This window comes from Mirounga angustirostris, unplaced genomic scaffold (assembly GCF_029215605.1).
Source record: "Mirounga angustirostris isolate CCGP_5_RB_7025 unplaced genomic scaffold, mMirAng1.0.hap1 SCAF_10, whole genome shotgun sequence".
NCBI lineage: Eukaryota > Metazoa > Chordata > Mammalia > Carnivora > Phocidae > Mirounga > Mirounga angustirostris.
Window position 1 is genome coordinate 138219482 of NW_026991718.1, and position 272995 is coordinate 138492476.

At 56.1% G+C, this 272995-nt stretch overlaps 14 protein-coding genes across 49 annotated transcripts; 7 read left to right on the forward strand and 7 right to left on the reverse strand.

The window, feature by feature from the left end:
- The first annotated feature begins 13237 nt into the window (after positions 1–13237).
- Positions 13238–15110, forward strand: ABHD16B (abhydrolase domain containing 16B). The gene has a single exon (XM_045883917.3). The coding sequence runs from the start codon at positions 13300–13302 to the stop codon at positions 14710–14712; it is 1413 nt and encodes a 470-aa protein (XP_045739873.1). The 5' UTR covers positions 13238–13299; the 3' UTR covers positions 14713–15110.
- Positions 15111–16599: 1489 nt separating this feature from the next.
- TPD52L2 (TPD52 like 2) lies at positions 16600–35055 on the forward strand. 7 transcript variants are annotated; one of them, XM_064573478.1, is made up of 9 exons: positions 16601–16762; positions 19469–19614; positions 21305–21453; positions 22406–22465; positions 27353–27454; positions 30569–30595; positions 31767–31808; positions 32877–32925; positions 33498–35055. In XM_064573478.1, exons 1-9 carry the CDS (start codon positions 16744–16746, stop codon positions 33591–33593), a joined length of 690 nt encoding a protein of 229 aa, XP_064429548.1. In that variant the 5' UTR covers positions 16601–16743; the 3' UTR covers positions 33594–35055. The 7 variants fall into 7 exon arrangements, with proteins under 7 accessions (XP_064429549.1, XP_064429548.1, XP_045742106.1 ...); XM_064573479.1 differs by lacking the exon at positions 22406–22465 and having other exon boundaries at positions 16600–16762; XM_045886150.3 differs by lacking the exons at positions 30569–30595; positions 31767–31808 and having other exon boundaries at positions 33062–35055.
- Positions 35056–39306: 4251 nt separating this feature from the next.
- DNAJC5 (DnaJ heat shock protein family (Hsp40) member C5) lies at positions 39307–73324 on the forward strand. Its single transcript, XM_045886154.3, is given in 6 exon segments — positions 39307–39596; positions 70226–70343; positions 71095–71308; positions 72523–72621; positions 72623–72695; positions 73074–73324. Coding segments are annotated over 5 exon segments (597 nt in total). The 5' UTR covers positions 39307–39596; positions 70226–70236; the 3' UTR covers positions 73178–73324.
- Positions 73325–83029: 9705 nt separating this feature from the next.
- UCKL1 (uridine-cytidine kinase 1 like 1) lies at positions 83030–95517 on the reverse strand. 15 transcript variants are annotated; one of them, XM_064573483.1, is made up of 17 exons: positions 95361–95517; positions 89099–89265; positions 88796–88902; positions 88500–88670; positions 88352–88423; positions 87097–87286; positions 86952–87013; positions 86284–86300; positions 85136–85192; positions 84838–84936; positions 84397–84495; positions 84229–84322; positions 84078–84140; positions 83861–83983; positions 83591–83698; positions 83350–83506; positions 83030–83265 (listed from the first exon to the last, which is right to left on the reverse strand). In XM_064573483.1, the coding sequence occupies exons 1-17, from the start codon at positions 95471–95473 to the stop codon at positions 83186–83188; spliced, it is 1779 nt and encodes a 592-aa protein (XP_064429553.1). In that variant the 5' UTR covers positions 95474–95517; the 3' UTR covers positions 83030–83185. The 15 variants fall into 15 exon arrangements, with proteins under 15 accessions (XP_064429553.1, XP_064429552.1, XP_064429551.1 ...); XM_064573482.1 differs by having other exon boundaries at positions 89099–89286; XM_064573481.1 differs by having other exon boundaries at positions 89099–89289.
- A 215-nt stretch (positions 95518–95732) lies between these two features.
- ZNF512B (zinc finger protein 512B) lies at positions 95733–107112 on the reverse strand. 4 transcript variants are annotated; one of them, XM_045886156.3, is made up of 17 exons: positions 106969–107112; positions 104926–105051; positions 104474–104616; positions 103979–104107; positions 103178–103854; positions 102869–103095; positions 102683–102754; positions 102422–102568; positions 102133–102257; positions 101969–102061; positions 101654–101752; positions 101400–101570; positions 101048–101242; positions 100735–100836; positions 100396–100458; positions 99526–99624; positions 95733–99269 (listed from the first exon to the last, which is right to left on the reverse strand). In XM_045886156.3, the coding sequence occupies exons 1-17, from the start codon at positions 107072–107074 to the stop codon at positions 99018–99020; spliced, it is 2826 nt and encodes a 941-aa protein (XP_045742112.3). In that variant the 5' UTR covers positions 107075–107112; the 3' UTR covers positions 95733–99017. The 4 variants fall into 4 exon arrangements, with proteins under 4 accessions (XP_045742112.3, XP_054366175.2, XP_064429550.1 ...); XM_045886157.3 differs by having other exon boundaries at positions 99131–99269; positions 99526–99643; XM_054510200.2 differs by lacking the exon at positions 103979–104107.
- Positions 107113–108946: 1834 nt separating this feature from the next.
- Positions 108947–114335, reverse strand: SAMD10 (sterile alpha motif domain containing 10). Its single transcript, XM_045883918.2, has 5 exons — positions 113886–114335; positions 111763–111944; positions 111514–111685; positions 111049–111189; positions 108947–110857 (listed from the first exon to the last, which is right to left on the reverse strand). The coding sequence occupies exons 1-5, from the start codon at positions 113974–113976 to the stop codon at positions 110835–110837; spliced, it is 609 nt and encodes a 202-aa protein (XP_045739874.1). The 5' UTR covers positions 113977–114335; the 3' UTR covers positions 108947–110834.
- A 1543-nt stretch (positions 114336–115878) lies between these two features.
- PRPF6 (pre-mRNA processing factor 6) lies at positions 115879–161292 on the forward strand. The gene is made up of 21 exons (XM_045886171.3): positions 115879–116083; positions 117686–117854; positions 118931–119049; positions 123134–123212; positions 123897–124073; positions 124309–124464; positions 132062–132156; positions 132514–132670; positions 133697–133859; positions 138943–139061; positions 140252–140470; positions 147071–147193; positions 151442–151563; positions 153234–153372; positions 154999–155118; positions 155465–155641; positions 156119–156252; positions 156968–157059; positions 158215–158329; positions 160323–160449; positions 161009–161292. Exons 1-21 carry the CDS (start codon positions 116013–116015, stop codon positions 161159–161161), a joined length of 2826 nt encoding a protein of 941 aa, XP_045742127.1. The 5' UTR covers positions 115879–116012; the 3' UTR covers positions 161162–161292.
- Positions 161293–161434: 142 nt separating this feature from the next.
- CUNH20orf204 (chromosome unknown C20orf204 homolog) lies at positions 161435–166208 on the forward strand. The gene is made up of 3 exons (XM_045886172.3): positions 161435–165265; positions 165366–165518; positions 165685–166208. Exons 1-3 carry the CDS (start codon positions 164834–164836, stop codon positions 165820–165822), a joined length of 723 nt encoding a protein of 240 aa, XP_045742128.2. The 5' UTR covers positions 161435–164833; the 3' UTR covers positions 165823–166208.
- Positions 166209–174277: 8069 nt separating this feature from the next.
- Positions 174278–176555, reverse strand: SOX18 (SRY-box transcription factor 18). Its single transcript, XM_045886174.3, has 2 exons — positions 176072–176555; positions 174278–175888 (listed from the first exon to the last, which is right to left on the reverse strand). Exons 1-2 carry the CDS (start codon positions 176427–176429, stop codon positions 175083–175085), a joined length of 1164 nt encoding a protein of 387 aa, XP_045742130.1. The 5' UTR covers positions 176430–176555; the 3' UTR covers positions 174278–175082.
- Positions 176556–176744: 189 nt separating this feature from the next.
- On the forward strand, positions 176745–196646 carry TCEA2 (transcription elongation factor A2). Of its 5 annotated transcripts, XM_064573494.1 has the most exons (11): positions 189581–190280; positions 191307–191505; positions 191682–191744; positions 192074–192179; positions 193228–193318; positions 194439–194569; positions 194784–194840; positions 195257–195411; positions 195481–195627; positions 196163–196234; positions 196429–196646. In XM_064573494.1, the coding sequence occupies exons 3-11, from the start codon at positions 191691–191693 to the stop codon at positions 196435–196437; spliced, it is 822 nt and encodes a 273-aa protein (XP_064429564.1). In that variant the 5' UTR covers positions 189581–190280; positions 191307–191505; positions 191682–191690; the 3' UTR covers positions 196438–196646. The 5 variants fall into 5 exon arrangements, with proteins under 5 accessions (XP_054366178.1, XP_045742133.2, XP_064429563.1 ...); XM_054510203.2 differs by lacking the exons at positions 189581–190280; positions 191307–191505 and adding an exon at positions 176745–177244; XM_045886177.3 differs by lacking the exons at positions 189581–190280; positions 191307–191505 and adding an exon at positions 185226–188733.
- Positions 196647–197352: 706 nt separating this feature from the next.
- Positions 197353–203433, reverse strand: RGS19 (regulator of G protein signaling 19). Of its 4 annotated transcripts, none has more exons than XM_045886180.3 (6): positions 203308–203433; positions 200174–200271; positions 199876–199997; positions 198572–198646; positions 198256–198490; positions 197353–198169 (listed from the first exon to the last, which is right to left on the reverse strand). In XM_045886180.3, exons 2-6 carry the CDS (start codon positions 200201–200203, stop codon positions 197978–197980), a joined length of 654 nt encoding a protein of 217 aa, XP_045742136.1. In that variant the 5' UTR covers positions 200204–200271; positions 203308–203433; the 3' UTR covers positions 197353–197977. The 4 variants fall into 4 exon arrangements, with proteins under 4 accessions (XP_045742136.1, XP_064429570.1, XP_054366180.1 ...); XM_064573500.1 differs by lacking the exon at positions 203308–203433 and adding an exon at positions 202727–202856; XM_054510205.2 differs by lacking the exons at positions 200174–200271; positions 203308–203433 and adding an exon at positions 202727–202850.
- OPRL1 (opioid related nociceptin receptor 1) lies at positions 202541–223427 on the forward strand. Of its 5 annotated transcripts, none has more exons than XM_064573496.1 (5): positions 202801–202931; positions 213605–213674; positions 215387–215651; positions 220106–220461; positions 220560–223427. In XM_064573496.1, exons 3-5 carry the CDS (start codon positions 215419–215421, stop codon positions 221081–221083), a joined length of 1113 nt encoding a protein of 370 aa, XP_064429566.1. In that variant the 5' UTR covers positions 202801–202931; positions 213605–213674; positions 215387–215418; the 3' UTR covers positions 221084–223427. The 5 variants fall into 5 exon arrangements, with proteins under 5 accessions (XP_064429569.1, XP_064429566.1, XP_045742139.1 ...); XM_045886183.3 differs by having other exon boundaries at positions 202814–202931; positions 213572–213674; XM_064573498.1 differs by lacking the exon at positions 213605–213674 and having other exon boundaries at positions 202815–202931.
- On the reverse strand, positions 206944–208004 carry LKAAEAR1 (LKAAEAR motif containing 1). Of its 2 annotated transcripts, XM_045886292.3 has the most exons (3): positions 207528–208004; positions 207165–207287; positions 206944–207081 (listed from the first exon to the last, which is right to left on the reverse strand). In XM_045886292.3, the coding sequence occupies exons 1-3, from the start codon at positions 207915–207917 to the stop codon at positions 207022–207024; spliced, it is 573 nt and encodes a 190-aa protein (XP_045742248.1). In that variant the 5' UTR covers positions 207918–208004; the 3' UTR covers positions 206944–207021. The 2 variants fall into 2 exon arrangements, with proteins under 2 accessions (XP_045742248.1, XP_054365531.1); XM_054509556.2 differs by having other exon boundaries at positions 206944–207287.
- Positions 223428–226570: 3143 nt separating the features above from the next.
- Positions 226571–227521, reverse strand: NPBWR2 (neuropeptides B and W receptor 2). Its single transcript, XM_045886293.1, has one exon. It carries the CDS (start codon positions 227519–227521, stop codon positions 226571–226573), a length of 951 nt encoding a protein of 316 aa, XP_045742249.1.
- Between the last annotated feature and the right edge of the window lie 45474 nt (positions 227522–272995).

The window sequence follows — 272995 nt, forward strand, 5'->3', positions numbered from 1 at the left end:
CAGGTACAGGGCCAGGCAGGGTAGCTGAGCCTGGGTTCTGAGGCTCTCTGCCGCAGTGCGGAGTCTGGGATATCCTGTGGGCACCTCCTTCCTGCTGGGATTTGGCCTGGAGTCATCCTGGGATGCCACTGGAAACCCCAGGGCTGACAGACCCTGGGAAAAGGTCATGTAGGGAGAAAGGGGTTTGCCTGGCTGTTTTTGGGCAGTGAGGGAGAACTGGGGGTCGGTATCCCTCCTCTGGGCCCCCTGGTAGGCTCAGGTAGGGTCAGAGGAAACACCCAGGCTGAGGGGCCCCAGAGGGTTTAAGGGAAGGACCGCCCCACCTGGGGGTAGGATCCCACCTGGCTAGCGGCCTCTGCCTCTCAGCCCCCGGACCTGGCAGCCGTGAGCAGGCAGGAGTCCTTGTGGAGAACAGGGTCCCCACCCCAGCTGCCCCAGCTGCAAGGGGCTCTGGTCCCTCCTCCCCTGGGGGGTCCTAGTGCCGGGGTGGTTTAGAAAACCAGAGACTGGAGGCCTTATCAGACCACAGGTTTTCCTGAGGAAGGAAGGGTGGGCCTCCAGGATGGAGCGCCTCCTCTGGGCGTGCCTGGCTGCTGGAGGGCGCACAGGCGCTGCCCATCCCTCCTGGGGGGAGGACAGCTTCTCCCTGGGGGACCCTAACCCAAGACCTAGCCCGGCCAAGGACAAACAGACCCCGAAGGCTGGAGATGCCAGGGCTTGAGTTCCAGGAACCCAGGGGCGGGGAGCAGTACTCCCTGAAATCCTGAGCAAATTCTAGCATTTCCAGGGGAGTGTCCAGAGCACCCCCATCAGACCCTCAGAGGGATCTGTGGCCAGTTCAAACCACACATCCACTCCCAGGGGCGCCCAGTGAAAATCGGTACTTCAGGTTCACCAAAAACCTTGTACCAGAATGTTCAAAGCCCCCCTGTTTGTAATACCCCAAACTGGGAAAACCCAGCGCCCCTCAGCAGTGGAGTAGGTAAATGAAATATGGCCTGTCCACGCTGGAATGCCGAACAGCCACGGAAGGAGCCACTGTGGACTCCAGGCATGTCTGCTGACACCACACCAGTGTCGTGGGGAGTGGGAGAGTGAGCAGAGGTCCTGCCATGACACGGGGGGCGGGGGGGGAGGTCAGTGAAGCCAATCGGGTCACGTAGTGAGGGCCTTTGGAGTGGGGGCCCAGGGTTCCACCTGGGGCTGGCAATGTTTTCTTGTCCTGTTTTCTTGATTTGGGTGCTGGTGACAAGACGCATTCAGTTTATGAAAATTTATTCAGCCATACACTTAAAGTATGTGCACTTTTCTGTTTGCATGTGGTACTTCAATAAAAAGTTATTATGAAAAAAAAAAATCCAAACCCTCTGCTGACCCCTCCCTGAGGAAGGAGTGCTCCCTGGGGCCCTCTGCCCTGTCCTGCATCCCACCCAGACCTCCAGGGAAGACTCCAGGGACCCTCTGTGGAGGGAGCAGAGAAGACAGGTGAGGGCAGCCCCTGGGGGGGCATCACAGGGGGCACTTCTTACCCCTGGGGACCGAGGCTTGGAGCTGGGCTCAGGCCGGGCGCTGCCTTTCTCTCCAAGAGGGTCCAGAGTAACCATACAGGGTGGGAGTCCTGCAGCCTCACAGGTTGGGCCAGGCGGACGTGGGGCCCACCCTGCTGGAGCCTGACCAGCTGGCCTTGGGATGCTGGTCCAACCTAGCACCCCAGGGGTGCCTCTCAGCCCTCCCCCTCCTGCTGCTGTGGTGCCTCTACCCCTTCCGCTTCCAGAGGCCCTGGGGCTATTTTTAACTCAGCTGAGCTGCCTGTGCTGAAGGTGGACAGAACCCCCGGTCAGGGGAGTGGGGGGAGGGCAGGAGAGAGAGCCAAACAGCTGCCTTCCTGCCCCCAACCCTCCCCAGGTCCAGGCTTTCTGCAGGGGGCTGGTCGTTTCTGACCTTGGAGGGAAAACAGCATTCCGCCCCACAAACAAGATATCCACGGAGGCCACACAGATACCCATGTATTCAGACACAGGCCGGGGTACAGATGCAAACACAGGAGCACATACGTGTACACATGTGACATGTGCAGTGCTCAGGGACCTGTCAGAAACGTACAAGGCGCACCGAGACTCAGTGCCTGATTCAGATACATATAGACGTGTATCCACGCAGCTCTCCCCAGAAACCTACCCCACCTGGAGACACTCACATGCACACGCGCACACACACACACCATCAGGCACGGAGGCCCAGGGACCACCAGCTCAGGGCGCAGGGAGGACCCTCGGGTCACATCCATAGAACCATGTCGAGGAAGGGCCTGCAGCTGGGGGTGCTCGGCCCACCCTTTCCCCGCCCGCTCCCCAAGTGCCAGCCCCGTCTTCCTGCAGCCCACTGGGGCTGAGCTCCAGGAGCCTCTTGCAACTTTCCACTGGAGACTCCCCACCCTGGGCCTCACTCTCCCCCATGATGAGGGCAGGCTTGTGGCAGGAGCTGAGCTGAGCTGGTTCACACCCTTCTTCCCTCACATCCTCGCCCACACACACGCTCGGGGCAGGAAACCCGAGAGAGGGATGGGGGAGGCAGCTCCTGGAGAGCTGGCCTCAGAGTGTGCTCAGCCCCTTCCCCTTCCTTTTCACTGCTCCCTGCTTCCCCTCTCTTCTCCCAGCCTTTGTTCCGCGGAGCAGCTACCCCCCCCACCCCCCGCCCCACTGGGGGAACAGGAGTCTAGTCCTGGGGAAACCCCAGGTACTGGACTGGAGGGCCTCTGTCCCTGTAACCCAGGCCAGGGGGAGGAGGGACCTGGGAGAGAAGGGGCTCAGGACCCAGCAGTGGGGGACAGCCAGATGACTTCCAACTCCCCTCCACCCCCACACCCCCACCTCTGCCCCTAGAGGCCCCAGAGGGATGGAGGAGGGCGGGGGAGTTGGCCTGAGGACAGGACATCCTCTTGGCAGGACACAGGACGCCAGGCCGGAGGTTCCCAGCCCCAGTCAAGGCCACAGGGGGAAAAGGTCACTGGGTCCTGGGGCTCACCAGTTCCAAGATTGGCCAATGTCCTGACAGCCAGTCCAAGTTACTTCAAACAGTGACTCCAAGAAGAACAGCAGAGCCTAGATACCCCAGTCCCCCTGCCCAGGCCCCACCATGGCCAGCCAGAATGTAGAATAGCCTGCTGACCCACCCAGGGTGGTACCAGCCCCAGGATCCATCCTGAGGGAACCCCACAGATCATGGGGTAGACCAGCAAGCCCAGGTGGTCACTGTCACTTACCATGTGGGGGACCTCTACCTTTATAGGTTTGCCTTCACCTCCTACCTGGGGGCCCCACTCCTCCAGGTGAATCCTGGAGCCCACTGCCCTAGAGGAGAGGCTTCGGCCTGATCCTGGCCCCCCCTTGCCAGGACAGGAAACCCAGGGACAGTCCAGCCAGGGTGAAGGCCATGGGGACCCCTTGCTCTCACACATCCCCTCTTCTGGGGGTAGAAGCAGAGCCTAGTCTTCTTTGAGTTGCACCCTGGGCTGAGATTGGCAGACGGTATGCTCACTGGTCTGGGAGAGGAGGGTCCCAGGAGGTGCTTGAGGGCAACAGATCACAGGACTTCCTGCCCATACCCCACATCAGGCTGCCAGGACAGTGAGGCAGGCCGTCCTCACAGGAGGCACCCTGGGCTTTGCCTACTGGCCAGTGGTGACTCCAGACCAGAACACCCCAACCCATTGGGGGAGCCCTGGGGGGTCTCACCGCGCCTTCCACACCAGTCTCCTGGCTTCAGCCTCATGCCCAACACAAGTGCCTGCTGGCCACTCCAGACTACTCTAGTTACCTGAGCAGGAAATCATGTCTCACCCAAAAACAGCCTATAAAAGTGAATAATCTCAACACACAGCTTGAGTCTGGATTTGCCTCTCTTTACTTAAGAGTTAAAACTACCAAATGGGATTTCTTTTTAGGTATCTATCTATCTATCTATCTATCTATCTATCTATCTATCTAGAGCACACATGGGGCTGGGGAGGGGGGCAGAGGGAGAGAGAATCTCAAGCAGACTCAGCACTGAGCATGGAGCCTGACACAGGGCTCGATCTCATGACCCCAAGATCATGACCTGAGCTGAAACCAAGAGTTGGCCACTTAACCGACTGAGTCCCCCGGGGCCCCACCGAATGCGATATTAAGTATAGAGTTACCACATGAAGCTGTCATTCCGCTCCCAAATGTCCACCCAAGAGAAATGACGCCTCCACTAAGAAGCCAACCTCCAAACACCAGCCCCTTCCACCACTCCCAGCCTCATCTCCTCTGTCTTCACCTTCCTGATGTTTTCATGGTTACACTCACAGTCTTTACATCTTTCCAAAAATTAAGCTTATTGAAGTATAATTTACATACACTGATATTCACCAAGTTTAAGCGTATAATTTGATGAGCTTTGACAAATGTGTAGTCATGTCACCACCCCCAATGTCATGATGTAGAACATTCCCATCATCCAAAAAAGTCCCCTCCATCTCTCAGCAACCATTCTCAACCCTCTGGCCCCGCCAACCATCAGTTTGCCTCTGGAAATAGGGTTTCTTCTTTTCTAGGATTTCGCATCGAGCCAGATCATACAGTACATGGGCTTCTGTGTATGGCTTCTTTCAGTCAGCGCGATGCTTTTGAGATTCATTCTATGTGAATCAGGAGTTCACTCTGTTTCCTTCCATTGAATAGATGGACCAGAGCTTGCTTATCCCTTCACCAGCTGACAGACATTTGGGTTTTTCTAGTTTGGGGACATTATGAACAATGCTGCTACAAACATTTAAGGACAATGCTTTGTGTGAGCATGCTTCGTTTCTTGTGGGTAAATACCTAAGAGTAGGATTGCTGGGCCATTCTACTTCACATTTTCTAAATCTTTGTATGTGTTCGTTTTCAGTCTGCCCCACCAGTTTGTAAGCTCCCCAAGGGGTAGACACCTTGCCTATGTTGGTCCTGGACGTGACCAAAGCCGAACACAGTTCCTCATGAAGAGTATATTCTCCACAGATAATTGTCACTGCGTGAGTGGGTGAGTGAGTGATGGTGGATTTTGGTGGTGCCACAGAGGGAGAAGCCACAGAAGTAGGATAGTGTTGGGTGGCAGTGACAGGAGTGGCCCTCTGCACCTGTGATGACTGGAAATGCCTCCTTTGTCCCTCCTCAGAGATGTCAGGTACCAACATCCTAAATTCACCTGATGAGAAGTCATGGGGGCCCTCTTCAAAGGCCTCATTACCTCCTCACCTCCAAAAATCTCCAGTAAGCCACTCTCAGAGTCACACCTCAGAGCAAGCTGTCACCAAAACCCACACCCACCCTCAAGTGACTGTTTCTACCCTTGTCTCTCTGTGTCCACACCCCTAACTGGCCACATAGCTGTGACATCTCCCTGAGCCCCTCACTGCAAGAACAGCCCTCGCTTCTCCTGAAGACTCAGCCTTCCCCTCCCTTTGGCTTCCTCCTTATCAGGTGTGGATTTTGTTTTTTCTCTCAAAAACACCAAAAGTATTAACATTTCTATACTTTTTTGGCACCCTTTGGAAGAACCCCAGCAACCCACTTTCTCCTTGTCAACATGGCAGGTGCTGCTCATTGCTGGGACAGTTCACCTGGAAGACGGGGTGCCACCGGGAAGCCAGACCTGGGTGGACACTCAGTGCTCCCAGTCCCACCATGTGCATCCAGGGACCACTCTGTACGGCCTGCTCCCGCTTCTCAGAAACTGCAGACATCTACGCTGGCCCTCCACAGCTCCTCTGCCTTCCCTTCCCCCCCTCCCCACCAGCCCCTGTCCACCTTCCCCAGCCCTTCCTCTACAAAGCAGTGACCTCTCTGAAATGCTTTGAGGTCATTTCTGGAACTTTCTTGCTGAGAATCTTTCAATGACTTCTGAGAAGTGGTTTCCTTTCAAATTCCTTGCCTTAGTCTACAAAACTAGACCTAATCTGCCTCATTCCTGTTCCAGCCCTACCACCCTGCAAGGCTGAGCCACAGTGGCCTTGTCTTATTCCTCTATGATGCCAAATTCCCTTCGGCCCCAGGGCCTCTCCCAGGGTCAGGCCCCCACTGAACAATCTACTTTAAGAGCTAATTCCTACCCATCTTGCTGGTCTCAGCTCCTGACCCCTCTCCTGTTCTCCCCCCTCCAGGTTGACAGACTGGGTGTTTGCTCCTTGAAAAGCCCTCCTTTGGGTTAAACCTTTAGTTGTGCCCAGGAAGTGCCCTGGGGGCAGGGATGCAACAAGGGCCATGCTCAGCCCTATCCCCACCATCAGCAAGCAGGCCCTCAAGGAATATCTGTGGAATGAGTAGTTCTTGTTGGGAGTGGTGACACGGAGAGATTAGAGGGTGGGGTGGGTGGTTCAGGTCATCACCAGGTGCAAAGACAGGGAGGAAGAACTGCCTTCATCTGGCCTTCTGGTGCCCACAGCAGGAGACCAGTCCAGGCCCTGGAGGACATTGTCAGCTGGGGTAAGAGGAGCCCACCCTGGCCTGAGGGACCCACAAGATTCCTGCCCCACATAGGTGTGAAGACACCACTTGGGACTTTCCAGGGGTCTGTGCCTGCTGACAGGAGCCTTTGCGTGGGGGGTGGGGGGGGCAGTGCACCAGGGCATTTCCTGCCTAGCCTGGCTCCCCACGGCCCAGCCCTGCAGCCCTGCTCCTTCCTCCCCCCCGCCCCAGGGGCTTTCCACAAAGCCTGAGGCCGCTATTTTTAGCTGAAGGAGAGGGACCAATTCCTGGCCCTTGCTGGCTCCCACCATGGGAGCCTGGGTGAAGCTGGGGCTGGGGTTGGGCCCCAGAGGCCGGGGAGGCAGTCTCTTCCTTCCTTGCCCCCCATCAAGTCCCTGAGCCTGGCTTGCACCTGAGCAACCAAGGTGCCGAGCTCGTGGGGACAGCTGAGGTCCGGGCTCCCAGCCTGGGCTCTCTGCCCGGGCTCCCAGCCCAGTGGGCAGGGGCTTGAGCCCTTGGGCGGGGTTGGCCCAGGGCCTGGGTGGGCTACTGCCCACTTCCTGGGGCCGTGCCTCATCACTTCAAAGGCCGCTGGCGGCCCTGTGGTCACTCCCTGGCTCCCACGCAGCCGGAGGGGCGGGCCGCTCACGAACCCTGGCAGCTGGGTCCTGCCCCCAGCAGCTTCAAAGCAGCTGGGGTGGGCAGCCCTGCGGTTAGTGCTGATCCCCAGGGAAGGGTGGGGGACAGGAAAGGGGGATAACGGGGCTTTCTCTGCTTCTTCATCCTCCCCACCCCACTGCCTTCCTGGGTGGGCCCAGTCCTGGAGCAGGGGCTGCCTGGGGGCGGTGATGCCTTCATGTCTGTATAACGTGTGGGGTCCAAGTGGGGTCACTCTGGAGTGCAGCCCCCATTAGAGAAACCACAGAAACCAAGGTGGGGGACACCTGGCTGGGTGTGGAGGGGCCAGTAGGCCCTTTATGTCCTCCCTCCTCTCCCCACTTTTTCTGCCTGAAGCCTGGGGGGACAGCCTGGAGGAGAGGGGACAGAGGGAAAACAGGACTGCCTGTCTGGGCCAGCCCACCACAGAGGTGGGCTTGACTTCTTGCCAGCTCCCCAGGGAACAGCGGGGTAAGAGGGGTGGATGAGTGAGAGCCTCAGAGCAGCCGCCCAGAGTTCAGCAGACGCTGAGAACAGAGAGTGCCTTGAGCAAGGGGGGTGGGAGGGGAGAGGAAACTTTCAGGGTCCCCTGGGGTCAGCTCCGGGACAGTTGCCGTTTTTAATCTGCGCAAGAGACTTAGAAGGAGCCCAGAGGACTGTAACCTAGATCTGCTCAGGCAAGCTCTGGAGGTGCTGACGGTGTGGCCCAAGAACAGCCCCTCCCCCAGCCAAGTGCCACAAGGCAGAGGGCACTCTGGCCCTAGACCTGTGTTCATGGTGGTCTTCCTTCTACCAAGACCCAGAGGCCTTGCAGGGTCCTGCACCCCTCTGGGCTGGCTTCCCCTCACCCAACCTCCAGGCTTCACTCTACTTGGGTGCCAAGGTCTCCGGGGACCAGAGCATGGCCGCAGGGCAGGGGAGGGGGGCGGGGTTCTCCCCTGATCTAGGGTCAGGAAAATGTCCCACTCCCGACCTGGGGCCTAAGCAGAAGCCAGCTTTCAGCCCACCCACCCAGGCAAGTGGGAGACCTGCGCCCAAGGAAGGCGGACCGAGGGGCCTCCCGGCAGCGCCCTCCCGCTCCCTGGGCTCCTCACCCGGGACCATGACTCTTGGGGGCCAGCGACCTCGCCCACCCTTTCTGCTCGCGCCCCAGGCCATCTCCCCGCCTAGCGGAGCCTCGCGCCCAGGGCGCGGCGGGAGGAGGGTGACAGAGCGCTTGGGCAGGGACTCCAATCACCCCTCCGTTCTCCAAGGGCCGCTGTGCGCACGGCTCCTTCCGCAACACCTTCCACCTTCCGCACGGCCTCACCGTCCCGTGAAAAATGTCGACGGGGCCACGACCTGGAGGAGCCAGAAAAGGGGACCTCGGCCCCCTGGGGGAGTCCGAGTCGCCACGGAGGCTCGTCCCGGGAAACGCGGGCTCGGACTCCGGGGCTAGGGGCGAGCCGGCTGGGTGACCGTCTTGGACCCTCCGGGCTACTAGGCCCTTTTCCCGCCCCATTGCTGGTTCTCGGGGTCCCACGCTGGCGAGGCAAAATGCCGCGGATGCCGAAAGCTCGAGACTTGCCTCTCAGGCGGAGGGTCCCCGTCTTTTCCGTTCATCCCACCAAGCCGGGCCCGCTGCATCTCCCCTCCCCCAGAGCCAGGGCCGGCTGTGTGAGATCCAGGCCGTAGTTTCCATCCGGCCACTAAGGAGGCGGCGGGCACCCAGGTCCCACAGGTGAGGGGTCTCCAAGGGGCAGCGAAAAGCAAAATGCGGGACTGGATCGCCCGACTGACGGAATGGCTTCTGGTGCCGGCCTGGTCAGCGGGTCAGGATCAACGAACATTCATGAAGCTTACACACACATACCGATAAATACTAAAAGCGCAGAGCTGACCCGCATTGCTGCAGAGACAAACTCCTTCACCAGACTCACAGGCTAGCACAAGATTTTGGAAAAGTAATCTGGCCAGATCTCCCTGCCGTGAGCACACACACTCCCTTTCATTCAGGCAGGCACTCTTAGGAATCACTGTGTAGGGGAAAGCACCTAGAGGCCAGGATCCTTGGACAAAGGTGCTTATGGCAGCCACCGCTGCAGAGGGGAAAGGTCTGGAGACCCACATATCCACCAACGCAGGGGAGGCACACTGGAGGCTTGGGCCGCCTACCAGCTACTGGCCTGCAGTGATGCTCTGGAGAAAAGCAAGCTGCCAGTAAGGTATACACCATATGCATTTTTGCAAAAGCACAAGATAAAATAAACATCCCAGTCCCGACCGCAGGTCGTGCACGTGTGCAGGCAAATAGGGGAAGGTGTGCAAAGACAAGTCCAGGTTAGCATACCTGGATACCAGGGAGGTGCAGAGAGAGGACAGTTAACTGTTTTACACCCTGTCTCACCGCTTGCAGTGAGCCTCGCTTACATTTTGAATAACATTGACGAAGCACTCACCTTATGTCAACCCCTGTGCACGGTGTTAGTGCTGTGATAGAAAGGATACGGCTCTGCTCTGAGGGACTCCCAGCCAGGAGTGACACTGGGCTCACGTATGGGGCCCCAGGGATCATCCCCGGCGCGGGGCCATGCCTGCAGGATGCCAGGAGGCACCGTCCACACACTGCAGTCTGCAGGAATGGTACAGACTGGGTAGCACCCAGGGGAGCTGAGCTCCAGGGAACTTGGCCCCATCGGACCAGCCTGCTGGGCTGCTGACCCCAACCCAGACTTTACCCTGATGGTGGGGGGCACAATGGGAGGAGAGGCTGATGGACTGGCCCTGCTGGGAGGCAGGAAGGAGAGGGCGTGGGTGTGCACTGCTCCCCACCAACCCCACCATCCTTGAGGGCTCTGGGTAATTCTCTGTGATTCCAGATGTTCAGCAGCTGTCTTGGCCATTTCCGCCCCTTCTCTGACCCTGCATCCGACAGGAAGCGTCCCCTCCTGTCCTCAGGCTCTGAGCTACCCCCCACCTTCCCTGCACCCCATTTCCTGAGCAGAGGCGTTTGTGCAAACTCAGCTCCCTATCCCGCCAGGGTGGCTTCAGTTTTCCCAAGGCCCGGGCTCGGCTCCCAGAACGCCGGGCTGCTGTGGTGAGCTCGCTGCTGCCGCCTGGCTGGACACCCTCTGCCAGGGGCTCTGATCCCAGCCCCCACCCCTCCAGCCTCTGGGACTGTTTTTTTCTCTCTCCCTCCATTCTTTCTCCAAGGTTGGCTCTGTCTGCTCCTGCAGCAGCATAAATCAGGGCCTCCAGGGACGCAGAGCAGAACTGGCCAGGAGGGAGCATTGCCTCAGTGGGGGAGGGTGGAAGCCCTGTGGGGTGAAGGCCAGAGGTCACAGAGCCCAGCAGGCTCTGTGGGGGTGGGGTGTATGCTCAGATGTCTGCCTGGAAGACACTGGGGGTTGAGGGGGGTTGCCTCCTCAAACTGAGACCTGATAATTGGGATCACAGCCCCACCTTCCCTGAGCAGATGGGGGGGCACAAGAGGTCATTACTGCCGCAGCTGGTCCAGTCTGGGGGAGCTCTTCTGGAGAGAGGACAGCAGGAGGTGGTCTCCCTTCCTGTCACATGCTTTCCTGTCTCAACAGGGCTGGTGGTTCAGGGGCACTTGGGCTCCCATGGGCTGGGGGCAGGGCTGGTGGGGTCAGGAGCCAGGCCAGACACAGGGTAAGGGCCCCCAGGGGCCAGCAGCTCCAGCCTGCCGATCTTTGCTCCTCAGAAGCTGGTCTATGCTCCCCTCCACCACAGCCACCTCCTCCTCCAAGCTTCCTGCTCTTCTAGGGGGAGGCAAGGGCAGGTGGGCCTGACTGAAGGAAGGTCTATTTCCAAATACAAATCTCAGAACTCACCAAGCTGAGAGACTGTCCCCAGGAGGATGGGCTCCTCCAAGCCCCATTTTTTCCCCTGGGGAATCAAAACAAAACATGGCATGTCTAACATACTTTGAGGACAATCTTCCAGGAGACCCCTGTGTTTGCCTGGATTCAGGCTGAGGACACAAGGGCCTCTGTTCTGCTGTTGGAGGTCACTCCTGTGGTCTCACAAAATGAATCTGGAGCCTCTGTGTCTGCACACCCCAACCCCAGCTAGGGTAAACAGCTTCTGAGTTTATGAAAGAGGTTCCTGGGAGAGTAAATGCCCCTACTCTCCCCCAAGTTCTTCACTGCCACTCCTAACCACAGGGCCAGGGGGCACATTTCAGGAGGACCAGGACCACTAATCCCTGTGGGCAACAGCTATGCCCATCCCTTGACCCCAGGTGTGGTACCCTGTGGGCTCCCTCCTGGGGCAGTCTCCCCACCGCCCCTGCGGACCCAAGGAAGAGGTGAGGTGGTTGCAGGGTAGAGGGAACAAGAGGGGACCACCGTCCAGGTGCACCAGTGGACCTGAGACACCCTCTTGGTCCTCAGGACCTGACCATTGAGAAGAGCAGCCTAACCCAGGATATGAGCTGGATAATCAGGAAAATCTGGATCTCAGCTGGCTGGGGGAAGGGGTGGCAGGGGTAGCATTGTCAGGTTTAGCAAAAAATAACAAACAAACCTAAAAACAGGATATCCAGTTAGAGTTGAATTTCAGATAAATACTTTTTTAAATGTAAGTTTGATCCACGCAATATCTAGGACACACTTATACACAAAAAGTATTTATTGTTTATCTGAAATTCAAATTTGGTAGCATTCTGTATTTTATCTGGAGACCCTGGTGGGAGGGATATTCAGCTCTCCCAATCCACTCACTCACTCACTCAATTGACTCCTCCTGCTTCCCAACCCCTAAGAACCCCAACAGTCTCCAGCTCTGCTTCCCAAACCTGGTGGGGGCTGACTGGGCTGGCGGTGGACGCAGATACACAGAGCTGGAGAGCAGAGGCGGCTTGCAGGAGCCTGGAGCCCCCTTCCCAGAACGCTCTGGGTCTCTGAGGCAGGTCTGGCTCCCGGGCTCCAAGGGTCTGGCTAGGTTTGTTAAATTCGCCGTTTCAGTTCCAGGCAACTGTTGAATGAGCCCTCAGAGTCTGGCTCTTCCCTGGCCTTAACCCTGCTCCCTTTGCCCTCAGGTGGGCTGGCCCTCTCCAGTACAGGAGAAAAAGGGGAACCTACCAAAGCCCTCCGGAAAAGAGGAAGGTACAGCTTGCGGGGTGGTTTGAGTGAGGAGTGGGGAAGAAGGCTTGGCCAGGGGCTGAAAATGAGGAACGCTGGCCAGGCAGGACCTACCTGGAGGTCACTCCCTCTGCTGCCACCAGTGGAAAGAGGATCCAGAACAGGTGGGGGCTTTCCAGCCCAAGCTCACCCCTTTCCTGGGAAGGAAGGGGGGGGTAGGCAAGGTCATGAGCACGCAGTGCCTCACTGCTCCAGCAACACCCCATGGGCCAGACTCAGCTTCTCCCCTAGGGTGATAAAGCATATTGGATTTTGTGGGTGGCCCCACCTTGCACTGGGAGGTCTGGGGGCACAGCCACCTAGCATGGGCCTGGGCAGGGAACTGCTACCCCAGCCTTCTTCAGGAGACTTGTGTCTTTGCAGACTCAGAGCCTGATCCCCACAGTTGCTTCTTCCTGCCCCTGACTCCCTTTCCCACCCATGTGGGTACCTCACAAAAAGGAAAAGCGATCCACAGCAAGCTTAGTTCACGGCCGTGGGAAGCCCTTTGTTTTAACCAATGAGACCCTGGTTTCTGACCAGGAAGAGGTTAAGGCAGTAGATTTTCCAGCCTGTCTGTCCACCTTCAGTTAAGGGGGGTGGGGGGCACTGGATGCTGGTCAAGGTGTGATGGAAGGCAGAGGAAGTAGGGCCCCGGGGAGGGTGCAGGCAGAGGACGGCCTGGGGAGGGTGTGGCTGCCGCGGGGTCCCAAGGCTTGAGTCCTGGGGGCGGGGCAGAACTTGAGGTCCACCACGCCTGGGAACCCTTTGTGCGCCCACCACAGGGTGTGGCCTCTTTCCCCAGCAACAATGACTCACAAAGCCAGCCCGTGCCGGGCACATGCCGCCTCCTCCGGACCCTGGAAGGCCCAGGTCACAAAGGCCATTAGGGCCAAGCCCTGAAGAGGCATGTCCCAAGGCAGCTCTGCGCAGCGCTCACCCCTGCAGGCGTCCGCGGGGCCGGGCCTGGGCCTGGGCCACCCGCCGCCACCCCCGCCTGGCGACTGGGCGTTACAGCTCACGCGGAGCGCCCCGTAGCCTCGACGCCCATGTGTGTCGTCTGCTTCGTGAAGGCGCTGGTGCACGTGTTCAAGATCTACCTGACCGCCAACTACACCTACAACTTCCGCGGCTGGCCTGTGGACTTCCGCTGGGATGAGGTGCGCGCCGCCGGCGGCGGTGGCAGCGGCCACCGCGCGCTAACGTGCGCGGCGGCCGCGGCGGGCGTGTGGCTGCTGCGGGGCGCGGCGCTGGGCGGGGACGCGCCGGCGCGAGCGCCGCGCGGGGCGCGCAGCCAGGCGCAGTGCCTCCTGCAGCAGATCCGCGAGCTGCCGGGCCAGCTCGCCAGCTACGCCCTGGCCCACTCGCTGGGCCGCTGGCTCGTGTACCCCGGCTCCATGTGCCTGATGACTCGCGCGCTCCTGCCTCTGCTGCAGCAGGGCCAGGAGCGCCTGGTGGAGCGCTATCGCGGCCGGCGCGCCAAGCTGGTGGCCTGTGACGGCAATGAGATCGACACCATGTTCATGGACCGCCGCCAGCACCCAGGCAGCCAAGGCCGAGGCCTGCGCCTTGTCATCTGCTGCGAAGGCAACGCCGGCTTCTATGAGATGGGCTGCCTGTCGGCGCCGCTGGAGGCTGGCTACTCGGTGCTGGGCTGGAACCACCCGGGCTTCGGGGGCAGCACGGGCGCGCCATTCCCGCAGCATGACGCCAACGCGGTGGACGTGGTGGTCAAGTACGCGCTGCACCGCCTTCGCTTCCCGCCCGCGCACGTGGTGGTCTATGGCTGGTCCGTCGGGGGCTTCACGGCCACCTGGGCCACCATGACATACCCGGAGCTGGGTGCGCTGGTGCTCGACGCCACCTTCGACGACCTCGTGCCGCTGGCCCTGAGGGTCATGCCCCACAGCTGGAAGGGACTCGTGGTGCGCACCGTGCGCGAGCACTTCAACCTCAATGTGGCCGAGCAGCTGTGCCGCTACCCAGGCCCCGTGCTGCTGCTGCGGCGCACGCAGGACGACGTGGTCAGCGCCTCGGGCCACCTGCGCCCCCTGCCGTCCGGCGACGTGGAGGGCAACCGCGGCAACGAGCTGCTCCTGCGTCTGCTGCAGCACCGCTACCCGGTCGTCATGGCGCGGGAAGGCCTCGCGGTCGTGACGCGCTGGCTGCGCGCCGGCAGCCTGGCGCAGGAGGCCGCCTTCTACGCGCGCTACGGCGTGGACGACCAGTGGTGCCTGGGGCTGCTGCGCTCCTACGGCGCGCGCCGTGAGGACGAGCGGGAGGAGGAGGAGGCCTGGGGGCCCCATGGGCTCGCCTTCCCCTGGCTGGTGGGCCGGGGCCTGAGCCCGCGGCGGCGCCGGCAGCTCGCACTGTTCCTGGCGCGCAAACACCTCAAGAATGTGGAGGCGACTCACTGCAGTCCGCTGGAACCAGAGGACTTCCAGTTGCCCTGGAGGCTGTAGTTCTTGTCCCTGCAGCTGCTGGCAAGCGTGCGGGTGCATTTGCGCACCTTCAGGGCCTCAGGTCCTTACCCTCCCCACACCCCGAAACCAGTAACGCTGGCCCTGCCTGGGGATCCCGACCTGGTGTCTGAGGGGGGTGAGGCAGAGCGTAGGGAGCCTGTCCTCGCTCTCTCTCCCTCACGGGCGTTTCCCCCTCCCTTCCTCAAGTGTTTCTCCCTCAAACACTTGTAGATTCCAGTCTGCTCCTAAAGAGAATGTAGACCCAGTTTATGGCGACACTGTGTGATGGGTGCTTTGATCACCTCAAAAGGATGGTGGGAACACGGGCTGTGGGACCCCAGGAGGTGCCCTTAGCCTGGCCTCGGGTACAGGATGGCTCTGGGTTTGGACAAGTCACCCCTAGCTGTGAAAGAACACTAGCCCTGGAAGATTATCAAGCAGGTCTCAGCAGCTAGACCAGACCAGGAGAGTGTGATGCTGGGCTCTTAGGGTCCCCTCCCCACCTCCACCTTCCTGGCTTCTACAGGAAGGGACAACAGACTCAGAGTAACAGGTACTCACAGGGGCATGTCCGTGAGGGCTACAGACACACCCGCACGGACCATTCACTTGCTTGGCATCCCCTTGAGCCAGGTCTGGGCTGGGCATTGTTCCTGGCTCAAGGGTGTAATACAGAATGAAAGACAAGCCCTCTGCTCACCACCATCTGTAATGCAGTCGCTACTCTACCATCTGCCATGAACTGCATGAAGTGGGGACTAGGGCTAGCCAGGGTGGGCTGAGCAGGAAACCGCAAAACTCAAAGAAGCCAAGTGGGGCAGACATTTAATTGACAGCACCAGAGCAAGACATGGCCACGATGCACCTAGGCCAGTGCCAGCCAGAGTAGGTGGGTACCTAAGGTGACCTTAGGTGCCAGGAAGACACCTGCGGCGAGGAGGAGCTATCCAGGTTCAGGAAGGGGCTTCCATGCGGAGGGATCAGTACATGCGGCGTCGCTTGGCTGGAAAGGGGGAGTGCAGTCCTGAAGGGTTTGAATACCATTTAGGGATTTGCTTCCAGTGGCAATTAGGAGCCAAAGAAGGGAAGTTTGGGGACTTGTTTTAGCGAAACCGGGTTGTCTAGTGGTTACACACCTCTCCTTTGAGAAGTCCGGCAAGCTTGCTCCAGCGTTTGCTGGAAGCCCCTCAACTAGCTGAGTGGTCTCGGACAAATTACTCTAACCTCAGCCTCCTCATCTGTAAAGTGGGGAGGGCTCCACCTGGCTTCCCGGGTTGTGTGGAAAGGAAATGAGAGAACACCGAGGTGCTCACGGCGCAGGAGCACGAAGGCTGCCCTGCAGGCGAGACGCCTCCAGCCAAGTCAGGGCAGCGGCGCCTGCAGGGCAAGAGGACGAATCGCGGACACGCCTTTTTCTGCGTTACCCCAGACAATTAAAAAAAATAAAAATCCCTATAAAGAGGAAGGACTTAAAAAAAAAAACCGAAGGGAGAAGCTAATCCCAAAGTCAGGGGTCGGGTCTCAAACGCATCTCAAGCGGTCTGTGCGGTGCGTTAGCCATGACACTCCTAGGCAGCGGCAAACACCCGCGACGTCTCCAAAAGGGCCCACCCTAGGCTTCCCTGGCGCCATGTTGGACGGTCGTCCCACTTCCCACCCCCCCCGCGCGCCTTCGGACCTTTCTACTTGCGAGTCTCGCTGGTGGAGCCGACGTGGGAGGGATTCCCTCAGAACCCGACCTCCCTTTCCGGCTGCGTCCGCAGCCTCGGCCAATCAGACCGGAGCGGGTAATAGGGACGGGGCCGAACAGCGCCCTCATTGGACACCGTTGGTGGGGGCGGGACGAAGGCGGGGCACGCGCCAAAGCGGAAGTGAGCCGTCGCGTCGCTGATTACGTAATGCCGCGGTGGCTGAGGCGGTTCCGCTGGCCGGTGTGTACGCGGCGGGCGAGTCCAGGTGCGGCCCGCTCGGCTTCTCCGGCGCCCCAGACCCCGGCCGCGACCCCCGCTGCGGCCCGGCCGCCGCCCGAACATGGACTCCGCCGGCCAAGGTACCGCGGGCCCGGCGCCTCCGCCCCTCCCTGGCGGCGCGTCTCGGACGCTCGATCCCCTCCGCCTCAGTCCGCCGCGTGGCTCCTCTTCCGCTGCCCGGCGCCGGGCCTCGGAGCTCCCGAAGGCCGTGGCGTGCGTCCTCCGCCCTCGGCTTGGGCCGCTCCGAGGACCGGTTCCCCGCCACCCTTCCCCTCGTTCCCAGAGTTTTGGGCTTCCGCCCTCGGGGCGGCTCGCGTCGTGCCCCGGCCCGGCGCTTGCCTAGTCGGCCGGCCTCCGTCCCCACGTAGGACCCTCGAGGACCCGCCACCTGGACCTGGACCTGGACCTGGACCTGGACCTGGACCTGGGCAGACGTGCTGTGCGCCTCTCCCGGGGCGGGGAGGCGGGATGGACCGTCTTCGCGTTCAGCGCAGCGCCCCTCGGGTGGCAGCGCTGCTCGGAGCCCAGGCCACTTAGGGGTTGTCTCAAGGGGGGAAGGGTGCAGTGAGTTAGGGGCACAGCCAGCACACCAGGCCTGTTTCCGGGACACCCCGACCGGTTTGGGATGGCTGCTGGGGGTGTGGAGGGGCCCAGATTAAGTCTTGAGAAGGGGATTCGACTCGGACTTCCATTCTGGGGCCGTACGGAAGGGATGCCAAATTCCTGTGTTGACGTAACTACCCTGGATGATTTTAGGGTTTTTCTTGCCGTTTGTTTAATTAATATGCTGACACAGGCCAAGATGCCTGGGTTCTGGTACGTTTTGTAGGTTTTCCTACTTTGCAGTCTGCTTGCAAAGTAGTTGAGCATCCAAAGCCCCTAGCTCTGTTAAGCTCAGGAGGCTTTTCACTGTTTGACTTGCATGTCTGATTTTGGTAAGCATCACAAGCACTGGATTCTGACCACAGGAATGATGGAAAGTACTTACTGAGCACTTACTGTATGCCAGATACCACACCAAACCTGTTTTTCAAATGGCCTTTTTTTATTTTCAGAATAATCTCTTGAGATTGTTCCTCGTATTTTCTGCATGCAGACGATTATACAGTTCTGCAGAGCTGGGACTCACCCAGGAGGGACTCTAACCCCCAAGTTTCGCCTCCAGCGCCAGCCCCACCCTCACTGTGTAGGTCTTTTGGTGACAGGGCTGTGCTGAGGTCATACCACACAGAATGACTGTTTCGCCTCGGCATGTTTGCTAAGTGCCCAGTCTCTATCTGGGGGTGATTCCTGTGGGGTCCACCTTTAGCTGTATAGGCAGAATGTCCAAGGGCCTTCATTTTTTTTTTTTTAATAGAAGAGAAAGATTGTGGCGATTTTAAGGCATTTAGCGAATTTGAGCGGGTTCAACATAGCAGATACAAATGATGAAGTAGAGCCATGTAGGCTGATCTCCGTTGATTAAGATGCAGACGCGCTTCATGTAGTGAACGTGTATTGAGCACCAGGGACGTGCTAATCTCCAGCTGTGTGGGGCATGTGAAGGGAATAAGCTAAATAGAGCGTCTTTGGTTTTAGGTGCAGTCTAAATATAGCAGATTCTAGGATTTCTACAGTAGAGAAACATCTGCAACAAGACACTTTTACTTCTTTCCAACCTTTGTGACTTTATTTCTTAAAAAGTTCATTTACTGGGCGCCTGGGTGGCTCAGTCATTAAGCGTCTGCCTTCGGCTCAGGTCATGATCCCAGGGTCCTGGGGGGTCGAGCCCCGCATCCGGCTCCCTGCTCTGCGGGAAGCCTGCTTCTCCCTCTGCCGCTCCCCCTGCTTGTGTTCCCTCTCTTGCTGTGTCTCTCTCTGTCAAAACAAATAAAATCTTAAAAAAAAAAAAAAGTTCATTTACTTTTTTAAGTAATCTCTACACATGGGGCCTGAACTCACCACCCCGAGATCAAGAGCCGCATGCCCCTCTGACTGAGCCAGTGAGGCGCCCCCTATGTCTTTACTTTTAAATATGCTAGACACCATGCAAAGCCAATTTTCCTGGCATGTGCTGATTGCGTAGTACTGCAGGACAGCCATGGGTTTGGAGCTGGGAAGAAGTAAAGCAGACCCATGTTTTCTTGTGTGGGATCTTGTCGACTTTTAGTGCAGACAGGAAGATGCTTTTAATTCAAAGAGAAAATAGTGACTGTAGGGCTTGGAACCTGATCTGGGTGTCGCGGAGGTGTGGAAGCAGTGTTCTCTCTGCGCCTCACTGCCTGTTGCTGTGGAATGAGGGTTGAGCAGAGACTGCAGGGCATTTTGTTTTGTTGACCCCCTGCTGGGGCTGCATGACCAGCACATGCTCCTTGTGTGTAGTTTAGCATGTGCTTTGCGGGTAGGTTGGTTGAAAGTGGCGCTTGTTGTGTTTACAGCTTTATTAAGTTTCTCTGCTCTGAAAACTGGAAGATCTGTTAGGTCTAACTGCTTTATTTGTAGCAAAGGTTCCTATCTCAGGAGCATGCATTCTCATGGGAGAAGCAGAGTTAGGGTCTGGCTGCCTTGTGCCAGCCTTTCTCATGCCCTGAAGTAGCACCTTGGGTAGCCTGAGATGCCCTTGGCCTGATGGCCAAACCATCCCTGCAGAACCTGTCAGAGAAGGGGTGTTGGTTCTCTCCACAGTTGCCCCCAACACCCATGACCTGTCCTCTTACCCTTGCTTTTTTCCTTGATGGAGACCTCTTCCCTGTCTACTTCTTTGTAACTTCTTATTGACGCTTTCCGACCTTATTTGTCTCTGGCAGATATCAACCTGAATTCTCCTAACAAAGGTCTGCTGTCCGACTCCCTGACAGATGTCCCTGTCGACACAGCATTGGCTGCCCAGACTCCTGCTGTTGAGGGTCTGACCGAGGCTGAGGAGGAGGAGCTTAAGGCTGAGCTTGCAAAGGTGCTGTGTCTTGGCTGTCTGTCTTGGGACCATGAGTTCAGGCCCCCTCATTAGCCTGAGGGGGCCAGAGTGCTAGCTGTGCTCTGCGGAAATTGCCCTGGGAGGTTATTCCTAGAGTCCCACAGAAACTGCTCTTCGTGGCGGCTTTGTGTGTACTTGGCGCCTCATTAAGTATTCCAGGAGGAGAATGTCTACATGGGGACAGCTGCTCTGAGCACACCATCTATTGGGAGTGTCTTTGTTGATATTAACACTTGACAGTTTCCAGACTCCACAAACTCTGTTTCTGGATCCTCATTTTTCTTTTAAAAATATTTCTTTTGTAAAAAGTGCTTCATGTGATTTTTTTTTTAAAGTGAGTCCTTTAAGAGGAAATGGTAATTAAAAGTCAGAATCTCCAAGTATAATTTTTATTCATAGCAGCTGCCAGGAATGTTTCTTTTTATTGTATGGTACAGAATCAAATGGTAACTCACTTGGGATTCAAAATCTGGCGACATGAACTTGCTGGTAATCTGAGTGTACCATCCGGTCCGGCAGAGGCTGGTGCACTGCCTGTCACAGGCCTCTGCTCTGTCTCCAGAGATGAGCCCCGTGTTGATGCATCCTGAGTCTGAAAAAGAGCTAGCTCTGCAGATGAGCCTCAGCCCCACGACCAGGCTTCAGATCGTGGGGGAGTACGTACAGCTGTTTCTGAGTTGAGTGCAGGTTAGGGGGCCACAGCAGGCAAGCTTTGCACTAGGTCATTTCAGAGCTGAGCTGCAGAGTGGAGAAGCTCAGTGTCACTTAAAATTTTCAGTGTGCACTTCCCCCAAGACAGCTGGATTGCACACCCTCAAGCCCTGTCGATCGTCACACCATGGATGGAATGTTCCAGTCAATGGTCGTTACTGCAGAAGTAACTGGTAGCAGTCCGGCCTTAGATGATCCTATGTTTGTAAATTATTTCCTGTTTTAACTATTTTTTGATGGAAAACCTAGTGATATAAGGGCTCTGAGCTACTTTTTATTACCTTACCCCAAACCATCATTTTTTTAAGAGAAGGACTTTTTTTTTTTGGCAGCTATTGACACAGGAGCTGAAAACAGACCTCTGGAGTCGTGAAGCTCTAGAGGATGTTTCTTTTTCAGGTTGCATCCTTTTTTTAATTTTAGGGCCTGAGAAGGTTCAGGTCTTTATTGTCAGGATTCTTTCTGTTATCCGATTCAGACTACCTTAAGCACAAGGCTCAGGTAACTGCCTTTCCCGCAACCTCAGGAACATACATGTTGTCATAAGGGCTGTTGCTGTGCCACCCATCCGTCTGTCAGTTCCACTTCCTTCCAAGTGCAGGTGGGGCCTGGCTGCAGCACTTACAGCCTCTGAGCCTGGAGGGAGAGGGGCTTGTCTCTTCTGACACCTGTGCCCAGTCCCAGGGGAGAGCTCGGACAGGCCTTGCTTGGTGATCCGTGGGTGGGCACAGTGATTGGTAGCCCCACCGGAGCCACTTGGCTTGGGGGGATGGGACAGTCCTCCTGAAGAAGTTGGATAAAAACAGAACAGTTGCTTGACATAGACGGACTCTGTTCCTCAGACAAGTTGTTTCTGTAAGCAGAAAGTCCGAGAACTCTCTCATTGCAGTGTGTGTGAGGATGTTGGTCACTTCCCGCAATAGTGGCAGCTAATCACATCGGCTGTGTCCTTTTACAGGTGGAAGAGGAAATTGTCACTCTGCGCCAGGTCCTGGCAGCCAAGGAGAGGCACTGTGCTGAGCTGAAGAGGAAGCTGGGCCTCTCTGCCTTGGAGGGCCTGAAGCAGAACCTGTCTAAGAGCTGGCATGACGTGCAGGTCTCTAACGCGTAGGTACCTGCCCTGCGGCACAGATGCCTCTGACGGTCGGAGGGTGTGCACCAGAGCGGTGCCCCTGCTGCGTCAACGGGAGGCTAAGTACCAGGGGACTCGGTATGCCCCTGTGCTGGCAGCCAGCCAGAGGCTCTGAGCCCTTGACCTAGCAGCTGGTATGTATCCAAAGAGCTCAGAGTCCATACATATTTTTAAAAGGCCGATGGATACACTAGCTAGTTGTCGAAGCGGAAATTGACAAGAATGTATTTAGGGTCCAAATTTGAGAGAAAGCTCATTAGGTCCTTAATGAGACTGATTTTCCTGTGATCCCCCATAGCTCACTGTCTGCTGAAGTGGACACAAGTCCTTCTCATGAGCATGATGTGGTCACAGCCCCAAGCCCTCTGACCCAGATGTGACTCAGCTCTCTGAACTTGGGAAGTGTAGCTACATGGCTCTTCTGAAATGTATCCTCCAGGGTTTGGGGGGCGGGGCGTGGGTTTGGGAAATGTTTCCCCCTGTCTATAAAGCTGTGTCCCTGCAGGAAGATTGAATCGCATTTCATCAAAGTCACCTACAAAAGCCCATTTCTCGGTCCCAGGGAATCCTAGGTTTTGAATCCCAAAGGGTGACTGGCAGAGAAGTGTTTGGGGGCCATGGGCTGTGTGTGCCTTCCTTGCTCCTCACAGCAGTACTGTTCCCTGAGGGCCATCTTACATGGAGTGACCAGGCACTCCCTAAGCATGATAGGAAAAGGACTGGTCGGTTCTGCCATCGCCTCACCTGGCCTCAGCAAGGCCTGCCCAGCAGGTGTTGAGAGGAGGGGCAGACCCTGTTCTCAGGCAGGCTGGAGACCCACCATTCCTGCTATCCAGCCCTCGGTGCTCCCTGGAATTTCACCTGTAGTTCAAAACCTTAGTTGAAACAGTTGTTCTAAATAATTTACCACAGACTTTCTGTTTTTAGCTATATGAAAACTTCTGAGAAACTTGGAGAGTGGAATGAGAAAGTGACCCAGTCAGACCTGTGAGTGCCTTTGCTCTCAGCACCTCCCTCCTCCTCCTCTTCCTCTCGACACTCCTTTTAGGGACAGGGAGGCTGTGTGCACTTGGCACAAACCTAGTTTTAGTGTTTGGGGCTATTCTATTTTTAATACAGTTTTTTTTTCTTAAACACAAATGAGAGTGTAACTCTCATGAAATGGGTTTAGTCGCTGAAGGAAATTTCCTCAGCCACCAGACCACACTGAAAACCTCCGTCTGGCTGACATGGATGCGTCCCTTAGATGAGAGGCCTGGCTGGGCTTGGGCAGCATCTCTGGCTAGAAGGCGCCCCTCACCTTGCGAGTGGGCAGAATGGCTGAGCACCATCTGGACTGGTGCTGATGGTGATTTGGGGCTTTTTTTTGGTCTTCTCTGCCCTGCAGACCTAGCTCCAGCTGAGGGGTATTCTCAGAGCTCACTCATACTTAGGGGTGGTTCTTGAGTGAGGGCTGCCACACAGGCCATGCTGGTGGGATCTTGAAGTTGCGTTGGTCTGAGGGGCACAGAGCTGTCAGCCACACAGAATATTAGCAGAGTAGGGAACACACGGATAGGTTTTCATGTCCGTCAAGGCTGTAGTTCAGAATGAGTCCTGATGTTTTATTTGAGATCCTTACACAAGTTAATAGCACTTCTTTTATCTGTGCTGCGGTCTGATTATAATTCCTTTGAACTGGATGAGGTAACATTTTAAAATAGTGGTTTCTGGGAATCTTGTTGAGGAGGAAGTGCTGTGGTGTCTCCAGAGAGCATGACCAACAGGCCTCTGTGTCTGACTGGAAGGAAGTGGTTGTGACCGAGCTCGTCTTCACGGCACCTGGGACCCCAGGTCAGCTGGCTCTGTGCTCAGAGTCTTCGCAGCCTGGTGTCACCAGGGGAGCTGGGTGCCAGGGCGCTCTGGCGGGTCCCGCCGTTCGTGTGGTTTGGTGTGACGGCTGTCCCCGCCACGGCCTGCTGTGCTGTGTCTTCGGGGCTGTAGCGGACGATGCCTTCACGGTGTTGCAGCTGTTCTGGAGGCTGAGACAGTCGCTGTCATCTGTGCAGTTTGGGCACCAGGCAGGCTCACGGTGTGGACTTAACCTAAGAAGAGCCTTAGGAGACTTTAGTGCTGTTTGTAAAACCAGGTGACATAAGGTTGCTGGGATATGGTTTCAAATAATTACGTGGCTCTGGGCATGGAAGTGGCCGGTGGGATGGCCCTTCCCAAGCACCTCTCCAGGTGGCAGCCATTCCCCTGAGGCCTCACCCCCAGTTCCGTTGGTGGGAGAGTTGCCAAACCGAAGCCCCCAGAGCGTTTCTGCAGGGATAGCCCAGGGGGAGGATGACCCAGCTTGTGGTCGCTGCAGGAGGCTGCTGGCGGGGTGCGGCTGCCCTGAGGGCTCTCTCAACCAGCAAACACATCTGTGCACTGGCTTTCATGAGGCCGTGCTGGGTGTAAGCAGCGTTCTCTTGGCTGCAAAGTGGTTGCCATTGGGTTCTATCTATTACTAGACGGAGCTAAACTCGTGCAGAGGGGGCACCAGGTAAACTCCGTGGCCACTGGTTGGTATGTTGAGTCCTTCAGTTGTACGTGACGGAAAGCACAGACGTGGATGGTGTCAGCCTTGTCCAGCTCCTCCTTCCTGGTGCAAGGGGGTGCCCGGTGGTGCAGGTTTGAGTCTTTGTAGCATTGCAGCTCAACAGCAAGAGGGCCTGGTGTGGGTCTCACTGGACTCTCACTGTGGTCGGGGAGCTGTAAACTTCCCTGGCCGTCCACACTGTGATCATGCCCACCCAGACTTGGAGGTGGGAGCAGCCCCCAAGGGAAGATCCTAGAGCAGGTACCTCCAGCAGATGCCCACACTGACTATGATGGGAGGGAGCCTGGTATTTGTCAGGATTCTACACTTTTGTTTTCCTAAAAAGGTAGTAGTAATTCTCAGTACCAGGGTGGCTCAGCCTAGCGCTCTTGAGCACGTCTGGGCCCAAGTTACCTGCATACAGACTCTGACTCTGCCCCTAGCCCTGTCATTGCCTGAGCTTGGCCTCCCCGTCAGGGTCCCTGCACTGCATCTGCCCTGGTTTGGAGGTTCCCGTCTCTGAAGGAGTCACTTGTGACCCCTCATTTCCACACCCCAGAAATACTGAGGGTGGTGGAGTGTGGGAGATCACCTCTGTTTAGTCTCCAGCAGGGGTGCTGCCCTTCGCAATGGCCCATAGCAAGGGTCTCTCCTGTCTGTTGTCTAGTGGCTGGCTCCAATCTGAGTCACCCTCAGGATGCTGCTGCTCGTCACCGGCAATCCGTCGCACAGGCTCGTGGTGTCTCCAACTGCAGTTTCCCTGTGGGCACAGAGATTCTCTACGGACTTGCCCTTAAATCCTCTGTTTCACTTCAACAAACACGTTCACATGGTCTTACGTACTCGTTATTTCACAAGAAACGGCTTGAAGACGTTTACCGAATTTGTTTCTGAAACTAAATAACACATGCCATCAGTTACCTCATACTTGGTGTTTTTTGTTTTTTTTTTAAGATTTTATTTATTCATTCGAGACACAGAGATACAGAGAGAGAGAGAGAGAGCACGAACAGGGGGAGAGGCAGAGGGAGAAGCAGGCTCCCCGCTGAGCCAGGACCTGGATGTGGGGCCCGATCCCAGGACCCTGAGATCATGACCCAAGCCGAAGGCAGATGCTTAACCATTTGAGCCACGCAGGCGCCCCTCATTATTTGGTGTTTTATAAATAACAGCCGTGGCTCCCAGTCTGTTTCTTTCAGATAACCTGTCGTAACTCACTTTTAAATGAAAGCAGTTCGCCAGCTGGGGGTGAGGGTGACAGGGCCCAAAGGGTTATCACAAGTTAGGGGTCCCAGAGAAGGTTCTAGAGCCTTTCCGTAGCAGGCTGTGTTGGGGGTGTGCAGCATGTTTCCCCTTCTCTTTATTGTCATGGCTCTGCCAACCCTGAGACAGACTGTGGTGCAGGTGGAGGCTCCTGGCCAAGGCTCCGTCAGGCTGGAAGGTGCCTTGGCCATTAGGCTGGAAGGTGCCTTGGAGGGCTACAGCTGAGGGTGTGGAAGCCCTCCCAGAAGGAGTGTGTGTGCTTTGGCTTCTGGTAGTGAGAACCGGCTGTGGCCGGCCCCTCTGCCGGGTGGCCTGTCTAAGTCCCGGCCGTGCAGCTCTCTGGGCCGCTGCAGCTCTCTGGGCCGCTGCTGCATGCGTGCTTGGATTTTGTTTTCATTCCTGTTCAGTTCTGTGATCATTTCTATTGTGGGGGAAGGGATTTCTGGGAGTCAGATTGTGCTAAAAGGGTTCAGAATTAGAGTTTTTTTAGTTACTTACTGCCTTCAGGAAATCCGGAGCAAATCTTACAGTAAAGATTTTATTTTAAAGTGTTTTAAAGATTTTATTTATTTATTTGAAAGAGAGAGAACAAGCAGTGGGAAGGGGCTAAGAGAGAGAAAGAGAGAAGCAGGCTCCCCGCCGAGCAGGGAGTGCGACGTGGGGCTCGATCCCAGGACCCTGAGATCATGACCTGAGCTGAAGGCACTCGCTTCACCGACTGAGCCACCCAGGCGCCCCTTGCAGTAAAGATTTTAGACTATTTTCTCTCCACCATCAGTACGTTCTGGGATTCGTAGACCTTCCTGGAAACTAAGATAAACTCACTGAAACTCACTGTTCTAGCGACGTCAACATGTTTTTACACTCATTGGCTAGAAAGCACATGTTTTTGAGTCCCAAGCCCTGCTGGGCACTAGAGAAGCCTGAGGCCCCATGGTGCCATGGGAGTGCCTGCCAAGTAGAGGGAGGCCCTCCCAGGAGTGTGCAAGGCTGGGCCCCCCCCACAGGATGGGGTGGCACGGGGTAGTCATGGCAGAACCCCACCTAGCATGGGCAGTCTACAGTGGTTGGGAGGGAGGGGGGCAGCAAGCACTCCCAGTGGGGCCTCCTGCAGATGGCACTGGGGGGCTGATGGGGGGTACTCAGAGGACCCAGTGGTGCTGTCTGACCTGCCCCCTGTGACCTGTGACCTGGTGACACCAACAAGGCGTCAGAAAGTGGTCACAGAGAGTAGGCTGGTGTCTCGAGAGCCAGGGCTGCCTGGTTGGCCAGAAATGAGCCCTTGGGTTCAGGCGGCTGTGTCTTTATGGTGGCAGCTGGACAAGGGCTGACAGCGCCACGTATTCGCTCTCAAGGTGGGCCCAACGGTGTCTTTGCCCTCTCTGGCCACTGCACGGACATTGAGGTCATGGCCACTGGTCATCCCAGAAGACAAACCTGCGTGCGGGTGGATGGGGCAGGAGGGCACGGAAAGGGTGGTCTCTGCTGTGATCCAAGGCTACCCTTTGCACTAAGAATGGTGGCCTGAGATGAGGGTCCCCCGGCTCAGAAAGGGTGTTGTAAGATAGCACGGGAGGCTGGGGGGCCTGGGGGGGGCTCCCAGGAGTCTACAGGCTGCATGTCCACGCTGTCAAGCGCATCCCCCCCCGGGCGTGGTGGAGTTTTGACATGAGAAGTTTCCCAAATAAAGTAACAGAACGAGGGGATTTTTCTGCCTTCTATCCCAGACCCAGGGCCCTTGTGGGTCTGTCTTCACTGCAGGAGGCAGACACTTCATGTCCCAGGTAGTCAGTGTTGTGGTGAGGAAGCAAGGGAAGTGGGCACCTGAGTTTTAGATGAGGTGGAGTGAGGTCAGAAAACGGTTGTTGCGGAGCTGGGAGGTTGAGACCTGGCCATGCCGCTTCGGTCCCCTCCCTGGTGGCCAGGCACGTGCTCACTAAGGGTTCCTGTCTCCTCCTCTTGGGTACTCTCTGGGCACTTGGCGTCCTTGGCTTATGGGTGGTGGCTGTTCCTTCTGTTGGGTTGGTTCAACTGGTGTTTCTTCTCAGCTACAAGAAGACTCAAGAAACTCTCTCTCAGGCGGGACAGAAGACGTCGGCTGCCCTGTCCACCATGGGCTCCGCCATTAGCAGAAAGCTCGGGGATATGAGGTGAGATGCTCTAGCTGCATGGGCCAGTCGGGTGAGGGTTTAGGGGTTCTAGAGCTGCTGGAGGCTCTGCAGGGGCCCAGGGCTCAGAGGCATACCCTTCGGGGGCCCCTTGGCACCCATAGATGTGGGCCCACCAGCCTGGACCAGTTGGTTCATGGTCCCTTGTCTGTGGGCTGCCTCTTTGCCATTTCTGTGTTTCTTGAGGGAGAGGGTCATTGATTCTTTTGGGTAACTTCTAATGCTTGGGATCTGTAAAGGCGGGTGCTTCCCTCTGAAGTTCCACAGAGGGAAGATGGCCCCCGTTTGGGGGTCAATGTCAGGGTGGGGCGTCACTCTGGGCAGGCCGGCGGGTTGGGGCAGGGGGTAGGGGAAGCGTATTGTTTTCTTAGAATGTTTGCCTGGCCCCAGTCTCAGAGAGTGTGACAGTGTGACTGTGTGCCAGGGGCCCCAGCTGAGTGTTCTCCCCCAGAGCTGATGAAACCTTCATGGCCATCGGAGGTGCCTCTTGAGCAGGGTCTGGGGCCAGGGAGTGTGGAGGCAGCTTGGACACTTGCTGGGCCATACATGGCAGCACCCACCCACAGCCTTTCCTGCCCTGGGCTCCATGGCCACACCCACCAGGTCTCCTTTGCTTCACAGCAGTGAGCCAAGGGGCTTGGACCCTGGAGCCTGAGGCCATGGTGTGAATCCTGGCTCGGCTGCCTCCTTGTTGTGCCCTTGGCAAGGCATCCCTCTCGGGATTATTAGGATGAAGCGTGCACTGCTGAACAGCAGTGTGGAGTGCACTTCGTTACCATTGCCAACATCCTGGCCGTTACTGCCCAGCCCTGCCCTGGCCCCTGACCCACACTCAGGACCAGTCCCCTCACTTTGGGATTTCAGAGAATGCCTCTCTGTGGCCCCCACCCTATGCTGAGGCTTCTGTCTTCTCACAGTTGAGAATCACACTGTGGTGATGCCTGTGGGCTTGGTGTGCTGAGTGTAGCGTTGGGGGTCCGTCCCGCTCTGTAGCCCCTCACCTCTTACCCTCGGGTGGGCTGCCTCCCTGCCTGCTTAGGTTAGGCATCTCCTCACCTCACAGGCCTGGCAGTTGCCTTGTGGGGCCTCAAGGTGGGGGCCGTGCCCTGGCCACATAGCCAGGGGTGACGACACAGACCCTCTGCCCCTCGGCTTATGCCCAGGGCCGTGCTCACCTTTTGTTTGTTTGATGGAATTAGCTCCCCTCCAATTTTTATTTTGAAAAATTTCAAATTTTCAGCAAGGCTGAACAGTTAGTACGCGGTCTGTGTGTTTCCTCTGTGCTAAGGAGTTCGCATTCCCACAGTTGGGGGTCTGGTCCTGCTCCTGAGCAGCCATGGCTGGGAGGTCCTCTGGTCCACAGTGGCTGTGATCCACTCGGGCCCTACCAGCCGTGGCTCTGAGTGGACCGCACGGAGGGTCACTGGTTCCTCCCGTAGGCTTCACGGTAGTCTGCTGATACTTGACTTCGTGGGTGTGTTCCTGTAACGAATCTCATTTGAAATTAGATGGGACGCCATCGCTGCCGCCCTCTGGGACACCTGCTTTGGCCCCCTGAGCCGTGCTGTGGTGAGCCCGGTGACAGACTGATCACGCCACCGGTGGCTGGAGCGCCACGGAGCAAGCCGTGTGTCGGGTTGTGCCCGTTCCTTCCTCGGAATGCTGGGCTGGGAACAGCATCTGAGGGAAGCAGCGACTGTCTGCGGTGCCTAAGTTACGCGCTCACAGGAGCGTCCTCTGTCACTTCGGGCGTTACTCTCCTCCGTGTCCTCACTCGCGTTCGAGTGCGTGCAGTGTCGGCGCTGCTGGGAATGGCTGTGGTGGCGCTGTCCTGGGCCACTGTGGCTCCGTTCCGCGCCTGTTCCTTCATTGCCGCTCCCGGCTCCAGGAGCTGGCGTGTCGCCTCCGGTCACGTGCCCGGCCTCCCTGGGCCTGCCGCGTGTCGCATCGGCACCGTGCTTCACACACGTGGGCCAGCCGGCGGGAGGAGCCGGGTCCCGTTCCAGGTGCGCAGAGGGACTGTCCCGTTTGCTGCTGTGCGTCACCTTGGGGCTCTTTGGTTTTATTCTGCTGTTTTCAGGGGCACGGTGAAGTCTGACACCTCCGGGTCCTCAACGGGTCCGCCATTGCCTCACCACGTGGTCTCAGGTGGTTTCTGAGGCCACGGCCTGTTGACCTCCCCAGTTTGGAGCTGAGGTTCAGAATCTACCACTTCTTGAGAATGAAAACGAGGTCCAGGGAAATTTATATATATTTAGACGTCTGCCGCACGTCAGTGTCCTCGATGGGCCTGTCCAGGAGCAGCCCTGGCCTGAGAGGCTTTTTGCGTGCCCTGGGGTACGAGGCGGCAGGCTGGGGGAGGGCATTGGATTTGGGTTCAAGCAGGGATGGGTCTCTGTCTAGCTTGGTGACTTGTGACAAGGCACCTGCCTTCCCTAATCCTCAGACTCCTCCTCCGTCCACCTGGAGATGGCAGGGCCTGCTGCCCACCCACATGGCCGTGTTGCTTCTGAGATGACCTCCGTGTTGGGGCTAAGAGGTGGTAGGCCTGGCTGTGTCGTGGAGGACATGGCTGTGTTGCCCTTGGACACCCGTGTTTCTAGGTTGGAATCTGTCAGCTGTACTGATGGAGCCGGAGTGCAAGGCGCTCGGCCCTGGGGGTGTCCCAAGGCCTGTTGCAGCGTATGTGTGTGCTCTGGTCCGGCTGAGGCCCTGTGGAGAATGCAGGCCAGTCTGTTGACGCAGAGCGTGTCGGCTGAGCCTGGCTGACCTGGGTTCTGGGCACACACGGACCCTGAGGGTGCTGGAGCCTGCCTCAGCACACCTCACACCTCTGCACTGCTCCTCTCTCTGTGGCTTCTTCCTTCTAACTCCAGGCAGGGTCACGGACATGCAGGTGCCTCGTCTGTGACCCAGGTGGGGTCGTGGAGGGGCCGGTCATGTGCCTCTCACAGAGTCGGGCCTTGGGGAGAGTGGAGACGGGGTGCATGTCCTGCTCTCCCTGGTGGTGTGAGGAGTGGGGGTGGTCACGGGGGTCCCTGCGTGGCCTCCCTTCCCTAACACTACGTTTCTTCTCCTCCTGCTGCCACCTCTCAGGGCTCGTCCGTTCTCACACTCCTTTAGGTAAGACTGCTGTTGGACGTACCTGTGGAAGGCTCTTCTTTGGATGCAGGGCAGGGTGGTGCCTGGCTGGCCTGTGGAGGCTGCGCTGGAAGAAGTGGTGAGGGCGCCACGGCCCATTGCTCACATAGCCAGGCCCGCCAGGTGTTGCAGCCTGCTCGAGAGCTCATGGCGCTCCTCGGGCTGTGACCATGTGGCTCATCGCCAGCCTCCAGCCCAGCCTCACGGAGCTTGTCCTGCAGCTCCCACCTGCGTGTATTCCTGAGAAGAGACCTACTCGTGTGGGAGGGTCATGCTGGCTCTCTCGCTGTTGTGATCTGTGCCTCTTCCTCCAAAACGCTGGCTCCTCTCCTGTTTTCTCCTCCCCCTGAGAAGCAGTCTTGTCTCTGTGAGTCGAGATGGTCTCGTCTGTCTTGTGAGAGCAGCCAGCAGCACTGGGACCCCTCGGGCATCCTCCTGAGGGGTCCTCACTCCGTGCTGATTCAGTCATGCTTTTCTAGCCTGACACCAGCTGCTCTGTCACACTCTTCTAGCTTGCAGGCCTGGAACCCAAACCCAGAACAACGTGTGATTGGAAATATTTTTACTTACTTGACCTGGTGGTTTCTGTTTTGCCAAAAAGTGACTTCATTTGCCGTGAAGTCAAGTAAGGACATTTGACAGTTATTTGGTTTTTTTTTGTTTTTTTAAGATTTTATTTATTTATTTGAGAGCGAGAATAAGATAGAGAACATGAGAGGGGGGAGGGTCAGAGGGCGAAGCAGGCTCCCCGCCGAGCAGGGTGCCCGATGCGGGACTCGATCCTGGGACTCCAGGATCATGACCTGAGCTGAAGGCAGTCGCCCAACCAACTGAGCCACCCAGGTGCCCCTTGACAGTTATTTGTACCAGAAGTATTTTTTAAAGCCCCAGGCCTAGGTCTTCTTAGTTCCCTATTTTAAAGCTCTCCCTCGGCAATCTCCCATTTCTGGGGCAGCTTTGGAGGCCAGGGAGAGGAGCCTAGGGTCGAGTTTTCCTCCTGGTGCTGGGGGCCCTTCCGTGTGTGGTGGCCAGAGCCCACCTGCCCTGCAGAGTCGGGTTTCTGTGTGGACGAGCTGATGGGCGTGGTAAATGCCAGGCTCGTCCCTGTGTTAACTTCTGCTTCCTTCTCTGCTTCTACCATGCTTCCGAGCAGCAGCTCTTCAATCCGCCACTCGATAAGTATGCCAGCCATGAGGTAATGTGCACTCGTGTCCCCGGGCTCTCAGACCGGGGTGGGCGCCGGGTGGGAGTGGGTGGCTCCTGCTGGTCAGCCTCCCACTTCCCACATCCCTGAGCCTAAGATCATCTTCCCCGGCAGCCTCCTGTGGGCCAGGGGTTGGAAAGATGATCCCTTCTAGGCCAAAGAGCTAGTGGGGGTGAGGCTCAGAGGTACCATTTTACCAAATGGGCTCCCCTCTGGAAGCTTCCAGGGCCGCCCATGGGGTTGGGCCAGGGAGGGGCGGAGAGATTCATACACTTAGGCGCGGCACCCAGGAGGCTTAGGGAAGCTTCATCTGTACCTGGAGGGAGTCCTGGTCTCCCCAGAACACCCGGAGCCGTGGCTTGTTTTTGCAGCTTCCCACGGGTGTGTTCTCCACGGTGGTGCAGCAGCAGAGCCCCTGTCCTTGTTACAGGAGAATCTGCCGCAGCTGCCACAGCCCACAGCACGTCTGGGGGTCCTTGACCGGCTGCCTCTGGAGGCCCGAGGGCCGGGAGGAGCCGAGCCAGTGAGGCAGGAGCTGGTTGTGGAAAGGGCGCAGGGTGGGGCTGGGCTGCCCTGCTTTCTCCTCCTCTGCCGTCTCCTCGCTCCCTTGTCCCAGAATTGGCCTTGGTTTTCCTTTGCTGGACTTCTGAGAGAGATTTGTGTCAGGAACACCTGAGACTGTTCATGACCTCAGTGTGTGTGTATTTAGGGTACAACAGACGTGTGTCCCACGTCCCACCCGCCGCCCAGGCGAGTGGTCTGCAGTTTGCCCGTGTGAAGTCGTGGGTTTCACCCACTGGCAGCGTGTAGGTCTGTTCTTGCAGTTGGCAGGTGTGGCTGCCCTGTTCTGACCTGGAGGCCTCCAGAATGACCTTGCCGGGACCGTCTTCAGGGGGCGTGCTCCCTCTCCTTCTTGGCTTGTCCCATATTTACAGGGAGGTCTCAGGACTCTGTCAGGGATCTTTCTGGAGGTTGACCCTAACCCTGAGGCCCTTCAGATTGAGGAAGGCAGCACAACCGTTTGCTCCCTACACTGACCTCTCCTCTCTCTCTTTAAAGGAATTCTGCGACCTTCAAGTCGTTTGAAGACCGAGTTGGGACCATAAAGGTAACGGTCTCTGGACCATTCACTTGTCTTGTTGGGATGGGGCATGATGTGTCCTTTACGTAAACTTACTTAGTCATTGTAGATGCGCGTGCAGTGACAGGAACTAATGCGGAGGGTCCTTGTACCTTTTACACAGTTTCCCCAGTGATCACGTTTTGCAGTAGGACAGCCAGGATAGGACATTGATACGGTCAAGGTGGAGAGCGGTTTCATCCCCACAACGGTCCTTCCTGGTGCTCACCTTCCTCCAGCCCTACCCCCACCATCACTCATCTGTTCTCCGTTTCAATGACTTGTCATTGCAAGAATGTCCTAGGATTGGAACCGTGTAGCGTGGAGCCTTGGAAGATTTGTTCTTACACTGCGTAAATCCCTGGAGATACTGCCAGCCAGCCTGTTGCCTGTGTTGGTGATTTGTTCTCTTTATTGCTGATCGGTGTTGACGTGGCATAGACTCCATAGAGAGCTGGACAGCTGGGGTTCCCGGCACAGGCCTAGGACCTGCCAGCATTGTGTGCTCTGTCTCAGGTTTTACTATCTTTTTTTTCTCGTTTTTTTTCCCCCATCTGTAGTCTAAGGTTGTAGGTGGCAGAGAGAATGGCAGTGAGAACCTTCCCTCCCCAACCGGGAGTGGCACCAAGCCCCTGCCCGATCACACGCCTTTCTAAGCCTGTCGCAGCTTTGCCCGGCCACGGAACAAGTGCAAGCACGTCCTCATCGGCTTGACTGCGACTCTGCAGCGCCGCGGCCCGCCAGGCCGCGGGCGGGCGCACGGAGCTGGCTTTGAGGATAGTCGTGCCACTCACATGTAGCCGTGGCCGCTGTGTTCGCATGAGCTTTACAGAACATGGTCTTGCACGCAGATGCTTTACACTGAAGTTGTAAACTGTCCTCCCTGGGGTGCGGGGAGTGGACAGGACAGTGGGCCCTTTGGCAGTCTTGTTAGCTCATGAGAACGTGGAAGGAACGGAGAGTGATAAGCATAAAATAAATGGTATTTCCTCAACCTCTCCTTTTGTAAGTTAGAGGAGGAATCTGCGGAAGGAAGATTCATCCAGAAAGCCCTACCGGATCTTCAGTTTTTATTTCAAACGCTAAATGAGAAAACTGTCCATTTTCTGAAACCCTCCAGAAAAGAAACTGGTTATCAGCAGCCGCCTAATTGTTACACTAACGATCTAGCTTTAACAAAAGCAAATTCTTTATTTTTTAAATGCAGTGAATTTTTCAAAAATTAAAGCTAAGCAGAGCAGCTTTAGCCTCAGTTAGAAAACATTATTTCTTTGGACTCAAGCTGAAATACAAGCCTTACATCACCTTATGCTTTATTTGTTTATGATGTTTTTATATATAAAAATAAGGGTTCTTTAGTGGGTTTTGAGCACCATGTAGACTCCTGCATCTAGCCCAAAGGGCAGCATGCCTGGACCGTTGGTGTGTTTTATTTCACTGATGCACATCATCCCAGTGTATGAAGCTTGCCTCTTTCTCCTCTCATGGACCGGGGCAGCTCCTGCTGGTCAGAGGGCTCCTGGGCCTCTGGGGGTGGGGGCAGGGGGCCAGGAGAAAGAAAAGCCGGCACCCTCCACGGATGGCTGATGCATGACTGGCCCTCGGCTCCAACCTGCCCATTTGCTGCACGCTGGGGACGAGTGAGAAGCAGGTGGCCCTGCATAGGGTCGGCTGGAACTCTGCTGTCGCCTCTTCTCAGGAGCTGCAAAGATCTTATTCCCGTTGTGAAGCTGCCACAGCCCAGCAGCCTTGCAGTCAGGACCCCACGCGTGGGGTGTGTCTGGAGGGGCAGCTTTCCGTGCCTTACTGGCTCCCAGCAGGCAGAGACCGCTCCTGCATATGCACCTGTGCACTCCCGGGTGGGGGGGCATGCGCTCAAAGTCCACTCTGGGAAGCTGAGTGTCTGCTCGTCCCTTCAGACGCCCTGGGTGGACTGCGGTCACCCCTGCTGACGCCATGGGAACAACAGCATTTGGTCTTTTTTCTTCAGGGTTAGAATCACGGATGGGGTGTAGTGAGAAAGCAGGATGCAACTGTAGTAACGGATTTATCTTGTCCAAAAAGTGGATAATGGGAAATTTGTCAATAAAGCATTCCTTTGGGGAAGAACCCATGTGAGCTTGTGTGGTACGCCTCACTTCATTTGTGAAGGTCAGGAAAGAGTGGCAGGTAAACCCACCGAGATCCTGTGCCTTGGGCCCACAGCTGGGGGAGAGGGAGGGGCGGGCGGGGCGCCGGTAAAGCTCACGTGCAAATCCCAAATCTTCAGTCCCGTGAATGAAAACAGCGTGCCGCAAGAGAGTGTTGTGGTGACAAATCTGGGGGGTGTCTGAGGAAGGGGAATATGGAGGGTGAGAAGGAGCTAGCCTGCAAGCAGGGTCAGGGCTAAGCAGCTAGAGGCCTGCAAGCCAGGCACTAGAGAGGCTGGTTGGCAGATTTGCCGCATTGAAGGGTTTGGGCCTATTCGGGAGCCGCTTGGAAATCCTGCAAGCATCTAATTTCATTGCAGTTACACCCGAGCTGTGAGGGACTGGAAAGCCACAAGTATCCCCCAGTCAGGTGCAGAGTCTCAGGTGGAGGAAGGCCACTGAGCGGGCAGTGGGCGTCATAAGTAAGAGTCCCATCCTTACACCCCCTACCCCCACAGGTGGGACCATGTGAACAAAGGTAAATGACAGCCTTGAACAAACAAAGCAACTGTCAAGTGAAGCTCTCCTGAATTAAGGTGGCACAGACGAAGTGGGGTGACGGGGCCCTCACAGCAGGGACGGCAGGCTCCAGTCAGCAGGGTCGGCAAATAGGTCAGCTGCCACGGGAGGCCTCAGAGTGTGTGCATGGGCACTGGTGGAGCAACCCAAGGGCAGTTTGAGGACGCCTTTGTTAACACTGTCTGCAGGATTCAAAAGTGGATCCAGTCCATGCTCAGAAACAGGCTCTGGTTCCCCACCCGTCACCTGCCCGCCCTCTGTGATGACTCTCTTTTTTTTTTTTTTTTCCAGAGATTTTATTTATTCATTTGAGACAGAGATACAGAAAGAGAGAGCATGAGCAGGGGGAGAGCAGAGGGAGAGGGAGAAGCAGGCTCCCCACTGAGCCAGGAGCCCGATGCGGGGCTCAATCCCAGGGCCCTGGGATCACGACCTGAGCTGAAGGCAGATGCTTAACGACTGAGCCACCCAGGCGCCCCGATGACTCCTTTTTTAAAGATTTTATTTATTTGAGGGGTGCCTGGGTGGCTCAGTCGGTTGAGCATCTGCCTTCGGCGCAGGTCGTGATCCCAGGGTCCTGGGATTGAGTCCTGCGTCGGGCTCCCTGCTCAGCGGTGAATCTGCTTCTCCCTCTGCTGCTCCCCCCCTCAGTTGTGCTCCCCACCCCCATCAAATGAATAAATAAAATCCTTTAAAATATATATATATTTTTTTTATTTGAGAGCACAAGCAGGGGCACGATCCCAGGACCTGAGATCATGACATGAGCTGAAGGCAGATGCTTCACCGACTGAGCCCCCCAGGTGTCCCTGTGATGAATCGTGACTTGTTCATCCTTTCTTTCTTTACGAAAAGGCAAGCAAATGTGAACAGGTATTCTCATTCCTTTCCCTTTATTATTCATAAGACTGTTCCTGTGCTCTGCTTTTCCTTAATGCCATGCCCTGGAGTACTAGCCACACCCACCCCGAAGGCCCTTTGAGGGAGACCCATCTTTCTGCTGGCCTGGTACCCATATGTGTCTATTCCTGCTGTTGTGAGTGTTCCTGGTGGTCAGCGCCTTTCCTGGGAGCATCCGACTTCCCTTTGGGATCCGAGAGCAGGCTTGCTCCAGGTGTAACAGCAGGGAGGGCTTAGTAACTTGACATTGCATGAACTGTGCACCCCACACGATAGTCCAGGACAACAGTCAGCTGGTATAAAGAGTGAAAAGCACATTTACCTTCGTTTACTTTGGGAATGGGTTCCATGAGGCCTTTTGTCTTTGTGGTGGTTTTCTTTTCTTTTTCTTTCTTTTTTTTTTTTAATTCGGCTCCACATTGGGTGTCCCAACATGAGGCTTGAACTCAAGACCCTGAGATCAAGACCTGAGCTGAGATCGAGTCAGACGCTTAACCAGCTGAGTCACCCAGGCACCCCATGTAGTCTTCATTTATTAATATTAAAATATTCTGTGGGTAAGAATATATGAGGCTTTGTGGGATAGAGGAATCTGATGTGGACCCAGCCCTGAAGGGCTTTGCAACTCCATTTGTTGGGGAAGACAAGGTATTACCTTACATAATAGACGTGTGTGAGGTGAGCTTTGAGAGCTTGGAGGACCAGAGCAGGTGGTGGGGCAGTTAGGAGCAAGGGCACCCTTGGGAGGAGCTGCTGTTGGAGGGCAAGGATAAAGAGGTCCGCCCCGCCTGATCAAGGGGCACAGACAACACAGGGGCTGACGACAGCCACTGTCAGCATTTCACAGGTACCTTTTCTGTTTTATTTTCTCTGACCAGGTTGGATTGCTTATTTATAAACACACTTGTAAGGATGAACTTTTTACATCATGTATCTTGCTCATTTACTTTCAGGAACTAACTCAAGAATTATTTATGCTGTTATGTAGCCTTTGTATACATTTATTTATTTGACAGCAAGAGAGAGCACAAGCAGGGGGAGGGGTGGAGGGAGAGGGAGAAGCAGGCTCCCTATTGGGCAAGGAGCCAATTCAGGGCTCAATCCCAGGACCCTGGGATCATGACCTGAGCCAAAGACAGACGCTTAACCGACTGAGCCACCCAGGTGCCCCTTTTGTATACATTTTTAATAACTGTACTGTTCCAGGGGTGCCTGGGTAGCTCAGTCGATTAAGCATCTGACTCGATTTCAGCTCAGGTCATGATCTCAGGGTCGTGAGATCGAGCCCCAGGTCAGGCTCTGCACTGGGCATGGATGGAGCCTGCTTAACATTCTCCCTCTCCCCCTCCCTGCCCCCTCTCTCCCTCTAAAAAATAAATAAAAATAAACCCACAAAACTATACTGTTCCATTTGAGTGTGCTTGTATAGTTGGGCAGGTTTTTGTTTTCACTATTATAAGTAACACCATCAAGAGCATAAAACTTTTTCTGTATTTGGGAACATTTTCTTAGGAGGAATATCCCTAAAGTGGCACTACTAGATCAAGGAGGGACTCATTAAGGCCTGGCTCATTCATGTTTGCAGCTTCCAACACGGGCTAATACTGGTACCAGGTCCGTTTTATTCTTGCCTTCCTCCTGTGATTCTGTCCTGGGATCCTTCATCCTCTTGAATCAATAGACAGTATTAATCCGGCCTTTTCTTCTTACTGTCTGCTTGATGTTGCAGTTTACTGACTGCCAGGAGACTTCCTGAGCTCCCAGCGTGATGACAGGGAGGTGTAAGAAGAGGGCAGAGGTGGCTAGGGGTCGGAGCTTGTTGGCAAAGAGCCTGGATTTTACTCAGGTGCCTTAGGAGGCCTTGGATGTCATCAGGTTTCTGTTTGAAGAAGACAACTCCGCTGAACGGAACGTGGCCATGGGCACGCGTGGAAGCGAGGAGGCAGAAGCACTGACCAGAAAGATCTGTTTGGGTGGCTTCTGGATGAAAACTGGCACATGCCAGAGGAGCAGACACAGCAGGCACCGAATAAATGGTAGAACTGTTTTCGGTGACAGGGAGTGATAGCGAAAGGTGGTGGGAAGGCCTTCGCTCCCAGGTGGTCAGCAGGATGAGCAGAAGCCCTACCTGGATAGGGAAGTGAGTGGACATTGGTCCTACCGCTTTCCCACGCCGCTGTTTGAAGGCGATTCTGGGAGGGTGGCTGGACAGTGGCGGTGGCACTTCAGTGATTGGGCAGCGGGGTAAGGAAGTCCCATCCCTGAGCTTCAGGGAAGAGCAAATGCGAGTCCCTAACAGTGGCCCAAGGAAAGGGGGCGTCGGCCTCCGGGTCATTTCCCACCAGCTCCCTCTGCCGTTCTTTGATGAGGACAGTTACATGTTATCACTCTTAACGTATGGCGCTGAGCAAACTCAGCTGCAACACAAGGCCCCGCACTCCTTTCCCGCGGCTCACCGCATCACCTGTCCGCGCACCCGAGAGCACAACGGGCCCTGGCAGGAGGCTCCGCCCCCGCGCCTCGGTCCCGCCCCTGCCAGACGGCAGGCGCTTCCGGCTCCGCGGTGCGAGCTCCGCCCACAGCTCCCGGGGCTTCCGTTCCTGGGCTGTCACTTGGGGCTCCGCCCCTGGGCTGTCGCTCGAGGCTCCGCCCACGCAAGGCAATTCGGGGCCTCCGCGGCTGTCACTTGCGGCTCCGCCCAATACGGGCGGAGTCCCCGCCCCGCCCCGCCCCCAGCCTAGCGCTCTGGGCGCGTGCGCGGCCTGCCCCGTCCGTGGCTCCAACCTGCGGAGCCCACGTTCTTCCGGGGGCGCGCGCGCCTGTGCGGGTGCGTGCGTGAGCGTGCGTGAGCGTGCGCGTCCCCGCCGCCTGTGCCGGTGCTGCTCCCGCGCCCTCTGCCGCCGCGGCCCCTGCCCCGCCGCCGCAGCCGCCGCCGCTCGGGGTCCCCCAGACGCAGCCCCGGCTGAGGACCGCGTCGGCCGGCTGCCCAGCAGCGCCGCGGAGCTGAGGAGCGGAGCCGCGGAGCCGGCGGGAGGGCGGGCGGGCGGACAGGTGAGCTCGCGGCGGGCCCGACGGGCCTCCCGTCAGGCCGGGACAGTCGGCGCGGGCCGCGGGGGTCTGCAGGGGGCGCGGGGTGAGGGGCGCGGGGGCCGCGAGGCGAGGGAACCGTGGGGCGCGGGGCGGCGCGCCCGCAGTCGGAAATGGCGGGGACCCTCCCTCCGGGTCGGGGGCGCAGGGCGGGGGCCGGCGGGGGGGCGCTTCCCCGGAGCGACCGCTGTGGCGGCGGGGCCGGATGGGCGCTGCGGCCTGGAACGGGGGACGGGCAGGAAGGCGCGCCTCCCGCGCGCTCCAGGCCTCGCGCGAGCCGCGGTCGGGGTGACCCGAGGGGTCTGTGCCGGCCGACCGGTGCCGGGGTGCTCCCGGGGTCCGCAGTTGGGTCGGGGCACGACCCGGTGTGGGCGCAGCGCCTCGGAGCAGCCTGCGTTCACATGTGGGTGGGTGGGTGGGGCCGCAGTCCCGGCGGGGGGGGGTCTCACGGTCTGCGCCGAGCTCCCTGGTCCATCCCCCATTCTGCCGGATCGTGGTCAGCGCGCGGCCTTGCCTCCGCCCCCGCTGTTCCCGTGACCGACCGGAGGGTCTTTTCCTTCCTGGGGGGGCGGGGGGAGGGTGGTTGAAAACCGCTGCTTTGAGGGAACCACATCATCTGGTCCCTGGGTCGTTATGTTATAGGCCGGGGGACTGACATTTGTTCCTTAACGCGCTGTAAATTAATCTCTTAGATTAAAATGATTTGGTTTGCAAGAATAAGGTTATATCGAGCCATGATTTTCAGCAGTGCTTTGTGTTGTAGTCTTTGAGGAGACAGTATTGGGAACTCATCCGTTCAGGTTCTAACTTGTTTGTGTCAAGTGGCTGGATTAAGAGCTCCCTTTTTCATGTGCCTGACAGATGATTTCTCAAAATTCGTTCAGTTGTGTCATACAGGAAAAGGAAGCAGAAGTTTCAATTTTATTTTGTGTTTTCAGGTTTAGGCCTGATAAGGGACATTTTACTTGCTGGTCATGGCCTAATGGGTCCTGTGTTTGAATTGTTAGACACCTTTGTCCTTAATTAGTTGTTTGGTGAAAAAAACCATCTTAATGCCAAAACAGTTATATTGCCCCAGCTATTAACATGGTTGCCTAAAGGCAAAACTCTAGCCAGTGCTTCTAAGATTTTACGTTCATTTATTTGCTTCTTTCTCGTTAAGTATCCTGCTGGGTTTCAGGATTGAGTAATCTGTTAAACAGGAGATGAAATTGGAAGCCAGGATTTAAGGGCTTTGGGAAACTTTATCATTTAGTGTATGCGGTCCTCCTTTCACCTGTGTCAGGGTTCTGGTACTTGGGGCAGCTCCTGATGGCACGTGGCCAAACCAAGAGCTATAGGAGCTGGTTCTGGCTAGCTGACTGTGTGGCTGATCTGTTTGTGTGATCCAGATGGCCTTTCCCCCCAGTGGTCATTGTGGGTGGTCATTGTTGACCAGCATGGGACTATCAGGGAGATGTGTGTTGCAGGACCCTCAGAGCCCAGCCCCCTTTGGCCCTGGTCTAAGCAGAGCGCCCAGGGCTTGTGTGGTGAGCAGACACTCAGACAGGCGTGTGGTGGATTCTCTGAGCCGTGCTGAGGGACTGGCTCCACTGTGGAGCCAGTGTGGCCTCTGGGATGCCTGTCAGGCCTCTTCCACCCCTCTGTGACCAGCCTCCTACCTTTGGCCCTCTGACCCGCCCCTCCCCTGCCTCATCAGCCTTCTTGCTCGTCTCTCAGCAAATTCTGTGTCCTCCAGTCTGCCTGGAACACTCACTTCCTCATCCTCACACTCCATGGGGCCAGGCCTTCCCTGACTACCCTACGTAGGATTTCAGCTTACCACCTCCTGTCTGCCTGCACTCCTTAATTTTCCTACAGCATTTGCTTTAGTATATTAATTATATTTGCTTTTATACTCTGAGATGAGGTCCATAGGGAGTCTGTTTCGTGTGGAGAACTGTTGCTGGCACAAACCAGGAAATACTTGTTGAATCAGTGATAGTGATGAGCTTAGTGACTCCTGTGCAGCACAGTGACTTTGTCACTTGGGGTCATTGTGAGTGAGTCCTGAGCACTTACAGGCTCTGGGTTCTGAGGGAAGTGTGTGGCGAGCCACCTGCCCATTGGGAAAGGACAGCCAGTTAAATGATCAGAGAGGGGCTTGAGACCTCCCTCTAAATCTTTTTTGCAATTTCTAATTTAAATTATTTCAAAATAAAAAGTTTTTAAAGTCAGATCTGGTAATAATGCTTCTAGAAATTTTGTCTTTGGTTACTCTCTTCCCTCTCCTCGAGGACCATTCTTCCCCCCCCGCCCCCGAAAAACCCCACATGCTAGTCTTAATACTTGGTGACATTTGTTGGTTAAGTGGATTGAGATGGAGTAATCTGTTAGAAGAACTACATGGAGTGAGCCTCAGCCTGAGACTCACTGCTCTGATGCTGTGCAGAAGCAGGCTGAGTCTTGCCTGTGAACTGAAGGGCTCTGGAGCCCTTCACCTCATGCCCCTGTTAACTCAGAATGAGGGAATTCTCTTGTGTTTCTAAGGCTGGTTCTATTAATTAGGGTGGTGTAGAGATTGAAAGGATGCTGTATGTGTCTTAGCCATTTTTGTTCTTGAGTCCTCCAGCATGCAGTGGATAGGTGGCACTGTGCTCAGCTGGGAGCTACCCTGGAGACCAGTGCCTTGCTCAGTGTCAGACCTGGAACTTGAAAATTTAGGCCTTCTGTACCAGTTCCTCTACTAACCGCCCACCTGACACCACCGTGCAGAATCCCCTAACATGCCCCCCTGCTGGATGGTGCATCTTTTTTTTTTTTTTTAAGATATTTTTTATTTATTTATTTGACAGAGAGAGAGAGAGCACAAGTAGGCAGAGTGGCAGGCAGAGGGAAAGGGAGAAGCAGGCTCTCTGCTGAGCAGGGAGCCCGACGCGGGGCTCGATCTCAGGACCCTGGGATCATGACCTGAGCCGAAGGCAGGCGCCCCTAGATGGTGCATCTTTAGAACCTAAACGTGAGGTGCTCACCTTGGTCCTGGGGTGTAGTACAGGCTCACTAGGTGTTTGTTGAATAAATGACTAAATTGCAGTGGAGCTGGGGGATCCTGATAAGATAGAATTTTGTCGGGGCGCCTGTGTGGCTCAGTCAGGGAAGTGTCTGCCTTTAGCTCCGGTCATGATCCTGGGGTCCTGGGATTGAGTCCTGAATTGGGCTCCCTGCTCAGCAGGGAGCCTGCTTCTTCCTCTCCCTTTGCCTGCCACTCTCCCTGCTTGTTCGTACACAAGCACGCTCTCTCTCTCTGTCAAATAAATAAAATCTTTTTTTTTTTTTAAAGATAGCGTCGGGGCTCCTGGGTGGCTCAGGTCATGATCCCAGGGTCCTGGGATCGAGCCCCGCGTCGGCTCCCTGCTCCGCGGGGAGCCTGCTTCTCCCTCTCCCACCCCCCTGCTTATGTTCCCTCTCTTGCTGTCAAATAAATAAATAGAATCTTTAAAAAAAGAATTTTGTCTAAGGTGGGAGTTGCTTCTAAAGTCAGGGAGTAAAATGAGCACGATATACACAGATACAAACACCCTTGAAAAATTCCTTAACTCTTATAAAGTACCCTGTACAGTTTTGGAATATATAATGCCGTAGGCAAACAATGTCTCATCCAATGAGTGCAGCCAGTTTTCTAGTCAAGAGACAGAAAGACCCCTGTGTCTTCTGGGGACTGGTGTCAAGCTTGATGACCAGTCTTTGCACAAGTGGAGAGGAGGCTCTTAGCCCTCAGTGGTGCTCTCGTGAGTCTCTGGGTGCTCTGTGGATAGCAGTTCAAACTACAGTATTCCTCAAATGAGGCTTATGATGATGTTGTGATTGGGTCGTTAGATCAGAGCATCCCTGTGCTGCAGATGTCCCTCCTGTGGGTGAGCAGAGTCTGTGCTAGGCTTTCCTCCTGAAAATGACAAGACTAGGGCTCCCATGACAGGGGCCTCACTAAAATGGGGGTCACAGTACCTGCCCTGCCTGTCTGTTGGGGGAGTAGGGGGTGATAAGTGGAAAGGTGTCTCATCAACTCCTCCCTAAATATAAGTGACAGCAATGCTGGAAAATGGTAGTAGTTCTATTTTATGAAAATGCTACCCCTAATTAAGAGAGGGAATGAACGCCTTTACTGTCCTGACACCAGAGCTGGCTCTCAAATAGTGACCTCCTCTGAAGAGGATTAGCAGCTGGTCTGTTATCGGTAGCTCGGGAAGATTTAAGGATTAGATTACCAAACAACCTTCAGTTTAGATTTTGCTTTTCATCATTCTTTGCATTGATTTTGTTTGAGTACATTGTATGTTTGCAAGCATATTGGTAGTTAACACTGAAATTGCAGAAATGGAGTATAGCATCTATCTAAAGAGAGAAGTATGTAGTGAGACCAGGTGTAGGATGTCACTCAAAATACCATCTTAATCTGTTTCCTCTTTTTTTTTTTTTAAGATTTTTTATTTTTTATTAGAGAGTACAAGCAGGGGGAGCGGCAGGGAGAGGGAGAAGCAGGCTCCCCGCTCAGCAGGGAGCCCAACGCGGGACTGGATCCCAGGACCCTGGGATCATGACCTGGGCCAAAGGCAGACACTTAACCAACTGAGCCACCCAGGTGCCCCACTCTTTTTTTTTTTTTTTAAGACCTGTCTATATAGGGGTGCTTGGGTGACTCGGTTGGGCATCTGACTCTTGATTTTGGCTCAGGTCATGATCTCAGGGTCCTGGGATAGAGCCCCACATCAGACTCCTCTCTCATCAGGGATTCTGCTGGAGATTCTCTTTCTCTCTCTCATATAAATCTTAAAAAAAAAAACACAAAACCTATCCATTTATTTTTTAGAGAGAGAGTATGTGTGTGCGAAGGGGAGGGGCAGAGGGAGAGAGAATCCTTGAGCAGACTTCCCACTGAGCGCAGAACCCAACGTGGGGCTCCATCCCCGGACCCCAAGATCATGACCTGAGCTGAAACCGAGTCAGATCCTTAACCAACTGAGCCACCTAGGCACTAATCGGTTTCCTTTTTAAGGTCTGAACTGTATACATTAAAAGTTTACTTCATTCCAAAATCAGTCTGTATTGTTCATGTATCTACATAAATGGTTTTTTTTTTTTAAAGATTTTATTTATTTATTTGAGAGAGAGAATGAGAGAGAGAGAGCACATGAGAGGGGGGAGGGTCAGAGGGAGAAGCAGACTCCCTGCCGAGCAGGGAGCCTGATGCGGGACTCGATCCAGGGACTCCAGGATCATGACTTGAGCTGAAGGCAGTCGCTTAACCAACTGAGCCACCCAGGCACCCCCATAAATGGTTTTTAAAGCTTAGTTCTGGGGGCGTCCTGGGATCGGTCCCTGTATCAGGCTCTCTGCTCAGCAGGGAGTCTGCTTCTCCCTCTCCCTCTCCCTCAGTGTGCGGGCACGCTCACTCTTTCTCAAATAAAATCTTTAAAAAATAAAAATAGAGGGGCGCCTGGGTGGCTCAGTTGTTAAGCGTCTACCTTCAGCTCAGGTCATGATCCCAGGATCCTGGGATCGAGCCCCGCATTGGGCTCCCTGCTTGGTGGGAGGCCGGCTTCTCCTTCCCACTCCCCCTGCTTGTGTTCTCTCTCTCTCTCACTGTCAAATAAAATCTTTAAAAAAAAAAAAATTTAAAAAGTAAAAATAGGAAAAAACTTAGTTCTGTGGCAGAAACCCAACTAATATTTTTAAAAATTATGTGATATGAGTGATCAGTGAATATTCCTTGAATAGATGAGTGTGAATGAACCTTAATTGTCATCATGGGCTATTTGTAATTTTATTGTCTTTTTAACTTTTCTACATTTAATGTGTATCACTAGCAAATATGGTGGTTTACAAGATGAAATGTTTAGTCATTTGGTGTCTCTGTTGCTATGTTCTGAGGAATTCTGTGCCAATTGGTTATAAAGTTGCAGTCCTGGGAGTCAGAGGATTGGAATGCTGACTTGCCACCCCTATCAGCTGTGCCCCACCCTGGCTATCTCTGGGACGGCCAGCCCCTTTCTTAGAGAGCACTCCCTGCCCTGTGCCTCTGTTTTTGTCACTGGGTGGAGTGGAAATGTATAGTGAAACCAGCAGAACCCAAATCTCTTGTCAGTTTCGTGACTTTGCATTGGTTCAAGGGCTGGGGGCTGGATTCAGACGGTCCCAGTAGAATGGCGGCGAGGGGGCTGGAAGTGCATAGCCCCAGCTAAGTTGCAGGCACTGGGCAGGGGTGGCCGGGCTCTGCAGAGCAAGCATGTGCTAGCACCTGGCTGGTTTTTTCCCTCTCTATTATTGGAAGGGATTAGCAGCATAGCAAATGTTTGATTTTTAGCTAGGCAGTCCCATTGAATTTTCTTATTAAAGAGGAGTGTCTTTTGTGAGAGGGTGTTTCTCTAAGATAAATAATGAAAAATTTCTAGGTCAAAGAGTACAGACCTTATAATTTGGGCCATATATTACAAAATTTATATTCTCTGTTGCAATGTGTATCTTTTCCTCTTCACTCACATGAGATCTTAACATTTTATATTTTGGTGCTCATTAAGCTACTGCTATAGCGTTTGATAATGATATCTCAGAGTTTTTTTTTTTTTTTGGCCAGTTGCAGTAAATTGTGTTAAGAATTTAGTTATAAATAAAATGAGTTTAATTATAAAAGAACTTTTTAAAAAGTACGTAAAACCAATCAGTATCTGTTTTTTTAACTTAAAAAGAAGTATTCTGGGTAAAGATTTTTGCTGGATGTATTTATCTTGTACTTTGAATCATGAGGCTCCTCACGTCTAAATCTAAAGTTCAGAATTTTGAAATGGAATCCAGTGGTCCAGTTTTATTTTGAGATGAAACTAGAAAGTCTACAATTTAAGGATGACAATTATGTATGAAGTATTTCTTAACTCTTAACAGCGTTGATACTGTTTGAAACAAGTGTGTTTTCTCATGGAATTCACTTAGAGGATCCCTCCTCCTACCCTCCAGTAGCAAACCCTCTGCTTGTGACTAGGCCGTTTTCCTTAATGCACAGCAGCCGTAATTCCCAGGACAGCCTTGCAAGGTAGCTGTTATCCAATTTTATAGATAAGGAAACTGACAGTTACATATTTACTCTAGTATAAAGGTGTGGTATTGAAGAATAAGCACAAATAATGCCATCACATGTTAGAATGACAACATACACAGTTTACACCTTTTAAACTGTTGTTTCTGTTGGTGCTGTTCTCTGTTGCACCATCCTGCCTGGTTGGGTAAGCCTAATGGATTGTTACCAACAGCATCCTTCTTCCTGGTGTGTGTCCTCCCACACTTGTTTCATTTGCCTCTGCTTTTTCTTTCAGAAAAATGTACCCATGGAGGGGGCGCCTGGGGGGCTCAGTGGGTTACGCGTCTACCTTCAGCTCGGTCATGATCCCAGGGTCCTGGGATCGGGTCCCACATAGGGCTCCCTGCTCAGTGGGGAGTCTGCTTCTCCCTCTGCCTGCCACTCTCCCTGCTTGTGCCCTGTCTCTCTGAAAAATAAATAAATAAGTAAAAATTAAAAAAAAATACAGAAGACCTGTCTTCAAGGCTTTGGTGGGGGGTAGGGGGCATCTAATGAGGTAAGGCTATAGTGAACTGTTTGCTCTTCTGCACCTGTGACCACCACCAACGAGGTGAGCTGTCCACCAGCTGGATGGTTATTCTAGGGTGAAGCCAGGACAAAGTCCACAGGCCCACTGCAGGGTGGAGCATGTGGGTCTGATGAATTGACAGGTTTACCCATATCTGCCTTACAACACGCTGTGACTGTGTGACCAGTTTAAAATATGCCACAAGTAAAAGGTACAAATCACAGACCACTTAGGAAGATTTGCATATTTCTCCCAAACGACCACAGGTTCAAGAGTATGCCCATTAATACCTGTTTGCATTGCAATCCACTGGCCTGAGTGAGGACAGGATGATGTTAACAGCTGGCTGGACAGACTGATGTACCTGGCTGTCAAGAGCCCCTCAGAGGATGTTACAGTTACCCTTTCCATGGGTTAAAAAAAAATAATAAGATTTTATTTATTTGAGAGAGAGAGGAGGAGCAGGGGGAGAGGGGCAGCAGGCAGAGGGAGAAGCAGGCTCCCCGCTGAGCAAGGAGCCCTATGTGGGACTCGATCCCAGGACCCGGGGATCAGGACCCGAGCTGAAGGCAGACGCTTAACCCACTGAGCCACCCAGGCATCCCAGGTTTTCTATATTTTTAAAAAGCAAATGACGGGGCGCCTGGGTGGCTCAGTGGGTTAAGCGACTGCCTTCGGCTCAGGTCATGATCCTGGAGTCCCTGGATCGAGTCCCACATCGGGCTCCCTGCTTGGCGGGGGGTCTGCTTCGCCCTCTGACCCTATCCCCTCTCATGTGTTCTCTCTCTCTCATTCTCTCTCTCTCAAATAAATAAATAAAATCTTTTAAAAAATAAAAGGCAAATGACAAGGCAAATTAATAACATGGATTTTTTTTTTTTTTTTTTAAGTTTAAGAGGTAAAAAGAAAACACCTTGTACATCTAAAAAGTATGCAACAAGGGCACCTGCTGAGCACAGAGCCTGATGCAGGGCTCGGTCTCACAACCCTAAGATCACAACCTGAGCTGAGACCCTGAGATCACGACCTGAGCCAAAATCAGGAGCTGGACGCTCAACCAACTCAGGCACCCAGGCACCCCAACAGCATTGTAAACTTTGTCTATATATGTGTTTGGTTTTGTTTTAAAAATACAGTAAAGGGTTTTAATGTAGTACCTTATTCAGGTGAGGCTTAATGCATAAGAAATTAAGTTATTTGTGCTTAGGGTAGGAACAGATGGCTCCCATTTGTGAAACAGGTAACTGAGAATCAAGTTTTACAGCACTTGGGGGTCAGACTTGGATTTGAGTGGCAACGCCACCAATCCCCAGCAGAGTGACCTCAAGTAGGTTCCTCAGTGTTTCTGAGCCTTGGTCTTCCCTGTAGATTGGAGATCATACTAGTAATAACTAGTATTTATTGTGTACAAGGCACTATTACGAGCACTTCACACAAGCTAGGTCACAGACATAGCAGCTAGACTATTTCCATTCCCATTGGACAGAGGGGAGTGGAGATGTTGAGCAGCTTGCCCCAGGTTACGGAGCCCATGAGCGGCGGAGCCGAGTTCCAGCCCAGGCAGGGGACCTGAGCTGCCCTCCCACCACCCGCTGGACCAGGTGCCTGTCCAACAGACTTCTTGGGAATACCTGGTGGTGTCCAAGGCATGTGTGCCTCTAAGTGCCTGCACGTGGTAAGCACTCCCGAAATTGTAGCTGCCGTGTTGGTATTACGGCAGTGATCGCAAGTTCTGCCACAGTTGTACCAGCTTTCTGTTGTGAGGTATGCATGTATATTTTCACACTCACTGCCTCTGACATCAGGCATCTCTTACAGTTGGGTTGTCAGCACCGTGTACTTGGTTTCATTCTAGATTTATTGGGATAGTTTGATTCTGGTCATGGCTGCAGGAAGGGGTCACTCTGAAGCCATGTCCATCTTCATCAAAGGCTGGCCATCTCCCCAGGGGACTTTCACACTGGGCAGTAAGAATCACAGTGCAGGGAAGTCATGCCATTTCCAGCAGGTGTGTTTGGGGATGTGTTCCTCTTGGAGACACAGAAGACATTGGGCCTCATCTGTCGCATTTTATGAACTCTTAACCCACTGGGCTTTAGAAAATTCTTCCTGGCAGGCATTCACTTGGTTTCCCAGCACTTTCTGCCATGATACAAAGTATCTCTGGGTTCTCCTGCTCTGCATGCTGATTCTTACACCCAGTCTGCAGAGAGCCTGGTGCCTACCTGGGTTGAAAAGTACCTGTGACTTTAATATCCCGAGATTTTAGGTGTTGTGAGGTTAAAACATCAACAACCAAAAATACCTAATTCTCATTACTTTTATGAGAAATATTTTGTTTTCCACTCTCTAGTTTCATGTTTAGATTTGGGAATATATTAAGGTTTTCTGGAAACTTTTGGTCATAAGTAATGGTTCTGCCCTAGAATCTTTTTCTCCAGCAGTGTGCACAGAGGAGTACTTGCTGGCTCCAGGGCTGTGAGGGGTGGAAATGTCGTGCTCTGGGTGCAGGAGTTCTAGCTGGTTTCAGGCTGCCTTTATAAAGGGCATTAGAAGCTCTTAGTGCCGTGTTGCTGGCCGACTCCATGGCCTCACCTGGTGTCACCCAGATTCATTTCCCTGTTGTTTGCACCTCCAAGGATGAGTGGGCAGGACCAGAGGGCAGGGTCCGAAGTGGTGGGCATTTGTTAGAGGACAGATTCTCTCCCAAATTGGTCCATAAGTAACCTCCTTTCTGAGGAATAAGTTTTTGGGAATGTTCAATTTTTACTCATTCATTTGTTCATTTATTTTTTAATCTCCTCATAGTTAAACACATACTTACTGTGATTTTGCTCAACTTCTGACTTCCTTTTCCTTTTAACTTACTGTATCCCAAGCATCAGTTAACTAAAGAAAATCCTTACTTGGTTTCTGGACATAGTCATTACTGACAAAAATAATTCAACACACATTTACTGAATGCCCTGCCAGGACTTGGGGCAGTTGCTCAGTCTATAAGTTAGAAGGGCTTCGGGGGGGCTAGGTGTGTTCTTGTGTTTTGGCAGCCATCAGTTTTACTGTTTGGGAAACCCAAGATTCTGTGCAGGGGTGTGGCCCTGGGCTGTCTTTTCTGTTCTTCCTCAGTACCTGTCTGCTGTAGCGTGTGGCCATCAGTCTTGTTGCTTCCTCTCTTGTAAATCATGGGGGCAGGACGTTCACTTTCTTTAGTATAGGAATACACGGACACTGTTCTTTGTAACCAAGTGTATGGCTCATTGTGGGGAGCATGCTATTCTTCCTGTGCCTTAGATTTAAACCCTCTCTTGTGCTTTGATGATTGGTGGGGAGGTTGTCCTTAAAGAAGTGACCGTTTTACTCTTTCTGTTCTCTTTGTTTTAAGGCTCAGCATCATTGTTGCTTTTTATTCTTCTTAGAATTAAGGAGGAGAGGTAAAATCTTTTGGGGTTCCTATATTTCCAGTGACTTTAGGAATTCTTTACATTGGAAATTCATTTTCAGTTAGGAATAAATATAGAAGACTCTGTGACATTGGCATCATCTCTTGTTTTCCACATTTGTTGACTCTTGCTTAGAATTTCTTTGAATATATAAATGGAGTTGATTGGTGCCAATTCTATTCTGCAGTATATTGATTTTTTTCCTTTCAGAATAGATAACAAATTCAGAGTCAGACATTCAGACCATTGTTTTTCTGAGCCTCTTCACTGAGTTTCTGAGTCTGTCCCAGCACTGGTGGTGTGGGCCCTCCTTTGCCTGAGGTAGGTGCTCCAGACCCACCTGCTTCTTGAATGTTCTTTGGCAGATTACTGCCTGGTGCATCAAAGATCTTAGAGGAAAATTCCTGGTCTTTGGAACATCCATTCTATTCCTTTTCTTTTTTTTTTTAAGATGTTATTTGAGAGAGGGACAGAGCACGTGCGCATGTTGGGGTTGGGGAGGGAGGCAGAGGGAGAGGGACAGGCAGACTCCACGGGGCTGAGATCATAACCCGAAGCTGAAGCCAAGAGTTGAATGCTCAACCGACTGAGCCATCCAGGCACCCCTATTGTATTTTATTCTTTAGTATTTTTATTTTTAGCAGTTTTTCTTCTGTAGGTTTCGGTCCGAGTGCATGAGGCAAAGCAGCAGTACCCTTCCCAGACTTCACCCTTCCTTCCCAGAGGTGTTTGCTGGTGGTCACCCCTCACTCTCACGCTGTGGCACGCCACACCACTGTCTGCCGACTGGTCACCTTGCAAATTACCTGTACGTTCCATCCTGATCAAGGCAGCAGCACCTTTACCTCCTGTCTCCACTCTTGGCAGTTCCTGTGTGCTCACCATTGTGACTTTGTCTTGCTCCATCAACAACATGTGTTGTCTGTCATCTCCTTAACCTGAGGGTGTCAATGCTTCTTCCTGTCCTTCTCATCTTACTCCAACTTGTGTTGTCTGTCCTTTTACCTTTATGCTGTCAAGGTGTGACCATAAAGTTCTTGTCTGTAAGTTTATCTTTGAAAATCATAAAATGGTTATGTTATTTCCACTTGTGAAAACAATGTTTACTATAGAACCAGGGTCCTGTTCTCTGATTACATGTTCTTTCCAGAGTAGTGTCAGCTCTCTGTCAGGGTTCCAAATAGCTTTTTTTTTTTTTTTTTTTTTTTAAACACTATTTACCTTTTTCTTGGCTTCTATATTTTCAGATTCCCATCATATGGTGCATTATCTCTGTGGCCTGGAACTTTTATTTGGGCACTCTGTCTTCCTGCCCCTAGCCAGACAGTGGCTTCTGAGGCTGCTGGTCCAGCCACGATCCCTGTTTGACCCACCGTAGAAAGAGAGGCTGGAGAGTGCTGCGTGGCAGCCACAGAGGCCTCTGCATCTGGGAGGGGTACCCCCAGAGAGAGTGAGAAAGAAGCCTGTGGTGCGGTTTCATACTTCTTCATGCCTTCATTGCTGAACAACAGCACCTGGTCTGCAGGCCATAAAGCCTCAGCTTGGGGGACACAACTGTACACACTGAGGAGGTGTGGCTCACGGGGCTTACCTTGCGATTGCTTTTCAGGTCCTCCTTGTCCTCAAACCAGGGGCTTGTATTAAGACACACTTGTTTTCCGTAGCATTATCTAATGGTGTGTGTGGAAATACCAAAGAATTTATAGCTTTTGTAAAGTGAGGCTGCCTCACATAATTTCGGAGGTTTTGAATAAAGTATGCTGATAATGGAACAAAATAGGGAGCCCCCCAAATAGACTTCACATGTGGAGTTTTACAGTAAGCCGGAGGCATCCTGCAGGTCTTGGGGAAAGACAGGCCATTTGCGGGGGGGGGGTGTTCTGGGGGCTCTGGGTGAAGCTGGTCTTTGTCTCCTGCCATGCCCATATTAACTCCAGATGAAGCAGACTACCTGTGGATGAAAACCTTTAGAAGAAAATACAGGAGAATTTACTTTTGGCTTTGGGATTGAGAAGGACTTTTGAACAAAAGCAGAAAGGAAGCATATCATCAGTTTGCAAAGATTTGATACATTCAGTTACATAAAATTAGGAATTTGTGAGATCTCTTGCACAACAGCGTGCATAGAGTTAATAGCACTGAAGTGTGCACTGAAAAATGGTTAAGATGGTAAATTTTGTTTTTTTACCACAATAGAAAAATTTAAGGACTTACGTTCATCAAAAGACACCATGGTAAGTGAAAAGACCTGTGAACTAGGAAAAGATTTTTGTTGCGTTTGTAGCGGGTAGATGATTGGTGTCCTGGAGACAGATGCCGTAGCCCCTCGGGTACTGACCACAGTCCCGCTGCCATTGGGCAGACAGAAAGCACTGCCCTCTGCAGTGCACACGGGGTGAGGACTCAGGCAGAGCAAGGCACCGTTCTGCCCGGTAGATGGGTGCAAACTCAGAAGCCTGGCAGTGCCCATCACTTTGGGGGGGGGCAGTAGCACGTAGGGTGCTGAGTGGTGCGGTCCTCTGGGGGCAGGTGGCATACCTCACCCAGTAGAGACTGCCAGTTCCCTGGGACCCTAAGTTCCACTTCCAGGTATACTCCGAGCAGCAGTTCTTCATAAATGGTTGTGGTGAAGGACCAGATTTTCTTTAATTTCCAGTCTGTCAAACACTGATAATACTTTTGTGAACTACAATGAAAATGACTAACTAGAAAAGTAAATGACAAACAAAACATAAAATACAAGCCCAGATTTTTTCTTCTCTTTTATTTTTAAATGAACATACAGTAAACTAGACACCACCCTTTTTTTTGGATATACTGTTCTCTGGGTTTAATACATACAAATTTGTGTAACCATCACATCCTCTTCTCGGCCCCTTCTGAGGAACCAGAGCATGTGACCTTTGAGACTGTCTCTTGCACTCAGCATCCTGTCCTTGGGAGTCATCTAAGTTGTGTACAGAGTGCTTTGTTCCTTTTTATTAGAAACTTTCAAGCTCTTTTTCTGTAGTGGCTGCCCCATTTTGTGTCCCACCAGCAGTGTGAGGGTTCTAGTCACTGCTCACCCTCATCAACCCTCCCTGTGGTCTGGTTATTTTTTTTAGCCATTCTCATAGGTGTGTAGTAATGCTGTAGTTTTAATTTGCTTTTCCCAAGTGAATAAAGACATTGAGTATCTTTTCCTGTGCTTAGTTGCTGTTGCTGTAGCAGTTTGTGAACTCTTGCTGTGGAGTTTTGCAAATACCACTAAGCCTGAGCCCGCCAGCACTAGCGTAAAAAAACTTGCACACCAGGATTTGCTCAGGAATGTTCAGAGCAGCATTGTGATAGCAAAACCTGGGAATGTCCCCAGCATCCTTCAGTGGAAGAATGGATTGATAGGTTGTGTGGTCTGTTTACAAACTGGAGTTTATCCAGTACTGGAAATGAAGTATGACTACATCCAGCGATGTGGGTGGGTCCTAGAGACATACTGAGTTTCAAAAGCAACCTAGAAGGTTGCATATAGTGTTAGGACATTTTTTTTTAAGTTCAAAAAGTTGAAACTAAATAATGTTTAGGGAGAAACATGTGAGGTAATATTTTAAAGTAAGAGAATCAAACATTAATTCAGGGTAATAAATATGGGAAGAACACAGGAAGCTTCAAGATTGTTAGTAATTTTCAAGTTTTTAATTTGAAGGATGGGATTGTGGTGTTTATCACTATGCATTATAAGTTATATATTCCCCAGGTGCCTGGGTGGCTCAGTCGGCTAAGTATCCGACTCTTGATCACAGCTCAGGTCTTGATCTCAGGGTCATGAGTTCAAGTCCCACATTAGGCTCCACACCAGGCGTACAGCCAACTTAAAATATATGTGTGTGTGTGTGTTCTATATATTATTCCATTCTGTGTATCAAATATTACATAAAAAATACTTAGAACAAAAATAGCTTTCCTTTTAAGATGTTTTCAAATCTGTTCTTCCAAAGTTGGCACGTGCTTTGATTTTTCCCCTAGCAGTAGGTTGAATTCAATAGCAGCTTTTTAAAACATGTGCTGCATGCAGAGACCACATCTGAGAATACAGGAGTCCAAATACTCGACTCTTTTCCCTAAAGGTCTCTAAGTCTTTTAAGGAGCATAGACAGGACCTGTGAGATTGGGGATTTTTGTCTCTTTTGTTAATTTTGTTCACTGATAAATCTCCATCTTTGAGAACAGCATGGCATGCGGCAGGTGCTCTATAAACATCCGTTGAACAAATGAACAACACAGACACCTGCTCAAAGTCCAGGATGGCTCCCCAGGACACGATAGGACTCTGTTGTTTGTACTGGGAGCAGTGGCCAGGAAAGGGTTCCCAGAGCCAGGGATGTCTCTGCAGAGCTCTGGGGTCCAAATAGGAGCTCTCCACGTCAAGGGAAGCAGGGCATTGCTTTAGGAGAGCCCAGGTGTTCATGTGTGACAGTACCGTATCTGCCTAGGACAAGTGGTCCTGCCAGTCATGCCCCGAGACCCAGTGTACACGGTGGTGGGAAGATGCTGGTAGTGGGCAGGCCAGGGAGCTGGGATTTGGTGCTGCAGCCTGTGGGGTGTCAGAGAAGGACCTGAGAGATGTGATGGGAGCAGAGCTGTACATCACAGACTCACCCAGCAGCAGCGAGGGAGGACAGACTGAGGAGGACAGACCATGTGTCTTCCAGAAAACCCTCCCTCTTCCCAGGTTTCTGCCTCTTGTGCCTGGCAACCTCTGACCATTTTAGAGCTCATTGTTCCCTGCTTGTGTGTGTATGTACCTTCTTGTCTGCCCAGCCCTTGGGTTCCTTCTAGCAGCACAAACCAGGATGTACTGCAAGGGTGCAAAATTGGCCCCTTTCTTTGTTTTTAAAGACATGATGTTACTAAAGAAGATTCAGCCCAGAGATTGTGGTTTAACCTTCCTGGAGTGAAGACTGGGAGCAGACTTCTGACAGCAGTTCATAAATTACAACAAGTGTAGTTCAGGTAGGCGTGGCTGCTCTCCAGACCTTGAGTGTGGGTCTCAGGGATGCCTTGAAACGGGTAAGAACAAGTTTAGGAAGAACAACAGGACGCGGTGTTGCTTCAGACAGTGGGGGGTAAATTCCCACATCATCACCCCATGGAAATATAAAGACATCTGGAAGGACTGAACCCAGTGAACACTGCTCACTGAATCAGCAGAGCTGGGATGTCATCGCATCTCAAGGCTGGCGATGCTTCCGCGGGACCAGGGCCTGGAGAGACCAAAGGGAATGAGAGGGGAGCAGAGGCAAGAAACTGGCAACCCATGCTGGGGGTAGAAGTGTCAGCAGCTACAAAACCGGTGTTCTCCCTCAGTTTGTAGTGTAGGGTAATGTGTTTCAGGTGACCTGTTTCCTGTATTGGAAGAGTGTCTCTCTCTTTTTTTTTATAATGAGAGCACATTTTACTTTTTTTTTTTTTAAGATTTTATTTATCTATTAGAGAGAGAGCTCATGAGAGGGGGGAGGGTTATAGAGGGAGAAGCAGACTCCCCGCTGAGCAGGGAGCCCGATGCGGGACTCGATCCCGGGACTCCAGGATCATGACCTGAGCCGAAGGCAGTCGCCCAACCGACTGAGCCACCCAGGCGCCCGGAAGAGTGTCTCTTCTAATCACTGAGGTATACCTGCTCATTATAGAAAAGACGGACAGTAAAGTATTAAGACAATAACTTTTCTCAAAAGTTGAATTTAGTGATTAAAAACCCACAAAACTTCATTTCTTTCTCTCCTTAACTGTTTTCTCTCATGTGGCATTCCACAACCTTTCTGTCTGCCTTTCTCGATGCATTTCCCAATATCACATACATTAAGAATGAAATAAGGTCCTTCCATTTACAGTTTGTCTTTTAGTTACAAGACTGCTCCCCCTGAACAGGAGCCTTCGAGAGTACACGCTGCCTGCGATGGTTAGTTTCTAATTAGAACACAAGCTTTTGAAATGTGTGTGAAGTAGTGTAGAAATTTAATAGTTTCCATGCTTAGAAAGCATCTGTTTCATCTTCTGACTCAAAATATAAAATAGCAATTTGAGTAATATTCACGGCAGCTTTTTCCCTTAAAGGGCCAGACAGTAAGTATTTTTGGGCTTTGTGGTTACACAGCCTCTGTTGAGAACAGCCATAGATGAAACAAGGGAAAGGATGTGGCTGTGTCCCAGTGAGAGTTTGTGAGAATAGGCAGCTGGTTCTGGGTGATTGGAGAATTTTATGTTCCGTTTAATTTTCTTATAATATCTAATTTGCTTTGAGAACAAATAACTTTAATTACAGATTGCTTTTTAAATGCAGGTAAAATTAGGGGCACCTGGGTGGCTCAGTCATTAAGCGTCTGCCTTCAGCTCCGGTCGTGATCCCAGGGTCCTGGGAGCGAGCCCCACATTGGGCTCCCTGCTCAGTGGGGAGCCTGCTTCTCCCTCTCCCACTCTCCCTGCTTGTGTTCCTGCTCTCGCTGTGTCTCTCTCTGTCAAATGAATAAATAAAATCTTCAAGAAAAATAAAAAAATAAATGCAGGTGAAATTGACATACAGTTAAATGCACAGATCTTAGTAAATTTCATTGAGTTTTGGTGTAGGTACACACTTGTGAAATCACTACCCCAGTTTAAGTTAGAGTATTTCTGTTATCCTGGAAGGCTCCCCTCAGTGCCCTCAAACAAGCACCTTTCTGGTTTATATCACAATAGATTGTCCTGTTTTTATTAATCTTTCAGTAAATGGGATCATTTTGGGTCTAGCTTGTTTGTCTTACATAATGCGTTTCAGGGTTTTATTGCTTGTGTCCATATGTTACCCTTTTTTTATTGGTGAGTAGTGTCCCATATAGAATCGACCAAGCCGTGATCAGTCCTTTGTTGCTGGCTGTTTGTGTTGTCCACTCGTCTTAGAGCTGATGTGGTATCACTTCATGCTCAGGGGAGGAGCCCTGAAGGCCTCCAGGCACACCCCTCCCTGCCCTGCTCTCCTTGAACACATACGTGTCCTGTGTGTTACATCTTACATTATAAACCCCATAAGCCAATGTTGGTAACTTTTGCTTTCACCACTTCGATGTATTTTCTTAAAACAAGAAGGAAGAAATTGTCCTTGACCTTCATTCCTTCCTGAAGATGCTGGTTTCTGTTACCATTTCCCTGCAGCCTCAGTAACTCTTTGGCATTTATTGTAATTTAGGTCTTCTTCATGGGTTCTTTTAGTCTCTTTTTCTAAAAATGTCTTTATTTCACCTTTGTTTCTGAGGGATGTTTTTGCTGCACATAGAATTCTGGTTTGACGGGTTTTTTATCTCAGCACTTTAGGGATGTGCGCCACTGCCTTCTGGTTTCCATGATTTCTGATGAGAAGCATGTAATTCAGATGATTGTTCCCTATGTGATAATGTCAGTTTTCTCTGTTTACAAGATCTCCTGATCTTTGGTTTTTAGCAGTTTGATTATAATGTGCATAGCCATGGTTTTCTTCATATTAATTTTATACGCTGCAGCCAGAATAATCTTAAAACATAAACAAGCTGCTTCTGTTGTCTGTTCCCATAAAACTGTGTTCTTGGGGAATTGTGCTCACTGATTTCGGGTGTCCTTCACTGAACTCACTCCCCGCTCTCAGATTGTATCCCCTGTTCATCGCAGTGTTCCCAGTGCCTGGCATGTGGGAGGACTCAGTAAATATTTTCAAATAAGTGATCATGGAGATGATAAATGCCACATGAGCCAGACTTGTGTCCTGTGAATGAAGTTAACAGTCATTGACGCCCCAGCAGGGCACATGGAAGCGGTCTTTATCCCTTAGGTAGGGAAATGCCCTGTCCTTGTGCCAACATACGTAACTATTGATAGTAATGGGAGATAGACACGTAGGGCATCTTCAAGAACACGTGTATTTGATGCAGTTAGTGGACTTTCCTCTTAGCATTGGAGAAACGTGCAAAATATGGGATCTTGTTTCTGTGTTCTTTGATATGAAATAGTATAAGGATAGTTGTTCCATATTACATGATCATTTAAATTTAATTAAATTTCCAGTTGAAAAAAACCCATAGAATATGTTGATGGTGTGTGATCAGAGGGTCATGCATTTGCATGACTTCATTACTTCATTAACTGAAGTAAGAAGAATGAACTGATGAGGGATGACGTTGACTTCTCTTGGATGGTTTCTGTTGAAAATGCCTTCACCTTGGGGCGCCTGGGTGGCTCAGTCGGTTAAGCGTCAGACTCCTGATTTCAGCTCAGGTCCTGATCTCAGTCTTGGGGCTCTGTGCTCAGCAGGAGCCTGCTTCTGTCCTTCTCCTTCTCTCTCTGCCTCTCCCTCCCAACCTGGCTCCCCTGTGTGCCCATTCTCTCTCTCTCTCTCTCAAATAAATAAATCTACCTGTTCTCTCTCTCTCTCTCTCAAATAAATAAATCTACCTGTTCTCTCTCTCTCTCTCTCAAATAAATAAATCTACCTGTTCTCTCTCTCTCTCTCTCAAATAAATAAATCTACCTGTTCTCTCTCTCTCTCTCAAATAAATAAATCTTTAAAAACACAACAACAAAACTGTTCAAAGAAAAAATGCCTTCACCTCTCCCACAGCTTTTCCAGCCATTTTTATGTGAATAAGAGGGCACTCTTGCTACTTACTGTCTGCCCTGTAATTGCTTCATGTTGCAATGGATTTCTTTGAATTATTCCATCTTCATTGAAAATGTATATTCAGAACATTTCTCCTGTATGTCACCTGGTATGTGCCTGTATCTTTGTTTTGTGTTTGTGTAGAGTTAATTTTGAGGAATAAAAAAAGTGTCACAGTAACTAAGCCTACACTTGTTCACGGTATATAAGCGTAAGGGACCCTCTGCAAAAACCTAACTTCCTTAAATAATTCACAGGAAAGCCATTACTTGACCTCTGGGGCAAGGGTCGCACCTGCTTCTGTACTCGGGTCAGGTTTTATTGGAGCATAGCTGCACCAGGCCTTACACACTGTGTGCTTTCCTGCTTCAAAGGCAGAGCTAAAAACTGGGGACCCAGCCAAGGAGACTGGCCCACGAGACGGAAACATTTACTAACTTGCCCTTTAAAAAAAGGCTTTCCGGGACGCCTGGGTGGCTCAGTCGGCTGGGCGACTGCCTTCGGCTCAGGTCAGGATCCTGGAGCCCCGGGATTGAGTCCCGCGTCGGGCGCCCTGCTCGGCGGGGGGTCTGCTTCTCCCTCTGACCCTCCCCCCTCTCATGTGCTCTCTCTCATTCTCGCTCTCTCAAATGAATAAATAAAATCTTTAGGACGCCTGGGTGGCTCAGTTGGTTAAGCGTCTGCCTTCGGCTCAGGTCATGGTCCCAGGGTCCCGGGATCGAGTCCCGCATTGGGCTCCCTGCTCTGCGGGGAGCCTGCTTCTCCCTCTGCCTCTGTCTCTCTCTCTGTCTCTCATGAATAAATAAATAAAATCTTAAATAAATAAATAAATAAATAAAAGCTTGCCAGTGTATGCTCTAGAGTAGACAATCCTTGGAAGAATAACACTAAAGTAAACCTGAGTGGTAATGTTCTCCCCCTTTCTGGTGTGTAAGTACTTGGCTTTGATACAGTTAAATTAGGCCTGAGCTGTCAGGCCCCCTGCTGTGCTGTCATTTCATTAAAATAGAAAGGAGGTTAGTTTTTAACTCTCAGGTATTTCCCAGAAACAGCCAGATAGTACCTTCCAAAGACATTCGCATAGTCTTTTAAGTAGAAGCATTTGTTTCACTTTCCTCTGAATTTGGCATACAGAAAAATCAAGGGGACGCTGATGAAATTGCTGCCCCCTCAGCACCAGCAGACCCACCCGCACCCTTAATGAGGGAGGCCATAGGCGGCGTCAGGCTCTGGTGTGGACGGTGCTTGTGGCCCTGGTGGGGCTGACAGGGACTCCGCCCTCTCTCCCCACTTGGGTCCTGATCTTGTTGCTGTGGGTTTGTGATGTTTATGTTCACCAGACTTGTTCCCACAGCTCCCATTGCTCTTCAGGCTTGTTCTTGGATTTCTGTGGCTTCAGCACCTTCCCACAGACCCGTTACCCCTGGTTTCCATTCTTGACTGCTGCCTTTCCGTTTATGTCTTCTCTGGCTGGGTGTTTCAACAGATTGTTTTTTCTAGAAGCTCCTTGTTCCATAAGTTCTCGTGTCTGTGTGAACATTAGTCTTTGCTTCCATCTGTGGAGACCTTGCCTGATTATAACATTATGGGGTCAGAAATGTTGAGGTGTAGCTCCGCTAACATTCTGTGCTACTCGAGGAACAAGGGAGAAAACTGCCAGTCACGTGACTCCGGATGCCTTATAACTTCGTTTTTAATCTCTGGGTTTGAGGAGATACTTTTTTTTTTTTAAAGATTTTATTTATTTATTCATGAGAGACAGAGGGAGAAGCAGGCTCCCTGGAGCAGGGAGCCTGACACGGGGCTCCATCCCAGGACCCCAGGATCATGACCTGAGCCAAAGGCAGACGCTTAACCGACTGAGTCACCCAGGCGCCCTAAGATACGATTTTGTATTAAGCAAGTATTAGCCTTTAGAAAAGTTTGGATATAGTTACTGGCAATCCATTGAAACTAAGAAAATTTATTCTAAATTAATTCTGTGGGTTTTTCTTAGGATGATTCTGAGACTAGGAAATTTTTGACATTCATTCAGTGCAGTAACTTCTGTGAAATCTGGCATACAGACTTTTAAGTAGTACTGGTGATTCATAATTTAAAATGTGACAGTTTTACAGGGTGAGACTTTTTCTTTAGTCAAATTAAGTAGCTGACTGCATACAGGCATATCTCAGTTATGGCGGGCTTGGTTCCAGGAAAACTGCAGGAAAGTGAATATCCCAATAGCATGAGTCAAATGAATTTTTGGTTTCCCAGTGCATATAAAAATTAGGTTTATGCTATACTATTGTTTGATAAGTGTGGCATAGTATAATGTGTAAAAAAAAATACATACTTTAATTTTTAAATACTTATTGCTAAAAAAATGCTAACCATCTTCTGAGCTTTTGAGTCAGAATCACTGATCACAGATCAGCACGACAAATATACTAACAATGAAAACGTTTGAAATACTGCAAGAATTACCAGAATGTGACACAGAGACACAAAGTGAGCAAATGCTGTCGAAAAAGAGACTAGCTCGACACAAGTTTGCCAAGAATCTTCAGTTTGTTGGAATAAAAGCATTATCTGGAAAGTGCAGTATGAAGAGGTATGGCTCTCGTTGGTTATTTTCACAGAACAGACATAAAAGTGTTAGCTATTGATGTTTTTCTGTGGATGGGGTCTAGAAGCCAACTATTTAGTAGGCATTGGGTAACAATAAAAACAAAGAAATTACTTAGGGTAGTAATTTGACCATGCTGCGGCACTTCAGTCTTGGACCAGCTGGAGAACACTTGGCTACAGCATCAGTACAGATGCGTGCTTCTGACTGAGGGTCTCTTGGCTCTGTTGGCTCTGTGCTCCCTGGTCCTGTGAGGTCCACTGATGAAGGAGGAGGCTCAGAGCACTGTGGGGCCTTGCCCAAGGTCTCACAGCTGGAAACTTTCAGAGCGGGGCTTAGAATCCTCACTTCCTGATTCCAAAACCCATGCTCTCTCTTGGATGCCAGGGAGACTTGTTTTATTACCTGCCCCTCAGCAGCGCCATCATCCCTTAGGCTTAGAGGCAGGGTGGTTTACTTGGTGTCTCTAGGTCAAAGGGTGATGCCCTTGGGTTTGGGTTCACACCCTGATGTCACCTGTCTGTGCTTCTGTCTCTGCATCAGTGATATGACTGCCATGGAACCTGCCTGGTGAGGGGAGGGGAAGCCTGAGCCCCATGGACTGCCACTCAAGGAACCCAGTTGAGTGGTCCAGGTCGGCCGTGGCATGGAGGGGCCTGGCCCATGGTGGCTGTCCACCCCTGCACCCTCCTCCTTTCCATTGTGAGCATTAACCTTTGCGTTCTGTGTTGTCATTGGGCATGAAGAGAGAAGTGGAACCCTGCCTCCTGTGGGTGTGTGGAGGGGCTGCTCTTGGGTCTCCTTTCTTTTTTTTTTAGATTTTATTTATTTGTCAAAGAGAGAGAGCACAAGTGGGGGAGGAGCAGAGGGAGAAGCAGCCTCCTCGCTGAGCAAGGAGCCTGATGCGGGACTCGATCCCAGGACCCTGGGACCATGACCTGAGCCAAAGGCAGACAGACGCCCAACTGACCAAGCCACCCAGGCGCCCCCTCCTGCCTTCATGTCTTCTGATGCAGGCCCAGATGACACCAGTCTTTTTTATCCCAGGGTTCCCTCTTTCCTCACTTCCTTCCTCGTTCTGTTGAAGTGTGTCCTCAGATAGTTGTTTATTTTAGAAGGTGGGAGCACTGCTTGTCCCAGACTCTTACATTTGTATATTCTTGTGACCTTGCACTTGGTTGATAATAGAATTCTAGGCTGAAAATCTTTTCATCTTAGAATATGAAACTTTTTTGTGTTGGAAAGTTCTCAGTCTTGACCAGAATGTTTTAAGTGCAGCCCTGGTACTTGATGGCACTTTTCAGTTTGCACACTTCTGTTTTCTTTCAGCTCTAGTTTTGTTTTCTTTTGTTTTTAATGGACTTTCCCCTTGTTTGGCTGTATTCCTTACCTTTTGCATTCCTGCTAGACCAATTTTTCTCCTCTTGTTTTCTTTTTGCTGGTTCTAAGATACTTCCTGAATTGTAACTTCTCTCTGCACTGTGGGCTTCATCCACTTGAGTTGTGTTGCCCTCTTGTGCTTAGTTTATACCTTCCTGCTCAGACAGTCATTGCCGATCCTACTCTTCTGTGCTTGCTCTCCTTCACAGTTTACTTTTTGTCCACAGTTTCTTTTAATTTTATAGAAATAGTAGCCTTCAACCTCTAAAGATATCAGAACTTAAAAGCTTGACATTTGGGGCGCCTGGGTGGCTCAGTCAGTGAAGCATCTGCCTCAACTCAGGTCATGATCTCAGGGTCCTGGGATCGAGTCCCTCATCGGGCTCCTTGCTCAGCAGAGAGTCTGCTTCTCCCTCTGCCTGACGCTCCCCCTGCTTGTGCTCTCTCTCTCACTCTCTCTGACAAATAAATAAAATCTTAAAAAAAAAAAACCCTTGCCATTTTTCCTCTGGGGTCACCAACTTTTTTTTGTACTTGGTTTCCTACTTGATAGACTTTTTTTTTTCTTTTAGCAGCTTTAGGGTTACAGAGAGAGAGAGAGACAGAGCATGAGCATGAGCAGGGGGAGCAGCAGACTCCCTGCTGAGCAGGGAGCCCGACATGGGACTGACACAGGACTCGATCCCAGGACCCTGAGATCATGACCTGAGCTGAAGGCAGACCTTTCCAACTGAGCCCCCCCAGGCGCCCCAGTATTGATACATTATTAACCAGAGTCCATAGTTTACCTTAGCAGTCGTTCCTGGTGTTGCATGTTCTGTGTGAGCTTTGACAAACATAATCACTGTCACACAGAGTAGTTTCATCCCCTAAAAATCCCCTGTGCTCCTCCTCTTAATCCCTGCTTCCTCCAACCCCTGGCAACCACCACTCTCTTTACTGTCCCTGGAGTTTTGCCTTTTCCAGAATGTCATAGAGCGGGAATCACACATTGTGCAGCCTTTTCTCGGCTCAGTAGCTCATTTCTTTCCAGCATGAAGAATATCCACTGTCCACATGGACAGTTTATGCAGTCACTCACTGAAGGACATCTTAGTTGCTCCTGAGTTTTGGTAATTATGAACACATTAACTTATTTTTAAGTAGTACTAGCCTGTAGTCACATAATCATTAAATCAGTACTGCATTTAGAAATTAAGTCCATCCCCTCATTTTTCACATGGTTGACTTCGGGGCAGTGTCTGCAAGTGTGTGATGGGGCTGGGCGCTGCCTTCGGCCCATCGTGCTCCCTTCACAGAAGCAGACGTGATGCGGAGATTGGAAGCCCTTTTGTTAGCAGCGTCACTGTATTTCCTGGAAAGGTTGTTCATTTATTATTTTTTGTTAACTTCAAGCAGCAGGAAAGAGAATTTAGCTAGTCACAACTTGTGACAGTGTGTCTTTTTAGAGAACCAGAGGGCAGACACACGTTTAGTGTGGTTGATCCCTGAACTTGAAATCAGCAGTGGCTTCTGGGCCTGCTTCTGTGACTAATTATTTGTGTATTTTGGTAAATCATTTTGCATGTCTGGGCTTCCCTTTGATCTTCTGGGAGGTGAAGGAATTGGGCTAGGACCGGATGTCTGAGGTTCTCTTTTCCCACTGCTTTCTTGCTTCTGGCTTTGCTAGATCTAGCCTTTATTGCTGGTAACAATATGCTATGTTATCTCTAGTTATAGCTTCTTTGAATGGTCTAAACCAACCAAGTAACTTGAATTAGTCTAGTAATGAGCTGTTAATTGCAATTTTAATTAAGATGATTATAAAGTCACACGTACTTATAAGAAATCACAACACTTTGCCTGGTTTTTCCCAACGGTGACTTTGCCAAACTGTAGTTTACTATCCTAACCAGGATACTGATGTTAATACAACCTACCGATCTTAGTCAGATCTCCCCATCTTTACTTGTACTTACTGGTGTGGGCGTGGTGATCTCCGTAGGGCCGTAGCATCTGCGTAGGTGTGCGTGTCCACTGCTGGACTCAAGATACTGGAATTCTCGGTACACAGGCCACCCCTGTCCCACTCACCTCCCATCCTTGACCCCTGGCAATCAGCAGTCTGTCTTCTGTTCCTAAAATTGTGTCATTTCCAAAATCCAGTCATATAGTTTGGGATCCTTTTGGGATCGGCTTTTATCTGCTCAGTGCAATTCCCTGCAGGTTCATCCAAGTTACACGGGCAGCACTGGTTTTGTTTTGGTTTGATAAGTAGTATTACATTGTGCACGTGTGTACTGCAGTCCAGGACATCTGGGCTGATCCCAGTTTGGGGCTGTTACAAATAAAGCTGCTGTGAATGTCGTGTGTAGGTTTGTGTGTGAAGACGTGTTTACTTTCCGATAAATCAGCTAGGAGCAGACCTGCTGGGTCCTGTGGCAAATGCCAGGTAGTTTTCCAGAGTTGCCTTGAGCCCTTGTAACCCATCTCTGCTCTGCCCTCCGCTTTCGGGCATCCTTGTGTAGACGACTTTGCGTTTGTTGGAGTTTCACGTAAGGAACTCCTACATTCTCATTTAGGTCTGGCCCCTTTCGTTCAGCAGCATGCTTCAGGAGTCATCCGTGGTGTTTGTGTGTCATCGTGGCTCATTCCCTTCGTGCTGAGCAGCAGTCCATTCCGCGGGTAGACCCCTTTCTGTTTATCCATTCACCTGTCTGGACATTTGGGTTGTTTCCAGATTTTGGCTATTGTGAGTAGAGCTGCTATATCAACAATGGTGTGTAAGTCTTTGGGAGACATACGTTTTCATTTCATGTAGGAAGTGCTATACGTAGCAGAGGGATTGCTGGGTTGTCTGGTGAGTGTGTGTTTAACTTTTTAAAGCACTACCAGGCTGTTTTCTAAAGGGGTTGTACCGTGGGCACCTGGGTGGCTCAGTCGGTTAAGCGACTGCCTTCGGCTCAGGTCATGATCCTGGAGTCCTGGGATCGAGTCCCGCATCGGGCTCCCTGCTCGGCGGGGAGTCTGCTTCTCCCTCTGACTCTACCCCCTCTCATGCTCTCTCTGTCTCATTCTCTCTGTCTCAAATAAATAAATAAAATCTTAAAAAAAAAAAATTTAAAGGGGTTGTACCGTTTGCCATTTTCAGCATGTGTGAGAGTTCATGTGGCCTCACATCCTTGCTAACGCTTGATGTGGGTCATCTTTTCAATACAAGCCATTCTGGTAGGTTGTAGTATCTCGTTTTATTCTGCATTTCTGAGTGACTGATTGATGATGGACATCTTTGCACTTACTGTGGGCCCCCTGTACACCAGTGTTGCTGTGGCTAATATATGCCCTTTGTATTTCCATACAAATTTTGAAATCATTTTCTCAGTTTTTGCAAAAAAGCTGCTGAGATTAGAGTTAAGATTGTATTGAATCTGTAGATTGATTTTGAGAAGATTGACAGTCTTGAGTCTTCTGATCCATGAACATGATAAAGCTCTATTTTTTTTAGGTCTTTTGTTTCGCTTGGCAATGTGTAGTTTTCAGTATAGGGGTCTTGTATGTCTCTTGTTAAATTTTATTCCTGGGGCGCCTGGGTGGCTCAGTCGTTGGGCGACTGCCTTCGGCTTAGGTCATGATCCCGGGGTCCTGGGATCGAGCCCCGCATCGGGCTCCCTGCTCAGCGGGAAGCCTGCTTCTCCCTCTCCCACTCCCCCTGCTTGTGTCCCCTCTCTCGCTGTGTCTCTCTCTGTCAAATAAATACATAAAATCTTTAAAAAAAAAAAACATTTATCCCTTGGGATGCCTGGGTGGCTCAGATGGTTAAGCATCTGCCTTCAGCTCAGGTCACGATCCCAGGGTCCTGGGATCGAGTCCCGCATCGGGCTCCCTGCTAGGCGGAGAACCTGCTTCTCCCTCTGCCGCTGCCTCTCTCTGTCTCTCTCTCTGACTCTCATGAATAAATAAATTAAAAAAAAATTGTTTCCCTAAATAATTCTATGGTTTTGGATGCTGCTGTAAATGAAATCTGTATGTAATAATATTTTCCAGTTGTTTACTGCTCTCGAATAAAAATATAGTTTTAAATATTTATATCCTGTCACCTTGCTAAATTCAATTAGTTGTAGTTGGTTTTTTTGTTTAGTTGGTTTTTTGTTTCATTGTTTTTGTTTTTTGTTGATCCCTTAGGATTTTCTGTATAAACAACCAAGTCATCTGTGAATAGGGATGGTTTTATGTCTTTTCGATTTTTTTTTTCCTGTCGCGGTGTTCAGGGTCCTAGAACAGTGTTGGCTAGAACTGGTGAGAGTAGGCATCCTTGTCACATTCTGATTTAAGGGAAAACCATTCAGTATTTCACTACTGAGCATATCAGCTATAGGTTTTTGGTTAGATGTCCTTTATCAGACTGAGGAAGTTCCCTTCTATTCCCAATATACTGAGAATTTTTTAAATCATGAATTAGTGTTGAACTTTGCCGCATGCTTTGATGAATCTTTGAGATGACCATGTGGTTTATCTCATTTGTTCTATAATATACTGGATTACACTGGTTTGTTTTGAAATGTTAAATCAGGCTTGCCTTCTTGGGATAATTTCTACTTAATTAGATTCAACTTGCTAATACTTTGTTAAGGATTTTTATGTCTATGTTTGTGACGGATTTTTTGGTAATGTCTTTATGAGGTCGTGCTGGCCTCCAAAAACAAGAAAAGTTCCCTCCTCCTCTGTTTTTGAAAAAGTTTGTCTAAGATTGATGTCTTTCTTGGATATTTGACAGAAAAGTCTCCAGGGCCTGGAACTTTGTGGGAAAGTTTTCTATTACAGATTCAATTGTATTAGTGTAACGCATTTAGGACTATTCAGATGTTCTGGTTCATCCTGTGTTAATTTGGGTAAATTGTGTTTTTCAAGGTATTTATCTGTTTCATCTAATTTTTGTCCATAATTTTCTCTATCATCTTTTTTTTTAAGATTTTATTTGACAGAGTGAGACACAGCAAGAGAGGGAACACAAGCAGGGGGAGTGGGAGAGGGAGAAGCAGGCCTCCCGCAGAGCAGAGAGCCTGACGCGGGGCTTGATCCCAGGACCCCGGGATCATGACCTGAGCCGAAGGCAGACAGACGCTTAACGACTGAGCCACCCAGGCGCCCCTCTCTATCATCTTTCTTGTGCCTGTAGGGTCTATAGGGATGACCCCTCTTTTTTTCCTTCCTCACCTCACTGATTTCTGTTCTTTTTTTTTCTTTTTTCGGCTGTTGATCAATTTTTTTTTTTAAGATTTTATTTATTATTTATTTGACAGAGAGAGACACAGCGAGAGAGGGAACACAAGCAGGGGGAGTGGGAGAGAGAGAGAAGCAGGCTTCCCGTGGAGCAGGGAGCCCGATGCGGGGCTCAGTCCCAGGACCCTGGGATCATGACCTGAGCCGAAGGCAGACGCTTAACGACTGAGCCACCCAGGCGCCCGGCTGTTGATCAGTTTTGTTGTTGTTTTCAAAGAGCCAACTTTTGGCTTAGTTAAATTTCTCTATCATTTATCTGTTTTTTATTTTGTTGATTTCTGCTCTTTATTATTTCCTTCCTTCCATTTCCTTTGGGTCTGTCCTGCTGCTTCTGGTGTTAGGAAGTTGAATGTTAGGTCTTGGCTAATATGTTACCTTTTACTACTCAACTGAAAATAACTGATTTCTTCTTTGAGTTACATGTTATTTTATCAGTGTGTTGGATGATGTTAAATACTTGAGGTTTTGGGGGCATCTGGGTGGCTCAGTCGGTTAAGCATCTGACTTTAGCTCAGGTCCTGGGATCGAGTCCCACATCAGGTTCCGTGCTCAACAGGGATCCTGCTTCTCTCTCTCCCTCTGTCCCTCCCCCAACTCATGCTCGCTCTCTCTCAAAATCTAAAAAAAAACCCCAAAAAAACAAATTCTATTAAAAAAATACTTGAGGTTTTCTTGGGTATCTTACTGTTGGGTTTCTAACTTAATTCTGCTAAGGTCAGGGAGCACACTGTGCATGATTTCAGTCCATTAAATTTATTGAAATTTGTATTAAAATCTAATATATGACATGTCTTGGTGATTTTTAAAAAACTGTTTATAGATGTCGGGTGTCCCGTATGTATCAGTTAGGTCATGGTAGTTGGTAGTGTTTTTTGGATCATCCATTTTTCTGTTGTTTGTCCATACTGTCTGTTTCTGAGAGATGGGTGCTAAGATTTTTATAGCTGTGTTGTGTGTTGTCCATTTCTCCTTTAATTCTGTCAATACTTGGATTAAAGGGTTCTTTTTTTTTTTAAGATTTTATTTATTTATTTGAGAGAGAGAATGAGATAGAGCATGAGAGGGGGGAGGGTCAGAGGGAGAAGCCCACTCCCCGATGAGCAGGGAGCCTGATGCGGGACTTGATCCCGGGATTCCAGGATCATGACCTGAGCTGAAAGCAGTCGCTTAACCAACTGAGCCACCCAGGTGCCCCTTGGATTAAAGGGTTCTGAGGCTCTGTCTTTAAAGTGTCTAGTTGGGTCTTGAGTCTTTCTCCATTCTGACAACCTCTTCTTTTTATTGGACTTTTTAGTCTAAAGAGATCATTACCCTTTTTCTTTGAGAATTTTAACTGTACTTGTTTGGATTTTTTATTTCGAGGGTGCTCTGGAGATTACAGTAAACATAGTTTTTTTACAGTCTACTTAGTGTAGCAATAGTCTAGCACTCCACAGGCACAATTGCAAACTTAGCCTCTAGGCCTCACATGGGACCACTCCCCACACCCCCTTACGTTGTAGTTAGATGTGCTGTGTCTGTGACCCTCATGGCCACCACCAGTGGTGTTGTGATTGCTTGCATAGAACAGTCATATGGAATAAAGTCCTCCAGCTCTGTGCTTGGAATCTTTATCGATACTCTTTGATGTTTTCTTTGCATTTTTCTTGTAGATTAGCCTACCATGGCCGACCAGAGACAGCGCTCACTCTCTACCTCTGGGGAATCACTATACCATGTTCTGGGGCTGGACAAGAATGCAACCTCAGATGACATTAAAAAGTCCTATCGGTAAGAGGCCTTGTACCTTGTGTGGTTTGATCTGCATTTACCAGGAACCACTGTGTGTCTCCCTGCCCCCAGTGGACTCTGTAGGTAACTGGGAACTCTTAGGTCCATTTTTGTATGCATAATGTGTTCCCTTATAGCTTAAAATTCTTATATTGGTATTTTCTTGGCAATAAAAAAGTAACACTTTGTAGATAATACACACTGTGTACCCTGGAGCGGCCAGTCCCACGGGGAAGCAGGTCTGAGCCTGCTCAGCAGATGGGGCTGACAGGCTCCTCCCCGTAGCCCTCGGCCGGAGCTTCTCCACGGCTTCAGGGAGTAAGCTGCAGAGACACAAGTCCTCGGTGATCCACACCCTTCAAGCAGCCCTGCTTTGTGTTCTTCCCGTTGTGTACTTCTCACACAGGAGAGAAGAGGCCTTTGCTGCTCCCTTTATTTGGCAAAATGTGCAGTGAAGCTGCGAGGACACTAGAGGTCAGCAGCAGGGTTTGCCTCTGAGCTGGAGAAGGGTGGGCTGCTGGCCATGCCTGCCTCCAGGGTAGCCCTCACCTGGGGGCTCCCTCCTCTGTGGCCAGGTCAGAGCCCGGAGCTTTGCCCCGAGAGGCTGCAGAGGTTTCTTCTGATGCTGACATTCTCGAACTCTGTGGAGAGTTGGGAAGTGACATGTAATGGGGAAGTGTTCCCTGCACCGGGCCCTCCCTCTCACAGATGAATGTGGAATAAGTGACAAAGAAATGGTTTTGGTTTGCAGGAAACTTGCCTTGAAGTACCACCCTGACAAGAACCCCGATAACCCAGAGGCTGCAGACAAGTTTAAGGAGATCAACAACGCCCACGCCATCCTGACGGACGCCACAAAAAGAAACATCTACGACAAGTACGGCTCGCTGGGGCTCTACGTGGCCGAGCAGTTTGGGGAGGAGAACGTGAACACCTACTTCGTGCTGTCCAGCTGGTGGGCCAAGGTGAGGGGAGCAGGCGGGCCCGTGCGGCCCCGGGTGCCCCGGGGGGGGGGGTCTCCTGCTGGGTAGGGCTTTGGGTCTTGCGGAGTCAGGGCCTTTGGTCCGAGTGCTCTGTGCCCCCGAGACACGGTTTCCGGGCGCGTGGCGGCCTTCCCTCCCGGTGTGTCAGTGCGGGGCCGGGTGTGCGGGGCCGGCTGCAAGCCCGCGCGCAGCCAGCCCGGCACCGAGCCGGCTGTGCCCCTTTCTCTCGTGAGTCACTGTGCGCCCTTGAACAGAGGTGGGCAGGGCCTTTCCGTCCTGTTGTGGGCAGCTGGTCGTCAGGGTGCGGGAAGACGTGTCAACTCTGACGTGAGACACCCGCGCACGTCGCCCCTCCTCCCTGTTGCCCAAGCACGTGTGGGCCGCGGGCGCGCGGCTCCGAAGACCCCTTTTCTCGGGGCCAGTGGGCTCCGTCCCTCTGCCCCCGCCCCCCCGTTGGCGGGAGCGCCCCCCCCAGTCTCAGCCCCCCCCGAGTCTCAGCCCCCCCAGTCTCAACCCCCGCCCCGAGTCTCAGCCCCCGGCCACCGAGTCTTAGTACCCCCCCCGTCTCAGCCCCCCCGTCTCAGTCCCCCCGCCGTCTCAGTCCCCCCGCCGAGTCTCAGCCCCCGCCCTCGAGTCTCAGACCTCCCCCCGCGTCTCAGCCCCACCCCCGCCGAGTCTCAGCGCCCCGCCCCCGAGTCTCAGCCCCCCCCGCCGAGTCTCAGCGCCCCGCCCCCGAGTCTCAGCACCCGCCCCCGGGTCTCAGCCCCCGCCCCCGAGTCTCAGCCCCGCCCCCCGCCGAGTCTCAGCCCCCGCCCCGAGTCTCAGCCCCACCCCCGTCTCAGCCCCACCCCCCCGCCGAGTCTCAGCCCCACCCCCGCCGAGTCTCAGCCTCCGCCCCCGTCTCAGCTCCCGCCCCCGAGTCTCAGCCCCGCCCCCCGCCGAGTCTCAGCCCCCGCCCCCGAGTCTTAGCCCCACCCCCCGTCTCAGCCCCGCCCCCGCCGAGTCTCAGCCCCCGCCCTCGAGTCTCAGACCTCCCCCCGCGTCTCAGCCCCACCCCCCCGTCTCAGCCCCACCCCCGCCGAGTCTCAGCACCCGCCTCCGTCTCAGCCCCGCCCCCGCCGAGTCAGCCCCGCCCCCGCCGTCTCAGCCCCGCCCCCGCCGAGTCTCAGCCCCCGCCCACCCTCCGGCCCGCGCAGGTGCTGTTCGTCGTGTGCGGCGTGCTCAGCTGCTGCTACTGCTGCTGCTGCCTGTGCTGCTGCTTCAACTGCTGCTGCGGCCGCTGCAAGCCGCGCGCGGCCCGCCGGCCCCGACCCCGGCGTCTACGTGTCCCCCGAGGACCTGGAGGCGCAGCTGCAGTGCGACGAGCGGGGTGAGTGCCGGCGGCCCCGGGGCGCGGCGGGGCGGGGCGGGCCCTGAACCCTGTCGCCCGTCTCGTCAAACAGGCGGGCACTGACGCTGCGGGCGTGTCCGCGCCGGCGGCGGGGACTGCGGTGCGGACGTGGACGCCGGAGCGAGGAGCGGACGCGGCCCGCGCGCCCGAGCAGGTGGGGAGGGACCGAGGGCCGGTGGCGACCCGAGGCGCCGGAGGCGGCGTGTGCTGGGGGGCGGTCCGCAGGCAGCCTCGCGCCTCCGGCCTCCGAGCCCGCGGAGCGGCGGCGACGGAGCAGGGACGGCGTCGGCGGGCCGCTCTGGGCCCGGGGCTCGGCCGCCGCGCTCACACGACGAGCGCCGTGTGCTTGCTTTGCAGAGGCCGCGGACTCGCCCATCGTCGTGCAGCCGGCGTCCGCCACAGAGACCACCCAGCTCACGGCCGACTCCCACCCCAGCTACCACACCGACGGGTTCAACTAAGCCCAGGAGCAGCTGCGACGGAGGACAGCTCGGCCCCCGGCCGCTTCACCCGTAGAACCACGGAGCGTAGTCCCAGAGATGGGGAGGGGGGCAGCTGCCGGCCCCCGCGGCCCTTCCCACCTCTGCGCCCCGCCCGCCCGCCCGTCGCCCCCCACACGTGAAGTGCGTCGCATGCAGTATTTAAAGCAGTTAGCTACGGTCTTCTTCTTCTTCTTCCTCCGTTTCCTCCTTTTTTAATAGCATGTATGGGGTTCTGTTCCATGTCTGTGTTGTGGACGTGCGGCGGCGTGACCGCGTTAACCGGACGGCGGAGCCTCCCGGGGCTCTCCACTCGCCGCTCCGACCTCGGCTGCGCGGGAGCGGGTGTGTCAGCCCCCCCGAGTCTCAACCCCCCCCCCCCCGAGTCTCAGCACACTCCTTTCCCGTGTGTCGGTGGGGGCCGGAGGCAGGTGCTGCCCGGCGGGAGCTGGGGGGTCTGACGCCACCCCGTGCTCTCCAGCTGTGCGCACCCAGGCAGAGCCTCTGGACGCAGTGTCGGGAAGGAGCTGCTGCGCCCTCCCTTTGCCCGGCCCCCTCGGCGTTTCCGTGCTGTTGGTTTGTGCGGGTCTGTTTGCCGTGGTTGCGTGGCCTTGTGGCCGGGTTTTCCCATGGGTAGGTTTGTTGTGGAAAGTGTGGGAGGCTCTACTGACCCCAAGACCACGTTTCCTACCTGGGTGCAGCCTCGGTCTCCATGTCACATGGTCCTGTGAGCCTGCTCCCTCGCCAGGCTGTGGGAGGTGGTTCTTCCAGCTCCCACACGTCCCCAGGCCACGAGCTGGATTGCTGGGGCCACATTCCTCCACCTCCTCTCCCCTTCGGCCACCCTCCACATTCCTTCAGGCCCCCCTGGCCGCCTGGGGGTCCTTTCTGGACCTCTAAGCACCACAAATGGTAGCAGGGGCTCAGCGTGCTGTTGTTAGAGGGGCTGACCATCCAGGTTGCTGGTGGAGCGTGGCTGAGCAGCCCTGGGAAGCACACGTGGGGAGCACAGCCCTCTTCTCTGTGCTGTCCAGGGCTCCTACCCACCCCCCTGTCCATCATCGCCTGTGCCCTTCAGTCACCGTTGATGGTTCAGGCAGAGCTAGAGACAGGTTCCTGGAGGAAGGACCGGCTGGACCAAAGGCACAGCCTGGTGCCCTTGGGTTGTGAGCCTGCAGCCTGACCGTGGAGCCCCCCACTCCCCGTTGTCTTGAGCAGCACCTTCTGTGAACTGTTGGAAGTCAGTCTTTCTTGTCTGTGTCCCAGAACTTGTGGGTGGTGCCCCTGCTGCAGGAGACAAGGAAGCGGGTTATGATGTGCCCATGCTGGCCCAGAGTTCACAGTGGCCCCCACACCCCCAGCAGCCCTGGATGTGCTGTGGCTCCCTGTTGGACCTGCACACGTCACCGGAGACCCAAGTGGTTTCCGCAGAGGGAAGCAGCATTCCGCTGCTGAATGTCTCCCGCGTGTCCAGTAGGTGAAGAACAAGGACGACAATGTCGGCTCCGACGCACCAGAGCATGTTCCTGATGCCCACGGTTTCCACCACCGCCTGCCCCCCACCCCGCGCACCTGCTGGGCCTCGGCCCTTGTCTGCCCACCCACAGCTGTGCCGAGAGCAGGTTCTTGTTGGCCGGAAGGGGCCAGAGGGGCAGCAGTGTCCATGCAGAACGTGGACAGGCTCTGAGCACAGTGCTGGCTGAGGCCGGCTCTGGCCGGGCTGGTGCAGTCGCAGCCGCTCCCAGGTCCTTGGGCAGGTGTTTGGTCCCCCCCTTTTTTTGGGGGGCGTTGGTTTTTGTCATTAAAATGATCATGAAGACATTCAGTGAGAGGAAAAATACGCACTGTGATCTTAAATTAGAAATAATTTGCTAAAATCAGACATCATGAAAGGTTAAGGAATCCATTGACACCCTCCCCCGCCCCGGCACAAGGGAGGAGGTAAGACCACAGGGCCAGTCCCAACACAGCAACAAGAACGCAGCCTTTGTGATGTTTCTGAAAATTACTTTCTGAGCTGTTTTTCGCTGGAATGGTCAAGAACCAAGTTCAAAGCTGGGACTTCAGGTAGCAAGCCTCCCCCCTGTGCGGACCACTGCAGCTCCGTGGTCAGGAAACCTCAAGGCCCACCACATGTGTCCGAGCGAGTCCTTGACGGCGTCTTCCACTTGACAGAACGTGAAGCTCCACTGGGGACCAGGGTGCTGGGAGAGGGGCAGGTCTGGAAGGTTGTTGAACCCAGGCTCCTGTAGAATTTGTAAAAACTAAATAAATCATGACAGTGATGATAACAATCTTTAAGATGGTGGTAATGATTGCCTAAGGCCCAGGGGCCCCAGGATCCAGATGGGGGCCTAGAACTCTCCCCGCCTGGCCCCGAAGGCATTTCCACCTGGTGATTCCCAAGCGGAGCCCCTTCCAAAGTCGGCTGTACTCACTGTCAGTCCTGGTTGCGTTTCCCTTTTTCTTGAGTGGTCTGTGTATTTCCCTGGTGAGCAGAGTTGCTGAGTCTGGAGGCGAGCCCCATTCAGTGGCCACGTGGGGGCGACCCCCTGCCCACCGCGCAGCAGTGAGAGCACCCGGGTCCTCACTCTGAGGCTGCCCGGAGCTGGGGCCACGTGCGGCCAGGGAGTGCTGAAGCCCATCCCGTGTCACAAAGTGCGGGGCTCGCCCCCGGGGGCCCCCCGAGCAGCCGGTGGCCGGCAGGAAGCGTGGGAGGGCCCTGCAGGGTGTCTGCTGGTGTCTGCTGCCCTGTGCATTTCTGTTCCCGCTCAGTGATGTGGTTGGTCTTCTCTCGTCTTCCCTTTGGCTTTCTTCTACTTTTAAACTGCTTTAGATATTACTGCTCGGTGTGTGTGAGCCTTCCTGGTTCCCCGGTTAGTGCCGCGGGGGAAGAAGCCGCGGTGTGCTGTGCTTAGAGCAGGTGGCCTTTCCGCACTGTTGGCCACCTGGCGTGGCCACGAGGCTCCTGCTCGGGGAGAGGTCGTGTCAGGACTGTCGCTGTGCGTTCTGACTGTAGATGGGCCGATCGGGTGAGCTCGTGCTGGAGGAGTGCCCACTGGTGCAGCTAGCTGGTGGTCTGGGGAGACGCGTGGCCTCCCAGCACCTGGCCCTTGGGGTTGAGGCCGCCAGCAGGTGGGGTGGGCGCCGGCACGCAGGCAGAGCTCGGGGGCCCTGCCCGTCCTTCCCTGGCTCTCAGCATAGCCCCGCAGAGGGACGGGTGTGAGTATGGAGAGAGCGGCTGGTCTCCTTCCTTTCTCAACATGCTAATCTGTGAGCCCATGTGACACAGGACCGCCCTGTTTGTTCTTGTTACTTTGGTTGTGAATCCTCCTGTGGAATTGGCAGAAGCTACACTTGTCCTGCCCCTGCGAGCACGGTTGGCATTGTCTGTGCTGTAGGTGTTGGCAGTGGCTGTCCCTGTGTGTGTACGTACATGTGTACCCCACAGCGGGTGTGCCTGTTGCTGTCCAGCGGTCGGCTCCAGGACAGCCTTGGGTTTCTTGGGGAGTCGGCTCGAGAACAGGGTCCTGGTGGCAGGCTCCTTTGCCGGGTGCGCAGAAGTAAATGCCGACCCCGGTGCATGCATAGGATTTTTGTGGCCGGCCGGCCGCGGTGCCTGCCTGCACTGGGGTGACCGCATGCTGCCAGCAGCACCTTCTCCGGGGAAGGGCGCCGGGGCCGCCGAGGGGCGACTGTCCCAAGTGCCACGGTCGTCCCTGGGGGCCCACCCGGCATGCTCACCTGACCTCCAGGGGCGTGTCCTTTTGCGACATCTAGGTGGCTGGAAACCCTTCCCTCCCTTGAAACATTAAAACCAATTTTCTGAGCATCAGAAAGGTCATGACAAAGGGCATTCTAAAGGGGACTCTGTCCTGACCGCAGGTCTGCCTTGGGAGGGGTCCACTGGGAAGGAGGAAGGGCCACACAATGCCATCCTGCAGGAAGGGGCTGGGTTCAGGGGCCTACAGGCAGTGGCTTTTGGTAGATTTTGTTTCCCTAGAAAATGGGACAATGTTTCCAGCTAAGTGAGGGGAGGCAGTTTGCACTGAAATAAATAAATATATATGTGTGTATACACACACACGTTTTAAAATACTAAATGCAAATGCATGGCAAGCATCTGTCCGTGCGCGCTGGTTTCTGGTTTCTTCCTGTTGCTGGAATCCCGCAACGCTAGGTGGGTGTACCTCTGACCCCGACTCCCATGTGCACCCCTGAGGGCCAGGCTGGAGGGTTAGGATGGTTCCTTGGTGATCTCCATCTCGTATGTCTGAATGTTGACCTTAAGGTAAAGATAACTGTTGTAAAATAAATGTTTTCACTGCAAACCAGGCATGTGTCTCATTCAATGACCCCCGCAGAGTCCTTTCGAAATGGGGGGGTCGTGCACAGAGGGGCAGGGGTCTCACTCCCGCCTGCCTGGCCCAAGTGTGGACAAACGCCCCTCCTAGGTTCTCTTTTCACCTCCATCGTCTAAATACCCCAAGTGGAGGGGTGCCTGCCTGGGTGGCTCAGTCGGTGAAGTGTCTGCCTTCGGCTCAGGTCATGATCCCGGAGTCCTGGGATCAAGCCCCATATCGGGCTCCCTGCTCGGCAGGAAGCCTGCTTCTCCCTCTCCCACTCCCCCTGCTTGTGTCTCTCTCTCTCAAATAAATGAAATCTTAAAAAAAAATACCCCAAGTGGAGTGAGGAAAGGGTCCCGTAAGCCCGGGGTGGCTTGGACTGTGGGTTCTGCAGCCCTCCCAGGACAGGTCCTTGCTTCCGCTCCCCGCTCCTATCCACCTATCGTTACCTCCTCCTACCACCTCAGCCCGGAACCATCCCTGCCGCCCACACGGGCATCACCTTCCATCCTCCTGCATGAAATAAGGCCGCTGGACTGCAGGGATCTGGAACAGCACTCCGGCCTGAGCCTGAGCCCTCGGCTACGCAGCAGGTCTGCCCTCAGCTCGTAGCACAAGGTAGACGAAGGGTGACGGCGGGGTCCCTCACGCCTAGGCCTGTGCTCCGTGCGGAGCCTTGTCCACCCTGTGGAGGAGGGCTTCCTGGGGTGGTCCCACTGCCTGCTCCACCCAGGGCATCAGTGTGGGGTACACTCGCGTCCTCGTGGCTGGACACGATTGTCGTGTCTGCCGGGATCACATCCATGTCCGCGATGAGCTGGGACTGCATCCCAGCATCTCCCTGGGAGGGCCAGATGGGAGGATGGTCATGACGCCCAGGGGATTCTGAGAGCTGAGCAGGGCCTGGCCGGGGACTCTGCAGCTCACAGCCGGGGGTTTCTGGCCCCACTAAAACCACTTCTGTGCCTCTCTTTTCTCTTCCCTGAGATAAATGTCTAGTCATGGACTCTTGCAGGAAATGCTGTCCCTGCCTCAGGGCATGTGTGTCCCTGGGGGTTCTGCACACACTGTGGTGGGTGGAGCCTGACCCTGGCCTTAGGTGGGGGAGGACACCTAGACCCAGGGGGCCCCATGGGTGTGACCATGTGGCCCAGGCCACAGGTGCCACTTTCCACACCGTTTCAGCAACTGTCCCTCTCATACCTGGGACCCCCTGGGGTCAGGGTGCTGGCTCTTCGGTTCCCTTGACTGAACTCAGGGCAAGACAGAAATAGTTTGAAAAAAAGCAGCATAGAAGTACTAAGAATGATGTAACAAGCACCTTGAAGGAAACCCTTCACCTAGGACATAGGGACTAGTGTGACTTGGATCTTCCAAGAAGGAGAGAATGGCCTACAGTGAAGACCTGCATGTCCCTCCCCTGCCCAGTGTCCCCTCCAGCCGGCCGGTGTCAGCATCCACAGATCCTAGTTCATTCCTGATTTTATTGATCTCTAAAGTCTTGCATAAAGAGTACTACACTGTACTGGGTCCGTATGAATCTTCATTCCGCGTAGGTTTTTCCAAGCAATCGCCCCCCATCTAGGTCTAGTTTATTCGGCTGCTGTACAGCGTCATCCTGGGAATTGAGGGCAGGTGCTTGCTGGCCCTGCTCATTGAGGACATGGGTTTTCAGTTCTTTGCCGCTGACTAGGGCTGGGCTGCCGCGGGGTGTCCCCAGGGCACAGGCGCCCCCAGACTGCCTTGGTGGCTGGCTCTCCACAGAGTGGGAAGGCCCCTCCTCTCCTCCTCAGGCTTCTCAGACCTTGCTCTCTACGGGAATCTCATAGGGAAATAGGAACTAACACCAAGCCTTAATTAATGATGGGCATTCAGGGTGGTGGGCGACGGGACCTCGCTCCTCCCCCAGACCCAGGGCCCCAACACCTGTACCCCTGATCTAGGGGACCGTGGGCGGGGGGCTGAATGGCACTACGGGGAGATTCCCGAAGTCCACACCCCCACGGCCAGTCTGGGAACTCCGGGCTCCTGGTGGAGGTCATGGTCGCCATGTGCGGACGTGGGTCCTAGGTGCGCGGCCCCCTCCCGCTCCCCGCCTACCGCGAGGAGCGCGACCAGGAAACGGCAAGCCACGCGGGGCAGGTGTAGGCGCGGGGGCGTGGCTTGCCAGGAGAGGTGGGGGGCTTGCCCGCCGCCGCGAGCCCCGTCACCATTTAAAACCACTTAGGACACAAGCTAGAGGGGGCGCACGGGGCGCGGCGGGGGCAGGGGTCTTGGGACCCAGGGCACCAAGGCCATGCGCGGACTTCCTTGGCTCGACACGGCCACGGCTGCCACTCCCCGAGAGACCCTCGCGCGGCCCCGGGGGCCCCGGCGCCGAGACCAGCGCGGGCAGGACGCGGGAGGCGGGCCGCCGGGTCTGGAGGCCTCCGCGGCCCCGAGCCGGAGGGGAAGGCCCGCCCCGGCGGGAAGGACCCGCCAAGTCGCGGACACCGGGCTCTCTCTTGCTTCAAAGGGACCCTCTGCTCCTACTCAGACCCTGCTCAGCACCCCGGTACCCCACCTCCTCTCCGCACAACTCCCGGGGTCTCCGAGGCCGCGGCCCTCTCCACCCTTGCCCGCTCGCCCCCGTGAGGGCCCCTCGCCGTCCAGGCTCCTGGTCCCGGGCCGGCCGGGTCGTGGTCGGGGCGCTCCCTCGGCGGCTCCGCCCGCGCCGGGACTCAGGGGCGCAGTGGGGGGCGCGGTGGAGATCCGGGAGGGGCAGGGCCGGCGCTAGCTCCACCCCGGCCACTCGACGCTGGGGCGGATCTTGGGCCCCCGCTGGAAGCAGGGTGGTGACCAGAGGAGCCTGAGGACCTGCGCCCGGAGCCAGGCCCACCGGCCCGCAAGCCGACCCCGGATGTGTCGCTCGTGAAGTCGGTGTAGCTCCCACCCCAGCCCTTCCTCTGGCCCCAGCCTGTGGCGGTCGAAGAGTGGGTCCCCGTGCACCTCCATGTGCGAATTACGCCATTCTTGCTCTTCTAACCCAAGCCCAGCCCAAATCCACCCGCTCACCCCTGCCCTGCCCCTTCCTACCTCTGAATCTCCTGCTAAGACCAAATCCCCAGCTCCATCTTGGTGAGCCCGAAAGTCCCCAGCCTCCTGTGTTGTCTCTGACTGCCTCCTGCCCTCTTCCCAGGATTCACCCTGGAGCATTTGGGGTCCAGGAATCTGGGCATCTTCCAGGATGCGTCTGGGCTCCAGGCGGTCCCTGCTGAGGCCCCAGGAGGGTTGGAGTCTTTCCCCAGGCCACACCAGCCCCCAGCCCCTACTGATGACAGCCTGCTTGACCTGCTCCACTCAGCATGACAACCATATGTGCCCAGCGCTGGGTCTGGGGCCCCATCTCCTGGCCAGGGCGCGCCTGAGCTTCCCTTCCCGCTTTATGGCGGCCGCTGCTGGGGAAAGGGGTAGCACCTCACGGGCTGACGAACCTGAGATTGACCCTGGAGACACCATTCTCAGGCTGGACAGTCCTGGAGGCACTGCCCAGGGACGGCGGGTGAAGCCCTCAGCAGGTGGGTGCATCGTGGGAGCTTCTGGACTAGGTATAGGGTGGTCTGCACCCCCTCCACCTCTCCCCCTATCAAGCTCTGAGGGTATGTCCAGGCTGTAGCTCCATCTTCCCAGCTCCCCTCAACTTCTCCCCCAGGCGCCTGCCCCGCCCCTCCCCCAGCCTCTGCTGGGCCCCAGAGGAGCCCAGATGCCCAGAAAGGCAGCCCAAGGGCCACCTGGCTCCCAGCCCCCAGTCAGTCTGCCAGAGAGTTTCCTAGGGATGGGCTTGTCCATCCCTGGAGAGCAAGGCCCAAGCCTCCCCAGACTGGAATCCCTTGATGTATCTAGTAAGCTGTGTTGAGTGTTACCCCAGGAGGGTCTTGGACCTTGGTTCTGGTCCTATCTCTGGGACTAGGAGGCTCCCAGGGGCTGGAGGCATTGCTCCCTTTCATTGGCATCCTGAAACCCCTCTCCCTGTGCTGTTTGGAAAGTGACCCACTTCTACCACCGCCACAGGGGCCTGGCAGGAAATGGGCTAAAGAAGTCCCCTAGCCTGTGGCCTAACCTCCCCAAGCTGCCTTGGATGAGCGGACTACAGCCTGAGGGGGCAGATCCTCTGGTTCAGGCCTCCTGCCTCCCGATTCTGCCCTAGGCCCCCAGTGTTGTCCTCCCCCAGGGGCTGGTGGCCGAGTTGGATGGGGGCAGCTGGGCCCTTTCCTTTCAGCTGCATCTGTGTGCCACAGCATGTGAGATGTGTGTGTGTGTGTTGGTACATGCATGTGCATGTGTGGGTTTGGTTTATCTCGGGGAGCTGGTCAGCGCCTAGCTGGACTCTGGGGAGGCCTCCAGGGAATGACCTAGCCCCTCCCTGGCCCCTGATTAACTGTCCCTTATCTGGGAAGACCTGGCTTGACAGAAAGGCATCTTCCTAGCCTCAGGGCCCCAGCACCCCTCCTAAGCAGGGCCCGGCCAGGTTCCCAGCACACAGCACGAGAATGGCAGAGTAAGTGGGGGTTCTGGAACATGGGAGAGGGGTCCACTCACCAGCTTGGGCAGGAGAAGCCCCTCCTGCTGACCTCTGGGCCCTGTGATGATTCTCTGCCCCTGGTGTCTGGCCACCCCTTGGACAAGCCTCTTGCCTTTATCTGCCTGCCCTTGGCCTGGCCCCCACCCAGTGACTTCCTGTCCCCGCCCCCACAACAAGCTTTTCCATGACATGGCCTTTGGGGGGGGGGGGACCAAGGAGACCAAGAGGGCAGGAAAGAGGCAAGACACAGGTCTGGTCAACAGAGGAGTAGGGAGACTGGGGGTGCCTGACAGCCCATCCCCAGCAGCCCAGAGGTCTGCCTCATGCACACCCTACCCAGGCAGGCCTGCCACAGACAGGCTGTCTGGAGGGAGCCAGAGAAGCCTGCCTTTGTCCTCGAGCCCAGAAGCAATGAAGACAGGGCTGGAGGTGGGTTTCTGGCCCTGAACAGCATGGCTGGCCCACGGACGCTGTGTGGCCATCTCCCCTAAAAGTGGGGCTCTTGCCAGTGGTAGGGACCAAGGCTTCACTCCCTCCTACAGCCGCCCACACACTGATTTCCGCTGGGTTCCCTGACGGCACAAACACGTGGTGGGGGCGGGGGTGGTGGATGGCTGCAGAGGCTCCCTCTTGAGATCCAGAGCCCTAGGTCCAGGCCAGGGGGCCACCAAGTGGCCCACCTAGCAGAGCCAGAAGCTGTGGGCCCCAGCTCTGTCCTCCTAAATCTGACACTGAGCCTGGACTACAGGGAAAGCCCAGTGCGGGACCAGGAACGCCTGTTCTGCCGCTCATAAGGCGAGGTTCTGACCAGGCTCCTCAACTCCCTTCCTCCCCATGGTGCCCTGCAGCCTGGGGGCTGGGGCTACTCCTCATGCCCAGGTCCCAGGCAGGACAGCACCCGAGGGCCCCCAGCTAACCAGGCACGGCTTCATTTTCCCAAACTTTATTTTATAAAATGTATAGAGTAAGTTACAGCCGTCATACCCTTTTTAATTAAAATAAGTTAGGACATGTCTGTAAGCAAGGCCATGAGGCAGGAAGAAGCTGGGTGGTGGCAAGAGCAGGAAGGCTCAGGGCGGGCAGCTAGCTTGTGGAGGCCACTTCCTCCTCATCGCTGCCGTCAGGTGCCGCGTCCGTCCCAAAGTAGCGGTCACCGAAGTTACCTGGGGAAAGAAGCAGGCCCTTGTGGTGGGGACTCAGGCCCACCAGGCCCTGGTGCACCACTGGTCAGCCCCGGGCAGCCTCACCAATGCCTGGGATGATGCGGAACAGGTCATTGACACGCTTGTCCACTGCCGTGGTGATGATCCTCACTCGTGGGAATGCGTAGGCCACCGAGTGAACACCCATCTCGGCCATGAGCAGCGACAGCAGGAAGATCTTGTCCTCCGGAACATCATGGTCCTGCGCCGTAAGGGGCCAGTGTATCCCCACCCGGGCCTGCCGCGCGCAGCCCCCCGCCGCGCGCAGCCCCACGTGGCCACTCACCAGGAGCACACGCACAGCCATCATGGCTGCCGCGCCCGTGGACACCGTGCAGTCCATCAGGATCACGTGGTCGTCACTGATGTCCTTGGGCAGCCGCAGGTAGTGGAGCTGAGAGAAGCCAGAGTCCGAGCCGGCCCAAACCTGGAGCTGCCCTTCGGGCTCCCGCCCCCGCCCCTCAGGCGACCCCGCTGCCCCCTTCCCCGCCCCGATGTCCCTCCCCCAGGCCCCCCAGCCTCCCTCAGGCCCTGCCCTCTAGGCCCGCCGCCGCACCTCGGGCTCCCCGGTGAGCTGGTTGGTCTGGATGAGGATGGTGCCGATGCGCACGTCTTTGCACACAGCCCGCAGCGCCGGCTCCATGGTCTCACCCGCACGCAGGATGGACACGCCAGTGATCTGGGGGCCCGGAGGTAGGGGGAGATGAGCCGGCCGGACCTCCCACCTCCCGGGCCGCCCCAGCTCCGCCCCCGGGCTGCGCCCCAGCTGGTACCTGCTTCCCCGCATAGCACTTGCCCGCGTAGTCCTGCCCCTGCGGGGTCTGCACGACGCAGTCCTGCGCACAGAGGGCGTGGGGGCGCTCGTGAGCACGGGGAGCCGCCCCCCGCCCGTCCCAGGTACCCGCCCCACACCCCGCTCCGCACCTGGAAGGGCAGGAAGGAGAGCGCGTGCTCAATGAGCAGCCGCATCAGCCTCTTGGAGTAGAAGATGAATTCATCACGGCTGGTCTCCTTGTCCCTGCGGACCGGTTGGGTTCAGCTGAGGCGTGGGCCGTCAGGGGCCGCCACCTCGCCTCACACAAGGGCCCTCACCTGATGATGGTGTGCATGCCCCGCACCTGCGGCGTGCTCTTGAGAACACTCAGCGTCCGGGGCAGGGGGTGGCACTGGTGCGCCGAGGCCAGCGCGGCCCTGGGAACACAAACCATTTGGGGACTCAAGAAGGGGTGTCTTCTCCCAGAGCCCCATCCTCCCACTCCGGACACTGTGTGGGGGCGCATGTGATGGGGATAATGAGCTGTGCAGGTGGGGGCCGCCGCCTCCCTGTGGCTGATCTGGAGGGAGGGTCCCAACCCCCGAATACTCCCATCAGGCGAAGGTTGAGCAGAGCAGCTGACCATCAGGTGGGAAAGGGAGGGGCTGTGGTGTGAGCCTCCCCTCCCAGCCCAGATCCCCTCCTGCGCTTGCACGGAGAAAGCAAAAGGGGACCAGGCAGCGGGAGGGCAAAGGAATCTCAGCTCCCAGGATGGGCACCTGGTCCTCAATCCCAGAACATGTCTCTCTGGGGAACAGCTGAACTTCAGGACCAAGTCTCGCCCTGACCCTTCCCTCCAGGTGATGTACGGCAGCCCCCTTGGGAGATGCGGGCAAATCTGGCTCAGGGCCGGCCCTGTTGCACCATGCCCGGGGTGGGGAAAGGAGCAGCGGGGCGGGGCGGGGCGGGGCGGGGCGGAGCAGAGGGGGCAGGAAGGGGCGGGGCAGAGGGCGGGGAGGGGCAAGGGCGTGCGGGAGCAGCCCCCCCGCCCCCCCCCGCCCCCCGCACACAGCGCACAGCGCAGCACCACAACCAGCGCGCACTCTGTCCTCACATATCCCAGCGCAGCTTCCTCTGCTCGCCAGGTGAAGAGTGTGTTCAGGGAGGGAACAGGGCAGGAAACCCAAGGGTTTACAAAGAGGAGGAAAAGAACAAAGAGAAAAAGACCATTTAGCAAGGGAGCGAGTCCCCGCGGCCACCAGCTGGCCTGATAGAGAGAAAAGGCAGGTGGCAGGGCGACAGGGAGACCCGGGGAGGCTTTGCACACACCCTGCTGCCGGGCCCCGCTTCCCGCCCCCGGTCACCACTTCCTTGGTTGGCCAGAGAAGGGGAAATAGCCGGCTGCATTTAGGCGTTTGGGTTTTTTTTTTTTTTTTTCCAAGTTTGAAACTTGATTCTCACGACAAAGGCTTCCAGGGGGCCCCGGCAGGGCAAGACCTGCAGGTGCCTTGGTCTGGATGAGAGCCAAGCGGTGACTTGTGGGAGGGCAGCACGCTGCAGGGGCCATTCCCAAGGCAGCAGCTTCGGGGCTCCCGAGTGTGAACTGGGGGCTCTCCTGGTGCTCCCCGATTCCACAGAAAGCCTGGGCTAAAGGCAGGTCATTCCTGCTGGGCACTGTGGGGGATGGTGCTTCATCTGCTCTCCCCTGGTGCGTTCAGAGCCCCTCCTGGCTCTCTCTCTGCCCTGGGTCCAGCGCCAGAGGGGGCAGGGGCCTCACCACCATCTGGTGGCATCGAGACTGGACCCCCAGATCAGGCAGAGGACCCTCTGGCTGCTGAGAGATATGCCTGTGACCACTGACCTGGGGGGCCCAGCAGTGCTGGCTCAGGACAGCTGTGCCCTCTGGCGTCAGACCCCATGCAACCAGCCCCATGTCGGGGGGAGGCCTCCAGAGAGGTCTGACCAGCATAGAGTCAGGGCACTGTGTGATCCTGGGCAAGTTCCTTAACCTCTCTGTGCCTGAGTTTCCTCATCGGCCCAGCAAAGACAGACAAAAGCAGTGTGGGGGCCACCACACCATCCTTTCTGCGCCCGGAGCAGGGCTGCCACCAGGGATGGGCATGACAGGAGAGGACCCCCCACCTGCCCAGGTGACAACCCGAATTCCGCACTGCCTGTGGATGTCAGAAGTGCCTCCGTCTGCAGACAGGTGTGGGAAGTCTTACCTGACACTGAGCTCACGCTGCGGCGGCAACACAGGGAGACACAAGGGAATGGGGTGGCACGTCAGTGGTGGTGCTCACCTCGCAGTCGCCGGACAGCACGGCCCGTTGCCACCGTGCACCTCGGCCCGCCAGGCCACCCCCACCCGGGAACAGACTTGCCACAGTCCCAAGGGACAGTCCCGGGTGGCCGCCAACCACGGGAGGGAGCCAGCTCTTATGGCCCATGACCTGGGCACTCTCTGCCCTGGGACAAAGAGCCAGGGCTTCTGAGGCTGCATGCCTCAGACCTCGGGCCTCCAGCACCCCATCCTGAAGCCTGTCCAGAGTGGCAGTGCCCTTAGCCGGCCCAGGGCATGTAACCAGGTTGGGACATCCCTCCTGGAGTGCTCAGGATGTGGGACCCTGCACTAAAAGCCAACGGTCCCCTGAAGGTCTGGGAGGGACACTCAAGGCCCAGCTCAGGCTGGCAGTACCAGAAGGCACCTCTGCCCCCCAGGCTTTCTCAGGGAACCAGCTGCCTCTGGCCGGCACAGGGACACCGGAGGGCCAGAACACGGCAGGGACGTGAACACACGGGGGCCGCAGAGCAGGCCTCTGACGGTGGAGCAGGGGAGCAGGGCCTGGGGCTGGGGGGCTGCAGGGACCAGGCCCCGGCCTGGCTGGCTCACCTCCTCCAGCTGACTGTGCATGTGCTGCACGATCAAGTCGATGGCCACCGTGTTTCCGCTCCCTGGGACAGGTGAGGAGGGTCACATGGGGTCCCAAGGCCCCTTCTGCCCACGTTCCCAATGGCAGGTGGGTCCGCAGGCTCACCCCAGGGCACCACGATGTCTGCCACGCGCATAGTGGGCTGGATGTACTGGTCGAAGGCAGGTTTGACGAACTTGTTGTACTGCTTGATGACACCCTCGATGTCTCGGCCTCGCTCGCTAATGTCCCGGCGCAGCCGCCGCACGAGGCGGATGTCGGAGTCCGTGTCCACAAAGATCTTCATGTCTAGGAGCTGGATGGGGAGAGCGAGGCGCTGAGCGGGGCCGGTGTGGGCGACCTGGGGACCTGGGGACCGGCTCCTGCAAAGACCTCTGGCCCGGGAGCAAACCAGGCCCTTGGGGCACCTTGCAGTCTGGCTGGCAGAGTGCACGGGTGTGGGGAAACGTAGGGGGGTGTGTACATGGTGGGTGGGGGGCACTATCCACCAGAGGCTTAGTCAGAGGGCACCAGACGGACCCTGGCTGCAGAGGCAGGACAGAGCTGGCACCGTCACTGTGGGTTGTCAGCTGTCTGTGTGCCCTCACACATATCAGGGGAACGGGGGGCGTGTCCCCTCCCCACCATACCCCCCACCACAGTGCTTGGGTTTGGTGAGTTCAGGTCTGGCCTAAAGGGGCTGTTGGGGGGCTGGGTACTGCTGCATGGTGGGCAACAGGGTTCCCTGAGCCTGAGCCCAAACTCACTGGCCCCAGAACTACAAGGAACAAGGACCAGAGCACAGGCCTCCCTCAAGGGCCTCAGCAGCAGCAGGAGAAGGACCCACCTACAGCAGGGCCTGGTGGGAAGGACACAGCTGTGCGTGCCTCCCCGGGGTCGGACAGCACGGACACAGGCCGTCTCCATCCCAGGCAAGAGCACACACGTGCACGCACATGTGAACCACTGCCCCAAGGTCACTCTGACCTCACTGACCGCATGGGCCCCAGAGAGCAGCAGAGAAAACACACACAAGAAGGTGAGCAAGCATTAAGAAGAGAAGATCAAGGCACTGGCCCAGGGCTTGCACCCTCCTCAGGCTGCCTCCCCCACCAAGGGCATTTCCATTCTCTCTGCGGGAGTGGGGGGTCTGTTCCACCCAATGTCCTTGACCCACTTTCCGGAGAGCAGCCATTCCCCACCCAACACCCAGTGACTGCACCACCGGGATGGGACAGGTGACCACATACCACGAGGACAGAGGGAGTGGCTTGGCCTGCTTGGAGGAGGCAAGTTTAAGGTTAGAACCACAGGAGAAGCAGGAAGATGAGCAGGGATGGGCATTCCCAGCAGGACCGTCAGCCTTGAGCCCTGCCCTCACCTCCAGCAACGTCTTGTCAGCAAAGGCCATGATGCCTTCGAAGATGATGACGTTTGCACCATAGAGTGTTTTCTGCAGAGAAATCGTGCAGCTGGTCGCCTGCCACGTTCCCAGGCAGGCACGCACAGCCCGAGCCCACAAGGCCTACCCAGTCCTTCTTCCGGCTGTGGGTGGTGAAGTCGTAGACAGGCACCTTTACGCTCTTGCCCTGTTTCAGCTTCTTGAGGGTGGACACGATGAGGTCAAAGTCGAAGGCATCTGGGTGGTCGAAGTTGAAGTTGTTGTGGGCGGCCTGCTCCTGTTGCTGCGTGGTCAGCACCTGTGGGGGAGGCACTAGGGGCTCTGTGGGCCCCTCCATACCACGCCAGGGCCAGGGGCGGGGGCAGGGCAGGGGCATCCAGGCCCACCGCAGATGTGGCCTGCACGGGCAGGCGAGCTCCTCACCTTGTAGAAGGAGTCCATGGACAGCAAGACCACCCAGGGCACGTCCAGGGCCTCGATGATCATCCTGGCCACAGTTGTCTTCCCAGAGGCGCTGCCACCTCCCAGACCTGTGGAAGGGGGCAGCGCGACCCTGGGCAAGAGCAGCAGGGCCAGCCCCCCAGCCCGGCTCCGGGGGGCCCCCGCCCAACGCTCTGCCTGCAGCTGCCCTCCCCTGCCCCCCAGGCTTGACAGCCCACGGGGCCCGAGGCAGCTCACACCAGTGGCAGGGCCGCTCAGGGGTTCGACAGGCCCTGCCTTACTTACCGATGGCAAAGGCCTCCTTGGACTGTGTGCCGTGCTCATTGTACCAGGGCGGCCGCCCGGCCGTGTAGATGGTGCGCTTGCTGGTGTGAAGCAGGGGCGGCTCAGACTTGCACTGGCTGGTGGTGCGCTTCCGGGGTGAGCGCCCGGTGCCCACAGGCGGGAGGAGCCTGTCCAAGGATTCCGCATGGCTGCTGCAGAGAAGGACACGCCTGCCTCTGCCCAGGGCCACCAGCCACCCTGCCATCCTGCATCAGGCCTGGCGTGGCCGGCCACGGGGTCCACGCCCCACGCAGGCACACAGGCACCGCCAAGCTGGGTGGACTCAACTGGGGGCATATGGAAGCCCCCTGCAGCCCATCCACAGGGTTCCTGGCCTTGGACTGTCACTGCCCACACACGTTCGGGGGGACAGCAAACAGCATTAGGGGAAATGAGGAGTGCCATCCTGGGCCTGGCCCCTGTCCCCTAGGATGAGAGGGGGGCACAGCGGGGCAGTCAGGACCCCATCAAGGACTATGTTCCCTCCCACGACACTCTCTGTAAGATCCAATCCCTGCCACCCTGAGGGGCACACGGGGAGGGGGGGTCCTGGACAGAGAGGCTGCTGACAGGAGAGCTGAGCAGGCTGGCAGAGGGGACGGGTGCAGGAGGGAGTCCCTGGGCTTGGAGGCCCGTAGGGCAGCCCTTGCTTCTTGCCCTCCAGCACACTGCAGACCGAGAAGGCAGGAGACCCCAGGAGCCACAGGCCGGAAAACCCAGTCTGGGGGAGGCACGGACAGCATCTGTGTCCTGCTCCAGCCTGTGTTGTGCCCCCGTGCCCGGTGGCATGCTGGCGTCCCCGTGGGCTCATAAGGGGCACAGTGTGACTGCTGGCCCAACGCCTCGAATCCCAACAGTGACAGCTCTGGGGAGACTCCACTTGGCTGGGCGGCTAGCTGGGCGGTAGTGTGTGCCTGACGCCTGCTCAGTGTGTGCTGACGGCTGGGTCACAAAAGCCTGGTGTAAAGACGGCCGCAGGGCCAGGACAAGCTCGGGGAAGAGAGCGGCCGGGCTGGCCAAACTATCACCTCGCGGACCTGCTCCAGAGGCTTCCAGGCCGGTGGTGGCCACCGCAGCTGCTGACTGTCTGGGCAGAGCCCCCAGCGGGTGGGAGGAACGTGCAGGAAGTCATGCAGACGTACTGGGCAAGTCCAGCCTTGCAGGACGCTGCCTACACCCCTGGCTTGTGCACCCCTGGTCCGGGACCCCAGGGCTGCACACTGCTCACCGTACTAGCATGAAAGCCTCAGACGGACACAGGTAGGGAAGGTGTCCTGAAGTCCGCTTAGCTGAGAAGGCCAACTGCAGTAAGACGTGAACCCGTGTCTACAAACCCAGCAAATGCAGAGAGCTCACCCGCACACACCTTCATGTGAGTACATGTGCGCAAAACGGGATGCACAGAGAAAGACACAGAGTTGCCAAGACTGCCCTGGGGACCAGGATTTGGGGCTCCTGCCACGCTAAACGTCTTAAGCACAGACCAAGCCCACTACCACTGCCACGCCCAGCAGTGCGAGGCCACGGGGTGCCAGGAATCTGGCCAGTGAGGGCGGTATCAGCCTGCCGAGGACCACGAGAGTGCCTTCCTGCGTCTGGAACAGCCTGGGCATCTCCACCTTGGGAACACTGGTGTTCCCAGCTGTGCAGTCCTCCCGTAGCACCTGGTGTTGTCAAGAGCCAGGAGGACGGTGTGCCTGTATGTTTGGGGGTCGGAGGCGGTGGAAGAAACTCGCTAAAGCCAAAGGCGGGACAGGTCACACCAGTAGCACTTGAGAGCCCCGAGGACAACCACAGCACAAGTCCTAGCAGTGAGAAACCAGCCATCGCAGGGCAGGAGCCACGTGGCACCATCCCGGGGGACAGACAACATACGGCTGCCGTGGCTCCTCGTTGTCGGGACAGCACAAGGAGCCAGCAGTGGAGGTAATTAGCCAGTCTATGTGCTCAGTGTCACCTCTGCAGCTCTGGAGACAGGCACTGCCACCCAACAGTCAGTGTGTGGAGGACTCTGCCCAGCCTGGAGCTATCCCAGGCGTACCGCCCACATTCCCGCTCCGTCAAGCCAGAGATGGACACGGCAGGGTGGGGGATCCTGGGGGGGGCAGGAGGGAACAAGCAGAGGTGTCTCCAGGCCCTGGACAAACTCCCCTAACAGCACAGAGCAGTAGCCTCCGGTGCTCACCGGCGCTGCCCTCCCAGAAGCAGCCCGCGTACCCCGCAAAGGACAGATGGCCCTGGAGGTGATGGGGGCCAGAAAGCAAAGTCCAGCCCGGCCCCTCCCTCTGTGCCTTCTGGGAGGAAGCTCTACTGTGGAAAACCTGACTTGCAAAGGAGGAGGAGGGCCTCACCATCTCCCGAACAACACGCTCTTGTGTGCTGGTGCTGAGCAAGTTCCCTCACAGCCGGGCCTGCCTCAGGGCCGTGTAGGCCTGCTCCCATCCCCCGCTTCTCACCCCGGTGCACCTCTCCAACAGGAAACTCTGAATCCTTATTTGTGAGGGTTCCTTGTTCCATTGAGGTAGTGATGGCCACGACCACGGACGACTTCTGAGGCTCATGCTGCCGACAGCCTGGGGCAGACACCGTCCCAGGGAAGAGTGCCCATGCGCCAGAAGAGCAGAAAGTAGGCCAGAGAGAGCTTTGCCAGAAACCCGCCCCATCTAGGGCGTGTGATGGGTCTAAATGGTATCAGGCTGGGTGTGCAGCCAAGCCCAGCTCCACGGTCTCCCAAGCCCCATCTCTCTCTGGGAACCAGGGAGGAAGCCTTGCTGTGACCTCAGAGCAAGCCTCACCCCATTTTCTCAGCGACACGACCTTGGAAATGGGAATGTCGCACCAAAGATCTCTTTACCCAGTCCACAGAAGGACGGGTGCGTCTGGCCACAGTGACAAAAGGTACTTTCAAACCAAAGGATTATGAGCCACGACGGACAAAGACTCACCTGTAACAGACAGCCCCAAGCAAGAAGAGCCCCTGCTGGTGGCCAGCCCAGCCTGGCCGCTCAAGAGCACCTACCCAGCCTGTTTGTCTCCTGACGTCGATCAGACACATGATGCCCGGGGCCGCAAGCGGCCAAGACACAGCAAAGGCACGTTGCCTCAGCACAGCCACGGGAGACAACAGGCCTGCCACTCACCTGCCTTCTGCTCCAAGGGCCCAGCACCCCGAGATCCTGATGCCAGGGTAAGCTGGGGGGCTGCTCATGGCTGGGACACAGGGGACAGCAGACAGCAGGGTGATCCCAGGTGTGTACAGGGACATCTCCACTGTGCCTCTCAGACCCACAGCAGCCCCCCAGGACAGCTCAGGGGCCACCTGAACTGCCCCTCCATGGGTGGGCAGGCAGCACAGCAGGTGAGGAGCTGGGGGAGGGGTCGGAAGAGCCCCGTGTGGAAAGCACAGGACCCGCGGCCGCCTCAGAGGCTGAGGCCACAGGCATTAGGAGGATCACTCGGCTGGGGGCTGTGTGCCCTCCCGATATTAATAGCACTGACCCTGCTGAAAAGAACACCGTCGTGGGGCCTGGCAGAGCTCAGGCCGGCCCTGGGTGTGAACTGTTGCTCCTGTGCACCAGCTGGCACACTGCTGGCCCAGGCTTGCTGAGGACCACAGTGCACCCCACACCCCCCAGAACACCATGGAAAAAACTCCAGACCCCGGGCCTGCTTGGGACTGTAGAGCCAACGCCCTCCTACCCACCCACAGCAGAACGGGGAAATCTGGGGAAATCGGGAGCTTTGCTGAATGTCAGTGCTGAGCCCTGTGTCACACCCTTGGCCCCAAGGTGCCTGCTAGAGGCATAAACAAACCTGAAACCCTAGCCGCCTGCCCCGCCCCTCCAGGGCTAGGCTCCAGCACATCCCCCAAGGCCACCCAGAGCTCTGCGTTCAGCCAGGGGACACAGCCAATCTCTAGCCTGGCAGCAGGAGGAAGAATGGGTTCAGCTTGCTGAGGATGGGTCAGCCAAAGGATCTTTACTGCAGTGTGTAAAGGGGTCTGCATCCCTAAGTCCCTGGCTTCCTTTCCAGCTTTCCTCCTGACTTGGCTTCTAACAACATGGAGATTCAGGAAAGAGAAAATTCCATGTAGGGTTTACATACCTGAAGAGGGGCCGCTCCTGGAGGCTGCCTCAGGAGCAGCTTCTCCTGGCCGCCCAGGTAACAAGGATGTATCTGCCTTCCTGTCCGGAGGCACCTGGAGGCAGGACTGAACTGTCCATCTTTGCCCACAAGAGCTTCTCCCTCCTGACCCCTGGCCTGGACACATGGGCCAGGGCTAGCCCCCACTTCGGAGGCGGGAGCTGTCCTGGGCAGGGCTGCAGAGTTGGGGCGTGCGGCACCAGGGCCTCCACCAGTGCCGGATACCTTGTCCAGGTTTAGGGAAATTTGCTGGATGAGTAAAAATGAGGCCAGATGGAAGAGGGAGGAGCTGATCCACTGGGGCCTGGCCCCAGGGATCCCAGACTGGCTCAGGGACAGAGAGGTATCAGGGCTTTCTCAGGACAGATCAAGTACTGGGGGTGCTGGGCGGCTACAGCCCTGAAGGGGCTGAAACAGGCTTCGGAGACTTGCATGGCCCCTACCCTACCCTGGAAACCTCCCTGCAGAAGCCCCTTGTTCCTGCTGCTCTGGACGGGTCCAGTAGGCCTCCCTCCATTCCCATAGCTTCAAACCCATCTCCACCTGGACCGCACCAGGAGACTGCTTGAGGGGTTCCCCGTTATCACCACCATGTTCATTTCTCTACCAGCATGTCCAGTGCTAAGGTGTCCGAGGTCCCTGACCCTCTAAAGGAGCAACCAGCCAAAGCACACGGATGCAGCCGCAATGATGTGGATGGAGAAGCTGGACTGGTGGTCAGGGGCCCGGGCACATACACCTGGACGCCAACCAGACCCAGCTCTGGGGCCCTCGGAGGGCGTGCAAGGAAACAGCGCTCAGGATACCAGCATCGGGGAATGTAACTGTCAAGTCCAGAGGCAGTTCCGAGGCAGACCCCATGGGCCTCTGGAGAAGCACGCCAGAATCTACACATGCCACTGCCGGGTCCTGGCTCCCTTCCTCCGACCTCTGCCTCCCTGGGCACCGTGAGGGGCACCTGTGCCCAACCTAACTCTGCACATGGGGTGGGGGCCAGACTGCAGCTGCCACCGGTCCATGTCTTCAGGGAGTGCTTCTCTCAAGACCTCATCTGGCCTTGCCCTCTCCGATCTCGGGCTAACTCAAAGACTCTTTGGAACCGCCAGGTGTCACAGACTCAGGTCTACGAGACTCAGTCACCCTGTGCCAGGCTCTAGTCACTTTTCGCTGGGAAGGTGTGAGCCTCCTCAGGGCAGCTCCTGGACCCCTCACTTCGTTCCTCTCCCTGCCAATTCAGTGGCTCCCTGGCACCCAGACCATCCTGGAGGAGTCCAGGCACACAGCATTTCTGCCGTGGAAAGATCATCCAATCCCCGAGATGAGATGCCCGGGACGGAGAGAAGGCTTCCTTGGATCCACCCCCACCCCCGCCCCGTGGCTGTCGCTGAGCCTTCCTTAAGGGACAGTTCAGACCCAGAAGCGAGGAGCCAGCCCTCAAGGGCGGGGGCGGGGGGCTCCAGAGCAGGGCCCAGCCGCTGCCCCCGGGGGGCCGGGCCCCACAAGCAGGGAGTAGGAGCCCGTTTCCTCTTGGCCTCTTCCGTCTCCCCGGTCAGGGTGACAAAATGGCTCTTTCCCCGCTCTACCCCTCCAAGTCTTGCAAAGCCTCCCCAGAGCCTCGGGGTGCGGCACAACGGTGGGCAGTCGGAAGGCACTCAGGTTCACGAACCCTGGCCTCTCGGGTGAGGCAGGAGCGGGGACAGGGCCCGCGCGGCCCTCAGAGCGCAAGGGAGGCGCACGCTCCAGCCCCTCGGGACGGACACCGACGTCAACTTCGGAAGCATCCGCTTTATCCGGCAGGCCTGCCACGGGCCCGTCTCCGCTGGCCACCCCGGAGCAGCGGTGCACGCAGACCCACCTCCCGGCCCCGCGCCGCCAGCCCCGCCAGGCCCCGGGGACCGCCCACGCGGGCGCCGGCAGCCCTCGCGCGTCCAGATCCAGCTCGTCGCGCTCGCCCCTGCCCGCAGGCCAGCGCCCCACGGCACGGCGGGCGCGGGCTCCGGCTCACGGGGCCTCCCCCTCCCGCGGCAGACGCGAGGGGGCGCGCGCGGCCCCCAGCCCGTGCTCGGCGCGCCGCGCCTACCGGTCCTCGCACGCGGTCTCGCTCCTCTCCGCCGGCCGGGGGGGCCCGTCTCCGGCCGCAGCGGGCGGCGGAGGCAAGCGGGGCGCGTCAGCAGAGGCTGGGGGCGCCGCCATGGAGCTCGAAGGCCTCGCCGCGGGCGGCCGGCCGCAGGGCAGGCCTCCGGAGCCGGCCGCACGGGCCTCCGGGAGTCGTAGTTCGGGGCTTCGCGCCGCGCAGCCATTGGCGCGCCCCGCGAACTACAAGTCCCACGAGGCCGTACGGCTATGCATGCCGGGACTTGTAGTCCGGCCTCACCCGCCGCGAGCGGTGGGTCCTCCGCGGGGAAGAATTCCCACCCCGAGCTTTACCACAAACTCAGCCGCACAAAGCCCCTGGAAAAAAATCAATAAACATTTATTTGATACAGTCATATTTAATACATACAGTTGATGGCCCACCCCCACGCCACTGTGGGCCGGGGAGGCGGGGACGAGGACCGGGGACAGATGGTCACAAGGTGGGCAGGGCCCGAGCTCACCGTCAAAACATCTTGCAAATAAACACTTTGTAGATAGAATATATATGTATATATATGGTTACAAGTGATAGCTGGAACCTCTCTTTCAAAATGCACTTATGTACGGAGAACTGGCATTAAAAAACCCAAACCAAGAAACCCAAAGCACAGGATGTGTGGTTGCCGGGCCAGAGGTGCTGGCCAGGCCCCCGAACCCCAGGCCTCCAGGGCAAGCCACCTGGGGCCCACCGAACTGGACACACCGGGACAGCCCTGCCCTCCGCAGATCAGGGTGCACCCGTTCTCTCCCTTCTGAACCGGAGGGACAGGATGGAGGCTACGGCTGGGAGGGCCACTGGTCACACCAGGATGCACCCTCATCTGCCTTTGCACAAGCAAATAAAGTGCATCCTATTTTTGTGTGAAGTGTCAGCCCCTTGAGTCGGCCCTTTCCTGTTCTCAGGGCAGGATTGGGGAGGGGGTGGGCGGGGCCAGAGGTAGATCTTCAGAAAGGGACCTGGCATTGTGCCCTGGGCTTGGGTCTTGGGCAGGGTCCGTGCCCATCATGCCCCGGGGGGTCTGCCACGCCAGTCCCTCTCATTGAAGGTGTCAATCAAGGCCAGGTGGTTACCTGGCTGAACGCCCACCAGAGTGGGAGATGGGCAGATCCTGCTGAGCCCCCCAGGGCTCTGCCCCCTTTGGAGGAGGGCTCTGCCGACCAGCTCACCACTGCCACTCACCAGAGCATGGGAAGCAGGAAAGGAAGAAGGGAGAGAGGGGTCCGACCCAACAGCCACGTTTGGCAGCAGCTCCCCACACCCACTTTAAAGACAAAGAAGGGGGTTAAAGTGCTAAACATCAAGTTACCCAGGACCCCACCTCTTCCCACACATCTCGGCGGGGTTCCCAAACCAGGGACCATCTGTGGACTTCAGGGGGCGACCTGGAAACTCATCCCCCAGCAAAAAACCAGCCCCCCACTCCCCAAGGGCCAAGTACCTGAGAGGCTGGGGCGGACGGCCGTCCCCAGCAGAGGTGTTGAGGTCCAACCTCCTCCAGCCACTGGTGACAAGGACAAAATGCACCTAGGGCTCCTGCCAGCCCTGCCCAAGGCTGCTCCTAAAGTGGCTGCCTGACCCCAGCTCTGCCCCCACCAGCTGTACACCATAGTGACACCCAGAACACGGAAAAGAAAACCCTTCTGCCCATGCAGTCCAAAGCCCTGCCCACACTGCCCTCCCGTGACCTTTGACACTGGATCACACCCATCTGCCCACGCCTCTACCCTTTGATCAAATCAAGGTGTGTGTGACTGGGGGTAGCCCATGTCTCTACACCCCCTCCCTACCACATCAGGCCAGGATTGCCCAAGTCAGTGCCTTCTGGCCAAAGGAAGAAGCTGGAGACAGGCAGCACGACGTGCCCCAGAGGCTCCCCTGGAACCTGTCTCCTTACTGCAGAGCTAGGAGAGCTGAGCCCGACTGGGAGCCTCTCCTCTCCTGGGACTAGATGAGGACGGGAGCTGGGGGTGGGGGGGCAGAGAGGTGCCCAGTCAGCACTGCCTCCCTGAGCAGGGGAGAGACACCCTCTCAGTCCCCAGATCCACCGTCGGCACCAGGAAACCCTTAGCACCAAAATGTCAGATTGTTGTGTTTTTGTATAAAAAACAGAATAAAAAAAAGGTTGTTACTTGTCACAGCAACAAGACTGGCATCCACTACACCCAGGAGACACACGCACACAGGCAAATATCAAAATTCACATCGTCCAGGATCGGCAAGACCGAGCCCTCAGCCCACCCCCGCCCCCCAGTGGGAAACAGCCTCTGTCCAAACCCAGGGGCTCTGAGGATCCCCCTCCTCCCTACACTGCCAAAGTTGGAAGGTGGGGCCCAGGGAGGAGACCAGAGGCAGTGTGGCCGCCTCCCCTGGGTGCCCTGAGCTCCAGCCTGAACCCTAGCCAACCTGCAGACCTAGCCATCCCCTTCGGGGTCCAACACAGAGCTGCAGAGCTGCCACCAACACAATGTGACCTTGGCCAAGCTCCCTCCCTGGCCTTTAGCTCTCATATCAAAAGACCACACAACCAGAAACAAAAGGGCAGGTAAAAAAGGGGGGATGGGGACTCCCATGGGAGCCTAGCTACAAGCCAACCCAGACCAGCAGACAGAAGGCTGATTCCCACAGGGATTACTCCTCAGGGCTGGGCCCCAGTTCCCCACCCCACATGCCTGTGGGCCCCAGGCTGACCCCAGAGCCTAGATTGGCCCATCTCTAACCCATTGGACTTGCCCCAACCTAGAGCAGTGGCATTAGCGAAGCTGGAGATTGGAGGCAAAGCTGTGCTCCACCGTGGCCCCCTCACCCCCTGCTCCTGCAGCCCGCAGGTCAGACCAGAACCCTCCCCTCGCCCCAGGCAGGGAGCACCCATGGAGATGGGATGGCAGAGAGTCCACCCACCATGACGGACAGGGGCCAGTGGGGAAGGGGCCCAAGCACAGCAAGGGTTGCACAGGCAGGGGAGGGCAGGCCTGGAGAGGTAGAGAACAGAAGCAGAGGACCCAGAGGCGGAAGGACAAGGGAGGCCATGGTGGGGCAGGCTGTCAGGTCAGCACGGTAGCAGTCAGACTCAGGGTCTGTCCTGGGAGGTAGCTGGGGGTGCTGGGGTCCAGTGTCGGGTGGAGAGGTGAGGCTGCTCAGGTGCCCTCATCAGCCCAGAACCATGGGTCACCAAGGACCCCCAAGCCTTGGGCCTGAGAAAGTAGACGGGGCATGGAGCTCACACGGTGAAGGCCCTCTGCCTGCCCTGCACCGCCCCGTGGCCCTGAGGCCTAAGCTGCAGACCCTCCTCCTGCCCACCCGGGGCCCCCGACTCTGCCAGGCCTGTGAATGTCCCTGCACACTACTGCGCGTCTGTTACTGCCACAGGCCCTCCCCCAAGGGACCCCCAGCCCTGTGTGCCCTCCACAGCCAGCACGGGGGGGGCCACCTTCAGGTAGGAGAGAGGGGCTGGCTGCCTCCACTGGACAGATGAACAGGCAGGGGTGGGGGATGGAGAACTGGAGAGCAGAAGGTGCTGGAACCAGCTACCCCCGCCCTCAACAGAGTGGACCTGGTGTCCAGTGTGGGGGCCAGGCCCCACCCACCTGCCAGCCACCACGCTCACTTCTCAGGGGCCTTGCTGGCTCCCATCTTCCGGCCAGTGGAGCCCCGGGCCCCCTTGTCTCTGCCTCCTGGCGGCCAGTCGTCCCGACGGGGGGGCATCTTAGGCGCGGGCTCCTCAGGGGTCCGCTCCTTGGGCTTTCGGCCTCGCTTCTTTCCGCCCACCAGACTCTTCTTCTCCTCCTTCTTGGGCGCCAGTGAGTCCTGGCTCCTGTGTTTGGGAAGTGGGTCTGCCGAAGTACGAAACCAGTTCTGGAAAGAAAATACACAATGCAGACCCTGGGGCAGGAGGTGCTGGGCACTGGGGCTAGGCAGGCCACTGTGCTAAGGTGGCTGAGCGGCACCCAAGCTTCTCTGCTCCTCCAGGGAAGCCAGAAGCCCCGCTGAAGGGAAACCAGCAGCTCTCTCAACTTTGGCTGCTCACTCCAAGGCCATACAAGCGTCACCCTCCCACCCCCCACACCCCACACTCCCCCCCAGGCCCAGCAGGGCGCTCGGCCCATCCCACCTCTGCGTGGGTCTTGAGGATGTGGTATTTGACGCCACTCTCAGAGCTGAACTCCTTCGGACACAGCAGACAACAATACTTCCCCACCAGGTGGTCTCCCTGCAAGGCATAGGGCGGGCTGGCCCCCAGAGGTTGGACCCCACCCCCACCCCTTGGAAGACCTGAAGCACCAGCTCCAACCAGGGCACCTGCCTCTCTGCCTGCATGTATGCCCAACCTCTGGTTGGGGCAGCCACAGCTCATCTGGCTGGGTGCTCAACAGGTGGGCTTCCGGGACCCATGAGACTTCTCTGTGGCAGGACCTCGGAGTTGCCCCCACTACGGGAAGGTAAGGGACACAGGGAGGATGGGAAGAGGCAGGTACCCCGGGGAAGGGTTGCAGCCTTTTCTTTTTTTATTTTTTTTATTTGAGAGAGAGAGAATGAGAGAGAGAGAGCATGAGAGGGAGGAGGGTCAGAGGGAGAAGCAGACCCCCCGCCGCGCAGGGAGCCCGATGTGGGACTCGATCCCGGGACTCCAGGATCATGACCTGAGCCTAAGGCAGTTGCTTAACCAACTGAGCCACCCAGGCGCCCGTTGTAGCCTTTTCTTGAGGGCCCTCACCCCAAGCCCACGTCAGTGTGCCCTCTTACACCCACACAGACAAGGAGCCCCTGTGGGCAGAACAACTTGGGGCTGACTGACTCACGGACAGGGCTGGAGTACCCTGGGCAGGGTTGGCCACCGGGCCCTGGCCAGTCCCTGCGCTTATGGAGGAGGCTGCCCCATGGGGGTGGGGTAGGGTCACACACACAACGCGTGGGGACCTCTAGGGGTTGGCTGGGAGTGCCGAGCACCCGCCCCACCCTGACAAAGGGCCTGGGCACTGACCTTGCTGCAGCTAGCAAGATGCGCCTTAAGACCAGACACACTGGAGTAGATGGCTTCACAGCACTGGGGACAGGAGACAATCGTGAGAGAGAACCTCCCAGCAGATGCTCCCAACAAATACACACGCACCCCTTGCTCAGGGGATATGAGTGCAGGGCTTGGCCCCAGGAAGCCTGGGGTATGGGCAGGCTGGACCTCTCCATCTAAGGACCCTGCAGGGGCCCAGGGATCACAGGTAAGCTGGCCACTTGGAGGCCCCCTACCCAGGGCCATGCCCGAGCTCCTTGTCCTTGAATCCCAGTGTCCCCACACCCACCCCACCAGCCTGCCCCAACTCACATCATTGGGGCAGTTGACATGGCCTTTCTCCTTGACTTCATTCTTCCATGCCTCCAGCAGCTGGGGGTTGAGCGTGGGGAGGCCTGGCCGAGTGTAGTTGAGCTGTAAAAACAGGTGCACACGGGGGTGAGCCCAGTGGGCCTGCGAAAGGGGAGCTCCCAAGTGCCAGGCCAGGGCTGAGCCCAGATACCCGCAACTGCTCTAAGGACCTCAAGTGCGCCCTCCACAAGTTTGAACCTGGACAGTCAACCAATGGCCTAGGTCACAGGGGCAGGACTGTCGCAAGGGACCCGGAGCTAGGTCACGTCCTCACCCGGGCAGTCTCAGGTACCAGGTCGTCCTTCACCCGCCGCTTGGTCCAGTCTCGAGCTAGTTCGTCCTCTGCAATCTCCTGCAGGTGGAATACGGCCACCTGGGCTGAGGTGCGGCGGATGCGGCCGCTGGGGGTCCGCTCGACTCCCAGCAGGTCCTCAGTTTCAGGGGGCTTGTCCTCAGGCTCCTCAGGTGGCTGCAGAGCAGGGAGGCCAGAGTGACCCACAGGAGCCATGGGGCATACGGGCCATGAGTCGCGAACACAGGGGCACCTTGCGGGGAGGGCCCCAGGCTCACGATTCCTCACGCACTCGGCCCCCAGGAAGGGAGGACCCAGGCCCCGGGCTGCTCACCGGGGCCGTGTGCTCTGAGCGCATGTGGTAATCGTGTCCAGCCTTGGAGCGGTAGGTCTTTCCACAGTGGGCGCAGGGGAAGGAGGGGCTGTCCACCTCACACGGAGGCTTTCCACAGCGTCGCTGGTGGTACTGGTAGCCCATGAGGCTGGAGAAGGCGGCCCCGCAGCCCTGGGGTCGGGCTTGGGTAAGTGGCCGGCAAGAGGCTGGGCCTCATCCCACACGTGCGCCCCACACCCTGCCATCCCACTGACCTCCTGAGGGCAGCGCAGCCTCCCCATCTGCTTCAGCACCTTGCGCAGCCGCTCCCGCTCCTCCTGCTCACTCCCCTCCGAGGCCTCAGCGTCAGAGGGCTGGGGGGCAGGCCCAGCCTTAAGATCCCCACCACCACAGGGCCCCACCCCTGCCCAGGGTCAGGGCCACAGATGTCCAAGGTCAGGCATGGGAGCCTGCGCCCCGTGGCTGCGCCTTCGCTCTGCTGCCATGTCGTGATGAAAGGTCAGCGGGCAGGGCAGGGAGGGCGGGGTGGGACGGACTAGGAGGCCAGTGGTGGGCGGGTCAGGGCGTACCTTAGCGCTGTGTTCGGCCATGGTGTGATAGTTGAGGCCGGCCTTCGATTTGAACTGTTTCCGACAGTGCTGACACTTGAGAGCGTCCTGCAGCTGCAGACCCGTCCCGGCCGTGAGACGCTGACTCTGAGCACCTCCCCACCCGGACCCCAGGACAGCTTTACCTTCTGACACACTTCCATGTGCTTCTTGAGCCCCACGAGGGTCTTTCGGGTGACCACGTTGCAGGTGGGGCAGACGGCCTCCCCCCGTTCATGGATGGCCCGCTGCCACTGCTCCTCAGGGCCACCTGTGGGGCAGGGCCAGGGCCTCAGGGACTGGTGGGGGCTCCCGGACGCCCTGGACGCCAAGCACAGGACCCACGGTCCACGCTCAGCCCCTAGTCCCTGTGGTCCAGGATCTGCCCCAGAGTTGAGATCTGTCCTGGGCCCCGCTTCCCGGCAGCCCCCCGACCTGGAGCTGGGTGGGCCGTGGGGGCCGGCACTTCCTTGCTGACAGTACTAGCCGGAGCCAGCACCTTCTTCCGCACATCCTCGGGGCCCGGCCCCTCCTGCTTCTTGGCGCGGTGCACGCGGGATTTGTCCTCTGCCTTGGCTAGGCCTGCGTGCACATACACAGGAGGGCAGCTGTGAGCCGAGGGTGCAGTCACACTGTGCGTGCATCCAGCTCCAGATGCGGGTGCCACGGGGCATACGGGCCATGCCAGGGCCCTACCTTTGAGTCCGAAGGTCCCTGAGATGGACGGCTGCTCCCCTGTAAACTTCTTGGGTGTTTTCTGTTTCCTTCCTGACTCGGGGGAGAGAAGACAGGGCCCGAGGTTCTGGTCAAATAACCATCGGGAAGCCTGGGCCAGCGGACAGCTACCCCACGCCAGCCACTGCCCCCCCGCTCTCCTCTTACTGTGCTTTGTGCGCTCCGCTCCCTCCTCAGGTGGGGACACAGGGCCTGCGGCCCTCGGTGCTTCCTTGCTCCCCAAGAGCCTGCTGCCCAGGGAGAGGGGGCTGCCGCTGGGGTCTGTGCTCAGCTGGAAGGCCGAGCTGTGGCCCATGGTGGAGGGGCCATACTCCCCATTCTCGGGCCTCGCCTGCTTTGGCAGGATGGGGCAGGCATCCAGGCTGTCCGCTGCCCTGCAGGGAGCAGGCAGGTGAGGGGCAGGAGGGCCCACCTTGGGCCCTGTTACCACCTCCAACCCAGAAGGAGACCCCATACCTTTTCTTACCGCTGCTCCTCCCTGTGGCACGAGGAGCTTTGTTCTCAGACTTGGTCAGCAGCACCATTTTGCAAGGTGGTGTGTGCCTGCTGATGGCAATGGGCCTGCTGACCGTCACTGGCTTACTGACCACAATGGGCCTGCTGACCGTCACTGGCTTCGTGACTGGCACGGGTTTTGCAACTGTCACAAGCTTTGTCATCGGCACCGGTTTGTTGATGGTCACCGGTTTGGTAACCGGCACGGATTTGGTGACTGGCACTGGCTTATTGAGAGTCACTGCCTTGGTGACCGGCACAGACTTGGTGACTGGCATGGGTTTGGTGACCGGCACAGGCCTGCTGACCGTGACAGCCTTGGTGACCGGCACAGGCCTGCTGACCGTCACTGGCTTGGTGACCGGCACAGGCCTGCTGACCGTCACTGGCTTGCTGATGCCGATGGGTTTGCTGACACCCACAGGTTTGCCAATAGTGACCGGTTTGCTCACTCCAATGGGCTTGCTGACTCCAACGGGCCGGCTGATGGTGACTGGCCGGCTGACGGGCCCAGGCTTGGGGGCAGGCAGGGGTCGGTCCATGTGGTTCCAAATGCGGTGCTTCTCCAGCTGGGTCTTGGAGGTGAAGGCAGCCTCACAGAAGGGGCAGGGAAAGGTCAGCCTTTCTGGGATGGCGCCCTGAGAGGAAAGGGCAGACATGGGGAGGACGGCCTGAGGCCACTGCCCACACACACCCTACACAGGCAGGTGGGGCAAGGTGGGCCCCAGGCCTCTTCCTCCTCCCTGCCCCACCGCCCCTTACCCCTTGACAGCGCTGGTAATGATACTTGAGCCCGTAGATGCTGGGGAATTCCAGCCAGCACCCTGAGTTTGGACACTTCACCCTTGAGTGTGCCTTGAATTCGTCTTTCCACTGGTTCATCAGGGAGAGCTGGGCACGGAAAAGGCGAGGCTGCTGACCCCTCAGCCAGCTGGGCCTCTGCCAAGCCCAGCCTCAGACTCAGCACCCTCCCCAGGCCTGCAGGGCAGACAGGCAGCAAGAACCCCCGCACCTCAGGACTGCAGCAAGACTCAGGCCGCTCTGAGCAGCGACTGTGTACTACACCTGTTCTAAAGCCCCACAGACGTGGTCCACTAGGTCCCAGGCCACAAGACGGAGCCTTAAAGCATGGAGCGACCCTCCGACGCAGGCTGGGAGGGCTTGGGGCTGGATGTATGGCAAGCTAGCTAAGGCAGGGCAGTGGTCACGACAGGCAGATCCCAGTGTGAGTCCCACCCCAGCCTTCAGGGAGCTCACAGGAATGTCTCGGAGGGCCTGGTTCTCAGCTTTCGGACGCCCCTTCTTCTTCCCTTCGGTCCTGTCACTGGCTGGACTTCCCGAGTCAAAGCAGAGTGGGGCCTGGCTGGGCACTGTCTGCCCACCCCGGGCCACCGGCATCCCTGCAACACATGATATGCCAAGACTTAGAAGCTTTGCTTCCCACGGCCTCGCCTGCCACCCAGGGGGCTGGTCAGGCCTGGAGTAAGCCCCACTTCCCCCATAGTGAAGCATGGGGAATGGGAGACTATGGTCAGCCTAGGACAAGAATCCAGGGCCCCAGGCTGCCCCCACCCTGGGAAGGCTTTCAAGAGCCCAGGCAGCCCAGGAGCCGGACCACTGGGGAGCTGGGAGCTGGGGAGGAGTCCCACACCCAGCACTGGCTGCCTGCGATGATTGCCTGGAGTTGACCTTGGCCTGACCTCTCTTACCCAACTTTGGTGGGTCGTGCAGCACAGGAAGTCGGACCTCATTCCGGCCTCCATCCTTCCCAGGTCCACTCTTGGTGGACCCTGGGAGCCGGCGGCCTCCTCCAACGCAGAAGGGATCAGTCATCTCTGCACAGCAAGTGGACAGACTTGTGAGGCCTACCAGGCCTGAGCCAGGACTTGAAATGGGCTGTCCCTGAGCCCCACCCCCCGACAGGCCCCTCTCTGGCTCAGGAAAGGAGAGACTACCTGCCTATGTATTTGGCCACATGGGAAAATAGATGATGGAGGCTTCTGGTTTAGGGGAGGGGCTGCCCAGATGAGGTCCCCCCAGATTATACAGGAGACACAATTATCTTGGAAGCATCTAACCCTGTCCTGAAACCCTCATCAGCTCCCACAGACTTCTTCTGTCCCCAGACACACAGTCCCAAAGAGTGCCAAGAATCACACCTGCTACCGGGCTGGCGGGGGGGGGCCCTAGAGAGGTGGAGTGTTCAGAAGGAAAGAGGTCAACAGCATCACTCCCAGAGGCCAATCACGACACCAATATGGCCGCTAGCTCACAGGCTGTGCTGGCCCAGGACCTTGGGACACCTTTCTCCACAGCCCCACCCAGACCAAAGGCAATGCCACCCTACCTGGGTGGGCATCCCTGGATCCTCCTCTCCAGGACACAGGTGGAAGATAGCCAAGATGGGCACTGAGGGCCCCTAGCCTACTCCCCAACTTAGCAAGTTCCCCAGGGGACATGGGCGGCTGATCAAGGACTGAGCACCCTACAAGCACCTGGTTCTGGTCCCCATGCCAGCTGAACCATCCTATCTGATCCTCTTCTCAGCCTTGTCTCCAGCAGGAATCCCTCAGCCAACCCTCCACCTGGCTGACCTCCCCACCTCCACCCTCAAAAGCCTCTCTGTCCCCCACCTACAGGCCCACCAGCACCACTCCTCCAGAGACCACCAGCCACTGGCCACAAGGAATACCCCACTGCCCAAGGCTGGGTCTCCATAGGCCTGTTCTGCCGGGGGACCCCAGACCCTGAGAGCTGGGGGCAGGGACTCTGAGCTCAGCCCTCTGGATCCTCCCACAGGGACACCCAAGGCCACAGGAAGGGGGCTGGGGGCAGTTGTGTGGGCAGGGGGCACCTCCTCTGGTAGTTCCCAACTAACTTAGATCAGAAGAAATGTGGAGAGACTGCAGTGCCTAGAGGGGATCCAGAGGCTGAGGTCAAAGGTAAGGACAGTCACTGCCCTCTGCCAAGGGGGTGCCCGTATCCTAAGCCTGGGGGGAGGTACAGGTCTACGTGGGCCTAAACAAACTTCTCCGAAGTCCTCACGCGGAAACTTCTAAAGGAGACTGCCAGCATCAGTCACCCCAGCGCCAGGATGAATCCAACAGCCTGGGGTGTGGGTGCCTGCCAAGAACCCACTTTCCAATCTCTCTCCAGCTTGGGTGGAGAATTCAGAGCTGGGGGGTTGGGGCCAGGGCTGCCCTAGGAGGCTGACACCCTCTTTCCATCCAGGACCTGTCACTTGCACAACAGGAGGAAAAGAGATTCCACCCTGCCTGAGGGCCCAGCAGGGTCGCAGAGGTGGGACACTCGCGGGGGTGGGGGGGCGCGCCCCAAGCAACCCTGGCGGCAGGACGGTAGCCAAGGCTGGGCGCAGGGATGAGGCTGGCCAGAGAATGCACACCTGGAGGCTGGCCTTGCCACCCACCTGCCACCTGCGGCCGGGGTGCGGGGCCCTGGCTTGGCCCCGAAAGGGCCTATTGCAGGCGCCGGGGGGGGGGGCGGGGGGGGCGAAGGCAGTGAACCAAAATGGCGACTTTTTCTGGAGAAGGAGGAGGCAGGAGCGCGGCGCCGGCGCGGGGCGCGGCGCTGGGCGGGGGGGGGGGGTCCGGGCGCGGCGGGGGTGCGGCGGGCGGGGGCTCCGGGCCCGGCCCCCACACCCCCCCCCCGACCTGCGCGCGGGGTCAGGGTCGGGGACGCGGCCGAGCGATGGCTGCTCCGGGGTCCGGCCCGGGGCGCGGCCGGGTGCTTACCTGCGGCGCCCAGCGGGACGGCGGCCGGGGCGGGGGCCGGGGCCGGGGCGCTGGGCGCGGGGCGCGGGGTCCGGGCGGCGCAGGCTGCGCGCCGCGCTGCGCACATGCGCGCTCCCGCCCCTCCCACCTTTGACAGTTTTACTGTGGGGGGGAGGGGGCGAACTCTCGCGGTATTCCTGCAGCAGCTCCGCGACGGGGAGGAACGGGTTGGGGGGAGGGGGCCCATCGGCCCGGCCGGCCCCCTTTCCCCGCTCCCGACTCCGTCGCCTCCGTCGGCCAGGGCTCCGGTGCAGATTGGCCAGTTATGCCGCCCGTAGGGCAAGAGGCGTTTTTCAGGCAATGGGGTAAACTGAGGCACTGTAGGGGCTCTGGGAACTGCTCGAAGCCCAGGGTACGCGGATGCAAGCGACCAGATGCCTCTAGGTGCTGGCTCTGGGAGGGTGCTCCCATGGAGACCACCATCCTCTGGGAGTCGAACTCCTGGCCCCAGGGAGTCTTGCGCCTGCAGAGCGGGATCTGGGTGTCTTCCAACGAGTCCCGTGACCACCTCTGTCTGTGGCCACACTCAGATCATTGCCTGGCTCCTAGCAGTGCTGGGGCAGTTTGAGGCCGTGGGCCCTACTGGGGCTACTGACCATCGGACCAGCCTCCGTCTGCTTCGGGTGGGGGTGATTCTAGGCCAGCCGTGCTTTGCTCCACGGTACCCCAGAACCCGGGCCTGTGAGGGCACCCCAGTATCAGGTCTGGGGGAATGGGGCACCAACCCTACCAGGACTTGGGAAGAGGTACTAGTTGGGAAACAGTTACAAGGTGCACCCTTCCCCACCCCCTACTCCTCTCCCCACTTCACACTTCTGTGTACCCTGGAACAGGTTGGGTGCATTGCTTGGGGGCAGGGCACAAGAGGTCAGATTGGGGTCTGCCTGTTCTCACAGGGATTCTTGGGACCTGCTTCTCTAATGGCTGGCACAAAGTGCTCACAGAGAGAGGGGTGGGGGCCCTCTGTGCAGGGTTCAGTGGGTTAGAGCTTCCCTTGGAAATCAGAGCCAGAGAAAGGCCCACGTGACCCCAGGAGGAAGAGGGAGGGTTCTGTCCTTCCCTTATTGACGGAGCCCACACTGGGGGCAGGACATGCAGGATTTGGGGAGGGGTCAGTGCATGAGATGCAGACAAGTTTGTCGTATTTCCCCATGCCAGTCTGCATGTTCACGTGTGTAACACATCAGTGCCCATTGGTAGGTGTGTGTCTGAGTGACCATACGTGCTGGGCTGTGTCCTGTGTGGACGACCGATGTCAGGGTATGTATGTGTGTCCTGTACTAGGGGAAAAGGGTGCCTGTCTGCATGTTAATATCTGGAGGACTAGATGCACGGTGTGTGTGGCTGGAGGGACACCTGTATCTCAGCAACTGTGTGTCCAGGCTACAGCATGCCTGGATGTCAGGACGTGGTGTGCTGTGCCCCTGTGTTTATGTTAGGGGTCACTGTGTGTCAGGGTGTACTGCGGGTCTGGATACTAGCCTCCTTGTGTCTCTGTGTGTCCACACTCTGGTGGTCAGTTTATGCCCCTGTGTTGCCCTGTGTCTGGTTGCTGTGTGGGTACCCGTGTTGGGGGTGTCCTGACCTCTGTGTTTCTTATGTTAGAGCATTACCCTGCGTGGGGCACTTAACGGGGGCCCTCCAAGATTGCCACGTCAAATCCCTGGAACCCATGAATGGGACCTGATTTGGGAAAAAAAGGTCTTTGCAGATCTGCTTAAGTGAAGGGTTTTGAGATGAGAAGATCATCCTGGATTGTCCAGGTGGTCCTTAAATCCGGTAACAAGTTTCTTTGTAGGAGGAAGATTTGACACAGACAGAAGGTGATGTGAGCACCGAGGCTGGGATGGAGTGACATGCCACGAGCCCAGGAGTCCCTGGGGCAGCCACAAGAAGCTGGGAGAGGTGAGGAAGGGTTCTACCCGGGGCTCCAGGAGGCAGTGTGACCCTGCTGGGTTTCAGACTGGTGGCCTGCATCACTGGAACAAAATCCATTTCTGTTGTGTTAAGCTTCCCAGTTGTGCTCATTTGTCACGGCAGCCCCAGGAAAGTAACGCACCTCTCTCCCTGCGTCTGGGTGCAGTCCACAGGGCTGAGCCCAGGATTCTAGCCCTCTGCCTCTTTCCCCACCTGGCCCTGGGGTGAACAGGTACCCTGTCAAGATGCGACGCCACTGCCCCCTAGTGGCCCCATGGAGGCACCTGAGCTGGGCACTGGCACCCCCTCCTCCCACAGCCAGGGCCCCCCCACCCAGGGCTCTTCCCACTCTCAAACACCCAGTTGGCTGGAGCCGAACACACACTTGGGGCACTTGAGAACCAGGTTTATTTCTGGTCTTTTTGTCAGAATATAAAAAAGCGCAAAACAAAGAAGACAAGACAAGAGCATGGGGGCATGGGGGCAAGACAAAAGAGGGAGGAGGTGGGGGCAGTGATAGGAAGGACCCTCCGGAAACGACAACGCTGTGATGGCACAAGGTGGGCTGGGACAATCAGGGTGGCCAGACAGGACATGGGGGCTTCCTATATCGGCCTACAGGATGGGGAGCACCAGGCCAAATTCCACTCAGGACCTGCAGCAACCAACCTCCCACCTGGAGGCCAGCTCAGGGCACAGAGAAGAGGCTGGAGGCTCAGCCTCATCTGTCCCTGAAATTTTCAGAGTTCCCTAGGGGAATGGGAAGGCAGAGGAGCAAGAGGGTGGGGGCTACCAGGACCACCCTCACTGTCCCTCTGCTGGGCAGCACCAGTCCCAAACCTTGGGCCCCCTGACCCACGGAGTGGTTGCTGAGGGGCTGGCTGCTTAAGTGAAGGGTTTTGAGATGAGAAGATCATCCTGGATTGTCCAGGATGTGTGTGGCTGGAGGGACACCTGTATCTCAGCAACTGTGAGGCTACAGGGTGGATGGGGGTGAGGAGGGGTGGAGATGTCTGGCATCTCCGTTCTGCCCTGGGCACAGGACAGGGTGTGGGCGATGCAGCCCTCAGGACAGTCTCTTCTATGAATTCGGATTTTCCTGGGAAAGGAACAGTGAGAATGCACATGCCCCCGACTGTGCCTCAGGGCAGCTCCCCAACAAATGTTGGGAGAGCAGGAGCTGAACTCCCAAACCCAAGGCCACAACATGGCTGAGCCTAATCCTGGCTATGGGGTCCTCATGGTGCTGTGTTAGGTCTTAGGCACCTGAGCAATCCCCAGACCTCTCTTGCTTCAGGTCCTGGGAATAGATGGGGGTGTGGTGAGGGTCTCAGAAATCATGAGGGAGAGTTCTTGGCGGCTGCTGCTGACCATGGGGGGGGGGGTGGCCCTGGCCAAAGGGAGCCTGCACAGTTCATCCCACCTGTGCCGGCAATCCTCTAGGTGCTGGGTGAAGGTTCGTAGAACTGGACAAATGGGCAGACACAAACCTCTTGCCCTGGGGAGGGCAGGATGCCCAGAGGGAGCGTGACTCAGCAGGCAATAGGGGCGCAGACATCAGTGTGGGTGAAGGGAATATAAATAATAAAGAGACTCCCTGGGAGTCTAGGGGGATAGCCAGACCCTGCCCTGGCTCCAGGTAGCTGCCCCGCATGCTGCCAGCAGCACCAGAGGGTAGATTTGGGCTCAGGTCCTGGGAGGAAGGGCCACACCCAAGCAGCCCCCACCTGCTCACAGCCCAGAATGCACAACCAGAGATGGCAATCCTGGTCCCACCTGTCCACTGGGTTGGGCTCAGCCCCTGGCGCCTCTGGCGGGGTCCGAGAGGGGCTGTGTGCCAGGTCTGCATCGTCCTTGCCACAGGCTCTGGTCACAGTGCTGGGGTCCGGGCTTCAAGCCCCAGGCAGCAGCTAGGACGTGTTTCCGAAAGAGGCTACAGGGTGGATGGGGGTGAGGAGGGGTGGAGATGTCTGGCATCTCCGTTCTGCCCTGGGCACAGGACAGCCCTTACTGGCGCCTGCGGCTGCCCCCCTGAGGTCAGCCCACCCACCCCACACTTGGGCCTCCCAGCCCAGCCTCTCCCCCACCCCCATGCTTCCCGCACACTCCTGCCTCCCCACTGACCTTGGCTGAGCAGCTGCAGGCTCCGCCCCTCCTCGCGCACCTGCAGGCGCAGCACCTGCTGTAGCACTTCTTGCCGCTGTGCTTCCTGCGCCAGCCCCATCCGCTGCAGTTTCTCCCCATTCAGCCGCAGCAGCGCCCGGCCTGAGAGCGAGGGGGAGAGGGCCGAGCCAAGGTCAGCATCCAAGGGGCATCAGGAGCCAAGGCCAAGAGAGAGAAAGGGGAGGGGCACACAGAGAGACTCGAGGACAGGGAAAGAGAGGCGGAGACACAGAGATTTAGAGAGACAGGGAGAGAAGGTGAGAGGCAGCGGAAAGGCCAGGGCAGGCAGAGCCCGGGCAGAGAAACACACTGGGGAGACTGAAGAGACTGGAAGGAGAGGTCGGCTCAGCAGGAAACAGGAGGGAGGGAACAAGGGCAGGCTGGGGGGATCCCTATGCCCCTCCCGACACCCCGCCCCCAAGGCACCTGTGATGGCGTGCTGGGAGAAGGCCTCCACGTAGACGAGGTAGTTGTGGGGACAGTGCTTCTTGAGCCACTTGCACACGTCCTGCTGACTCCACAGGACCACAGGCCTCGTCAGGCCGCCCAGGGAGGGGCTTGTGTGGTACAGGCCATAGTGGTCAGAGTACAGCCGGCCCTGCGGAGCAGATGGGTGGCAGCTGGGGTGAGGTGGTGGGAAGGGAAGGGGCTGAGGTGGGTACGGTGGGTGGGTACCTGGGGGGCCTCTGTGCCAGGCTGCTGCAGGAGCTTGACAGGCCGGCCACCAGCGGCCCTCTGGCTACGGGAGTCGTGCCACGTGAGGCTGGTGCCCGGCGTCCGAGGCAGGTGGCAGGGGATGCTCTCAGTGGACACCGTGTGCTCCAGGAGGGTTTGGCAGAAGCCGAAGTGTGCAGCAGCTGCAGAGCATGGGCGCCTGATCAGAGTGGTCAGGGGCAGGGCCAGAGGATCGTCTCTCTGCAAACCAGCTCCCTGCTCAACCCATCCTCCCTCCAACAAAGGAGAGGGCCCCAAGCCCCCAAAGGTAGAAAGGAAGCGTGCAAAGGCTGTCTTGAGTACCCCACCCAGTCCAAAGATGACGAACTGGGAACATCTTTCCTCTTCTGAGTGCATCTGGGGAGCAGGATGGATTCTGCTTCGATTAGAGAGACAATGTGCCCACCAGGAGCATAAGACTTACAGCCTGGTGAGGGGCTATCCTGAGACAGGCCTGATGTCATCCTTGCTTTGGGCTGACAAATGCTGAACCAGACCAGGGTTCAGGGAACCAGACCAGGCACCTATGTCCTGGGAGACCCTGCGTGAGGGCGACCCTCTGAGTATGCTGCCTTCCCATCACCACTGAAGGCACCTAGGCTCTGCGGCCATACCTGGCATTTGAGACTTGGCTCCTGTCCTGCTGTGCTCACCTGCCAACCCATCGACAGGAAGCCTGAATGGACTCTGGGCAAGCCGGCAACCAGGTTACCTGCTCTTCCACCTGCCACAGGGCCCTTGGCCCAGGACAACTCCTGTGCATGCTGGGTGTCCAGCGGACATGGGCTGCTCAGTGCAGGTGTGTAGGGCCCAGCCATATGCTCAGGGAGCCATAGTGACACCTTGTGCCCTCTCTTCCCACACACACTTCACTACACTCAAGCTGTAGTTTCACCTTCATTTCTGCACTTGTTGCTCACATGGCTCACGGGAGGCAGACACCTGAGCGGTCACCTCCCAGCCCTTGCACATGTCTTGGCACACAGGAGGTGCCCAGAAACATTGTGGATGGATGGGTGGATGGAGAAAGGCTCTGTGTGGTGTCCACAAGTCAGTAGAGCCCTGGGGAGAGGGAGGAACCTGGGCCCAGGCTTGCCCTCATCTTTACAGCATCTAGGTCCCAATTCAGCAGGCAGAAGCAGGTTCCTGGTCACGGCCCTTGCCTCACTGGCTCTCAGCACTAAAATGAGAGACCCTCTCTCTCATGGACACACCTCAGGCCCTCAACTGAGGGCAGAGTTTGGCGATGTGCCCAGGAGGTCTCAGTAATGGGGAAAACCAATCACTCCCCCTCCTTCTACCCCTCAAGATTCCTTGGATTTAGCAACCCCTCTTCATTCTTGCAATTTCCCGGAATTGAATGACCCCAGGTGACTCTAAATTTTGAGATCCAGGGTCAAACAGAGGGTGTGGCTGGTGTGGTTGCTGCCCCGATGTGGCTTCTAATATCGTCGAAGAAGACTTATTCTAAGCTGGCATCTTTCAGGGCACAGGTTCTTGAGCCACTTGGCCTCACATCGCAGGGCCTCGCGGAGCCCGGCCGGGCCAGGGCAGGAGCGTGAAGCTCTGGGCGAACCAGTCGGACGCCACAGCGTGCGCTACACCTGTCCGGGTCCAGCCGGGCCCCGCCCATTTCCTGCCCTTGCTCGGGGAAGGATCTCCGTCTTTCCGTCTGTCAGCCCGTCGTTCCGTCCCTCCCTCTTAGCCCCAACGTCAGAATTCCAGCATAAAATGGGGCGGGGGCGCCCAAGCCCGGCTGTGGCCTCGGCTCTCTCTCGGCCCCACTTCAAGAGCTAGGGAAGGAAGGGCGCGCAAAGGAAAAGGCGACCGCGGGATGGTGCCGGCCTAAGGACAGGAGCCCCAGCCGGTAACCTCCTCCAAGCCAAGGGTGCGCTGATTCCCCAAGGCCTGAGGCCACCCCCCCAGCTCAGGACAAAGACACCAGGGACCCCGTTCGGCCAGGACGCGCGCCCCACTCCGCTCCAAGCCGTTGCTTGGAGTCCGCCAGATCCCGCCCCCATCCCTCTCGGTCCCCCCAGCCCCCAACCCGCGACATCCCCGCGCCCTGGTCCAGTCCTGCTCACCGTCCACATCCCGGCGCTCCCCGAAGCCGGCACGCACAGCCCCGGCGCGGCCTCGCGGGGGGCTCAGCTTGGTCCTTAGCTCCGTGAACATGGGGCCCAAGGATCCCGGGCCGGTGCACACGCCCCTCGCCGGGGGCAAGGCGGCCCGTGTGGCCGGCGGGGAACGCGCGCCGCTGCCCCGCCCCAGCCGGCCCCGCGCCCGAGCCGGTCCCCGCGCCCGGCGAGTCTGCGCGGCGAGGCACCTGCCTGTGAGCCCCGAGTGCCGGGCGCGCTCTGGGAGCTCCGAGGTGTGTCGGCGGCGCGCAGGTCTGCATATGCAAAGGGTGTCTGCCGGGGTGTAAGGGGCGATCTCGCACACCTCGGCATAGCTTCAAGGACGAGTGACTCTGTGTACCTTTAGGGGTCCAGACGTCTCAAGGGGCCTCTGAGGCAGGGAAATAAGGAAGCGATCTTCCCCGCGCCGAGGGAGGGGACAGGAGGGGAGCACCCTACCTGCTGCCGGGATCATCTGTCCACTGGGGCCCAGGGTCAAGGGCCAGACTGACCCCTCTCAACCATTTCCCTCCATTCTCCGACCTCAATTTACTGACTCCTTTATTCACGCGTTCTCCAGACATCTCCAGAGGCACTTGCTTCCCCAGACCCCCCCCCTCTCTTTTTAAAGATTTTATTTATTTATTTGACAGAGAGAAAGAGACAGCGAGAGAGGAAACACAAGCAGGGGGAGTGGGAGAGGGAGAAGCAGGCTTCCCGCGGAGCAGGGAGCCCGATGCTGGGCTTGATCCCAGGACCCTGGGACCATGACCTGAGCGGAAGGCAGGCGCTTAACGACTGAGCCACCCAGGCGCCCCAGACCCTCTCTTAACCCCCACCACAATGTGAACTCCAGGAAGACAGCCAGTCAGGGTCTCTGCCCTTCCCTCTGTAGCCCGAGGGACTCAGTGCCCAGGTTGTGGCTCTGAAAGCGGTTTGGCTGGGAATGGGAAGGAGAGAGAAGCTCCAAGGAGGCTGCAGCAGGCAAGAGGGAAGCGTTTGTTCCAGGACCCCACTGAGAAGTGCTAGGGTGGGCTGGAGGCTGCCCGGTGCAGAAGTCCAGACTTGCTACCAACTGAGTTATGCCTGCTCTGCCAGAAGTCTGGGTGCTCTCCCCAGGTGTAAGTGGGAGCAGCTGTCCCACAGTAGAAGGAGCAGAGGAACACACAGAGATCCAGAAGTGTACGCAGAGTAGTCCTGTGTGTCCGCCAGGTCATCCGACTAGTACCCAAGCCCACGACACACTCAGGTAGAGATTTGCACGGAATTCACCCACGTGCCGTGGCCACGTATGTCGCATACCGAACTGTTCCTGGCATATCTCCTGCATTTACTTATTTTCGCCAATTAGCCTCCACCCTCACTGCCACGTTCAGGGTATGGTGGGGGTGGCTGGGGGGCGGCGGAGCCTGCACGGGGACCGGTGCCTGAACTGCGGCTCCGGAGTCTGAGCGCCGAGAGCTCGAGCCTGCACACCCGGGCACGCGCAGGCAGGTGTGCCCACAATCACGACACACACACCGCACACCAGCTGTCCACAGCCAGACGGGCGTGCGGCTCCGCTCAGATGTGTTACGGTCTGCCCCGTGGCCAAGACAACTCTGAAGGGAGAGGGGAATGGCTGGGCCTGATTCTGAGGGGTCCTTGGCGGCTGGGCTGACTCAGGGAGGGGGCCCATGGCTCCCGCTCGTACAGGCGGGTCTCCTCGGAAATACGTCGAAAGCACGCAGTAAGTAAAAGATGCCCCACGCTCAGTTTTGAGATCCTGCAGGGTTTCTCCAGGATGATGTCGCTCCCGCACGTCTCCAGCAGGGCAGCCAGCACGCCTCGCCGCGGTCAGGCGCTCCCGCGCATGCGCCCATCAGACCCCCTCGCTCCCACCGCAGCCGGAAGTCGCTTTCAGGAACTTCCGCCCGGGGAAGGCAGGGTGGGCGGGGCTTCGTGCAGCCCGCGAGCTCTGCTTCCGGGGCGCGGGTGACGCAGGTTCCGCCCGCTCTTCCCGCTGAGCCGCCGGGGTCGTCAGTGGTCTCTTTGGCCTTCGGCCGGCCGCGGCCTCCGTCCCGTCCCTTCCGGCCCCTGGTCGTCACCGGCGCCATGAACAAGAAGAAGAAGCCGTTCTTGGGCATGCCCGCGCCGCTCGGCTACGTGCCGGGGCTGGGCCGGGGGTGAGGCCTGGGGCGAACCGCGCCGGGGGGCGGGAGCGGGAGCGGGCAGAGCGGGCGGCGCGGGCCCGGGGCCCTGCGGGCAGAGCGGGCGGCGCGGGCCCGGGGCAGGGGCGGGGGGCGGGCCCGCCGTCGTCGCTGCGCGCGCTTGTCTCGGGGAGGCCGTGGGAGGCGGGCGTCTTGCGGCGGCGGCGGGGAAGACGAGGAGGACCAGCTAGGGTCTGTGGCCACACCGTCTGGAAGGCGTTCCTGGGCTTGGCGTGTGCTCGTTGGAGGGGGAGTGCTTTGGGGCGAGGACAGCGCCGAGTGCCACTGCCGCTGGTCCCGAGACGTGAGACGCGGGCTTTAGCGTTGGCCGGGAGCCCGTGTTTGGTCTCTGAGGTGCGGAGCGGGGACTCCGTGGCTACTGTCCCCAAGCCGGGCAGACCCCCACCCCCGTCTGAAGCGTGAGTGATCCTTCCCCTGTGCTTCGGTCGTCGTGCTCGGCGTGCGGAAACGCTCAGCCCTGGCAGGGACCGGGTCTCCCGTGCCTGGCGCGCCGATGACCTCCATGAATCGTCGAATAAATGAGCCGTCGTCGTCGTTCTGTCTGTCTGGTCGTGCATTGGTTTAGAGCGGGTATTGGGTTTCCTCGGGGGGGTGAGGTGTTAGCATCTGTGCGGAGTACAGTCTGTCTTACGGATACCGTCTTCCGAAGACCTGCAGTTTACTAGGAGGTGCGAGAGATTTGCATTTTTAAGTACACAAAGAGAAACGTGGACAAGTCCGGGGTGGCAGCGATCAGGAATGCTCTGTGGAATGGTAGCATTTGAGCCCCATTTGATGGAAGAGCTGCATTTAGGGATGTAGAAATGTGGTACGGTTAAAGGAGAAATGACATTTTGTGTGCTGGGTAGTTAGGAAAAAAAGACCCGCATGGAGGAAGATGAGGGACTCTCAGGGAGTCTGTGTGAGTGGAGTGTCCGGTGAGTGGGGTCAGGGGGCCAGAGCTGTAGGAGAGACAGGCTTCGGAGTGCCGTGGTCAGAGCTGGGTTGAAGCAACAGGAAGGCTAGAGGCAGGGTGGCTAACAGGTTCCCAGCTGTGATGGGCGTCAAGGTTTGGGGAGGACGATCTCAGAGGTGGACTCCGTAGAGCTTGATGACTGGTAGGGTGGAGAAGAAGGGAGCGCTGATGGTGTAGAGCCTGCTGCGGTACTTGGGGTGGCCCTGCAGTCATCGGCTGAGACAACCCAGGGCCGCTGCAGGATGAGCACAGAGAAGGAATCCTGATTGAGTCAAGTTGGGTTTGAGGGCCTGGGGGAGATGATCAGCAGGTTGTTAGGAATGGGAGGCTGGAAGTTGGGAGGAGGGCGGTCTGATGCTCTGGTGAATCTCTCAAGGAGAGTATGGGGTGGGAGCCTCCTCAGGGCAGGTCAGAAGGTTTCTCACCTGAAGAGAACAGACTAGTAATGTTTGAGAGTGCAGCGCACCTCGTTTGTTGCTCCCTGGATCTTCTGCAGTTTCTCAGAGATGTTAGAAAAAGAGGTGTTACTAAGTGAGGACTGTGGAGGGAAGAACAAAGGGCCACAGTCACCCAGGTAAATGGGTGTCTTGGGGGTCCTGCAGTGCCACTGGCTTTACCACCCGGTCAGACATTGGCCCCGCCCGCGATGCAAATGACCCTGTGGATGACCGCCATGCGCCCCCAGGCAAGAGGACCGTTGGGGACCAAATGAAGAAAAGCCAGGCTGCGGATGATGATGACGAGGATCTGAATGACACCAACTATGATGAGGTGACTTGTGGTGCACCCCCAGCCAGTCTCCAGGAGGGCTGACCAGCTTCTTAAGCCAGTGCTCAGGGAGGCGGGCACGTCTAGTATTTCAGCCTGCTTATGGGGTGTCTTTAGCACAGTGTGAGGGGGGAGCAGAGAGTCATAGAAAGAAATGTACGTTTTGTTGTCTCTTCAGGAGAGATGTACTTGCACTGGGGTTTTGTCTCGGCTGGTCCTTGATGAAAATTCTGAGTGGAATTGGTGATGATACCGTGATTTATTTGATCTCAGTGCATACTCTCTTACTTAATTAGTATTTGGTCAATTGAAGTTTTCTTCAGATGTGTTCCGACAGAATTTTTGCTCAGAGGAAAAAGATTTTTGAAATTTCAATTCTGAAATGATTTTAAACTTCCGGGGGACTTGCAAAACTAGTGTGGACAATTCCTGCATGCCCTTCACAAGCTTCTCCCCATCTTACGACCTTAGTACAGTTACTCACACAGCACTGTTAGCTGCTCTGTAGGTCTCACTTGAATTCCACCAGTTTTTCACTGGTGTCCTGTTTCTGAGCCAGGACCCTGCATTGCACTTAGTTTGTCTCTTAATGTCTTCCCATTGGGGTAGCTCCTCCATCTTTCGTGCCCATGACACCTTTTTTTTTTAAGATTTATTTTTATTGTTTTTGAGAGAGAGAGAGAGTGCATGCATGGGCGTGCATGCACACACACACACACACACACGGTGGGGGAGGGGCAGAGGGAGAGGGAGAGAGAATCTCAAGCAGACTCCCTGCTGATCCTGAGCCCGGAGCCCAGTGTGGGGCTCCGTCTCAGGACCCTGAGATCATGACCTGAGGCCAAAATCAAGAGTCAGACACTCAACCAACTGAGCCACCCAGGTGCCCCTCGCACGCCCCCACCCCCAGTGACACATCTGAAGCGTACTGGTGAGTTATTTTGTTTTCCCTCATGTTGGGGTTGCCTGATTGAAAAAAATTGTTCAGCAAGCATTTTATAACTAGAAGTGTTCTCTGTTTCTGCTTGAGGGAATTGTGTTGTAGGAAAAGTTGACCTTCTATATTGTTTTGTGCTTAGTTTAATGGCTATGCTGGGAGCCTCTTCTCAAGTGGGCCCTATGAAAAGGATGATGAGGAAGCAGATGCTATTTATGCAGCTCTGGATAAAAGGATGGATGAAAGAAGAAAAGAAAGAAGGTAAGATAAATTATTGCTCTTTACACTGTAATTACCCAACTTTATTTATTTCTCTATTATTTAATTTAATTTTTTTTTTTTAAATTTATTCATTTGAGAGGGAGAGAGACAGAGAGAGTGAGAGAAACAGAGAGCACAAGCAGGGGGAGAGGCAGAGGGAGAGGGAGAAGCAGACTCTCCGCTGAACTGGGAGCCTGACATGGGGCTCGATCCCAGGACCCTGGGATCATGACCTGAGCCGAAGGCAGATGCTTAACCAACTGAGCCACCCAGGCGCCCCCTGTTTACTTAATTTTTTTAAAAAAAGATTTTATTTATTTACTTGAGAGTGAGAAACCGAGAACATGAGAGAGAGAGCAAGCACAAGTGGGGAGGGCGGGGCAGAGAGAGAGGGAGAAGCAGACTCCCTACTGAGCAGGAAGCCCAACACGGGGCTTGATCCCAGGACCCTGAGATCATGACCTGAGCCACCCAGGTGCCCCTCTTTCATTTTATTTTTTTAAGTGGGCTCCACACCCAGCATGGAGCCCAATGTGGGGCTCAGACTCACAACCCTGAGATCAAGACCTGAGCTGAGATCAAGAGTCAGACGCTTAACTGACTGAGCCACCCAGGTGCCCCTATCTATTTACTTATTTATAAAGATCTTATTTTTAAGTAATCTCTACACCTGTGGGGCCCAAACTCACAACCCCGAGATCAAGAGGCACACATTCCCTGATGAGTCAGCCAGGCACCCCTGTATTTATCCAACTTTAAAAGAGAGCTTTGTTTTGGACAGAAGTTGCAAGTATAGTACATGGGTCTGCTCAGCTCTGAGGCCACCTGGGTCTTGGTTTATGGCAGCCACACTTGGATAAACACCAGGCAGTTGGAAAGTAGTCTTAGGGTCTGGGGACTGGAGTGGAGAGCTTAAGATGTCTTTGGCTTTCCAGAAAGCAATGGAATTTGGGGGATTATTCTTTTTTTTTTTTTTTTAAGATTTTTATTTATTTATTTGACAGAGACAGCGAGAGAGGGAACACAAGCAGGGGGAGTGGGAGAGGGAGAAGCAGACTCCCTACCAAGTGGGGAGCCAGACGCGGGGCTTGATCCCAGGACCCTGAGATCATGATCTGAGCCCAAGGCAGACGCTTCACCGACTGAGCCACCCAGGCGCCCCTGGGGGATTATTCTGACCACGGGTTAGGATTACTGTCTTTGAAATGGGTGTGGTGGTGTTGATTAATGTATATTAAGTAATTTGAAAGTTAACTGAAGGTGACAAATGAACATGTAAATCCTCATAGGCAGGGGTTGTGTCTTGAGAATCTCCTTCCACACATCTCTGTTGGGACACGAATGTGGGGTGTTGGGCTGGGCTGGTGGGGATGGACTGTAGTGAGTCTGGAGGGAGCATGTGCGCTCTGTCCTTGGGGGGCCTGTTTGAGAGAAGACTACTCAGCAAGGCTCTCGTGTTTTGTCTGTGGGGGCTCTCAGGTGGGTGTCTTGCACTGAACTTTGGTCTAGCAAATTTTTTTTTTAAAGATTTTATTTATTTATTTGAGCGAGAGAGCATGTGAACAAGTGGGGGTTGGAGGGGTGGGGCAGAGGGAGAGGGAGAAGCAGACTCTCCTTCGAGCAGGGAGCCCAACGTGGGGCTCAATCCCAGGACCCCGAGATCATGACCTGAGCCAAAGGCAGATAGATGCTTAACGGACAGCCACCCAGGTGCCTCGAGGTCTAACAAATTTGTTTATTGGTGTTATCTCAGTGTACCATTTGATATGGCAACTTTCTGAATTCCCTGTCCTTGTTTCTAGGGAAATTTAAGCAAAGTGAGCACATAATCTTTTAAACCATAATAAATTACATAACTTTGTAAGTCTTTTAATATTTATAAATAAATTTTAAAAATGAAGTTACAAATAAGAAACTTAAAATTTTTTACTACTGAAAGAATACATTATCATTAAAGCATATCAAGACAGTGAGACGAAATATAGGTGAGAGGATAACATTCCTAAGTCTGGAAAGTGATAGTTAACATTTTGGTTCACTTTCCTTTTTCTATTGCTCATTCATACAATTCTGTGACTTCCCATAATGTGTGTAGTGTTTTTAATTTTAGAAAAGTGAAATACAGTTGTTCAGGGTTTTTTTTTTTTAATACTTACTATTAAATCGGTGTGCATGAATTTATATATATATAGTAATTAAGTATAAGTGGTTTTGCACATTAAGGAAGGTTTGATTTCAGTCTTCTGGAATTTATTTAAAAAAAAAAACTGAGTGACATGGATACATGTAGGAAGTCCTCTCATTAAGTGTGTTTTTATTATTATTATTTTTTAAAGATCTTATTTATTTATTTGTCAGAGAGAGAGACAGAGCACAAGCAGGGGTAGCAGAGGCAGAGGGAGAAACAGACTACCTGCTGAGCAAGGAGCCCGACACAGGACTCGATCATAGGACCCTGGGATCATGACCTGAGCTGAAGGCAGAAGAGCTGAAGGCACACACTTAACCGACTGAGCCTCCCAGGCGTCCCTTATTAAGTGGCTTTAGAAAAATGGTTGGCTTTTTAAAATTTTGTTAGGAATACTTTTCAGGATACAAACCAGTAGAAAGAACAATGCAGCAAATATCGATGCCCTCGTGGAGTCTGAGCCCTGGGTCACAGCTTGCACATTTGTTTCTTCCACATCTGCTGGTGGTCTTGCTGGGTTGTATCAGGGTCAGTTTATGCTCCTCACTGACAGCGCCTTTGTTGCATCAGCAGCATGAACCCCAAAGCTCTAACCCAAAGATGACCTGAGAGCCAGTCCACATCCATATTCTCCTGCTCGTCTTCAGAATAGAGTAGAACTGCTTTTTTTCAAACCAGGACACAATCAGAATCACTCCACGTATCATGTCTCCTAAGTCTACCCCCCTTCCCTGCCTTTTTCACCTCTTGGTGATATTGGCTTTTTGAAGAGATCAATTGTTTTGTAGAAGGGCCCAAGCTATGGAAGGGCTTCCTGTCTCCTCAGGTGTCCTTTAACCTGTTCTGCTCGCAGTATTTCCTGTGGAGTAGAAGTTGGATCCTGAGGCTGCATTCAAATCAGGTAAAACGTGTTTGACCAGAAAATCTGATACCTGCGTGTTGCTTCGCATCAGAAGCCACAAGGACTGACTTTCTCCAGCTCTTGGAGCAGTGTTTGTCTTTTCCAAGCACATCATTTGTCCTAATACATTCACAGTCCTGATATTTTCTTTTTACCTATAGAAGAGAATGTAAATCTCAGTGTTAGGAAGTATTAGCTATGTGGGTCACATTAACTCTGGTTTGCTTAAGTTGGTTGATGCTTTGTCACAGTAACCCACAGATTTCTTCCGAGTGCCTAGACCTCGTCCTCGATCACCAGAACCCAGTAGCTGTCCATCCCTGAAGACCAGTTGCATGGGTGATAAGACAGCCCATGAGTTCTGGCATGTGGAGCAGAGAGCTGTTTTGACAGGTGCACTGGCTGCCTCAAAGGGAGGGAGACAGTGACAGGCAGAGAGTCAGAAGGGCAACTGGGACAGCGGGTCAGCTTTCTTGAGTCTTCGTAGGGTGGCCCTACCTTTGGAATTTTGTAGAAGTTTAAAGCTGTAAATACACTCATGTTCAAATACAAGTATTTGTATCAGAGTAAGACAACTTGTTTTTATTTTAGTGAGTTTCTGCTTATTTTCATTTGGTAAATCATTGAGTCAGTATATTTGTGGATGTATTCATTGCGCCCTTTGATTTAGCTGATGGGTGTGTGGAATTATGCTTCTGGTGATTTAATTAAGTATAATAAAATGACTTTGTTTCAGAATGGGTTTCCAGTATTTCTTTTTTTTTTTTTTTTTAGATTTTATTTATTTATTTGACAGAGCGAGAGAGCACAAGCAGGGAGAACAGTAGAGGGAGAGGGAGAAGCAGGCTCCCCGCCAAGCAGGGAGCCCAATGTGGGGCTCGATCCTTGGGCCCTGAGATCATGACCTGAGCCGAAGGCAGACGCTTAACCATCTGAGCCACCCAGGCGCCCCGGTTTCCAGTATTTCTAATGCGTGCACATGTTTTACTTCCTAGGGAGCAAAGGGAGAAAGAAGAAATTGAGAAATACCGAATGGAACGCCCCAAAATCCAACAGCAGTTCTCAGATCTCAAAGTAAGTGGATGGATAGCATGCACCTAACCTACTCAGCAGAGAATTGGGTAGAATTGATGAGACTTTACTAACTTTGCTTTTTTGCTCTCTATTAAATTCAGATGGTAGAGGAAGGTCCCTGCTTTAGTGTGTTTAATTTTATGTGTATGTGTGCAAAAAAGTCCTTTCTCCCTCCACTGAAAAAAATGGACATATGAGCTTATTTTCTAAATCTTTTTTTTTTTTTTAAAGGCTTTATTTATTTGACAGAGAGAAAGACAGCCAGAGAGGGAACACAAGCAGGGGGAGTGGGAGAGGGAGAAGCAGGCTTCCCCTGGAGCAGGGAGCCCGATGTAGGGCTCGATCCCAGGACCCTGGGATCATGACCTGAGCCGAAGGCAGACGCTTAACAACTGAGCCACCCAGGCGCCCTGAGCTTATTTTCTTAGTAACTTTAACTCTATTTGTACATAAAGTTCTCCACCCTGTGTCTTCTGGGCTTTGACAGAGCAGTTTACATTTGAGTGAAGTAGAGCAGATCCAACAAATTGAATTTTCTAAGTGAAGTAGATCATTTCTGCATCAAAATTCTTTCTAAACCATGATGATTTGGGGGTTAGGGGTCAGGGAGAGTGTAGTTATTCTTGTGCATATGAAATTTTGCCAGAGAATAATAAATGTTTTTGGGGGGCCAAATGTTCCCAGAGGAAGTTGGCAGAAGTCACCGAAGAAGAGTGGCTGAGCATCCCTGAGGTTGGCGATGCCAGAAACAAACGTCAGCGGCACCCACGCTATGAGAAGCTGACTCCTGTTCCTGACAGTTTCTTTGCCAAACATCTACAGACTGGGGAGAACCATACTTCAGTGGATCCCCGGCAAACTGTGAGCATCAGAAAAGAAGGCGAATAGGTCTTTAGGCTGCTTGGGTAGACCTGGAGTGGGAGCCATGGGTGGTGTTAGAGTAAGTGCTTCTGTAGCTCAGAAGCTGGGCTGTGGTGAGTCTGGAGGGTTGCATGTCTATCAGGCTACAATGGAAAGATGTCAGACTTGATAGGATTCTTCTGCATGAAAATGCAATCCAGTGTTTTCTATCCTCCCGCCCCACCCCTGCCCCCAGCAATTTGGAGGTCTTAACACACCCTATCCAGGCGGGCTGAACACGCCATACCCAGGTGGAATGACACCTGGATTGATGACACCTGGCACAGGTGAACTGGACATGAGGAAGATAGGACAAGCAAGGAACACGCTGATGGACATGAGGCTGAGCCAGGTGAGTCTGTGTGATGCAGCATTTTCCTACAGATTGAGAAAATTGTTTTCTGATTATAAAACTAATCGATGTCAGTGGAAAGTTCATCTTTCAGAGTGCTTTATCACAAGATAAGCAGACCTGTGATGATGTATTTCCTGTCCCAACGTCAAGAGTGGCAGGACCCTGCACGCAGGCTGGTCTGTGCATCTTCCTAGGGGGCATGCACAGGTGCAGTGCGCCCGTGTGGCACTCCTGCTCCCTCTTAGGGGGCTGAGGACTGTTGCAGGTGACAGAGGGTGGCCTGGCAGGCAGGCTGAACAAAGGCACTTAACGACAAGCTGCATGCTGTTGCTGAAGTTTCATCCTTCCATAGAAGTTAAGTGCATGTGTACATCACTCAGCCATACAAAAGAATGAGATCTTGTCATTTACAACAATATGGGTAGGCCCAGAAGGTATTATGCTAAGTGAAATAAGTCAGAGAGATAATACCATATGATTTGATTTATGTGTGGACTTTAAAAAACAAAACAAGTGAACAAACACACCAACCAAAAACCAGACTCTTAAACACAGAGAACAGATTGGTGGTTGCTAGAGGGAAGTGGCGGATGGGTGAATTAAAGGGGGTTAAGAGGTACAAACCTCTGGTTATAAAACACGTCATGGAGAGGAGAAGGACAGCGTAGGGAATATGGTCAGTAATGTAACATTGTACGGTGACCACATTTATTGTGGGCAATGCTGAGTAATGTATGAAGTTGTCAAATCATTGTTATACACCTGTTACACGTTGTATGTTAATTACACTTCAGTAAAAAAAACCATTAAGTGCGCATATTTTCCCCCTGCACTTGAGTGAATTGTTCAGTGCTCTAGAAAACCCTTTCTAATTATGACGTGCACGCCAGAAACCATGAAGAAAAAGACTTTCAAATTTGATTACATACGAATTAAAAACTTGTGGGTAGTAGAAAACACTGCAAAGTCACAAGAACACACAGACTGGGAAGAAGAGTGCTCGTGTGCTTGCCCGCCAGCGGCGGAGTTGTGTGTGTAACAGTCCTGTGCACACGCAGATGCGTTTGCACACACTTACGAGGTTTCCAGGGCTACGCTCTCACAGCACCAGGGCGTGAAATAGGGGTGTGGAGTGGGAGCTTCATGTTAAATTATTTTAAGGAAAAATTTCGCATGTAATTGGAAGTGGAAAGATAGTGTGGTTTCAGTGCAGTAGGAAACTTGTCAATTTTAATTGAGCTTTTACTGTACTTGAATTTTTTATGGTGAGCAAATATTTTATAATAAAAATCAGTAGCTTGTAAATTTAAAAAACTGCACCTTTTTATGTTCCTGGCTGTGTACTTTATAAATTGGAGAGTAGTTCACTGTTTATGGGTATCGTGATTTAATCTTTAATTGAGGGACTTTTTGGGTTTTTACTTTTTTTGCTATGACAAACCACGTTTTGGTGAACCTCTTGTGATTCTATCATTTAAACATTTTTATAGTATCTTTAAAGTGGAATTAGTGGATTTTTTTTTCACTTAAATACTAAATTGTCTCTCCAGCATGTGGCATTTCAGAGTCTGTGGGCACAGGGTTGAGGGCATCACCTCTGTCGTCATCACTGATTTGAGGGCAGGACCCCCCACCCCCCCGCCTCCCCCAATAAGCAAGCCTTGGTTTAGTTTTCGGTTTTATTAGTGGTGAGGTCGAGCATCTTTCCCTGTATGTTAGTCAGTCTTTGTCAGTTTTTTGTGACAAGCTTCTTTTGTCATTTGCTCTGCCCATTTCCTTCCTTTTTTTTTTTTATTTGACAGAGAGAGACACAGCGAGAGAGGGAACACAAGCAGGGGGAGGGGCAGAGGGAGAAGCAGGCTTCCCGCAGAGCAGGGAGCATGATGCGGGGCTCAACCCCAGGACCCTGGGATCATGACCTGAGCCGAAGGCAGACGCTTAACGACTGAGCCACCCAGGGGTCCCAGAAATAACTTCTTTAAAAAAACTTTATATGGTAACTTTTTCAGGGTAAAATACGTATGATAAAAGCTACTATTATAACAATTTTTAAGTGCGACATTAAGTGCATTCATATTATTGTACGGCTGTTGCCACCACTGGTCTCTGGAACTTTTTCATCTTCCCAAACTGAAGCTCTGTCCCCATGAACTTCCCATTTCCCACCCCAGACCCTGTTAACTTCTGTTCTGTCTTTATGAATGTGACAGCTCTAGGTTCCTCCTGTGACTGGATCCATACAGTATTTGTCCTTCTGGGCCTGGCTTGTTTCACTTAGCATAACATTCCCAAGGCTCATCCACGTTGTAGTTGTGTGTGTCCATATTTCCTTTCTTTTTAAAGCTGAAAAATACTCCATTGTATGAATGGACGGATCCCATTTTATCTAATAGTCTGTCAACAGGCACTTGGGTAGCTTTCACCTTTTGGCCGTGGTGCATACTGCTGCCGTGGACGTAGGTGTGCAGATAGCTGTTTGAGTCCCTGCTTCCAGTTCTTCTGGGTATAAACCCAGAAGTGGAACTGTGGATCATGTGGTGATTCTGTGTTTAATGTTTTGAGGAGCCTCCATACCGTTTGCCACAGCAGCGCACCCTTCTAGATTTCCAGCAGAGCAGCGCTGCGTGAGGGTTTCGGTTCCTCCATATCCTGGACAACAGCTGCTATTTTCTGATATTTTGGAAATAGCCATTGTGATGGGCGTGAAGTAGTATCTCATTGTGGTTCTCCTTCACATTTCCCTGATCAGTGTTTTTGAGTGTCTTTTCATGCGGAGAAATGTCTTCTTGTGTCTTTTCCTTGGAGAAATGTCTACTCAAGTCCTTTACCTATTTTTTTTTGATAGTTTTACGGTTTTATTTACAAATAAAACATGCACATAAGCTGTCTTTTCATTTTCTTTGCTGTGCAGCCTGGCATCGAGATTGGTGACTCTGAGGGCCAGCTGGGCTGCGCTTTCCACAGTGGCTCTGTGGTTCTTGGAGGAGAAATTGTGAGCAGTCTCTGCACAGTGGATTTGTTGCACTCAGCCCCTCAGGCTCCTTGACATTGTGGACTAGGAACTTCCAGAGCCCCTGGGCAGCATGTGCGTTGTCTTGTTGCTGCTGTAACCATTGCTGGGCGTCAAGATCTGGCCCTCGAATCTTGCGTGCACCCTACTGTCAGTGCCTCTGGGTTTCCACCAGTTGCACTTAATTTTGACATACTGGTCTGACTGGTGTCGGATGAACTTTTTGGTCCACTTTTGGATGATCTTGGGCTTCACCAGAGGTCGAGGGCAGCCTTGATGCTGAACAAGAGATGGCTGTCACCTCTGCAGCAGCACTGGGTAGGAGCTGCCCATTTTTTTTTTTTTTAAGAGCAGTTTTAGATTCACAGCAAAGTTGAGACGAAAGGACAGAGATTTCCCATATAGCCTCTGTCCCTGCACATGCACAACCTCTTCTGTTACCAACATCCACCATGGAGTGGGCCATTTATTAAAATTGATGAACCTACATTTACGTATCGTCACCCAAACCCATAGTTTATGTTAGGATTCATTCTTGGTGCTGTGCATTTTATGGATTTGGACAAATGTGTAATGACACGTATCCACCATTATGTAGTCGACTCTTGAATAGTGCGGGGGTTGGGGCATTGACTTCCTGCTCAATTGGAGATCTGCATATAGCTTTTTACTCCCCAAAAACTTAACTGCTAAAGCCTGTTGTTGACTGGAAGCCTTATTGATATCATCAACAGTTGACGAACACATTTCATATGTTATGTCTATCACGTACTGTACCCTTAGAATAACGTAAGCTCAAGAAAAGAAAATGTTATTAAGAAAATCGTAAGGGAGAATATATCTACAGTACTATATTGTATTGAAAAAGATCCATGTGGACCCGTGTAGTTCAACTGGTGCTGTTCAAGGATAAGCTACCGTATCACACAGAATAGTCTCACTGCCCTGAGAACGCTCTGTGCTCTGCCTGCTCATCCCTCCTCACCCCCCAACCCCTGGCAACCACTGATCTTTTACTGTCTCCATAGTTCTGCTTTTTCCACAACGTCACGTAGTTGTACCCATACTGTGTGTAGCTTTCTCAGATTGGCTTCTCTCACTTAGTGATATACATTTAAGGCTCCTCCATGTCCTTTTTTTTTTTTTTAAAGATTTATTTGAGAGAGCGAGAATGAGAGAGAGAGAGTACATGAGAGGGGGGAGGGTTAGAGGGAGAAGCAGGCTCCTTGCTGAGCAGGGAGCCCGATGCGGGACTCGATCCAGGGACTCCAGGATCATGACCTGAGCTGAAGGCAGTCACTTAACCAGCTGAGCCACCCAGGCGCCCCTCCGTGTCCTTTTTTTTTTTAAATTCACATTAGCCTTAATTTTAGTAAGATTTGGCATCTTTTTGCATGCTTGATGGCTGTTTCTTTAAAAAAATTTTTTTTAATTGAAGTATAGTTGACACACAATGTTACATTAATTTCAGATGTACTCCTGTATGTTTTTTCATGGCTTGACAGCTCATTTCTTTTTAAAAGATTTTATTTATTTCAGAGAGAGAAAGCGCATGCATGAGTGGGGAGAGGGGCAGAGTGAGAGGGAGAAGCGGACTCGCTGAGCAGGGAGCCCGACGCGGGGCTCGATCCCAGCACCTTGAGATGACCTGAGCCGCAGGCAGACGCTTAAGAGACCGAGCCGCCCAGGTGCCCCGACAGCTCATTTCTTTTATCACTGAATATTGCTCCGTTTTCTGGATCTACTGCGGTTTATTTATCTCCCATCACCTACTGAAGGACATCTTGGTTGCTTCCAAGTCTTGGCTATTATGAATAGAGCTGCTACAAACATCTGTGTGCAGTGTTTTTTGTGTGTGTTTAGATGGAAGTTTTCGACTCCTTTGGGTAAATATCAAGGAGTGTGGTTGCAGGATTGTATGGAAAAGTGTGTTTAGCTTGGTAAGAAACCACCAAACTGTCTTCCAAAGTGACTGCGCCATTTTGCATTCCCACCGGCAACCAATGAGAGTTCCTGTTGCTCTCACCCTCACCAGCCTTTGGTGTCAGTGTTCTGGATTTTGCCCATTCTAAGAGGTGTGTAGTCGTTTCTCACTGTTGTTCTCGTTTGCATTTCTCTGGTGACATATGATGTAGAGCATCTTTTCATATGCTCATTTGTCATCTGTATATCTTCTTTGGTGAGGTGTCTCTTAGGGTTTTTGACCCTTTTTTTTTTTTAAAGATTCTATTCATTTGTCAGGGAGCGCACACAAGCAGTGGGGAGGGGAGAGGGAGAAGCAGACTCCCTGCTGAGCAAGGAGCCCGACGCCAGACTTGATCCCAGGACCCTGGGATCATGACCTGAGCCAAAGGCAGACACTTAACCGACTGAGCCACCCAGACGCCCTGACCCATTTTTTAGTTGGATTGTTTTCTTATTGTTGAGTTTTGATAGTTCTTTGTATGTTTTGGATGTAAGTCTTTTATCAGATAGGCCTTTTCAAGTTTTCAGTCCCAGTCTGTGGCTTGTCTTTTTATTTCCTTGACAGTGTCTTTTTTTTTTTTTTTTTTAAAGATTTTATTTATTTATTTGAGAGAGAGAGAATGAGAGAGAGCAAGCACATGAGAAGGGGGAGGGTCAGAGGGAGAAGCAGACTCCCTGCTGAGCAGGGAGCCCGATGCGGGACTCGATCCCGGGACTCCAGGATCATGACCTGAGCCGAAGGCAGTCGCTTAACCAACTGAGCCACCCGGGCGCCCCGACAGTGTCTTTCACAGACAGAAATTTTTTAATTTAATGAAGTCTAGTTTTCTTTCTGTTGTGGATTGTGCCTTTGGTGTTGTATCTAAAAAGTCATCACCAAAGGGTGTAAGGTCTGTGTCTGGTTTTGTTTTTCTGCATGTGGATGTCCAGTGGGTCAGCACCATTTGTGGAAGAGACTGTTCTTGCTCCATTATGTTCCTCTGCTCCTTTGTCAAAGACCAGTTGACTGCATTTCTGGGTTCTGTTCCCCCTCCCTCCCCCCACCAAAGTAAGTTCTCTGCCCAACATGGGGCTTGAACTCACGACTCAGTTCAAGTGTCACATGCTCTAGCAACTGAGCCAGCCGGGCGCCCCTGGGCTCTCTTCTGTTCCACTGATGTACTTGTCTAATTTTTCAACATTACACACTGTCTTGATTACTGTGACTTTGCAGTAAGTCTTAAAGTCAGGTAGTATCAGCCCTCTGACTTTGTTCTTCTGCTTCAGTGTTGTGTTGGCTACTGTGGATCTTTGATTTTCTATATAAGCGTTAGAATCAATTTGTCAATATCCGCAAAAATAGCTTGCTGGATTTTGACTGGGATTGCAGGGACTCTGCAGATGAAGATGGGAAGAATGGACGTCTTAATGATGTTATGTCTTCCTATCCAGGAACATGGACTGTCTCTCCATTCATCTAGTTCTTTGATTTCTTTCATCAGAGTTTTGTAGATCTCCTCATAGAGATCGTGTATGTATTTGTTAGATTAATACATAAGTATTTCACATTTTTAGTGCTAACGTAAATGATACTGTGTGGTTTTTTTGTTTTTTGAAGATTTTATTTATTCATTTGAGACAGAGAGAGAGAGAGAGAACATGAGCAGGGGGAGAGGCAGAGGGAGAGGGAGAAGCAGGCTCCCCGCTGAGCCAGGAGCCTGATGTGGGGCTCGATCCCAGGACCCTGGGACTATGACCTGAGCCGAAGGCAGACGCCCAACCATCTGAGCCACCCAGGTGCCCCGATACTGTGTTTTTAATTTCAGATCCCTTTTGTTTGTTGTTGGTATATAAGAAAATGATTGACTTTTGTATGTCAACCTTGTATCCTACAATCTTGCTAAAATTGTTTTTATGTTGATTCTTTGGATTTTCTACATAGACAGTCACCTATAGACAGAACTTAATCTTTTCCATCCCAGTCTGTGCCACTTTTCTCCTTTTCTTGTCTTGCTGTATTCCCCAGGACCCTCTGCCCATGCTTCATTTGGGGTTTTTTTGTTATTGTTTATCATGGTGATTTTTTTTTTTTTAAAGATTTTATTTATTTATTTGAGAGAGAGAGAGAGAGCACATGAGAAGGGGGAGGGTCAGAGGGAGAGGCAGACTCCCTGCTGAGCAGGGAGCCCGATGCGGGACTTGATCCTGGGGCTCCAGGATCGTGACCTGAGCCGAAGGCAGTCGCTTAACCAACTGAGCCACCCAGGCGCCCTATCATGGTGATTTTAAGACTCACAGCTGGAGAGAATGGTATAATGAACTGCTATTTGCATATTTAAAGAAAGTTAGCTGGAATAATCTTTTACGTCGATTTCTAGGTTTCACTCATTTTTAAAAGTTATGTTAAGTTTTTTTTCCTGGGGCTTTTATGATTTCTTTTTTATATATTTATCTTTGTTTTATAGATGTGAAATTCGTTTGTGATCATCACAAACTTGTTTGAGTTCAGGTTTTCCTGCTTTTACAGTTTCCATGTCCACTGGTGGTCAGGATCATGGGAGGGGTTCCGGGGGCCTCTGGGCACTTGGTTTTGGGCGTCTTTGACTCTCTGCAATCCACTTGGCTTGGCCTGTCTTGCAGGTGTCTGACTCGGTGAGTGGACAGACGGTTGTTGACCCCAAAGGCTATCTGACGGATTTAAACTCCATGATCCCAACCCACGGAGGGGATATCAAGTGAGTGCTCTGTGGAACTGGTAGGGTGGGGTGGGACTCAGGTTGCCTAGAATATTTTGGATTTTATTTGAAAAACATGCAGCCAAAATAGGATGTGGTTATTCTAAGAAATACACGGTGAAGTAGGTTGATTTTCTACTTATCTCTGTTCATTGTGGATATTTAATGTGTTATGAATAATATTCCAAGTCTATGTGCATGCTGAGCTAGAAAGCACCTTGCTAACAGTGTCCCACACTGCTACTTACATCACCTGGGACCTCAGATTTGACAGTCGCTGCGCGGGTGCCTGCACTCTGGGGCTGGGCACGTCCTCCGCAGTGTGGCGGCTGACCGTGTGCTTGCTCGCCCTCACAGTGACATCAAGAAGGCACGGCTGCTCCTTAAGTCTGTTCGGGAGACTAACCCTCATCACCCTCCAGCCTGGATTGCGTCAGCCCGCCTGGAAGAAGTCACCGGGAAGCTGCAGGTAGCACGAAACCTTATCATGAAGGGGACAGAGATGTGCCCCAAGGTAAGGCCCGAGTTGGGGCATTTTCCTGGAAGGCTGTACGATGCCAGCCCCAGGGGGAGCCTGGGTGTCTGTCGTAGGCAGGAGGGTCGTGTCCCATGCGATGTGAACTGGAGGTAGACTAACCTACCTGCACTGCAGACAGTAGGACAGGCAAGAGGGAAGAGGGGAAAAAGTGGGGAAAGGCTTTTCCTGCTTATTTTCACGTAGAGTGAAGGCCCACCTACGATTAGTTTAATGGCAGGATAACCTTAACAAGAAAGCTAAATTGGTCAGCTTTTCCACTCCACCTAATGTAAGAAACATAAAAATTAATGTAACTCTTAGGAGACTGTTCCAGCACTTTTTTGGGGAGGTAGAGTGACTAGACAAGTTTTGTTTTTTTTTTTTTAAGATTTTATTTATTTATTTGAGAGAGAGAATGAGAGAGAGAGCATGACGGGGGGAGGGTCAGAGGGAGAAGCAGACTCCCCGCTGAGCAGGGAGCCCGATGCGGGACTCGATCCCGGGACTCCGGGATCATGACCTGAGCCAAAGGCAGTCGCCCAACCAACTGAGCCACCCAGGCGCCCTAGACAAGTTTTAAAAAGTCCTATGAGAACCTGTAAAGGTCGCTCTCTGTTGTGCAGACTAGGGTGCCCTTGGCAATGAAAGATACCCTCTCTGAATACTTATGCCAGGACCTCAGGCATAAAGGAGAACTCAGGCCGTCGCACAGCCAGCTGCTGATAGGTCTCCGTTTCGTCTCTTGGTTGACCTGTCACCCTGAAGGGCAGACTGTTCTTTGCTCATGCTGCTGTTGTGTGTCTCCCCGACTTGGGGACACAGAGGTGCTGTAGCCACGTTCCCAAGCAGTGACATTACAGGGGTCTCTGGTGCAGGCGTACTTGAGGCCAAGCTGATGGATTTTTGTTTGATTGTAAAGCGTGGGGCCATAGGTCTGGTGAACCCAGCCCTTCCTGTTCCTGAGGCTCCATCTCAGATTCCAGTCTGCATGTACACTTCCTATTCTTTTGTTTTGCCCCTCAGAGTGAAGATGTCTGGCTAGAAGCAGCCAGGTTGCAGCCTGGGGACACAGCCAAAGCTGTGGTAGCCCAAGCTGTCCGTCACCTCCCACAGTCTGTTAGGATTTACATCAGAGCAGCAGAGCTGGAAACAGACATTCGTGCCAAGAAGCGGGTTCTCCGGAAAGGTGAGCCTCCCTGGGAATGCCGTCACCAGCAGGTGCATCTGGGGCTATGGTCCACCTGAAGGAGGTGCTGTCTTTTCTATTCCTGGTGCCCAGGCTCTTGGAGAGCAGACTTTTTGCTGCTTTGCTCAGTTTTTTGGTGGTACTGGCTAAGGAATGGGTAACATTTTGGGGCCTTTTTCTGGGCTGGGTTGTCTCTGCTCCTGGACTGTCTGGGACTGGGAGGCAGTTTCCATTTTGGGTAGGCACTCGGGTTTAGATCCCACTCCTGCCTTTTCCTGTTGTGTGCCCTTGAGTGAAGTGAGCAGTCACTGTGCAGCCCAGGTTTTCCTCATCTGTAAGATGAGAACAGTACTCACTCGGAACCTGCTGCTTAGGGCTCGATGTGGGGGTGTATTTGAAGGGCAGGCCAAGCCAGCCCAAAGCAGGTCTCAGGGTGTTGGTCTTTTCCACCACGAGGAGCCTGATGCCGTGGCAGCATGTCGTTTGGTTTTAAGGTTGAACCGACTGGCTGGTCACAGCAGAGCTGTGCATTAATCGAGCCCCTCCCGTCCCGTGAGGCCCGTGTGAGGTCACGTGACGGCACCTCATCTTCTCACCTGGTGCTCCAAGCAAGGTGGCCTGTGCCGCCAGCTCTTGTCAGTGCATGGTTTGCATGCCGGGGAAGCCAGTTCCATCCGGGTTCACTGCCGAGATGGAGCTTTTTTTTTTTTTTTTTAAGATTTTATTTATTTGAGAGAGAGAGAACGAGAGACAGAGAGCAGGAGAGGGAGGAGGGTCAGAGGGAGGAGAAGCAGACTCCCCGCCGAGCAGGGAGCCCGATGCGGGACTCGATCCCAGGACCCTGGGACCATGACCTGAGCCGAAGGCAGACGCTTAACCGACTGAGCCACCCAGGCGCCCGAGATGGAGCTTTTGTAGTGCTTTGTCATTACTGTGGGGTTGGTATGAAGAGCAGCACTTCTCCCTCCCCCACAACTGTGCTTTCGATCTTTGTTCCATAGCAGATGCGAGTCAGAGGCTTGATGTGGAGTAAACCTGTGCAGAGGGCGTATTCTACTTGGACTTGTAGTGCGGGTCAAATAAGGTATATTTTGTGGGATTGAGGCAGTTTTCAGCGAGGTTTACAGCTCTTGTTTCTACGATGTGTGTTTGAGTAAAATGTTAGAGGTGTGTGACATCAGGCCATGCAAGTGTTATCACATACAGTGTCTGTGTTTGATAGAGGCCAGGCGGAGTCCCCCTTGCGTGTGACCGTGACTGTGTGTGCTTGTGTGCATTCAAGTGTGTTTTCCTCTCTTGGGTCTGGTTTCCTGTTTTACTACCCATTAAATACTCAGAGCCACTCTCTTAAAATGAGGCCAGGAACAGAAAGTTAGAAGCTGTCTTGGTTTATAAGAATCAGCTTATCTTGGGGCGCCTGGGGGGGCTCAGTCGGTTGGGCATCCAACTCTTGGTTTTGGCTCAGGTCCTGATCTCGTGGTGGTGGGATCCAGCCCTGCCTCGCGTGGGGTTCTGCACTCAGCGGGAGTCTGCTTCAGATTCATTCTCCCTCTCCCTCCCCCTCTGCCCTTCTCCCCTCTCCCCCTCTCCTCTCTCTCTCTCGAATAGATGAATAAATAAAATCTTAAAAAAAACCAACTTATCTTTTTTCAGCCAGAAAAATAGTTCTTTAATGACAAACACATTAAACTCTGGGTAATTAGCATTATTTATTTGGGAAAGCTCTCCTGAATCTCGCCTGCCACAATCTCGTGATGAATGGTCAGAATGTCTTTGTGGCCACTCCTTTTTCACCACCAGATAACCTGGGTTCATTTCCAGCTGGCTTCAGATTTGGAGAGGGGAGTGGGGCATGGAGGTGGGGCCTGCAGGGCCTGCAGGGCAGTGTTGAGTGATGGCTTTTCCAGGATGTCCTGGATCTCTAGGGCAATGGCTGTCCTGGCTCTGCTTCTCTCAGAGAGCTGTGCTAAGGTAGAAAGAACACTGAGTCCCCAAGCCGGCCTCTGCCCCTGCTCCCTGGTCTTAGTCCTGGCCTACCCCCATCCTTAGACTACTTCCAAAAACAGCATTCTTTTTTCAGGTGCCGCTTCATTTAGTTCTTGGTGAAAATCAAGATGACAGCTACTTCCATCAGTGACTTAGGACACCCTGCCAGCCCTTAGTCGCTGGCATGTGAGCTCTGGGTCTTAGTTGGATGCAGCTGACTTCTTAGTCCTTTGTGTTGAGCTTGGAATGCTAGTCTGACACCTGAAGAGGCCGAGTGACCTTGAGTGTGATACTTGACCTCTGAGCTGCGGTGTCCTTGTCTGTAAGGGCACATGTGGGCCTGTGGCTGGGCCATTGGCTGCTTCCTGTCAGTTCAGCTCACCATGATAGGTGTGAAGCTCTATGTTACTCTGTAATTAATACAGTCCTATAAAAGTGAGGTTACCTTGCCCTGAAACCCTATATTGTGGTGCATAAAGCACAGCAGCTTCCCGTGGCTGTCACTGTTGGGTCACCATGAGCACAGGGATAGCACCGGAGTGTCCTCCCTGCAGAGCCAGAGCTGGAGGTCATGTTGGCCTCTGTGTGAGCCCATCCTCTGCTGGCAGGTATATCTAGTTCAGTCTGGTCTTTTCCCATCTGGGCTGCCCCTTATACACCGGCTGGGTGTGGCCTCTCAAGGTAGCCTTACAGCATGGTCGCTGTCTCTGGGAAGACCCTTGGTAGGAGCTGGACCAGCTGGCAGCAGTTGGCTTTGGCTTTATTTGTCTGGATTGCTGATGGGACGCCACTGGAGGATTTCCCACTGTCTCCCAAAAAGTGAAGACACAGGTTCCTTGGTGTCATACCCATCTCTGGGTGAAGTTAGTGACTTCAGTCCCATCTGGAAGTTCTGTGTGCTAGAGGTTGAATTGTGAAGTTCACTTCCACTGATACCCAGTGTAATAGGGAGAAGGAAGGCAGAGGCAGAGTAGTCAACGTGCATCTGCAGAAGCAGCAGGAGAATGGGTGTAGTTCTGTGTCCTTGTTTCTCTGGCTGGTTACTGGGCTGCTAGCACCTTACCTGGTCAGGGTTCTTCACCTGGACCGGTGACTCAAACTGTTATTTCTGAAGGGGCTAAAGCCTCGGTGGTCTTGCTTTCTTGGGCTGCTGTACTCCCATGAACTAACTCTGGAAATGGGAATACTGAGCCAGTCCTTAGGACTCTGGGCTCTTGTCCCCCAGGACACTGGCAGCTCAGTCTCACCTTGGACGTCAGGGCTCCTCTCTGCAGCCAGGCCTGGTGCGCTGGCATCAGAAGGTGGAGAGATGCGTGCCTGCACCGGCGCTCAGCGTGGGGCAGCTGTGGTCATGCGCCTCGGTGGGCCCGTCTTCCCTTGGGCGGAGACTCCTGACAGCAGAGCTCACAGGTTGAGGTGGGAACCGGGCTGTCCCAGTGGGACCTTCAGTCGCTTGGATGTCACTCCTTTTTCTAGACCTATGTGTTTTGGCTATGTGAGAACCACCACTGTAGTTTGGTGGTTGGTTTTTTTTTTTTGCATCCTGTAAGGTCAAGGCCTGTTGCTTTGGGGTGTTTCTCCCAGCCAGTGTTCTGAATGCTCCGTAGTGTCCCACGGTTCTGCCAGGCCTTGGCTCCGAAAGGCGGGGGTGTGGTAAGGCCAGGGTATCCCGTGGCCTGACCCCTTTGCTGCATGTCTTTTGCTGTGAGGTAAGTTTCTTGAACACATGATGAGTGTGTGGTGCTGGCATCCAGCTCTGTGGACGGTGGTGCTGGCAGAGTTCTGTAGGCAGGGAAGGCACATCCAACAGTGAGAGCCAATCCTTGCCCCTCCGGATGGACTGGGTCCAGGATATCGGCCTAGTCCAGGGGCTGACAAGGGAATGGTTCTCTGGGAAGGGACTCGGCACAGTGGTGGGCTCAGTGGCGGGCTCAGTGGCATCATCAGGTCACCCTTGGGAGAGATTCTGTGAACCCCGAATGCCCTGTGTGATCCTGCTCCGTGTACACAGCCCCATGGAGCAGGTGGGGGCCGTGCGCCCCCTGAGGCCTGCCGACTGCTTCTGCCGATGAGGGAGGCTCAGCATGTCGCATCCTGGCTTCCTCCAGGTGTCCTAGGTGGCCCCAGTCTGTGCCCTGATTCCATGCGAGAAACTTTGTGGGTCTGCAGATTCTGCACTGTTAATATTAGGTCTGTTTTCCACCCGCTTGGCCCTTGTGTTTCCGAGGAACAAGAACCCCTTTGGGATCTGCCTTAGAGGTGCTCTGGCTTCCTGCTGGTGACCCGAGCTGTGCTGTTCTCTGTCAGCCCACCCTTGCCAGGGGCTGACTAGGGCCCTGGCCTCGCTCTCCCCTAATACTCACACCTCAGAGCTCTGTGTTTATCCACCTTCTTTGGGGGGCTTTTTGGTAAATTGCATATGAAGAAAGGGCTCTGTTGCTTAAACAAAGGTTTGGAAGTTTCTGGACTGCACAAACTGGTAGCTTTTTCTGGGAGTCTATCCCCCTTCCCTGATGTCCCTCCGTGTGCTGGCTGCCTGTGGGCCACCAAAGGAGCCCACCTGCTCCAGAACCCGTGAGGCTCAGCTGCTGTGATCATGATGTCACCACACAGTGTGGCTCAGGGGCCAGGAAGGAGCTCACGCCCAGCCAGCCCTCTGATGCACGCCAGCCTGGAGAGACATGTGTCCCAGGGCCGCTTCTGTTTTCTTTTCCCTTGACTTCTGCACACTCACCCACAACCTGCCTGGCCGAGCCCTTCATGCGAAGGTGATTTTCCTCTTGTGGTTGCCTGGCTTTGTTTTATAATGTTGATTTTCAAGACTGAATGGGAGCAGAGACCATGCACAGCCCCCTGTGCCACCTTCAGTCGTCTGCTGTGGCTCAGCCTTGCTTGTGATTCAGGATGCTCCACCTTGGTCTTGGTTGCGTCTGCCCCAGACTTGAGAGGCCCCGCATAAGGGGCAGGTGTATGATCCTGGCCTGCCCCCGAGGGAGAGGTCTTCTGACCCTGCTGGCAGCAGCATTCTTTGGGACATGAGCATCCTGCTTTTGCTTCTGCTTTTCTGTGACCTGGTTTCTTGTTTGACCTTTCCAAGCCCTTGAACATGTTCCAAACTCTGTTCGCTTGTGGAAGGCGGCCGTTGAGCTGGAGGAGCCTGAAGATGCTCGAATCATGCTCAGCCGAGCTGTGGAGTGCTGCCCCACCAGTGTGGAGGTGAGTCCGCCGGGCTTGGCCTGCGTTCAAGTACAGCGGCGGGAAGTGGCATCAGCTGAGCATTGACCCCAGATTTCTGGGACTGTGAGGCAGCGTGAAGTCACAGGAGGCCACCTTGTACTGCAGCTGCCAGGCAGAGTGGCCAGCCTGGCCATGGCCCGTCGCGCTCCTGATGCAAGTGCGGAACAGGAACTTAGCTGGTCTCTGGCCACTCCAGAGAGTTCTGTGTGCAGCACTCTTTTTCAGGGCCCAGGCCTAATTCAGCTCAGTGTTCGTAAATGGGACCTGAACAGTGGAGGGTGATAGAAAATACTGATCGATCTTTCTCTCAGCCCAGCATGAGCTTGGCTCATTGCCTCAAAGCTAGTTGGATGTCTTTAGTTTCAAACATTCTGGTTCACAACATTCTGTGCAATGATTTTTAGTCTTGGTTTTTTGATATCCAATATGTCCTTAATTATCTTAAGGGTATTGTGAAATTCTCCAAGCAAAATTAATCTTAATTTATTTATGTAAAAGTAAATAGAGCCCATACACATCTTTGGTGATGAAATGTTGCAGAATCAACAGCCAGGGTGTGAGAACCCCAGAAGGCTGAACACCGGTGTGTCCTTTGTGAAGTCAGCAGTCATGTCCTGCTCATCCTCTGTCCAACACCTGGAATGAGTCTGACATACTGTGTACATTTAACTGGTGTTTGAAACGTGTGACTGAGAATTTGTCGACGTCTCACGTTAACCAGAGTCACTAAGTCAGAAACATAACTGAACAGTTATCAGATCAGGTGAAAATGTTGTACACATCTGTGGGTTCTGTTTAAAGGATCCTTGAGAGCTGTTAGAAAGAATTTAGTGGAGGGGCGCCTGGGTGGTTCAGTTGGTTAATCATCCGAGTCTTGGTTTCAGCTCAGGTCATGATCTCAGGGTCGTGAGATCGAGCCCCACATCGGGCTCTGTGCTCAGCGTGGAGTCTGCTGCAGATTTTTTCCTTCTCATTCTGCCCCTCCCACCCCGCTTTCTTTCTTGCTGTCTCTCAAATAAATAAATAAGATCTAAAAAAAAGGAGGGAAGGAGGGGAAGGAAGGGAGAACTTTGTGGAAGTGTTGCAGCCCGATGAGGTTGGCTCACCATTTGACCTGGCAGGGTGTGCTGAGTACCGTCCTCTTGTTTGCTGGTATTCTCTCCACACAGCTCTGGCTTGCTCTGGCACGGCTAGAGACCTATGAAAATGCCCGCAAGGTCTTGAATAAGGCGCGTGAGAACATCCCTACAGACCGGCACATCTGGATCACGGCTGCCAAGCTGGAGGAAGCCAATGGGAACACACAGATGGTAGAGAAGATCATTGACCGAGCCATCACCTCACTGCGGGCCAATGGCGTGGAGATCAACCGCGAGCAGTGGATCCAGGTGAGGTCAGCAGGTAGGACTCCCCGCTGCGAGCAGGCGTCAGTGTCTGCTTTAAAAATGCACGTTGGAGTTCTCATAGGGTAGGGGCTGCTGGATGGTACCTGAGGGTTTTCATGCTGGCAGGGGAAGCAGGCATGTGTGGCCTTCCCTTATGCGATTGTGACATAGGTTTTTATAGAGTTGACACTTTGAGTATGTACGTCTTGGGGCTGGATACTCTGAAGAACTTTCTGTGTATGGACACTGGTGAGTAGTACTGATTTGCAAGTAGAAATAATACTACATAAGGAGAATGATTGCTCCGTGGCTAGTGAAGTCTCTGAAGATCCTCTGACCCAGCCTCCAGGCCGGGCGACCTCTCCTGCCTTCCACTTCCATGTGAGCTCTCTGGGCGTGGGCCCCCCATCTCCTGGGGGGCCCTGTCCTAAGTGTAGTCAGCGTAGGGGAAAGCGCTTCTTCACAGTGATCTGCTCCATTCCACCACAAAGGGCCCTAGAGAGCAAGGCTCCTTGCTTCACCTACTGCCCCTTGGCACTGGAAGATGGCCTCAGGCCTCCTGTGCCCTCCCTTCTCCTGCTCCTGCTGCCACACTTCTGATCACCATTCTCAGAACAGCCCCCGAGCTGAACTGTCCCCAGTGTGGCCAAGAGGGCCTCAAGTGGTGCTGTACTATTTCTGGGGTCCCTCGGATCAGTGCCCCTACTCTTCCTCACATGGGTATTAAGCCATGTGGCCCCTTTCTGTGTTTGGGCAATTTTTTTTTTTTTTTTTTCAATCCTGAATGCAAGGCCTTGTGTGTCCCTCTAAAATTTAATCACTGAGATTCAGTCCCTTTATTTCTTTGGTGTTTTTAGCCATGTTGTTACAGTTCTGATGCCTCATCCCTTTGTGCAGATCCACTTGTCCAGCCAGTGTCTTCTTCCCTGTGCCTGAGGGACTGTAATGTTTCTTTCAGTGCAGGTCTGACGGTAGATTCTTCTAGCTCTTACACGGCTGCAAACAGTTTGTATTTCACCTTTTTAAAGATTTTATTTATTTATTTGAGAGAGAGAGGGAGAGCACAGAGGGAGAGGGAGAAGCCGACTCCCGCTGAGCGGGGAGCCCGATGCAGGGCTCGATCCCAGGACCCTGGGATCATGACCTGAGCTGAGGCAGACACTTAACGACTGAGCCACCCAGGGGCCCCCAATCTTCTCCTTTTAAAATTGGGTTGTATGTCTTTATTATTGCTCACTTATTTTCCATTTTTTACTATCAAGTTGAGTTGTGAGGGTTTTTATGTATATATTCTGTCTGTAAGTCCCTTTTCAGCTTATATGATTTGCAAATATTTGCTCCCATTTTGTGGGTCAGCTTTTCACTTTCCTGATTGTATTGCTTATAGCACAAATGTTTGTAATTTTTGTAGAGTCCAGCTTATCCTTTTTTTCTTTTTTGTTGCTCATGCTTTAGGTGTCATATCTAAGGATCCTTCCCTAGCCCAAGGCCATGGAGATTTGCTCCTGTGTTTTCTAAGATTTTTATTGTCTTAGCTCTTATATCTAGGTCTGTGTATCTAGTTTTTGTATGTGGTGTGAGGGAAGGGTTTCACTTCACTCTTGTGCACATGCGTGGTTTTGGTGCTGTTGTAGGAGCCAGTGGTCATCAGTGTCCAAGGTTATTTCTGGACTCAGTCCTGTCCCCTAGACTGGATGTCCTGACGCCAGCACTGTGGTCCTGAGACTGCTGTGGTCTGTAGAAAGCTTTGAAGTCAGGAAGTGTGAGTCCTCCTCCTTTGTTGTTCACAAGATCAGCTGTGCTTGCTTCTTTGTGTTTCCATATGAATTTTAGGATCAATTTACTAGTTTCTGCAAAAAAGAAACTTGGACTGTCTATGATTTTGATGGGGATCCCTTGGGACCTGCAGATTGCTTTGCAGACTGTTGCCATCCTGACAGTATTAAGCCGTCTGATCCATGAATATGGGATGTCTTTCCATTTATTTATTTAGGTCTTCAGTTTTTTTCAACAATATTTCTTTGTATTAATATTGCACTTCTTTTGTTTTATTCCAAGGTATTTTATTATTTTTGATGTTATTATAAGTGGAATTTTAATATCATTTTCAGGTAGTTCATTGTTGGTGTATAGAAATACAGTTCATTTCTGAATATTGAGCTTGTGTTATATGACCTTGATGAAATTTAAATCATAATAGATTTCGTGGATTCTCTAGGATTTTCTGGTTATGGGGTTTTGCCATCTGCCTATTATAATCTTACCCCCCCCCCCCCCCGCCTTTCTGAATGCCTTTTTATTTCTTGTCTAGTTGCCCTGGTTAGAACCTCTAGTGAAGTGTTGACTAGAAATGGGGAGAGCCAACATCTTTGTCTTGTTCCTGATCTTAGGGGAAAGTATCTCGTTGAATATGGTGTTAGTGCTGTAGCTCATTGGTGCTCTGATCATGTTTTAAAGACTAATTCTTTTTCTCTCACCATTTTATTTTGGATCACTTCTATGGCTTTGTCCCCAAAGTCTATTCTTCTATAACATCTGATCTGCCTTTTATCTCATCTAGGGCGTTTTCTACCTCAGATCTTGTCATTTTTCATTTCTAGGAATTTAATTTTGGTCTTTGAAAAATGTCTCCCATGGGGTGCCTGGGTGGCTCAGTCAGCTGAGTGTCCTACTCTTGGTTTCAGCTCAGGTCATGATCTTAGGTCCTGGGTTCGAGCCTTGCATTGGGCTCTGCGCTCGGCGCGGAGTCTGCTTGAGATTTTCTCTCTCCCTCTCCCTCTGCCCCTCCTTCCGCTCACGCGCTCTTGCTCATGCTCTCTCTCTCTAAAATGAACACATCTTTAAAAAAAACTGTCTTTCACTTTAATGTGAAATGTTAGATTTTCTGCTGCCTCTACCTGATATTTTGAATACATGGAACACAGTGATAACAATTGATTTAGTGTCCTTGTCTCCTAACTCTGACGTCTTTGTCAGTTTGGGATTGATTTTGATAGCTACGTTTCCTTTCGTTTCAAGTTGCATTTTTTTGTTTCTTTGCATAACTGTTGCCAGATATTGTGAATTTCCCTTGCTGGGTGCTGGTATTGTAGCGTTCCTGTAAATATTCTAGACTTCCCTGTTGGGGTGCAGCGCTTTACTGGAGGCACTTGGCCCCTTTGGCTCTTGCTTTGCTAGGTCGGACCCGGCAGTGGTGGATGTGGGACAGTTTAGAGCTAATTGTCCTATGGAGGTAAGATCTTTCTGTGCACTCCGCCCAGTGACCTGTTTCTCCTGGGGGTTTCCAGTCAGGCCAGTGGAAACAAGCACTGTTCCTGGTCCCCTGTGAGCTCCGAGGATTGCTCTGATCCTTTCGGATGGTTCTTTCCAAACACTCATGCTGTGTTTGGTGCTCAGTGAAGACTCTCAGGTGACCCTCTGCAGAGCACAACGCCAGGGTTCTCTCTCTGTGCTGCACTTTTCCTCTCTGGTGCTTGGTCCTGTGTACTGGATGCTCCTTGATCTCCTAGGGCTCGGCTCTGCCTCCACTGGCCCTGCCTGGGTCCCCCTCCCTGCACCGTGGCCTGGAAAGTCTCCACACAGTGAGCTGGACCGACGTGGGGTTCCCTTTTACTGTTTCTGCATCTCAGTCATCACACCCCTTGGTTACCCACCGTGTTCCATGTACTCAAAACATCCTCCGTTTCATGGTCGTCATCTGGGTTTGTGGTTGTCTCGGGAGCAGGGGATTCCGGCTGGGTCAGCAATGTCTCTCCGGTCCTCTGAGGGCTTTTGGAGGCTGATGGTGCACCTGCCAGGGCTTGCTGCTCCAGCTCTCTGAGTGCCTCCTCGGTCTCCTTTGAGCCCTGGGAACTGTGTTGCACACAGTGGAGCTGAGAATCCTGCGCTCCCAGAAACGCCCACCGGTCAATTCCCATTCCTTATCCCCCCTTTGGGACACACTTGCTTGGCAACAGCGAGTCCATTTCTTCTGCTGTCTGTGTTTCCATCTTGTCAGGACGGATGATTGCAAGAGGTGACGGTGTCCTCTCCCCTTGCTGGTTCTCACACCAGCCTCCTACAGACTCTTCATTGAGACACTGCCAGTGTGCAAAAAAGTATAGCATGAGCTAGAATTTTTAAAACTTCCCTCAGATTTCGCGTTTTGCTTCTACTTCCGCTAGAACGTAATGAAAAGGGTCTGAATGTACATTAGTTTTACTTCAGTCATATTAGGGTTGATACATACTTTCTGTGTGTGTGTGGTGTCCCGCGAAGTGTTACGACTTTCAGGTGTTTTGCCTCCTGAGCAAGTCACCATTTATTGAGCACCCACTGTGTATCAGACTCTGCTAAATGCATTTTACCCTTGCTTCTTACTTCCCATTTCCCATCGTTGTGGAGCCCAGTCTGGGCCCTGAACCCACGGCCCTGCTGCAGACAGGATCCTCCATGGCAGGTCCTGCTCAGCCCGCTTGCGCCCTTGAACCATGTCTGCATGTTTTCCTTTTGTCTCGGTGGTGCCTCTTCTTCTGCCTCCTTTGCTGGTTCTCTTTCTCCTCTTGTAATCTAAATCCCTTGGTGGTTTGGCCCTCAGCCCTTTTTTGAGACTTCTCTGTGCTTCTGTGGTGATCTCATCTTCCCACATTGTCAGGAATGTAGCTTCCACGCCAGGAACCCCCAAATGTGGACTTTGCTCTGGGCGCTCCCCACGTCCTGGATCACTCCCCTCCTGCCCTGCATCCCCCTGGGACACATGACAGCACCACAGCCTGATGTGTCCGGGATGCATCTCCTGCTTTCCACACAAAATCTACCAGTCCGGCCTGGCTCACCTCGGCGAGCAGTTTGAGTCTGTCTTCCCATCTATCCCTGGTCCAGGTATTCCTTGTCAACCAGCTGCGTCCATCCTCGGCCAGACACAGCCTCTCCTGGACGTGGCAGTGACTCCTGATGTATATCCCGCTGATGCTCCATCCAGCAGTCGGGGCAGTCCGTTTATTTTTTTATTTTTTTCAAAGATCTTATTTATTTGAGAGAGAGAGATCACATGCACACCAGCAGCGGGGAGTGGCAGGCAGAGGCAGAGGGGCAAGCAGGCTTCCCGCTGAGCATGGAGCCTGACACGGGACTCGATCCCAGGACCCTGGGATCATGACGTGAGCCGAAGGCAGACGCTTAACCAGCTGAGCCACCCAGGCGTCCCTGGGGCGGCCCTTTTAAAATAAGATTGATGGGGCGCCTGGGTGGCTCAGCGGGTCCCGTGTCAGGCACCATGCTCAGCGGGGAGCCTGCTTGTCCCTCTGCCTCTGCCTGCCGTTCCCCCCTGCTTGTGCTTTCTCCCTCTCTCTGTCAAATAAATAAATAAAATCTTTAAAAAAAAAAAAGAAATAAATAAAAAATAAAATAAGATTGATTATATGACTCATTTTCTGGTTTAAAAGTCTCCGGGTGCCTTCCTGCCACACTGCAGTAGAACCCAGAGCTCTTGCGGTCAGCATGTCCAGCATGTCTCCTGCACCCTGTTGCCCTGACCACTTATCATAAGTCTCTTCTCAGTAGAGAGAAGAGGGTGGTTTCTACCCTTTTCTCTTGCAAAGAGTGCTATAAAAGCGTCCCAGTATGTAGGTTGTTTTGCACGTATGGAAACGTATTTGTAAGATGGATTACTTAAAGTAGAATTGCTGGGTCAATAGATACACTTTTTATTTTGATGGAGAACTTGAAATTGCCCTCTGGGGGTTTGTCCCTTCGTGCTCCTCAGACGTGTGCAAGTGTCAATGTCCCCACCTTTGCTATACAAGTGTGTTGGCACATGTTCTGATGTTACTGATCTGATGTGTAAAATGTACTTACAAAAAATAAGAATGGCTTCTTTTCCGATGTTTAAAAGTCCCTTGTAGTTTTGTTTTCTGGAGAACTGTGTGTTTATGTCCTTTGCTCAATTGCATTTTGGTCCTTCCCTAATTGGCATGCAAGAGACTTCAGTGACACATTTCTGCGTCTCAGCTGTCGAACCATGACTGTCTTTTCTTTGCACATCCTGAGATCTGCTTCCTAAAGTCCAGTGCTTTCCTGGGGTCTACCTGCCCACCTGCCTGACGGGACAGCCTTGTGGTGGGTCCTTCCTCTGGGTTTCTTTCTTACCTTCTGTGTGCCAGGCTCCTCCACTCCCATCCCCCGTCTGTTTTGGTTAGAATATGTCTTTCTTTTGTCCATTTTGAATCCTGCGTTCAGACCAATGGATACAAATGTTTGTGAACTTGTCTTGATTCCTGTTACTTGGGAAGTTTCTTTTGTGTAGGAACCTCTTACAGCCACTGAGTTGCTATAGTACTTTGTACACAGTAGGTGCTTATGTAATGTTTGTTGAGTGCATAGATGTGGCTTTGTTAAGTCCTTAGGTATTTGTCTAGCATGTATCTGCTTGGTGGCAGGGATGGGTACACCCGTGAACGAGCAGACCCAGTTGGGTGGGCTGTGGCGGGGCCCGGCAGGCATCAGAACCGTGGTGCGCCCCCCACCTGCAGTGCAGAGGCTCTCTCGGTCCTCATCCCATAGGAATAGTGTGCCCCCTGTCAGGCACCTGCAGCTCTGAACTGTAGTTTTATGTCCCTCTTTCAGGATGCCGAGGAGTGTGACAAGGCTGGGAGTGTGGCCACCTGCCAGGCTGTGATGCGTGCTGTGATTGGCATTGGGATTGAGGAGGAAGATCGGAAGCACACGTGGATGGAAGATGCTGACAGTGTAAGTCCAGCCCAAGGGCCTGGAGTCCATCTGTGGGGGACTAGGCTGCTGTGAGTCTGGCACAGAGGCCTGGAGTCTCCGGCCTGGAGTCTCCGTCCGTGGGGGCCTAGGCTGCTGTTGGAAAGTGTTTTTGATCTGCTGATTTTTGAACATAGTTGTAAGGAATCCAGTTTTCTCTTCACCCGGGTTTACCTGGGGAGCTACTCTTTGCATACCTCCTGATCTGCAGCGGTCTGGGTGAGCTGATTCTGTGCTGTGGACCAGAAGCCAGTACAGAGTGGGAGCCCACAGAGCTCTCTCAGCTGTTTCCCTCTCCACATCGGGGGCTTTCCCCACCCCCTGTGGTTTCTCTTATAAATTGCAGTTCAGAGAATAGTTTGCATACAAAGCTTTTGCCTACTTTGAGATTATTTCCTTAGAATAGGCTTCCAGAGAAGAGAGCATGGGGTCAAAATCGATACATATTTTAGGTATTTAATGCCTTAATTGTGGCCCTTTTTTTTTTTTACCTTGTTATTTTGAAATAATTTTAGATTTATAGTAGAGTCGCAGAACTGTACAAAGAATTCTTACCATGCCCTTCACCCAGACTCCCCCACATTCAACCACTTCGCCACATCTGCCTTCTCATTCTCCATTTATACTCAACAAACCCACATCTCTTACTCTGAATATGTGAGAGTATGCTGCAGAGGGGGTGGCCCCTTTCCTCTAAGTGCTTCAGTGTGTGTTTCCTTAAAAGAGGACGTTTTCCTACACGATCTCAGCATAGCTACCAGAATCAGGAAATCATGTTGGTACTGTACTGTTATGTAATTTGCAGACCTTCCCCAAATGTCACCCATCGCCTCCCTAAGTGTCCTGTTAGCAGAAGGAAAAGCCCAGCTGAGCGATGATGCAGTAGCCTCCCAGGGTGACATCGTCAGGCCCCCGCGGCCCTGATATCTGCAGGAGGGCTTTGGTCTGTCTTTGTTTCTCATGAGGCTGACTGTTGTCAGGACAGGCCAGTGACTTTGTGGGGCCCCGTTGATTCAGGTCTCCGTGATGTTTCTGTACCATGGGGTTGAGGTTCTGCATCTTTGCGGGACGTTGGGTCCTCCTGGCAGGTTGTGTTGGTAGGTTTAGGTGCCCGTTCAACTCTGACCAGCTCAAGTGGCATTTCCACTGGAAGGTTATTCTTGTTCTTTGTAATTAATAAGTGTTTTATGGGGCGGCACTCTGAGACTAAACATCCTGTTTCTTGTCAAACTTTGACCTACTAGTTTGCAGGTCCGTTAATGAGGTTTTGGGCCTGTATCAGTTACTACTGTGGTATTTGCCAAACAGCGCTTTTCTAAGATCGTTTCTTCTGCGTGGTATTAGAGCTTATCAGCTGGAATTCTACAGTAATGAAGAGCTTTCCTCTGTCACTTATTCACTTGGGTATTTGCTTCCTTACGTTAGCAGAGACTAGGGATCCCTGCTCTGTTCTGTGAGTCTGTGGCGCCTGCTGGCCTCCCCTGTGTGGAGCCTCACAGAACCTCCTCTCGAAGGCCGCGTGTGCCCTGAGTCAGACCACAGGTGCTGGCTGCACCATCCGTTTCCAGGGGCCTGTGGCCTTGTGCACAGTGAATATGCTCTTGGTTCTTTTTTTTTTTTTAAGATTTTATTTATTTGGGCGCCTGAGTGGCTCAGTCGTTAAGCGTCTGCCTTCGGCTCAGGTCATGATCTCAGGGTCCTGGGATCGAGTCCCACATCGGGTTCCCTCCTCAGCGGGAAGCCTGCTCTCCCTCTCCCACTCCCGCTGCTTATGTTCCTGCTCTCGCTATCTCTGTCTCTGTCAAATAAATAAATAAAATCTTTAAAAAAAAATTTATTTATTTACTTGACAGAGAGAGACAGAGAGGGAACACAAGCAGGGGGAGTGGGAGAGGGAGAAGCAGGCTTCCCGCCGAGCAGGGAGCCCGACGTGGGGCTCGATCCTGAGCCGAAGGCAGCCGCTTAACCGACTGAGCCACCCAGGCCCCCCATACTCTTGGTTCTTTAGGGGGACCAGACGCAGGCCAACCGTGATGATTTTTAAAAGCTTTTCGTGACGTGGACACACAGGTATAACAAATATGCTCAGTCTCTGTATTGGAAGAAGTCTCCTAAATACGTAAAAGAATCCCAGTTCCTGGTTGTTGAGCTCCTTTTTATTCTAGATGTGGGGTTAAACACCTCGCTTCTTTTTATTTTCCTTGTCTTTGACAGCACTGGAGGCCCTGGGAGTCAGGGGTGGAGGACATTGCCCTATGGATAGCGGATTGTGAGAGCAGAAACCCGCAAGCTGTTGCAGATCTTCTCTCTCTTTGTTGCCTCTTCCAAGTGTACCAGAGCGAGCACGGCTGTCTGTCACAGAGCTGTGCACTTCTGGAGGAAGAGCTGGAGTCTCTGTGCTTAGAAGCACAGAGTGTTTTCCTGATACTCCCACTGCTCGGAGACTGGCCCAGGTCACCCACACCTGAGACCCTGGGCAGGCTCTCCCGTGATCCTGGGGGGCCGTGTTAACTGTCCTCAGGACCTTGGTCAGAAGTCACAGAGAGGGGTACAGACCAGTTCGTATGGGGTCTAATCCTCACTTTTCCAGATGCTGCTGGTCAGGACACGCCTGAGGCAGGGCCCTTCCTGGTTTCTGTGGTGGTTGAGTCAGATTGAGGCCATGTGACCAAGGAGGAACCCAGTCTGCACAAGGAGGTCTTAGCTGCGTCCCTGCTCTTTCGACTCCTCCACACCCATTTCCACGCTGGTGGTCTTTGAACAGCAGGAGGCTTGCTAGCGGTTCTCTTAGAGAATGCGACTGTCAATCTGGGAAGTGGCCTCAGGAGGCCCAGACGCTGTGAGGCTGCCTGTCTAGTTCTGTCCGTGCCATTTCGATGATCACTCTTGCAAAACTTTGTTTCTGACACACTGCTAGTGGCTTTTCACTTACCTCAAGATACACAACTTCTTCCGGTATGAGCGTGGTTCCCGAGTCTGCAGCGTGTGGGAGAGCCGCAGGTTTTCTTGGGCAGTCCGAGTGTGCCGTGTGCTGGCCTTTATCCTGTGTGAGGCTCCGTGAGAACAGCTCTCAGCCTGTCCCAGTGAGTGTCCCTGGATGTCGTGACCATCTAGAGACGTTCTCACCATCAATAGTGACTGGTTTTCTTGTGTTGCTTGATGCTAACCAGGGAATAAAATCATTCTTGAGTGAGGAAAACAGCATCCGAAGAGAATAACATGTGTTTATGGTAGGTCTGTTTGAGTGGACTGGTTCTTTCTTTTTTAAGCTGCATTTTTTATTGTGGTAAAATACATATATCCTGCGGCACCTGGGTGGCTGAGTCGGTTGGGAGTCTGCCTTCGGCTCAGGTCATGATCCCAGGACCCTGGGGTCGAGTCTCGCATCAGGCTCCTTGCTCAGCGGGGAGTCTGCTTCTCTCTCTCCCTCTGTCCCCCCACTCGTTCGCTCTGTCTCCCAAATACATAAATAAAATCTTTAAAAAAAAATACACATACCCTCAAAGTTGCCTTTCCAAACACTTGGAAGGCTGTGACTCAGTGCATCCAGTGCATCCACGTGTTGTGCAGTCAGCCCCACCGCCTGACTCCAGAGCTGCTCCATCCCTCACGCCGGAACCCACACCCGTTCACACTCGATGCGTTGGTGATTGCTTTCTCTTCTTTGTATTCACCTGTGTTTTCAGATTGCTAATGAGCGTATCTTTGTAATGGAGAGTGTGTAGTACACCTAATTTTTTTTTTTTTTAAAGATTTTATTTATTTATTTCAGAGAGAGAATGAGAAAGAGAGCACATGAGAGGGGGGAGGGTCAGAGGGAGAAACAGACTCCCCGCCGAGCAGGGAGCCCGATGCGGGACTCGATCCAGGGACTCCAGGATCATGACCTGAGCCGAAGGCAGTCGCTTAACCGACTGAGCCACCCAGGCGCCCAGTACACCTAATTTTTAAGAAGGAACCCGTATGTGCGGTGTGTGGGCGCAGCGTGCCTGCCTCACTTAGCCGTGGCTGGTGGCTGCCGTTCGTCTGCACCAGTTCCTGCTGTTTGTTGAGGGCCAGCACGCAGCCCCAGGCCCTGTGTGCTTCATGTCCCTGTGCTCCAGGGCTTCCGTCTCCTGGACTCTTTCTCACTGGGTCATCCTGTTGAGTGATTCTGAGCAGAGGCCGTCCCGCCTCCTGCTCTGGTGCCGTGCTGGGCTGCCCGCTCTCACGCCTGTCTCTCTGCTCTAGTGTGTGGCCCATAACGCCCTGGAGTGTGCACGCGCCATCTATGCCTACGCCCTGCAAGTGTTCCCCAGCAAGAAGAGCGTGTGGCTGCGAGCCGCGTACTTCGAGAAGAACCACGGCACCAGGTACGTGGTTGGGCCCCAGGTGCGGGGGTCGTTCTCCACCCCTGTGTGCACATCGACCCTCTGACTCCAGGTTGGGCAGAGCTGAATTTAAACCTCACATCCCCACAGGTGGGCGAGGGCCTACATTTGAGATCCAGTTCTCTGTGATGTGGGGCGGAGGCGTCTACAGCATTCGCGTGATCTCTCTTGATGGCTCCTTCTGCCATCAAGACGTAAGGTCGTCAAGACGACGTAAGGTCGTCACTGCTTTATAGCGGAGAGACTGAGATGCCGAGGCTGTCTCTGGGGCAGAGCCCGCAGCTGGGCCGGTGGATGCCTGGTGGCCCGAGGGTGCCTGGGCGAGGCAGGGGCCTGAGGCCCCACCGCTGTGCGGGACTGGCTTTAGCAGTGTCTGGCCCAGGCAGGCATGGTTTTCATTTAAGCTGTGCTGACTCTGGGTTTGGGCTAGTTTTGTGCTCTGAGGAGGTCCTTGACGGTTTTCTCTAATTGTATTCTTTAATTGAAAAAACCTTTTGGGTCTGCCTTATTGGCTGTAACTGCTGATTAAATTAGGTGTTGCAATTTCTGGTGTTCAGGGGGTGCCTCTCCGGGGCGTCAGGCCCATGTTGCTGTGTGCACCCTCTGCTCGGGCCCTCCGCTGTTCTTCCCTGTGCTAGGGTGAGGCGAGGGGGGCAGGCCCTGCTGATTTCTGCAGGGCTTCTGCTGGGAGCACCCCGAGGCTCTGTTTCTCTCCTTTCCTGGTGTTGCTGAATCTCAGTCTGGTCAGGGTGTCTGTCCATGTGTGTTGCTGAGGCTCCTGTCTCCTCCCCACTCACGCCGTCTGGTTTGGTGTTTGGGAATTAACTCACTGGGGATGCTTTGAGATGACTGCTGGCTCACCTGTGACGGTCCGGGTCCGGAGCAGGGCCTCTCCTGGCGGCTGCGGTTTGTGGGTGTGCTTCACTGACACCACTGCCCTGGGTCCCTGGTCTCGGGGCAGTTCCCTCCCCGTCTCTGGCACCCTTCCCATCCAGCTGACTCATGGAATGGAACGGCCAGAGGAGGTGGGGCGCTCTCGATCTGGGGTCCTGGTTCTCCTGTTGTCTGGGAAGCATGGTGTGCTCTCTCGGGCTTCACTCCACACAGAGCGAGTCCTTCGTCTTGCTGTCGAGGCCCAAAGAGGTCATCTGTGCCAGGAGCTGCAGCAGAGGGCTGGTGGCCACATGAGGGTTGGGGGCTTTGTACCTGCCACCCAGGCTGGCGGGATTCTTGCTCAGTAGTGACGAGAATAATTCGTTTCCAATAAGACAATTTCTTTGGATACCGAAGAATAGGTTCTGGGTCATAATCTTTATCGGCGGATCTGTGGTTACAGATGAAAAGAGGTCTCCTGTCACCCAGACCGTGAAGTTATCATTCCCCTCAGGACACACGGCCATAAAAGGGCCCCTGAGAAGTCCCTCCATCAGGCTTAGCCCCGTAACAATGCCTTGCTTTGTAGCACCCTCTTCAGTAGTTGATTTTAGAACCTGTATGAAGAGAAAAGATTTCCCCACACTCTCCCCGTTGTAAAACCTGGTAAATCATTTATAGCACCGAACTTTGGAGCAGTAACTGTCTTTTCAGCACCCACGCTGAGGCTGTGAGCACCCTGCATGCTCTGGTGGTGACTGTGGCCCCCTGTCTTCCAGGGAGTCCCTGGAAGCGCTGCTGCAGAGGGCCGTGGCCCATTGCCCCAAAGCGGAGGTTCTGTGGCTTATGGGCGCCAAGTCCAAGTGGCTGGCAGGGGACGTGCCTGCAGCGAGGAGCATCCTGGCTCTGGCCTTCCAGGTGGGTTGAGGGGTCAGCGGGGCTGCAGGGGGCGTGTGCACTTGAACCCCGGCCCAGTGCCTGTTGGGGACTGAGGGCTCCAGAGTGCTTGTGCCCTCAGGCCCTCCCCCTGCTCATTGAGGGGAGCTGACCTAAGAGAGGGGATGTGTGTGATCAGGATGCGCCGAACTTGGGGTGCTTTACAGGCAGCTGGGGGCCTGAGGGGTTCCAGGAGTGGGAGAATGGCTGGCTGGTGGACCTGCCTTGTGGTCATGGCCCCTCACTGTAACCACAGGCCACATGTTCCAGAGCACAGAACATAGGGCCAACAGGCGACATTCCCCAGCAGTCGCCAGACACCGTTTCCCCACATGAGAGCACAGTGACAACCTCTTTCCTCTGTGGAAATTTGAATGTCAGCCCCTGCACTCTGCACGTGGGCCACCGGCTGCAGCCAGGCCTCATAGGTGGGTGGAGTCGCACCCGGCCAGGCTGACGACGGCTGACGTCATGAGCTGGGCCGTATGAGTGTTAGAAGTTTGCAGCATACTTAATTTTGTGAAATTTTCATTCCAGGGGAGTTAACGTACAGTGTTATGTTCGTCTTAGGAAGTGTGCGACATAGCGATTCAACACTTGCATGGGTTACTCAGTGCTCACGGCATAGGTTGTTTTTTTTTCCATTGGACAGAGAGGGAACACAAGCAGGGGGAGTGGGAGAGGGAGAAGCAGGCCTCCCGCGGGGCTCGATCCCAGGACCCCGGGATCATGACCTGAGCCGAAGGCAGTCGCTTAACCGACTGAGCCACCCAGGCGCCCCAGCGTAGGTTTCTATACACTGTTGAGTGCAGCATAAATGTCAGTCTGCTGTTGTAGCCCTGACGAGCATAACAATAAAGTCTGTCCTTCTTGAGTAAATGCCACGAGAGGGATTGTATCTGGCCTTTGGCTTTCTGCTGTCCGTCGGAGGACAGCCACGTGTTGAGGGTGCTGCTCCTGTCTGGCTCACAGCTTCTCCTGCCATCTGCCTGGACATTGCTGCTTGTCCCCAACACCCCCTCCAGGTGGCTCTCCTCTCCCTGACGGTCACTCGGGGGCTGCCTGCCAGGTCTGTGATGCAGACAGGCAAGTGTGGGCAGTGGGTGGCTGTGCTTTCAGGAGGCCATGAGGACACCACCCCTGTGTTTGCTGCATTCTGGGTTGCATGTGGCCCAGTCCTACCCCGTGGGAGCCCTCCACACCACCCGTGATGCCCTTGGCACCCTTCTTTCCTGCTCCCGTGGACACACTGAGATGGCTGGTTCCTTGTCACCAGGCTTGGGAGAGGATTGGGTGTGGCAGATCCCCCCGGGTCGTTTTGACAGGACCCTGGGGCTCAGAGTGGGCCCTGGGGAAGATGGCTCTGCCACGGCCGGTGTTGTTGCCTGGGCGCCTAGAATGTGGGCTGGCTGGTTTTCGGGTGGGTCAGCATTCTTGGGCCGGACCCGACTTTGTCATCTGTTAGCCCTGGAAGTGCTTGGATCGCACTGTCCTGCAGCAGAGGGGGGCCCGGCCCCATGCCCAGGCTGGCTGCTTTTGATTAAGTGTAACCTGGCCCTGGCCACTTTGTTCTGATCCCCTCCTGACACTGTTGCTCTCTCCCTCCAGGCCAACCCCAACAGCGAGGAGATCTGGTTGGCCGCTGTGAAGCTGGAGTCAGAGAACAACGAGTATGAGCGAGCCCGGCGGCTGCTGGCCAAGGCACGGAGCAGTGCGCCCACTGCCCGGGTGAGCAGGCTGCTCGGGTCTCATGGGGTCCCTGGGGCCTGTGGCGTCAGGAAGGTGTGAGGTGCCCACTAAAGCCACGGTACACTAGGCATGTTGGTTCATCCTTGACTTTGACACGTGTTTGTGTATTTAGGCCCCCATCTTGTTGCAGGGGATGCGAAACAGCTTACAAAAGCCTGTAAAACACGGCGGGGCAAATGGCATTTGAGGGGAACTAGTGTGAAGCCTGTGTCCTCCTGGTGCAGGTGCCGGTTCTGGCTGGGCCCAGTGCTAGAGGTGGTCATGCTGTCCAGACAGGTGGTGGGGGCGGGGGCGAGGGCTGCCTGACAGCGCGTCTGCCTCGCAGGTGTTCATGAAGTCTGTGAAGCTGGAGTGGGTGCTGGGGAACATCGCAGCGGCCCAGGAGCTGTGTGAAGAGGCCCTGAAGCACTACGAGGACTTCCCCAAGCTGTGGATGATGAAAGGGCAGATTGAGGAGCAGGAGGAGCTGATGGAGAAGGCCCGGGAAGCCTACAACCAGGGGGTGAGCCTGTGTCCTTGGCTGCAGCTCAGAGCTGCCCCTCGCAGATGGAACCCTGGCCCTGGGGTGCCATTTGTCTCCCCTTGTATGGGACTTGGAGGCCTAGGGGTCAGTGACTTGCTTAGGCCCCAGCTGGTAGAGTGGTAGCAGGGCCAGACCCTGGTCCCCTCACTCAGGCCTGTGCTTTCCCTTCTGCAGAGCTGTATGCACTGCGCTCGGTGAAGTGTGGGTTACAGCACACCTAACGTAAGCGCTGCTCTGTACGCTCCCCACACGCACTGGGGCACGGCACAGCGTGTAGTCGGCACGTACACGCGTGCACGGCATGGCCACGCACATAAATCTCCACACCCAGACGTGAAGCGGGCAGGTCTCCATGGGTGCAGGCATCCCCTACTCTCCCGGCCTGACGAGCTGGCCACGGCTGTCACAGCCCCTCCCTGACACCAGCCGAGCCTCTCTTGTCTTTGTTGGCTGCAGTTGAAGAAATGTCCCCACTCCACCCCTCTGTGGCTTTTGCTTTCTCGGCTGGAGGAGAAGGTTGGGCAGCTGACCCGAGCTCGGGCCATTTTGGAGAAGTCTCGCCTGAAGAACCCGAAGAACCCTGGCCTGTGGTGAGTCCTGGCAGACCCAGCTCACCCCTCCTACGGGCTGTCCTCCCTCAGTTGTTCACGAGGAGTCCTTTGTGCAGCAGCGTTTCCAGCTCAGGCTCCATGGGAAACGTGGCAGTGCTGTCCCTGAGGAAGCACGGTTCCTGCCTTGGGAGAGTGCAGCCCGGACACTCAGACGGGCCTGCAGATAGTTGGATGCAGTTTAATTTGTGCTCTGGTAGAAGGTGCCCAGGGGAGCCAGGAGCTAACAGTGGGGGATCGGGGATGGATGGAGCCAAGAAGGTAGACCCTACAGAGGAGGTCACATCTAGACGAGGCTTTAAGGGATGAACACGAAGTTGTCAGGTGAGGATGGTGTTCTGTCCGTAGGAAACAGCTTGCGGAGAGGTGCCGTGTAGGGTTCATAGAGTCAGAGCCTGGGGTGTGGTGGTTGCCAAAGGAGACCCCAGAAAGATGGGCAGGTCCTGGACGCTGCTGACATGGTGCTCACTGTCCCAGTGGCGACAGCATGCCAGCTGGACCTTGTCCTGCACGTGTTTACTCGCACCTGCATGGTATCAGGGTCCCAGGCCTCCTCACTTCTCTGGCGGATGGGCTGTGCTTGGCAGCGCAGGGAGCTCCAGCCACGGGGGGTTCCCAGGAACTTCTGGGACTGTAGCTAGGCTTGTCCTTGGGCTTCCGTGCACGGGTGACCTGCCCTGTGGGCCCCTTTCCTCAGGTTGGAGTCTGTCAGGCTGGAGTACCGTGCAGGGCTGAAGAACATTGCCAACACGCTCATGGCCAAGGCGCTGCAGGAGTGCCCCAACTCCGGTAAGCGGCTTCCTGGCTTCCCAGACTCGGCAGGCAGCGGCACTTCCTGAGGGAGTGGGTCTCAGGGTTCAAACGTGCTATGAAATAGTTTTGTTTGTCAGAGTTTCAGCTCTACTTGGTCTTTCAGACATTTGAATTACGTCTCCAGTCTCGTTGTGGGGAGTTTGACTTCGTGTTCTGATGCGCCCCCATTACTTTTTCTTCTGAAACTTAAGTTCCATTATCTTACCCTGCATCTAAACGTACATGTAGCATGAACACATTTGGAGTTTAAAAAAAACGATATTAAAAATCACCTGTAGGGGCGCCTGGCTGGCTCAGTCGGTGGAGCGTCTGACTCTTGATCTCCAGGTCGTGAGTTCAAGCCCCATGGTGGGTGTAGAGATTACTCAAAAATAAAACAAAAAATCACCTATAAGCCCACTATTGAGAAATTGTTACTTTTTGCTTATTTGTATTATTACAGCTGTGTTACTGCGCACGATGGAAGCCCTCATGTGTTTAGTGTTGTGCCTTGTTTTAAAGCTGAAAGCTTTGTTTTTTAAGATTTTATTTATTTGAGACAGAGCAAGAGAGAGAGAGCACAAGCAGGGGGAGCGACAGGGAGAGGGAGAAGCAGGGTCCCCGCCGAGCTGGGAGCCCGATGCGGGGCTCGATGCCAGGACCCTGGGATCATGACCTGAGCCGATGGCAGATGTTTAACGACTGAGCCACCCAGGCACCCCTAAAGCTGAAAGTTTTGTGAGAATTTTCCATTGTCATCAAATCTTCAAGAAAGTAAATTTTTCAGTGGCTTCGTGGAATGTAGCAGTGTGGGTGTGCAGGAAGTATACCACTCCCCGGTTGGTCAGTTTGAATCTTTACTAGCATTTCTGATTGTTTTGTTGTAATAAATCCTTGAATGTGGAATTACAGAGTTGGTGGGAGTGAACCTTGTAGGTTTGGGGTTCTTCCAACCCAGTCACCACCTGTGACAATCCGGCCTGTGCTATCAGGCAGGCCCTGTGGGCAGACATGTGGGAGGTCATAGCCATGGTCAGAGGACGCCCCAGGTTAGAATCTTAGCAAGCCTCTCTCGGGGTAGCCTGCACATGGACAGGCCACTTCTAAAAGCAGAGGTGGGGTCTGAGTTGTGCCCTTATGTCTGAATTGCAGGTGTCCTGTGGTCTGAAGCCATCTTCCTTGAGGCAAGGCCCCAGAGGAAGACCAAGAGCGTCGATGCCCTGAAGAAGTGTGAGCATGACCCCCATGTCCTCCTGGCTGTGGCCAAGTGAGTGGGGGCATCCTCGTGGGGTTGCTGACCCTGGAGACCTGATGGAATCTCTTAGGGTCCTTGGCCACCAGAGCTCCATGATAAAGCACTTTTGCTTTGACCCAAAGCAGGCACATCTCCAGGCAGAGGCCACGTAGACCTATGCTGCCCCAATGGCCTGGGCTATCCCTGACCCACAGACAGGCAGCTTCCTGTGGGCCCGGCCCTCCTTCCCTCCGTCCTGGGCTCCTTCTGATGGGAGTGCTCTCTCCGTCTGTGGCACTTTTCAGTCTACGCCTACACGTGTCCTAGGTTGTAAGAAGCAAACTTGCTGATGTTGGTCCTCACAGAATTGAAGTAGTAAGCAAAGCAAAGAGCTCTATGCAAGGAAGTTGTTTTTCTTGTGTGAGAGTGAGAAAGCAGACATTTTCACCTTGGTGACCTCAGGGACAATCCAGGGTCTGTCGGTCAGGCCCAGTCAGCCCATCTGGGGGTGCAGAGATGTATGTGCTGGAGACCATCTTTCCTTTAGGGTGCATGATCCCAAGAGCAAGAGGACAGCCAGTGACCTCGCACCATCAGCTCGAGTATCGGGGGCTGGGTCAGGGCTCTCTGGGGAGGCGTGTGGTGTGCGGGGTGTGGGAGGAAGCTCGGGGCCTTGGGAAGATTGAGTGACGTTGTGGCTGTTGCATGGAGGGCCTGAGAGCAGGATGGGGGCTGGGTGTGTGGAGAGGAGGCTGGGAGGTGACCGGTGTGTTTGAGGTGGAGGGTCATCAGGAAGAGCCTTGGCTGGGCTCCTGGGACTGCTGCTCAGGCCTCACCTTGGGGAGGCGGCACGTGTGGCCCAGGAGCTCCCGTGTGCTGCTGAGCAGGAGTCTGCCCACCGCGCCCCCCCCCCCCCAGCGAGGTACGCCCAGGTGGCGTTGGCCCCACTTCTTAGGTCCTGCAGGACACCTCCTCACCAGCTGCTGCGAGGCTTCCCACCGGCTCCTGAGGCCCAGCTTGGGCTCCTTTGGGGCCCCCTCCCTCCTGCTCTGGGCTTCCGCCTCCCAGAATGACTGTTATGTATGACACTCTGATAGGGCGGCCATAAAACCTCGTAAAAAGCTTTGCTAAAGTAAATAAGTCGCCCTTTGCTGTTCCCAGGTTGGTGTTCTGTGTACCTGCTATCTGGGTTTGTGCTCTTTAAGTCATAGTTTATCTAACACCAAGCAATTAAGAATACCACAAGGCTTAAAAAACAATCAAGCTATCGGCATGAAATCACTCCTTGTTGTAACTGAGACCAGCCCAAGCAGCTGCCCTGAACGGCGGGTTCGTGGTTCGGGGGCTGCTCTGGTGCCTGTGGCTACGGGGCCGGGGGAGCCCAAGGCTGTCAGGGGTCACCCCCTGCCCTTCCCACCTCCTGCCTGCACCGGTGTGTCGGGGAGGGTGCTCATGGGCCCTTCACTTGGTTTCTGGCCGTCCTCACTTGTGGCTCCCAGCATGGGCCTGGTTTTTGGGTGTCTGTGTCTGCTGTGGGCCCAAGTTCCTGGTACTGACCCAAGGCCTGTCTTGTCAGTGTTGGCTGGGTTCTGCTGGAGGCTGCCAGGGGCGGGCAGAATGATTTAGAAGGTATCTGTTGAGGAGCAGGTTGAAACTTGACTTTCTCTGATCAAAGTCTTAATGGAGTTTGAAGTTCTTGCTCTATGTGGACTTTTTAAGAAACAGCTGTTTAGACCCTCGAAGGACAGTTGCAGGTTGGTGACCTGGAGCGACACCCAGGGAGCCAGGCCCCATTCCTCAGCCCTCCTGTTGGGAGCCCAGGGGCTCACCAGGGAGAGGAGAAAACTCTGTGCTGGCCGCAGCAGGGGCTGGGCTCGCCGTCCACCACCCACACGGGCAAGCAGCAGCCAGAGGAGGCCAGGGCCGGGCCACGCCCAGGGCCTCTGTGGCTTGTGCTGGCCAGCACCCTCAGGCACCGTGAGACGGGGCACTTACTCTGGGTCCCTGCACCGATGCTTCCCGACAGGCTGTTCTGGAGTGAGCGGAAGATCACCAAGGCCAGGGAGTGGTTCCACCGCACGGTCAAGATTGACTCGGACCTGGGGGACGCCTGGGCCTTCTTCTACAAGTTTGAGCTGCAGCATGGCACAGAGGTGAGCTGCACATGGCGGCTGGTGACTGGGGTGTGGGATCACAGTAGAAATGAGGGTGGGGTTCAAGCCCTGAGGATTGACCTTGTGCCCCGGCGAGTTCTGTCCTGCTCCACACGAGCCTGGGGTGGCGTGCGGGGGAGCCTGGGCAGCAACCACCCGCATCCATCCCCCTGCCCAGTGCTCAACATTGCCAGAGTTGTGCTCGTGGGGTTGGGGATGGCCAGGCTGTCCTGGGATCCCCACAGGAACTGGGAGCTGTGCCACATGGAATCTGGGCAACTCCTTGTTCAGAGAAGGCAGGATCGGGGCACTCGTTTGAGGCACAGACGGGGGGGCTTGACTTGGCTCAGCATCTGTGTGCTGAAGCTAGCTCCTGGGCGGGTCCGTGCAGTGGGGCTTGCCCCCTGGAGGAGGGACTGTCTCGAGTAATATACCTGGAAGACAACTCTACGCCTGCCCGCCAGGCCTGGGGCTGTGGGGCTGGGTGAGTGTGGTGGGGTGAGCGGGAGGGGCCCCCTGGGAGGGGCCCTGACTCAGATGCCCACTGGTGCCTGCCCAGGAGCAGCGGGAGGAGGTGAGGAGGCGCTGTGAGAACGCCGAGCCCCGGCACGGGGAGCTGTGGTGTGCTGTGTCCAAGGACATCGCCAACTGGCAGAGGAAGATTGGGGAGATCCTTGTGCTGGTGGCGGCCCATATCAAGAACACCTTCTGATCGTCCAGTCCGTGCAGGGCGCGGCCCTTGGGGCAGCACGTGGAGGAGTGCGTGATAGCAAGGAGTGGGGTGGAAGGGGTCCTGAGTTGTCCAGCCTGCTCTTTTATTAAAAGTTTTCCAGGTCGCGTGTCTGGGTTGGTGCCCTGCTGGTTTTCTCCACGCCCTTGCCCCACCAGGAGCAGACTCACGTTTGTGGCCCCAGTCGGCTCACCGGGGTTCTTGTTTTCAAGGGGGCCACTTGCAGACAGCCTGTATCCCGCAGAGGAAGCCTCCTTGGGACTGTGTGAGGAGGGCCTGGGAGCTCTTGCTCTGGGAACAGCTGGGACAGGCTCTCCTGGTGATTCATTTATCCCCTCTGGGTGGGGGGCATCACATAGGTCTGCCTGCCAGGGAGTGCAAACAGCAGGCTCAGCTTCCTAAAGTGCCTCCCAGAGCGTGTTGCTAAGGGGTCACTGGGAGGCTCCTTGGGTGTGTGTTCGTGTGTTCAAGGGAAATGTTACCGGAAGAGATTTTCTCATATTTGCATGTGAATTTATTTTTGCTAATTTATAATCAGCAGTTTTGTTCTAAAGCACTTGTAACTGCCCTCATCCCTGGATTGACAAATGTATAACCTGGGAGTCTTAGCGTATTTTCACTGTGGATGCTGTGTGAGGACAAAGGCCTTCCTCAGGCTGTGGACCCCTGTATGTGTGTCGGGCTGGAAACCAGCGGATTCTCTTAGAAGGGGTGTGTTGGCCGCGGCTGCAGACATGTGGCCAGAGGCCATGGGTTGCCGGGAGGCCGTGGGCCAGGGAGAGGAGATGCCACTTGTTCCATGTGGTGCGGAGAAGAGTAGCTGGCCGCTGTCCTCACATGTTCATGTGCAAGAAGATTCCAGAGTGGCTCCTGGGTGCCTCTGGGTGTCCTGTGACACCGATGAGGGGGCCTGTGGTGGGGCTCAGTCACTGACCCGCGGCTCAGCCCTCCCCAGGCAGCCCAGGTTGGGGAGCGCTTGCCTCCACGGCAGCATCTGGGGCACGGGCAGCTTTGCCTGGAGAGTGCAGGCCCTGCCGGGTCCATCTCTGATGTTCTGGGAGCCACAAGGATACTGCCAGCCCAGAGCGGGCAGCAGAACACCCGTGTGGCCTGGATCCCACTCACAAACTGTGGATCTGGAAATGCTTCCCTGCTTCTCACCCTGAGATGGGCTAGGCCTGAGAAGCGGTGCCGGGAGGCTTACGGGGTCTTCACTGAGACTTAGGAGTCTCCGTTGATCTCTTGGAGGAGGCGGGAGGGATCCTGCCTGTTACACTGAAGAGGGAGACCTGAAGCTTTGAGGAGCTTGAAAAGCAGCCCGTTCCTACCAAGGCCCCGGCAGGAGCAGTGACTCGGCTGCCGTCAGGTGAGGACTTCTGCGGAGCCCTTGGAAGGTTCTGGAGGATCTGGATCATCCAGTGTGAATGTCTTCTCCTTTGCGTGGGGTTGTTTGTTCTGAGGTGGGGAAACTACTTTCCTCTCTGGGAAAAATGAACCTTAGCTTTTCTTCACTGACATTTCTTCGGTTCCAGCTCAAGGCAAGTTGGCTTCTGGGGGCTGCCCTTGTTCTGAGGTGCTGGCTGTGGGGGTGACCCCCCGGGCACTGCCAGACAGGGCTGTGGTGGCCCAGCTCCCGGAGAGCCTGCTTGGGCGAGTGGCCATGACCTCCCCCAGCAGAAGACCCCCTCAGCCCCAGAGGCCTGAGCGGCAGGAGGAGCCTGGGAAGTCCCGCGCCCGGGACCTGCTGGGGCAGGACCCCCCGGACGTCAGGGTGCGGGGGCTGGTGGCTGTGGCGGGGCTTAGGTCCAGCTCACCTGGGAGCCAGGTTCCCAGAAGAGGCAGTAGCAACTGACCACTGAGAAAGGCCCCTGTGGAGGGGTGCAGACAGGCAGGTCCCTGGTCTCTTCTGGCTACCCTCCCCCCATCTGCGCCCTGCCCTGCCCACCGGACACCCCACCTCCTCCTCAACAGTGCATATCTTCCTGGGGCTGATGGCTTAATCCGAGACCCACTGGATGGGAAGAGAGCCCGCAGCTGCTGGGCTCCAGGGTCAGGTTAATTGAAGAAGCAATTGGATAGGAGGTGGGGAGAGGGAGGGGGTAGGGCTGGGATCCTGGGGCCTCCCTCCTGCTCCCTCCCTCCTTTGCTCAGAGGAGCCAACTTCAAAAGCCTTGTCTGCCTGCCGCCAGCCTGCCCTGCTGCAGCCTGTCCTGGGAAGCCCTGTTGGCCAGGCTTGGAGCAGGAGGACCTGGAGTGTCAGCCACACTCGTTCCCTACCTGGGGACCCAGGATCATGTGCAAGGCCCACTGGTGGGAGTGAGGGAGGGCCTCGCCCTGAGAGGCCCATGGTGAGTGGCATTGGGCCATTGGGGAAGGGGCTCACCCACGGCCGCAGAGGGTTTGGGAATGAGCATATCCCAGGGGAGGCTGCATGACCTTCCGTGCCCTACTGGGAAATCCCCCTGGGTTCCCGTCGCCTCGGCCTGGCAGGCCTGGCCCTGGTGCTCTTGCCTGTTCTTCCCGGCAGTGGGGGGAAGGGGAAGGGAAGGAGGGGGTCAGCTGGGCCGTCCTGGTGCCAGGGCTGCCCTGATTCTCCCTGACTGGGCTGGGAGATGGGCAGGCCTTCCGAGGAGCACCTGGGCAGCCCTCCTACGCCATGGGGATCTCTCCAGCACCCACAGCTCTTGCTCTGGCTGTGACCACTGACCCGCTGGGCATGCCTGGGGGCAGGTTTGAGGAGGGGCCACAGCAAACTGCATCTGCTCCTCCTGCCAATGCTGCACCCCAGGTCTCCGTGCTGGTTGGGGTGCTGTTCGGTCAGGCTCCCCTCCCGGGGCTGGGAAGCGGAGTCGAGTCCTGCGTTTCGCTGGCTTCACATGATTAATTTTCCAGTCGCTGTTTGACTCCAGCCGGGGGGCCTGAGGGTGGGTGTGTGGCCCAGGGTCTGGGAACTAGCTGCTCTCTCTTTGATGTTGGGGCTTCTGGGTGGGTGTGGGCTTCTCCCCAAGCCAGTCCCTTCTGGAGGGGGAGGCCTGTAGAAGGACTGTCTAGTGGGGCACCAAATGGCCCCTTCCTCCCTTGCCCCTGGGGGTTTCCCCAAGCCTTCCCCTCCCAAAGGGGTGTGGCCTTGAGCTCTGAGCCCTCACCCCTGTCCTGGCGGGAGTGAGGGAGGGCCCGCTGGAGGCTGAGGGGGGGGCTGGAGGTGCAGGGGTACCCCATTTCCCATGGCTGTGAGAGCTGGTGGTGGCAGATCCATTGATGAGGAGTGGGAGCAGGTCAGTTCTGCCCCTGCTGTGGGGACACAGAAGTGAGCAGTGTTCTGGGGAGCAGGGGGTGCTCCTCAGGAAGAGAGCCTGGCTCTGGTGGGGGTTGTGTCAGGGAAGTGTGGGGATGAGTTAGGGCATGGCCAGGGGAGAGGCCATACCCCTAGACCGAGGTCAGCCTTGCCCCACAGTCTTCTGGGCCCTTGGCCCCGTGCTGCCGCCTCTGGAGTGCCCTGTCTCCTTCCTGGCCCTTCAGGCCTCAGTGGGCCTGCCTTCCCAGCCACTCCCCCCGCCCCATGTCATTCACCCCGCAGATCTCTGCCTCAAGTGTTGAGCTGTCCGGTTTGCAGGCCTACGGTCTATCCTTCCTCTGCTCGATCCAGCCTAGATCATGAACGGCACAGTGACCTCTCCGTTTTATACCAGCTCAGAGATTCCCTGGTGGTTGTCTGGGGGGCTGTCCAAAGCAAACTGCCAGAGGGCTTGCTATAGGGGAGGCCCCCTCCACAGGCCTGGGCACCCCACCCTGACCCAGTGTCCCTTCCAGGTGCCTCCTAAGCCTGCACTCTGGGCGCTCCTGCTGGCTCTGCTGGGAATGGCCCCCGGCCAGGCAGGGCTCCGCACCTGCAGCGTCCCTGACGTGCTCCACCACTACCGAGCGGTCATCTTTGAGGACCTGCAGGCCGCTGTGAGGCAGGGTGGGCCAGGGGCACAATGGACTGGGCCAGGCTCCCAACACCTCCATTTCATTCAGAAAAACCTGACTGGACCTGCAGCCCCTGGATGGCGGGGTCGGGTGGGAGCTTCCTGCAGTGCCCAGAAGGTATGGAGGAGACGCCCCCACCCGTGCCCTCCGGTCCCCTCTAGGGGCCTCCTCCTAGGGCTCTCCCCCCAGCCCCCAGTTTCCTCCCTTCCTTCCCCAGGAGCACAGTATCCTACTGTCCATTGCGTCCCTGGGTCGGACCCTGCGCAGGGTGGTGGCCGGGGGCCGCCGCGGGGCCCTGGAGAAAGCAGCGTGGACCGTAGCCTTGCGCACCGAGGCGGTGATGCGGCGGCACTGCCGGATGCTGCGCCAGGTGTGCGGGGCGGGCCCGGGTCCCTCCCCTCCCGCGGGTTCCGCCCACCCCCCACTGAGCCTCCCATAGCCCCGCGGCGTCGCCATCTGGGAGCTCCAGGGGCTCGACGCAAGCTTGGGCGGGGGTAGGGGCCGTGGGCACTGGCTGACCGTCCCGTCCCCACCAGCGGAGCCGGTGGCCCGAGAGGCGCCCTCCCCGGCGTCGCGGCAGCCGGAGGAGGCTCCTGCTGCACGCCCTGGACGCCGTCGCCACCTGCTGGGAGAAGCTCTTCGCGCTGCGCGCGGCGGCCACGGAGGACGCCTAGCGCGCTTCCTGCGCGGGCCCGGGAACAGCCGGCGGGGCCGCGGAGCCCGGGAACGAGCTTCGTTTGGTGGCGAGCGCGTTCTCTCCCTCTTGTTGGCTCACCGCTGGGTCCCGGCCCCTGCCTTGTCGCGGCCCGCGCTCCTCGGAGGGCCCTAGACCTGGAGGTGATGCTTGGGCACCAAGCCAGGACTCAATAAACTGCTGGTGCTGCGGCCTGGTCTTCTTCCCTTCGCCTGCTGGCGGCGGGGCCGACCGCCCCGGGATCTGCGCCTCGGCGGGGAGCGGGCGCCGGGGGCAGCACGCACCTGCTCGGGGAGCCAGCCTTACCCGCCACACCTGGACGAGGACGAGGGCGCTGCGCTCCCAGTCTTGGGCAGCAGGGGGCGGCTCGGGACCCTGGCTGGGACGCCCCTGGTCAGTGGGCAGCCCCAGGCTGAGGGCGGGGTGGGGGGTGGGGGCTCTAGCGGGCCCCGAAATATCCGGTATCCGTCCTGCTCCACTCTGGAATGGGGGAAGGCGTGGACATGGAGGGGAAGGGAAGGCTGAGCTTTGTGAATTCAGAGCAAAACAACCGGATAAAGGAAACGGGCCTGAAGGGAAGCCAGAGTCGCTGGCCCTGGCTGCAAGTGGGGCCAGGCCATTTCCTGCGGCCCTGGGAGGGGTGGCCACTGCCCCCTCTGTGGACCCGGACAGGCTGGTCAGGGCCCCACCATCTCGGGCTCTAGGACCGTATGTTTGCTTGGCAGGGTGCGGGGCTGACCCTGGACTCCCCAGCCCACAGCTGCATAGACCTGGGTGTCCACGGCCCCCGCCCCAATCACAGCTGATGCAGGAGGGAGAGTGGGGCACAGAGAGAGAGCCCCTGGCCAAGGAGGATGCCTGGTGGACTCAACACCCATCACACTCCTCTCTGCCAAGCAGATGGACCGGGGAGGCAGCGGAGCAGGCCTTGTGTCTGGGGTGCCCTGGCAGAACAGAGACAAGCCGGGGATGCAGAAGGGCCTTCCTGGTGGGGCAGTCAGCACCAGCACAGAATGAAGAACTCGAGAAGGTGACCCTGACCCAGTGCCCCACTGTACGTGTGTTAACACATTGTGTCTGTGCAACGGGAACTACTGTCCCTGAGGAGACCGAGGCACTGGGAGGTTATCCGTGGTCCCAAATCACATAGCCGGGAAGTGTAAAAGCTGGGATAAGACCCGGGCCCTGAGCATGGTCACACCCCACGTGCGCCCTGTTCGCAGGATGGGGAACCAAGCCTCCCAGGCCTCAGTGTGCACTCAGTCACCTGCTGCCACAGTGTGCAACTGCCCTGGGCGCCCCGTCGTGCGCATGAGGGGGATGCCCACGGCGCAGGTCCTGCATGCCCCGTGGGGCATTCCATGGCTCCGGTGTCGGCAGCACATGCTCCCTGCGTGTGCCACGGTATGGAGTGGGCCAGTGTGGGGCTGGGGCTAAAGGACAAGGAAGGAGGCTGAGCTCGGACTGAGGAAGTGGCATGGGCGTGGAGGGTCTAAGCTGAGGAGGGTTGCTGGAGTCCGGACCAGGAAAGATCCCCATGCCTTGCATGGAGATGGTATGTGGGGGCTGGGGCTGTGTGGTGCAGTGAGGCTGAAGGAGGTGGGCTGGACCTGGAGGGGTGAGGAGTGACCAGGCAATGCCAGGGTCCTGGCCCGAGTGCCTGGATGCGTCCTTGTGTGGGACCTGGAGAGGGCTGATAGAGGAGCAGACGTGTGTGGTGCAGTTCCTGTCGCTGGCTCCTCAGCCTGGGCCCTTGCCTGCATGGGGAGGGGCGGGGCAGGCCCAATTTGGCTGGAGCGTAAGGTGTGGGGCCACTGAGTTGAGGGTTGAAGGTCAGTAAGAGAGTCCAGGGGTGTGGGTTCAGGGACAGGACGGGGACAGGCTCTCTCCCACCCTGCTCCTGTTTCCCCGAGGGCTCCTTGCACTTAGATCTGCCCCGGCCCAGAGCCCATGGGGACAGCACTCCTCTCCTAAAGCCCCTTGAGCACAGCCTCCTGGGCTGTCAGGCCTGCTGCCCACCCACAGCACCCCCTTTCTGCTGCTGAGAGCAGTCAGGCTTTCCTGGGGAGAGGTAGGTGGGCAAGAGTGCAGCCCCTCCATCCACGGATGCCTGAGGACGGTTCAAATGAAGAGCAGCTTGGGGTGGGGGCGGTGGGACGGGGAGCAGAGGCCTCAGAGTTTTGGGGACATCATCCCTGAGTCCTAGACCATGACCACATGAATGGGCACCCTGACCCCACTGTTCTCCCCTGGAGGGTCCTGCCAGAGCCCACCTGGAGGCGTGTGTACGTGTGTGAGTGTGCATACACAGGTGTGCCGAGGGGCTGCCCGTGAGTATGTGCACCCAGGTGTGTGTGTCCTAGACCTAGCCCAGCCCCCTGCCTGGCAGAGCCTCCCTCTTTCAGGCAGCCCTCCTGAAGTCTAACTTTGGTCTGTCCTGGCAAATTGAACACCTCAGGGCAGGGACTGGAGGCCTGTGGCCTGAGCCGGCAGAACCCAGTGCGCCCAGGCTTGCTCCCAACTTGTTCTCAGAGTGAGCCCCCCCGTCCACCTTCTGCCCTACTGAGTGGCGTCCATGCTGGGCAGAGGCCCCGCACGTTTTGCCAACACCCTGATAATAGGCCAGTGTTATGGGTGTGGAGACCTGGGCCCTTGTCCCCATATTTCACACTGTATCAGTTTCCTAGGGCTGTTGTGACAAATCATCACAAATGGTGTGTCTTAACACAGTAGAAATTTCTTCCCTCACGGTTCTGGAGACTAAAAGTCCAAAATCATTGTCATGGGTTGGAAATCAAGGTGTTATTGGGCTGTGCTCCCTGCTGGGGCAAATCCATCCTGGCTTCCCGCAGCTGCTGTAGGCTCTTCCCTTCACGTGGCCTTCTTCTTGTGAGGGTCTTTGCCACTGGTCTAAGGGCCACGTGGGTGATCCAGGATGATCTCCTCACCTCAAGATCCTGAGTCACATCTGCCAAGACCATTTTTTCTAAATATGCTCCCACCCACAGGCTCTGGGAGGTGGACCTTGCTCTCCTGGGGCCACCATCCCACCACGGCCACGTCATTGCTCACACAGGATGGTGGCAAGTTGGGCTTCTGGCTCCTGGGACAAAGTTCACTTGTCCAGGGTGGGGATATCCCAACCAGACCAGGCCTGGGGGTGGGAGTGGAGCCACAGTGACCTGCCAAGGCACAGAGAGCAGAGGGAAAGCTGGGGGATGCCCCGCTCAGACCCCACGGTGTTCGCTTGCAGGTTCAGCACCCAGACCCCCTTTGTGGCTTGTTCACCACCAGCACAGGCTGCTCCGGAACCGCCGGCTGGATCTGACCAGAACCAACAGAGATGAGGGACACAACCAGGGACAGAGCTGTGGGCCTGCGCCCAGCTGCGTGTCCCTCCTTGCTGAGGCCTGGGGCAGGGGGCAGGGCCTGCGCCCAGTGGCGTCCTGTCCCTGTCCCGTACATGCGCCTTCTCAGCTGCTTCCAGGGAGGTGGGGGCTGGGTCCCAGAAGGAGGGGCCGTGCCAGGGCGGTAGATGGGGCCGCAGGGCGCAGGCCGGGGTTGTGCAACTTCCTGAAGCCAGGGAGCCAGACCCCCATGTGCCGCCCCAAAAGGAGGGGGGCCAGGCAGACTTTGAAGAGTAGCCTGGTCCCACAGCCTCCCCAGACTGGGAGCCTTTGAAAGAACATCTGGAACACGGGCGACTGGCAAATAGTCTCTGGATTTGAAAACCAAAAAGTTGATCCCGACTTTGCCACTTGTGTGTTCCCCACCCCGCCCACATGCTCCTCTCTCCCCACCCCCACTTCCTACCTCTGCCTCTTTGCAGGCTGCCAAAGACCACATGGGGTGGGGTCCACGCCAGCCCAGTGTGCTGCCCCTTCTGAGGGCGGCGGACGGCCTCTGCCCTGCCCGGCACCTCCCTCCATGTCCCCTCCCTTATGGTCCACCAGTGCAGCCTGACTGAGCAAGGGGAGGTGGTGGGAAAGATGAGTGTCTGCCATGCCCCGACTCTGGACAGATGCGGCTCCCATGTTCATGGAGCCTTAGCTGTGGGACAGGATGTGAGTTAGCCAGGCCCCGCATCTGGCGCTGGGTGCCGAGAAGGCATGGGGCCACACTCAGGCCGGGAGGAAGCACCTGCACCCAGACCTGAAGGGTGTGCTGGCCTTGCCTGGCACTTGGCCCTTGCATGTGAATCTGCGTGTGGGGTCCCCTGGTCTGCAGGTGTGCAAGGAGGCGGCCTGCGCCATCTGTGGCTGATGTGGGAACAAACAAGGTCCCCCACACCAGGAAACAAAGCAAATACTCGGGGGTGGGGGGTGTATGCCAGGTGCTGCAGCCCATTGTCCCTGCCAGTGGCCTGTAGGACCCTGGGGGGCTCCCAGGGACAGTCCCCATCCTGTCCCCTCCCTAGGAAAAGACCCAGCTTTGTAAACACAGAAGCAAACAACAACCATCATCCCCCCAACCCCAATGAACCCCCACTTCCCCAGCCTTCCTCCTGAAGGACCAGCAGGGATTCACACTTGCTGGGGGAAGTGAGTCCTTGTTTTGGGGGAAATGGGAAGGTCAGGACCTGGGAAGGGGAGTGTATTGTGGGGGAGGTGGGCCAGCCTGGGATTGGACACTGGCCCCTGAGTCACCTCTGGGCTGTGGGTTGTTGTTGTTGTTGTTGTTTAAGTTTATTTTTTTTAGTAATCTCTACATACAACGTGGGGCTTGAACACACGACCCCAAGATCAAGAATCGCAGGCTCTTCCCACTGAGCCCGCCGGGCACCCCTGAGCTGCATCTCGATGGGACCTCTGCTCACATCTGTGAGCCGCATGGCCTGGCTCCGTGAAGGCCTGTCACCGGCCTAGTCGCCTCCATAGCCTGCCTGTGACCACTGTCGCTTGGGGGGAGGTGGCCAGGGCTCCTCGCCAGGTGAGCAGGCCCTGTCCTCCGGTCCACCGGGCCTGTGTGGGGCGTGAGGCCAGGGGTCCCCGGCTGTGGCCCAAGATAAGCTCCGCACCGGCGGCCACTTCCTGCACCTCCTCGCAGCGCCGCCGCCGCCGCGCACCCCTTCCTGTTTTCTCGGGCGGGCGCGCAGGCTGGCAGGAGCGTGGGATACGGGGCGGGGTCCTGGGGCACAGGTTTGGGTAGTGAGGGTGGAGGACAAAGTGGGGTCGCAGGAGACATGTGGAGGGCAGGGAGCTCCCACCGTGCTGAGCCGGCCCGTTGCATCCTGCCTGGCTTCCATGCAGGGCTAGAGGTGGGGAGGGAGCCCCAGTGGACTTGGGGACACAATGAGGAAGAGCCTTGGCATTCCCACCGCTCTCTCCCCAGTCCTGGGCCAGGAATTCCCACACACCTGGCCAAGACCCTCCGTGGACTGGAGCCTGGTGCATGGGACCCCTCCCCCGCCTGGGGCAGGAGTGGGGTGGGCTGGGTGGAGGATTGAGCCTTGGGCTTGGCTGTTGGGTTTGCAGGTCAGCTGCTCTGGACTCCCCTTCTGGGAGCAGCTGTTCTAATGTACTTAACCTACCTGCTCAGACTCTGTCATTAGAAATATAAATGTATGCAGTTTTAATGAAAACACATGTCCACACAAAACCTTTGTACACAAACATTCACTGCAGCATTATTCACAATCTCGAAACAGGGAAACAATCTAAGTGCCCATCGTTTGGTGTGGTCTAGTCACACAGTGGAATATTATTCAGCCTTACAAAGGAATGAAGGATGCGACAACGTGGATGAACCTTGAAAACATTACTCTCGGTGAACAAAGCCACACTCAAAATTCACGTATTGTATGATTTCATTTCTGTGAAATGTACAGAATAGGCAAACCACAGGGAAGGGGGCTGGGGTCAAGAGGGGCTGGGGAGTCACAGCTCACAGGTGAGGGTTTCTTGTTGAGGAATTGGGAGGACACTGGAACGAGAGGCGTGGAGGCTGCACAGCCCTGCACGGTTCTCTCCGTGTACTAAAACCACCGACTTCTCTGCCAAAATCCTATGTAGTTTCTGTAGAATGTGGGCTATGTGGTTGGATTGTCTGGAGTGCTTGTTCAGTTGAGAGGAGGGTGATTTAAGTCCATCCTTGCCTGCCCAGCATGGCCTTGTTGGGATTGGGCAAACGAGCACAGCCTTGGCCCTGACGTAACTCCTGGTAGGCTGTGTGGCTGGTGGTGTGTGTGGTGTTCCTAAGTGGGTCTCAGGGGATGAGCATGTCTACTGGGGAGAGGGTGCACCTAACCTGCTCCCAGCCTCCCTGACCTCCTTCTGGGCTGTTTGCTGGGGAGGGTTCGACACCTGGGCCCAGGTCCTTCCAGGTCCAGGCTGGGTCCTGGGCGTGGGAGCTGTGGCCTGTGCCAGGCCGGGCTGCTAGAACTTCCTGCCAGGCACTAGGCCCCAGGGTCTGTTCCTGGCCAGCCTGACTCAGCGGGAGCTGGGGGTGGGGACTTCCCTTCTCTGATCCTCCTGGAAGCAGGTGGTTGGAGCCAGGAGGGGGAGCAGTGGGAAACCTGACCCAGGGCTGGAGCCTCCAGGCCCCGGGGCTGTGGTTCTGCCCGGGACAGCAGCTCTGCCCAGACAGGGCAAAGCCAGGTCCCTTGGAGAGCTCCCCAGGCAGGGCGCTGGGCAGGAGTCCTTTGAGGAGACCCCTGCCCACCCTCCTGTGCTGGCCCACCACTGCTGAGAAGCTGTATTGGAAACAGCTGCTCTCTGTGGGAGGCCCTCTCATGTTCTGATGCTGCTCCTGGACTCCCCCAGCCCCTGGCGATGGGGACTGCTCCAAACTGGGCCCCCCACTGGCCTCCTGCCCTGCCATTGTGGGAGGGGCTTCTAGGCATCAAGCTGCTCTGCCTTCTCCCTACTGGGGCGGCGGTGTGAGCTGTCCCCTGGAGGCACCCTTGTGGCTCCCCATCCTACTGACCCCAAGGGGCCTGGAAGGGTGGACCTTCTGGGTGGGATGGGGGTGGGGTTAAGAGCCCAGAATGGAGGATGGGAGACTATTGCTCCAGCCTGTGCCAGAAAACAGGAGAGACACAGCTGGCCATGTCTGCTTGTCTGGCACCTTTCCCTGTGTGTCCATGGGTGTCTCTGCGGTGGGACAACAGGTGGGACAACGGACACTGCCTCAGCCCAGGCAGGAAGGCCCTTAGTGGGGCTGTTCACAAGGCTGTAAGCAACAGGACAAGCTGGGCTGGCTCTGCCTCCTACCTGCCCTGGCCGGTGGGTGGAGTGAGGGACCTGGGTCAGAGGCTCCTGGACTCAGGCTGCTATGGGTCCCCACAGTGGGGCACACTTTGGTCCAGCTGACCCAGGGCTCTAGGGGGTGGGTCATCTGTCCCCCCGCTAGGGGACAGGCCCAGAGCAGAGCAGGAGTTGGGCCTCGAGAGCTGGTGAAGTACACTCAAGGGTCATGGGCATTTCTCTCCATGCATGAGCCCAGGACTCCGGCACTGGGGCCTCAGAGCACCACCCCCCAAACCCATGACAGACGTGGCTGGAGCGGACCACCCTTTTCCCTTTGTGCCTCAGCGTCCCTGCTGTGCACCATACTTATTACGTACACTTGGAAGGAGCAGACGGTGTCCTTGGTGTCCTGTGGGCTCTTTCTGTCCCTCCACCCACCCACTCACAAGTGGAGAGTTCATCTCCTGCCCTCTTCAGCTTGTCTGTTTCTGCTCTTTTATGTCTCTGTCTTTGGGTTTTCTGGACCTGGCTGCTGACGGGGCGGGGATGGGGGCGCAGGTACGCCACCCCCCTCTGTCGACTGCCGTGTGGAGCTCCTGCCAGTCAACACAGAGGTGGCGTCACTGCCTCTGAGAGGCAGGATACCTGGAAAAACAGCCCCACAGCCTGTTCACCGCCCCCCCACACCACTGGGTGGACACACGCACATCCAGCTGCAGACTCACAAGACAACTGTGTGCACGCAGACACGGAATGTCACACGGTCACCCTCATGGGTGCTCTCATGGTCACATGGGCACAGCATCACACCCACGCTCGGAGCCCCCCGTGCGCACACACGCCTGGATGCCCTGGCTCACCTGCTCTCGTGGAGCAGACAGTCCCTGCAGAACCACGTGCCTCACACAAACACGGGACACTGAGCTGTGAGAACCTTTTCCACATCGGGGTGTCAGAGATCAGCTCCCCACGGGGGGGCAGGGGACCAAGGAATATGGACCACTGCAAGTGGGGAACGGCTAGCGTGAGAGTCCTGAGCCTCCCTGCTCAGGTCACTGACCTTCTGTCACTGGGCAGAGCCTGGACAGGTCATTGTGGGGAGAGCATGGCTGTCACGGTGCTGCCCCTTCTGGGGACTCTGGTTTAAAAATGACAGATGGGGCCCCAGGGTGCCACGTCTGTTAGAGGTGTCAACCTTTGCCACCCTCCTTTGGAGAGGAGGACACACCTGAGCCGTAGTCCCTGGGCTTGAAGGAGGTTTTAGTTATGTATTTATTTTTATTTTATGTATGTATTTATTCATTTAGAAGAAAGTTTTAAAAAGGAGATGAGGATGACGAAACATGGGTGGGGGTGTGGGGGGATTGCTGATCCCTGTTAGGCTTCAGTTACAATGGGGGTTGGGACAGGAGGGGAATGGAAGGCTGGCAGGGTGGGGAGTGCCCACACCTCATGCCTCCCACCATCTCTGCTGAGTAGCCTGGAAGGATGGAGAAGTGGGTGCTCTGGGGCCTAAGCGGGGAGGAGGGGGCTCTCTGGGGGAAGGGCATGTCCAGGGTCATTGGGTGTACCGGTCCCCCTTCCCCCAACGACCACAGACTCGGGTGTTCAGAGGAAGGAGCGAGTCACTTTATTGTGGCCTCGCCTGGCCCAGGGGCGACCCAGCTCCTGCTTCTCCTTTAAAGCAAACAAACAGTGGTATTCTTCATATTTAAAAAGCCTTGCTACATTGGTGCTTTTGGTCACTGAAACCCCTCGGAAGAAAAAGTTTAAAAATTAAATATGTTGTATTACGTATATAAAAAAGGCAAAGTAAAAAATACAGCCTGGTTCTAGAAAATATACTGCAAGAAAAGAATTAGACGCGTCAAAAACGTAACCCTGGCAGGGCCAGCCAACAGGTCCTAGGCCTGGGCTTCCTGGAAAAGCCCCAGCGCACGCGGGAGCCGCCCTTGCAGGGAGACCTGCGCCTGGCTGCGGGGGAGAGACAGCAGGAGTGCGCAGCAATCCCGTCGCGCCGGCTGCGGGAGCGAGCCCCGGGCCCGCGCGCCGCCTAGCCGGAGATGCACGCGCTGTAGTAGACCGCGCTGCTGGCGTCGGACAGCGCGGCTATCAGGCTGCTCTCCTCCGGGCAGGACATGGCGCGCGGGCCCAGCTTGGCCAGCGCCACGTGGTACGGGAGCCCCGCGGCGTCGGGCCGAGTCCGGCTGCAGTTGAGGTACTGGTCGAACTCGGTGAGGTCCACGTCGGCCCACAGGTCGGCGGCGGGCCCCAGCGTCTCGGCGGCCTCGGGCGGGGGGGCCTCGGGCGGTGGCGACAGCGGGCCGGGGTACGGGCCCGGGCCGGGCGCGCCCAGGGCGCCGTAGTAGAGGCCGGAGAGCGGCGCGGCGGCAGCGGGCGCGGTCCTGAGCGCCTCGGCCAAGGGCGCACCGTAGCAGCCACCGGGGTCCCGGGGCAACTCGGAGGGGGCGTAGGGCGCGCGGAAGGCTCGCAGCGCGCAGTCCTCGGGCACCGCGGGTGGCGGGAAGAAGGCGGCCTCGCCGGGCTCCAGGCCGTCCAGCGGCGAGCGCTCGGGCGTGGGCAGCCCCAGGCCGTCGAACTCGGCGCCCAGCGGGGGCAGCTCGCGGAAGGCACGCGCCGGACCAGGCGCCGCGGAGAAGGGCTCGGGTGGCGGCGGCGGGGGCGCCAGGCCCGGGAGCAGGAGGCCGGGCTCCAGCCGCCGGGCCTTGCGCGCCTGCTTCTTGCGGCGCGGCCGGTACTTGTAGTTGGGGTGGTCTCGCAGGTGCTGCACCCGCAGCCGTTCCGCCTCCTCCACGAAGGGCCGCTTCTCCGCCGTGCTCAGCTCCTTCCACGCCTTGCCTGCAGGGCAGCGCGCGCGTCAGTGCGCTGCCGTCGGGCCGGCGGCTGGCCGGGCCCTGCGTGTGCCCTGCGCGCGCCGCGAGGGTGGGGCGCGGCCCCCGCCCGCCCTGGCCCACCCCTGCGCTAGGTCCCTCCTCCCCCGCCCGCTCGGCTCACCCTTCCCCGCCCGCCCGTGCCCCTCACCCAGCATCTTGCTGAGCACCGCGTTGTGGAGGTCCGGGTTCTGCTGCGCCAGCCGCTTGCGCTCGTCCTTCGCCCACACCATGAAGGCGTTCATGGGCCGCCGGATGCGCGACTCGTCGGCCGCCTGGCGCTCCCCGCGGCCGGCCGGGCTGAGGCCATAGCGCCCCGGCTCGGGGCTTCGCGTCGGGCTGCGCTGCGGGCTGGGCGGCGAGGCGGGGGCGGCGGGCGCTGCGAGGGCAGCGGGGGCGGCGGGGAGGCCGCGCGGCTCAGCGGCGGCCCCGGGTCCCGGGGCCCATGCACAGTCGCGGCGGGCTGGCGGGTCGTCCTGTGCGCCGTAGCCGGGCGGCGATCTCTGCATTCCAGCTGGGCGCGGCCTGGTCGGAACGGAGCGCGGAAGCGCGGAGGGTGGAGAGCAGGCACTTCGGGGTCGGGCGCGGAGGGCAGGGCGGACGGCGGCGGAGACGGCGGTGGCCTCGAGCCGGGTGGGCGCCCAGATATAGCGGCGCGGGGCCAATAGGCGGCGGGGCGGGCGGGGCGGGGCGGGCTGGGGCCGGCCCCCTCCCCGGGGGCTCCCTTTCTTCTCGGGCCGCCGGATTCCACCGCAGCCTCCTCCGCGCAGCTGCCCCCGCACCCTCTCTGAAGGAAGGACCCCCTCCCCCCCACCCCTAGTGCGAATGGGCCGCTGATGTGGGCTGGAGCTTGGAAGGGGGCATCCTCGTGGGGGCTGTCAGGCTTTCAGAGATGAGCTGCCGTCCCCACCCACGGAGTCAGACCCCCGGACGGTAATTAGGGGAGGGTGGCTGCCCCCTCACGAAATTACATTGGGAGGAGAGGGGCATATTTTAACCCACGTTCTTGGGAGGCTTCCCAAGAAGGCTTCTTGGGGTTTAGCTCAAAAGGACAGGACACTTTGGAAAAAGTGCCCTGTATCTTGGGGGAGCGTGTTCTGGATAACCGCAGGGCATCATGTCCCCAACCCTCCACACGCATGTGGAATTTTCACCACTGGGGGCTTCGAGCCCCCTTGTCTGTCCATGGGGTTCAAGAAGTCGGACTTCGTGTTCCCTGCATCGCTCCGGAGCCCACTCCAAACAGGTCAAACCTCAGCGTTGGATGCCCTGGACCCATACCAGAGTGAAGGGAGACCAGAGGGCAGAGGAACCTCCAGAGAAGGTGCAGAGCCCCAGGCCTTGTTCCGCCTCTCTGGGGCCCGTTAGGATCAGGGGCTGGGACCAGCAGTAACTGGCTGCCCTGCCCAGCTCAGGCCACTGCTACCACAATAGAGTGAAGCCGGACCCAGGGTTGGGGCAGGTGGAGGGGAAGGGGGGCCCCCTCTCCTGGGCCAAGAGGTCTGGGAGGGTTTCCAGAGGAGCTTCCAGCCTCCTGGAATTCCGGGAGGGGACCTGGGCTCCAGAAACTGAGGGGTCTGAGGGGTGTCCCCCAGGACTGCTTGCCTACCGTCCTGCTGAGGATGGTTCTCTTGGGGGTGGCATGAGTGTGCTCAGCACCTCTGGGGTGGGATCTGAGTTTTCCCTCCTGTACATCCATTTATAGCCTGGGAGCTGTGCAGCCCTCCTTCCCACCAACACCGCAAGTGCTGGGAGCGCCATGGTGCATGACAGCAGACGTCAGGGACCCTGGGCTTGTGTGGCTAGAGGCTCTCGGGTCCCTGGCCCTCGTAGTGCTGCTAAGTCACAAAGTCAGTGCTTAGGGATGGGGTGGGTCCTCCAGCCCCCCCGACTGGCTGCTCCCGAGCTGCCCCCCGTGGCCCTCCTGGTTTGAGGAAAGGCAAGCAGCCCCGCAGGGGTCCCTCAACCTGAGGGCTGTTGGGTGTCCATCCCCTCTCTCCATGGGGTTCTGTCATGTAGGGTCTTGTCCATCGGCAGGGGGAGTAAAGCCCTGGGTGTCCCAGAGTGGTTTCCAGACTCCCCAGGCCCCACAGCTTCATTCACGACGTGGAGCCTCTGCTGGTGTCCTGGGGGCACTCAGGCACCAGGAAACGGATTCTTTGGGTCCAGGGGGAAGATTAGCTTTTCCTGGGAGGCAGCAAGAATGGGGGGCCCTGGGGTGGGCAGGTGCACTGTCCTCTCCCAGTGGTGCCAGCTTTTGTTTGACCAGTGTTAGTGGGTGGACTGGGCACCCTGCAGGAGGTGGGGGAAGAGATGTGTGAGGAAGACTCTAGGTTGAAGAATGGGTCCAAGGAGCCAGCCCCTGGTAGGGACCACCTTTACCCTCCTAGGTGTGGACTGGGGTTACCGGGGCCTGGTTTAGCCTGGGCAGTAGCTGGTCTGGGATGATGGTCACTTGGGAAGGAGACCTAGAAGGTCGTCCATTGCAGCCTCTCCCCTCATTAGGATGGCCTTTCGGTTCCTTTAGAGGCCCTGCCTGGCCCTCTGCAGCTCCTGACAGCCCAGAGCTGACCAAGCGCCTCCAAATGCGGCTGTGGGCATTATCCGGCATTACCTCACCACTACAGTGCCCCCTCCCCCAGGAGCGCCGCCTCGCCTGGCACCAGCCAACAACCCTCCGTCTCGGCAGAGCTGGGCTACTCAGGTGTCCAGCTGTCATGTCCTGTGGGCTGAGGCTGGGCAGGGCAGGAGGAGAGCCTCCTGGGGTGCCCCCTGCCTCTTTGGAGTCAGGCTGTCCTCCCGTGTGTGCGCTGCCTGGTAGGGGTCAGGATGGTGGCTCTGGCCCACTGTCCAGATGGGAAGACAGTGGGGGGGGGACTGCAGTCGGGGTGGCCCTGACCTCAGAGGCACAGGGCTGGGGGACTCCCCAGGGCTCTGCAAGGGCTGGTGTGGGTGTGGTCAGCTGTGCTGGGGGGAGGGGCATCAGATGTGTGTGTCTGTGTGTTTGTGTGTGGTCTGTGGGGTCTGTGTGACGGGGAAGGTCGGTGTCTGCCTGAGTGAGGGGTGAGGCAGGCTCTGGCGTTGGAGTCTGCCCATGGCCTTTGGAGCCAGGCAGAGGCTGGACTCTGCCATGAGATGGGGTCCCACAGGGTGTAGAATGGGGGTCCTGCCCAGCGAAGTCCTCACCCTCAACACCCACCAAGGGAGGGGTCCGCAAGAGCACAGCTCCAGCCAAAGTGGGGGTGATTTGTGAGTCTGGGGCATTCCTATGTCTCTAGAACCCACCTCTGGCTGGCCTGGCCCAGACTGGCTACTGCCCACCCTTATGGGGGGCCCTGTGTGCAGCCCCCAACTCCCCAGACAGAAAGGTGGAGTAGAGGGGCAAGCTTTCTGTGCAAGTGTGGGGCTGGCCTGAATGTTGAGTGGACACTGTCCTCCCTGGCCTCCCCTCGCTCAGCTAGGACCAGACCCTCAGGCTCTGGGTGAAGCCTGCAAAGGATGCTGGGCAGTCCCCCTCGGTGGCTCTGGGTGGGGGGTTGGCTGGGCTCTGGGAGTGGCAGACCTCCCAGGCGCTGCCCGGGGCACAGACCTCACAGGCTCCCACCCACCCGGCCCTGGCTGCTGCAGGAGCAGGAGCCTGGGACCAATTACTGAGTCCCTTGGGGCTGGACCCTCCTTCTCCTGGAGGGTGGGGGTGGGGTCCCCGTCAGCCACAGGTCCAGGTGGAGGGGAGTCTTCTGTCTCCTGAGACCTTGGCTTTGGAGTCAGGCTGCTCAGTTCAGATCCCACCTCGGGGTCCTTGAGACCAAGGCTCCGGGCCTGGCCCTTGTCCCAGGGCTCCTCCTTCAGACCCCGCTGCAAGGGCTAGGGCAGGGGGTGGGGAAGGCAAGGTACATGGTCAGCCTCGACCTCTGTCCAGGGGTCAGGGCTTCTGAGGAAGATGCCCAATAGCCTAGAAGTATACGCGTGCGTGTCCCTCCCCAGGTGATGGGCCTGGTCCAGGTGGACGCTGGGACTTATGCCCCTCCCTGTGCCTTCTTGCTCTCAGCCCCAGGATGCTAGGCCTGGTGTGCACAGAGCACCGGACTTCCGAAAGGGAAGAGTGGGTGGGGTGGGCATGAGGGGGCCAGCATGGGCGCTTGAGCTCACCGGCTGCAGCCGTCACAAGGGGCGGGTTTGGCGTCAGTGGACCTGAGTCGCAGGCCGAGCCAGGTGTTTTGGGGACTAGGGTGTCAGTAGGCTTGTGGTGGGTGTCAGACTGGCTGAGGGTCTTGAGCAGAGGGGGTGGGTGTGGTGCTGTCACTGTGGGCATTTTGGGTGTGTGACGAGGACGGGGGCCAGCAGGACTGAACAGGTGGGGGGCACAGGGCCTTGTGGCTGGGAGGAGGGTGATAGAGGAGCCTTCTGATCACTCTGTGATGTTCCAGGTGTCGAGGACTGTTGCAGAGGCTGGGGTGTTGCTCTAGCTGGGTTGGGGTGCTGGGCTCTGTGAGCCATGGGGCGGAGTGGTGTGGCCGTGTGTGTCCTGGGGGTTTCTGCGCGCTGTGTGGGCCCCACTCAGGCTCAGCAGGGGCTCCATGGGAACCAGGCTCTGGGTTTCCGTGGCAACAGCAGGGAGGAGCCAGGAAACGCGGCTCAGGAAGGAAGGCCACAGCTGTGAGGAGGGAGCCAAGGGCCAGCCTGGCTGAGCCGGCGCCAGACACTCTGTCTGTCCAGTCGTCCGGCGGGCCGGGCCCGGAGCTCCTGCCCCCAGCTTTGCCCCCCCACCCCCGCATGCCACCCAGTCTGGGCTCGGGGCAGCTGCTGCCATGGCTGTCTTTATTCAAACCAGGGTGCCCTGGTCTGGGTCTGCAGGTGTCCCAGTCCTACAGGAGTTGTGCCCTGCTCCCCTCAGGGGCTCTTGGAGGAGCAGAGGTGGGGCTGTCTGGGTGTCCTGGGCAGTGCCCCCCTGACCTCCCTGCCTGGGCTGGCCTGGCCTCTCTCCCTCCTGCCAGGCTCTGGTGACAGTCCTCAGCTGCCCTGGGAATGGAGCAGAGAAGGAGCAGAGCCCCAGTGGGCCCTGCAGCTGTATGTTTCTTTTCTGCTGCTGCCCTAGCTTTGTGACAAGTGGCTTTGATGGCCCAACCAGCTGGGACTGCCAAATGGGCTAGGGGGGCAGGCCTGTGTTCCTGGGGACCACGCATCCCTTCTCACTCAGGGGCCGGAATCATTCATTCATGCCTTCATTCGTTTGTTATTGAGTGCCTGCTATGAACTCAGCTCTGTTCTAGGAGACAGTGAACAAAACAGACCCAAGTCCTTGCCTGGGGAGGGGGTTCCTGTTCTGGGGGAGAGGGACAGACAATCAGCAGATCCACAAACAAGGCAGAATGTGGGGCGCCAGGCTGTGGTGCGTGCTCTGGAGAATGGTGCTGCTGGCTGAGGAGTCCAGGGTGCTCATGGCCTGTCACTTCATGAGGTGACTTTTGAGCCAACCCCAGCAGGGAACATGGAAAAGAGATGAGGGGATATCTGGAGAAGAGTGTTGTTCAGTGGGAGCAGCACAGGCAAAGGCCCTGGGGCAGGGATTTGAGCTGATATGTGGGAAGAGCAGGGAGTGGACAGGGAGCTGTGTGAGGCCTGGGAGGGTCTCGTTTTTTTTTCTGAAGGAGGGTTGGTGACTTAGGAGGGTTTTGAGCAGAGGAGGGTGTGATGTGACTTAGCTTTCCACAGCCTCAGCTTAGCTGCTGTGTGGAGATGGGCCTGGGCAGCTCAGGAAGGATGGACTCACCACCAGGAAAGAAGGGGAGGGGGTCCGCTCCTGGAGTGGGCCTGGCTTCTCAGCTGAAAGCTGCCTCCCTGAGGAGTTTCCAGGAGGGCAGCGGGGTTGGTGTGCCTGGACCCCTGGGAGATGCTACCTCAGGGACCCCTGGGTTTGGTGCCCTGGGAGTCAGACCTCCTCCTTTCACCCATAGCCCTTGACCCGCCCACCCCCCCGCCCAGGGCCTCTGGGGATGGGGAGGGTGGAGTGGCCGCCAGGCTGGCTGGCAGGGCAGGGAGGGCTGCCTTTCTGGGAATTGTGTGAGGGAAGCACATTGTTCGAGCCTGGAGCAGGCCGCCAGGGCTGCTGCTGGCCTCTGGGGGATGCCGCCTGCCTCCCCCAAGTGCTGCCTCTGGGGGAGGGAGCTGGGCTGGGGCCAAGGCTATGGGCTGGGCTGGGGACTTTCCTAAAGATGTTACCCTGGGTGGGCAGCTCTTCCCATTCTGCAGACTGAGAGGCTGAGGCCCAGAGAAAGGGCTGCCGCAGGGCAGAGCCAGGGTATCTGCGAGCACATGGGACAGGGCACTCTTGCTGGGTCTCAGTCCCCGGTCGCTGCCCTGCCTGACTTCAGATGCCAGGATCTGAGGGACTCCTCGATGGGGTTGGCTGGGGTCACAGCCTACACAACCCCTGTGCTGGCCACCATGGTGGGCTGGAGGGTCTGGAGGAAGAGGTGCAGAAACAGCTGGGTGCCCAGGCCAGGGGAGAGCTGCCTGAAGGTAGCAGGGGATGGGTGGGGGCTTCTGGGGCCATGGGAAGTGAGGTGGGGCTCCATGTGACTGCAGCAGCACAGACCTTCCCACCGAGGCCCCTGCCTCAGCCAGAAAGGAAGCACGGATGCGACCTGCTTGGGTCATGGCCGGCTTTGGGCAGGCAGGGGGCGGGGGACACAAATAGAAAAATAAATGGCCTGAGCTTCCGATGTTTCCGGACTGAGGATGGGGGAGGGGCAGGCTTCTGGGCCAAAGGTGTGGTCCAGCCTATGTGTCCTGGACCTTGAGGGTGTCGCTGGGGTGTCCCCAGGTCGCTCTCAGGGCTGTGTTCCCCTCAGAACTCCCAGGACAGGGCCGGGCTTCCCACAGAGGAGGCTCCTGAGGGCAGGCCTGCATATTTCTCTTCTGTGGGGGCTGCCCCATGGGACCATCATGGGCACTGAGGGAGGGCCCCTGGCAGTGGGCCTGTGGAGTGTCCAGGAGGGCATTCTGGAGAAGCACAGGTGGGGTGGGTCTGGGAAGGTAAGCACTCTGTCTCCCATCCCTCGGGGGCTCCTTCTTTGCTCCTTGCTGATCCCTCTTCACCTCTGACCTCCAATCAGGAGCCCCTGGACCTCCACCCACACATCTACATTTTCATGGCTCAGTCTCCCAACCCAGCAAGGCCCTGCCTTGACTCCCACCACCTTGTCAGGTCCACCTGGCTCTCGGCTCTCTGTCCCCCACCCCCGTCCTCTTCCTGGGTCCATCTCAGCAGGAGAGGCTGGGGGTCCTCAGGGGAGGGCCCCATCTGGTTCTAGGAGGGTCTGTGTGTCAGGCCTTCAGCCCAAAGCAGCAGGGGAGGTCAGTCCTGAGCTGGCCCTCCCTGGGCGTGTGGGGGGGGGGCTGTCTTTGGGGCTCCCTTGCTGGGCGGTGGCTGGTAAGTGTGGGTCCCTTCCTGCCCACCCCCTGCGTGCTATTGTTTTTTCCTTGCTTCGTGAGACATATTTACTGAGCAACTCTTAGGTGTCCTGGGCTAGGGATGTGGCAGAGGGTGGATGGAAGGCCTTGTTTTGCCAGCTGAGCAGTCCTTGGGCGACAGACACCTCATGGACAGTCCCAGGTGGTTCTGAGTGTCTGTGCATGAGGACCCTCAGGTATGGCATTGTGCGCACATGTGAGCAACTTTTTGTCCCCCGTGACTCAGGTTGCGTGTGGGTATCAAAGAGAAATGAAATTCCTCATTTGCAGAGGGGTCAGGGTAAGGTCTGGAAGGCCCCAGCCCTGGGGAGTGCCCTAGTGGGGTACAGCCAGGTTTACATAAATCCCCTCCAGGAGAACCCCATGGTCCTGATGCTACCCTCTGGGGGCAGTTTTCTGAGGGTACCGGACGGTCTGGGGGCCCAGGCAGCTTCTTGGAGGAGGACATTCCCAAGGTTGGGTAGGGTCCATGAGGGGTCTGGGGTGGGCTGTGAACATTCTGAGCAAGGTTCCAAGGGTCATGAACTCACGAGGGCCCCCAGACCAGGGACTTTGAAGGTGGAATACTGACTTTTGGGATTGGTGGTTGCTGCCCCAGCTCGAGCCCTGGTGAGGGTGGGAGCCCCCGCAGCCCCCACAGATGAGGGCCTCTCTGTCCTACTCTGGCCGCTTCACAGCTGTGGCCAGAATGGACGGCACCTCCCCAGGGGGAGGGTGGGGGACACCTGGCTGGCCAGCTGGTCTGTGGCTCCCTCCTGCCACCTAGAGGCCACTGCTCATCATGGACCACACAGGCCACGCAGCAGGATCACCCTATCTGGATCCTGGGCTTCCCATTCATGCTGCATGGGGCCATACCCCTTCCATGCAGGACTGGACCTGCCAGGGTTCAGGGCTCCTGTCACAGGGAAACAGCTGTGGCCTCCAGGTCTCCAGCTCGGAAGTACCCTGCCTCCTCTGCCACCTACCCCCACCTGTTCCGTCTACTCCCTCTTCCCCATCACCTGCCCTGCTCTGGGCTGGGCTCCTGGGATGGCCTCTGCAGCCCCACAGCCCAGCCCTCTGCTGGGCATTCCTCTTTCAGGGGCCCCCCACCTCCTGGCTGTCATCCTTCAGGGGCCCCAGTGTCTTGGTCTCCATTCATCTGCAACCTCAGTGGGTTCAATCAAGATCCACCAAGACATGCCAGGCTCCTTACAAGCTGTCCCTGTGGCTTATCCCTGGAGCCTCTGGAGGTGGAGACCATCTAGTTTCTCATGGAGGAGAAAGGGTCCAAGGCAGGCAGGCCAGGATTTCCATTATGGTGGTGTAGGGGAAGGGCCCTAGTTCTTAGCCAACAGCTCCTCCTCTCCTCCGTGTCCTTACCTTGGTGCCACATAATGGGGCAGTGCAGAAAGTAAAGCTCATAGGGTTACAAAGGAAACCAGTTACAGTGAAACACAGTTATCAAAATATTTCCTAAAATGTGTGATATAGAAAAACAAAAAAGTGTGATACAGAAACCTAAGCACTTTTCTAAAATACAGATTTTATTTATTTGAGAGAGAGAGAGGGAGAGAGAGAGAGAGCACATGCAGGAGGTGGGGAGAGGGAGAAGCAGGCTGAGCAGGGAGCCCGACACGGAACTCGATCCCAGGACCCCGGGATCATGACCTGAGTGGAAGGCAGACGCTTCACCGACTGAGCCACCCAGGCGCCCCAGTCTAAGCACTTCTTTCTTGCTGCAGACTCAGCAGCAGTGAGCTCCTGGGGCATTGGCAGGACAGCCGTGGCGGGAAGTGGCTCTAGTCTGTGCTGTGGTCGGTCCTGGCACCGCTGTGAGATGCTGGTCATTGCTTCAAAACCAAAGGAACAGCTGTATGCTGCCACCAGAGGGCAACGGGAAGGGCATGAACATTCCTCCCCACCTGGTTTTTTTTCTGACAGGCTGCGGGTCCCTGACCCCCAGCTTGAGACCCTGTCCTGTTCTCCCTCCCACCCCACCCAGTGCCCCTCCTCAGCAGCCAGGCTTGTCCTGTCTCCCCATCCCCCAGTCTCTATCCTGTCACTGCCTCTGTCCCTCTCAGCAGCTTGGATAAGATCATAGGGGCTGAGTACAAACTCCAGACCACCATCCACCTCCCAGTCCTGGGACACCCTCTGCACACTTGGAGCATAGCCCCCAGCGTCCTGAACCCCTGCCCTCCTCTGGGTGCCCATTGCTCGGTATCCACCCTGGCTGGCCAGGGTTCTGTGCCTCTGTACCGAAGACAAAGACCTCAAAGCCCACCCATGGAGTATAAGAGGCAAGGGTCTTTTTTTTTTTTTTTTTGAGTCTTCATTTTCTTTCTTTCTTTCTTTCTTTCTTTCTTTCTTTCTTTCTTTCTTTCTTTCTTTCTTTCTTTCTTCCTTCCTTCCTTCCTTCCTTCTTTCTTTCTTTCTTTCCTTTCTTTCTCTCTCTCTCTCTTTCTTTCTTTCTTTTTTTTTTTTAAAGATTTTATTTGACAGAGAGAGAGAGCCCAAGCAGGGGGTGGTTACAGAGGGAGAGGGAGAAGCAGGCTTCCTGCGGATCAGGGAGCCCGATGCGGGGCTTGATCCCAAGACCCTGGGATCATGACCTGAGCCGAAGGCAGACACTTCACCGACTGAGCCACCCAGGCACCCCTAAGAGTCTTCATTCTTAACCAGCTCCCTTAGTTATACTTTAGTCACATCTTTGTGGCTTAAACCATTCAACCAGTCCCACACTGAGAGGCATTCCTTACACTAAGTCCCTTGCACAGATGGTGGGACAGTCCCTCATTAGCAGGTCTTCCCAAGTAGGGTCAAGGGTGAATCCCCACTGGTTTTCCAGGGTGTCTGCCTGCCTGCTCTCCTCCCCAGCACCTGGTGCCCATCTGTCCCGTGGAGAAATCAGATGGAGACTGACCTTGAGGCTGGGCTTTGACAGTGACCTGCCCCAGGGGGCTGTGCTGATGGCCCAGACCCTACCCCAACTGATGCCTTGGCCAAGGTCAGGGGTCTGGCACAAACCTTGACAACCAGGTGATGCTTCTGAGAGGCCTGTCCTGATCTCCTCTCTGATTTTTTTTTTTTTTAAGATTTTATTTATTTATTTGACAGAGAGAGACAGGGAGAGAGGGAACACAAGCAGGGGGAGTGCGGGAGGGAGAAGCAGGCTTCCCGCTGAGCAGGGAGCCCAATGTGGGGCTCGATCCCAGGACCCTGGGATCATGACCTGAGCTGAAGGCAGACGCTTAACGACTGAGCCACCCAGGCGCCCCAGACCCTCTCTGATTCTCCTCTTAGGGACCTAAAGCTGTTTTGAGTTCTCTTGGACATACATCTGCCTGCTCCAGAGGGTAGAGGCTGAGGGCTATGCTCCACACTAGCCATGTCTGCCCTCCCTCCCCTGTGGCCCAGGCTTTGTCAGAAGCCATGGCTGAGCTCAGCATCCCTGGATGCCCAGCACAATGGTGAGTTTGCTTCAAGAAATCCTCGAAGCAGCTTCCCCCATCTGTCTTAGAGGCCTGGCTGGGCAGCCTCCATGGACAAGTCCCTGTGGGTGACGGGGGCCAGTGTGAATCTTTGAGGATGTGTTCTCTGGGGTTCTTGCTGGTGCCTGTCATACAGGAGCCCAGGCAGCTCCTGGTTCTCACCAGTCATTGCTTGCCCAGAGCAGGGCTGAAGGGTGTGTCTCCAGCTTCCCAGTGTCCCTGGTGTGGCCGGACCCTCAGAGGCTGTACACATGTTCAGACCAGGGGATTCTGGCCATCTAAGGACTTGCTTGGTTGGGATGGATCAGAGCTATGGCCCCAGCTCACAGTGAGGGGCAGAACCAGAGCCGGTCTAGAAATGAGGTGATGGGTTCACCACCACAGGGCCTCTGTCCTGGAAAACCTTTGCTCCCTCTAAGGAACTCCATGCTTTTTCCTTATGATTACTAAGGAATCTCATAAATAACCATGTTTTCCTTTTCACTTGGGCTGCTGGGAAGCTCAGTCATATCTAATTAACTCCACTGAGAGTCCAAGGCCTGGTCAGCCGAGGTCATCTGGTCATCCCATCTGCCACCCGGTCTCACAGTTACTTGGCCTGAATTTCAGTGACTGTGGGGCGGGGCCCACAGCACTACACACATCAATTCCCTGGCTTGTACCCTCCCCCTGAATTGTGCCCTGTCCAGCAAACCACCCAGCATCGCATCACTGAGGACGTGGCAGACATCTGGAGGGGATGCTCACTCTGCCCCTCTGCTCCTCCCCAGCCCTCTACCGGCCAGGGCCATCCCTCCAACTGAGTGCAGTCTGGCCATTCCCAGGGACCTCCAGCAGCAAAGGTGACAACTGAATTGCTCATGCTTGTGCCCTGACCTGTTCTCAGTGCATGAGGTTTATCAACTGACGACACCCCGAAAGGAGCCCTGTAAGGCAGACAATATTAACATCTCCATTTCACAGATGGGGACACTGAGGCACAGAGTGGTCAGTGATTTATCTGAAGCGCAGAGCTGGGGATTCACAGCCGGCAGCTGCCTCCGGAGGCAGGGGCCGTGCCCACGCAGCCTCTCCAAGTCCCCGGGCATCTTCCGACCCTCGCATCCGCTACAGCTCCCTCCCACCTCCAGGCGCCACGCACCAGCGCTCAGAGGCCACGATTCAGGCCAGAGTGCGCAGGGGGTCCGCGCAGGCTTGCGGGGGGCGTGGGGTCGGGAGTCCTCCCGCGGGTCCGGCTGTCCCGGGACAGCGGAAGGTGGAAGAAGAGGGCTCCGAGTGGGTGGAGACAGGGGCGGGACTCGAACGTGCCCCTATGGGTCCTACATAGTCGGACCACCCGCCGCTCCGGGGCGGGGGGTCGGGTAGGGACAAACCTGGGGTCGCGTCCGGCCCGGCACGTTCGTTCTGCTGGCGCGCTACCGCAGCGCCCTCCGCCGGCTAACCGGCTCGCGCGGGGGCTTGTGGGACTGCGAGTCTTTCGGCCCAGTCGGCCTCCGGCGACGGCCCGCGTCAGGACTACACTCCCCAGGAAGCCATGCAAATCTGCGTGTCTTCTGGGAGTTGTGGTCCAGGGCGGGGCCGGTGCGCGCGAGGTGGGCGGCCGTGGGAACTACATGTCCCACGATGCAGCGCGGCGACCGCGGGGGCCGGGGGTTTGAACGGAGGGTCTCCCGCCCGCGGTAGGGCTGCGTCGGCTGTGACGGGTGCGGGCGACGGCGACGATCGGGGCGGGGGTCCAGGCCCGGAGGCTGAGGCTGGCGCGGCGGGCGCTGGGGGCCTTGCCCCCGAGGCGATGATGGGCAAGGAAGAGGAGATTGCGCGGATCGCCCGGAGGCTGGACAAGATGGTGACCAAGAAGAGTGCGGTGAGGGGCGCGGGCCGCCAGGACCCCGGGACCCCCGCCCCGCCGACCCCCGCCGAGCCTGCCGAACCCCCTTCAGGGTCGGGGAGACCACCCGAAGGGCAGGACGAGACCCCGCCCCAGCAGAGACTCCCGGGACGTGGGGAGACCCCCGTCGGTGGCCGAGACCCCTGCCCTGGGCCAGCCCTGCCCTTCACTCCCGCACCCGCGGCAGAGGCCGCAATCGGGCTTGGACCCAGTCCGGGGAGCCGCCCTCTCTGGACTCAGACCCCACCTACCAGGCCGAGACCCCGCAGACCTGGGATCCGTCTCCTTCCTTGCCCCCTAACTCCAGACTACCCCCGCCCCAACCCTACCGGAGCCCGGCCAGCGGAAGCTTTCCTCGGTCCCGCCCTCCAGGCCTTGCCGGAGCCCCAGCCTGTTCAGACATTTCGTACTGGCTGCCCCGCCCCCGGTGTCTTCCTCCTCAGCCTCGGCATCCTCACAGTTCGCCCCCACCCCCGGGACTCTCCGCAGAGCCCCAACCCCGACTCAGAGCCCTCTGTCCCACCCTAGGCCTCCCTCATCCTTTCTCAGCCTGCAGGAGTTTGGAGTGTGAGACTGGACCCCCTTTCCCTCCCGGAGCTACAGCGCTTCCCTTACCTCTGGTCCGCCTGGGGCTGTGGCCCTCATCATCTCCCCTTCACAAGCAGGCCAGAGGCCTTTCCTGGCTTAGAGGCCCCCCTTTTTCCCCTGTATCTGTCCCTGCTCTACAAGAACCAGGTTTCCCTAATAAATTCTTTCCCTTCCATAGCCAGGACTCAGCCAGCAGCAACTGGGGAGTGGGTAGATACGTAGAGACGCTAGGGATAGAGCCCTGGGAGGTCTGGTGAGCCTGGCCTGGGAGCGCCTTGGTGATAGAGCCCCTGCCCAGCTGTGCTCACTGTGGTGCCTGGCCTGTGTTGTCCTGTGGCCAGTGAGTCTTTGGAGCAGGCTGTGCTGCGGTCTCTAAGAGGAACCAGGTAGATGGGGTTCCAATGTCAACCCGTTTTCAGCTTTGAGATTCTGACAACCTGCATAGCCTCACATGGAAGCATCCTGGGTGGGTGGTACCTGCCTTTAGGATGTTGGGAGGGGTCCTGGCTGGCTCCCTGAGAGGCTCAATAAACAACCTGCTCTCCCCCACAGACTGTGAGCAACTAGTTAGGGTGGTGGAGGAGGCTCAGTCATGGGCTTGAGATGCCTGGGCAGCCACTCCAGGATTGTCGGCTTGCTCGGGTGCTTTGGGTGGTTTTTTGGGTTAAGCAGGCTTGTCCTGGGTCCCTGTTGACCAGGTTCTGGACAGGGTTCTACGCTGGGGCCTAAAAGGGGGCTGTCTCCCACTCATTCATTCATCCAGCAAGCAGCAGCCCCCTGCACACACACACACACACACACTCACTGTGTTCATACCCCCGGGGGGCCGTGGGCAGCACAGAGCAAGGGTGTGGGAACAACCTAGAGCTGTTTCCAGAGATGACCAGAGAAAGAAGCTGCTTCCTCTCTTGAAGGAGACAAAGAACACCACCCAGGTGGGGTCAGAGATGGGTCCTAGAACCCATGGAGGGCTGGGTGGGGCCAGGTAGAGCTGGGGGAGGGTGTGTCCAGGTGGAAGCGCAGCGGAGCATGAGGAGGGGGCGTTGACCAACCTCTGGGCCGGGAACGCGCCGAGGGTTTGAGGGTACTGTGGCGTGGGCAGTGAGGGCTGGCAGTGGTCCCAGTGCCTGGGACGCCTCTTCGGGGATTTGGGACCCATGGTTGGGAAGTCAGGAATTGGGTTTCTGCCTCTGGTCTGGAGCCACAGAAAACTGATCAGTGAGCAGCACTGTGTCTTTGGCTCTGACAACCATCTTTTTTCCTGTGGAGGTCATTTCAGGGCAGGACTGTGCACAGCCTGAGGCGCAGAGCCTGCTGGGGGTGATGTGGAGGGGGCTGCAGAGCATAGATGTCACTCAGATTGGGGGGTGGGGTGGGGCAGGGCCGGGCCTTCCCACGGCCTGGGCTTCAAGACATGAAGGTCTCACAACCTTGAGTGTCTGGGTCAGGTTACTTCTGCCCCCTTCATGTCACAGGGAAGACCCACACGTTAAAACACCAGTGTGTTAAAAAGGGAAGCATCTGTGGAAGAAAGCAAAGCAGGGGAGGAGGATGGAGGTGTTGCATGGGGTGTGGTCACAGTTTTAAGTAGGAGGGGCCTTGCCAAGAAGGTGTCCTTTGAATAAACTTTGGAAAGAGGGAGGGTACAAATCTGTAGGTATTTGGGAGGCACTTCTGGCAGTGGGGGCAGCAGGTGCAAAAGTCGTGGGGCAAGCAACTTGGCACACTTGAGGAATCTTAAGCTGAGCCTGGAGTGGAGAGAGCAGCCCATTTGTGCATGGCCTTGGTGTGGGGGAGGGCTTTGAAGAAACAGATGTGCAGTGGGAGGGGGCAAGGTGGGGAAGGTGGCTGGCCTGAGGATTAAGGCAAGGCCTAGAGGGATTGATGAAGGGTGGGGCCATGGGACTTGAATCTGGGTGTGGGTATGGGTGTGATGGAAGTAGAGTGTTTGGCCTCTGCAGGGGACGCTGACCTTGCCCGGGTTGACCCCTCTCAGCTGGTGGGTGAGCCACTTCAGGGAGAAGCTGCCCAACCCATCGCAAGGGACAGGAGACCGGACAGGGGAGTGAGCACCCCTGGGGCCACACCTTCACCTGGGTGCGGCCCCCCTGCCGGGGAGGGGCTGCAGTCCTTGGAGCTGTTTCCTGCAACCATGGTTTGGTCAGTGACCCAAAACACTGCGGTTGAGTTTGCCAAGCCCACTTTCCTTCTCATTCTGGCCCTCCCTGGGCATGTGGCCCCAGGTGGATCTCCGAATTGTTACTCCTTGTGCCCCCCTCTTGCATTGTTCACCGAGACCTCGAAGTCATTTATGAAGGTCCCCCTTCTCCTTCCAGGAGGGAGCCATGGACCTGCTGCGGGAGCTGAAGGCCATGCCTGTCACGCTGCACCTGCTGCAGGTAGGGCCCTGTGTGCCTCCTGCCTGGGACAGCTCCTGGGCACCTGGCAGAGCTTCCTGGCCCCTTCCCCGGGGCCTTGGTTAGCACAGATGTCTGTCCCGGAGGAGACCGTCCCTGCTTCTGTCTGTTGCTCAGGAACACAAAGGGGCATTTACAGAAAACCCACCCTGTTTCTCGCTGAGGATCCTGGGTTCCACACGGGACAGTAGCCCTCAGAAAGGGTATCCGCCTCACAAGCTGGTCCCCAGCCCCTGCCCCATGGGAGCCTCGGAGGGCCTGTGAGGAGGGTCTGATTGCCGTCCCCCCAGCCCAGGCTGCTTGCCTTACAGTCTACGCGGGTCGGCATGTCTGTCAACGCCCTGCGGAAGCAGAGCTCCGATGAGGAGGTCATCGCGCTGGCCAAGTCTCTCATCAAGTCCTGGAAGAAGCTCCTGGGTGCGGGTCAGGTGGTGCGGGCTGGGAGCTGGGGCCCCTTGCTGGTCAGCTCTGTGTAGGGTGCTGGCAGTGCTGTCCCTGAGCCCGGGCCAGCTGGGAGTGGGGTCGTTCCAGAACTGGTCCAGGAAGGCTTGGGGCTGGGACGACAGGGGATCCATCGAGAGCAAGGAGAAAAGACTGCTGCAGTACTAGCAGGACTGCACTGAGGGTGGCCAGGGACCTGGAGGGACCTGGCACAGAGAGAGGGGTCAGGGCAGCTAGAGGGCAGGGAGCCGGAGGAGATGTGGGGGAAGAGGAGGAGGGGAGAAAGCTGAGAAAGGGAGAGAAGAGGAGAAGGGGGCACAGGCACTCAGACGGGACAGGGGGGGCAGCTGGGGTTGCAGGGATGCCCACCTTGGGACCCTGAGGCCCCCCTCCCTTCCCAGCCTTTCCTGGGCTCTGTCCAAACCCTTGCAGAATAGAGCTTTTGTCCTGGGTCCCTCTAGTCCTGCGTGGCCATCAGCCTACGTGTGGGACAAGTATGTTTATTCTGGTGGCGTGGGGGATGCTTCTCATCCTGTGGGATGGTCCCCAGCACAGGCTCGGGTTTCAGGAGCCTTGTGGGGGACGTGCTCAGTGGTTGGCAGTTCGCTGTGACCCCCAAGGCCCAGCTGGGGGATGACCACCCCTGGTCTTCGTCCAAGTTCAAACACTTCATTTGTGGGGGCTGTCACTCAGGGGCCTCCATACTGAAGGGTCGCTTTGGGCAGGTGGCTGTCCTTTCTGCCACGATGGCAGACCCCAGAGAGGCCTCACAGGTGGCCTATTTGAGGGGGGTAAGAAAGGAGTGTGGAGGCTGTCTTAGGACCTTCTGAGGAGGGAGGACAGAGGGCCCCAGGTATGGAAGGCTCAGCAGCTAGGGTCCCGGCTGGGGTTAGGGTGGGCGGGTTAGAGCTGGTGGTTTGACTAAGGCTGTGCCTTGGTGGTGATCTGCTCCCCTCCCTGGCCTGGCCCTGCCCTCTGGTTCTGCCTCCCCCTGGCCAACCTCTCCCTTTCCTGGCACCTGCAGATGCTTCAGATGCCAAAGCCAGGGAGCAGAGGAGGGGCGGGCCTCTGCCCACATCGTCCTCGAAGGAGGCCCCCGAGGCCAAGGATCCCAGGTGGTGCATCTGGAACATTGGTGCTTGCCCTCCTTCCCCCACCCCCCCAATCTGTCCCTCCTGCTCAGCAGATGAAAGTGCAGGTTTCCCTGTGCCCTGGGGCTGCTGAGGCCATTCAAATGAACACATCAGCCCTTCCAGTTCCTTGGAAGGGACTTTCCCAGGGGAGCCCTGCCTGGCCTGGTGGGCCTCTTGCTGCTCGCTTCTCTTCCAGAGCTCCTCTGGACTCTGTGTTTTTCCAGCCCCAACCATCTGTAGGGTGGGGCTGTGTCCACCCGGCTGCATGGAGAGCCATGTGGGAGCCGTCTGCTGCCGTCCCCCAGCTCCACATCCCTGTCCTGGGGTCTGGTTTGCACTGGCTGAGCAGCCCCCTTAGCCCGGGGTCCCACTGCTGCTGAACCCTTTTCCTCTTGGGTGCCCCAGGCTGCGGCATGACGCGAGTTCTGGGGGCACTGAGGCCTCACTGCTGTGGCCCCAGGGAGGGCAGTCATGGAGACTGGGGGTCCTCATGGGGACAGGCTGTGGCCCATAGGCTGCTTTGCCTTTGACCTCACTGGACAGAGGTGGCAGGAGGCCAGCAAAGGCTGATCTCTCAATTCAGTGTGGTTGTGCAGGGCTATGGGTTCATCTACCCATCGGCACCTGTTGCTCCCTCCAGGAAGCGCCTGCTCCCCCTAACTTATGTGGGGGTCACGAGACGCAGGGGTGTGAGGGGAGGGCTGGGTAGATGCAGCTTTGTGGTCAGGCAGCTTGTGGGGAGTGCCCAGTCTTTGAAGGGGCATCCGTGCTGGATGGGGCCACCTGTGGTCTCGGGCGACCCCCAACACCATCTGCCTCTCCCTGAAATGGCAGCTGGTATCGAGCAGTGTGGCCTGGTGTTCTGGCCTCCCGGAGGGCAGGGACCCTTCCAGGGGATGCTGCCCCCATAGGGCCCTCCTCTGGGCAGTACGCCCCAGCCAGTGGGCTTTACTGCCTCTGGCCAGCTGGGCAGATCCCTAGGGCATGCTGGGCTGGACTGCAGGGGGCAGGACATGGGCTGCTGTCAAGGTAGAAGAAACAGGATTCGGGGGATTGAGGCTGTACTCTTGGCTTTTCTGGGGACCCGTGTGTCTTTCTCCAGCCGCAAGAGGCCAGAGCTGCCCAGGATGCCATCGGCCCCAAGGATCACCACGTTTCCCCCGGTGCCGGTCACCTGCGATGCTGTGCGTAGCAAGTGCCGCGAGATGCTGACCGCTGCCCTGCAGACAGACCGTGAGTGCCCCGACGTGCACCCTGAGTCCTGGGATGGCCTGAGTTCAGAGGGTCCTCAGGGACAGCCTTCTCCCCTAGTCCATTGCAGCAGACCCCAGGTGGGGGGCAGGGGGTCTTGGGGTCACCAGAGCACCTGGGTCCTGGGCTTCAGTGCTGGGCAGGCTGCAAGTGGGGGGCAGCTAGTGGGGTGGCTAGCCAGGGTTGCCTCTTGCAGATGATCACATGGCCGTTGGTGCAGACTGCGAGGGCCTGTCGGCCCAGATTGAGGAATATATCCTTTATGTGGGGCTTTGGGATCTGGGGTTTCTGGTGGAGTCATGAGAACAGCCAGGCCCGGCTTTCCCTGGTGGCCACGGCCCCAGCGCCCTCGCCAGGAGGTTGGTTGGTGGACCAGGAGGGCCCTCCCTGGACCTGCTGAGGGACTGATTCTGCCTGCTGGTGGGGCCTGGGGCACTGGGGCTTTGAACCTGCAGCTGGGCCTCAGCCACGGGTGGGTCTGGTGGGGGCCCCCCTCAGCTGCCCCTCCACTCGCTGCCAGGCGTGGGTGGGCAGATGGAGTTGCTGGGCTCCCCTTCCCCTTGTGGTCCCTCCCCCCATATGGCCCTCGCTGGCCTCCCTCGGCTGGCCCCATGGGGTGGGTGGAAGGCAGCAGCGTTGGCCTCTGGATAGGTCCTTAAACACTTGCACGCATCTTCCGGGACGTGGGGAACACGGACATGAAGTATAAAAACCGTGTGAGGAGCCGCATCTCCAACCTCAAGGACGCGAAGAACCCTGACCTGCGACGGAACGTACTGTGTGGCGCCATAACACCCCAGCAGATCGCCGTGATGACGTCGGAGGTGAGTCCTGTTGGAGGGGCATGGGGACCGCCCCTGTGCACCGTGGTAAGTACGTGGCTCCTTGCCCAGGAGATGGCCAGTGATGAGCTGAAGGAGATCCGGAAGGCAATGACCAAGGAGGCCATCCGAGAGCACCAGATGGCCCGCACGGGAGGCACACAGACGGACCTGTTCACCTGCGGGAAATGCAGGAGGAAGAACTGCACCTACACGCAGGTGCGCCCCGGCCACCTGACCTCATGCTCCCCGGAGCCCGCGCCTGCCCCCGGGGGTCCCTGGACACACACACTGTGGAGGGCACCTTTGGAACCTCCTCCGTTGCCCAGCACCCCTGGGCCCCAGTGAGCAGCGTCTCCGGGGTGGTTTGCTCTGGGCACTAAAATGGGGGGGCCTGGCCTCCCCCAGCTTGGAGGGGCCCCAGGAATGTTGCTGTTGGCCGGTGGGTGGATGTCCTTCAGCCTGGCGGTGGCCACAGGACGACGCTCAGACCCATGGAGGTGGCGCTGATGTGGACCTCAAGATATGCCAGGGGTCCCTGTAAGGTCCCTGGTAAGGCACAAGGGTTGGAGTCGCTGGGCAGGCTCAGTGGGGGTCCCCCAGAGGGGCCGAGGGGCTACAGTGCTACCTGAGGGGACGGGTAGCCTCCCCACGCTGTGACTCCAGGGAAGACCTGCATCTCGGGGCCTCCTGCTCCAAGCGACGGAGTCCTGGGGCTGGGGCTGGCCCCCTCTCACCATAGCCCTCCCCACAGGTGCAGACCCGCAGCTCTGATGAGCCCATGACCACCTTTGTCGTCTGCAATGAGTGTGGAAATCGCTGGAAGGTAGGTGGGCAGGCCTTCTCTGGAGGTGGGTGTCTCCAGCCTGTGTGGGACCCATGTGACATGAAATGGGGGACAGCCATGCCCAGCCAGCCTCCTGGGGCCTCAGAGCAGGTGGGTGGAGACCCAGCCCTGTCTCTCGCCCTGCGGGGGCCCTGGGGTCCATGTGGCTGATGCCTCTCGTCCGTCTGCTGCAGTTCTGCTGAGCCCTCCTTGAGATGTGTGTGAAGCCTTGGGCTGTGGCCAGCACATTGCCATAGCCTTCCTTGTGTCCTGTCGACAGACTCCGCTTCTTGAGACCTACCCTGTGCCCACCTGAACTTCCCCAGAGGGCTGTGCACCCTGCTCTCCCATCTTGCCTGCAGTACACCTTTCTTCCTTTCCCCCCAAATTATTAAATGTTTCTTTTTGCCATCGTGCAGTTTCTGGCCCTTGGTTCTGGTGGACCCACAGTCCTGGGCTGTGAGCTGGGTCTCCTGCCCCCCATGTCTGGCCCACCCCCCCTCCCCCCACCACGGGGGATGACGACCCTCCTCCTTGGGATCAGGTGATACTTAGGTTTGGCCCTGTTGGAACAGAGATGGAGGGAAGAGCCCGTGGGCCCTCAGAACACTGGGGGCAGACTCTGCCTGTGTGTGCCCATGGATGAGGGGCAGGTGCTGGGGGTACACAGCATGGCGTGGGCATGCACAGACATGGGACCAGGTGGGAGGGGGCCTTAGGCACACAGAGGACCCAGGGTCTCCCGAACCTCCCCAGGCACTGTAGCTCAGGGCCCAGGGCTTATGGGCAGGAGGCTACGTCTGGGTGCCCTAGCCATTCACGATGACTTGTCCTCACCCTGACCCTCTGCTCCTGACGACGGAGTGGACGGGGTGGGCCCTGGACCCACTACAGCTTTGAATTGCTTCGCCTCCTAGAGATTCAGGTAATAGGGTGGCAAGCGCGTGCCTTGTGGAGGCCATCCCCATCGGCGTCCCGCCCTGGCCTTGGCACCCTCACTGGGGCAGGGTTGAGCACCGCTGCCCACTGGGGCCAGGTCTCCTCTGCTCCCTGCACTAGGTCTGGGACAATTCTTCATTCCTGAATCTCCCCCCAGATGTGGAAAGAGAGGAGAGACGTTTGCATTAAAAATATCTTCAATAATAAGATCCTATTTTGGATGAAAAAGGAATGGAGATAAATATGAAAACATTTCTTTCTTTTTTTGATAAAATACAGTAAGGACATGTTTCCAGGTTTAAAATTAATGAAAATATAAAAAAGAAACTGGCTCCTGTTGCCTCAAGCCTAGTTCTGAGGTTCTGGGTCCGATCTGGGTGCAGACAGCTTGAATCGGAGGGTTTTCTCACGTCACAACTAGACAATACAGAGACCCTGCTTCCCATCAGAGGCATTTCTCAAGGTCCCCGGCTGCCTGGGAAGGAGGCCCAAGTGAAGCTGCTGGGTCCACGAGAACTCCTGGGAGGGTCCCTCTCCCCAAGCAGGAGCCCCAGCAGAAGCACTTGGCCAGTCGGCGGGGAGCCGGTCGGGGAGGGGCCGCCTGGTCCCAGAGGCCCTCACACCTGCCTCTTAGCAGGACCTCAGGGTACGAGGTCCCTTGGGTAGAGAGGGGGCTCCAGCCTGGGACTGCCCCCAGGGGTGCTGGGCCCCCGCGGTGTGCCGGACACCTGCCGACACGCTTGTGCAGGTCACCCAGTCTGCCCACCGGAGGGGTCCCGTGTCTGTGCCGCTGTGATGGGCAGCCTAGGCCTCGTTGGAGGACTGGGAGCTCCCCCGCAGCAGAAGGGCACGGTAGGTGGGGGAGCTGAGGAAGCGGGGGTAGGAGTCCCGGTGCATGAGCGTGTAGATCTGCAGCTGTGCGTCGTCGAATGTGTGCGCGGACGGCTCCTGCATCTTCTTGTTGATGCCTTCCCGCACTCGGGAGTCCAGGCTCACCTGTGGGACAGGACGCCAGGGTCAGGGGCCCAGGAGGTGTCCCCCCCGCCACCGAACCCTTGCCCTGGGTCCCCCTGGCGGTGCACCTCCTTGGGGGACAGGATGGACACGTAGTCCTCGTAGATGAGCCTGGCCTTCTCGTCCACCACGTGCTGGTTGGCCTCCGCCTTGAGCTCCTCACAGGCCAGCCAGAAGAGCATGTTCTCCTCGCTGTACTCCGTGCGCAGGAACTCCCGGAACACGCTTCGTCCCGCCGGGCTGTGCATCAGCTTGTCGAAGGACTGCGCCCAGCTCCGCACCTCCTCAGGGCTTGGCGTGGCACTGTGGGCATTCCCCGCCAGGCCAGGTCAGGCCTGCTCCCCCACCACCCAGACACACGCACCCACGGCTGGCCACACCTACCATGCCTCACAACTGGGGAGAGGCTGCAGCTTGTTCTCCCGGGAGGCCCGCCATGCTCGCCGCCGCTCTTCATTCCTACCCGCAGAGAGAAAGGTGGGACTGGCCTCCACGGTACCCCTGGCCTTGGCGCGCACACACATACACGCACACGGGGCACGGGGACTCTCAGCTTGTGTGTGAACCCACTGCAGGTGGGCAGCTCTGGAGTCTGCACTGCTCACACCTTCCAGGGAAGGAGGGTCTGCACCTGCTGCAGCCCACCACCCTTCCTGTCTCTCCCCTGGGACCGACGCTGTCTCAGTGGTGTTCGGGAGACCTCTCCTGTCTCCTAGCCCTCGGGACTTCACTGATTCCTTGTGCGCCTCCCTGACCTGACCTCAGCCCCCACCCCTTTCTCCCAGAGGCCCCAGCTGATGCGGTAGGAAACCCCCAGCCTGTGTGTGTCTGCTTCTCCCCAAGGGACCGTTTTCCCGCCCTTGGCTCCTCACCCGGTGTCGGGGCTGGCTTCCACATCCATGCCTCCAGCCAGATCTCCCTCCAGGGCCACTGGAATGTCTAACAGACATCTCAAACCCAAACAGACAGAGAACTCTGTTCCTCTCCTACCCTATCTGCTGGGCCCCAAACTCTCCCTCGGCCCCCACAGCCAAAGTCTTAGTGCGTCCTAATTCTTCACGGCTCCCCTCTCCCGCCTCACGCCTGAACTGCTCACTAGTCAGCAGGCCCCCCTTTGATTCCCCACAGCGCTGTCCACTCAACAGCCATGGGCTGGAAGCCTGAATAGGGCCAGGCCTCTGTCAGACATGAAAACTCCTAACAGCTTCTCCACAGGCTTATAGAACCCTGTTACCACCTGGAGGCCCCACACCCGCCCTCTGGCAGGCCGCTCTGGAAGCTCATCCCCACTGTCCCCAGGCCAGGTCCCTGCTCAGTGTCCTTCCACCTAACAGTGTGTAGGATGTGCTTCTGTCTCTCCTCTGTAGGACCCCAGGGCCAGCTCAGGCTGGGTCACAGCAGCATCAGCACGTGCTGAGTAAACGGACAGAGGAGTGCCCACATGGTGGACTGGCCAGGTGGACACGGACACATGGACAGACCCTCAGGCACACCACACATGAAAGCCACACATACAGAGAGGTCTGGGCATTGGCCACTGGCCAGCGGGGCCCCGCAACCCCTGGACGAGGGCTGTGGGAGGCAGGGCCTCATGAGCCACCTGAGGGTCTGGGGGCAGGACCTGGGGCCCCACGTCGGCACAGCCCCCCTCCCCACCGTCCCTGCCCCCCACCCCAGCCCCCACATACCAGGAACAGCTGCAACAGCAGCACCAGCACAAGCAGCAGGGGTTGCGGCTGGGGGCAGCCGGGGGGGCCGCGTCATGACTGGACATCGAGGGGGGCTGGTCTGCCTCCTCTGGCCCTACGTGCTGGTGACATGGGGGCCTCCTCAGCTCCAGGCCAGAACCTGGGGCCCCCACACCTCTTCCCTGACTCCCCTCGGTGGTCACCCCCCGGCCTCCCAGGCGGTCAAGGGTCTCCCAACTCTTCGCCCCCCGCCCCCGTTCCCACAATGGGGGCAGAGGCAGGGGTGGAGGTGCTGCACCTGCTTCTCAGTCTCATGCGGGGTGGGCATGGGTGGGTGGAGGAGGTCGCCCGGGCTCCGTGGTGCTGGCTCCGGGACCCTCACCACAGCCTGGGAGTCTGAGAAGAGAGGTGGAGGTTCTCACTGAGAACCTGGGACCATAGTCTATACTTGTCCCCTGGAAGGGGTCCTTCCAAGAGCCCTGGGGGGCCTGGTCCCCTGCCCCCACCTTCAGGCCACTCTATTCAGGCTCCTACCTCTGCCCCAGCCTACACCAGGGCTGTGAGCAGGGACAGGGACAGTGAGGAGGGGGCCCCAGACAAGATCTCCACAGGAGGTTCCGGGACACCCTCATTTGCTCGGTCCCTGGGAAGCCGGAAGTCTGGGTTCCTCTTTCTTGGTTTCCGGCTCCTGGCCCCTCCCAAGAGGACTGGGGGCCCCAAGAGTCTGGGGCTACAGGTTAATGCATAAGGGTGGTAGTAAGACATTCAGACCCCCTCCCCAGCTCCCTCCATTCTGGGTTTTCTGCAGGGGGTGGGGGAGGTGGGGAGGGTTGCTCCCCACCAGGAGTCCACATCAGTGTGGGCCCCAGGGGACTCCAGCCTGTTTGCAGCTGACTAGGTCTGCAGCATGGAGGAGACGAGTGGGGCAGGACTTTCTGAGGGTGTGGGAAATGCAGCAGGGCACAGATGAGGAGGGCCATGAGCCTCCCTGGGAACCCATGGCTCCTAGGTCCTAGACGCTGCCCCTAGCACCCCAACCCCCAGCTGGTACCTTACCTCACCCAGGGTCTCCCAGCTTCCCTTCCTCCCACCCCCACCAGGCTGTGGAAACCAATACAGCCTGGGATGCCAGTGGGGGAGGGGAGCGGGGGGGTAGCAATGGGTTGGGGTGTCCTGCATCCTGGGTCAGAGACGCGGGATCCCTGGAGGGGGTGAGGGCCAGCATTCTCTTCAATGTCTGTACCCATGTTTCATGGTGGAGGCACCCAGGGGGCATGGGCCCTGGAGCCCCAAGCCAGGGTGAGGAGCCTGATCCCCCCCACCCCCACCCCTGCGAGGCCAACCACAGGTCCCACCAGGGTGGGCAATCAGTGCTCTGGGGGCAGTTTTGAATGCTTTCCCACCATGGCCCCTGCCTGTGCCCACCTTGGCCTAGGTGAGGACCCACAGGGCCTGGGGTGCTCCCCTGCGTGGCTGAGCCGTCCAGTCCTGTCCCCAAGCCCCATCTTGGCGGCCTGGAGGCTCATGACTTGCTTTCACTTTGTTTTCTCATGTAATTATCATCCTCCCTGCTGCCCCCATCCCTCAGCTTGTGGACTTTCAATCCCCCTTTGGTCCATGTTGGCCTCTTGGGATCTCCCAGGGTAGGAGGGAAGGGTGGCTGCTCTAGGGCTGGCACCACAGCAGAACCGGGCTAGGCAGCTCCTGGAGCAGGGATGCCAGGACCGCGCATGAGTTATGCACCCTTGCCTCCAGGACCTGGGCATGCAGAGGCCCTGCCCTGACCCGAATCTACGGTGGAAAGTATAGGATCCTCTGGGGCTGAGGCCCCTTACCAGCTACCTGGCTTTCCCTGAGGCCATGGGGGAGGGGACCCTCCAACTGGGTCCCACAGGCTCCAGGCAAGCAGATGGGGAAGCAGCAGCCCCACAGCTTGCCTTTCCCTCAGGGGTCAAGCTTCTAGGGAAAGGAAGGGGTGTGGCAACCTCTGAGGTCTGGTAGCCAGGCAGAAAACTGCTCTTCCTCCTCTGCACCCCCACCCACTGTGAGTGGGGGCAGGGCCCTGTCCCCTCTCCCCTCCCTAGCATCCAAAGACTCAGCTCTGAATTAGAGGAGGGGCCCTGTCTGGGGGTGCAGATCCAGGGGGCTCTGGGGCTGGAGGCTGTGTTTGGGGTCAGTGTCTTCTGTCCCAGCTGCAGGCCTGGACTTGGCTCCCTGCACCTTCCTCAGGCTGACTGGGGTCACCTGTTCACTCACTCTCTGCTGAGGTGATACAGGGTCTGAATTGGGGTTCCTGCCCCTCATCCTGGCATTTGGGAGGGGACTCGTTCCCTTTTCCCAGCTCCTTAGGCTCTGGCCCCCAAGTCTGGGTGGGAGAGGTTGGACAGGCAGCAAGCCTGGTCTCTGGGGACAGAGGTTCCCTTGGGAGCAGCTGCTACTCTGCTCCACAGAAGGAAAAAGAACGTCCCTGAGCCCGCCCAGTCCAAAAAAAGAATAAGAAAATGTGACAATCTCAGAAAAAAATGCCATAACCTTTGGGCGGAGGGCTGACAGAGGGGCTCCTTTCCCTGCTTCTGATGGCACTCAGTACGTTTCCTGTCGCTGCCCCCCATCTGATAGGTGGGGGCGCCCCAGCCTGACTCCTCCAAGGCAGGCCCGGTCTTTCTAACCCTGGTGACCCTTGCCCCCACCCCACCTCTGCAGTGGTGGGGGCAACCTGTTTCTCTCTCCCTCTCTGCTGGCAAGGTCTGGCCTGGTAGAGCTTGTCTCCTTCTTCAGGGGTCCCTTCCCCCAGCCTCTGACTGACGCCCCCACCCCTATCTGAAGGAACTCGCCATGGCGCCCCACTCACCATCGACCCAAAGGCGAGGTGGGGGCGGGAGGGGCCAGGTTTCCTCTGGGCCCCACCCTGGCTGCCGAAGGGGCGTGCACTGCAGCAGCCGGGACTCGAGTCAGACGGCAGGAGGTACTCCTGCGGCGTTCTGGAGGGAGGCCGGCGCCGGGAGCCCCGGATCAGCTGGGGCCGGGGGCGCAGCGCCTCCCCTGCGCCTTGCAGGGTGAGTGGCTGCCAGATCCAAGGGGGTGGGGGTGGGGGCGGACAGGGTGTCCCGCCTCGGCCCCTCCCCACCAGGCTGGGGGGGGCGGGAGACGCGGAAACCTGGGTTCTTCCGGCCCCCCCTCCCTTTGAGCAATCACTTCCCCAGGCTTTGAGCTGCAGAAAAAGGGGAACCGGTTGCAGCGCCCCCTCCCCCACGCGCGGGGGACTGGCTCCAGTCCCGCCGCGGCCCAGGGTCCACGTGGACCCCGCGGCTGGAGTCCTTGGGGTGCGGATCCGGGCGCCAGCTCCCGAGGCTCCCGCCCCGTACGGCCTCCGGGCCCCGGGCCGGGAGGGGCAGAGCCGCCGTCCTCGGCGCCGCGCGCGCGCGCACTCACCGGCCGCGCTCCCGAGCCGCTCGCGCCGCCGCTGCTGGCCCGCGCGCCCCGAGGTCCGGCCGGATCGTCGGGGAGGGGGCGCAGGGTGCAGTGCGCAGGCGCCTCGGCTGCACTTCCCCAAAGCGCGGGGACGGGACTTCCTCGCGCGGGGAGGTGCCCGGCCCGCCCTGCCAGGCGCGCCCCGCCCCGCGCTCGGCTGGCCTCGTGCCCCACCCGCCCCCTCCCCATCACCCGGCAGATCCGGCGGGGCGCCCAAGTCCCCGTATCGCCTAGGGGGAGCCTGTGGAGATGAGGTGCTAATAATGGGGCCTCTGGACCCAGGGCGGCCTGAGCTGGTACTGGAATAGATGGGGGCGTGGCCGTGTCCCCCACTCTGTTCAGGGGGGCCAGTCCAGCTTTGCCATTCTTGTGGGTGTTCATGAGACTCTGGTCCAGTGTCTGGTCACAAGTGCCCTCAAGACCCGGGGTCCTAGACGCTCCTTGCCCTCCAGGCCCTGCCCTAGCTTCTCTGCGACTGTGGGCTCTCCCCTGTAAAGCAGGGTTAAGAGTGAGCTGGCACCGTGCTCTAGGGGGCTTCCCAAGGAAAGGGGGTCCGATGCCGCGGTGCTGGTGGGTGCTGGGGGTATGGGTTCTTGCATCTGGAATCACCAAATGTTCCTGTCTGTGGGGACTGGGTGAGTCTTCCAACGCCTCCAGTTGCCCCAAGATATCCTAAAGTTTAAAGCCACACCCTCCCTTTTGCCCCGGATGCCCTGTCCCTTCTCTTTGGCGGACTCTCCTGATATTTTATGATCCGTTACAGCTGTCAGTTAGATTTCTTATCCCAGCATGCTTTGGGCCAGTGTCAGTGTGGTGCAGACCCTGCTCTGGAAATGGTCTGCAGTGTCTGTGCCCCCTGGCCTTGGACCACGTGCATCTCCTGTCCCCCGTGCAGGCACTCAGCCCGCCTGGTTCCTGATGCCCGAGGCCGGCACACAAAATGCCTTCCAGTTGCACAAGTCGATATGCACACGTTTCTCAGAACTCTTCAAGATGGAAAGGGAAGTGGTGATTTTACATGTGCCTCTCATTCATTCAGCAATGATCTGGGTGTACCCTGTGTGCCAGACACTGGTGGGCCCCAGCAGCAAGCGAGACAGGCGGACCAGCCCTGGGGCAGACAAGAAACAGACTGGCAGACTGGGTTAGAGGTCAGGAGGGCTAAGGAGGACTGCAGAGCAGAGGAGGGAGGTGTCACTCAGCAAAGGACAGGGTTGGCAGAACGGCAGGATGGGGGCCTTGGGAGAGTGGAGGCCAAGCTGGAGGAGAGTGTGAGACAAGGTCAGAGAGGTGAGAGGGGCCATGCAGGCTGGGGTGCCTCCTGGGGTTGTGTGCCCGGGGGCCTTGGCTGGTATGGCCACAGAGCTATCTGGCTGCCAAGTTGACGGGCTGGCCAGGCCAGGGCAGAGGCCGGAAGCCTGTCCAGATAGGAGGTGGCTGCTTCTTACTTAGCCTAGGTCACCGTCCTGAGAGGTAGGTCCTACAGAGTCAGGCCAGCATCTGCGCAACGTCACGCAGCCAGGCTGATCCCACAGTGTTTGGTGTGGTGTCTCTACCCCTTCCTGAGAAATGTGTGGCACAGTTGACCATGGGTGGAGGTCAGCACACTTCTCTCAGTACTCACGCCATTCCCTACTCCCTCCGCCCTCCCAGCCCTCTATGCACTGTACCTTCGGTGGCCACTCACTTGTGTCCTTTGGCCACTTGGACCTGCACTCCGTTCCCCTTGCCCCAGCCGTTCTGGCTGTCCTGCACCTTCTCTGGTGAGTCTGTCTTTACACAGAGCATACCCATATTCCATGGGAGGAATCCAGATGGGCTGGGCAGTAACTTGTTCAAAGCTATGCAGCAGGTAATGGTGGCTATGGGGTTTAAACCCAGGATGCTCTGTCCAGAGCATGAGCATGACTGCAGCCCCAGGAATCTACCCGACCCCACACAGTCTCCAGTACACTGGGCCCTGGCCTGCATGCTTCACTCTCCCATAGCAGAAACCTTGTCTGGGCTCCACAGAAATGTCCTCAGCCACTTTCCCTGGCCTCCCCTGCAGACCTCGGGCCCCCCTCCCTGGTATGGGGATCAAAGGGCCCACCAAGTTCTAGCTCAGTGCCTGGTGCAGAGCTGCCTGTGAGACCACTCTGTTGCTGGTCTTCTCCGTGGGGCTTTGTGTGGTCCCCCGTTGCAGGGTAATCCACACCCTTATGGAGCCCTCCCTGTGCTCACTCACTCACAGCCCAGGTGAGACCCTCAAGATCTCTATTTTAAAGATAAAGAAATGGAGACTCAGAGAAGTGATGGAATGAGATATGCATTTACCAAACAGATGAAATGGTTCTAGGTGGTCAGTACATCCCCATGAGACAGAGTGCTGGGGTCCTGGGGAGTCAGGGCTGGCTGTCATTCTGTTCATGATATACGTGGACAGAGAGAACATCTGTTCAGGGTGTACGTGGACAGAGAGAAAGCCTCCCTTTCCCTGGCGATTTGTCCTCAGCCCACACCAGCTTCTCTCCCCCTGTTCCTCCTTCCCCAGCTCTGCTCAAACACCCCCCCCACCCCCCCCGCCATGACTGCCATGCATAGCTCTCTCCTTCCTCCCAGAGCTGCCGCTCTCTCCTTCCTCCCAGAGCTGCCGCAGACTCCAAGCTCCACACGCAGTTCTGGGCTTGGACCAAGGCCAGGGGCAGTAACAGCACAGAAAGGGTGAAGGGTCAGGTGCAGGGAGAAGGACTTACTGAGGGCCACTCAGCAGGCGTCCCTGGCACGGGTTGGGGGGCTTGTCTGAATCCTTTTGGCCCCCACCTCTGCAGCTGGTTAGGGACTAGGAGGGAAGAAAAGGGAGACGTGGCAAGTTCTAGGCTCTGCAAAGAGCGCGTGTCAGGGAGAAGAGTACTAAGTTCTCTAAGGAAAGATCTGTCCAGAAAGTTGGGAGACTCTTCAGAGTTCAGAGCCTTTGCACGAGGTGGATTTGTCAGAACAGGACACGGGTGGTTTCCTTCCTGTATATGTATGTCTGTGTGTGAGGGGGATAGAGCAGAGCTGAGGAGGTCATTCAAGATGAAAAGGTGATTTTCTGTCTGGAGAAGTCGGGGCCTTCCTGAGGTGGTCTCCTTTTCCCCAGTCTCCCCCAGTCTCGGTTCCCCGGAGGACCTCCCCGGCACAGCCGGCTCCAAAGGCCACCTTTGGCTTGTGCAGTCGCTTGTCCTGCCCAGAATGTCACCCTCCTCTCTGACCCCTGATGGAATGACCTACAATCTGGGGTCCCACTTGGGCCCCACTTTCTCCCTGAGCTTGCCCTTCACTTCTGGGGTTGTGACAGTTGCCCTGACCCAATTCTTATTCCTGTCTCCTCAGACTGGAGGCTCTCAGAGACTTGCAGGGCACCAGGTTGCCTGATGGGGGCAGAGCGGTATTTGAGGGATTACCAGCATCCTCTGTTAATCTGACACCTGCCCGCTTGCATCCCCCTTCTACTTTGTTGGAGGGCAACCCCCCCCCCCGCCCCCGCTCTGTGTATCCAGATGTCTGCGATCGGATGCAGGGGAGGCAGCATCCATACTCTCCCCTTCCCTCCGGGGGAACCTGGAGAGAGGCAGCGTAACGACCAGGGGGCGCTTGGACAATGAGAACTTTATATGGGAGGGTGGGGCGCGTTCGCATCCTGTGGGGTCCCAGTCAACGTGGGAAGATGCTGCCATCAACTTTCTCCTCTAGAATGGTCTCCACGCGCCTCCTCTGCGGGTGAGAGGGGTTGGGGCCAAGTGTACGGGGAGGAGGGCGGGGACCCCCCCTCCGCCCCTTCCCCGGCCTGTGGGCACCTCTTGACGGTCCAGGGGGTCTGGGATCCGCGTTGGCTTCAGCCGCGGCGGCAGGAACAGCTCCAGCCGGATGGCGGCGCGCGCGGACTTCTGCTGCAGGATGAGGAGCGAGATCTCCTCCGCCTGCAGGTCGCGGGGTGGGGGTGAGGGGGTGTTTCTGAGTCTACGCGTTAAGTTTTGCCTTGCTCCGCCCGCCCCCTCCTGCAGGGCGCCTGGGCCGGTCCCTCCCGCCGTTTGATCCATCCCCACCCACCCTTTCCTCAGCGGACCAGGGCCGGTCTCCGCACCCCGCCTGCCCCCCCACCCCGCCGGGCCCCCAGCCTTCCCGCCTGCGCGCCCCTTCCTTCCGGCCCCTAGCCTCACCCGCATGCGGATGTAGCGCAGCCGCAGGGCACGGATTCGTCCTCGGGCCTCCGCTGCCTTGAGGACGCCGAGGAGCATGTCCTGGCGCACTGCGGGCAGCTCGAGTGACTGCGTCCACGCGCGCGGGTCGGGCATATGGTACCCCAGCTCCACTGACTCACGGGGGAAGACGGAGGCGGCCACGCCCACGTCCTCAAGCAGGTCCCCGAAGAGCAGGTGGCGGTGGCGCTGCGGGGGGCGCATGGCCGCCAGGCCTTCCGGCGATAGGGCCCAACCCGGCTTGGGGGGCTCCGCCGCGGGCGGCCCCTTGGCGCGCTCCTCACGGGACCCCTTTCCTGTTCGCTCCCGCGGGCCCCTGCGCCCAGCCTCCTTCGCCGCTGGCGACTGCATCCTGGGCCCGCCCTGCCGAGGGAAGAATGAGTTCCACTGGGCACCTACCAGCTCCTCTGGCCCGGCCTGGCCGGCCCGGCCCCTCTAGATTCCCCACAGCGGGCTTTAGGTCCTGCCCCTCCAGGCTCTGCGCCCTTTTCTTTTTTCTTTTTTCTTTAAGATTGATTGATTTGAGAGAGATAGAGAGAGAGCGCCTGCGCGAGAGAGCAAAGGGAGCGAGGGGCAGAGGGAGAGAGAGTCTTAAGCAGATTTCCGCGCTGACCGCGAGCCCCAAGCCCATCAATCTCACGACCTCAGCAGAAACCAAACCGACTGCACCACCCAGGCGCCCCCAGCCTCTGCACCTTTGGGCAAGCCTAGCACCCATCCTATTTATCCTTGCAGTCAGCCATAAATTTCTGATTCACTTAATTTCAGAAAATTCCCTTCCTGCCCACGGGCTGTTTCTCTGTCCACTGAGAAAATGCTGAAACCCCTGAGTTGACCTCTGGCCCTACCCAGGGGTGGAGACCCTGTTAAGACTGATCTGGGTGAAGCTTGGTAGACCCTTCCCCACAATTCTGGAACCCTTGATGTGTCCCAGTCCCCCATGTCTGTGGCTGCCAGTCCGTCAGCAAACCCCCACCCCACTGGAACCTCATGGCTGCTCTAGTTTGGCCAGCCCTGGCCTAGACCCCTCTGCCTTAGTGTTAGGGGCTGGAGATGGAGGGGATGGGCAGAGGAGATGTGTGTGCTCTAGTTTGTATGTTCTTGTGTGGGTCAGTCTGTGTGTCTGTGGGAGATCCCACATATGTGTCAGGGATGCTGAAAGCAGAATGGACCGCTGGCTTGCTGCCCAAGGTGGGGTGGGGTAGGGGTGGTGGGGGCAGCCCATCCTCCTAGCCTGTGCCCTGCTGGGTCTAGATGGAGGAAGGGAGAGCAGAGCCCAGGGTGGTGATAGACCAGTTAGGGCCCACAAGTGGGGAGAGGGAAATGCCCCTAAGGTCCTGGCTCAGCCCTCCTTCCCAGCCCACAGCACCTCAGGCCCCAGAGCCTGGGCCACATCCTGGCCCACTGTGGGGGGGAGGCAGAGCCACAACGAGGCATCTGCTGGCGGCCAGCTCCCTCCCACACCCCATTCTTAGCTACAGCGGTCAAGGGCCTGGCCCTTGTCCCCCTTCCCTACACCCATACTTTCCACTTTCTAGGGTCTGAGCCTCTAACCGAGGCCTGACTCCCTGGGGCTTGTTGACGCGGTTGCCTGGCAACAGGAGTCCCGCCCCCCCCCCTCCCCGCGGGAGCTGGAGCGGGGCTGTCTCTGGGAAGGGAGGGGCGTGGGCAGAGCCCGGGTCCAGGTGCTTGGACGGTTCCTCCATTCGAGGGGGGGAAATGCCTGCAGTTGTCCCGGCCCCTTCCAGGCTGGAGGAGGTGACCGCCAGCTTTTCCAGTCTGGGTGCCCTTTCTTTTCTTCCTGGGGAGCCCCAAACGCACTCTTGTGGGGGCTGTGGGCCCAGCTTCCTGGCTGGAGAGGTCTTCGGCGGCTAGTTTTGGGGCAGAGGGCATAGCTTATGAGACCTTCCTGTCTGATACGTTTTCCCCGATGCATGACCCAAAAGGGCTCCCACAACCGCTGTTGTTCACAGGAAGGGAAACTGGGGCAGAGCTCAGGACCCCTTACCTCTTCCAGGGCAAGTTTGGGGTCTGGGGGGGTCCCTCAAGTTCCCAGAGCCAGGTTTTGCTGAACTCCAAATTTCTGGGTCCTGGGACCTAGATTTCTGTGATCTATTTTTTTATTTTTTTTTTTTTATTTAAAGATTTTTATTTATTTGAGAGAGAGAGAGAACATGAGGAGGGGGTGGGCAGAGGGAGAAGCAGGCTCCCCACTGAGCAGGGAGCCCGATGTGGGGCTCGATCCCAGGACCCTGGGATCATGACCTGAGCCGAAGGCAGACACTTAACGACTGAGCCACCCAGGCGCCCCCTATTTTTTTTTTTTAAGATTTTATTTATTTATTTGACAGAGAGATAGAGAGAGTGCACAGATAGAGTGGCAGGCAGAGGGAGAGGGAGAAGCAGGCTCTCTGCTGAGCAGTGAGCCCGATGTGGGGCTCGATCCCAGGGCCCTGGGATCATGACCTGAGCTGAAGGCAGACGCCCAACCGACTGAGCCACTCAGGCGCCCCTCTGTGACCTATTTTTGTATTTGTTAATTTCATACTATTTTATAACCCGTTCACTTCTCAATGTATTAATTCTATAACTCACTCATGCACTCATCAGTTTATTCTAGAATTCATGAATCCGTATGGTCCGTGCTACAGTTCACACTAGGCCAAAGTTAGTGCGCTAAGTCCATAATTTGTTAATGCATGGGTGACTTCCATGGTGCTTACATAACTGTCCCCTTCATTCACGGATGTGTGCCAAGGGCAATGGTGCTTTTTTGTGGGTTTAGGACCTGCACCCCTGAGATGGGAACTGTCCTGGCTTTGGAGGTGGGGTCTCAGCGGACCAGGAGGTTGTTGATTGTTCACCTTGTTTTGGGAAGCTTGCTCTGGTTTCCTGGTGAAAAGGTAAACTATGACTTTGAGCCCCTATATCCCAGGGTGTGCACTACCCTCAAGCTCCACTGAATGACTGTCCATCCTTCCAGCCCCCAAGCCTTTGGACAAGCTGTTCCTGTATGCTGCCTGTTCCTGCCCAGTATGTGCCTTTGGGGTGTGGCCTGGGCCTTGGGATTCAGCACCAACCTTGGGGCTTGTTGAAGACAAAGGTCTCTGGGATCCAGAAGCAGTGAGGGCTTAGGGAGTCTGACCTAACAGACAACCTCCTCCAGGCAGGCCTCCTGGATACATATAGCTCAGGCAGGGGCTGCTTCTGGCTCAACTCTGTGCTCCCACACTGGTGAGCTGTGGGTGGAGACAGGGATCTGGGCTCTCCTCTCAGCTTCGCAGGTCTGGGCCAGGAGGGCTCACAGAAGGGAATTGCTTGCTGGCTCCTGGCAGTGGAGTGGGTTTTATAGGGCGAGTGGGGGCATGCTTTCCTGCAAGAAGGGACTTGAACTTTCCCTCTGTTTTTGTAGGATTGAAAAACTTTGGTATCCCTCCTCCCCAATCCTCCGAGGGCTTGGTGCCCACACAGCTCAAATTCCTGAAAGTAGCTTCTTCCAGCTTCTCCCCACACCTTGTGGTTCCTGGGGCGGGGGTGGGGGGGATGAGGGAGGTGCTACCCGTGTGTCTGCGGCCCAACACCTGGGAGAGACCATCAGGCAGTGTCTTCCATCTATTTCTGTGTCCAGGATTCATGTGTTTTTCAAGGGCTGATGGAAATGCTGAGATCTAAAAGTATGTTGGTTGGCTCCAACGCCTGAAAATAAAACCCCAAAATAAAATTCAAAGCTTTATTAAATGACTGTAGAATTTAACATTATACTGAAAATCCACACACAACTCAATTCTCCTGTTGCCTTATATAACTATGATAAGGTTAAAATCACACAAACTAATTTATTATGATGAAACTCAGAATTTTTAAAATCCTTTCACTTCTTAACAGTACAAATGGGCTGCGGGCTGACCCGCCGTGGGGTGGCTGGTCTGTGTGAGGCTTCCGTTGACTGCACTGGGACCCCTGAGCCCAGCCCAGGGATGGCGAAGCAAGCCGAGGCACAGGGGAGCAGACAGAGTGCCTGCCTGGGGCCATGAGTGCTGACGTTTCTGGGCTCCGACTCACTGGGCAAGAGTAAAGTACATTCTCCCCACTTTGTGGGTGTAAATCTCTCTGGGACCCAGGTCTTGCTATGAATGCCATGACTCGCGAGTGTAGCCCAGGCAGCTCTAGGCACAGTTTGTGGACACATTCTGTGCTCATTCATGGGAGCTGTGTGCCTTGGGCTGTCCCTGGTTTCCCTGTGATGTGGGAAACAAAGGCCAAAGAAAAATTAAATTTCCTTACTACTTACAACCCATTGACAAGTCCTTGAAACAGGCAGAGTGAACTTCCTCTGGGAGCTCAGCTGCCTTGATGTGGACACTTTGCTAAGGGCAAAAGGCAATCTTAGCTCGACCCTCAGGATCCTGTGAGTCTATTTTTTTTTTGTGAGAGAGAGAGAGAGCAAGAGAGCTCGTGCACGCAGCGTGGGTGGGGGTGGCAGGGAGGGGCAGAGGGAGAAGGAGACGGGAGGATCCCAAGCAGGCTCCACACTCAGCCCACAGCTCAACTTGGGGCTTAATCTCACGACCCTGAGATCATGACCTGAATCGAAATCAAGAGTTGGTCGCTTAACTGAGCTACCCAGGCGCCCCTAAGTCTACTTTAAACGTATAGAAATTCCTTTGGAAACTTCCTTTATCTCTACCCCCCAAGATGTATGTTGGCAGTCATCCCCCAAACATATGACCCACCGATATACATCTGAAGTGTCTCATGACGGAGGGTTTACTAGACAGTAATAAATGACCTTTTCCTAACAATAACTAGCCCCTCAGGGTCCTGGAAACTTTGCTTCCAAAACACCTTGGAGGCTTGTGCTCTCCCTAACCCCCTCCCAACTTAAAAGTGTGTAATTAACCACTCCTCACAAGCCTGGTGCAGCTCTTTGTGCCCATGGGTCCCGTCCCCAGGCTTTAATAAAAACACCTTTTTGCATTGAAGATGTCTCAAGAATTCTTTTTTTTTTTTTAATTTTAAAGATTTTATTTATTTGCAAGAGAGAGAATGAGAGACAGAGAGCATGAGAGGGAGGAGGGTCAGAGGGAGAAGCAGACTCCCTGCCGAGCAGGGAGCCCGATGCAGGACTCGATCCCTGGACTCCAGGATCGTGACCTGAGCCGAAGGCAGTCGCTTAACCAACTGAGCCACCCAGGCGCCCTCAAGAATTCTTTCTTGGCCATTGGCTCCGAACCCCAACATTTCCACATCACCTGTGTGTTTTGTTTTGCCTGCATGTGACGTGTGTTTGAGGGTATCCTGCGTGGACACAAATGCTCTCTCACATAACAAGTCCCCTGCTGTCCCCTGTGTGACACCTGTGTTCTGTGTCTTACCCTGGCTGCTCAGGGGTCCCGAGAGGCCTGGGCTGTGTCCTCTGTGCTGCCAGCCCCCTTTGTGGGAGCGCTTTAGGGTCCAGGGAGTACAGTCAGCCTCCCAGCCTGGCCACCCACCAACCAGGTGACCTAGCCTGTACTTTGGCTAAGACTGTCCCCGTGAGGGGCACTCGCATGGGACGCTTTTCCAGACCAGCCTCATGGCCCACCCCCCTTTTCCTAGTCTGTGCCTGAGTAGGGAGGCCACTGAAGGCCACCATGAAATGCAGCTCTGTATGCTCCTGAGTGGGCAGGTGGGCAGAGGCAGCTGGGGCAGGGGGGACTGGGGTTGGCTGCTTAAACCTTGGTGAGCCCAGCGAGGAGAGGCTGCAGGAGGCCAAGCCTCCTTGGGTTCCTGTCCCTGCTGGGCTCCTGAGGTCAGCAGGATCCTGCTTCCAGCTTCATTTGGGGAGTGTGGTGCACGTATATGTCTCCTGTCTACTCATGTGCTTCGAGTGCATGTTGGTGTGGGTTCACGTGTGTGTGGCCCATGTGTTTGTGTGGCCTGCGAGTCCGTGTGCATTTCTGAGCATGAACCCATTTGTGTCTTCACTTGTGTGTCTATCTGGGCATCTTTGCGTGTATTTGCAGGCAGGTGAGACTGTGCGTCCCTGTGTGTCCCAGGTGAGTGTCTCTGTGGTCGTGCCCTGTGCCTCCATACTGTCCCTGAATCAGCTGCAGTGAAGATGCAGAGGTAAGTCCTGGGGGACAGCTTGGGATGCTGAGTCCTAGGGCATCTGCCTGCCCTGTCCTTTCCTGATTTGCCAGGTATCCTAGCAACGCTGCTGCCAGTCGCCTAGCAACCAGGTCCCCATCCTTGGAGATGGATGCTCCAAGCAGGGTCTGGGATATGTGAATAGAGCCTGTGCAGGAAGAAGGACCCCATGACTTAGAGGCTGTGACTCAGCTCAGGGGTCACCCACATGGCATGTGACCCCAGTGCTGGGAAGGAGGTGGCTCCATGGGAACTGTTCAGCTGCCTGGGTGCTGGGGGCCCAGGCTGTGAGGGAATGATGCTCAGATGTTGCTCTGGGATCCAGCTGTGGCAGAGACACCTTGGTGTGTCTCAAAGTGGCGGATGGATCTGTGTTTGAACCCTGTCTCTGCCACTTTGACAGGTGGCTTCACAACGTTGAGGCTTAATGCTCCTGTCTGCACAAAGGTGATGCTGATTGGCAGTGACCTGGTGTGGTGGGGATGGATGAGTTCATGTTCATGATGGACATGTGGAGCATGCAGTAGGCACACAGGGAGCACAGCAGAGTCTAGGCATCCTGCTTGTCCACAAGGCTCTAATCCACTTAGGCCTGGCCAGGCAGGGGCACTGCTGTGTATCTACCCCCCTGTTGGTCTGCTGTGGCTCAGTTCCCCTGGGAGACCAGCGGAGGGTGCTGTCCTGGGCACAGAAGGCCAACCGGGGCTGATCTGAGTCCACCGGAGGCAGTGTCTCTGCGTGTTAGCTGAGGCCCCAAATCCTTGTCCCAGTCTGTGCGTCTTGTGTGCGTCCCTGAGTCTCTGTTCCATGTGTCTGTGTGTGTCCTTGTGTGTCTGTCTGTCCCTTGACTCAGTGCCTGTGTGGATCCGCGTCCCTGTGTCTGTGTGTGGGAGCCTGTCTCTGTCGTTCACCTCTAAGTGTGTGCCCTGGTCCCTTGGTCTGTCCAAAGGACGTCCAGTGTGGGGCCTGGTGACCCCCCTTCCCTGCGGCCCCCTCCTCCAGCCCGCGTGGCCCCTCCTCCTCAGGAGCGGCAGTCTCCGCCCCACCCCCAGCTCTGCGCTAGGCGGCTGCGTCTGGTCTGGCGTCCGCTGAGGAGGGGCAGCCGCTCCTGCCGCAGCCCCACGCAGACCCGCCCTGGGGCGGCCAGTGGGTCCCAGTCCCGCTCTGCCGCTGCTGACGGTTAGAGCGTCCGCAGTGTCAGCTCCCACGCAGGTTGCTAAGGTAAGGCCTAAGCTGCCGGGGCCAGGGGTCGGGTCTGGACAGACTGCAGCCCTCGGGCAGGACTGGGGAGGGGCAGGAGGAAGTCGGCCCCTGTCCCGTGTCCCAGCTGTTTCTGGGTGTGTCTCCTGTGTGTGCCTGAGGTCAGGTTTGCACCTGTCTGTGGGTGGTGTGCGCACGTGGAGGGCTGTGTGTCTGTGAGTCCCTGTGGGTGGACACGTGTCTCGGCGTGTCACTGCATAACTACGTCCGCACGTCCCCTGTGGGAGTCCGCCAGCCACACGAGACCGTGCCCTTGTCTGCATGCGTGCCTCTAGATGTGTCCCTGTCTGTGCATGCATGTCTGCTCGTCTCCATTGTTTCTGAGTGAGTGCATGTGCCGCTGCAGCTAAGGCTGTCTTGGGGGGGCGGTCCACGTGCCTGGTGGGAGCACACACTGTGCTTGGAGGTCATGTGTCCCTGTTCTCTCCCAGGTACCAGGTGACTTTGCACACAGGGAGGTGGCATGGAGTCCCTCTTCCCTGCCCCGTTCTGGGAGGTCCTCTACAGCGGCCACCTGCAGGGCAACCTATCCCTCCTGAACCCCAACCACAGCCTGCTGCCCCCCAGCCTTCTGCTCAATGCCAGCCACGGTGCCTTTCTGCCCCTTGGGCTCAAGGTCACCATTGTGGGGCTTTACCTGGCCGTCTGCATTGGGGGACTGCTGGGGAACTGCCTCGTCATGTATGTCATCCTCAGGTAGGCTGGGGACCCGTCCACGCCGCTGCAGTGGGGAAGTGGGCAGGGGGCTGTTCGGGTGGGCCTGGCAGGTAGAGACTTTGCACTTTTCCCATTCAATTTCTGGTCGTCCTGTCAGGCACCGTCAGGGTCAGGGTCAGTCCTGAGCCCTGGATGCTCACGTCTTCACGGCTGGGGCACCTGACGGGGTGGGGGGAGAGGAAAGGATCAGCCCTGCTCACCCCAGTCCTGGCAGGGGGGAGGAGGGAGGGTGCAGCTGTGTCCCAGAGGGAATGTCACCCTGACTCCTGACAGATAACCTCCCTGATCTGAGCTGTGGGCCCAGCTCCTCTCCGAGCCACCATGTGAGGATCTCCTGGACCTCACAGTGGCCCTGAGAGGCAGCTCTTGTCAGCCTGTTCCAGGGCCCGTGCCCGAAGCCCCTTCCCTTCAGCTCCATCGTCACCGCTGGAGTCTGGGCCGATTCAGCATCTGCTGGTGCTCAGACTGGGAAAGCCCGTGGGGTCAGGAGGGGTGGCCAGGCTGCTGGATAGGGGAACATCACAGGGGAACAGCGAGGGGACAGTGTGAGGACGTGCGTGTGCATGTGTGTGTTCATGTGCATGCATGCACACGCATGTACACACATGAGCGCCCACATGTAGGCGGGCACACAACGGTTAGCACACATGCACACATGTATGTGTGAGAGTGAGCACATATGAGTTAGTGTGCTGCGTACACATGCACCCAAAGCCAGACATGCACGTGTGAGCACACGTACACACGAGTGTGAGCGGGCACGTATGCGTGACTGCCCATGTGTGTGAAACCGGTGTGTGCGTGTGAGTGTGCACATGGACACGTGCAAGGTGCGTGTGTTGGTGTGTATGGTGCACACCTTACGCAGGGGCCAGGAAGAGCCGTGCCGAACCCCAGGGGGCTGGACCCACATGCCCCTGTGGCTGGAGGGTGTGCTCTGGGTGACAAGTGCCCCAGCCTGTGGTGGTCTTGTTCACCCTTCCTGTCGCCACTGCTTCTCTGTATCTCTCCTCTGCACTGGGGCATCCAAACTCAGAGCCACGTCCTGTTGGAGCAGACGGGGAAGGTCCCCAGAGAGACTGATGTGCCGGACTGGCCCAGTGTCAGCACAGTGTATTCTGAGACTGTAGACTGGGGTGGGCTGCCTCAGGAGTCAGAGACACTGGTTCCAAGCCCTGCTCTTTTTTTTTAAAGATTTTTTTTAAATTTATTTATTAGAGAGAGAGAGAGTGAGAGAGAGCGCGCAAGAGGGGGTAGGGTCAGAGGGAGAAGCAGACTCCCTGCCGAGCAGGGAGCCCGATGCGGGACTCGATCCCGGGACTCCGGGATCACGACCTGAGCCGAAGGCAGTCGCTTAACCAACGGAGCCACCCAGGCGCCCAGCCCTGCTCTTTTTAAGAAACTTTATTTTTTTAGGGTGGTTTTAGGTTCAAAGCAACATTGAGAGGAAAGGACAGAGATTTCCCATATACCCTCTGCCACCGCCCCCCACATGCGTAGTGTCCCTTGTTACCAACATCCCCACCTGAATAGTGCATTTTATAATTAATTACAACTCAGTTTTACAACTGAACCTACATTAACCACATCCTGATCACCCAAAGTCCGCAGTTTACACTATGGTTACTCTTGGTGTACATTCTATGGGTTTTGACAAATATGTAATGACATGTGTCCACCATTTAGTATCACACAGAATAGTCTCACTGCCCTGAGAACGCTCTGTGCTCTGCCTGCTCATCCCTCCTCACCCCCCAACCTCTGGCAACCACTGATCTTTTACTGTCTCCATAGTTCTGCTTTTTCCACAGCGTCACGTAGTTGGACCCATACTGTGTGTAGCTTTCTCAGATTGGCTTCTCCCACTTAGTGATATACATTTAAGGCTCCTCCATGTCCTTTTTTTTTTTTTTTTAAAGATTTATTTATTTGAGAGAGCGAGAATGAGAGAGAGAGAGTACATGAGAGGGGGGAGGGTTAGAGGGAGAAGCAGGCTCCTTGCTGAGCAGGGAGCCCGATGCGGGACTCGATCCAGGGACTCCAGGATCATGACCTGAGCCGAAGGCAGTCGCTTAACCAGCTGAGCCACCCAGGTGCCCCTCCATGTCCTTTTTTTTTTTTTTAAAAATTCACATTAGCCTTAATTTTAGTAAGATTTGGCATCTTTTTGCATGCTTGATGGCTGTTTCTTTAAAAAATTTTTTTTTAATTGAAGTATAGTTGACACACAATGTTACATTAATTTCAGATGTACTCCTGTATGTTTTTTCATGGCTTGACAGCTCATTTCTTTTTAAAAGATTTTATTTATTTCAGAGAGAGAAAGCGCATGCATGAGTGGGGAGAGGGGCAGAGTGAGAGGGAGAAGCGGACTCGCTGAGCAGGGAGCCCGACGCGGGGCTCGATCCCAGCACCTTGAGATGACCTGAGCCGCAGGCAGACGCTTAAGAGACCGAGCCGCCCAGGTGCCCCGACAGCTCATTTCTTTTATCACTGAATATTGCTCCGTTTTCTGGATCTACTGCGGTTTATTTATCTCCCATCACTTACTGAAGGACATCTTGGTTGCTTCCAAGTTTTGGCTATTATGAATAGAGCTGCTACAAACATCTGTGTGCAGTGTTTTTTTGTGCGTGTTTAGATGGAAGTTTTCGACTCCTTTGGGTAAATATCGAGGAGTGTGATTGCAGGATTGTATGGAAAAGTGTGTTTAGCTTGGTAAGAAACCACCAAACTGTCTTCCAAAGTGACTGCGCCATTTTGCATTCCCACCGGCAACCAATGAGAGTTCCTGTTGCTCTGCACCCTCACCACCCTTTGGTGTCAGTGTTCTGGATTTTGCCCATTCTAAGAGGTGTGTAGTCGTTTCTCACTGTTGTTTTAATTGGTGAGGTGACTGTTAAAGTCTTTGGCTCTTTTTTTTTTTTTTTTGAGAGAGAGAGAGAGAGAGGGACGGGGGGAGGGGCAGAGAGAGAGAATCTCAAGCAGACTCCCTGCTGAGCTCAGAGACCAAGGTGGGGCTTGATCTCAGGACCCTGAGATCAGGACCTGAGCCAAAACCAGGAGTCAGATGCTTAATGACTGAGCCACCCAGGCGCCCCAGGTTGTCTGTTTTCTTATTGAGTTTTAAGAGTTCTTTGTATATTCTTGACAGCAGTCCTGTATCACATGTGTCTTTGGCAAATCTTTCCTCCTGTCTGTGGCTCGTCTTCTAGTTCTCTTCATCCTGTCTACTTTTTTACCAGCTCTTTTCAAGACCACTTAGATCCTCTGAGCCTAAGTGTCCTCCTGCATAGAGTGGGGGATCAAAATAGCATTTTTGAAATCTTTTTTAAGATTTTATTTATCTATTTGACAGAGAGAGACACAACGAGAGAGGGAACACAAGCAGGGGGAGTGGGAGAGGGAGAAGCAGGCGCCCCGCAGAGCAGGACCCCGGGATCATGACCTGAGCCGAAGGCAGATGCTCAACGACTGAGCCACGAGGCGCCCCCATTTTTGAAATCTTAAATGAGATAAAATCCATGTGAAGAGCTTGGCACAGGTGTCTGCCATTGTGGTCATTGTTGCTGTTATTTGGTCGTAATTAAGGCCTGTTTGTGCTTATTCCTAATCCCTCTGTAAGATGCAGGACTGAGCTCAGATTCCTTTATGGCAGCTTAACTGACACAGAACGTTGCCATCTCTGGTGTTTCTGCTGCCAACACTATCACCACCACCATCATTACTCCCGTCTCTACCACGGCCACCATAATTACCTGCTCTACCACGGCCACCGTAATCTCCACCACCACCGTCACCACTATCGTAACTATTGATTCATTTCAACAAATACTGATTAAGCAGCCATAATGTCCCAAGACCTGTTCCTTGGATACAGCCAGACCTCATTAGCAACCCTCCTATTCCTGTCACCATTTCCTGCTTCTGTCACCAGACTACAACATGGACTTAGAAGGACTTGATGTGCTCTTACAGACTGTGGAGCCCTTAGATCAGACAAGATCGGGCGCGTTCAGGGTGGTATGGCCGTAGACCTTTGGAGCCCTTAGAAGCCTCTGGTATCCGGAGGGCCAGCCTTGCAGTCCATGTAGGGTCTTCAGGAAGACTTGGAAGGGAGGGAGGGAGGGAGGACAGGTCCTTTTTCTTACGAATCCTACCCCTTTGCTCCCATGCGGAGTCAGATGTGTGCTCTGCTACCCTACACACCCAACCTTTTCAAAGCAGACCAGTCTTTGGGTTTGGAACACTTTTGTGTGGGCCAGAAGGGCTGTTTGCCCCCAGGCTCCATGCTGGGCCCAAGAATCTGCATTTAACAAGGGTCTCAGAGTGGGTGCTCCTCGTGGTGGCAATAAGAAGGGCCCTGAGCCTTTGTTGCCAGGTCCAGCCAGGGGGACTAGATGAAGCCTTCCTTCTCTCTGTGCTCTCTGCAGACACACCAAGATGAAGACAGCTACCAACATTTACATCTTTAACCTGGCCCTGGCAGACACTTTGGTGCTGCTGACACTGCCCTTCCAGGGCACAGACGTCCTCTTGGGCTTCTGGCCTTTTGGAAATGCCCTGTGCAAGACGGTCATCGCCATCGACTATTACAACATGTTTACCAGCACCTTCACACTGACTGCCATGAGTGTGGACCGCTACGTAGCCATCTGCCACCCCATCCGTGCTCTCGATGTCCGGACGTCCAGCAAGGCCCAGGCAGTCAATGTGGCCATCTGGGCTCTGGCGTCTGTCGTCGGCGTTCCCGTTGCCATCATGGGCTCGGCACAGGTCGAGGATGAAGGTCAGTGGGGTGGCCCCTCTTCCCCAGTGCTGTTGTCTCCAGGATCCCAGAGGGTCCCTCCTGGTTTATCCACCTTGACCCCGCTTTTCCCCCTGCAGAGATTGAGTGTCTGGTGGAGATCCCTACACCACAGGACTACTGGGGCCCCGTGTTTGCCATCTGCATCTTCCTCTTCTCCTTCATCGTTCCCGTACTCATCATCTCCATCTGCTATAGCCTCATGATCCGGCGGCTGCGTGGGGTCCGCCTGCTGTCTGGCTCCCGAGAGAAGGACCGGAACCTGCGGCGCATCACACGGCTCGTGCTGGTGGTGGTGGCGGTGTTTGTGGGCTGCTGGACGCCCGTCCAGGTCTTCGTGCTGGTCCAGGGGCTGGGCGTGCAGCCAGGCAGTGAGACCGCTGTGGCCCTCCTGCGTTTCTGCACGGCCCTTGGCTATGTCAACAGCTGCCTCAACCCCGTCCTCTATGCCTTCTTGGACGAGAATTTCAAGGCCTGCTTCCGAAAGTTCTGCTGCACTCCTGTCCTGCGCCGGGAGATGCAGGTGTCCGACCGCGTGCGCAGCATTGCCAGGGACGTGGCCCTCGCATGCAAGACCTCCGAGACAGTACCACGGCCCGCATGACTAGGCGTGGACCTGCCCATGGTGCCCGTCAGCCCACAGAGCCCGTCAACACCCAACACGGAGCTCACCCAGGTCACTGCTCTCTAGGCTGACACCCAACCTGTGTCCTGAGCACTGCCAGACTCAGGGACTTCACTGTGGCCGCAGAAGGCCTGGTGACATCATGGGACAGGTCAGACTAAAGCTGCCCTCCTGGTGCCGAGCAGAGAGGGGACACCCACCAGTTAGTGTACCTGGCCAGAGCCCATGCCAACACCCTCACACATCATGGCCTCTTCTGGCCCCTCCCCTGCGGCACCCTGCATGCTCTTGGTAGGCACACACCTGGAGGTGTGACAGCAGCGGGCCATCCCACGCCCTTGTGCCATGTGCTGTCTGCATGGAGCCCTGCAGCCCCTCCTTGGGGCAGCCGGATGAGCCTGGAGCTGCCTAGAGAGCTGGCATGCTCTGTGGGCAGTAGGGCTTGGAGTTGCTGCTATGGACTTGCCTGGGACTCGACTGCTGTCACCTCCTCGTCCCCCACTCCTGCTTCGGAAAGGCTTCTCAGAGAGATGTTTCGCTCCAGAAGCACAAAGAACTGTCAGCCACAGACGTGGCTGTCCAGGCACGCAGAGGTGGCTCAGAAGGACGGTGGACTGCTTGGGCACCTCAGGCCACTCTGTCATTCTTGAAAGAGCCCTGTGTGCCTGGTCTCGGCTGCGCAGTGCTGGGGCGGTGGCGCGCTCTGCCATGCTCTGTCTGGGGTCCATGGGTCCTCCTTGGCTCTCTTGAAATCAGAGGTCAGCAGCTATGCAGCTGACAGGACCCTGCGCCCTGCTTGGATCCTGGTGGGCTTGGAAGAGGAGTGGCAGTTGGGGTGGGTTGTGCTCTGCCTCTCCAGTGACGGATACTGGCTTTGTTTACAAGCCTCCAGGTGTCTGTGGGGAGGCTTGAGCTTCCTGCTGTCAGGACTAGTCTTAAATGGTGCCAAATCAGGGTGGCTTCACATGCAGGGCTGGTATAAGGGGTGAGGCTTGACAGGGCCTCCTTGAGCCAAGTGTGAGAACTGCCTGGTGTGGGAACACTGTTCGGGGCAGAGGGTCTCCCGGCGGTGGTCACCCTCCCTGGTCTGCAGATGGAAGCTGCAGTTTGGTAACTTTGCAAACACTCTTCCCTGCAGATAAACTATTGAAATACAACACTGAAAAGACTATTTTGCCTCCACCTGTGAGCTGAGCTGCAGACCTCAGCCAGGTGACCTTAGGCACCTGCAAACAATAGGAAGCACTGACTCTGGGCTGGCTTCTCCTGCTTCAGGGAGCCCTGGCTCTGTGAGGTCATTCCTGGGGAGGATGGAGCTGTGGGAGGCTCTGGAGACTGTAGCTGCCACAGCTGGGGCATTTTCATGACAAGGCTGAAAGGTTTGTGATTTGTGCTGGTGTAACGTGTATCTTCATGTATTTATGCATGCAACAAGTGTGAATTCCCCTACATGTAATCAACCCTGATCTTGCCTCCGGGGGTCATTGGGGGCCATAAGAAATCCCTGCCCACTGAGTAGGTGTTTCTGACTCTTGTGGGGTGGGGCTGTTGGGGTAATGAGTCCTCCCACCTGCTCTGTGCTCCTCACCTGGCCAGGCTCCGTCTTTAGCGGACGGTACCCCTTGGAGGTTGCAACTTCAAGAAGGTGTGATTAGTTCATGATGCCCTGGAGGTCTGTAACCTTTTCTTCAGCACAAATAGTTTCTCCTTGAAAAACCAACTACTGCAACTCTATGCTGCCCCCTGCTGCTAGAGGTTCCCTGTGGATCCAGTGTGTGGGGGGTTGCTCTTCCCACCCGGGTCACACCTTTTCACCCCATTTAGTCTCAGCAGACCCCCTTCCTGCCCCAGCCCTTTTCTCCTTTCTTGAGCAGACCCAAGGGGAGTTTTGATGGAAGATGAACAGAACAGCCTCCCTTGATGGCCCTGAGATGTAGACATACCTCCTGGCTCCTGTGTGGACCCAGTTCTGCCCACGTTGACCCTACAGGCGGATGACCCTCTCAGAAAGAGGGGCTTCGGAGGAGGCAGCAAGGGCGAGCTTGGGTTGCACTTGGCAGATGGGCCAATGTGCAGTTTCATACAAGTTTTACTGATGGTCACTTTACTGTTAAAATAAGTATTTAGGGGCGCCTGGGTGGCTCAGTTGTTAGGCGTCTGCCTTCGGTTAACCTCATGATCCCAGAGTCCTGGGATCAAGCCCCGCATCAGGCTCCCTGCTTAGTGGGAAGCCAGCTTCTCCCTCTCCCACTCCCCCTGCTTGTGTTCCCTCTCTCGCTGTGTCTCTCTCTGTCAAATAAATAAAATCTTAAAAAAAAAAAAAACCCAACCAAGTATTTCGCATCAAGGGGAGGTTTGGGAGCCGTGGGCCTACAGCGGCAGGTACATGAAGAGTGCTCAGTGCAGGTTTGGCGGCGGCGGAGGGGGCTCAAGCGTGGGACCTGGAGGATGCTGACCGTCCTGCCGCGTGGGCGGCGCATCCAGGGCCGACCCCACAGTGAACACCAGTGCCGAGATGGGTCGTGAGGGGTCAAATGAGCCGCACCCGGCAGGAGCGAGGAGCCTGCGAGAGTTCGCAGGCCGCCGGAAGCGGGGTCACAACCCTAGCTCTGCAGGACCGTGCCTGGCTCTTGCCGGCCGCCCACCTCCACCCCCACCACTTCTCGGACCAGTTTCCTCCCGCCTCCTCATCCACCCCGCCTCGGCCCCGCCCCACCTTCGCCCTCCCCTCTGCTCCCACCAACTCCTGGGTTTGGTCAAGTGTCCCGGCTTCTCTCAGGTCCTGCAAAAGGGACGGCTAAACCTTCCTTGCGGGTTTGTGGGGGAGGCCCAGGCTGTGGAGAAAGCCCGGGGCCGGAGCTGGGGTCAGCGGCCGGGTTGCACTGCTAGGGATGCGGAGGGCTCTCCTGCCGCTTTGGACTTTGCCCAGCAGGGGCGCTGTGACCGCGGGAGGTCCGCGGTCCGCACCGGCTGGGGGATTTGGACCCCGTGGGGGAGGGCCGGGCTCTCCCTGGGTCGAGGAGTCCAGAGGTCGGGGACACTCTCTCCTCTCGCGCCAGCCCATCTCAGGAAGCCACAGTGGTGGGTGTGGAGACAACCAGCGTTGGGGTGGGGGGCGGGTGTTGGCCTTTTCCTGGGGCCCCGCGGCTCGCTTGGGCAGGATCTTGGTGAGGATTCGCCTCTCTCCTCTTCCTGGCTGGCCCGTGGCTCCCCGTCCTCGGGGTCTCGCGCTTGCACGAGGACCCTCCCTCCCATCGGAGGTGGGGATGGGGCAGGGATATGTGCGCCGCTTGGCTGATCCAGATCTGACTTGGTTGCTGGGGCCAGGGGGCAGACGGGGCAAGGTCTCTTATTCTCGCGCCCCTCTGCTCCCATCCTCTCCCCTCCTGTTCCCTGTTCTGCTTCTCAGGCAGCTGCTCTTTGTTGCTTCTGCGCCCTGTTCACACACTCGTTTTCACCTCACACTGCCTGCACCTCAGGTGGGTGTTGAGAGTCTCAGCTCCTCTCCTCAGGAAGCTTGCAGGGGCAGGGCCGGTGCCGAGGCGGTAATTAGGGCTGCTACTGGTAGAGGAATGACCGCACTGCAGTGAGGAGACAGGACCCAGAATCTTCCAGGGAGAAACGTGGGTGTTAGGGTTTCAAAAAGGTCCCCAGCCCCTGCGTGTGCGCTGGGCTTAGTGACTTGCTCCTAATGAATAGAATGTGGCAAATGGCTTCCAAGACGGTCTTACATGGTGTGGAGGCTCCTCTTCCTTCTCCCTCTCCACCTGCTTGCCCTGTGGGACCAGCTGCCCCGGGGAGAGTCCACGTGGTGAGGACCTGAGGCCTCCTGCCACAGGCCACGTGCAGGGGCCTCCTTGGAAGCAGCACCTTCAGCTCCGGTCCCGCCTTCAGGTGACCGGAGCCTCCGCCGACCGCTGACTGTAACCTCAACAGAGTCCCCGAGCCAGAACCACTCCAAACCTGCTCCCAAATTCTTGACCCACAGGAGCTATGAAATAATAAATGTTTTAAGCCATTAGGTTTTGGGGAAATTTGTTATACAGCAATGGATTACAGTGTTGTCAGGGAAGAGAACAGGGCAGAGGTGGTATTTGAATTGTTTCAGGCAGAGAGAGAAGAGCGGAGAGGGTTGTGGGTCTGAGCTCCAAGTGACTCACTTGGAGGTCCGCACCGGCTGGGGGATTTGGACCCCGTGGGGGAGGGCCGGGCTCTCCCTGGGTCGAGGAGTCCAGAGGTCGGGGACACTCTCTGTGTCTGGGGAAGCTGGAGTATATGAAAGGTGGCAGCCGTGCACCGTGGGGTGACCTCACGGGGTGGTGAATTGTGGGTGCTGCATGTCAGGTGGACACACTGCACCATGGGGACTACAACCAGTCTGGGCCCCTGTGAGGGCATTGGGAGGTGCCAGTGACTCAGAATAGCACAGCTAGAGAACCAGGCATAGAACCAGCTGGGAGCCACGGGGCCACGGGTGGGGAGCCTGGCTGAGGCCCACCAGGGTAGTCATCAGGGACTTGACCCCCCTCTTCCCCCCTCCTGGCAGAAAATGGTCTCTGAGCAGCCAGCACCTCAGTGTCCTCACCCTGCCCCCCGAGGTTCAGCATGGAGCTCCTGCTGGATGAATCTAGGCCCCAGCCCATACCCCAGGGAGAAAGGGGTCCAGATACCAGCCCATCCAAGTAACAGATGGCCTCTCTAGAGGGTGGGCGTGCAGAGGTCCTGGCAGGAGCACCCTGGGTCCTATGGCAGGATATGAGGGGGCCACAGGCGGCATGGGGGGCACAAAAGGGGCATGGGCCAAAGCATGGGGGGTCAAGAGAGGGCACACAGAGGGCACAGGCCTCCTGGTGAAATGCCACCCAAGTTTCAAGCGATGAGAGTGCATTCCGTGGCCTTATTTGAGGACTGAGTCTGTGGCTTTTGCAGTAACACTTGGCTTTCCTGCCCCAGGTGCTCACACTTTTATCATCTGTTAGTACTGTCTTGGGAGGAGCCAGCCTGACGTTCCCGGTTGTGGAATGCAGTGGTGGCCCTGGGATGAGATCACAGTTCGGCTTTCTTTTCCTCCAGATTACGGTGGTCAGGGAGGACGGGGAAGGAGCATCCAGGGAGGTTGTCCGTCTGTCTGTCTTTCAGCAGGTGAGTAGAGTCAGGATGTCTGTTGTGCCGAGAACTTTGGCCTGGGTCAGATCAGCAGGGTGGGGCAAGGGCCTGTATCCCTGCAGCTCCTCACCCAGGGGCTGTCCAGGAGGCAGCCATGGGAAGCGACGGGCTCATGGTCATCCCTGCAGGTGCGGTGGCCAGGCTTCGTGGGTCTTTCTCTCTGTGTGGAGAAGATAGCGATGGCATGTGAACAAGTGGGCCATCCCTCCGAAGCGACAGCACTTTTCCTAACAGACACACTGGGGCTCTGGTGGGAGGGGTGCCCAGGCCCCTGGGCTCCAGAAGCTGTTTCAGAAGCTCTCACAGGAAGGCATAGAGGAAGGGGTTGAGACAGGAGCTGGTGTAGCTGAGGCTGGTGATGACGTAGAAGATGCTGATGACCAGTGGTGTCTGGGGCAGGTCTGTGGTCAGGGCCACGATGGAGGCCAGGTGGAAGGGCGTCCAGCAGAGCAGGCCCACAGCCAGCATGGCCAGGACCAGGGTGGTCACCTTCCGCTTGGCCTTGCCCAGAGCTCTGGAGTGGAGTTGCAGGACCCACAGGCGACGTAGCAGGTCCACATAGAGCACACAGAGGGTGCGCACGGGCACCACAAAGCCCAGGACCAGCAGGTAGATGCGGCTGGCCTTGAACCAGGCCCTCTCAGGCTGTGGGAAGCTCAGCCCGCAACTCGTGACCTGCAGCTCATTGCTGTAGACATCGGCAAAGGCGAAGAAGGGCAGCACCATGATGGTGACACTGATCCAGACACACAGGCTGGTGATCTCTGCCCCCCGGAGGGTCCGCCGGGGCACATGGCGGGACTGTGTGGTGGCCAGCACCACCAGGGAGCGGTCCACACTCATGGTGGCCAAGAAGTAGATGCTGGAGAAGATGTTGTAGGGGTCGACGGCCAGCACCGGTTTGCAGAGCAGCTCCCCGAAGGGCCAGCGCTGCAGCAGGTGCTCCGTGATGTTGACAGGCAGTACCAACGTGAAGAGACCGTTGGCAACGGCCAGGTTCAGGATGAACACGTTGGTCACTGTTGTCATTTTGGGCACCCTCAGGATCACATAGATGACAGCTGTGTTGCCTGTCAGCCCTACGGCACAGATCGCGGAGTACACTGCTGGCAGGAACTCATAGAGGGCTGGCAGGGGCTCATGGAGGGTGACGTTGTGCCTGGTGCCATTGTCCCAAGTGCGGTTGGCGCCCATTGCAGCCTGGAAGGGGGAGCCTCTGCTTTCAAGGGGATCCAGCCCCGCAGCCTGCATCCTGAGGTGGGACCCAGGGCTGGTGGGAGGTGCCTTGGGGTGGGGAGTCTGGCTAGGGGCCTCCTTGGGCTGGATTCTGAGAAAGAGACAAAGAGAAATTTGGGATCTGACTCTTAGCTCAGAACGGCAGTGGCCTCAAGTTCTCTGGCAGAGGCTGTGGCCATTTTGCCAGGGTTGAGGACACACGGGGTCTCTCTCCATCCTCCCCCGTCCTGCCCCACCTGTGCGCAATTTACCTGGGATCGAGGCAGTGCCTTTGCAAACACACCTCCCAGGCTCACCCCTGTCCCCTTCAAATCCAGGGGTCCTGAAGCCAGAGCCCTCCCAGTCATACCCTCTTCAGGGCCACCTGCGCTTCGCCCCACTGACCTGTCTGACAACACGTGGCCCCAAGTCGGTGGCCTTGGTGGGCGTGTGAAGGAGGTCAGTGCAGGCTGTGGCAGGGGTGGAGGAGGGAGGTGAGGCCCACTGACAGGCTCTCACCAGGCTCCCACTCGGCTCTTGACTGTCTTGGGGGGCTTTTAGGACCTGCCTGGTCAGCAGCCTCGGCGTGAGCTGGCTTCCTGGCAAGGTCTGCAGCCCGGTGACAGCGCTAAGGAGCAGTGAAGGAGCCAGGCAGATCCTACTGGTTGAGGCGGAGCTCCGGGAACAGTGTGGGCAGAAGCTGCGGCAGCCCCTGTCGTCACCCCAGGGTCGCTGCGGTGCTCACTCGCCTGGGTGGACTCTCCAGTGGGTGGCCCTCTGTGTGTGTGTGTGTGTGGGAGGGCATGCAGTGCAGGGGCCTCCAGCGGGCCCAGGTCTGTTGGGAGGCATGTCTGTGTGGTCTGTACTTTTGTCTGTGGGTCTCTGGACCTGGGCACCCTTATCTGTGTGTGAGGGGGCCTTGGCGGTCTCGTGCCAGACCCTCCGTGTCTGCATGTGTGCATGTGGCTTCTGTGGTAAACTCTGTACCTGTGTCCGGGGGGCTCTGCTAGGTCCCAGCTGCATGTGGTGATCTGGGGGGTCTGGATGTCTTTGTGGGGAAGCAGACTTTGTTGCCCACAGAAAACCCAACTTCTCTCTCTCTTTTTTTTTGGTTGAGAGAAGAACCCATACGTGTGCAAAAACTACACACGTGGTGGAAGTCTGTGGAGAGAAGGTGACTGGCTCTTGTCCAGCCCCTGGTCCCTCCGTGAGCTGCCCACTGCCACTAACCACTCTCAAAGACTTGTTCGATCCTAAAACCCAGACTGCTGCCCAGCGCCATCTCCGGCTGGTTCCTCAGCATGACTTCTGCGTTGAGCTCCGTATGTTTCCAGTCTGGGGAGACATGGCTGCCCACTGCCGGCAGGGTGTCCCCCACCCTCCCCACCTGCCTGCTTCCCTCACCAGACTTGCCGCTCCCGTGTCCCTACGGCCTGAGTCAGGACGGGAGCCTGGGCAGTTGGCCAAACACCCTGAAGCCCCCAGGTCTGGGGCCCATGTCTGGGGCACCAGCCTCCCCTCCCATGGGCCCAGAGGTGGGCACAGCAGGGTGTGGGGGGCCTGCCAGCCTCAGCCAGGGGCTCCAGCTGTCCCTCCAGGGCTGGGCCTCCACCCGGCAGGGGACCCTCAAGGTAAGACGCACTTCACACCCTGGCAACTCCAAGGATCCTGGCCTCCAAATGGGCCTTCACTCAGCGTCATGCAGGAACATGCCAGCGTTTGTCTCTGCTGTGTGTAGGGCACCGCGGCTAGAATGTTCTCTGGAACAATTCACTGTCCCACACGAACACCCTCAGATTTCATAGATTTTTTAAAAGCCATATTTATTTATTTGAGAGCGAGAGCGAGAGCGAGCGCGAACGAGCGGGGTGTGGGTGGAGGCAGAGGGAGAGTCTTTTATGCAGACTCCGCGCTGAGTGTGGGGCCTTCGCAGGGCTCGATCTCACGACCCCGATTTCATGACCCTGAGATCGTGACCTGAGCTGAAACCAAGAGTTGGACACTCAACCGGCTGTGCCACCCGGGGCCCCGATTTCACAGAGTTGAATGAGGAGGTTCTCTTTGAGACGTCGGGGAGGCTGTCCCCCTTGCTTCTGTGAACCAGCCTGGGCCTGCGTCCCCTGGGTAGGAGGGGCGGCCCTTTGGTCCGGGCAGGACAGGCTTGGAGCATGAGTATGCTCCAGGTTGAGAACCAGCAAGGCCGGGGGCTGGAAGTCAGGAAGTGTGAGGAGAAGCCATGTGGGGGCTCCGTCCTACAATCGGGCTGGACTTGGTGATCTGGGGGTACTTGTGTGGGGGGCTGTGGTGCTGGGTTAGCTCACCGTCCCTGAACACCAGAGACAGGATGGAGAGGAGTTTGGGAGCCCCACTCCCCTAGCCGTGCGGCCTGTGTGTGGGCTGTGCAGAGGCTGACCACTCTGGGCCTGGATGTGGGCCTTCCCCGGGAGGGCTGCTGGGGGTCCCCATCCCCTGCTCACCTTGGGAGGGGCCCCGGGCTCTGTCTGCCCTCTGGCCAGCATGTAACTGATTGGTGTCCTGTCTTGCCCTGAGCACAAGTCCTGGGGTGGGGGTTCTTCACAGCGAGGCTGCCCTTGAGGGGACCCTTGTAGCAAGATACCAAATACCACCCCAAACTTTCTCTGGAGCTGGTAATTCCAGGCAGGTCTTTTCTCAAGCCCTCGGGAAGGGAACAGCCCAGTATCAGAAGAAACCCCAAGAATCCTCCTGGGGTTTCCCCCTATGCTTCTGGCTCCCTCTGAAGCAAACCTGAGTCTGGGTTTCACCCCACCAGTGTCTGGCTGGGTCTGGGACTCTGAGCCCCTCCCAGGCCTGCTCTCTGCTCTCCTGAGTCTGTCCTGGGGGCCGGCCCGGCTGCCCACTCAGCCTATCACATCTGAAGTGGATGGGGGTGGCAGATGGGAGGGTGGGGTCCCAGGGGCAGCAGGGGCTGGGGGGAAATGGGGGCACCGGCTGTGGGTGCTCAGGACCCCAGGGAGCCAGCTCCAGCTTTGTAGGTGCAGTGACACCCAGATGCCTCTTCCCAGCCTCAGAAGCCCCTCATCCATGGCCCCACTGCAACAGCATGACCCAAGGGCCGCATGGCCCAGCCCTTACCCCCTCAGCCCTTCGTTCTGCCTGGTGGGCTGGGCATCACGTGAGTGTCACTTTGTGGAAATGGTTTCCATTTTCAGAACCGAGTCAGGCGAGGCCTGTGGAGAGGAGCCGTGGAAGGGTGTGTGTGTGATGTTGTGTGTTGGTGAGCATGGATTTGTGCACGGCTGTGTGCAGCTGTTCACGTGTTGGGAGGAAGCAGATCCAAAGAGCCCAGGGGAGCTCTGCCCCCACCAGTGTTGTGGGGAGTGAGTGTCAGGACCCTGAGACACTGTAGAAACGAGCAAGCTCAGTCGGGACACTTTCTTTTTTTTTTAAAGATTTATTTACTTATTTGAGAGACAGAGCTGGAGCGGAGGGGTGGGGGATGGGGGAGAGGCAGAGGCGAGGGGGAGGGGCAAGCAGACTCCCCGCTGAGTGTGGGGCTCCGCCAGGCCCCTCTTCGTGATAGCTTTATTCTCACTGTCATTTCCGTTGGGTGTGGCAGTCACCTTCCACCGGCCCTGACTAGACCGGGCTACTTGGGTCTTCGCACACTTACATCACACGCACTCACACCCACGGGGCTTACCTGTGTGCCATCTCAGCTCCTTGCAGGTGGGTCTGGTGGGTGGGGGCGGGGCTTTGCCCTGCAGGCTAGAGTCCAGGCCTGTCTGCTCTCCTGCTGTCCCCCTCACTGGCCCAGCAGGAACAGGGACAGCCTGTGGCTTGCAGCCCTGCAGGTGAAGTGCTCCTCAGAGTGCCTGGGCCTCAGCCGTCTCTCAGCAGGTACCAGAAGCTTAGTTCACTGGAAAAAGACAAATGATTCGGGGCCCATTTCCCTGCGATGGGAACCAGGTTCTCCCACTTCTCCAGGGAGGCAGAGAGAGCTCTGTATTTATTAAACAGAGGGGGGCTCCTCCCCTTCAGGACTCCCTTCCTGCCACTGGGCGCCCAGCTGCCTCCCCCTCCCCCAACAGTGGGCACTGAGCTGTGCCCAGGGGCACGTCGTGGCTTGGGGGTTCCTGTGCCAGGCTGTGAGGGAGGCCTCTGGCTCAGGGAAGGTGGGAAAGTCCTCGGGGCAGCCAGACTGAGGTCCTACAAGGGCTTTTGCTCAGTCAACTCTCAAATACCCCAACTCTAGGCTCAGAGTCAGTGTCTGCTCCACAAAAGAAGACAGCAGTGAACAAAGAAGAGAAACCTCCTGCTCTCACAGGGCCGACCCTGTAGTGGGGAAGCATCAGTACAGTGTAAGCTGTGGTCAAGGACAAGGCACGCTATGGGGAAGCACAGCTGAGGGGCCTTGCAAGTGTGTGTGTGGAGGGCAGAGGGTCACGGGGGAGGGAGAGGCCTTCGGGGAGGAAGGAGCCAGGGGCTTCGTCTGCCCTACTGGGGCTACTGGCTCTTGTTTGTGTGGAAGTTTTGAGGAGGGGAGGACGGTCCTGCCAGGTCCCCGGGTGGAGAGGGTCTGTGAGGTGAGGGGGTGGAGAAGGCCAAGGAGGCTGGGGGAGGGTCCTTTGCAGGAGCCCTGTCTTGGGGGTCTTTGGGGCAGTCAGGTCAGAGGACAGGATAACATCCAGAGTCCATCGAGCTGTGGGCAGCACCAACCCCGCCTGAGGTCTTTGGGAAGCAGGGTTTGGGGCAGCCTGGGCCGCGGCTTGAGGCTGGTTGCTCACAGCCTGCCCGGGCTCCGGCACCTGCCCCCCCCAGACACAGGCGGAGAAACACCCAAGCAGGAAGGAGGCCTGATGGCTTCCCAAGGCAGCCCAGGTCCTTCTCAGCCTGGGAGGGTCATTGAGGTCCACTACCAGAGAGCTTACTTCTTCCTGTCCCCCAGAAACTCCGATCAGGAGGGATGGGGGGACTCAAGTGGAGATGGAGCCGCAGATGTGGGTGGCAGCGTCCCCTCCTTCCTGAGACAGGCCCTGCTGGGTAGGACCCGGGGGCCTGTCCCAAGTTTGGGGGTGGTCTCCTGGGTGGTCTTGGTGCACTTGGTGAGAGGGGTGGAGGGGTGTCTCCTCCCGTCCTCCAGCAGAGTTCCTATGGTCACTCTGAGAGCATGGGCAGGGCAGAGAGGGAGGGCGCAGGCGCTGACGTGTCCCGAGCGGGAGGGGTCACAGGCATATCTGTGTATGTAAATATGCATGTTGGGGGTGGGAGAGTGTGGATGTATCTTGACACCCTCCACCTGGGCCTGGAGTGGCCCAGCAGCCTGGGCCAGAGATGGACCCAGGAACGAGCCACCTGTCAGCAGGTTTATGCCAAAGCTCAGTGGGCAGGCAAGGTTGAGTCAGGTTCACATCAGCTCCCGCAGAGCCATGATTCAGACCCGAAGGCCAGGCCAAGGGAAGACTCTAGAGATGGACAGTCCTTGGGCCTCCATGTGGGGCTCATGCCACACAGCTCAGCTTGGTTCTGGTCCCAGGGAGTGTGGGCAGCCGGCCGTTTCCACAAGTGGGGCTGGGTATAGGATGCTCCACAGGCCAGACCTGTTGACCTTGGACCAGGCTCTCTGTCTGTGAGTTGATGATGCAGGGGTGAGACGGTTGGAGGAGTAAGGCCAGGGTGAAGTGGCCCTCCCATCTCCTGGAGCCTCCCCAACTCCTAGGCAGGGAGGACGAGACCGAGCTGGCACCTAGTAGGGCCAGTCCTGCTGGGCAAGGTTGCTCATTCCCTTACCCCTACCCACATGCCTGGCACCAACCGCAAGCTCAGAGGATGGAGCCTGGCCTGAGCCTGCTGCAGAAGCTTTGCGGACCCTGCGGCCCTGTACCAAGCATATCACACACACCCTCCCACAGTACACAGATCTCATCACAACGGTCTCTCCGCCCCCACCCCCCCAGGGTTCACACAAACTCCTGGTCAATTCCAGGCCCCGCTTGCTGTCTTTAGAGCCAGATGGTGGGGTGGGGCTGTCTGGGATGGTCACTGAGGCTGGGCACTGGTGAGGGGCCCTCTCTGGCTGAAGGACCGTCAGTGATGGGGCAAGGTGGCCAGGGCAGTCATGGGGCCCCCAGGTCACATGCTTGGTGCCCACATTCTCGCTGCACAGGTGAACACACGTGTGCATCCTGCCCTGTGTCCACAGCATCTTGCTCACCCTTGCTCATGTGCAGTCACCTGGAGACACTTCTGTGCCCCACGTTGGGTCTGCACGTGGTACATGTCGCTGCTCCTGAGTCTCCTCTGTGCGTCTGGGGGAACCTTTCCCAGGGGCTCTACCCCCACCCTCACCTTCTCTTCAGCCTCTGTGGCCAGTGACCACGGTCCTGCTGTGGAGGAAACCAGCAGGCCAGGTGTCAGCACGGCTCTGATGCAGGGGGCTGGTTTGGATGCTGGAGGGGGGTTTGAGGAGGGGCTGTGCCTGGGTCTGGGGGAAGCAGTCCAGAGTCAGGGGGAGTGTGGGGAAGGAGGCAGGGCTCAGCTGGGGGCTGTTGGAGCTGGCTCCGGCCTCCCCTCCAAATCCTTGTCCTCTGTGCAGGCCCTGGTGTTTTGGTCCACAAGTTGTGTTGGCTGCTGAAGGAAGGGGGCCTCCAGGAGTGGAGAGAGGCACCTCAGCCTGGTGACTCCACCCATGGCCCTGCCCCACACTGGGCCTCCTGCTGATGGGGCTGCCCTGGACTCCACTCACACTTTGGCTCACTGGTACCTCTGCTGGTCCGAGTAACAGACATTGACATTGGCCTGTGCATGCACCAGGTCCTAGACTTAGTGCTGGGGGCCCGATTAGGCTGCGACCTAGGTGGGCTGGGCTAGTGCCTCTGTCTAGGGCTTATGGGAGGGGCCTTTTGCTACTGCCTTGGCAGTGGTCAGGAGAATGGGCTGAGGCGGGGAACCCCCAGACCCAGCTGAAGATGGAGCAGAGCCAGGCCAGCCTGGGGATGGGAGATGGAGGAGATGAGGGGCCCAGGGGCCCAGTGTCATAGCAAAAGCTTCCGGGTCTATCTTCAGGGTGGCCTCCTGCCCTGATCAGGGTTCCCTTCTTGTACGCAGAGTCCCTCCAAGTGCTTCACTGGGGCTCCTTCTCTGTCTTGTCCCTGGACTTGTGTCTTCAGGGCTGTGTCTAGAGCCCAGGCCTGGGTGTCCTTCCTTACCTGGCCTCTTCTTGAAGCTCCAGGAGCTGCCAGGTCTTGGAGGACGCTGTGTGCCCCACACCTGCCCTGGGTGAGTCAGCAAGGGCCCAGCTCCTACCCACCTATAGGCTCTCTAGTGGCCATGACAGCCCTGTCCAGACAGGTCATACCTGGTGTCCACTTCGGCTGTGCTCTCTCAAGAGCCCCGTGCCCCCCCACCTGTGACCCTGTGGCCTTCAACATCCCATTTGTGGGATGGAGGGTGACCCGCTGTCCCGGTTTACTTGGGCCTCTCTGGGTTTTAGAGCTGGACCTCCGAACTCCAGGAAACCCCTTGGCCCTGGACAGACCATTTATCCGCGGGGCCCGTCAGGGTACTTATGAGAGGGTACTTCCCCTGGAGGGAAGGCCACCTGGTGTAGCCCATGGGGACAAGGCCTGGGCTCCGCCAGAAGATGACTTTGTGTCCCCCACCTCCACACAGGGCCCAGGCACCTTTCCTAATTCCCTTGACCTGCCTCCTTCTGCTTTATCTGAATGCCCACTGTGGGCCAGGTAACACCACTGGTGTTTTCTTGGCCCACAATGACCCAGGACGCAGTACCACCCCTAGCCCACTCTGGAGGTGAAAACAGGAGGCTCTGGCGGGGCTTCTCCAGCATGAGCTTGCAATCCTAGTGCGACAGGACATGTTTAGCTTCCAAAGGAGCTGCTTCTGTCAGCATCACCCACAGGAGGGTACTTGGGGGCTGGCCCTGGTATCGACCACCCACCGGCTGCTCCCTGGAAGCTGGAAACTCGGGGCCCCTGCTCCTTCCCAGGGGTAGGGAAGTGTGGCTGTGAGCAGAGCTCACGCTCTCACTGAGGAGACCCTCAGAGCTGGTGGCTCAGGCCATGCAGGTGGGTCCTGCCCGAGGCCTCTGTCCACACCCCCAGGCAGTGGTCTGGAGTGCGGGTCTAGAGCCAGCTGTCCTTGCTGTGTGACCCAGGGTGAGGTGCTCAACCTCTCTGAACCTCCATTTCCTCATTTGTCAAACTGGGATCATAATTTTCCTGCCTTAGAGTGTGGAGGGGATTAGGCTGAGATAGTGCCGGCCAATGACTCTGCTCACTGCCTGTACAAGCTGGATCCAGTGCCTGTTGATGCTGGAAGAAGTCTGCATTCCTACCTGCCCATGCTGCTCTGGAGCCGGTCTGGGGTTTCAGCCTTGGGCTTGGGCAGCTCAGATGAACACTGGGAGCCCATGGTGACCTCACATCGACCGTGAGTGGGACAGGAGGCTGCTAAGGGGCCATGAGCTGCAAGATTCAGGGGAACAGGGCTTCCTGGAGGTGGGTGTGGTGGGGGGATCATCAGCTTGTGTAAGGAACTGGGAAACCAGGAGGCTAGCTACTGGCCCAAAGCACCTTGAAGGCCCCGTCTCCCAAGAGGCCTTCTCAGATTGGTTCTGTCCAACCTCAAGAGGGGCAGCTATTTTCCCCAAGTCTGGGGTCAAGGGCAGGATCCCCTCTATGTCCCAGGCCAAGTGGGTTCTGCGCAATGCAGCCCAACCCTGACACCCAGTGGCCAGTTATGAGCACTGCTGCAGAGAAGACAGGACCGCTGGAACCCCGACAAGCCCGAAAGAGGCCCCAGGGGTGGGACCCCAGACTTGGTGACAGGACTGCATGTGGCTCATCCAACACATCTGTGAGCTTCCGTGTGAGGGGCATGTTCCTGAAGATTCAGAGACACATGGGTCTCACCCCCAAGTAGTTCCATTCTGGGGTTGATCTTTTCATGCTAGTGGCTCATCTTTCCTGGGCCAACATTGATGGGGTCATGGCAGGTTTCCGAGAGAGGTTGTGTCTTAGCTGTTCTTCTAGGGGTGAGTAGCGGTACCTGGGGAGGGTGGAGGAACATGAGAGGGAGCAAACAAGACTGGAGATGGGGAGGGGTGAGGCTGAGGGCAGGCGGGGCTGCAGTGAGAACATCAATGGGTCTCTGTGGGCACTGGGGGCTGCAGATAGTTTTGTGTCCACATTTGTGTTTCAAAGCAATCATTCTGGCTGCTGGATGGAAGGTGGATGTGAGGGTTGAGGGTGGCAGTATGTGGCCAGCCTCTGAGACTCCAGGCTGGTGGGGGAGTGGGCCTGGGGGCAGACAGGGCCTGGGGGCAGGCTGCCTTGGAGTGGAACTGTGGGTCCCAGCGCCCTTGAAGACAGAAAGGTGGTGACATCTGATGTTGGGAGACCTGGGCTGGAGCCTCAGCTGCCAGCTGACCTAGGGATGGAACAGGTGCAGAGGGGTCCATGGCGAGGGGCTTACCTGGTCTCAGCTGCCTGGAGAGGTCTCAATGAAGTCCCTGCCCGATGCTTCAGTCGGCTTTCTTTCCAGCTGGGCAGGGGCAGTGCAGAGCTCTGGCGGCAACATTGGTGGCCAAATCTTACATCTCCAGAGAGCAGAGAAGTGGGTCCAGGGGGTATTTTGAGGGTGGGGAGGTGTCTGGGCAGTGGAAGCTTCCCTGGAGCCCAGAGGGACAATAGATGAGGCAGGGGCCTAGGGGCCTGAGCAGGGACTTAGCAGCTTGAAAGGCTCCAGAGGTGTCCAGAGGGGCTTTGGGGACTTGGTGTTTCTTTTCTTTTCCCTTTTTAAAGACGATTTATTTATTTATTTGAGAGAGGGGAGGGGAGAGTGCATGTGAGAGGGGGAAGGGGCAGAGGGAGAGAGCGAATCCTTAGGCAGGCTCAGCACTGAGTGCCCGACCAGATGTGGACCTTGACATGGGGTTGATCTCAGGACCCTGAGCCAAAACCAAGAGTCGGACGCTTAACCGACTGAGCCACCTGGGGTCCCTGGGGACTTGACATTTCTGTGTGATCTGTGTGAACGTGTCATCCCTACCCTGGTGTGGAGCTTCTGTGATGGGCAAGAGAATATGCATGTGTATACGTGGTGTTGTGAGCACGTGTGTAAACTGTGTGTTGTGCATGCACGCGTGTGGTGTTTATGCACAGCGTGTTGTGTATGCACATATGTGAGGTGTCTGGGAGTTCTCCTTTCTGCCTCTGCTAATTTCTTCAGTCCTTCTCTACTTGGCAACCAGACTGATTTTTCTAAAATCCAGTAGGATTATGTCCTTTCTCTTTAAAATCCTTTAAAAACTACTCATTAAAATATTTATCAGTGAAATGATGTGATCATATTTGGGATTTGCTTCAAGATAATCTTGTGAGTGTGGACATAGAATAAACAAAATGGGAGAGGTCTGGAACTGATCTTTGTTAGAGCTCAGTGACAAGCATGGACAATCCTTGTGTTCTTCTCTTTACTTCGGTGTATGCATGAAATTTTGTCAGGATAAACTGTAAGTCAAAAGACTTTGAGGGGCGCCTGGGTGGCTCAGTCGTTAAGCGTCTGCCTTTGGCTCAGGTCATGATCCCAGGGTCCTGGGATCGAGCCCTGCATCGGGCTCCCTGCTCAGTGGGGAGTCTGCTTCTCCCTCTCCCTCTCCCCCTACTTGTGTTCCCTCTCTCGCTGTGTCTTTCTCTGTCAAATAAATAAATAAAATTAAAAAAAAAAAAAAGACTTTGCAATGTCAAAAAAATTACTGGGTGTCCTGTTGGCTCTCCCTTCCAGATTTTCTGTCTTTCATTATCTTTGAACTATCTTATAGCTCTATAATTGCAGAAAATTGATAGTAAAGCAAACGTTTCTTGTTCATTGAAATGCAAATTAATTTTGTCTGGTGGAAAGCAGCTGATGATTGCTCTTTGGTAGTGACCAGTGGTGCATCCTCTTACTACAATTCATTGATTGCCTATATATATGTTTGTGGTTTGGATTTTCCTTTGAAGTGGGTTGTAACATTTTATTGGTTTCTTCATCAATGAGTGTTGTGGGTTGTGTCCCTTAAAAAGATAATGTTGAAGTCTTAATGCCCAGCACCTGTGAATGTGACCTTATTTGAAAGTCAGGTCTTTGCAGATGTGATTAGTTAAGGTGAGGACATACGGGAGTCAAATCCTTATTGGAAGAGGGAAATTTGCCCCCAAACACAGAAGATACAGCAAGAGTGCCAAGTGGCGCACGATGGAGGCGGAGATTGGTCTATGAGCCGAGGAACCCTGGAGGCCCCAGAAGCTGTAAGGAGTAAGAAAGTGTGCTCGGGTAGAGGCTTTGGAGAGAGCGTGGACTTGCTGACGCTTTGGTTTTGGAGTTCTGCCTCCCAGAGCTGTGAGAGAGTGAAGTTCTGTTGCCTGAAGTACCCTGTGCATGCCCACCCCTCCCAGTCTGCGGCAGTACTTCCATGCTGCTCGCTCTCTCCGGGAGCTCCAAATGGAGGGGTCAGGCTTCCAGGAAATGAGGTGGGTGGAGGGGAGGTCATGGAGACGAGTTTGTCCTTTCTCCTCAAGGCGGTGGGAGGCGTCTGGGGAAAAAATGACAAAAGACAAAAACCAAATCATTCTAAAGACGTTAAAGAATAAACTTTTCCAGGTAAGATCATGATCCTCACGTCCAAGATTTTGTTTTCTTTTCTTTTTAAAAAAGATTTCATTTATTTATCAGAGAGAAACAGAGAGAGCACAAGCAGGGGGAGGGGCAGAGGGAGAAGCAGGCTCCCCGCTGAGCAAGGAGCCCAATGCCGGGCTTGATCCCAGGACCCTGGGACCATGACCTGAGCCAAAGGCAGACGCTTGACCAGCTGGGCCACCCAGGCGCCCCATTTGTCTCATTTTCATGCGTTCTCGCTCCTGGGGCGGAGAACAGGGTGTGCAGCTCTGCAGGCTGCTTGCTTCTGCAGATGATGCTGGCAGAGGCCAGCCCACGGGAGTGCAGGAGTCGTGTGTTGAAGGTGGAGCATCAGCATGTCTGTCCTGGCTCGCTGACACTTCATCAATCAGTCCACAAATGACAGTGAGAGTGGCTCTGGCCCTCGTGGCTCCAGATGTGTTTGTAGACACCAGGTGGATGCACCCTGGGACCCATGCCCTGGAGGGTGAGCTGCGGGTGCACCGCAGTGTAGACTCACTGGGGGTGGATACGCTCCACTCTGTGCACTGCAAGATGGACGTACTGGGTGTAGTGCAGGGAGGACCCTCTGCAGTGTGGACATGCTGGCTGCGGTGTAGACTCTGCCGTACGGAAGCAGGCCTCGGAGTGGACGGTGTGGGCCGTCTATGGACGCTGCTGTTCTGCGGCATCTGGCTGGGCCAGGAGGCAGGGTGAGGATGGCTGCTGGGGCTGTGGCTGGGCTGCCCATCTGATGAGGCTGAAACTCAACCCTGAGCCCGGGTCAGTGTGCCCTGGTGGGGGTCGTGTCCTCTCTGACATCCTGCGGGAACCGTTGTCACTCACTATCTGTCCTCGTGGCCCCTCGGCCTGAGCTCTGTCTGTCCCAATGGAGCACTGGGGGCCGCAGGGGGGTGTCAGGCCACGTTTCTCCCTGGGGTCATTGGGTCATTGGTCTTGGTCCACAGCCATGTTGGAAGGGGTCCCTGACGCTTGCTTCAATAGCTTCTGTGCACCGCACCCCACTGCCTAGGCAGGTCAGGGCGGGCCTGGCACCCGGGTTTTCTTTACTTTTATTTTTTAAGAGATTTTATTTATTTATTTGAGAGAGAAAGAGAGAGCACGGGTAGGGTGGAGGGGCAGAGGGAGAAGGAGAAGCAGGCCCCTAGGATCATGACCTGAGCTGAAGGCAGATGCTTCACTGACTGAGCCACCCAGGTGCCCCTCTTTCTTTATTTCTTCATTTTTAACTGAAGCCTGACAAACACACTGATGCATTCAGATCCAATGTGTGCCCCTGTGGGCCTTCAGAGAGAGCCCTGGATCACACAGAATGTGGCCCCAGAGCAACCCACCCCAGGTTTAATAGGGCCCCCAGCCTGTGTCTCCTCCATCACCTGCCAGAGGGTGGCAGAGTCTCCTCATGTTTGCCCACCCGGACAGCTTCCAGGGATTCTTGGGGGAGGAACCCGTCTCTGGGATGCTGGGAATGGCAGAAGCTCCCATTGGACTCTCAGAGGGGCTGGCATCAAAAGGAGGGGGCGACTGTTGCCATAGTACCTGATCTCCCAACACTCAGAGTCACTTGAGGGGGTCCCCAACCCCAGGCCCCAGGGCCAGAACCTCTGGGATCGGCTACAGGATTGGGAATCTAAAAAAGCATATATAAATATTTTAATACATTCTTCTTCCTTTTTGGAGGAGGGGAATAAGTTATACATGCAGATGGTTCAAACAAAAAAATGCACAAGGGAGGGACACAGTAAGGAAGAACCCTCTGTCCCCTGTTTCTCAGCCACAGAGAGTGATCTGTTCTGCCATCAGTCTCTCACGGGCCCTTCAGGGCAGATCTGTGCTCCACACAACACACACACACACACACACACGCGCGCGCATGAGCACTCCCATGGAGCCTGTCCGCGTGGCCCGGTGTCTGCGAGAAGCGCCACATGGTCCATGGAGCTGCCTAGGCATTGTGGATTGATAGTCAGGCTGTTTCTGATCTTTTCCTCATGGACAGCGGTGCCAGTGCTGTCTTGTCTTGGGCTGGGTTCCTGGAAGTACTGGGCAAGAGCGTGCAATTATAACTTTGGAAGAGCTGTTGTCAAGCTGCCCTCCTCAGAGCTGGCCCTAGACCCCGGCCCTGCAGCACTGTGAGGTGTCCCGCCCGCACTCTCCCCGCACGTCTGCGCTAAGAAGCCCTTGAATCTTGGCCAGTCTAAGGGGTTTGAAAGAGAAGCCCCGTGGTTAGAGATCACGTTTCTCCCCTAGCAGTCAAGTTGAACAACTTTTTATATGTTTAAAAATTATAATTTCTCCTTCTATAAATTATTTAATCCTTGGCCCATTTTTTTATTGCGTTGTTGGACTTTGTCTTATGGATTTGTACAGCCTTTTTGCACAGTAAGGCTTTATCCCTAAGTACTTGCAAATATTTTTCTTCATTTGTCATTTGACTTTTGTCTTTGTTTATAGTAGTTTTGCCTTATAGAAATATTTTTACTACGTGAAGTAGTAAAATTTTTTATAATTTGGGCTTTGTGAGCTCAAAATATTCTTCTTATGTTTTCCTCTAGTACTTCTATGGTTATATTTAAATATCTGTATCTTTGGTCCATTTAGGATTTATTTTGGTATAAAATCCAAGTTAGAGATCTGTGTCAATTAGGGTCCAGGTAGAAGACACATGTCACATCCAGCTGGGAAACTGAGGAGAGCTGAATAAGGGGATTAAGGTGTGGGCAGAGGGACTACCCGGAGTAAAGTGGGGTCTACCCTTAATCCCAGAGGGCCCAGAGAAGGCCGCCCTACAGGAGCTGAGACCTGTGGGTGAGAATAAACACCTCAGTTCCAATCTCCTGCAAGGCTCCTCAGACAGGAGGCAGATGGCTAACAAGGGCACCATGGTTCTGGGCAGAGGGGAGAGATGAAGAGTGGGATAGGATGGATGTTGGGCATGTCCAGCCACAGATGGTGAATCAGTTATTCAATCAACACATTGACTTGGGAAGGGGGCTTTTGAGGAGCTCCCCAGGGGACTTGGACAGAGCCTCTAGGGTACAAGATGGGATTGGGGGTTAGGAGGCTCTGGAGGCCAAGGGGAAGGATCTTTGTGGGATGAGCTGCCCATGGGCTGGTGGCCCTCTGGACAAAGCCATGATCTGCCTCTCCAGCCCCGGCTGTCTCTGCCGAGCTCACGGGACCTCTCTGTGGTGGTGGGAGGATGATGCTGGACTGTGCATGGAGCAGGGTCTGTGGGGATGGACAGTGCGAGGGAGGCCATTGGTGTGAACAGGGACCCCCAGCCTCCTCCCAGACAAGGACCCACAGGCCAGCGAGTGCATCGTGTTGCACCCTCATTCATTCATCCACTCAGCAAGGGGTCAAGCCCTTGCCAAAAAGTTATGTTTCTTGACGTAAAATTCTACATTAAAACAATATTAAACTATAAATTGGTGTAGCAAAGTCCAAAACATTGATAATTTTCCTCAGGATGACTATTTGTACACTTTTGGGGAAAAAAAGCCAAGGGGCACCTGGGTGGCTCAGTCAGTTAAGCGTCTGACTCTTGGTTTCGGCTCAGGTCCTGATCTCCGGTTTATGAGATCGAGCCCTGCATCAGGCTAAGCGCTCAGCAGAGAGTCTGCTTGAGATTCTCTCCCTCTCCCTCTGCCCCTCCACCCCCTCTCTCAAATAAATAAACAAATATAACCTTTAAAAAAAGCCAAATTCTTAAAACAGTTATTTTTGGTGCTTTGATAGTTCCTTAAACACTTGCTTTGACTGTTAGAAATTCAGTGCTCAGGTAGGTGGGGTCCCTGTGGGTGGAGCCTTGACTGTGCAGACCTAGGAGAGGGGAGTGGGAGTTTGGGTCCAGCACAGGCTGCCCCAGGAAGGGGCTTGGCTGTCGTCCTGCAGGAGCCGCTGCCGACTGCACCCTGGTGTGGGAGGGGCCGGAGCCACGGGGCCACCGAGACCAGGACTGTGGTGTGTGAGGGGTGGCCCCCATGGTCCATGGCAGGTCAAAGGGGAAGGTGAGGAGACGAGGAGAGCTGGCAGGATATTCCTCTTGCGGCACCTGGCAAAAGGGGTCCAGGACCCACAGGATGTCCTGCCCCACAAGGCTGCCAGCACAAGGGCTGATTGGCTCTGCTAATGGCAGTTGAATTTGGGGAATCCCTAGGGGCCCAGGCAGGTGCAGTGTGGAGTGGGCTGAGGGGCTGACGTGCTGCTTGCCTGACCCTGTGGCCTACCACCCTGGTTTGCTTGAATGAGGGGGTTTCTAGGGCTCTCAGTTTTAAAAGCAGGACAGTCTGGGAAAACCTTGGCGAGTCAGCCACCCTGCTTGTATGTCTTTGTTCTTGATGTGGCTGAGCTAATAGGCAGCTGCCCCTGCATCTGAGGGGCTGGAGCCCTGCAGGAAAGAGGGAAAGAAGCCAGGTCAAAGTTTTAAGCTGCTTCCCCTGCCCCAGACCAAGGGAGCCGTGGATGTAGAGGGCAGCTCTGCCCACCACCCTTACCAGCTCACACAGGAAGCGTCCAGCCTGGTCCTGCAGGGTGCTGCTGGGACTTGGGCCATCTGAGACCCCTCGTTTCCCTGTTCCTGGCAAAATCCTCTGTACGCCCTGGGTCTTGCCCATCCTGCGATTCCCTTGGTGGCCGGGGCTCGAGCATGTGTGGAAGACAGGGAGGGTTGCCAGGGCTCTGCTCACCTGGAGTGAGGTCATTTCTCCTTGTCTGTACAAGGCTGGACTGCTCTGCATTTTCATGGTAAATTTGTTTTCTGAGCCGTTGTTGAAATTCTGGAGGCAGAGAAAATGCATTTGCTCCATCACCTTTCCAGATGTGACAAGTCCTATAAAATCTATTAAAGCCTTTAATGAAATCCCTGCTCAGAGCTGCTCGGTGAATGAATGTGGAATCAGAATTTAAATTAAAATGTTGTTTTGTAGTCTGGAGGCTTTGCCTGGGAAGAAATTAAAGGGACAGTTCACCTTTCTACCATCATTCTCAGGCTCATTGGTAATTGTGCTTGGTGGCCCTCTGACTGGGTGCTGGGGGCCTTCCTCTGACCCTTGGTTGGACAAGGCATGGGATGGTGTGGCCTTGGCTGTCCTTAACACCCAAGATTGTCCCCACCTAAAGCCCCACAGAAAATGCCATGTAGAGGGAAGGCAAGGTGCACCTGTGGGCCAGGTAGCCATTCAGGACTGGAGATAAATGTATTTACCTACAAGCAGGTGCAGTGTTTGTGTTCAGAGCCCACACTCTGGGGGGACAGACATGCCTGGAAGACGTGTCTGTGGCCCAGAAAGGAAAGGGAGAGCAGGAATGGAGGTGTGGAAGGGCTGGTGCAGGTGCAAGGAACCGCACTTGGGAAGGTCTACAAGGAGTCAGTGAGGAGGTGTGGGGGTGTGTGGTTGGGCTGGGGAGGAGGTGCCCTCCCTGCAGGACTCCCTCTCTCCTCTGCAGGCATCTAAGTTCTGCCCTGTGGACCTCAGACATGCTCAGCAGTCTGCAAACCCAAGGCCTCTCTCCACCTCCGTCTCTTCACGGCCGGGGAGAGGCTGCTACTCAGGTCTTCTGCCAGCTTCCCCCCGCCCCCCCCCACGGCTGCCCAGTGGGACAGACAGATACAGACACAAAGATCTTGTACTGCAGCCTTCTGTGGAGTGTGCAGGGAGATAGCCATGGGAAATCACACTCAGGACACCAAAAGGGGCTTTTCTTCCTTATTTTCCAGGTTGGATTCTAAAAAACACCCAACACATGTCTCAAGCACGTAGCAGGAAAGTGCTGTAAGGCGTGAGGTGAGGCTGGGGGAGGAGCGGTGGGTCCTGGACAGAGGCCCAGAACCCCACAGTGTGGGCAAGGGAAGCAGAAGCAGGCCCGGGCAGCAAGCTGTTCAGGTTCTGGGGTTGAGGTGCAAAGGGGCATGGCTGAAGGAAAGTGAGGAGCCCCAGCTGCACATGGAGGGTTGTAACATTCACAGCCAGCAAGGTTTATTCCCAGAAACATGGACATGTTTATAAATCAATAAAATAATCACTGCCAAACAGAAACAAAGGGCAACAGGGGCTGTGCACGAGTGGGAATGGAGAAATGGTTTGGGGGACCCTGTGTGCTGCCTCCATCTCTCTCCACAGAAGTGGCCCTATGGTGCCGAGCTGCATAGGAGAAGCAGGACAGCACGATACTCACAACCCGTCCTGGGGTGGGGCAGCAGACAGTGGGTTTCCTGAGAGTGAAGGGCATGATGCATAGCTGTCTTGCATGGAGAATGTTCCAGGCTCAGAGGTCCTCGGGAGCAAGACCCAGGAGAAGCCTCTCCTGCCCTTGAAGACCATCCTGAAGTTCTGTGTCATTGGCTTCCAAATTGGGAACTTGAGTGTGTGGTGCTTCCTGCTTGTCCATGAGTCACTACAGCCCCAAATAGTATGAAAGACACCCAACCTCCCTAGTCACCCAGAAAACATAAGAAGCTGACAAAACCAAAAACTCAGATACTCTGAGGACAGGTGAATAGAGGCGAAGTGCTGAACTTTCTGCGGTGGCAAGAGAGCGACCAGCATGAGCCCTGGAGAAATGGATCTGAGGCATGGGCGTCATCCGTAGCAGCGAGGATCAGCGAGGCATCCAGCAGCAAGGACACAGGGTCACTGAAAATGTACATGTCATGACAAAATAGTGGGCCTGCGTGTCCCTCAGTGGGAAAATACAGACGTGTGGTGTACTCATTCATCATAATTCCACACGGGTTAAAACCAGCCAGATCAACTCTGAAACACCTCAGAAATAATGTTGAGCAATAAAAGGAAGCTGCAAAAGGTTTTGTTTGTGATCACATTACTGTAATCTGCAAAGAAGGTTGTGCATTGTCCTTGGATGTGTATGTAAGCATGCAGAGAGATGACACAAGCCAATTTTAGAGATGCTCCCTCTAGGAAGGATGGTGAAGGCCCAAGTGTTTCTCATTGTCTTTATTTTTGAACATTTTCATGCTTAAAAAAACCCCTAAAACATATTATGGGAGATGAGATGAAAAGGCAGCATGCCGAAGGGCATTTACCCCCAGGTGGTGGAGGAGTGAGCAGGTGGAGGTGGGGCTCGGCAGAGGGACTCCGAGTGTTCCAGGCAGAATTTTGTAGCAGAGGAGCTGGAGAGAAGGGAAAGAGTCCAGGACAAAGGCATCTGGAGAGGACTGGGAGGGTCAGGGGTGAGGCAGGTGCTCAGTTTCTGGCCTCAAGGTGGGCTGGTGCCCAGCAAGTCATGTGATCTCAGAATGACACTTGTAGGGACGCCTGGGTGGCTCAGTCGGTTAAGCGACTGCCTTCCGCTCAGGTCATGATCCCGGGGTCCTGGGATCGAGCCCCGCGTCGGGCTCCATGCTCAGAGGGAAGCCTCTTTCTCCCTCTCACTCTGCCTCTCCCCCTGCTTGTGTGCTTGCTCTCTCTTTCTCTCTCTGACAAGTAAATAAATAAAATCTTTTAAAAAAATAAGAAAGAAAGAAGAAAGAAAAGAAAGAAAGAAAGAAACAGACCCAGATGTCCATACCTTTGGGGTGTCCCCATCACCCTTTTAGAAAGTGAGGTAGTGGGGTGCCTGGGTGGCTCAGTCGTTAAGCATCTGCCTTCGGCTCAGGTCATGATCCTGGGGTCCCAGGATCGAGCCCCGCATCGGGCTCCATGCTCAACGGGGAGTCTGCTTCTTCCTCTCCCTCTGTTATCACTTTCTCTCTCTCTGTCTCTCTCAAATAAATAAATAAATAAATCTTTTTTTTTAAAGATTTTATTTATTTATTTGAGAGAGAATGAGAGAGAGCGAGTACATGAGAGGGGGGAGGGTCAGAGGGAGAAGCAGACTCCCTGCTGAGCAGGGAGCCCGATGCGGGACTCAATCCTGGGACTCCAGGATCATGACCTGAGCCGAAGGCAGTCGCTCAACCAACTGAGCCACCAGGTGCCCTTTTCTTTTTTTTAATAAAGATTTTTATTTATTTATTTATTTATTTATTTATTTATTTATATTTTTATTTTTTAAAGATTTTATTTATTTATTCATGAGAGACAGAGAGAGAGAGAGAAGCAGAGGGAGAAGCAGGCTCCCAAGGAGCAGGAAGTCCGATGTGGGACTCGATCCCGGGACTCCAGGATCATGACCTGAGCCGAAGGCAGTCGCCCAACCGACTGAGCCACCCAGGCACCCGACATCATACTATTTTTTTTTCTTTTTTTTAAGATTTTATTTATTTATTTGACAGAGAGAGAGAGAACACAAGCAGGGGGAGTGGGAGAGGGAGAAGCAGGCTCCCCGCCGAGCAGGGAGCCCGACGTGGGACTCGATCCCAGGACTCCAGGATCATGACCTGAGCCGAAGGCAGTCGCTCAACCAACTGAGCCACCAGGTGCCCTTTTCTTTTTTTTAATAAATATTTTTATTTATTTGAGAGAGAGAACAAGCATGAGTGGGAAGGAGGGGCAGAGAGAGAGGGAGAAGCAGACTCCCCGCTGAGCAGGGAGCCCGATGCGGGACTTGATCCAGGGACTCCAGGATCATGACCTGAGCCGAAGGCAGTCGCTTAACCAACTGAGCCACCAGGTGCCCTTTTCTTTTTTGTTTTTTAATTTTTTTTAAGATTTATTTATTTATTTATTTGAGAGAGAGAGAGAGAGAGAGAGAATGAGAGACAGAGAGCACGAGAGGGAAGCGGGTCAGAGGGAGAAGCAGACCCCCCGCTGAGCAGGGAGCCCGACGCGGGACTCGATCCCGGGACTCCAGGATCATGACCTGAGCCGAAGGCAGTCGCCCAACCGACTGAGCCACCCAGGCGCCCATAAATAAATAAATCTCAAAAAAGATGACACTCGTGGGAACCTGGGGTCAGGTGGAGGCACGCATCATACCGCAGAATCCGGACAGTAGAGGCAATGTGGCCCAAGGAGGGGTCACGTCCTCTCCATCCAGCTTCCGGGGGGGCTGGGCAGGGAGGCATGGCGTAGGGAGGGCTGGAGGGCTGAAGAGTGGGCCTCTCGCGCTGAGGCTGAGAGCACACGTAATTATGCATCGTACAGAGAACGTCTCACACAGTACGCAGAGCATTAAGGGCTGGCTCAACCATGGAGCTGTTTCCTGCGGCTCAACAAGTTTACGATAAACACAGTTAAACTTTTATTTATGACACAGCTGCTAATTGCACCATAAACATTTCTCATCAAGCAATTGCTGTTTACTCGTTTGCCAATCAGCTCATTATCCAACCACCTTTCTCTGCGCTCCCGATACTCCCACTTCCCAAATCCTGCCGTTTGTCATGACTGCCCCTGCAGCTGTCCTCTGGCTGCAGCTCCAAGGTGCGCCCACCCACTTCCCGGCAGGTCGCCCCCCCCTCCAGCCTGGCAGGCGCCCATCTATCCTGCTGCCCCTGCGCTAGGAGCCTCGTCCCGTCTGTGGACAGCCCTGCTGACCGGCACTGGCTGGTCCTCCTTCTCTGGCTTCTGACCCTTGCAACCCCCAGGGCACACCTTACCTTGTCTCTCTGCTTGCTGTTGTCACAGCCCCTCAGCTTGCTTGGAGGTCTCCAGCCATCTCTCTGCAACACCGGGGATTACAGAAAACTGAAACTGGGGATCCCTGAGGTTCATTCCTGTCCTTAAGCCAGCCGTGTCCCTAATACCCAGCTCTTGCTGTGGGCTTGCTGGTGCCCAGGATAGCTTCATCTCCTGGGAGGCTGGTCTCACACCTGTTCATGCCTTTGTGTGTTCACTCACTCAACACTGAGCACTTCTTGTGTGTGGGATGTGCTGGGAACTCTTCCCCCAGCATTGCAGAAGCCCTCATCCCCTCCTTCCCATGTTCCCTCTGCAGGCTGGCCCCAGAGTGAGCCCACACAGTGGAGCCTGGCCTAGTGGATACCCTGGATGGAACAGACTTTCCACCCAGCACTCTGGATTCCCTGATGCCTGTCCTGCCAGACAGCAGGCCTAGGGCCTCGGCTTCTGAACTTTCTGAGAGTGACTGGTTAATCTTCTGGGTGGCATTTCTGGAGTTCTCTCTAGTCCCCCTCAGTACAGAGAAATGGGCTGAGCACTTCCTGTGGTCAGAGCCTCCCGAGATATCATTCTGAGGGCCTCCCCTCTATGCTGGGGGTCCAGCCGTGTCACGTGGTCAAGCTTGGGAGGAGGACATGTTTGCATGGGAGCCTCTTGGGAGGAAAGGGAGAGAGACTACCCCATCCCACCAACCTTTTCTTTTCTTAGATCCAACACTATTAGAGCCCCTCGGATGGGTTTGAGTGTCCAGACTAAAGCCTGCTGGTAGGAAAGGCCATCAGGGCTCCTCCCCACAGGGGCTCACTCCAAGGGGGAAGGGCCAGTACAGGTTCCACACGAGGGCCTGGGGACTTGTGGGCAGTGCATGGGCAATAATGTGGGAGCCTTGGGCTCATCAGAGTCTGGCGCCCTGGCCTCCCAGCAGCCTGCAGGGAGCAGCGGCAGAGGACACAGTGTTCCCTGACCAGGGTCCCAGGCCCAGCGTTGGTAGAAATGAGCCCCGACCCAAAACTTAAAGACACAGGCATAGTTTCACTGGGGTCACAGCTGCAGCTGAAGGGACACACGGTCATGACAAAGGTGTCAGGCAGGCTCCCTGAACAGTAGCCAAGGACAGTTTTAAAGGGGCTGAGGTGGGAAAGGAGAGATGTATAGGGCGGGAAACCCCAGGAAAGTGGGTGCACAGACACAGTGACGGAATGCATTTCTTCATACATGGTGGGTTTCATCCGCTTGGCATTAAAATGAGGGGAAAGGGGGCGCCTGGGTGGCTCAGTTGGCATGACTGCCTTCGGCTCAGGTCATGATCCTGGAGTCCCGGGATCGAGTCCCGCATCGGGCTCCCTGCTCAGCGGGGAGTCTGCTTCTCCCTCTGACCCTCCTGACCCTCCCCCCTCTCATGCTCTCTCTCTGTCTCTCTCTCTCAAATAAATAAATAAAAATAAAATAAAATGAGGGGAAAAGTTGGGAAAGGTAAAATTTGGTGACTATCCTGTCTCAGATCCGTTTGAAGCGGATCAGGGCTTGCTCCTTGGTCCATGCTCCCCTCTGCAAGAACACTGGTGACAGCCAGCAGGAAGGGAGTGCCCTGGGGTGCCTGGGCGCATGCTGCAAGCGCCCTGCTGGCCCTAACCCCACCCCAGGCTAGAACCACACTGCAGGGCTGTGCAGGACACGGGTTCCACAGTGGCACCTAGTGGCCATGACTGGAGTGGCACTGCCGGCTCAAAGGTGGGACTCGGAGTCTGTTCTGGGGCCAGGGGCAGGAGGGGCCCCCTTTGGGCTGAGTGTGCCCCCAGCAGGTTTGGACAACTGAGTATGCATGTTGGAGGAGGAAGCTTAGGAAGGACATCATGGACTTTGTGCTAATCGAGGGTTTGAATACTAATTGCACACAAATCAGAGAAACAGAAGCCCACATCTGGATTTGAATCTTGAGCTGGTGAGGGGCCGTTATACCCACTCACCCTCTCAAATGTTTCCTGGCCCCTTCTCTTGGGGTCCAGGGGAGGATCTGGACCAGGCCTGCTTTTCAGGTCTCCTGGTCAGGTGGAGAACAAATCTGTAGCCACATCAAAGTGAGACAGGTGGGCCTTAGAACACTTTGTCTTCAGGCCTGGGCCTAGTATGTAGGGGACTGGTATTTGTCAAGTATATCAGCGGACCAGTGGGTTGGGCTGTGTGCAGCCCAGGGGCCTGGCAGGATGCCTTGGACCAGCTTGTGGTGGGATCTGCACATGTAAGGGAGTCTGTGGGCCCTGTCCTGTCCTGGGATGACACTCTCTGGCTCTGAGTCTGGCCCTTTCTCCCTGTGCCCACCAGCCCCAACTCCAGATCTGGCAGGGGGCTCAGGCTAGGCCTGTGGTCAGGAGACAAAGAGCTGCCCGGGCTGAGGCCCTGGGCAGCTGAGAGGCGTCAGCTTGGGCTGGGGGATGGGCTCCTGACTTCTTGGACAATATCCTTTCCTTCCTTCATACCCCTCACCCCAGACTCTGTTTTCAATCAGTTCAATTAGTACAACTTTAAAGCAATTAGAGAGAATTAGCAGCCGGGCTGCTGCAGGCATGTACCCCTGGCCCCACCTGCCCCATCTCCCTTTGTCCCCAGCCGGGCAGCTGCCCTGGTTCTCCTCGAGAGCCAGCTCAGGCCTCACCTTCTCTACAGGGTCCGTGGAGGGGAGGGCAGGCAGCCCCGGGGAGACACCCAGAGACACGGGTGCTGAGACTACAAGTGGGACAAGTAAGGGGGACAAGGAAATGAAAATCCATGGGGTTGCTTTCAGAGAAGACAAAGAGGGAACACCGGTTCAAAGCTCAACCCCTGAGCCAGGGTGCTGAGTGCAAATTCAACCAGAGCCAGCCCCTCCTCTGTGCACCTCCCTTCCCTCCCCCACCTCCCTCCACTTCTCCCTCTTCTTCCTCCTTCCTCCCCTCCCTTCCTCCCACTCACTGACCTCCTTGACCTCTCTTGCAGGGAGAGGAGGATTAAACCCTTCCCCTCCCGGTGCTGAGAGCACTGGGTGTTTGTGAGTTTCCTGCTCAGATAGCTGCTCCACTTTTGTGATTTCAGAGGAAGAAAGGGGTGTGCAGCACTTTTCTGGGGAAGGGGAGATGTGCCAGGCTCTGCCTGCACTCTGTGTCCTCCAGGGGACCCCAGCCTGGGACCCCTTGCACTCCTTGGCCAGGTAGGGAGTTGTGCCTCAGAAGGAAACCTCTGCTGGGGCTCTGGCCTCTGCATTCTGCATACTAGGGCGAGTGGGTGCCCAGCCCTGTTACCCTGTGTGTGGCAAGGGCCTTCTGAGCTAGCTCCAGAACAGCATGGGGGAGGTGGTTCCTCTGTGCTACAGAACCTCTGGTCGGAGGCCTGGGCCCCTCTTCCAGGAGGACGGATGGAGCGGGAGCAGGCCAGGTGCAGGCCTGACTTTGCAGACAGAACCCTTTGTACTGGGACCCACCCACCCCTCCCCAAGCCTTCCGGCCCTGCCCCTCCCCACTCCCCCAGCCTCTCAAAGAAGGCCTGTTCTCGGAGCCTCCTCTGGGAGACATCCCCCCCACAAACCAGCGCAGCCTCCCTGAGATGTGTGTGGGCCTCAACAGGGCTCTTCCTTCTTTCACCCATCCATACTGCTCTGAAACTCTTAGCAGGCCCTGAGCTGGGCGCTGGGTAAGGCAGACCCACGCTGTCCCTCATCCTCTCCCTGAGGAGTTGGATGCCAGGCAAATGGTGGTACAATGACTGTGCCAGTCCATCTGATAAGGCTGCCAGGAGGAGGGGACCAGCAGAGCTCCAAGGACACCAGACCTAATCTGGAAGCTTCCCAGGGAAGGGTTAGCAGGAGGATCCAGGGGGAGGAGCTGGGTGTGGCAAATCCTGGGAGGTGGGAGGGGGCAAAGCTGAATATGGCTGAGCTCTGGGGAGAGAGGCCTGAGGCCTGAAGGGGGTCTGGCTGGCAGGTGGAGGTCTGAAGGGGCGGGGAGCAAAGGACTGGGTGGTTGCTGCTGTCAGGTGGGTGCAGGGAGGTGCTGGGTGTGTGTGTGTGGGGGGGTCCCATCTGTTCTCCAGTCTGGGAAGGGGCCTGCCTAACTCAGCAGGGATAACCTCATGCCCTCACATGTCATAGGGCCAAGCTAGGCAGGCCCACACAGTTCCCTGTGGATAGCTGAAATGGTCTGGGGAGGTCTCTGGGGGTATTTGCCCCTTGATGGCAGGAGGTGATGGGAACCAGCCCACCTCTACTTGTTAAACTGACACTTGGGTCTAATCAGCCTTATCTTGCTCTGGCTGGCCCTGGCCATTCCTGGCAGCCTTCCCTGGGCTCAGTCACCCTTGGCTCCAGTGCATGCAGGTGTCCATGCCCCCTGTCCCCACAGCTGCTACTGAGCAGGTGAGTGTACCTGGGGAGGCCCTCCAAGGAAGAGATGCTGAGGCGTACAAGGCAGTGGGCTCCAGACTTGCAGATCTCACAATCTAGTAAAATTCCATTAGAAATGGTGGGACCACCCACAGAGCCACTGTGACCCACTAATTCATGTCACCATCAGGTCAAAACAGAAAATGTTGTAGATGTTCCCCCACCTGAAAGGGCATCATCTCAAATCCAGGGTGACTCTTCACAGTTAGAGACAGTTGGCTTTGGGGCACCTGGGTGGCTCAGATGGTTGAGTGTCTGCCTTCGGCTCAGGTCATGATCCCAGCGTCCTGGGATCAAGCCCCGCATCGGGCTTCCTGCTCAGCGGGGAGCCTGCTTCTCCCTCTCCCTCTGCCTCTCTCCCTGCTCATGCTCTCTCTCTCTCTGTATCTCTGTCTCAAATGAATAAATAAAAAAATCTTTAAAAAAAAATTAGAGACAGTTGGCTTCATCAAAACCTCCTTTCTAACCTTGTGTGCCAGTTCCTGGGTTTGGGGCCTCCCAGTAGAGAGGGGCTGCTTCCTGTGCCCCCCAGCGCCCACTCCACCGAGGGCTTCTGCATGGACACAGGAGACAAGAGGAAGGTGGAGGGGTCCTCAAGTGATGCTTAATGGCAGGGACTTTCTTTCCCCAGGGCTCGCTCTTTCCAAGTTTTCACTTCCTGAAGCAATTTACTGCATAATGGCCCCACACTGCAGGATAAATGTGAAAAACTGCCGAAGACAGGCAAGGGGTTGAAGACATTTGGATGCCACCTGCAGAAGGCAAAGTAGCTGCCAGCAACTTGTGGTCGTGGTCTGTGGACACGCCTCAGGCTCAGGTCTGAAGGAGGACACTTAGCCCAGACCAGGCACCCATCTCAGGAGGCTCCCAGCCCAATGGGAGAGGCACACCTACGCACCCACGGCTGGGGCAGGGTGCTGGGGGTGGCGGCGAAGGGGAGGAACCCCAGGGTGGGTGTGGTGCGGGGCAAGCCTCTGGAGGGAGGATGCAGCCTGCTCCTTTGGCGATGGACAATGGGAGAGTGTCTCTGCTGTGGCCAGCACATAGAGAGCCCTGTGGGAGTAGGGGCCCCAAGAGGCCTTGGTCTGGAGGATGCACACTGACCCCCTCAAGGTATGCCTCTGGGTCTGAGGAGAGGCGTGTAGGGCAACACGATGGGCCTTGGGTTAAGAGGGAGGTAGACCACGGTGAGGATGGGCAGGGAGGCCTGGACCTTGGCCATGTCCGCTGCACACCCAACTAGCTGGCAGCTGCTGGGGGGCTGGTCCATGTGTCGCCTTCTGGTGGGTGAGGGGCCTGTGGCTCTCATGCTTTCTCCAGCTCCAGTCCCCTCTAGCATCCCCAGGGGTTCTGTCACACAGATGTGAGTGTGGACTCAGACATACGCATGCATGCAAAGATGTGCACATACATGTGCACACATAGACACACAGATGTGCAAACACACAAACGTGCACGTGCACAAATGTACAGATGCACACAGAGACATGCACGCACAGATACGGACACACAGACCCACGCAACAGACAGGCGTGCACACACATGCGCACACAACGTGCAGTAAACCTGTACAGGATGTGCAAAGGCAGACGTGTAACCGCAGATGTGCTCACGTGTGCACAGAACACACACACTGCACAGAGCCCCTCTGTGCAGCTCTGCTTCTGCAGCAACTTCTCCCATCTGTGGGTTCTCACTTCGAGACAGCAGAGCTCAGGGATGCGAGTGCACTCTTTGGAGGCCTGGGCTTGAATTCGGACTCTCTTCTCTGGGCCTTAGGTTTCCTGTCTGTGGACTAGGGACACTGGCAGCTCACTCACAGGTTGCTGGAGGGATTCAGTGTGCTAGCGTGGGCCAGGGGCTGGTGCTGGGCCATCAGCCACGTTAATTATTCCTGTAGGAGAAGTGCCACCCTGGTGCGTGTGCTCTGGGACCCAGGCGCGGGGTGGGTGGGCTCCTGAAGAAGGGGAGGAGCTCTGTCTGTGCGTGTGGTGGGGGTTCGTGGGAGGGCAGGTATCCCTTCCCTGCAGTGGGTTGGCAGTACTGGGTTCAGCCTCACCTGGAGCATAACACCTATGGCCCCTCCCATGCTATCCTCCTTGGAGCCAGGCCCCTGCTGGGCCAACCCACTCGAGACCCTATACATTCCGAGGGACTCTTGGAGAACTTCTGGTCAAAAAGCCAAGTAACTGGGCAGAGTGGGATCAGGAGGTCCCAGTGAGCTGAACCCTGGTTCAAGGACAAAATCTACTGACCCATGGAGATCTGGCTGGGGTTGGGGGTTCCTCCACTCTCAGATGGGCTCTGGGAGCCTGCCCACCAAGCCCCTGAGACAACGGATTCACTACGGGTGGCTCTGTTGTCTTGCTCCTCTAGAGTGAACGGCAGGAGGCCACCGTGGTGTCAGGGCAGGAGTCAGCACTGGAGGGTCATGCCCCTGCCCACTGCTGACCTGGCAGCTGGCGTGACCCCCACCCAGCCTGCTGGGTGCAGCATCCTCATGCACAGCAGCAAGGCGGCTGTCCACATCCTGGCCTGGCCTGACCTGGCTACTCCAGGGGCTCGGAGTGGGTGGGACTCACTGATGTGGGGTGCTCCTGTTTCTGATCCCAGGGTCATGGTTTTGGCTTTTCCTGCTGAGATGTGGGTGACCCCAAGTGTGGATCTGCAGACCTCCAGGGGGAGTTGGGAGCAGGCTGTGAGGGAGCCACTTGGTTTGGGGCTACAGAGTTTCCTGTTGTGGGTCATGGCTCCTTTGCTGCTTCTCTCAGCTCCATGAAGGGCACAGAGATCCAGACGGCCCACAGCAAACTGGAAGCCAACTCTTTCCAGAGCAGGCGAGCTGTGTACCTCTCTTATTCTTGTCTTTGTATTCATTCATTCAGGAAACACATAGTGCCCCCACTGTGGAGAACAGGGTGGGCACCATGCTAGGTGTCTGGACGCTGTGGGGAGAGTGGGCAGGCCCTTCCCTGGGGGTGCTGGAGGAAAGGCGGGTTAGGGAGTGCCATGGAGAACTGTCAGGCTGACACACACACATGAGGTCACCCAAACTGGGGAAGGTATGACGTGCCTGGGGTGGCTGGGGGCGGGGGGCGTCAGGGAGGCTTCTCTGAGGAGGGGAGGGGCCCAAGGAGCCACAGTGCCATGGCTGGAGTGAGGCGTGAGGGTCTCCGTGGGCAGCCGCTGCAGGGCCTGAGTGGGACATCATGTGACCTGGCTCGGGAAGAGACCCGGTGGGCCCTCAGTGTGTGTTCAAGGGTGCATGTGAGGCTCCAGGAGCACTAACCGTCCTCCTGTGGAGCTCCAGGCTCCGTGCGTGAGAGACAGCAACACACACACACACACACACACACACACACACACACCCCCCGCTTAGGTCTGTTCTGCAGTCAGGGCTGGGACATCCGAGGCAGCTTGGGTTGGTCAGAACTGGTCTTGCTGGGGACTTGGAGGAATTCCCAGGGAGGAGGCTTGTGTGGCGGCTGGGGGGGAGTGGGGCCCCCAGGTGACCCGGCCAGGCTAAGGACAGGGCCAGAATGGGCTTTGGCGTTGAGCCAAGAGGAGGATGTGGCCGCCCCAGCCCTGGAGGAGGTGTGGCTCTGAGCTTGGCCGCTGCGCTGCCCAGCCCGCGCCCTTCTGTCCACAGGATGCTGGTGGGCTGCCAGGGGCTTCCAACCCATCGTCCGCCCAGGATGAAGCTGGCGATAGAGGTGGCACTTAGGGCCTAAAAGTGCCAGTCACAGATAGTCTCCTCCTGCTGGTTTTCCACTTGTGTTTGCCTTCTGCCTGGCACTGGGAGAAATCAGCTTTTTTGCACACAACGTCTAGTTGCGCAAAGGGAGATGGCGGGAGTGGTGGGGGTTTGCAGGCTGCCTTGTTAATCTGGAGCCTAACGTGGGGTCTGGAGCCTTTGATTTAGAAGCAAGGGTTAGCATATGAGTCATGGCCGGTTGGTTGGGGAGGGCCCAGGACAAGCAGTGAGGGTGCAGGATGGGGTGTGTGGGGGCGCGTGGACGTCCAGTTGTCTCAGCTGCTTCGCCTCGGACCCCAGGACTCTGTGTGCACAGTGTGCACGCGAGGGCCCGTCCCTTGTGCTGTGCCTGTGTGCTTCCCGTGAAGTTTGTGGAACATCGATGTGGTTCCGGGCTTCCCAGTCTATCTTGGCTGATGGAGGGTGCGGTACCCCAGCCAGGCCTCCACTGTGGCCTGATTCTGTGGACCCCAAAGAAGTCCTTTAACTTTTCTGAGCCCACAGAACAGGTAGAATCACTCTCACCTGAAACGCAGGGACGATTCACTGCAGTAAGCAGGTGCCTGCAAGGGGTTCCCTTAATGGTCACTGCTCTTCCTTCAGCCACTGTCCTGACCTTCATTATTGTTCTCTGCAAACCCAAGCCTGCAGTGTTTCCACGGAGATCCCACAGCTGCGTGAAGCTGCGTGAAGCTGCGTGAAGCTGCGTGAATGGACGGGCCGTAGCTTCAGGTTCACGCAGGGTCCACCGCAAGCCCATGCTCCTCAGGCACAGGGCTCCCAGCCCCTCCTCCCATGATCCTGCTCATCCCTTGGGCGGGGGGCTACGGCCGCCCCTAGCACGTGGACATCTCTACAAGGTCACCAGGTTCCCCTGAGGCTGCGCTCCTCCCTGCCCTCCTCTCTGGCACCCTGCTCAGGTCTGGTCCGCTCCACTCTCCCTGCCCCTGCCCCCCCCCTCCCCCGCCCTGCAGGATTTGCATACAGGTGCCCCTGTCTGGTGCAGCTGAAGGGGTGGGGGTGGGGCTCATCAGCCCTCGCTGGGAGGGCCGCGGAAAGGGAGCACAGGTGGTGGGACAATGGCCACTAGCAAAGTGGGTTTTATTCCCCTGCCTCCTTGTCGGAGCTGTGGCCTCGCTCCCGGGTCAGTTGTGGGAGGCGGCCTCTTGTGTTGGGAGACTCTGGGGAGCCCTCGTTCTGCTGTTGGGTCCCCTGGAGCCTTGTTCTCCTTAGTCACTGTCTGAGCTCAGTTCCTTGTTTATAATTGAGTTGACTGGGGGGCACGGGGTGTGGCCCAGGTATGAACTTACACAAAGACTTTGGGGCTCCCTCCACATGGGGTGGGGCTCAGCACATCCATCAATAGACCTCGATGTCACCGAATGTCTGAAATGTTTTTAATATGAATCCAGCAATTATCTCGTAAATCGTCCGGCTGTGAAAAAGGTTGGATTTTACAATGTAAATGTTGGACCCACATCCCAATTTTGGTGGTGCTGCTTTGGCAATCTTGGTTTTCTAGCACCCTGGAAGCCTTATGGATTCAGGCATCTAACTCTCCTGGTCTCATGAGGTTCTGGTACCACCTTGGTGAAGGTTGGGGAGTTGCTCATCTCACAGTACCCACTTTCCAGTGACCTCTGGGCCCTCTCCCACAGCCTCTCCCACATCTCCTTCCCCCAGCCTGTGCTCCTGGGGTGTAGGGTGGCCTGTCCCTCTTTCCTTCCAGACTCAGGGATGCCTGGCATTTGGGTTGGGGCCAATGTTGTTATTCAGGCCTCTGGTTGTGCATGGGGTTGCCTTGCCTGGATGTGTTCAGGGCTGTGTGTGTGTGTGTGTGTGTGTGTGTGTGTTAGGGGTCAAGTAAGTAGGGGGACACAGGGTTCTGGGCTTCAGGGGCATTGTGGATTATTTTCCTGGTGGCCTCAGTGAGCCATGTCCCTAGTGTTCAACTCTGGGTGTAGCCTCTCCCACATGTACTGACCTGCACTAGGAAACCTGATGCATCCATCTCCTATCCCCTATTCACAAACCCACCCACTCACCCATCCATCCATTAATCCCCCATCCACCTTTCCACTCACCCATCTACCCACCCATCCACCCACCTATCTATCCACCTATCCATCCACCCACCTATCCACCCACCCATCCATCTACCCCCATCCCCCACCCACCCACATATCTATCCATCCATCCATCCATCCACCCATATACTCACCCACCCACCCATCCATCCTCCATCCCCCCCCACCCACCCACCCTCTACTCACCCATCCATCTATCCACCCTCCAACCCATCCATGCACTCATGGATGGCAGGGTTGGGGCTCTGAGGGGTGAGTGCTGTTGATGGGCTCATTGTAGTCTCATCCAGGAGGTTCAGGACTCTGGTGTGTGTGATGGGTGGGAGGGATGCACAGAATTTGGAAGGTTCCAAGCTGCTCTTACCTGTGAAGGCTAGGGTATCTAGAGATTGAATTGGGTTGGGGTCCAGGGAAAGGTGAGGCCTTGGGGCCCTGGGCAGAGCTGCTAGGTCTGGACTGGTTCAGGCAGGCAGCCCTGGGCTGACTAGGCCCAAGCCCTGAGGCCTGTGTTCCCTGTGGTTGTCCTTGTGGATGTGTCCTTCAGGCATCCGCCCAGGGACCCTTCAGACGTCGTTGCTGACCTCCTGCCCTTCTGGCTTTGCTCATGTTCCCATCAGATGCTTCCTGCTCACTCCAGGGCTGGGACTAGCAGCTGAGTCTCATCATCCCCCTCCCCCCATTCTACCTTTCGGCCTAAAGTGAGACACCTCCTCACCAGAGGCTTCCACTAAGAACCCTTTCCTAGTGAGTTCCCACTTGAGGACGGCACCACTGACGCCTCTCTTTGTGGTGCAGAACCTCAGCCCCTCTCAGTCACAACTACAAGTCAGGAACAACAATGTTGGCTTTGTAGGGTACCTAGCATGGATGGAATGTCTCCTGTTCTCCCTCCTCAGGGGCTAGACCTGGGGATCCAGTATCCAGTGGGGACATACTGCCTGGATCCTTCGGTGGGGTCAGTGTGTTTGTTGGGATGACAGGACAGCATGCACCAGGATCTGTCTCCCACTGCTAGCTCTGTCGAGGTCCCCAGCTGCCCTTTCCCCCTTCTGGGCTCTGGGGCCCCGTTTGGGATGGGAGGCCCTGGTCACCTCTGGCCCTCACCCCAGGGCACTGTGTGTGAGACTGGGTGTTGACAGTTCTGTCCCTTCCCTCCTTCACTCACCCAGGAAGCTGTTGCTGTCACATCCAGAGTGTGGTGTTGGCCCCTGACTGGCTCTTAGTCTGCAATACTGGGTGTGGCTGGAACCACCCCAGGGTCAGTCTGTCCTGGGCATCTCGGGACAGAGTCTTGGGAGGGAGGGCTTCTCCTGAGGTGGTCAGAGTGCTGCTCTCAGACCTCAGCCTGTGGCCAGCCAGGACTGGTTCCTGCTGCGGTGGGGTTGGGACATCCAGGCAAAGGGGTTTCCCTCCTGGGACTCTGCTGGGGGGCTCCCCTCCCCAAGAGCCCATCTTGACATTGTGGGCTGTGCTCTCGTGGGCACTAATAAGCAGACGCCACCAGCCCAGCCTGCCATGGCAACCGCCCGCAGCCTCCCTCTCTGTCCGGGCTCTGGGCAGCTTTATCTCTGAGGCCATCTGTTCTGAGAGCAGAATTCCAGAGCCGTTTAAACAGAGCCTGGATCAGGGCAAGGAGCCGAGCCCTCTACCCTCCCACGTGTGTGCTCACACTCAGGAACACAGGCACATGTAAGAACACGGCACACACAATCACGCCACACATAGGCACGTGCACGCACAGGCAGACGAGGCATGTTCCCTGCAGGGTGCAAGGACAGCAGAAGGACAAAATCGGGGAGGCTACCACCCAGTGCTTACTTTCTCCTGGGCCCAGGCAGCCTGTCTCCTTCATAGCCCCTCCCTCCCCTTTTCTCTCCTCTCCTCACCTCTCTGTCTGTCCAAGCCCATCTGATTTCTGCCTTTGTCTCTCCTTCGTCCCCACACTGGTCTCCTTTTTTGCTTGTCTGTATCTGTCTCTGTGTCCCATCCCCTTGACTGTGGTCTCCAGCCCCTCCCCACTTCTCCCTCAGTGGGCTGTCCTCTATCTCTCTCCCAGCAGCTCAGCTGCTCTCTTCTTTTTGCCTTTTCTGTCCTCAGGAGGCTTCTAGTCCTCTCCCTGGTCCTGGCTGGGCCCAGAACAGTTCGGCAGGGCCTGTGGCTTGCTCACACCTCGGGGCTGGACACGTTTGCTCCCCATGCTCTCTTTCCTCGCCTCCTCTGGCTCAGATGGCCAGGAGTGGGGGACCATTAGACACTGCTCTCAGTTTCCTGGCTCCCCCAGGGTTTGGGGGAGCCTGAGGCGTCTGCCCACACCTGGCACCACGATCCTCGCTGTCTGGACAGGCAGCACCCAGCCTCTCTGGGACCACTGCAGTTCTTTCTCAGTGCTTGTGCTGTGGTGTGTGGGCCTTGCCCTGCTGACCTGAGCTCTTGCTAAGTCTTCTGAGAGCTGCCCAGAGACAGGCAAGCAGGGGACCCGAAGGGGCAGACCCGAGGGGCTTCTTGGGCACAAATATTGGGCGGGGCTCTGTTAAAATGCCCCTGGAAACTGGTGCAAGCCTGGACTTCCAGTGGCCGTGATCTGAAATGCTTTCCCTGCCTGGGCACCCTGTGGCCCCTGGAGACCCCGACAGGCCCCACCAGCATACAATGCTGAAGTCTCAACTAGGACTATACCTAGGACAGGTCTTTCTTGGGCCAGGGCAGCCGTGCTCAGCGCTGTGCTCCCGTCAGAGGGAGGGAAGTGCCATGGTGGCACAGAGCCCCTGGGAGAGCTGGGGTGTTGGGTGCTGTGGGCAGCTGGAGCTGCATCCTGCCAAGGGAGCTCTTCTCTCCCAGGGTGCCTGTAGTCCCTGCAGGCTCTTGTGCTGGTCCCTGAGCGCACTTCAAGTGGGGTGGGCTGGGGTGGGTGGTCGATGGCCGGTGGGGGGTGGAGGAACCTCGAGGACCACCCCTTGCAGCCCCTCAGGCCTTCAGAGAATACATTCTTTGTCTCACCTGACATGGAACTTGTCCAAGTGGTTTCTTCATATGATGGATTATGAGGCTGTTTGGTTTTATTTTATTTTATTTTTAGAAAGATTTTATTTATTGATTTGTCAGAGAGAGCGAGCGAGAGCACAAGCAGTGGGAGCGGCAGAAGCAGAAGGAGAAGCAGACTCCCCGCGGAGCAGGGAGCCCGATGTGGGGCTCGATCCCAGGACCCTGGGACCACGACCTGAGCCGAAGGCAGACGCTGTTTAGAACAGCACCAGTGTTCCCATACTCCTCTCATTGTGACTTTAAATAATCAGTCACAATTAACTATATCCAAAGGATGCATTTTCCCAAAGTTAGGGAGTCCTAATCATGTGGTATCTGTGGTGCTGGGATTTTCAGGCTTCTGGGGGGTCTCCAAGTTCGAGAGGCCAGAGAGTGTGAGGGGGTGGGGGATCATTAGCAATGACCACCAGCCAATGTGTGTGGGCCCCATCGGAGGACCCCCAGGGAAGGTGTCCCTATTGCTCTCCCTTTGCAGATGAGTAAACTGAGACACAGAAGTGTTAGAGAACTAACCTGAGGTGACTCCTCTGCAAGCACATCCGTCACTGCAGATGAGGGACAGGGACAGCCTCGAGGGGACCTCCCACTCTGCCGCAGCAGAATCTGTAGCCGCCACCCCTACGTGCCTGTGCTCTGCCTCCAACCTGCCCATTTGCCGCATCTGCCCCTGCTCTCCCCACCTGCCCACACCTTCACCAAGCTCTCTCAGCACACCTCTAACCAGATGACTCACCTTTTATTTCCAGCTTGATCTTGCTCCTGAGCCTCAGATTGGAGTCCTGGGGACAGCAGAACAGCCGATTCCTACAAACCTGCTCCCTTCCAGTTCCCCCTCCCAGTAAGTATGCATTGCCCCCACCCAGTGGCCCAGGCTGCACCCTGGAGTCCCACCCTACATCCAGACCCTCAGCAGCCCCACCTGGGCACTCTTCCCCTTGGACCATCTGGCTGTCCATTTCTCAGCAGTTGACCTTACTGGAGGCTTCACTGGAGGTGTGGAGACGTTCAACCAGTCACAGGGCTGTGAGGGGATCTGCCTGGCTCAAGGACAGTGAAGCCTAACCCCACAACCTATTCCTCCAGCTTGGAAGGCAGCCCCTGAGTGCCCAGCATCCCTGCTGGCCTGAGCAGATAGATGGTCTTCGCCACCAACAGGCTTTGCTTAAGGGTGAGTCTGTGAGGACAGACTGGGAGTTCCTTTTCTCCAACCCCATCACCTGAGAGGCCAGCTCTGAGGCCTGCTCTAGAGGAATGCTCTGGCAGGCATGGGGTTTCATCTGACCCTCTCTCCTTGCAGGGGTCCATGCCTGGGGCCCTTCATGGCCTGGAGAGCCCCACCTGGCCCTAGCTTCCAGGCCTGCCTTAGAATCAGTGAATGTAGGACCCCTGTTGTGGGCCTCAGCTGCCCCACAGTGCACCCAGGCCTCTACCTGTAGGGGGTAGTCACCTCCCAGAGCTGAGGATGGGATCTGACTTGCCTTGAGGGTGAATGGGAGCTTCCTCCCAGCATCGGGGAAGTCTGGTGGAGGGAATGGCCAGGCTCGAAGCTGGGAGTGTCCGGCCAGGTCCGGTCACTTTTCCAAAGGACACTGGTGGGCGGTGAAGGGTCATGGACATGGACATGGAATGAGGCAAGAGAGGTTATCCTAGAAAGGACTCCTCCACCCTCCACCCCCACCCCCACCCTCCACCCCTGCCCTCCCCACTCCTGGTCTGGGGAGCAGCTGGAGGTCCAAAGCCAAATTCTTCCCCTTGTCCCTGCAAGTTCCACACCTCCTAACCCTTCACCTCTGAGGGAGTGAGTTTCTGGACCTCCCTTCACCTTCCCCCACCCCTGCCCCCAAGCCTCCCGACCTGGGTGGTGGGTAGTCCATAGTTCAAGGGCACAGGGTTCTGTCCCCTTGGCAGCCATTGTGTTAGGGAGAGGCAAGGACTCCCCAGACCTGATCCCACCCCACCCCATCCAGACCGGTTTCCCACCAGGTTTCTGGCCCGACTTTGTCTGGAGTGCGGCAAAGAGAAGGGAGAGTGGGAGGAGGAAGGGGAGGAGGGAGGAGGGGAGAAAGAATCCAGGGGGAGGGGGAAAGTGGGAGAGGGGAGGAGGAAGCATCTTTGGGAAGAGCCCCTCCCCTCCCTCATTTGTTTTTCCCCCAGTGAGAGGAGGCTACGCTTTCCCCCACCTGCAGGAGGGGCTCATTGTCTGGGGTCTCCAGGCCCATTGTGTGGGGAAGGGAGCCTCATTGGCAGGGCACCAATTTGTGATTATCTGCTCCCTGGCCCTGATTGGCTGGCTGAGAAGGAGACTCCACAGGGCCCGGGGACACAGAAGTTTGTGTAGCAACTTTTCCCAGCATGATGTGACTGTGTGTCCAGGCTTCGGAGTGAAGGTGTGCCCGCCCAGCCAGGATGACGCTCTGCGGGACCTTCCTGGGTGCGTACCTTTCCCCAACCCTGCACACCCCTCCCTGGGCCTGTTCACACACTTCTGCCAGGACACCAAGGGGACTAATTAGCTGTGTGTCCGTCAGCACTCAGCATTCTTTTCTGGGCAGCCGAGGAGGTGATAGACATATGCTCCCTCCTGAGTGAGGCCAGGGTCTTTGGCCTGACACCTCTCCTTCCAGCGGATTGTGTGTCTTGCAGAACTGTCAAGGCTGCCCTGTTTGTGGGCTTGCCTTCAAAGGTTGAAGGTGAGGACAGTGGGTGGGGCTGTATGTGCCCCAATGCAGGGGCCATGAGGCTCTGGGGGAAGGTGGGGTGGAAAGAAGGCATGTGTGTGACCGATGTGCACCTGAGACTAGCCGTGGTAGAGAGACTTTGACTGGGACTACTGCTGTTTGCATTCCCAGCACATGCAGAGTTGCTGTGCGTGTGTGTCTGTGTTTGAAACATTAACACAGTGTTAGGGCAAGAGTTAGTGTGTGAGCCCCACAATATCCTCCCAAACATGTGTGTGTCTGAGAATGTGTGTTCACACAGTGTCAGAGGGTTGGTATGTTTGATGTCCCAGCATAAAACCATCCCACAATAGGGCCCAGAGCATGTGTGTGTGTGTGTGCGTGTGTGAAAGGCTCACAACCCAGCAAGTGTGAGACAGGCACACAGAGTCAGCCCAGGGTGTTGGTAAGAGGGGCTCTCGGTTTTGTTTGCTCCATCTGCCAGAGCCTGCCTGGGGCAGCGGCCCCCTCGCACTCAGCTGTCCCTATACAATATTAATGCTGACCATCTCGGCTCCACACACAACGACCCTAATTGTCGTCTGCAGCTTTAAGGCGGGCGCCCATCTGCAGGGAAGCTTTCAGAAGGAAACAAGAAAACTCTCACCCCCAGCTGGTCACCGGAGAAGGTGCCAATTACAGATGCAAAAAGTTTAGACCAAAATTACTTGAAAGAGTTTTTATGAAGCAAATGAACTGACACTTGGAATGTCTGTGTGCAGATTTGCACAAGTAATTACATTTTATTTGAAATGATCTTACCAGCGAGACAATCATGAAGCCTGCTTCTCCCATTTCCCACAAAGCAATTCCTTAGCAAGTGCCGCAGCCACAAGTTTGGTTTTGCAAATCTCCCCCTTTTCTCCCTCTGCAGGGTTCGGGGGACCTCTAGTCAGAGGCTGTTCCCCTGTGCATCTCCCAAACTTAAAAGTCACATGCAACTTGCCCACAGATTTTTATGAAATAAAGCTTAAAGGAACAATGTACTCCATTCTTAGTTCCGGAAAAGAAAGTATTTTATGACTAAAAAAATCCTGACAGCTTTTCACCTTGTATCAGAAAGTTTTCGGTTACACCTTGCTGTTGTCACTTGCCGGCAGGGCTGGGAGCCTGGGTTTAAAATCGCTTCTCCCAGCCCAGAGTCCTGACAAGACGTCAGTGCGTGGAGAACAAAGGGCCGAGCTCCGGGGGAGGGAGCGCTGTCCAAAGTGCTGATCAGACCGCCGGCGCGTCGCACCCTCTGCTCAGGCTGGATGGAGAAGCCAGACCCCAGCAAGTTGCCAGCACAGTCCCTTCCCTGCTCCTTGCCTATAACCCCTCTTTGTTCCCTAGATAGAGTCGGCTAAAGATTTTGAACCTTTACTCATCAAAACCCATCTTCTGAAACGGCTCATTCAACTGTAACCTCCCAGTGGGAATTCCCGGGGCTTCTCTCCAGGTTCTTGGAATAGGCACCGATTTGAAATTTCCAAGCACATTCAGAAATGCTCACCCGAGCAGCCTCAGGTGGAGCCCGATCCCGACCACCGGAGCTACACTCCTCAGGACGCTGTGCTTGCTCCATGGGGGAGGTGTGCAATGCTGAGAGGCAGAGGTTTGCACAAATATGATTTATGTTACCTGGAAAACTAATTGTGCGCAGCAGCGCTGTGTGTTGTCCACATACTGATCTCTCCCTGTTGTCGCTTCTGTTGGTTGTTGTCCCCTAAGTTTGACTGTCACATATCTGAATTAAATACTTTCATGAAACACTGGGTATTGTTGGGAATACGGCTGATTCAGCACCGGCCCTCCCTTTGATTCTATCTTCCTGGCGGAACAATGGCGTGCAGGGCTGCCTCAGCCTGCAGCCTGCCGATAAGAGTTTAATAGAATTTCTGAATGCCAAAGGTTTGGGATGTAAAATATCCCAGCACTCACAGCGTGTCCGGAGGAGACAGAAAATGGCTTTTCAGGAGAGCTCTCAACTGAATATGTTCTTCTATGCTAATGGATATGAGCTCACAAAAGAATAAAAACAATGGTAGGCAGTCATTGTAGGAGCCTCAAACTGTTCTCATTTGGCTAATTAATATTTCATCCTCAGTTTGACCAGTGAATGCTTGCGTTTATTTCCTCTTACTCAATCTAAAAGATTGCCCTGTGCACATTGTGCGTTTTGTTTGTTGAGAAGAACGTGTGTGTGTGCAAGAACTGAACATACTTGCCTTTAGGACGAAGCTCGTTGGTTTGCATGGAATGTAGGCTGTAGCACTGCATGTTAAAAATAATTGCTTGTGGAGAGTTTCAGCTGATTTTCAAAACATGTTTTCTTAGAGGAAGCTAAATATTCTAAGCCTAATTCGTGCTTCTGGTGGCCTGAGCCATTTAGTGCTGACTAAGTTGGGGGGCTTGTGCTCCTGGATAACATAGCAGGAAATGATATTTACTGTGTTGAAATCTCTGCCCTGAACTTCGTGGGGCTGGCCTGCTCCTGTGCTGGTCTTAGACAGCCGCTCGTCACGGGCGTCTAAAACCCAGCCTGTGTCCTGTCTCACGGCACAGTTTCTAACAACCTGATGACGATCACGGACACTCGTTTGCCTGATCTATCGGGAGGAAAAGGAAGTTTGGATAATAAGCAAGAATACTCTGGCTCCTGGGTACTTTTGCTGAGGAGGTTCCTACATTTATTCCTGAAAGTGGAAAACAATTTGGTTGCTTGAGGTGTAGGTGGGCAGTTCCATTGATGCAGTTTAAAAAGACTCAAAAAGACAGAGCAGAGAACTTGAGCTGTGTGTTTCCCTCTGGCCGGGATAAACTAACTTAGTGGTTTTGGGGCATAGAGGACTTGTGTCCAAGATCTCATTGAGAGGATTTTATTATTTTAAAATTTAAGCCAAAAAGAGAATGTGTGATAAAAGAAAAATATCTTTTTTCCTGATCTTTTCTTTGTGTGTATGACTTTAGTTTTTAGGTCTGTGGCCGTAGGCACCTTTTATGAACTTTTAAAAATATATCCCTATCCTTTGAAGTCACTGATACTTGAACATGCAGATGAACCAGTATGCACCCCTCCTGGTTCATCTGAGTAATAAATTCTGCAGTCCGTTCTTTATGATGGTAGGTCATATTCCTAACCACCAATAAATATTGTAAAGTACTTTCGCTGCAGCCGTGCTAACCCAGGGCATCTGTCATTCCGGTTGCTGCTATTAGGAATTATTGGACTGAACCACTGGTGGAGACAGCACAGGGGGGTGAGTATGGCGGTTGTGACGCTCTCTGCCCTTCTGTGTGTTCTGCATAAAAAAACCCCAATCATGCTGCATATTAATTATGGTACAGTGTGGGCAAACACAGCCACCTTCTGTGGGCTGATGCTTGGAGCAGGAGACAGGGGCTCTGCCGGCCTGGGCACCTCTCACTTTCCAAGTCAGCAGATCCATCTTTCTGATGCTATACTGTAAATTTATTTCACCTCGGAGAGTAAACAGATATATTGGAGCCCCAGGGGTTCATGGGTAGCGTATTTACAAAGGAGCCTCTCCGCCAGCCCCGTGCCACCGCTGCTAATGAGAGCGGTCATTAAGTAAATGAGACGTCGCCTTTAGCTGGCTTAGGAGCCGCACACTAAGGGGAGAAGATATTTAATTGAAACCCGCACACAGGCTTCCCCACATGTGACCGCTGTAAGGGAGGCAGCTGCCTCCCCTCTCCTCCCCCGTCCACCCTGCACCCCCCATGTAAATTTCATGATTGCTTTCCGTGATGTCATTTGGAAGGAGGACAGACAATAGCTGTGGGGAAAGGTAAGTCCATGTTACGCTCTTTCGCTGACAAAGGCAGATATCCAAGTGCTTGGCTTTTCCCCTTGGACCGAGACAGGGAGAGGGCGCGCGAGCAGAGTTAATTTCTAAGATGAAGGCGTTCTTTGCAGGAAAGGCAGGTCTGGGGATGGCTTTTTAAAGCTGCTCTGTTGGACTGAGTCTTTCTTCTCCTACCGGGTCTGCCTGTGGCTGTTTTCCTTCCCTTCCCTCCCCTGCTTGTTCACGCGCTTGGCCTCTCCGAGAGTCTAGTGGACATGCAGTGCGTCTGACAGGAAAGACATTGGGGGGACTGTGTACCAAGACAAGAAACTTTATGTGTATTTCTGGACGAGGAACACAGATATATCGGCAGCCGTGGGACCCAGCAGCTATGTGGTGGGGGAAAATGCTGCCTCCTTAAGCAGAAGACCTCTCTGGAGCAGGGATCTCAGAGTTGCTACCTCGTGTGAGCCCCCCATCCAAGACACGGAGGAGAGATGGTCATGTGAGCATTTTGTCTTTGCGTGTCACGTATTTCTAAACTTAAGGAACAGCATTTAGGGTGCATGTGTCTGTGGGATAGGCGCACAGAACTAAATACCGGCTGCTCTTCTCAGCTGCTTTTCCTGTGGCGATGGGGGCCAGCAGTGTGGTTGTTTATAATATTAGTGTAACTGGATTTGTGTATTTAAAACTAGAAATCAGGGGTTGGCCAGGAAGATGGTATGAGCTTTGAACAACAGAATGCCGTTGCCTGTGAGATGATGTGTTCTGGGGCTAGGGACTTTGTTCTGTCCTTTGGATTCACTTCCTTCTTTGTGAATCAGGAAATAAATATGCCTCGTGTGGCTCTGGTGTTGTGGGTTCTCACCGTGAGGGTCCTGCTCACTGTCTCTGAATCATGGAGGGCTGTTCTGGTCTTACTGCCACTTTTGCGTCAGTGGGGCCTCATTCCTGGCCCGGTTGGGTATGTAATTTCTGAAACAAAACCTCTGAGAGGTGTGTCTGGTAGTGGGCAATCCCCCTGTGTCATTCTGTTGGTGCTAATGACAGTGATTATTATTATTATTATTATTATTATTATTATTATTATTATCCTTTTGGGAGGGGGAAGTGAGGGATTTTGCCCCGGGGGTCTAAACAACAACAACAACGACCACCACCACAACAACCAGAGATTAGGGGAAGCTGAGGACATCTCTGGGGCTAGTGGCTGAGTGAACAAAAGGCAGGAGGAGTGTTGGGACAAACCTGGAGGAGGTGAGCCTCAGTCTTGATGAGAGGCTTGGACCCTGACCCTTGAGATGCTGAGGGAGCTTGCCGTGCCCTCACTCCAGCCCTGTGCCGGGGTGTCCTTGCCTCGGGCTGGGCGGGTGCTGGGGAGAGGCCCAGGCTCCTGGCCACCAGGGCTCCCTTCCCATTGGTCCTTGGCTGTGATTATCACCTCCTTCCATATGGCCCCGTTAATTAATGGTAAACAAAAGAGTGGGAGAGCAGAGATTGGAGTTCTGTGGTGCCTGTGGGGAAGGTGTCACCAACAGGGCAGGACTCTGCCTGTCTCCCCGGAGTTCACTGTGCAGAGGAGGTTGGTCAGGTTTAGAGGTTAGTTTGTTTGCAAGGAGGAGGCAGCAGTTCCGTGACCCCTTCTGTGCTCTGGAGCAAGAGACTGAGGCCCCCAGCACCTGGGTAACCCCCTGATCTCACCGGATATTGAAGGATCTAGAGGGCTCAGCAGGGACTGTGAAGAGGTTGACGTGGAGGCCTGTCCATCCTGGAACCAGCTGAGCTCTGACTTCCTTGGACCACAGGGCCCAGATGTGGGCCTGGGAACTCACCAGGGCAGGGGAGCTACTTTTGTCTAAAGTGTAACCCAGGGGGCCTGTGTGACCCTCAGGCATTGGCTGCAGGTCTGGAAGCAGTCCCAGGTATGCGGAGTCAATGCTCTGGGCGCTCTTGGAAGATTCTGGGAAAGGCAGCTGTGGCCCATTACCCTGAGTGTTCTGTGCCTGAGGGAGGGAACCTGCGGGCAGAGACTTCAGGGCTGCAGAGTTGCTCCGTCTCGGAGCTGGGGCGGTGGGTCACAGCAGCATTTCCCGGGAAGCCCCGTCAGTGCCCGGAGGCATCAGGGAGAGGCCGCTGGGCACAGAGCCGCCCAGGCCTGTGGCAGTGCAGGCTTTGGCTGGTGTTTGGCCGGCTGCGTGGCCCTGGCTGTGGAGGGCACTCTCCCTGGTGCTGCCCAGAGCCCAGGCCCCTCCCCTCTGGGCCCCATTGTCCTCCTCTGGCCTGGGGTTGCTGAGTGGGTGCATGAGGACATGGGTGGCTCTGTGTGAGCATGTGGGGCTGGGGGGGAAATCTGTGCTAATTCTGGTTGGGGAGTTGAGAGTGTGTGTAACACAGAGCTGGGCTGACCACGCTCCTGGTGGTGTCCACACCTGCACGATGGTTTGCATGGACCAGCGCTGGGCAGAGACAGCAGACTGACAGTGTAGCAGAGAAGTACCCCTGGGCCTCCTACTGCGGCCCGATGGCAGTGGGCAGGCTGGTGGGGCTGAGCGCCTCCTGGATGGACTCCTTGCAAGAGGCGTGTCTGCTGGGTGAAGAGTGAGCAAGGCCTGGGGCTGCTCAACCCCTGCCTGCCTGGGGAAGGTGGGACCAGGAGTGACCAGAACACCTTGGTCAGCACTGGGCCTGGAGTGGACCAAGAGGCAGGAAGCTGGCCTGGCCGGCGGGGCCGAGGTGAGTCTGCCAGCCAGGCGGGGACTGTCAGTAGTCACCTGATCCTGGGGCAGGCAGGGCACTGGGCAGCCAGTCAGACTTGCACGTTACTCAGGCATGTGGGAAAGATAAACCCAGATCCTGTCCTGGCCCTGGGGGACCCACCTCAGATCTCGTTTTTGCTGGTTTCAGAGGGGTGCCTGGGTGGGGGCCCCTCCCTCCACTCCCCCCAGCTTCTAGAGCCGCCTTCTCTGCTCTTCCCTTGTGAACTCACTCATTAATAAACCAGAATTTGGTTGTCTACCAATGTAATTTTAACGGGAATTTTGTGGTGTGAGTTTACAGGAAAATGGTCTTTGGGAGCCAGCAACATTTGGAGATTAGTCAGCCTGAAAAATGCTGTGTTTCCAAGAAGGACTTAGCACAGCTGCGGCAGGTCCTGCCTCCCAGGCGGGCTTTGTACTCCCTGAAGACCCCAGGGCCTGTCCTCCTTGGGAGCCCCTGACCAGGGGCCGCCTTCTACCCAGCCCAGAGCGCTTGCTGGAGACTCCGGGGCGGAATGTCTCGATGTTCTCAGCATACTTTCTGTCTTTCCCAAATGTCACTTAAGAAAACCTTCAAAACGAAACAAGGGAGACGTTTTTCACCTGACTTAAAATGCTTTTGCTCTCAGGCTTGTATCAAGCTTCACAGAGGAGAGATTAATACTTGCAGTCGGTGTCCTTTTTATCTTCCGTGTTGCTGAGGCTGGCCTTGTGCTACTTTCACACCTTTCCCTGCGGGCTCATGCAGTTGGGAGCAAAGGCACTTTTCTTTGCCCATTGTTTCATCCCTCTTTCACTTTAAAATTTGCACTTAAAAAAAATGCAGTGTTATTTCAATCAAATGGAATGAAAATAACTCAGAGGATGTCTCCAATCTGCCCCAGCCTGACTGAGTACCCCTGCCTCTGTGGGGGTTAGTCCAACGGTTGGAGGCCGGCAAGCAGGGACAAGCGTCCCAGGCCTGTGGCTGCCTTCAGATGAGCCCTGGGCTCTGGAGGGGGCTGTGGCCTGGGAGCAGGGTTGCATGGAGGGTGCACGAGGGACAGGCCCTTGAAGGACCCGCTGGCAGGGTCTTCCTGCGTTGCTCAGGGTGGTGGGCAAGGTGCGAACGTATGTGTGACCTAGATGTTGGGAGGAAAAGAGGACGTGCCATATGGCCTGAGTTGCTGACAGATTAGCCTGCCAGGCTCCCACCTCACCCTCACGCCTGGCTTCACACCTTGATCATGTTCGACATCAGTCTGAGGGTGCCGGCAGAAGCCATCTGGGTCCTCTCCTTCTTTCCCATTTTGGGTCCCGGAGCTCCAGGGCTGCTCCAGCTCTGCCTGGGAGGGAGAGGGTCTCAGGCTCTCTCTGCTGGGCAGGAGCTTGGAGCTCCATTGGGCCCTGGTGCCTGCTTTAGGAGGCCTCACACGGACAGCAGCCAACACCTTGGATGTAAGGCCCTGGGTCACAGCACACCAGACCCGCAGCTCTGAAGGCCCCGAGGGGCATCCCTGCTTCCAAAGCACTTCAGCCTCTACACCCCCAGGACTGTTGAATCCTGACAGGACGACGGCTTCAGCAGCCAAGCTCCGTGTGCCAGAGTGGTTCCCAATGGGAAGGGAAGCCTGTTCTCCAAGAGGGTTTTCGTAGACCCAGAGCATCGCCTGGGACACAAATAAGGAGCTTGGGGACGGGGGTCCCCTCGGTCTGGGGCTTCCTGGGGCAGTGACTGTGCTAGGGTTCTCCAGACTTGGTGCTTCA

Excerpts from the sequence above, each read along its gene's own strand:
- CUNH20orf204 (XM_045886172.3), top strand. The coding sequence starts at position 164,834 with ATGAACGGCACAGTGACCTCTCCGTTTTATACCAGCTCAGAGATTCCC. Across the intron at positions 165,266-165,365 it reads CTTCCTGCAGTGCCCAGAAG|GAGCACAGTATCCTACTGTC; the intron begins GTATGGAGGAGA and ends TTCCTTCCCCAG. Across the intron at positions 165,519-165,684 it reads ACTGCCGGATGCTGCGCCAG|CGGAGCCGGTGGCCCGAGAG; the intron begins GTGTGCGGGGCG and ends CGTCCCCACCAG.
- LKAAEAR1 (XM_054509556.2), bottom strand. The coding sequence starts at position 207,917 with ATGCAGTCGCCAGCGGCGAAGGAGGCTGGGCGCAGGGGCCCGCGGGAG. Across the intron at positions 207,288-207,527 it reads TGCGCTACATCCGCATGCGG|GCGGAGGAGATCTCGCTCCT; the intron begins GTGAGGCTAGGG and ends CGCGACCTGCAG.
- SOX18 (XM_045886174.3), bottom strand. The coding sequence starts at position 176,429 with ATGCAGAGATCGCCGCCCGGCTACGGCGCACAGGACGACCCGCCAGCC. Across the intron at positions 175,889-176,071 it reads GGTGCTCAGCAAGATGCTGG|GCAAGGCGTGGAAGGAGCTG; the intron begins GTGAGGGGCACG and ends GCTGCCCTGCAG.
- SAMD10 (XM_045883918.2), bottom strand. The coding sequence starts at position 113,976 with ATGTTCACGGAGCTAAGGACCAAGCTGAGCCCCCCGCGAGGCCGCGCC. Across the intron at positions 111,686-111,762 it reads CTGGCACAGAGGCCCCCCAG|GGCCGGCTGTACTCTGACCA; the intron begins GTACCCACCCAC and ends TCTGCTCCGCAG. Across the intron at positions 111,190-111,513 it reads CTCCCAGCACGCCATCACAG|GCCGGGCGCTGCTGCGGCTG; the intron begins GTGCCTTGGGGG and ends CCTCGCTCTCAG.
- UCKL1 (XM_064573481.1), bottom strand. The coding sequence starts at position 95,473 with ATGGCGGCGCCCCCAGCCTCTGCTGACGCGCCCCGCTTGCCTCCGCCG. Across the intron at positions 83,984-84,077 it reads AGTGCTATGCGGGGAAGCAG|ATCACTGGCGTGTCCATCCT; the intron begins GTACCAGCTGGG and ends CCGGGCCCCCAG. Across the intron at positions 83,699-83,860 it reads AGCTCACCGGGGAGCCCGAG|CTCCACTACCTGCGGCTGCC; the intron begins GTGCGGCGGCGG and ends GGCTTCTCTCAG.
- PRPF6 (XM_045886171.3), top strand. The coding sequence starts at position 116,013 with ATGAACAAGAAGAAGAAGCCGTTCTTGGGCATGCCCGCGCCGCTCGGC. Across the intron at positions 132,157-132,513 it reads ACCCACGGAGGGGATATCAA|TGACATCAAGAAGGCACGGC; the intron begins GTGAGTGCTCTG and ends TCGCCCTCACAG. Across the intron at positions 147,194-151,441 it reads GGATGGAAGATGCTGACAGT|TGTGTGGCCCATAACGCCCT; the intron begins GTAAGTCCAGCC and ends TCTCTGCTCTAG.
- NPBWR2 (XM_045886293.1), bottom strand. The coding sequence starts at position 227,521 with ATGCAGGCTGCGGGGCTGGATCCCCTTGAAAGCAGAGGCTCCCCCTTC.
- OPRL1 (XM_064573496.1), top strand. The coding sequence starts at position 215,419 with ATGGAGTCCCTCTTCCCTGCCCCGTTCTGGGAGGTCCTCTACAGCGGC. Across the intron at positions 215,652-220,105 it reads GTCATGTATGTCATCCTCAG|ACACACCAAGATGAAGACAG; the intron begins GTAGGCTGGGGA and ends TGCTCTCTGCAG. Across the intron at positions 220,462-220,559 it reads GGCACAGGTCGAGGATGAAG|AGATTGAGTGTCTGGTGGAG; the intron begins GTCAGTGGGGTG and ends TTCCCCCTGCAG.
- ABHD16B (XM_045883917.3), top strand. The coding sequence starts at position 13,300 with ATGTGTGTCGTCTGCTTCGTGAAGGCGCTGGTGCACGTGTTCAAGATC.
- TPD52L2 (XM_064573478.1), top strand. Across the intron at positions 19,615-21,304 it reads TTAAGGCTGAGCTTGCAAAG|GTGGAAGAGGAAATTGTCAC; the intron begins GTGCTGTGTCTT and ends GTCCTTTTACAG. Across the intron at positions 22,466-27,352 it reads AAAGTGACCCAGTCAGACCT|CTACAAGAAGACTCAAGAAA; the intron begins GTGAGTGCCTTT and ends GTTTCTTCTCAG.
- TCEA2 (XM_045886177.3), top strand. The coding sequence starts at position 188,404 with ATGCAAATCTGCGTGTCTTCTGGGAGTTGTGGTCCAGGGCGGGGCCGG. Across the intron at positions 191,745-192,073 it reads TCACGCTGCACCTGCTGCAG|TCTACGCGGGTCGGCATGTC; the intron begins GTAGGGCCCTGT and ends CTTGCCTTACAG. Across the intron at positions 194,841-195,256 it reads GTCGGCCCAGATTGAGGAAT|GCATCTTCCGGGACGTGGGG; the intron begins ATATCCTTTATG and ends AAACACTTGCAC.
- ZNF512B (XM_045886156.3), bottom strand. The coding sequence starts at position 107,074 with ATGTGCGCAGCGCGGCGCGCAGCCTGCGCCGCCCGGACCCCGCGCCCC. Across the intron at positions 105,052-106,968 it reads CGTCCCGCTGGGCGCCGCAG|AGATGACTGATCCCTTCTGC; the intron begins GTAAGCACCCGG and ends CTTGCTGTGCAG. Across the intron at positions 99,270-99,525 it reads TCCTCAAGACCCACGCAGAG|AACTGGTTTCGTACTTCGGC; the intron begins GTGGGATGGGCC and ends TTTTCTTTCCAG.
- RGS19 (XM_045886180.3), bottom strand. The coding sequence starts at position 200,203 with ATGCCCACCCCGCATGAGACTGAGAAGCAG. Across the intron at positions 199,998-200,173 it reads CGCATGAGACTGAGAAGCAG|CACGTAGGGCCAGAGGAGGC; the intron begins GTGCAGCACCTC and ends CCATGTCACCAG. Across the intron at positions 198,170-198,255 it reads CCATCCTGTCCCCCAAGGAG|GTGAGCCTGGACTCCCGAGT; the intron begins GTGCACCGCCAG and ends CCTGTCCCACAG.